Source organism: Astatotilapia calliptera, chromosome 1 (genome assembly GCF_964374335.1).
Source record: "Astatotilapia calliptera chromosome 1, fAstCal68.1, whole genome shotgun sequence".
Classification (NCBI taxonomy): domain Eukaryota; kingdom Metazoa; phylum Chordata; class Actinopteri; order Cichliformes; family Cichlidae; genus Astatotilapia; species Astatotilapia calliptera.
In genome coordinates this window covers 39,022,264-39,286,002 of record NC_137422.1, presented here as the reverse complement: position 1 = coordinate 39,286,002, position 263,739 = coordinate 39,022,264, and the positions used below count along the sequence as shown (strand labels likewise).

At 44.2% G+C, this 263,739-nt stretch overlaps 14 protein-coding genes and 5 long non-coding RNA genes across 46 annotated transcripts; 9 read left to right on the top strand and 10 right to left on the bottom strand.

Moving 5' to 3' along the window:
- The first annotated feature begins 2,928 nt into the window (after positions 1-2,928).
- kifc3 (kinesin family member C3) lies at positions 2,929-41,900 on the top strand. Of its 13 annotated transcripts, none has more exons than XM_080303502.1 (24): positions 2,929-3,157; positions 24,038-24,158; positions 28,019-28,161; positions 28,613-28,648; positions 28,844-29,000; positions 29,115-29,200; positions 29,889-29,954; positions 30,805-30,948; positions 31,030-31,311; positions 31,472-31,645; positions 32,027-32,113; positions 33,551-33,698; positions 34,219-34,349; positions 34,554-34,665; positions 35,186-35,367; positions 35,541-35,645; positions 35,782-35,912; positions 36,461-36,584; positions 36,824-36,953; positions 37,366-37,595; positions 37,687-37,833; positions 37,970-38,099; positions 38,654-38,811; positions 40,798-41,900. In XM_080303502.1, exons 2-24 carry the CDS (start codon positions 24,077-24,079, stop codon positions 40,804-40,806), a joined length of 2,994 nt encoding a protein of 997 aa, XP_080159628.1. In that variant the 5' UTR covers positions 2,929-3,157; positions 24,038-24,076; the 3' UTR covers positions 40,807-41,900. The 13 variants fall into 13 exon arrangements, with proteins under 13 accessions (XP_080159628.1, XP_026032250.2, XP_080159590.1 ...); XM_026176465.2 differs by lacking the exon at positions 2,929-3,157 and adding an exon at positions 14,878-15,387 and having other exon boundaries at positions 38,765-38,811; XM_080303464.1 differs by lacking the exon at positions 2,929-3,157 and adding an exon at positions 14,878-15,387.
- A 1,565-nt stretch (positions 41,901-43,465) lies between these two features.
- On the bottom strand, positions 43,466-62,551 carry katnb1 (katanin p80 (WD repeat containing) subunit B 1). 3 transcript variants are annotated; one of them, XM_080303569.1, is made up of 20 exons: positions 62,415-62,551; positions 55,648-55,781; positions 55,425-55,555; positions 52,959-53,076; positions 52,282-52,382; positions 52,160-52,201; positions 51,376-51,459; positions 50,533-50,648; positions 49,386-49,457; positions 49,165-49,315; positions 48,887-49,080; positions 48,461-48,609; positions 47,982-48,032; positions 47,715-47,779; positions 47,084-47,302; positions 46,853-47,002; positions 46,595-46,671; positions 45,340-45,414; positions 44,775-44,891; positions 43,466-43,992 (listed from the first exon to the last, which is right to left on the bottom strand). In XM_080303569.1, exons 2-20 carry the CDS (start codon positions 55,694-55,696, stop codon positions 43,851-43,853), a joined length of 2,103 nt encoding a protein of 700 aa, XP_080159695.1. In that variant the 5' UTR covers positions 55,697-55,781; positions 62,415-62,551; the 3' UTR covers positions 43,466-43,850. The 3 variants fall into 3 exon arrangements, with proteins under 3 accessions (XP_080159695.1, XP_026032133.1, XP_080159687.1); XM_026176348.2 differs by lacking the exon at positions 62,415-62,551 and adding an exon at positions 60,712-61,154; XM_080303561.1 differs by lacking the exon at positions 62,415-62,551 and adding an exon at positions 59,173-59,256.
- A 666-nt stretch (positions 62,552-63,217) lies between these two features.
- On the top strand, positions 63,218-67,402 carry LOC113026997 (conserved oligomeric Golgi complex subunit 8-like). The gene is made up of 5 exons (XM_026176369.2): positions 63,218-63,777; positions 64,232-64,439; positions 64,976-65,800; positions 65,887-66,055; positions 66,589-67,402. Exons 1-5 carry the CDS (start codon positions 63,449-63,451, stop codon positions 66,846-66,848), a joined length of 1,791 nt encoding a protein of 596 aa, XP_026032154.1. The 5' UTR covers positions 63,218-63,448; the 3' UTR covers positions 66,849-67,402.
- A 1,117-nt stretch (positions 67,403-68,519) lies between these two features.
- LOC145429697 (RNA-binding protein NOB1-like) lies at positions 68,520-72,524 on the bottom strand. Its single transcript, XM_080303640.1, has 5 exons — positions 71,312-72,524; positions 70,471-70,710; positions 70,231-70,328; positions 69,278-69,422; positions 68,520-69,138 (listed from the first exon to the last, which is right to left on the bottom strand). The coding sequence occupies exons 1-5, from the start codon at positions 71,543-71,545 to the stop codon at positions 68,869-68,871; spliced, it is 987 nt and encodes a 328-aa protein (XP_080159766.1). The 5' UTR covers positions 71,546-72,524; the 3' UTR covers positions 68,520-68,868.
- A 113-nt stretch (positions 72,525-72,637) lies between these two features.
- Positions 72,638-75,155, top strand: LOC145429738 (uncharacterized). Its single transcript, XR_013910027.1, has 2 exons — positions 72,638-73,873; positions 74,607-75,155. It is a non-coding gene; the product is annotated as an uncharacterized LOC145429738 (long non-coding RNA).
- A 1-nt stretch (position 75,156) lies between these two features.
- Positions 75,157-77,805, bottom strand: LOC145429687 (uncharacterized). Its single transcript, XM_080303583.1, has 2 exons — positions 75,916-77,805; positions 75,157-75,870 (listed from the first exon to the last, which is right to left on the bottom strand). Exon 1 carries the CDS (start codon positions 77,803-77,805, stop codon positions 76,243-76,245), a length of 1,563 nt encoding a protein of 520 aa, XP_080159709.1. The 3' UTR covers positions 75,157-75,870; positions 75,916-76,242.
- Positions 77,806-91,547: 13,742 nt separating this feature from the next.
- LOC145429710 (uncharacterized) lies at positions 91,548-100,889 on the bottom strand. Its single transcript, XM_080303656.1, has 2 exons — positions 100,751-100,889; positions 91,548-100,004 (listed from the first exon to the last, which is right to left on the bottom strand). Exon 2 carries the CDS (start codon positions 93,933-93,935, stop codon positions 93,147-93,149), a length of 789 nt encoding a protein of 262 aa, XP_080159782.1. The 5' UTR covers positions 93,936-100,004; positions 100,751-100,889; the 3' UTR covers positions 91,548-93,146.
- Positions 100,111-129,472, bottom strand: LOC113027043 (katanin p80 WD40 repeat-containing subunit B1-like). 5 transcript variants are annotated; one of them, XM_080303541.1, is made up of 22 exons: positions 127,634-128,184; positions 122,659-122,792; positions 122,436-122,566; positions 119,967-120,084; positions 119,290-119,390; positions 119,168-119,209; positions 116,242-116,325; positions 115,399-115,514; positions 114,252-114,323; positions 114,031-114,181; positions 113,753-113,946; positions 113,355-113,503; positions 112,876-112,926; positions 112,609-112,673; positions 104,889-104,972; positions 104,046-104,161; positions 102,899-102,970; positions 102,678-102,828; positions 102,400-102,593; positions 101,777-101,925; positions 101,298-101,348; positions 100,111-101,095 (listed from the first exon to the last, which is right to left on the bottom strand). In XM_080303541.1, the coding sequence occupies exons 2-22, from the start codon at positions 122,705-122,707 to the stop codon at positions 100,932-100,934; spliced, it is 2,304 nt and encodes a 767-aa protein (XP_080159667.1). In that variant the 5' UTR covers positions 122,708-122,792; positions 127,634-128,184; the 3' UTR covers positions 100,111-100,931. The 5 variants fall into 5 exon arrangements, with proteins under 5 accessions (XP_080159667.1, XP_080159660.1, XP_080159663.1 ...); XM_080303534.1 differs by lacking the exon at positions 127,634-128,184 and adding exons at positions 126,184-126,267; positions 126,366-126,502 and having other exon boundaries at positions 101,082-101,348; XM_080303537.1 differs by lacking the exon at positions 127,634-128,184 and adding an exon at positions 129,331-129,472 and having other exon boundaries at positions 101,082-101,348.
- Positions 109,593-111,152, bottom strand: LOC145429733 (uncharacterized). The gene is made up of 2 exons (XR_013910024.1): positions 110,745-111,152; positions 109,593-110,362 (listed from the first exon to the last, which is right to left on the bottom strand). It is a non-coding gene; the product is annotated as an uncharacterized LOC145429733 (long non-coding RNA).
- Positions 116,685-126,626, top strand: LOC145429749 (uncharacterized). Its single transcript, XR_013910037.1, has 2 exons — positions 116,685-116,723; positions 126,177-126,626. It is a non-coding gene; the product is annotated as an uncharacterized LOC145429749 (long non-coding RNA).
- A 548-nt stretch (positions 129,473-130,020) lies between the features above and the next one.
- LOC113027004 (conserved oligomeric Golgi complex subunit 8-like) lies at positions 130,021-134,316 on the top strand. Its single transcript, XM_026176377.2, has 5 exons — positions 130,021-130,693; positions 131,148-131,355; positions 131,892-132,716; positions 132,803-132,971; positions 133,505-134,316. Exons 1-5 carry the CDS (start codon positions 130,365-130,367, stop codon positions 133,762-133,764), a joined length of 1,791 nt encoding a protein of 596 aa, XP_026032162.2. The 5' UTR covers positions 130,021-130,364; the 3' UTR covers positions 133,765-134,316.
- Positions 134,317-135,433: 1,117 nt separating this feature from the next.
- On the bottom strand, positions 135,434-141,180 carry nob1 (NIN1 (RPN12) binding protein 1 homolog). 2 transcript variants are annotated; one of them, XM_026176393.2, is made up of 10 exons: positions 141,021-141,180; positions 140,376-140,508; positions 140,174-140,307; positions 139,859-139,930; positions 139,638-139,778; positions 138,220-138,360; positions 137,385-137,618; positions 137,145-137,242; positions 136,192-136,336; positions 135,434-136,052 (listed from the first exon to the last, which is right to left on the bottom strand). In XM_026176393.2, exons 1-10 carry the CDS (start codon positions 141,087-141,089, stop codon positions 135,783-135,785), a joined length of 1,437 nt encoding a protein of 478 aa, XP_026032178.2. In that variant the 5' UTR covers positions 141,090-141,180; the 3' UTR covers positions 135,434-135,782. The 2 variants fall into 2 exon arrangements, with proteins under 2 accessions (XP_026032178.2, XP_026032196.2); XM_026176411.2 differs by lacking the exon at positions 138,220-138,360 and having other exon boundaries at positions 141,021-141,179.
- Positions 141,181-141,233: 53 nt separating this feature from the next.
- On the top strand, positions 141,234-157,982 carry wdr59 (WD repeat domain 59). Of its 2 annotated transcripts, XM_026176325.2 has the most exons (27): positions 141,234-141,460; positions 142,138-142,187; positions 143,939-144,074; positions 144,203-144,288; positions 144,366-144,446; positions 144,766-144,803; positions 146,522-146,610; positions 146,703-146,819; positions 147,195-147,272; positions 147,864-148,020; positions 148,116-148,195; positions 148,275-148,404; positions 148,639-148,760; positions 148,876-149,040; positions 149,201-149,296; positions 149,926-150,030; positions 150,159-150,280; positions 150,799-150,952; positions 152,554-152,607; positions 154,743-154,876; positions 155,328-155,409; positions 155,677-155,789; positions 155,902-156,052; positions 156,309-156,390; positions 156,468-156,588; positions 156,669-156,811; positions 157,242-157,982. In XM_026176325.2, the coding sequence occupies exons 1-27, from the start codon at positions 141,407-141,409 to the stop codon at positions 157,475-157,477; spliced, it is 2,976 nt and encodes a 991-aa protein (XP_026032110.2). In that variant the 5' UTR covers positions 141,234-141,406; the 3' UTR covers positions 157,478-157,982. The 2 variants fall into 2 exon arrangements, with proteins under 2 accessions (XP_026032110.2, XP_026032119.2); XM_026176334.2 differs by lacking the exon at positions 152,554-152,607.
- LOC113026953 (WD repeat-containing protein 88) lies at positions 157,486-187,516 on the bottom strand. The gene is made up of 16 exons (XM_080303623.1): positions 185,797-187,516; positions 180,528-180,687; positions 176,756-179,464; positions 174,530-174,639; positions 167,789-172,813; positions 165,352-166,337; positions 164,087-164,197; positions 162,985-163,073; positions 162,115-162,178; positions 161,801-161,939; positions 161,594-161,723; positions 161,200-161,387; positions 160,619-160,701; positions 160,458-160,526; positions 159,244-159,342; positions 157,486-159,137 (listed from the first exon to the last, which is right to left on the bottom strand). The coding sequence occupies exons 6-16, from the start codon at positions 165,439-165,441 to the stop codon at positions 159,012-159,014; spliced, it is 1,188 nt and encodes a 395-aa protein (XP_080159749.1). The 5' UTR covers positions 165,442-166,337; positions 167,789-172,813; positions 174,530-174,639; positions 176,756-179,464; positions 180,528-180,687; positions 185,797-187,516; the 3' UTR covers positions 157,486-159,011.
- On the top strand, positions 182,289-183,718 carry LOC145429735 (uncharacterized). The gene is made up of 2 exons (XR_013910026.1): positions 182,289-182,566; positions 182,949-183,718. It is a non-coding gene; the product is annotated as an uncharacterized LOC145429735 (long non-coding RNA).
- A 12,498-nt stretch (positions 187,517-200,014) lies between the features above and the next one.
- Positions 200,015-206,398, top strand: LOC113020935 (parathyroid hormone-related protein-like). 2 transcript variants are annotated; one of them, XM_080300822.1, is made up of 2 exons: positions 200,015-200,152; positions 205,757-206,398. In XM_080300822.1, the coding sequence occupies exon 2, from the start codon at positions 205,785-205,787 to the stop codon at positions 206,193-206,195; it is 411 nt and encodes a 136-aa protein (XP_080156948.1). In that variant the 5' UTR covers positions 200,015-200,152; positions 205,757-205,784; the 3' UTR covers positions 206,196-206,398. The 2 variants fall into 2 exon arrangements, with proteins under 2 accessions (XP_080156948.1, XP_080156954.1); XM_080300828.1 differs by lacking the exon at positions 200,015-200,152 and adding an exon at positions 205,303-205,430.
- Positions 205,517-205,875, bottom strand: LOC145428533 (uncharacterized). The gene is made up of 2 exons (XR_013908826.1): positions 205,735-205,875; positions 205,517-205,654 (listed from the first exon to the last, which is right to left on the bottom strand). It is a non-coding gene; the product is annotated as an uncharacterized LOC145428533 (long non-coding RNA).
- Positions 206,151-213,119, top strand: LOC113026926 (deoxyribonuclease-2-alpha-like). Of its 3 annotated transcripts, none has more exons than XM_080300819.1 (7): positions 206,151-206,273; positions 210,142-210,239; positions 210,860-210,998; positions 211,089-211,179; positions 211,374-211,535; positions 211,629-211,805; positions 212,432-213,119. In XM_080300819.1, exons 2-7 carry the CDS (start codon positions 210,154-210,156, stop codon positions 212,866-212,868), a joined length of 1,092 nt encoding a protein of 363 aa, XP_080156945.1. In that variant the 5' UTR covers positions 206,151-206,273; positions 210,142-210,153; the 3' UTR covers positions 212,869-213,119. The 3 variants fall into 3 exon arrangements, with proteins under 3 accessions (XP_080156945.1, XP_080156942.1, XP_026032010.2); XM_080300816.1 differs by lacking the exon at positions 206,151-206,273 and adding an exon at positions 209,884-209,935; XM_026176225.2 differs by lacking the exon at positions 206,151-206,273 and having other exon boundaries at positions 210,130-210,239.
- gpatch1 (G patch domain containing 1) lies at positions 210,099-224,527 on the bottom strand. Of its 5 annotated transcripts, none has more exons than XR_013908820.1 (22): positions 224,393-224,527; positions 223,087-223,221; positions 222,664-222,749; positions 222,211-222,371; positions 221,987-222,084; positions 221,442-221,500; positions 221,035-221,277; positions 220,807-220,954; positions 220,461-220,540; positions 220,164-220,380; positions 219,672-219,968; positions 218,111-218,289; positions 217,896-218,023; positions 217,709-217,797; positions 216,675-216,883; positions 216,228-216,597; positions 216,051-216,128; positions 215,643-215,758; positions 215,445-215,560; positions 214,916-215,031; positions 211,243-211,367; positions 210,099-210,206 (listed from the first exon to the last, which is right to left on the bottom strand). XR_013908820.1 is itself a non-coding variant. In XM_080300804.1 (20 exons), exons 1-20 carry the CDS (start codon positions 224,460-224,462, stop codon positions 214,998-215,000), a joined length of 2,913 nt encoding a protein of 970 aa, XP_080156930.1. In that variant the 5' UTR covers positions 224,463-224,527; the 3' UTR covers positions 214,140-214,997. The 5 variants fall into 5 exon arrangements, 2 of the variants coding, with proteins under 2 accessions (XP_080156930.1, XP_080156936.1); XR_013908821.1 differs by having other exon boundaries at positions 211,274-211,367; XR_013908823.1 differs by lacking the exon at positions 211,243-211,367.
- Between the last annotated feature and the right edge of the window lie 39,212 nt (positions 224,528-263,739).

Genomic DNA, 263,739 nt, shown 5'->3' with positions numbered 1-263,739 from the left:
CTACAATGTAGCTGCCATCACCTGTGTGTGGATGTGTGGATGACTGAATGTAGTGTAAAGTACTTTGGAGTCCTTAGGGAATAAGTAAAGCGCTATACAAATGCAGGCCATTTACCAAAATCTAACATGTCAGTTTTAGTTTCTGTTAGTTTGATCAAACGTGAAGAAGCTGAAAATGAAACTGAAACAAACAAACCTGCACGTCCTCAAACCAAAGTCAACAAATGAACAATACAAACATAAAAAGCTTCCTTTAAACGTGGGTGTTGTGTGAAGTCTTTGGCTTCTTTAGACAGAAAACGCTGAGTTAGTTCAAAGGTTTAATTGTGCTTTGATTAAAATAAGACGATTTTAGATTTCAGACTTCTTGCTGGATCGCGGCAACTATTTCTAAGTGATTTTTGAAGCTTCCTGATGGATATCAGTGAGGAGACGAGGACAGGAAGTGGAAATGACTCTCAGCCCAAACACATGCGCTTCACATGTTCAGCTCTGACTGAGTAATGGTTTCATAACCTCAGAGAATATGGAATTTTTCTCTCAGCAGAGACCTGCGGGTCATCCTCGCACGTCCTGATTGGCTGCAGTGTTTGAGACTCAGCCCTATAACAGACCCACAGGCCTCCAGCCTCCACGTCGCCGTCTTTTTCCACGAAGCCTGAGGTGGAAAATCACCAAAAAGTCTGAAGCCACACAGACGTCTGTGGGATATGATGAAACTTCCACCACCAGTAAAATGAAATGCAGCAGCAGCAGAACAGACTGGGAGGCTTCCAGTTGCTGGATGAAACTGGTGGGAGGTGCATTGGAGAGCATTTTCATGTGTTCATCAGTTTTCCTGTGAATCTTGAAACCTGCAGCTCAGCAACAGATGTGCCTGCTGACAGATGCTGAAAGATTTTTACACAAAGCAGCGACTGAAATAGCCGCTGACAACATTTTAAAGGTTAGTCTGATAAAACAGAATATTCAGGAGGAGGCGTCACGCTGCTGTTTGCATCTTCTCCCTGTGCCTGTTTGGGCTGTTAGATAAACTGCTGCTGGATCCAGAGAACACGTGGGTCAGTTTGCTGCTCGCTCTGCCTCATGGATAACTGTGCGCTCACCTTGGTAATGACAGGTTTCTGCTGTGGCGACAGTCTGAGGACCAGCTGCTTGTTTCGGTGCACACACGATGCATTTCTTTCTCCGAGGCTTAAAGATGAAGCTCTGCGTGACCTCAGGTCCTTTCCGTTTACTTGCATGGACAGGAAGCGACACATCCAGATGTTCAGAATGAACGTTCTCCTGTTCTCCTTCATATTGATTTGGGGATTTCTGCATGAAGGTAAACCTGGCCTCCTCATAAACCCCATGGCAGCACTGAGCCAGAGGAGCAGCACTATGCAGCGCACCGTTGCAGGGCAGGTTCCTGCATCTTTTTTCAAATGGTTAACATAGTGCCAGTTCAGTTCAGTTTCATTTACGCATCATCAAATCACAACAACAATCACCTCAAGGTGCTTTATATTGTAAGGTTAAGATGCTAATAATACAGAGAAGACCCCCAAACTCAAACATCCTCCTATGAGCAAGCAGGAAAAGCCCGATTTAAACGAGAATCCTAAATCTTTAAATCTGCTTCCTTCACCAAGATGAAGGATGAAGATCACTGTGTCACTTTTTTTTCAAGTGAAGAAGTTAGAAACACTTTCTAAATTTGACTTTTTTGCATTTAGAATTATATATAAAATTCTATTTATCCTCAGCAGCAGAGGTGACTCCTGGTCTTCCCTTCCTGGGGCGGTCCTCATGTGAACCAGTTTCCTCGTAGTGCTTGATGGTTTTTGGGGACACATTCAAAGTTTTCTGGACTGACTGACCTTCAGTTCTTAAAGTAATGATGGGCTGTCGTTTCTCTTTACTTAGCTGATTGGTTCTTGCCATAATATGAATTCTAACAGTTGTCAAGTAGGGCTGTGAGCTGTGAACCAACCTGACTTCTGCACAACACAACTGATGGTCCCAACCAGATTAAGAAATTCCACAAATGAACCCTGACAGGCTCACCTGTGAAGTGAAACCATTCAGGTGACTACATCATGAAGCTCACTGAGAGAAGGCAGCGAGGTTTGCAGCGCTGCCAACAAAGCAAAGGGCGGCTACAGGAAACTAAAATCTAAAACATATTTAGAGTTAGTTGTCATTTTTTTCAGTTTGTGTTTACATTTTAGAGAGAAGTAAAAATAAAGAAAAACCATTCAATGAGAAGGTGTGTCCAAACATTGTGCTGGTGTGTACATTTACAGTGATGCATTCAGGAGGGTGGCACTGAGGTCCAAAGTCCGGATTAAGTCACACCCCCACACCTGTTATTTCTTCCTTTCTTCAAGCTTCCCTTAATGTGCCGCTCACCTGCATCTGCAAATACTGCATAAATAGATGCATTTATATAAAGTCTGAAGTCTTATTGTTGTGGTTTTATCTCACAAAGTGAAAACATGTCTCGCGCTCTCTTTGCAGGTTTTATGTAAAAATATGTCACATTTGCCCAAAAACACCAAGATGAGAGCTTCTGTTATGTAAACAGTTTCAGCTGCAGTGGGTCAACGTGACACACTGGCCACTTTGTACTGTCTGTAAAGATGTCTGTATCAGTCATATTACTGACATGTTGTCACCTGTTTGACTCTTTGCAGTGATACATACTGACACATGTGCGGGTCATGCTGATGTTTTAGAAAACAAAAAAGAATAATCATGAAATAAAGAAAAATCTAAATTTTAAAGAGCTCATCTGAGCTGATGACGTGTGTGTGCCAGATCTTAGCCTGATGTTTTTCACTGACAGTCTCACAGTCAGACCCGCCCTCCGTCTATAAAAGTGCCATTTTTTCCACTCCGCCCATGCGCGCTCAAACACACACGCAACCACAGAGTCACCGCATATCCCACAGTCCGTGAAGGCAGCAGCACCAAGCAAGCAGTCCGGAGTTTCCAGCGGCGCAGGGCAGGAGGCGCACACGGATTCGGGGCCTCGGAGATCCGCAGGTTTCACTTTGAATCCGCGTCTGGTTGCTGGAGAGTCTGCCCGAGTCTGCAGAAGACTTCACTGCGAGGAAGGAGCGGGAGAAGAGGAGGAGAAGGAGGGAGAGGAGGCGCTGCTCGGGACCGGGAGGTAAGGAGAAGTCTGCTTCCTCTAAACTTTTCCTTCCGTCGGGCTGTCAGCTGTTCAGAGTCTGGGTTCTGGGTGCTGTCCTTCACATGACCCGGGTCTGACCCGGCTCGGCCCGCCTGTTTCTGCCTCTTTTCATCCGGCCGTCCAGCAGCTTCCACCGCTTCAAAGCTCTTTTCTTTCTCAGCGGTTTTTACGCGGACAAAAGCCCCGCGGCCTCACCTGGCCAGCTCTCCACGTGTTAGTTTCCATGGTGATGATGACGACAGGCCCGCCGGCTGTCAATACCGCTCCATCAGTTCATGCCCTGATCGATGGCAGGGGTTCAGTTTGACCTGCAGCACAGAGGTCCGAAACCTGCGTTTACGCAATCCCGCTGAACAGAGCTCAGCTTCACCATCAGCAGACGACCAAGTTTCTGTCAGCAGCAGCTTCTTTACCTCACAGGAGCAGAAAGCAGCAGCTCTCTGCTTTACTGCTGGGAAAACACGTTTTCAGCTCATCGGAGTTTCAGTAAAAAGTCAGAAAAGTGAAATATTTGCACGCACGTGTTCTCGGACACTTTGTCCACATCACAGAAAACTTCTGCTTCGCGTCCGGTTTGTTTTTAGAGTTTATTCTCAGAGTGGCAGCAGATGCATGCTCGTGGAAATGACACAGACGGTGTCCACCTCATCGACTAATCGATTAATCGTCTGCCCTGCTGTTAGCTTTGATCAGCAGATCGCAGGTTTAGTCTGTGAGTGTACAAACGCTGAAGAGGGAGAGATGCAGGAGAACAAATATCTGGATTTTCTCCTTCAAAGATCTTAAACTTATTTTCAAACTTGATCTAAACGATCATCGGAGCAGAAAAATAAAAATGAATATTTGGTTCGGTTTGTCGTTGCTGTGGTTTCGTGTCCTTGAGCAGCAGCTGTGCAGAGCGGAGGAGGAACAGCGAGGAGTTTATTTACTGAAAGTTGCATTTAAACAGCAGCAGGAGAAACAGTCACATTTAAGGCAGTTTACAGACGGAGGGAATAAATTTGCCTTCTTTTATCTGATATCCATCAATAACTGGAGCAAGAATGAGCAAAATGGTCATAAGTCAGAACAACTTTAAATATAGTGACGCGTTTAAAGAACTTCTGAGGAGAACAGTAGACCTACAACCTCACGTTTAGGACCATCAGGTCGGCCTGGGGTGGGATGGTGATCTATTTACATTTATTTCTGGAGAGCAGGAGTCTTCTGACTTCTGTTAAAAATGATCGATTATCGTTTTTGCTGAGACGCATCAATGAGAAATGTTCTGGATCTTCATCATTGATGTTCACAGTTAAGTCTTAGAAAGCAGAACCAATAAAGGTGTCACGTTTTCACATCTGAGCACCTGTAAACGCCGAGTCAGCTGACTGTTACCACTCTGTGGTCGTTGCTGTTGTTGCTTTGGTTGCCGTGGTTGCAGGAGTTGCTTCAGCGTGTTGGTCTTGCTTCCTGGTCTTTTGCGGGTTTCTTTCAGCTGAATAAACTGTTTAAACCTGAAGTCAAACATTCGCCGTCGCGGCGCTTTGAATCGGGCCGAGAGCTCGGCTCAGGAAAGATGCTGGAAACTTTTCAGCTGAGAGGAAGAAGGTGTGTGTGTGTGTGTGTGTGTGTGTGTGTGTGTGTGTGTGTGTGTGTGTGTGTGACTGAGCGAGCAGATGGCGAGCATGTGAGGCCTGAAGCGAGCTGCACGAGAAGCTGCTGAAGTTTTTCCTCTGGAGTCAGACGCTTCCTGTTCCTGCAGTGATGGAGGAGGTTGGCCTGCAGGGTGTGTCTGCACACGCTGACCACCGCAGCACAAAACCTTCTATAAATACAGTCTCCTCTCCGAAGAAGCCTCGTCACACTTCACTGGCGTGGACAGACTCCTTCTTTAACCCTTAAACTTCCAGGTTTCCAGAGTTCGGAGCTTCTTTCTCTCTCTGGAGCTTTCCGGTTTCTCCTGTGATAACTGAGAAAATGTCCTTTAACATGAGAGCAGGAGAAGCAGGAACCCCACACAGTGTCACCACAGGAGCCCGACTATGACCGGTCTCTTTTAATTTCACCAACAGCTCCAAATATTTAACGGAAAAGCAGGAAAAGGAACAAATTAAACCGTTTTGTTGTCGGGCGTCTTTCAGCACACGTTCTTCAGAAAACTGTGTTTTTCTGTTCTTAGTGTTCGATTCCCCGTCACGTCTGACGTGACGTGTTTTTAGTCTGCAGCGTACACACAGCACCGCTTTTATCCAGCCGGCTACGACCGAAGCGTGGCCTACAAAAGGTCGATTGTGAAAGCTTCGCCAGGTGTGCTGCGTCACTGTGCTGCCACAATTCAGACAAGAGTGACCACAAAGCTTTGTTGGGTTTTGTAGCTTCCAGGTAACAGGGAGTTGCACCTTGTTTACTGCACCGTTCCCAGGACGGCCTCTGCAGGCTCACGTGTGTTTACGCCGACTTCCTGCATCAGCCTAACTTCCACGTTTCAGAGCGACCGTCTCTGCGTGTATCCTTTTACGGCGCCCGTCAGAGCCAAAAAAAAGAGCTCGTCATTTTCCTTCTTAAATCTGTTTTTATGTTTTACTTTGTTGCCTGAACTCGCCCGGCCTCACAGCTTGTGTGTCTTTCATATTCAGGCTGCTTACAGGACGAAATGATTGGGCGTGCATCAGAAGTTGGTGACGGTGAGCTCTGCCCGTGCAGCTACCCATCAAAACATCTGGAAACGATTCTAATGGTCATCAAAGCACAACTTTATTGATATACACAGAGGTGTCAAAACTCGTCATTGAGGGCACAGAGGAGTTGGTCAGATGTCGTCTTTTTGGGGTAGCGGGATAAAGGCGGGAGCTGCAGATGTGTCAGTGAACATGTTGGCAGGTCAGCAGTGATTTTACACTTCAGACTCTGAACTCAGCAAACAGCCGGTTAACCTTTAATGAGCCGAGCGGCTGAAGCTGGTTCCTGTAAAGCTGAGCAGCTGGAGTCAGAGCTAGTGTGATGCTCAGTTAAACCGGATACCAGCGAACGCCTCGTCTCAGCAGCTGTTAGCACATCTGCTTTATCAGGAAGATGACTTAAATGAAAGCTCACGTTTGCTCCTGTTTGGTGTCTTTCTATTGGTTTCTGCCGTCGCTGCTTCGGTTTGGTTCTAAATCTGATTTCTGACAGCAGAGATCACAGAGGAGTCGTGAAGGCAGCACGAGCTCTTCTGTTGTGTGAGGAAATTTAGTTTACTGCCGTTTGACTTGTTCGTGGACTCGATTTACTCGTCAGATGTGACGCTGCTGTGAGACGCCCGCGGGCCTGCAGGGAGGGTGTGGTGCTTAATGTGTAACGTCTTTTCAAGTATGGTGATGACGACGATGATGATGATAGTTATTATGTCATCTTGACTTCACGCTGAGAGACTGAACCCAGCATGAGAGGGGGAGTGTGTGCACTCACACACTCCCCCTCTTGTTTGTGTGTCTTAGTGGGGACTTGAATAAATTTGAGACATTTTGAGGACTTTTTGTTGAGCAAGACGGAGTCCAGATTCAAAAATGTAGTAGTTGTTTGTTTGTTTTTTCTTGTCATTTCTAACTTTATGTGACTCCATCACTCTGTATGCATTGGGGTGTCTTGCTCTGCACTATGACCAAAATCTCATATCCCGATAGAACACTTCTTATCCCGATAACGATATTTATCGCACAAATTTTACATTTTCGGTAAATTCTGTGGATCTCGGGCAGCTCGACCTGTGTGAAGTGTTTTCAGCTGTGCGTCGTGTACCTGGAGTCGAGTGTTTTGTCTGATGCCTAAAGCAATACGTTTTTAGACAGAAGTTGTAACCGCCGTCATTTTCTTTGTATTTATTACATGGCGTGCGTCGGGGCAACGCCCGTTTTAACGTTTGAGTCTGAGGTTTATTTGGAGCACCTGACAGCTCGTTTTTGCTTTCATCCGTAAACTCTCTACAAACTCTTTCACGTGATTCTTGCGTCGGTGGTTGAAGAGGTTTGTCGTGTTTGAGTCTGTGGTGGGGGCCGGTTTGCGGCGTAATTTACGGAGTACAGTTTTCTGGTCCGTGTCAGACATTTCATAACCAACCCATGTCCGTGCTACAGAGGCAGCCCCTCGTTTAGGAATAAGGTCCTCGATTTGCTTGGACTGGTCCTTCTGTTTGGAGCTCCCTGGTTCTGCCTCGTCGTCACTGGCTATGCTGGGATTCTCTGTGCGTGCATCCACGTGGTGACTGTAAGCGCCATTTATAGTCACGTCATGTTTGTATTTGAGGTCATTTGTTTGATGCATATTCTGAAATTTGATGATTGAGAATAATGTATTTTTCTGTCATTTCAGTTTATTTTGAAAAGTCTCAACAGGATCTTGAGCTTTATTGTGAAGGGTTTATATGGAAAATAAACAAGCGGACTCCGGAGCCACACGATAGTCTTACTGTCATTGTTGCTAACGACAACGCGTAAAAACAGTTGCTTGTCTGTCTGTAATGTGGTTATTTAAATCTTAGAGCGAAGTTTAAGAAATGACCAAGCTGCTACAGTGACCATCAAAACCATGAAGCAATATTCTGTAAACAGTTTATTTTCTGACACCACGAAACAAACGGTCGCGTATAACATGAAACAATAAACGTTTTCATATCGTCGTATCGAACAGCGCTATGTCCTGCCTGTGAATGCTTCAACATGCAGACTGGAGGGATCATTCACCAGCCTTCTGATTGGTCAATGATCTGTTTGACATCCTGAGCCAGAGCCACTCTCCTACTGCTGGTTTGCAAAGTGCACACTGTCAGATTCAGCGACTTGAGTTTTTCTACTGCAAAGTTTAAACAGTTTATTTTGAAAAACTGAGAATCTGAAAGACATTTGTGCTTTCTTTCAGTCTTTGAGTTTGTATTTGTTTGTTATTCACCGTTGAAAATGTTGCTAACGTCTCGTTTAGTAAATGAAGTCACTCTGCAGGACTTGTTTTTGGATGCCGGGTCCCCCTAAGCAGATCAGCCACGAGGCCTGAGAATTATGTCAGCGGCAGTGCTCACAAAGATGTGTATACAGATGTGACTGTGTTATGTAAGGCGTGTGATTAAAACCAGACGGCTGTAGCCGGGCTGAGTCCAGCAGGCGGAGCAGCTGAGTCAGATCTCCCATGATGCCTTGGGGCATCTCTGCTGTACGTGTGATTGGGTCTAGGGACTTCATTTCCTGCTCAGTGGGATTCCAATAAAACAGAAAGCGAGTGGCTTCATGTCGGCCCTGCAGAGCTGCTGAAGCCAGCACGGGTTTATTGACTGAAAACAATGACAGGAAACACACACACACACACACACACACACACACACACTAGTTTAACAGTGATATTTGATCCAGATGTTATTTTTTTATTTAAGTGTGACGATTTGTTTTGCTGGTGTTTGGACTTTAAAGCGCAGCAGGTGGTTTGTGGGAGATTTGAGTCGTTTTTGTTTTTTCACTTCAGATTAAATACTCCAGCTAAAAGTTTCAGGCCTGGTGAGATGAAACTGAACCATCGCAGTAAGAAACGGTCGCTGTAGATCAAAGACAGAGCTGGGCATCGTCTGGATTTCTATAATCGATTCGATTTCTGACACAGTCAGAAATATTCTAATTTGTGCCGTCGGGTGAACGATCCGCGCTCTGTGTTTACGTCTTTCTGCTCTCATTTACTGTTTTAGCTGTTTGGCAGCTGTTGAAATAGTTCTGTGAGCTTAAACTGAGATTCTGGCGTTTCTGGCAAAATTCATTTATATTTAGAAATCGATTCAGGATTTAATTTATCGATATCGCGTTATTCAAGCTAAAATAGAGTTGTTGTTTTTAAACCCAGCCCTAGTTAAAGCGGTCTCAGAGCCGTTTCTCTTATTTAGCCTAAAAGGGATGGCCAAATCAGAAACCCCTCTGTCGGGGGTCTGCATGCTCCTGCCTGTCTTGAATGACTTCTAGCCTGTCATATCCGGCTTTATCTTCCTCTGATAATCAAAATAAAAATCAGGAACGGGGGCTCCGGTGAGAAAGGAGCCGACGCCACGTATCCTGGTCCTGTTCCCGGCCTACCTTCATCCATCCTCAGAAATCAGAAAGCTCGCTGCTGAGTGTCAAACGCCTGACGAGTCTCACAGAGGCGAGAGCTGCCGGCTGTCGCTTCAGCTGTGATTCTGTTACGAACCGTTTGTGCCGCGAGTCTGAACGTCGTTCCAAAGTCTCGTCTCTCTGTGAGGACGTGGGCTGTTGGATTCATTGTTTCATATTAAATATTTCAGTGGTTCTGCCCGTGTGAGAGGAGGGTCTGTGGTGAGCTTAACCTTTTTGTGCTGTTTGATTTTTGTCCTCTGGAGAAGAAAACATGACTGAGATGAAGTCATTGTTAAAAACGGGTTCTGATCCAGAAACAGTAGTTCAGTGACCGGTTAAAACTTTTAGACGCTCTGACAGGGCAGCACACCTCGTTTTAAGGATGTTGTGGGGACTCAGTGTCAAATAAAATGTGTTTGATCAGCCTGATCCGTGCACGTCGTTGTGCAGCGCGTGTGCAGCAGCGTTCAGTTCAAATACAGACAGATTCTCAGCTGCAGGACGATCCTGGCGTTTAATCAGGAGACCTCGCGCCGAGCTGACCGCTGTCTCACATGCCGATAAGAGCCTCCAGCTTACCCAGAATGCACTTCATCAAGTTCATCAGAAAACAAATGAAACATCTGGGACACCAACACTGTTAATTCAGACTGATGGATCCTTCACACTGATGATGAAGATGAGATTGTGACAAGAACAAACCAACGACAGTCTGAAAATGTTCAGAGTGTGAAGGTGAAGCTTTACTAAAATGTTCTGAAGTTACTGCAGAACAAAAATCACCCGACGTCCTTTACTGTCATAAAAGTCTGCTGCTCTGCGTCTCTGAGGGTTGAAGTGTTTGAAGCAGGAAACATGGAGTTTAGTCTGAGGTTTGGAGCTGAGGAGAAACTCCTCCTCCTCCTCCTCGCTGAGTTGTTTCCTTCTCTGTTAGCTCTTTCCTTCCCTCTCCTGTTTTCCTTTTTTCAGCTGGTTGATGTCACGGCTCCGTTACTCAGACTCTGTGTGTTTCCACCCGGCTGATCTCTCTGTAATTTCCTCCTGAAATAGCTCAGAGCAGAAGAGGGCGTAAACCACCAAGCCCAGCCGCCCCCTCCCCCCTCTAAGTGCTGCTGCAGTGGTGAAAAGAGCAAAAAGGTGGGATGAAGACGGAGGGTGGAGGGAGACAGGAAGTGCAGTTCATGTGCTGGTTTCTCTGGTTTTCCTGAAACGTGTCTGATTCCTGACACATGAATAAATCATAAATGAGAGCGCACGCGCTCAGTGACAACAACACAACCGTTACCAGCTCCGGGTCTCCATCCTGAACCGAGGCTCATCCCGGTAACTTCGGGGTTAACCCCTCTTACCGTCGTGATCACCGCCGCTGCAGACCAACCTGTACGTTGTGTTTAAGGTCGCTTTGGTCCTGCTTTTGTTGCTTTAAAGCTTTAATAAGATTTAAAAAGGAGCAAAGCTGAGCGTCCTGCACACGTCTAAGGTTAATTTGAGACGATATGTAACTGCTCAGCATTCAGATCCTCCCTCTGCTTAATGACAGAGCTGTGATGGCGGGAAGGCCGTTATCTTCAGAGTCAGGTTTTTTTGGTTTTCCATCTTTTCTTTAAATAAACTGTTTATATCGTCTTTTTCTTCTTCACGCAGCTCTGTCCTCTCTCTGCAGCAGCTGTGCAGGGTGTTTATTCTCTTCATAGTTTCTAATCCTGAGACTTCGTCAGTGAATCTGTTTGTGGAAAGTCCGCCTCTCAGAGCTGAACTGATATTTCTGGGTCAGACTTCTCCGGCCGATAAGCCCGATAAGGAAAAATATCCTGGATGTGTTGAACTGGTTTCAGAATGAAGCCCATAAACCATTTATTAAAAAACTTTGCTGAAGGATTGATGTGATTGGTTCAGCTGTGTTTGTTAGGATTACTCTGAGACTTCTGGACAGATGTGCTTCAAAGTTGTCACACAAATGTCTTCCTTTAAATACTAACTGGGAGGTTTCATCTGATGTCTTCAAGAAAATATCAAACTAAACGTCACAAAAAACAAACAAACGTTATTATTTTAAGCTGAGTTTAGAAAGTCTGTGACGGGCAGATGAGCCTCCAAAGGAAAAAGCTCCTTAAATAAAAACAGCAGGTTTCCAGTAATCTGCAGCAGGTCTGAGCCTCTTACAGTCGCCGACACACCTGAGACATGAACGCATGCCTGCACTGCCCCCTACAGGACCAACACAGTAACTACATGTGTGAATCCTTTCACTCTGACCTCGCTGTTATCTGTAAAACATTCCTGTGATTCACTTGATATAAACATTACGTCTGAGCTTGATGTGGAGGGAGGGTGTGAGAATGAAACACCGGATTATTTATCCACGTTTATCTAATCAGCTGATCATGTTGCAACAGTTTGGTGTGTAAACATTTTCCATTTCCATCGTGTGTGTGTGTGTGTGTGTGTGTGTGTGTGTGTGTGTGTGTGTGTGTGTGTGTGTGTGTGTGAATAAAGGAGAGTCCGATCTGATAACTGACACTCCTCCGTGTTGGGGTCATTAACTCGCCACAGCCCGCTTTCTCTGGAAGACTTTATACCTCTGATTTGATCAGTTATTGTTTGATGGCGCGTTCAGGTCACCTGAAGAACAGGAAGTGGTTTCAGAGGAGCGCTGGAGGCGCGAGGCCGGGATCTCCTTCTGTAGTTTTCTCCTGTTTCTGTGACAAGTCGTTTTCTCCCTCAGGCTCTGACTGAAGTTTAGAGAAAACGGCTAAAGGAAAATCCGCTCATCTCTAACACAGAGTCCCAGTTTGAGCACAATTAAATCACAATAAATATACATAAAAGCAGTCAGCCTGGTTTAAAGCCAGAGAATAAAAACTGGCTTTCAAACAGGTGTTACAAGTGTCGGCTGATGGACCGGTGGTTAGTTCTGATTTACTGCGGAGGATATGAGATTTTGGATATGACCAAAATCTCATATCCCGATATAAGAATTCTATCGTCCCAATAACGATATAAATCACAAAAACTTAACATTTTCTGTAAATTCTGTGAATCTCGGGCAGCTCGACTTGCGGGAAGTGTTTCCAGCTGGGCGTCGTGTAGCTGGAGTCGAGTGTTTTAACCGATGCATTAAAATATACATTTTTAGACATAAGTTGTAACGGCCGCCGTTTTCTTTGAGTATTTATTACACGGCGTGCTGCGGGGAAAAGCCTGTTCTAACGTTCGAGTCTAAGGTTTATTTTTTAGCACCTGGCGGCTCTTTTCTACTTCTCATCCGTAAATAATCTGAATCACGTGAAAGAGTATGCAGTTTATTTTGAAAAGTCTCAAAAGGATCTTGAGCTTTATTGTGAAAGGTTTATGTGGAAAATAAATAAGCGGACATGCGATGGTAAAACCATCGTTGTTGGTAACGACAACGCATAAAAACAGGCGCTGGTCCGTCCGTAGTGTGGTTATATTAAAGAGAAAGAGAGAACTTTAAGAAATGAATATAGCCACTACAGTGACATCAAAACCATGAACAAACAGTTTATTTTGCGACACCACGAAACAAACGATAGATGTTTTTATATGGTCATCAGATATATATGGTTATATCGAACAGCCCTAGTCTACTGTACAGTATAAAGCACCTTGAGGCGACTGTTGTTGTGATTTGGCGCTGTGTAAATAAAATTGTTCAGAGGTTTTGTAAGTCTGAGATTTAAAAACTACAAACATACAAGAAAGAAAATCTGCTGATTTTCTAACTAACGGCAGAATGTTGTTTTGGAGCCGCTGTGAGTTTAAAATAAAACTACAGGTTACAAGAAGAAAGTCGTGAAAGTAACGAAGCCAATAAAAATGTGTTAAATCTGAGTGGGTTTCATCTAAATTTACAATTAAATGTCAGGATGGCATTTAAGAGTGCATGTTTTCCCAGGCTGCCTCATTAGCACAGAGCCCTGAAATCCAGGGTTTGAGTCAAGCCCTCGTTCTTTGTTTACCATCAGCTGTAGAATAAACTGCGTGTCTGCGGAGCACGTTTGGACAGTTATAAATTAAAACTAAAGTCCTCCTTGGCTCATTGAACTTCTGCAGGAACTCTTAAAACTCTCTGAGATCTCGATGACCCCTGGGTCTTCCTCGTGAGGTTTTTTTTTTTTTTAACGTGTGACCCTGAGTTTGGACCGCAGCCCCGCCCTCCCCTCATTAGCGCCCTGAAAGGGGTCGGTGGACCGGAAACGCCCCCCTTTTGTTCTTGCAGGAACGTTTCCAGAAAAGGTCCCGGCTCTGTTTACAGTGAGCTGCAGGATGGATCGCTGCTATATGCAGTGAGGTCTGCAACCAATCAGAGGCGAGCATCAGGATTGGCTGGCTGTGATTCAGACCGTCAGCTCCCACTGGGTCAAAGTCCCAGCATGCCCGGCTCTGTCACATATATGGCACATATTTGGGAGAGGTGGTCGAGGTCCCCACGACATGAAAGAACGAGGTCACTCTGACCCTAAAACCCTTCACTTTACCAAAATAAAAGCCTTTGTGCCTCATCTACTTTCCCAATCAGCAGGTCGTTGTTCCCACAATAAAAGCCTTTTATGATTTTCCAATCTGCACATTCAGAATGAGACGGTGATGTCAATCAGATTGTCCCTGTCACTAAAATAAAAGCCTGTTCTGATCTAAAATTATACTTGGACATCGGGGTTTTTTTTTTCGAAATTAAACTTTTCTGGACTATTCTACCAACTAGAACATCACTGCTGTCAAAATAAAAGTCTTCTGTCATCTAAAATTATAGTTGGGACAGCACTTTCCAAAATAAATTCTTTTCCTCACTCTAAAAATCAGCCTTTACTGATCTTTATGACCAGTGTGCTGCAGTTATGTTTACTGTTCTCTACTTTATTTCTACTCTCTCTTTATTGAATAAAAGTGCTCCAGTAAAGTGAAAGTTAGAGATGTGATCAGTTTAAGCAATGACTGCAAACGGATCAGTGATCAAAGAACTGGAAGTAATCCCGACTGTTATTAAACGTGAAAACCGGCACGTAGCTTATCCTGAAGATATTAACATAAATCCATCGTTTAGTGTCGTGCTGTTACGTCACCGCCGATCCTCTGCAGTTTTATCCTGCAGCAATAACAACAGATGGTCCCGGGACGGCAGAGGGAGAGGAGGCCCCTCGAGCTCTTTCTCTGATCCACTCAGTCTGATGGAGGTGAAGACGCGACCTGCCACAGTGCTAATCTGTTCCATTCACAGAGCAAGCAGTTTGCTGCACCTGCTGCTCATCCACAAACTCTGTGAGGAGAAGTTCTTGGACTCCACGCAGGAGCTGGATTCGTGCTTTTCTTGCAGGTCTGCACAACAAACTTTGTTTTTTCTTGCAGTGGAGCTCAAGGTCAGAATATCACTGCAGGGAAAACTCTGCTGAAACTTTGCATCTTGCTCTGCGTCCATGTTGCACTTCGAATCACTTTTCTCTTATCTGGGGGTTTTTGTTTTTGGTGCACGGCTCTGCAGCCTCGCTTCAGAGCAGGAGGCGTTTGCACAGTCTTGAGTTTCACTGAGAAACTGAAGCTGGCGGCTGCAGGCTCTGGTTACCTGTCTTGATAACCGTTGGCGTGACAGCAGAGAGGAGGACGGGACAAGGTTCAGAAGTTTTTATCGTCTGTGGATGTTGGCGGGGCGGGGTTCGGGACAGAGGTGAACAAACACAGCAGGATTTAAACAGCTGATCCTTTTTAGAGGAAACATTCAGAGCGAGGATCGTCAACCTCAGCGGGACCCAAACGAGACGCCTGTGAGCTCCCACCTGGGCTGGAACAACCCTGTGATGAAACCAAACACCCACCCGAAGCACCCTAGAGTCTGAGGGGTGGGGGGAGGGGGTCATGTATGTCCTGTGCACCCTGGCGGTTCTGACGCTCCACAACCTGATTAAGAACCGGAACAAACCGGAGCAAAGCCAGTCCACCGAGGCTGCGGGACTGGAAGGTCGTCGGAAGGATGGGGGCGCCGGCGACGGGTGCTGGGGGACGTCCGGGCCCCGGGATCGAGTGGATGGATCAATGAACCGCAGAGCTGAGGGGAGGAGGAGGCGAGGGGACATACGCAACCTCCCTAACAGCAGGAGGCATGTCCAGGTGAGGAGGAGGTCGGGTTCAGGCAGCGTGAGGTTTCAATTCTTGAAAATATTAAAACATAAAAACTTTAAAACAAGTTTGGGAAACGGGGGACTCACTCCTAATTTTAGAAGGAAATACAAACTTTTAGTTACTTTTAGTTACATTTTCGGTGAGTGTGAGTCTGCACTTATTAAGGATTGACCCCCTGATTTGATCTGAAGCGCGCTCGATCAGTAAAGCTCGGAGTGTAAAGCTGAACCCTTGTTTACCAAACGGGTGACGTGCAGCCTGAGAGACTTCACAAAAATGAGCATCAGGATCTTTGCAAAGGTCTTTAAAGTATTTTTATTTGACTGATTATTGTTTTTAGACTGATTTGTTTACATGTAGAAATATTTTTACTTCATTTCAGTATCGTTGGCCTCACTTCAGCTGGACCATCAGGTGCACTGGACCATTTGTAGCCTGAAGCTTTTACACCTTTAATTTGGTCAAATTAGTTATACAATAGATTATAACACTGCGTTTAAACAAGTAAATCTTTTTTAAATTATGATTTTGTTTCCATGAAAACGTGATCAGTCTATTTTTAAATCAAAGAAGTAAATGTTGTTAAAACTGTAACCGTGATGATCACAGCAGCAGTTATGAGAGCTCGGTGTGTTTTTTGTCCTCGACGTTTCGGTGTTTGTGAAATCTGCTTTGGTGATTTATTATTATTATTTTTTTTAATTTGTATTTTATTAGTGAACAAGCTGCTCTTATTTTGAAAAGTCAGCCACTGCTAACCAGTTAGAGGTTAAACATTTGAAATCCACTGAGGAGAACATGATGCACAGGATGCTTGAATCTAACGCGACTTCATTTGTGAGTGCCGGTGTTGTGCCAAAAAAAGGTCGTCTACCAAAAACTGACTGCTTGTATTTAAACTGCTATAAATAACTGGTTGGACTATAATATGTGAAACATATGTCAAATGTATCCCTCATGAATGATATCAAGTCATTTTGAGCCACAAACAACATTCCTGTAACAAAGTAGAAGCTGGATCAGTTTTTGGCAGTCACTTATTTATATGCTTTATTTATCCAGTTAAAAAATATCTTGTTGTTATTAAAAATTTGTTTTTTTAAGAGTAATCTGCCCAAGAGGACAGCTGACAGTGCAACAAATATACCAACAGTTATGTAAACATGTTTTAAGTGGACAAGAAGGACTGGATTAGTTACAATGTAAGTAACACAGTTATAAAGAGAAACGGGTCATTTTTAAATGTTATATTCAACCCCTTTGTGAACCTGTTCACTGAAGTCTATTTACAAACACATGTTAAGATATTACACATAAAAAAACACACAAACATTGGAAATCACTGTTTGACACAACACCGGCTCGGAGGCCCTGCAGGCACCAAAATGGAACGAGTCCTTTCTTTGAAGCGTCAGGTCTCGCTCATCTTTGCATTTCCTGATTAATCCTGCAAACAGTAAAACAGACATGGCTCAAACCCCACAGAGGGATTATACAACACTTACACTAACACTGCTAAAGTACGAGTTAGACTCCCGGCCGACTGTTTGGTGAAGACTTCAGTTTTCGTAATGAGCGACTCGTTGCACACGTACACAAACTGAAGGCGCTGACACACATTCACAGACGGGACTTGTGTGATTTCTGTGGAGTGACTTTCACTTACAGCGGGGCGATTTTATTTTCCAATCCTTTATTGTTCAATAATCATAAAGTTGTGATTCAGCAGTTTTTACCTGAACTTGCTGACGGACTGAGGAATGTTTACAGCTGCACAGTAAAAGTTATCATATCTGACTGCAGCAGTAAAATGTCACTAAATGTTAAACTTGACGGGAGTTCTGTTGTTAGGCAAAGGTGAGTCTGCTCTCTGATTGGCTTAAAAATCACCTGTCTGATACGAGAGGTCAGCTCAGCAGGGTTTACGCGGTCAGTGACTCAGACTTGGTGGAGCTCTGATACAAACGCAGATAACACTTGATTGTGGAAAAAGCCATTAAATGATAGCAGGGCAAACTTTTACTGCGGAGTTTATTTTGTGATGGACCGATGTGACGCATGTTTGGGTCTCATTGTCAGATTTGTGGTGTTGTGCGGTTTCTGTGAAGTTTGCTGCTATAAAAACTATAAGTGCACTTGTTTTACACTCAGGTCAGCTGGTGTGAAATATTTCACAGGTGATCAACCTGTGAGTTCACATTTATGTGTCGGCTGTCAGAAACGGCGCCACCTGCTGGTCGTGTAAACTGATTGCACTTGTGTAGACGGAGGTGAATGATGAGCTCGGGATGAACAGATGTGGAGTCTGAGCTGGAGGACGGACTGTAAGGATGATCTCAGGTTTCACTTCAGCTTCTTTGTCCCACCCTCGGGAGGCGCTAGAGAACATGGAGCAAATATGTGACTTGAACTGCCTGTGAACATGCGAACTGTGTGCGTTTATTTTAGTCCCCCTGCTTTACTGTAAGTAATAATTAACCCCAGGAGGCATATTTGTATAGTCTGAATGCAGGGACAGGCGGGCACAGTGTTGTTCAGATATGGTCACTTTTTAAATGTTTTCCCTGTAACTCTCTAACACTCTGAACATGATGAAAACCTGCATCAACAGTAGCCGCTGGGACCCATCAGAGGCTTCATGCTTCCAGTTAAATCTGATGTTTGTTTGTTTGTTTGTCACAGGACATTTGATCGCATGATATAAATGTCTGAAATCCTCTGCCTCCTTATAGAGAGACGGCATTCAGGGTCGAGCGCGTTGGTCACATCAGTTATGTAACCAAATATTCATCAGCATCCTCTGATGGTATAATCTGTGAGCTCCCGTCCTGCAGGACAGGACAAGCTTCGTTTTCCCAGAAGTTTGTATAACATATTCTGCAAAGTTCCCCAAAGATTATACTTTATGAAAGGCACAAACAGGATGTGTAATGTGTTAGTGGAATAAAAAAAGTAAAGTTTTTACAGTTTAAGATGCGAATGACTTGAACAAAAACAAAAAAACAACCTAATTTGATATCAGTTAGACAAACGTCATCAAATACATTTAATAAAAGAAACTTAAAAGCATGATTTTTTTTTTTTCTTTCTTAATTTTGATTGGGTCCTTGAGCTGAAACCCTCACCTTCCCCTCACGTAAAGCCAACCTTGTGCATTGTGGAGTCCTCGCATCTTAACTGTAAACTTCACGTCCCCACAATCTGAGTAATACGAGTACACACAGTGCTGAATATTTGAGGTGGGGGAGGAGCAGCCGCTCTCGCTTCAGTGGAGGCTGAAATATTCATCCGCTGCTGGGATGGAGCGAGGAGGAGGAGGGGCTACAGGAGGTGTGATGCTGCTGTGCTGTTGCTAAGGAAACGGAGGGAGGAAGCTCTGTGTGTGTGTGTGTGTGTGTGTGTGTGTGTGTGTGTGTGGTTAGGGGGGTTGGTGGGTGTCTTTGACTCTGATCCTGCTGCTGTGTGTCGGCGCGAAGCTGCAGCAGTCTGGGCGATGCGGCGATGATGATGTGGACGGAGAGGCCGCAGGGAGGTAAGAGCCGGGCGGATGGTGCAGAGAGGGAGGTGGGGAGGGATGGAGGCGCTGCAGGAGGAGGCGGACATGTTGAGCAGACATGGAGGTCTGGCTGTAACCTGATGCAGAGCAGACGCTCGTGTTTCATGACCTGAATACGAGCCGTCGGTGGCACAAAGCTTCATCCTCATTCATCTGGTTCCTCTCCTCCTCCTCGCTTTCACGCCGTTTTATCTCGCCACAAACCTCTTCCTGTCCATGGAGAGTTTACCAAGGGACCCGTAGATTGTCCTAATTGAAGCGCACGTCTGCTTTCACGCATTGTGTCCTTGCAGCATGTGTAGGCGGAGCCACTGCCAGGTATTTTTAGCCTCTTCATAATGACTTCAGCAGTTTGTAAAAATAAGTGGGTCAAAAACGTGAAGCGTCTGTGGGACGGAGCAGGTGCGAGCGTCCTGATGATGATGTCACTCATTTATCTGCCTGTTGTCTGAAGCTTTATTTAATCCCGTTTAGACACCTGTGAGCTGAAACAGCAGCTAAGGTTGTGCAGGGAGTCTGCCTCTGCTTGCAGAGAACATCCAGATGTTTCCTGCTGTTGTTCAGCTTGCTGCCTGGAACAGATAAACGCTCTTATTTTGTTTGTTCTGCTCTTTTCTGAGAGCTCACAGATGCAGATGAACAGGGACTCAAAGGGCTGCGTTTAGATGCCAAAACAAAGCAGGTTGGATACAGATGTCTTTATCATGCCATCCTCTTTGTGAGACATGAAAAATTATTTCAGGGCATCAAAGATGTTGTTGTTGTTTTCAGTTGTAGGAAATGGTAAGATTATTTGAGAGGTTATAGTCTGAACTTTGACCCTGCAGTTTTGCTCTGTGGGGCAGACTGGCTCTAAAGATGAGTGTGTGCAGCCAACGGAGAACAAGCTGAACAGACGTCCCCATCAGCAGCGTAAAATTCCCCACACAGCTAACCACAGTGAACACAGGTTAACATGGTGTTGTTAAATGTCGGGTTCCCTTTTAGCTGCTTCAGCTTCAGGTTTGAAAAAATGAAAGATGTACTTCCTGTGTAGAATGTGTGTTTGTGGGGTAGCGATGATGATGATGAATGATAATGAGATCTGAGTCTGAGTACAGGGAGAGAAACGTAAAGATTTGACCCAGTTTGGAGGAGGCGGCTCTTAAAGTCTCTCCAGGAGGTAAACGGAGCAGGATGCTCACTTTGTTACTGAAGAGAAGCCGAGGATGCCATCCTTCTCCTTCATGCTTATTTCTTTCTAAGGATGTAAACGTTTGCAGCATAAGAGGATAGAAAGTAATTCAGAGGTTACAGTTGACAGAAACTGTATCTGCACGGTGAAATCTGAGGGTTAAATTACAGGTTTATCATTTTTTGTCTCCGTTATGACAGGATCAGTGTAAAAGCTGAGAAACGTGAAGATTTTCTTTCTGCTTTTGTCCAGTTTAATTACAAACTTTTTTAAAATCACGTCTGAATCTTAGATTAAGGATTTTTATTTCCCGTCTAATTCGGTTCACTGTGAATTTGTTTTTTTAGAGCCAAAAGTGAACGTGAGGTATCAGCCGATGAGGGAACGTTCACATTTTAAGAAGGTGCCTTGGTTAACATAACCATAAAGTGGCATTAGCCTAAGGTTATATTAGCACATTGTGGTTAAAGTAAGGTTAATAGTGTGTGTGTGCATGCGTGCGCTCATTGTGATAACTGGCAGTGTGAGAGGTGAACGTGAGCTCTGCTGTGTGCAGGGAAAAATGTGTCAGCAGCTGTCAGCATTAATAAAGCTTTGATATACTGTGCGTGCGTGCGCGCACACGCGCTAATCTGCACTTTCACCATACATTGCATGAGTCAGCAGCTCCAGTCGTGTAATTCCTTCCTAACTTGTAGGTTTGAAATATCAGCTCCACACACCAGGCAGCTGGAACATCTGTCTGTACGTGCTCTGCTGCTCTCTGTGAGCGGGAAAGCGTCGGCCTGGCTGCTGTCAGGAAACGGAGCTGTGGCCGGCTCTGGATTGGTCAGCCGCACGCCGGGATGAGTAAAACGCTCTCGGCCTAAGTGCTCGTTTATCGACCGCGTTTCCGCTCCGAGCGTCTCCTGCTGGCCTTTGTCCTGCAGTTTAACTTCATGTGTCCGAACATATGCTCCTGCCCAGATGGTTTCCATGTTCTTTTTGTTTTGTGTCTTTTCTATTCTTGGCGTTGATTTCTGGTTCGTGATCGCCTCTCTCTCCTCCGTCTTCACTTGGCTCGATTTACCTTCGAAAGGATCCTGTGATCATCAGCCTCTGTTTTCTCTGGACTTTCAGGCCTCTTCGTGCTGCTGAGCCTCTCTGTGACGATCAGCTGTGGTCCTGCTAACGTTCACGTCTCCTTTGGTTGCATGTTGTGGGTTCAGAGAACCATTACCAAATCTAAATGCCACAGTCCAAATCCCCTTCATACGGTTTACCTGCTCAAATGATGAAGAAATAACAAAAGCAATGAAGCCCACCTGTGCAGGTTTTTGGGATCCTGCCCAGCTTTCTTTTGTGTAATGCCCTCAAATTAAAGCGGATAATCTGCACTGCGAGCCCACGTATCTGTAACTTAAATATATTTTTAGCAGTTTTACTCTGATGACCTTCCAGAGATGGGATTTGTGTCTGGCTGGAATCGATCCAGCGGCCTTTTGCTTTCCAAGAAGGTGTGCTAGCCGCTGCCAAAATATTATTTTTTAATATTGTACATAATTGTAATAAAGATCTGTTAGTGATACCAGGTGTATCTAACCTTCCCCATGGTAGAATTAATCCATCACAGTGACCTTGGGCTATGAACGGATTACTGAGCAGGGTCAGAGGACCTGTGGACTACAGCAAGGGGTCCTGTAGAGTCTGTGCTGGAGACGGCAGGTAGTTTGTAGTTTAAGTGGACTTGAGTCCATTGAGTGGATGAAGTTTCTCCTGATAATGTTCGTCATCTCTTCATTCCTTGTAAGCAGACAATGTCGTCCACTCGATACTGAATCCAGCTGGATCCACATTAGTTTGTTTTCTTTAAACTTTTCCTTTCGATGCATTTGTGGTGAAAAAGAATGAAAAAGCTCGGCTATAACGTTCATGTAGAACTTTATGTTTAACTGCAGGATTCTCAATCAGGTAATAATCACAGAACCGGTTTGTGAGGTGGAGGCAAACCTGTGGTGTAAAATTTCTCCTGGAAGTTTAACGTAAACGAGCTGAGGTGTGATTGGTGCTAACGACGTGTGAGTCGCGGTCACTCGAGGGTTAACGAGGCCATCTGCTCTCAGGATTAACAGATTACGCTCACGCTTGGCTCATCCTGACCAGAGAGACTCCCGATCAGCTGTTCTGGGATCAGCTGCTGGTAATCCTGAGGTGATGTGGCGGTGAGGCTGTAGGTGGGTTAACTGACCGCCGTGCAGCAGGAAGCTCTGACCACCTGTCTCACATGTCCCACCTGAGACTGCGGCCGGTCGCTGGTGCAGAGTGAATGGGTGACTGGGACCAGCTGTGCGGAGTGGCAGCATGCTGGGCTGGGTGGGAATGCTGATCAACAAGAGCTGGCTGGACCGACAGCGCTACGTCCAGCCTTCAGAGAGAAGAGCTCGCTGTGGACCGGAGGCTGTTAGAGAGGGAGGCTGTCGGCTGATTGGTGGAGTGCTGCAGGTGAGACGGGACGGGACACCGACGGGCTGTGATGTCGAGGTCTGAACTGAGAATGCTAATGTAAGCAACTTAGCTTAAGCCTCAGGATGTTACCTAAACGAGTCAGCCAGGTGTGTGTTCGTCGTGTGTCGGCATCGCTGATATTTCCAGGAAGGATTCACTCAAAGACGTTTCCTGCTCGGCTCTGTGGAAGTTGCCAGGTGTGTTTCTGCTTTAGTGGTCATGACCCACTACACGTGCTCATTAGTCTTTTCTGGTGTTCATCCTGTACTGACGTCCGGATCGGCTGCTATCCGGCAAAGATGAAGTAAACTGACGTCACAGCTGCTGTTGTTAGCCACCTTTTCTGCTCGTCGTGCAGATTCTCGATTCTTGTCGCTGCAGCTGGATCGACGACACGAGTGCACGGCTGTCGGATTTTACTGCAATTCAGTGATCATTAAAGAAGTTCGGAGATTCACAGATCAGTGTTTCAACAGTTTGAAAAGATGAGACTTTGTGGAAAACTCCCTGCAATTTCTGTACTTCCTGTTTCTGATGAATCCTCATCCTATATCAGCACTGATATAGATTTTGTCTGAGTGGCGACACCTACTGTTCAGGAGAATACTGCAGCTGTAACAGCAAGCATAAATGGAGGTGGCTGTGCGATGGCGGCAGGTTTAGTCAGACCTTCAGTATTGGGTTAGTTTGGTTACTTTGGAGTTTTCCACAACTTTTCAGTGGTTGGTGCCACTTGTGAACCCAAATACGCCACGAGTCACGCCACGCTGGTGAAGACTCAGGTGGGTGGTGATTGGTGACACAATGAGAGTCTCCACCTGTTGTTACAACCAGGTACTACAGCCAACCGGCAACTGCCGTCTGTTTGGCTCTCACACATAAACAGACGATTAAAGTCCGCCTACCTGCTGCTGTTTCTTGAAACGTCTGGTTTTAATCCCAAAAAGTTGATTCTGTTCATCTGGACGTAGCGTTTCAGAAACGTTTCGTCACTCATCCAAGCGACTTCTTCAGATTCAGTTTCACAGTTTTGAGATATTCCTTGCCTGCATGGTTGCTCCTGCATCAAGACGTCTGGTTTTAACGTGTGTAATATTAAATAATATTTGCAAAGTTGTTTCACATAAACGTTCGTATCTACTAAAGCAGGAACGATGGAGCGTTTGATGGAGAGGCTCTGATGGTGAAGTGGCAACTAAAGCGCTTAACATGTGGAAACGATGTGTGAGAAACGTTATGTGAAAGTGTTTGGCTCATAACCTGTTGGGTCAAACAAAAGGGGGTGGGGCTTATCTCAACCAGCCACCAGAGGGCGCTGTAGTGTAATCCATCCATCAAGAATAAACTTCAGCAGCAGAAGCTGCTCTTTTTATCTTCACATCTTCTTGTTTTTAACCTTTCTGTTTGTCCCTCTGTGCTTCCAGCCGGTCCAGCGGTCCAGCGCTCTGGTCAACCCGGCGGTCATGTTCGGCACACGAAAGACCTGGGACCTCGGCCACGCCCCCTGCCTGCAGGATCTCTGGAAGAAAGACCTCTCATTGGATGGTGAGTCAGCCGCCTACCTCGGGAAAGAAACAGCAGCGTGGCTGCATATTTTCTGTGTGTGTGGAGGAGAGGTGAGTCATACCTGTGTGTATGATTGAAGCTCGGCGGTCAGAGGGATCCTGGGACTGTCAGTGGGGGGGACAGGTGAGCTGAAACCGTCACGTTTGCTTTATTGACTGCTGCTCGCTGTGTTTTTCTCAGCTGCTCGTTTCTCAGCGCGAGTCCCCGGAGAGCTGGATCAGGTTAACAAACACTGCAGCTATTGTCTCTCCTGTTCACTCGTCAGACTTTCATTCTGCCCCCTCAGCCACAGCCGTGTGTTTAAAGAGGCTCAGGGCTCCAGGTTTGTTTGAACGAGGGTTTAGGCGATTACAGGAAAGGGCAAACCTGCAGTTATTTTCATAATGTTGGTAAAACTTGTGTCTGAAACTTCAAGTTTCAGTTTATTGTGAGTGAAACCGGGTGAGCAGGTGGAAAAAGCTGAGGTAAGCTGCTTCACATTCCTGCTGCATAAAAACTTAAATGTCCTCTGGATTAAAATTAATATCAGCTTAAAACTTTTCATTCTACCTGCTCGCAAGTTTCATCACGTCCTTGGCACTGCTGCAAGAAAGTTTGGTGAATGACTTTTGAGTCATTATTGAACTGCTTAAAATAAAAGTGTGTGTGTGTGTGTGTGTGTGTGTGTGTGTGTGTGTGTACATTTCCTGCACTCTTCTGAATTGTTATGCACCATTTTGATTTGTATCCCTGCTGAGTCGACACATCCAGGCGCTTCATTCGTCTGTCGCCTCCTCTTTGTGATTTGCTGACTTGAGTGTAATGAGTTGATCATTTGCTCTGATATCGGGGCGATTTTCAGTCCTTTGTTCGGGGAATCTCAAATGAAGAAATATTCTGCACACAGCATACGTCACATATTTAAGACGTGCACATCTGAGCTCATTGAGACTTTAGAAGCCACTTCTTTTAAATTAGAGTTTTCTGTTTCATGGTTTGTGCAGTGCTTTCACTTTTAAAACTTTGAGAATCTTCATAAATTACTTTGGTGTCTGGGTTCTCCCTTAGAGATGTTACTCCTGCAGTTCAGTTGGTTGTTCTGAATGGGATGCTTCACGAGTGCCTCCTAGATGAGGTGTTTAACTGGCAGGAGACCTCAGGGCAGATCTATATCTTGGCTGGTCTGGGAACGCTTCAGTGTCCCTGCTGGAAAGCTGGAGGAGGTGGTGGTGGCTGAGGGGAGGCAGGTCTGGGCATCTCCACCCCTGAAAGCGTAAAAATGGATGGATGGATTTCTGTTGTTGTTTTTTTTAAGGCTGGCTATGAAGACAGGGGAGGTATCATGTAAAGCACATCATACTTTTTTGGGGAGGGAGGCATTTTTACTTTAACGAGTCAGTAACTTCACCTTTTGTCATCTATTGAAAGATAAACCTGCAGTTTTTTCTCTCTCTGAAAGTCCCAAGGAAAGGAATCTCCTGGTGATGAAACTCTCTCCCCGGAGTTTCATTTGGACTGTGGGTTCCTCCTGTGGTGGAAATGCAGGTTGCCAAACAACAAAGGCTTTAAACAAAGTGGTGACGAGCCGCCGTCTGTGAAATTCAGGGTGGATACTGACGTGGATTTGGTTACTGTGCAATGTCCTCTTCAAGGTCTCCATTAAAACTCTTTTGATTATTTAGCCAGAACAAAACTGGTCAGTGGGATCTTCTTTGCTGAAACGCTTTATAGAGGCTGAGGGATATTGAGGTGAAGGCAGTGACGCTGCAGTATTTCCCTGTCAAACTGGGTCATACTCAAAATCGCAACCAAGTGATGAAATATGAAAGTGTAACTGGAGGCCGGAGGAATGCGGACTGTCAGACATGTAATTTTCTAACACGTCAGCAGCGTGTTGGACCTGTGAGCTGAGGTTTCAGCATTTTTTTTTTCTTCCATGTGTAAACATTTACTGTGATGCAGGAAAAGCAAACGCGCAGTACTTCTGTGTAATCCTGTTTTCTAATCCGTCATTATTTGGTTTAAAGCAGGTTTTCTGCTCAGTTTGAGTCCACGATGCAGCTCTGAATGTTAAACTTGGACAAGAAAACACAAAAACAATGTCTGAAGGTCGGCGAACAGCTGACTTACAGAAGATAAGAATTAAACGGTTTTATGGGCCCTTTGTTCACCTGGAGCAAAAGCACAAATAAGAAAAACAATTCAAACAAAATCAGGGAAAAGAGACGAATAGCTCGAGACTTTAGTTTCTGTTGTTTTCTATTGTAATATTGGGCGTCACACTGACCGGCAGTGCCCAATATTGCAATAAAGGAATACACAGTTTCAAATCAAATCAAATCAAATCACTTTTATTGTCACATCACATGTGCAGGCACACTGGCACAGCACATGCGAGTGAAATTCTTGTGTGCGAGCCCCACAAGCAACAGAGATGTGCAAACACAACAACACAAACGAGCAAAATACAAGAATGGCCAACCTGAAACTAATAAATATATGTACAATATTTAATAGTGTATGCATTTCTGGATGTGTATACTAAATATTTTCGTGTGTGTGTGTGTGTGTGTGTGTGTGTGTGTGTGTGTGTGTGTGTGTGTGTGTGTGTACACACATTTTTACAAATTAAATAGTAAAAAAAGAAATAATAATAATAATAATAATAATAATAATAATAATAAAATATATAAAATATACAGAGTTGAATATGTGCAAAACAAGTGGCATTTATATACAGTGTGGAGTGCATAATGTTTCACAGCACACTTGTTTTCATGTCTGCCAGCTGGAGTCATGTGAGTGATGAGTGCCATTATATTGTCAGATGGAGGCGGTTTGAACATAGCTTTGCTTTGCAGTGAGCTCGGTTTTACTTCCTCACAAACGACGTTTGGTTAACACACCACGGGCATATTGTACGAGGTGTTGCAGAATAAGCAGAAATCTTCTGTGTCTTTCATTAAATAAGCGGCACATAACTTAGTTGTTTAACTCAACCGTCTAGATGTGTGAAATTCTCATCCCTGAGGAGCGGCCAAGTCAAGGTGTGACTAAGGGTTCTCACAAAGATGGAAAAACGGGTTTGTGTGTATGTTTGTGTACCTGTTTAAACATATTTGTGGGGACCAACAGTCCTGTCCTCACAAGTTTTAAGGCATTTTTGAGGCTCAAAATGTGGTTTTACTTTCAGGGTTACACTAGGTTATGGTTAGGTTACGGCTGAGGGTTAGCGTTAGTGTTAGGCATTTGTTTTTGAGGGTTAGGAAAGCATTCTCCCCATTAGATGTCCTCACTAAGATATGAAAACGTGTGTGTGTGTGTGTGCGCGCACAGAGAGCGGATTGTTCTCAGGTTGATAAGATTTGAGGCCTCACACACTTAAAGAAACTTGTGGCGACGTGTACACACACACACACACACCCCTCTGTGAGCAGGTTAATGTGTCAGTGGCTGTTATCAGTAGTTATCTGGTTGGACTGGTTTCCATGGAGCTGCAGGTTTACTCAGGAGGAGAACGGGAGCTGAGAGAGAGGAGCTCAGCTTGTTTCTCGCTGTGACCTCAATAATCACTGATCACTTACAATCTGCTTATAGATTACCTTACACCCACTCAGAAGGTGCTTTCTTCTGAGCTTATCAAGGTGGGCCCATAGTTTAATTTCACAATGAGGTTTTAACACGTGAACTTTAACAATCGAGCCATTGTTAGATTTTTCCACGTTCAGTCGGAGGATCCGTGTCTTCTTCTTTTGGAAGATGCACTTTTAATTTTAACTTTAAAAACATTACTAAATGGAAATGATGCTGAGTAACACGTGACGTCGTATAACTAAGCTGTGTCTCCCGTGTCTCCGCAGCGAGCTCAGTGGACTTCCTGATGAGTGATGGTGAAGACGACGGCTCCTTCCTTTCTCTGCCAAGCACCGCCTTCTCGCAGCGCCCCTCTCTGACCGCCGAGCTCAGTGAAACGAGCGCAACCAGCCAGCAGCTGATTATCCAGGTAAACGACCAGCACAGACAATCGACTAATCAGGAGACTTAAAACGACCGTAAAAGCATGAACTGAGGCTCGACTGAGCGCGCTCACTTCATGCTGCACGGCGGCATGTCTGCAGCGACGGCGCTGACTCGCAGCTGACATCAGCAGAAAGTGACAATGTTCAGCTGACCGAGCCTCTGTCTGTTTACGCCTCGGGGACGCTTCCTGCCGTCCTGCTCGTCACATCTGTGACACGACTGCTGACGCTCTCTGAGTGTTGTTGCTCCGTCAGGTGACGTTGGCGACACGCAAACGTTTGCAACAGACTGACGAATGAGGGCTGGAGGCCCAGACTATAAAAGATGTTCACTTTTATTCTTTGTCTTCCACCTGTCAGATTTCTGGTTTCCCTCGTTTATTGTCCGTCCATCATTCCCTCCGTTTTTGTTTTTCATGCCGTCTTCATCTGCAGAGGGTCACCTGGTCGTGCTGGTGGACTCCTGCCAACGTAAAAACCTTCACTGTCCTTGTTGCTCGCTGTAGATTCTTCTTCTTTTGTATTTTTCTGTAGCGTTTCCCTTTTTGTCTCTGACAGGCAGAGGTCGTAGTGACCGTGTAGACGTTGTTGTGAGCTTCTAGAATCAGTTGCACAGCCTGGATAATTGTTGCCGCTGATTGATTTGTGCTTCTCGTGTGTTTTCAGACCCTACAGGACAAAGTTTGCGAGTTTCAGGCTCGACTTCACTCTGAAGAAGTAGCCCGCCACCTGCTGGTCCAGCAGCTGCAGCAAAGTGTCAAAGAGAAGACGGGTGGAGGCGTTAAGACGCTACAGGAGGAGCAGACGTCAGAGACGCCCAACGGTCAGTGTTTGTAGAAAGACGATTCCATTCGATGCGACTGATCTTTCATTTTATTCCAAGATGGCAGGCCCTGCAGTCCTCTGCAGTGACGTAAACGCGTCTGTGTGTTTGTAGGTGTGAGGGTGGTGCAGCCCAGTGACCCTGCGGATCGTCTCAGCTGTCCAGAGGAAGAGCAGCTCGTTACTCGGCTGCGCACACAGGTACGTCTGCAGGAAACCCGCCGATCAAACAAGGCAGGCCTGACACTTCCCACAATGCTTTAGGGGGACACAAACATACGATATCAGCTAGCTTGTAGTCGTGAGTAACACGACGGTCTGCAGCTCTGATATTTGTTTAGAAGCTCCTGTTTGCAGGATTTGGTGGTGTTACAGACAGCTGTTAGTGAATCTGCTGCAATACTGAACACATGAACATGAATATTCAGGCGAAGGATCTTTAAGTTCTAATAGTTTATTCTGATCAGCGATGAGATTATTCTCAGGACAGTAAATCCAAAGCTGTGTGTTTCTGTGTGTTCAGACTCTGAACACTCGAAGGTGTGTAACTGAATATTTCTTTGTGTTTTCTTTGCTGTCGGGCTGACATCTGCACGTTGGCGTCAAACGTAAAGCGAGTCAGAAACGTTGACAGATTTGTTACATCAACAAAACGAAGCTGCCGGTCCGATCTGCAGCTTCATGCTCAGCGACACGTCACGGTGCAAACGCAAAGATCCCAACTATCGAATCAGTGTGGTGACATTCAGCAGAAAGCTGATCCGAATGCGATCTGCAGCTGAGCCGGCGCGTTTTGAAATGGACATGTTTAACTGAGACGTGCAAGATATAAAAACAGGGTTAAAAGTTTGTTTTTTACCTTTTTAATGATGTTCTTTGGCATCTGCAGGTGGAGGAGCTGGAGGAGAAGCTGTTGGATCAGACCCAGGAGGTGGAGAGACTTCGCTCTGAACTGGTGAGACCCTGCTGGACCATGTTGGACCATGTTCCTCAAAAACGCATGCGTCTTTGTTCTGTGTGGGGACACTTGCATGCTATAGTCGTAGGACCCACATCTTAAACTTTAACCTGACTCAAAACCTGAAGCTCGTCTGAAGGCTGTTCCAAAACGAGGGCTGGATGCAGTTTCCCTGTTGCTCCTGTTTGACAAAAACGACTCATTTTCAGTAAAATGTCCCAGTTTTGCAACAAAAGTGTTTGACTTTATGCAACAACATCCTGACTTTGGAAAAAATGTTCCTGCTTTGCAGAACAAATGTCCTCATTGTCCAGCCAGGAAAAGTGAGACAGCACTCGGTCATGTGGTCATGATGTTATCGATTAATGGGAAATTTCCCCTCCTGATTTATTTATTTATTTTAAAACTCTCCAACATTCAGGAGAATGTTTACTTCATACGTCTCAGTAAATGGAAGTGGAGCTTAATGAGAGAAACACTTTCCTAATAAAACAACTCAATAAGTGGTCAGCTTTAGAAGAAGGTCGGGTTTCACGTACAGGAAAAATGTTTTTCACTTGTTTCAAATCACTTTTATTGATTGCCAGGTTAATGCGTCCCTCCTGAGGACTCTGCAGTGCTGCAGACATGCAAACATCAAACAAACGTCCTACTACACAGCACCAGTTTCATTTTGCCCAAAAACAGTGGCCACAAACACACGACTTTATTTTTCACATTTTTACATCATTTCAAATTTTGCCAGGAGGCTGGGCTGGCCTTTGTGAGGACCCTAATGTGCAGCTGTGTTAAATGTTGGTACACTCTGACAGACATTAAGGTGTTTGTGTGTCTTTGTGTCCTTTAGGGGGCGACAGACCTGGAGAAGCAGCTGGAGCTGCTGGTGGTGGAGAATGAGCGTCTGAAGCAGGAGCTGAAGTCATGCAGGAGCTCAAAGCTTCAGAAGCTCGATGCTGCCGCAGAGACCTGCAGCCACTGCCCCCACAGCCAGGTAACGTGCATGTGCGCGGGCTCGCTCAGCAGCCTGCTCCAGGTGTGCTGACGAGTTTAAACTCCTCTCTGTGTGCTGCAGGATGCGGAGGCCCTGCAGAGGGAGGTGTCCCGCTGGGAGACCCAGGCCCGGCAGAGGGAGCGGCGGCTAGCTGAGCTGGAGAGAGAGCTGCTGGAGAAAAGCTCCAGGACGGAGGCCCTCCAACGGCAGCTGGACGACTCCACCCGGCAGCTGGACGACAGCCGCAGGCAGCTGGAGGAGTCGAGGCGGAGGCAGGGGGAGGCTGAGCAGAAACTCACCCTCCGGCTGCAGGAGTGCGAGGAGGAGCTCGCCAGACAGGCAGCGACGCCCCCCAGAGTCAAAGTGAGGATGCTGGTCAGGTTGAAGGAGATTAGATTCATGCCTTCAGTTTTTCAGGAGTTCCATTAGATCTGAAGTAGCTGAGTAACTCTACCATGAGAATGCAGCATCGTCTTGGGTGGAAACTAAATCTAATCGGCTCTAATTGTTTGGTGTTCCTCAGTATGTGACGCAGACGGTGGAGGTGGAGTCGGCGGACTCTCAGAAAGCTGTGGCCGAGTTGCAGGTGAAGAACAACGCCCTGCAGGAGCAGCTTTCCGCGCAGAGGCAGCTGCTGCGAGAGCTCGAGACGCAGCTGCACGAGTCGCAGAGGACCTGCGCTCAGCTCAGGACGCAGGTAAGTTCACCTGCAGCCGCACGTCAGCTCGTCCGGTTACCGTAGAGGCTCCAGAAGTGCTGCATGACCCAACCTGCAGAAGCCAGCTTTGCCTTTTCCTCGTCTTCCTCTTTAATGTCACCGGCAGCTCTATGAACGTGAAAGAGGAGACGAGCTGGAGAGGAGCTACGAGCAGAAGTCGTTTTTGTTCAGTGCTTTTCTAACTACGCATAGATGATGTTGGGTCAGAATAAATCATTTTGATGTGAACCAGACGTTTTCTTCACCTGTGGTGTGGTGAGGCAGGTGATGAGGTTCTCCTATGAGCAGACCTCAGATCAGCCAGTTTCCAGGTTAACCCCTACGCTTCACCTTTTCCTCTCCGCATGCATCCGGTTGCAGCTCCTTGCAGATCGAGGCCGTCTGTGCGGCCTCCTGTCCAAGGCCGGCGGCCGGCGCAACAGCGAGGTGGTTCGCAGGTTATCGAAGGTTGGCCACCCAGTCCTTTTCCCCGCCTACCCCGTGACATCATTAATGTTCAGAGAACAGAGGTCACAGCGAGCGACCGCCCCTGACCGAGAGCGCCGGCACTGAAGCTGCCAGATAAACCAGACACGTCAGCCACTGACGCCATCGTTTGTTACGATGCAAAGACACGATACACAAGTTTTATTAAAACATGATTACATGAGGGCAAAACGGCTGTGCAACGATGTGATGGCAGAAATAAAGGTCTTGTTTAATTGGATAAAAATTTAAATATGAAGACAAAGTGTGTGTGTGTGTGTGTGTGTGTGTGTGTGTGTGTGTGTGTGTGTGTGTGTGTGTGTGTGTGTGTGTGTGTGTGTGTGTGTGTGTGTGGCAGCTTATGAGAGTTTCTCAAATCTGTGGTTTGAACTGGTTTAACTGGGACGCTTCAGAGCCTCAGACCCTGTGTGATCACCCAGTGTGTGATTTTTAAACCATCCCAGTAACTGTCCCAGTGCTCCCTGGTTATTGCAGGCTGTGTTCACATTAAAATACAAAGCTTTTATTTTGGTTGTTCTAGTTTAGCATAAAGAAAGCGTTAGCCCAGCTCCAGGTATCAGCCAACCTGGCGAGCAGCTGCTGGATGAACCATTAGTCATCAGTGTGAAGAAGCCTTCCCGTATGTTCCTGTTCCACCTGTGTGATACACCTGTGTGTTCTCCTGTGACACTAGCTTTTGTGTTAGCTGTTCGCTTTGACAGTGTGTTAAAAAAAAAATTTACTAACTGCTGCTTAGCTAACCGATGTTAGCTGATGTTTGCTGGTGATCCTGAAGGTTTTTTTCTCCTCGCTGCATTTGAAGCGTCACTAAAGTCTGAGATGTTTCCGTGGTCTTGTTAGCTTTGTGATCAGCTGTGTCTGGTACAGCTGATGTAATGTTATTCTGAATATAACTTTAATTAAACATGAAAACAGTCTGCTAATGGAAGTTATCCTCTAAGAAATTCCATGTTTGAAATGTAAAATTAAATTCTGAGTTCTTGTGAATCCAATAATTTTAGCTGTAAATGTGAAATTATATTTAAAATTTGAGTTTCCAAGTAACATCTGTAAGTCATTTTAGTCCAATCCTAATTAAAGATGCCTACAGTTTATTTTTCACTAGCAAAAACATTCATTTCTTATTAGTGAAACTGTAGATCTGTAATTAATGTATTTATATTTTGAAATAACTAAATGTAATTTGGCCTTTTTGTAATTTATGTTGATATTATCTGCAGCAGTATCAACATTTCACATAATGTTTAACGTTATGGAAACAAGTCAAACTTGAATCGGGGATATTTAAAAGTTTTCCGTGAGGCTCGTCGTACAGATGAACGCAAAGGCAGAAACTCGATGATGTGCTCGGGTGTGTATTCTGACACTGGCCTCCACCTGTGTGCATCCGCCCTCCAGATCCTGGTCTATGAAGGAGAGATGGAGCGAGCTCAGGGTCAGCTGGAGGCGGAGATGCAGAACCTGGAGGAGGAGAAGAACCGTGTCATCGAGGAGGCGTTCATCCGAGCCGAGAGCGAGATGAAGGCCGTCCACGAGAACCTCGCAGGTCAGACGCAGTTTCCTGTTGGTCTGAACCGCAGACTGTGTATATGGACTCTGTGACCATTCCCATGTTGTGTGTATCCATCACAGAGACGCAGGTATCCTGTGTTCTTGGTAACATCCAAATAAAATCACTCGGACATCTTGGAGAGTCTGTTAGCACAGTAACCTCACTGCAGCCATATTGGTCACCTGAAGACATTAAAAATGCTCCAACAGCACAAACATGGTCCAGTTCAGGGACTCTGGTTAGTTGAGGTGAAGTCAGCAGAAAGCTACACAGGCCACACCCCTAATAATGCAAATTTTAATGCAGGCGACTTACCAGGCATTATAAAGGAGGAAATCATCTGCAGAGACCGAACAGTTTGTGTATCCGGCTGTAAACACGTTTATTTCTGCTGCAAAGTTTTAACTTGGGAGTCTATAGGGACCGACTCACTGCTGCCTCTGCTGGATGTTGGAGGAACTGCAGGTCTTGATGCTTCCTCGTTAGCTTCATTTGTTGTTGTTGTTGTTTACAGGTGTGCGTATGAACCTGCTGAGCCTGCAGCCGGCCCTCAGGACTCTCACCTCGGACTACAACTGTCTGAAGAGGCAGGTACAGGACTTCCCCTTCATGCTGGACAAAGCAATCACGGAGGCCAAGCAGGAGGTGAGTCAGAGCCCCGCCCTCATGGTTACGCTCAGAGATGGGTCGAGTCAAGACGCCCTTTAAATGGGAAAAAAAAAAACTATAAGTGTTAATTCATACAAATGATTTTGCAGTCATTTTATAAATATTGTGTGTGTGTGTGTGTGTGTGTGTGTGTGTGTGTGTGTGTGTGTGTGTGTGTGTGTGTGTGTGTGTGTGTCTCAGATCTGCCAGGTGATCAGTGAGGTGAGCAGCACCAACCAGGAGCTGCTGCGTAAATACAAGCGAGAGATGAACCTGAGGAAGAAATGCCACAACGAGCTGGTTCGACTCAAAGGTCTGAAACAAGCTTCGTGTTTTCTGTCCGAACGTTTCATAGCTCCCGCTCTCACCTGCTCGCTCACACACCTGATCACAGATTTTAATACTTTAGTAAAACAAAAATCTTCTATTAAAGAGCTTTAAAGAATCACATATTAGTCTGCAACATGGAGCATATTGCTGCATTTTATTTTGAAGGAGGTGAGAACCTGCTTTTCCTTGTTTCCTGTCATGTCTTACTGACGAGCTCATACCAAAAACTTAAGCATCAGGCTACTCAAAACATCAAACACAGGTACAGAGGGGCAGCCAATCAGAATAAAGTTGGCATAAAGAGGGCGGAGCTCTAAATCGGCTTGTTTCAGATGGAGAATGAACTCCGCGGAGGATAAAGGATTATTTTGAGCCATGATTCATGCAAAGCTGCTCTGGTAGAGACCGATAATCTCACCTGTGCAGATGCAGGAAATGATCTCGTCTGTTTGGTCAGAACAAAATGTTCTAAATTCACCGTGCTGCTGTGTTTGGTCTCCAAGGTAACATCCGTGTGTTCTGTCGCGTCCGGCCGGTCAGTCAGGAGGAGCAGGACTCCGCCGATGCCAAAACCATGCTGAGCTTCGACTCGGACGACGACGCCATCCTCTACCTCTCTAACAAGGGCAAGGTCATGACCTTTGAGCTGGATAAAGTCTTCCCCCCTCACGCCACGCAGGAAGAGGTGAGCGTCCTCGGAACGTTTAGATTGTTGAACTTCAAAATAATGAAGCCCGAAACGACCTCCAGGTCAGAGGCTCGTCTTGTGAGCAGATACCCCATCGGTCATGATTTTTGTGGTCATTGTGAATAAAGGTGTGCGTCTCATCTGCTGGTTCTCTCTGATTGGCTCATCAGGTGTTTCAGGAGGTTCAGGCTCTGATCACTTCCTGTATTGACGGCTATAACGTCTGCATCTTCGCCTACGGGCAGACCGGCTCCGGGAAAACCTACACCATGGAGGTAGGACATTTATCCGCTCAGAAAAGCTCAGTTTTTGCTCCAATAACAAGACACAAATTCAAATGTAAGTAAAATTTAATCGAGATGTCGCTGAATACACCTGTAAACTCCGCCTCCTCTGCCTGTGGACCTTCAGGGTGTCACTGATAACCCCGGCATTAACCAGCGTGCTCTGCGGCTGCTGTTCTCCGAGGTATCGGAAAAAGCTCCAGACTGGGACTATAAGATCACCGTCAGCATGGTGGAAATCTACAACGAGACGCTGCGGTGAGGAGAGAGCTGTCCCGTCTGAGGGCCTCTGACCCTGTAGACTGATGATGGCTTCATTTACATGTAAACTACAGTGTTTGTGTTTACAGCGATGAGGAAACATGAGGATGTGTTTCAGGGTTTGAAGTGTGGAGGTCTGTTATCACAGGTTTTACTCCCGCCTCCTCGTATGGGAGCAGCTGCAGAGCAGTTATGTAAAGCTGGACCACTCCATCTGTCCAGCTGTTGTGTAACAAAACATCTGTGCAAAGAGTCAGAGCTCAACATCTGGCGAAAGGTTTTCTTGGCAGAAACATTCAGAGCTCTGAAGGTCAGATTAAACTCAGATTATCAGACTGAACAACACGAAACAGAAAAACGCAGAAATGGGAGAAAGGCTTCACGAGCTGCAGTTGGTGAAAGGTTAAAGATTTGTTTCATGCTGCAAATTACGGATCTCTTCAGACCCCTGAGGGCCCCTGAGTTCTGTTTTAATCAGCCTTCGTTGTTGCACTCAAGCCCTGAGTCGAAACCTGCAGGCACTCAAACGCCTCTGTTGCCTTCAGGGACCTGCTCGGGGAGAATCCGTCTGACAAGCTCGACATAAAGATGAATCCCGACGGCAGCGGCCAACTCTACGTCCCCAGACTGACCGAGATCACGGTGCAGAGTCCTGAGGACATCAACAAGGTGAGGACTTCCTGCTTGTCCTTTAGTGTAACATGCCTGATGATCATTTGTCTTCCTGTGATGATGGATGACGGCTTGTGTTTTAAATGTAAAAAAACAAACAAACAAAAACAACAATCAACTTTTGTGGATTTTTTTTTTTTACTGTTTGCAAACATGTGGATCTAAAATTCATCTTGCACAGGAATGATGTGTTTAGCTCCCAGCGGCTCATGGTTACTCTGTTTACCTGTCTGCAGGTGTTTGAGTTGGGTCACGTCAACAGAGCGACAGCCTGCACCAACCTGAACGAGCACAGCTCGCGGTCACACGCTCTGCTCATCATCACGGTGTCTGGATTCAACACAGCCACTGGCAACCGCACGCTAGGTACACACACACACACACACACACACACACACACACACACACACACACACGCGCGTTTGTTAGGGTGTCTGTGTGAGGACTTGTGTTAATGCACAGTATTACCAGGACACCAAACCATAAACAGCCCTTAAAAGGTACCAGAGTGTGGATCAGATCAGCTGCCTCCTCTTTCTAAAAAGAAAAGCCTGACTTACCAAATATTTTGTCTTTTATAAAAAAATCATTTCCACATAAACTTTACTCTTCCTGTCCCAAAAATGTCTTATTTCAAAGATTATCTTTACAACATAGCTGTATTCCCCAAAACTTTCAATAAGGGGTCCAGATTTCATCAGTTTGCCCTCTGAAGAAACATCCTGGTTCGATTCAATGACTTTCCATGTGGTACTCACTCTGCTGTGCTCCGGTTTAGGGAAGCTGAACCTCGTGGACCTGGCGGGCTCGGAGCGGATCGGTAAGTCGGGGGCGGAGGGCAGTCGGCTCAGAGAAGCTCAGTGCATCAACAAATCCCTGTCGGCGCTTGGCGATGTCATCAACGCGCTGCGGAGCAAACACTCCCACGTCCCGTTCAGAAACTCGCGCCTCACGTACCTGCTGCAGGACTCGCTGAGTGGAGACAGCAAAACCCTGATGATGGTGCAGGTGAGTCCAGGAGCTGGCCAATAAAAGCAGCAACCTGAACAACCCCACAGGGCTTTGATGAAGGTGACGACTTCCTGTTTATCATCATCAGGTCTCTCCGTTGCCCAGCAACATGAGCGAGTCGGTCTGCTCGCTAAAGTTCGCTCAGAGGGTTCGCAGCGTCGAGCTGAGCTCCTCGTCCTCCAGGAAACACGAGAACTCGTCCACGTCATCCTCGCCCACCCACGACAGCATTGAGGTAAAGACGTATTTCTTCTTCTTTGGTTTATTCACGATCAGCTGTTGAATAAGGGCGGGGTTAACGGTGTGATGTAGGGTAGAAATAATTGGTTTTATGAGACAATTAACAAAAGTTACCTTTGACCTCTCTCTAGCTGGACTCCCCCCCGGTGACCCCGGTCCCTCTCCCCATCTCTCGGGCCAGCAGCGCCGGCTCCACCCTCTCCTCCGCCTCCAGAACTCCCAGCAGCTCCCGCAGGAGGTCCCAGTCGCAGCTCTCCACAGGTACACTGCGCTCAGAGGTCACATGATTAATTGGGATTGTTGCTAATAAATTATTTCAGCTGTAAGCTCAGTGTTGTAGTTTTAGCAGCAGCTCGGCTCTGTGAGGACGGCTGCTTCCCGTCTGAACTGAACCCTGCTTCTTCCTGAAGTGCCCCAGAGCGGCTTTGCATGATTCAGAGTTTAAAATAATCCTTATTTGTCTTACACTGAGCCTTGGTGCAGCTCATCCCCTTCTGCCTGAAGAAGGCTGTTTAGCCCCTCCCCTTTTGAGCTTTTGACTTTCTACTGATTGGCTCTATTTTTTTATTTTTTATTTTTTTTACTGATGGTTTGAAAAACCATCTGTCTGAGATGACCATATGAGGATATCTTCTTTATGACATCACACAGTGCCAAGAGTTACAACAAAACATTTTTTTTTTTTTTTTAACACTGAGCAACCTTCATGCCATTTTTCTGCAGTGCATTGTGGGAAATGTAGGGCGCTGGTGCCTGAGCAGGGGAACAGCGGCAGCGTAAATAATAATAATGATGATAACTCCTGAACATCGCAGGTCTGAGCTGTAAGAGTGGAGGAGGAATTTTCCAGGAACGCCCGCTGTCAGTCTGTCCTCCTCCTTCTTCTTCTGTGTCCTCATTCTGTGGTCTGATTGGTTGGTTTGCAGACAGACAGGTAGACAGAGCCAGCCCATTGGTGGGGGACGGTGGGCAGGTAGGTGGGGGTGTATTCTGATTGGTGGACAGCTTGGCATGGAAGCTCTCAGCATGGCATGGTGCCCCCTCCCCCTGTCTCCTCCACCATCCATCTAATGCTCCTCACCTCTAACCACAGAATGTGTGTGTGTGTGTGTGTGTGTGTGTGTGTGTGTGTGTGTGTCTGTCGCCTGTTCGGCTGCTGGAGTCTTGTATTATCACTCATCAGCTTCTTTTGGAATTCAAGTCACCAGAAATTTACACGTTTGAGGTTTCATCTCATCCCAGGACAGAGAGGTGCAGGACGAGTTGGATAAATTAAAGATGAGAAATGATTCTTACATTAACATCTGGGAATAATAAAGAAGGTAAACGATGAAGGCACTGAGTGCAAAAGCAGCTTAAACCTGCATCCTTTCTGATGACCTGCAGGGGGCGACTCCTCAGTTTGAAAAAGAAGTGCTTTGAAAATATGATTTGTATCCCAGGTAAATACTTTCCTGGTGAGTTTATGGCCTCGGTTGCTCCTTTCAGGTCTTATCAGGTGTTTAATTTTTAAAATAAAGTTGTCTTTAGTGTCCAGAAGGACGGACGATAAACCCCACGTGACGATCTCCAGTTTCAGTCAGGTCTGGTTACAAAAAGCCATTATGGAGACGTAAAAGCACTCAGAGGCTTCGGAAGCAGCTGGAAGGTTTTTTATTTTATTTTTATAAAGCATTTAGTCCTTAATGGAGCGAGGCCAGCAGTGTGATCCCGTCTCTAATCCTCCTCCTCTCTGTGCTGCTCTCAGATGAAACTGATAAAAACACCTGCAGCTTTTTTTATTTACTCATATTTCTGAATCTGCAGCAGCTAAAACCAAACGAGCCGCCTCTCTCTGTTACGGTCTCGTGACGTCCGACTGTTGGTGGGTGTTTGAGTGCGCTGGTGTCCGGATAAATCCCGTCCCTCCCCCTCGCTGCTCTGTGGCCTGGCTGAGCGTCCTCGCTGATGAGCAGAGGATTGTGGGATTGCTTCCTTCCTTCCATGTCTGCACTGATAAATCTGAAAACACTGTTTGTGTCAGTTTGATAGGAACACTTCTGGTTGTTGCTCGTTCACACTGCAGTCAGGCTCAGTCTGAGGTTTCAGCCTCGGTAGATCGACTGACTCCTGCTGGTTTTTCTGGGACCACGTTTGACAGAAATGCTCGGTGAGAGATCGTATTGATTACCAGAAGCTAATTGAACAAATGTGACATGAAGACTTGGCCTCAGAGTCGATCTTCAGGTAACGTTAGCAAAGGTGCTGCTGTTTCCTGTATTAGCAGCGACCCGATGACTGTGGAGTAAAATCCTCCATGTTTCTGTGTTTTTGGTTAGAACAGGAAGTGTTATCATGAGGTTCTTGAACCATGACTGTAAAAAGCATGAAATTGGCCAGATTTAACTCTTTAACTTTAATTGTACGTTTCATGTAGAAGTTGGAGGAAGCCAGTGTGCTGAGCAAAGATCACGTCTGTCGGTGTTCAAACGCAGACGTGATCTTTGCTCAGGACACACAACTTATCTTTAAAAACACACCTGAATGATTCTTTGACTTGAAGATTTCTGTGGTGTAGATGGAGACTCTGCTCTGAGCACCAGTAATAATTCTCATCTAAAAAGTTTCCAGACTAAATTCCTGGTAAAAACTGGGAGGTGGTTTAAAAAAATGTCAGCGGTACACAAGAGAAATATTTAAAGCCAGTTTGTTTTCTTCTGAGCAGAGGTTAGTAAGGGCAGCACAGGTGTCTGTTTTATTTGTGGTCCGTGCAGAGGCGTTAGAGGAGAGTCTGCAGGAGCTGTCGGGATGCTTTGTAAACTGCTGACGAAGTCGCTTCACAGTGTAAGAACTTTGTGATCAGCTCTAGAAAGAGCGAAATGAAGAGAAACAACATGTTTTCACATTTATTGTCAGTAGTGTGGACATGGTGAGTTAAAGGGTCACATGACTGCTGGCTGACGCTCTCGTTTCTCTGCAGGACGACTGAAGCTGACGGCCTGACGGACGCCGCGCCGTCGCTGCAGGGTGTCAGCCAGCACCCTGAGGCCTCTGCTGCTCTTCCTGGATTTATTTCCTTCTTAGCCAACGACAGGAGCGGCAAAAGCGATCAAAGACCGATGGAAACTTTACAGGACAGGACGGTCTTAAATCTGGACAGACTGTTATGAGACGATGGCCAAACGTCTGGACTGCTGTGACGTCTGATATGAGCTGACAGGACTCGCGCTCCTCCGTCGGGACTCAAAAAAATCCTTATTAACCCTGAAATCAGTATCTGCTCTCCAATCAGTATTTCTCATTGTTTCTTTGTTGCACTTTAAACTTTTAGATCATTTTCTAACCCGAACGTGGCTGATGATGTGCATAGATGCATAATGTGTTTGTATATTTATGTTTGACATGCTTTAATTTTTTTCTTTTGGAGAATACGGGCACATGAATTTTTCCGCTTTTGTTTTTTTTGTGATCCAAATTTAATTTTTTTTGTCTCCATCTGTTTTTAATCTTTTTTTCTCTGCACCGTGTTCGATGGAGGATTTTCAGGCTGAAACCTTAAAGTGTACTTTTTTTCTTCATAAAGTTTAGATAAATTTTAAGGTTTTTTTTCATGTGTGTTGTGTTCCCATCTGTAGTTTCTGGAGGCTTTCCTCCTTTATCCAATCAGGGTACTCCACTGATCCCAAGCTGTCCAATAGGACGTGAGCAATACGAGGAAATCTGTACGTCGCGTCTCAGTCTTCTGCTCCGGTGGACGTTCCTTTTATTTCAAACTTCCTTCAGCTTGAAGAACAAAAAGACTCGAATCGTATCTAAACTCATTTCTTCTCTGTGTGCTTCTGCTGTCGTCTCTTCACCTGTTTGGAGAAAACAAAAACCTCCAGGAAGCCACTGGTGACCTTTGACCTGAGACAGAACACGTGTAGCTGTTGACTTGGTGCGAAGTGGACTGTTAGCTGTAGCTGTAGTAAACAGGAATGCTTAGAAACGCGATGAGCTGCTGTGTGTTGACCTGATGATCAAACTCTGCTTGCTGTTTTTGTTTTGTAATTACTTTTTAATAAACGCTCCAGAACAAACGCACACGTCGGCATCGTGTGGACACAAATATTTAAAAGAGCAGTAAAAAGGAGTGTTTGACACACCATCACTGTAGATTTGAAAATGACATGACCAAGAGGTGAGTTGAGTTAATCTAAAGAGCGTTAATAAAATGACTGAATTAACCACTTTTTTCCCCTAGCACCACTTTCAGACTCAAATAACTGGACAAACTGAGCTGAGTTTGTGATTAAACCTCATTTCCTGTCTATGCTTCCAAAGTTCCCACACAGCTTAAATCACATTTAAGGATCGCATCAGTCAGGAAGGCTTTAGACAAAAGGTGAATGATCATTTCTACCTGCAGTAATTGGCTCCGACTTGATGTCACCTGTTGACACCTGCTCAGTTCCTCAGGCTGGCGGAATAGGAGAAGGTGGGCTGCAAAGCGGCTTGCAGGTGCAGAGATTTGTTTAGGATGTGTAGATTTGCCAGGGCCGTCACAGAGTTTGGCTCGACTGGATTAATTAACTTTGAGGTGCTTCAGGATGTTTCAGCTCTCACCCAAAAGACTTTACTCCTAACCGCTAACGGGGAGTCCCACGTATTTGACCCCTACTGGGGTTGTCCCCTTGGAGCTGGTCCTGGGAGTTTTCATATGACTCATTGTAGACACGTGGTTAAGGTGCGAGTCTGGTTGAGGAATCTCGTAGCTGATAGCTGGCACTTGGAAATAATTTCAGGTGGACACGGAGAGACCCAGGCGTTTAATCTCTAGTGTCAGCTGCTCTATCTATAGAGACGCCATCGTTCAGCGTCTAGATTTGAAAAAGTTTTTTAGATGTGAGACGGGAAAACCCTGAATGATCGGGAACCTACAGACTTGTTTTAATAATTCAATTCAATTTTATTTATAAAGCATCAAATCACAGCAGTCCTCTCATTGGAAGAGAGCCAGAGAGAACTGAACTCAACCATGCTAACCTTCCCTCCTTTGCTTTAGCTGGCACTGGGTCTATCACCAACCCTCAGTTTGTGTTCAGGAAGTGAAAAGCATGATCAGCTGATTTGGGGTCAGCTGATCGACTCGACTGTTGAATATTCTGGGTCTTGGGTTGCTTTCACAGAACGTTTTTGGTTGTCCAGTCAATGATGCTGGAAATCTGTTTGTCCCAGTAATAAACACCGGTGACTCCGCCCACACGTCACACTCGGCTGTGTGCAGTTTTCAAACCTGTGCCAAGCTGTTATCTGTATTTCAGTCACATATTTTACTATTTTAAATAAATTGTAGTCGTTTACAGAAGCAAAAGAATAAAAACTGCCCAAACACTCATGACCTGACCGTACACTCAAGAAAAGATCTTCAAATATGAGTCAAAGTGGTCTTATGTTGTAGAAATAATGCTCGATCATGTCTTTCCACAAGCTTCCTGTGCAAATGTCTAATTCTTTACAGACTTAAATCTGTGAGCAGATCACCCGACATGACTTTCACACGCTTGGCTCTAAACTGATGTAGAAATGCATGTTGCATTTGAGGTCTGCAGGAAATCTGAGAGACAGCTTCTGGTGCATTCATGAGTCACTCTGAAGAGTACAGTAACTAACTTCATTTTGTCTTTATTTAAATAAACAGAGCTGTACATGAACACAGTGGAGAAAGTGAACAGTAGAAAAGTGAAAAGTCCGAGCCTTTCATGAATCGCTCGTGTGGTGCAAACCTGTGAGCACTTTTTAAACATCCAAACCTCTGAAGGCACATTCCCGTCAGCGCCTCCATACGAGACCGAGACTCCTCCCCGATTCGAGTACCGACCCGCTCGTTTAGCAGCGGCGGTTTAATTTCTCAACTTCCTCTGAGTGTCACTTAACGTCTTCAACATTAAAACATTTCTTCTTCTGTGACGGAGGCCTCAGGAGAGAGTCGTGACAAAAGAAGGACACACAAAGTGCGGGGTCTTGGGAGTCAGCTGATCCACGGCGCCGCCCTCAGGGCGAGTCGTCGAGCGGCGACATGAGCAGCTGCAGCTCTTTGAACGTGCTGCCGTGACGACCGACCTGCGTCGCCTTGTTCTTCACGATGTTGCTCAGGTTCTTCAGCTGCTCGCAGCACACTCGGCACTTCTGGTGTCTGGAAGCACAAAAACATCAGAGGCTCAAACGCAGAGGACAAAGACGTTGGCGAGTCTGTCCGATTAAAATGGTTTTCCTTCAGTGATTGAACAAACCGCCACTGATGATGTGTTGCTATGAATTATGGGACATCTTTGCTCCAGTGTCTCGTCTGATTTACATCATCTCTGCACAAACCTTTATAAGAGAAACTGACTGTCGCTGGTTACAGTTCAATTCATTTTATTATGAAGGTTCCTGTCGTCTGAGTACTACACCAAAGGTGGTTTAATGTTTCCTTTTTTACCTCCCTTGGAGGAGGAGACACTGAAGCATCCTTCATTCACAACAAATGCAGTGAGGCGCAGAATGAGTGCTGCCCCACCGCACTAACATGCTGCTCTCTCTGAAGCTCATCTCAGGAATAACGTCCGTTAACCTCAGCAGCCTGTGTTGCTGCTGGCGAGGACGCAGGCCCTCGCCAACAGCACAAAGGTGACACCTGCTGGACAAACAAACCTACTACAGTCACTAAAATACAGCTGTGGCTCCTGCAGATGCAGAGTGCAAAGAGGAGACCTGGAAGGGAAAAGCAGCCGGCTGAGGAGCGATTACAGCAGGAATCAAGTCTCTGGGTTCGAACACGTGTCAGACATCTTTAAAAACGTCCCACACAGAACGAGAGGTGGAGTCAGCCGAGGTTTGGGGCATTTCCTCCTCAGAGTAATCTGAGTAATCAGCAGATTGATTGACGGTGCTGCTAAATCAGTCAAGCAGCTGTTGGACAGATGTGAGACTCACCGCTCCTCTCGTGTGATGTCGACCCCGACGGACGGCGTGGCCTTTAGAGTGTCCGAGATCAGCGTCCAGAAGTGCTTCATGACGAGTTTCAGAGACGTGCAGCCGGTCTGTATGTAGCTGAGGAAACGCACAGAGAAGGAAGCTGATTGGATGATGGAATTACACGACATACCGACACACTGACGGCATCGGGGCAGGTTCAGGTTCAGGACGGGAGGAAGCGGAGATCTGCTCCACCTCCTGACAATCAAAGTACTCCGGGTGACCTCAGGTTACCAAACAGGAAGTGATCTTTCTTTTTACGTAAAATCCGAATTAGAGTTTTAAATTCACTTTGAGAAGACGAAATCATCTCTGATGCAACCCGAGCTGCCTCCCGGCAGTTCGTCTGAAGCATCATCAGAACTCATTTCTCTCATTGTAATGGTGAAACCCACAAAGTCATCCGTCACACTTGATGAAAACGCCCACAAAGATGCTGACGTTGTTTTAAAACGTACCCTCTGCCGCTGAACGCTCGCGCGCCATCTCTGGACAACAGAAACTTTACCTCTGAGCCGCTCACCTCTCGTACTTGCTCTGCAGCAGTTTGTCGAGCTGAGGAAGGACGACCATGCACACGTCCAGCTTCCACAGAGATCTGGAACAGCAGCGCAACATCTGGTTTTATACGTTCATAAAGGTCAGCAACCCGCAAACAACTGCAGGTCAAACTCTTCAAAATGAAACTTAGAAGACAGATGCAATCAAATAAACAATAAAAACTTTTCAGTGATTGGAAACAGAACAGACTGAAAATAATAATAATAATAAAGCTGCGTAGAACGATTCGTCTGTCATCAATCGTCAGCTTCTGTCACTGTTTTTAGATTTTTTGGGTTAAACTAACAAAGAAAGGTTTTGTTTTTGAACTCCAGTGTAAATAAAGGTTTGTACTTGTATAAAATCAGAATTGTGTGTGTGTGTGTGTGTGTGTGTGTGTGTGTCTCCACGCGTGTGTGTGACATCTTTGTCAGGACAGGAAATTGGCATGCTACTATAATTGTGGGGACAAAATGGCCTATTGTTGCAGAATAAGCAGATTTCTTTGTGTCTTTAATTAAACAAGCGGCGCACAACTTTAGGCTCTACAGCATAGGTGTCAAACTCTGGCCCGTGGGCCAAATTTGGCCCACAGACTAATTACATTTGGCCCGCGAAGCCATACCAAATTACTATCAGAGCTGGCCTACTGGTATTATACAGCTAATATATATATTGTTTAGTATTAAGCTTTGCTTGTTCCATATTCAGTTTTTCAGCAAAACTTGTTTGAGTCCATAAGAAAAGATTCATTCTTATATCTGGAGGAAGATTTTTTTTTTCAATAAATATTAACGTTAGCCCGCGACTTTGTTCCAGTTTTGAATTTTGGCCCACTGTGTATCTGAGTTTGACACCCCTGCTCTACAGTAATTAGTCATTTAACTTGACTGGATAGATGTGTGAAACTCTCCTCCCTGAGGAGCAGCCAAGCCAAGGTGTGACTTAGGGTTCTCACAAAGATGTAGAAACGGGTTTGTGTGTGTGAGTGTGTACCTGTTTAGACAGCTTTGTAGGACCGAAACTTGAAATGTTACTATACTTGTGGGGACCAACAGTCACCTGTGAGGACAAAGTGCCTGTCCCCACGAGCTTGAATGCATTATTGAGGCTCAAATCCTCAGGGTTACGAGTAGGCGTTCATTTTTCATGGTTTGGGTAAGCGGCTCTCTAAAGCATGATGTCAATGAGATGTCCTCACTAAGATATGAAAACGAGTGTGTGTGTGTGAGACTCACGGCTGGGGGTTGATGATGTTCAGGATGTCCACGACTATGGACGGATCATTCATGGAGACGGCGGTGTCAAGAGCGATCTGCACACAAACAAAGAGCAGTTTGAAAATATTTTGATTGACACAAACGAACTGAAAACAAAACAATAAAAGAAGGAGCTGCATGAATGAGCTGCCCGGCTGTATCCGGGCAGAAGACCGCCAAACGGTCATGACCTTCTCACACACGTGCGAGCTGCTGGTACCGGTGTGTCAGCCTCACCTTGATGCCGTCTCGGGTCCACACCCCTCGGACCGTCTGCAGGTTCTTCAGTCGGCTGCTCAGCATCACACACATTGTCTCGTGACCCTTCTTCATCTGGGTCAGGGCCTCCTCGTCACTCAGGGCTCCAGATCTGTGGTTGGGTGAAGACTGACCGACCACACACGTTCAGCTTTATTCTCATCATCAAAGCTGTCGCGAGAATCTAAAAACACTGACGCGTGCACTCACGGGCAGGAAGTCGGCCACGTTCAGCCCGATGGGCTCGTTCCGGGCGCTCGAGATGATTTTGAGCTGCGGTTTGGATTTGGCCGCGGTGACGGGGGGCTGGGTGGGAGCGGGGTGGCTGGAGGACACTGTGCCCGCAGCTGGAGGGGACGGACGCTTCACAGCGGAAATGACCGTAGGCTCCACCCTCACCACGGGAGTGGAGGCAGCCAGCGGAGGACCCTTTAAAACAACAGACACGAGCAGTCACAGCCTTTATTCTCTGATCTCAGCTGTTTTTATGGGCATTTGATTTTTGGAAAAACTGTTAATAATGACAGAAACAAGAAATTATTACAAAATAATTTCTCACACATCATTTTAGTTGTTAATTTAGACTCATAAAACCTCTCATATAACCGCACTCAGACCAAAGTCACACAGCTGTTAAAGGTTTTAGATGGTTTTGAATTAAACTGATTTTCTGAAGACAAAGAAAAATCTTTAACTAAAGAAAGAGAAAACCGAGCGGCTGGAGGACTACTTTGTTGTAAACAGCAGGTATTTGAGCTCTGATAGGTTCGTTGCATTTATAGTCCGCTGTCCTAAGGCGTCCATGTTTCCACACAGACACACGGCTGCTGCGTTCACTGACCTGCTGTTTATCAGGAAAATTAGACTTGATGTCCTTCAGCTGCCGGCTGATCGCCAAAATGGACTCTGAGCAGAAGAAGAAATCATCAGGAAACGACCCAGTAACCACAAAACAGGAGCTGAAACACCTCTGTTGTGTGTTTTTGTGTCGTGTGTTTTTCACTGTCGAACACGTGATTTATTGTTCGTGTTTCATCTATAAACTGAAACGTCGGAGGCGCGTCGTCTCCTGATGTCTCACAGAAACGTGAAGCTGTGCTGGACTCACCGTCCTCTGGAGGAGCGGGAAAAGGCTCCGACATCTTAGGAGGAGTGCGAGCTGGAAGAGAGGAGAACGAGGAGCTCAGACTGCAAAATAAATGTGACGACATGAAAACAAAAGAAGAAATGACGAGAGTGTCTTTGTCCTCATTAGGATGAATATTTTAAAAAGGCACAAAGAACCAATCAGATCCTCCCATCCTGTTTGGCTCTTACAGCGAGTAATGTTTACTCCTCTCACTTTTCAAATATGGCCTGCTTCTCAAAATCAGCCAGAGCAGAACTGATGGCGATGCTGCAGGTGGATCAACAGGTGAGGAAATAGAAGCTTTCGGGGAAACTAAACACAGATTTTGTTGGTGCAGTGTTGATTAAAGATGAACTCAGCGTCCTTTTCAATAGCAATATTTCACAGATCTCGTTGTATGTACGTATAACTGTATTCGTTATTCAACATCTGAGCTGCGATGCTCCGGGTCCACCTACAGATGGCGCTCTTTGGCTGGAAGATGGCCTTGTAGTCCTCGGCGTTGTGGATCTCAGCAGACGACAGCTTCTCGTCCGCCTCGTCCTCGCTAGGGCTCCGCCTCTCCCCTTCGGGGCTCCGCCTGTCAGACTCTGAACGGTGCTTCAACCTGATGACATCACAAACATTTGTTTGTTTGTTTTTAGAAGAAAAACTGCAAATTTTTTACTTTATTTACTTTTATTAAAGAATCTGGAAGCGAAACTTTTCCACTGAAGTCAAATAAGATTTTTTATATATATATATATATATATATATATATATATATGACATGTGATCTGAGTGTTTGATGAATGAAACCAGTGGCTCATGTATAAAACTTTAAATCCAGGAGTCAGTACTTGCAGTATCTGGAGTATTTTCTCCTGTCTCTCAGTGTGCCGTACCTCTGCGATCTGCAGGTGGTCGTGGGTCTCTCGTAGTTCTTTCGCAGTGCCGCTCCTTTGGGGTCCTTCTTCGGCTCTGTGAGCGGCTGGTCGTCCTGGATGATCCCCTGGATCACGGCGCCACCGCTCTTCTTTACCCTCTTCAGATCGACCACGTAGGACGACACACTCGACAGGTGATGAGACACGCCGATCTGACATGTGGAGAAGGTGGAAGATTAAGATTACCTAAAACTTCTGCACAGTACTGTTACTGAGCGGTGGGCGGAGCTACACACCAGCTGCTGGTTGCAGATGGCGAGGTCAGACACCTTTCCCCAGCTCACCGGCACCGCGTCAAAGCAGCGGTCCGGTTCCCAGCCGAAGACCCGCAGCGAGTCCGTGGCGCCGCTGTACAGGCAGGAGCCATCTGGGCTAAAACATATACACCTGAAACCACAGGGACAGGGGTCAGAGGTCACATTCCAGTTACACCCTGCTGCAACGGGGAAAAACTCACCTGACCGGAGTCGTGTCGCCCTCCAACGAGCCGATCATCGTAAACTTCTCCAGATCCCACAGCTTGATGGTCCTGCAAGCACATGCAGAGTTCATACAGCTGCAGCTCATTAGAGACACCTGTAGGTGTTTTATAGTGTCAGGTGAAGACGCTACAACACGGCTGAGGAACAGGAAGAGACCTCCAACAGATCCACGGTCAGCAGTGACAAGTCAGTAAATGAGGAGAAAGAGAAAAGAGGAACGAAACACGAACAAAAGAGGGAGTGGAGGGCAAAGTGCACCTCTCAGTGCATCATGGGAAGTCCCCAGGAACCTGAGGGATGGTTAGGGTCGCCTAACCCAGCTCTAACTACAAGCTAAGCTAAAGACATTTTTATAATTAATTGAAGAAAGTATGTGTTTGAGTCACTTCTTATTCTCATAAATGAGAGTAAGATTTATTCCATCAATAAACTGTTTGAGATAAAAATGACCCTGCTCCCTGTTCTGTCACTAAAACAGGCCAAAACCTACAAAATGTCTCATTTCTTTGAAGTGACACATTCAAAGCTTTAACGGCTCCATCACGATCACATGACAATCGGAAAATCAGGCCACAAACTACAGCTTTGCTTGCTGGTGTAACTTATAAACTGTCTCTAACACCAGGTCGATGTCCTCAAATTAAACATAATAATCAATTTAAGTGATTCATGTTGGAATACTTATTTATACTTCATATGCAAAAATAAAGAAATGATTAAATACTGAGTGCACTTGCTGGTTGTGTTGGAGAAAGGATGAGTTATTATTTCCATTTTATTATATTTATATTATATTTCCTGTTTACTTTTAGTTATAAATGTATGATTTAGTGGCACATGCAGAGGACATGTAGAAGACACAGGACATGTATGTGAAAAAAAGTAAAAGAATTTCAGACTAAAAGAAATGTTACATTTTAAAAAATGCCACAAACAATCAAACTCAGCACCAAAATAAAATCTTGGCGGCACAGAGAGAGGACAACCTCGCGCAGCCTCTGAGCTTCATGAAACAGAAAAACTAAACGAGCCACAAAGTGTCACAAACACTGATTCCACTCATGAGTCGCTCCTTCAGCTCCGAGCTGCTGCGTCTCGGGCGCTCGGCCTGCGGCGACGTACCTGTCGGAGCTTCCGGAGGCCAGCAGGTACTCGTTGGGGTGGAACTGGACGATGTTGACGGCGGCGGTGTGAGATTTGAATTCCGTGATGGTTTTCCCCTGAGCCAGGTCCCACAGCTGATGGAGACAAGAGGACAGGGCTGAGGTCATCGAACAGGAAGAGAGCAGAGCTCACCTCCTTCAGCCAATCAGAATGAGCGATTTTATTACAGGATGCTGCCGGTTTGATGCTTTCACAGCATTTACAGAATAAACACATCATGTTCACACTTTTAAATTCCCAAGATGCTCTCAAACACCCGAACATCCGACCGCTGCAATTGAAATGAAACTTAATTCTAAACATCGATGAAATGTTAGCCTAACGAGTCGTTACACATCACCAGCTTATTACTTTATTTAAATAAATGTAACTGAACCTGGGTCAAGAAGTGTCCTGAAAACTATTTTAATAGAAAAGATGGATCTTAAAAATCCTAAAACACTGAAGTGATTCAACAGACGGACCTTTTAAAACCATTTTAAAATGTAGAAGAATCTAAAAATGTTGCGATTCAATCGCTCGTTTTATTTTATGGGAACACGTGACTACCAAACATGAACCAGGACCAGCTGGAACATTTTAACGTCTTCCAGCCTTTCTGCACAGTTTCCTGCTGCTGATGTTCTGCTTCACAGTTTACATTCACAGCATCGTGTAACTCCTGCAGGTTATAGTTACTCTGAAGGTTTCTCAGCATCTACTGTTACAGAGTCAGAGTTACCACAACATGTAAGTACCGGGAAAAACAATCCTTAAAATATATTTTTTACATTAAAGGTGAGACGTCAGATCAGGTCGTACCTTGACGGTGCAGTCGTCGCTCGCTGAAGCTAACCACTTCCCATCAGGACTGAAGGCCAAACTCCTCACAGCCTGAGTGTGACCCTGCAACACCAACACTGGTCAGATTTTTGCTATCGAGACTCATGTGAAGCTTTTATTTTGAAGGAAAGTAGAAGCTCTGAGCCTGGTTCTGGAGTTTTTCCTTCCCACTGTCGCCAAAGTGCTCATAGGAGGTCATATGATTGTTGGTTTTTCTCTGTATGTAGATCTTAAAGTATAAAGGGCATTGAGGTGACTGATGTTGTGATTTGGCGCTGCATAAACAAAATTAAATTGAAGTCTCTCAGTTCTTTTAAATGCAATAATCCGTTTACTGTAAGACTCCATAAAAGCTCCGACTGACACAGTTTAATCCGAATCATTCTGAGCGTCCTCGGCTTTGGCGCACAGTGACCACGTGTCTGTGTGTGTTTGTTTTGTATGTGATGGTACAACTGTGGAAAACAAGCATCAGAATGTAGAGCGGGGCTTAAACATCTGAAAAACATCAAAAATCTGTCAGAAACCTGAAAACAATCAGGATTTAGCTTTTCACACGGTGCTGTTTCCAGGTCAGATGAGGTCAACTCATTTGCATAAAAGATCAGATTCCACTGAAGCAAATGTCCACATCACACTTTGTTAGGTCACCACAGGTGTGTTTACCAAATCCACCTGCAGCCACTGTCCACCTGTTAGAAACGTGCACCTGGATTCGAGCAGGATATTAGGAGCCGGCCTGTCATCCTGAGCACAAACTTACCTTATATCTGAACACGTATCCTTTCCTCCGCAAGTCCCACAGCTGACAGCAGAAAAGAAGAGACATTTCATTAGAGCGGATTAAGACTTCAAGGATGTTCTCACACAGGAAAGCACGCCTACCTTAATGTTTGTGTCCATGGAGCTGGAGGCCAGGAAGTCTCCAAAGGGATGGAAGCCCAGGCTGGTGATGTTGGCTTTGTGTCCCATCAGAGTCCTTAAAACTGAGCACAGGAAGCAGCAGGGTCACCTCTTTGCATCTCTTTCTAACTAAGACCCAGCTTAGGTGCATTAAAACGCCTCCGCATGATGGGACGGACGATTATTCTGACTGCGGGGTACAACGTCCTCCGTTACAGCCTGAGACTGAACACTGAGGAAGCTGTATCAATTTTCAAAATAAGAGTAGATGGAAAAATACTACTAATAATAACATATACTCAATCAGACTGATGTACTATATTACAGAGGCTGACATCATGTGGTATGACGGATGTCCTGTGTCCTCGAGGCAGCAGAGGTGGAAGAGCTCATAGCTCAAACTTTGCACTCAGAAATTTAGAAAAAACTCACCACACTAATAAAAAAAAGCAAGTTGATTTTAACATGTTTCAGCTCTTTGTGTGTCATATTTCTAATCGACTGGTTCGCTCACTTCACTTCTCTTTGTCAGTGTGAACCTTACGCTGTCCACCGCTGATCTAAAGCACCTGTGCAGATAAATTACGCACACAGACAGTTTAGAGGCGGTGAAGCTTTGACTAAAAAGCCTCGTAGCCACAGAACAGACAGAGTCTTACTCTTGGCAGCCTCCAGGTCCCAGACTCGTATTGAACCTGACTGCGACCCGGCGGCGACCTGCTCCTCCGACACGTTGAAATGGATAGACTCCACTGGGTTCTTGTGACCAGTCAGACTCTGAGAGGAAACAGTCAGAACAGACATCATCACCTAAAACTGCACCTCGCTCCTTTCTCAAAAACTCAAAACACAGACTGTATATCAAAATGTTAGTGTTAGTGAAGCTGCTGAGGGACACCACGTCACCTGTCAATCACAAAATAAGCCCACCTTCATCTCCTGCTTTATCGTCCCCTGAACACTAATGGAAACCATCATTTCCAAAATGAGCTTCATCTTTTATTCAATAAGACCTGAAAACAGCGACTGAGACCATAAAGCCGTCAGGAAACTGTTTACTGAGCTCAGAGATCAGGTGAGGAGGCGGCTCGTTTTCTCACAGACTTCTATTCACAGTCAGAGGAGTCGCCCCCTGCTGGACATCCATGAAAAACGCAGGTTTAAGCTTCACTTTTCAGAATTCAAATCTACACCCATCCTTTATACAGGGAGTGCAGAATTATTAGGCAAGTTGTATTTTTGAGGAATAATTTTATTATTGAACAACAACCATGTTCTCAATGAACCCAAAAAACTCATTAATATCAAAGCTGAATGTTTGTGGAAGTAGTTTTTAGTTTGTTTGTAGTTTTAGCTATTTTAGGGGGATATCTGTGTGTGCAGGTGACTATTACTGTGCAGAATTATTAGGCAACTTAACAAAAAACAAATATATACCCATTTCAATTATTTATTTTTACCAGTGACACCAATATAACATCTCCACATTCACAAATAAACATTTCTGACATTCAAAAACAAAACAAAAACAAATCAGCGACCAATATAGCCACCTTTCTTTGCAAGGACACTCAAAAGCCTGCCATCCATGGATTCTGTCAGTGTTTTGATCTGTTCACCATCAACATTGCGTGCAGCAGCAACCACAGCCTCCCAGACACTGTTCAGAGAGGTGTACTGTTTTCCCTCCTTGTAAATCTCACATTTGATGATGGACCACAGGTTCTCAATGGGGTTCAGATCAGGTGAACAAGGTGGCCATGTCATTAGTTTTTCTTCTTTTATACCCTTTCTTGCAGCCACGCTGTGGAGTACTTGGACGCGTGTGATGGAGCATTGTCCTGCATGAAAATCATGTTTTTCTTGAAGGATGCAGACTTCTTCCTGTACCACTGCTTGAAGAAGGTGTCTTCCAGAAACTGGCAGTAGGACTGGGAGTTGAGCTTGACTCCATCCTCAACCCGAAAAGGCCCCACAAGCTCATCTTTGATGATACCAGCCCAAACCAGTACTCCACCTCCACCTTGCTGGCGTCTGAGTGGGACTGGAGCTCTCTGCCCTTTACCAATCCAGCCACGGGCCCATCCATCTGGCCCATCAAGACTCACTCTCATTTCATCAGTCCATAAAACCTTAGAAAAACCAGTCTTGAGATATTTCTTGGCCCAGTCTTGACGTTTCAGCTTGTGTGTCTTGTTCAGTGGTGGTCGTCTTTCAGCCTTTCTTACCTTGGCCATGTCTCTGAGTATTGCACACCTTGTGCTTTTGGGCACTCCAGTGATGTTGCAGCTCTGAAATATGGCCAAACTGGTGGCAAGTGGCATCTTGGCAGCTGCACGCTTGACTTTTCTCAGTTCATGGGCAGTTATTTTGCGCCTTGGTTTTTCCACACGCTTCTTGCGACCCTGTTGACTATTTTGAATGAAACGCTTGATTGTTCGATGATCACGCTTCAGAAGCTTTGCAGTTTTGAGACTGCTGCATCCCTCTGCAAGATATCTCACTATTTTTGACTTTTCTGAGCCTGTCAAGTCCTTCTTTTGACCCATTTTGCCAAAAGAAAGGACGTTGCCTAATAATTATGCACACCTGATATAGGGTGTTGATGTCATTAGACCACACCCCTTCTCATTACAGAGATGCACATCACCTAATATGCTTAATTGGTAGTAGGCTTTCGAGCCTATACAGCTTGGAGTAAGACAACATGCATGAAGAGGATGATGTGGACAAAATACTCATTTGCCTAATAATTCTGCACTCCCTGTATACAGTCTGCACTCTGCCATGATGTGGTGCACTACACACAACGTAAGAGGTCAGGCAGGTTAGTTTAGTTGGAGGAAGATGGCGAGCAGTGGAGGGGAAACATGAGTCTGTTTAATTCCCATGGAGCGAACTCTGTTTTCATCATTTAACAATCAGAAATGAATCAATAATAAAGATAAAAGCGTGAGGTGGTGACAGGAGAGAGGCAGGTGTGGGCATCATGACCTGCAGACTGCAGAAGAGCAGTAGGTAAAGGATGGGTTCCTTTGAATCTGCTCATGTTTCAGGCCTAAAAAACCTCGACGGAAACCTTAAAAATTAGAAACCCATCGCATTTTGCATTGCGGGGGACTCACCATGATGCAGTTGGCCTTGCTGACGGCCCAGATGTTGACCCTGCAGTCCTCTCCTCCTGTGGCCAGCAGGCGGCCCGAGCTTTTCCCCAGAGCCAGACAGGAAATGGAGCTGGATTGAGCCTCGAACTCCTCTGTACGGCAACAAAGGAGGAACAAATTCAGGTCGGGCTGGGCTGCTGGACAGGAAGGGTGTGATGATCGTTTGAGTAACTTTAATACTCACGAAGGCGCCATGCGATCTTGGTTGTGCTGGAGGCAGCCATACTGGTCATACTGGGAGACTGGCTGCTGTGTTTGACGACCCCGGCTGAGGTTAATTCATGAGACGGACATCAGCTCCTGGTTTAAAATGGAGCACTGTAACAAAAAATAATTTCCCCCAGGGATCAATAAAGTATTCTGATTCTGATTCTGATTTAGTGTTTGCACTGAGCGTCAAACACCTGCAGGAACACAACACAGTGATAAATAAGTGATAGAAGAGATAAGACATATAAAACCGTCTCAGTCTCGCCTCTCTGACGCTGAGCTCTCATTTCTACTCCCAGTGAAGATACCATCGTCTTCAGCTCGGCCTCCAAACCACACAGGTGTCACTACCACCCTGTAAACCCTCCCTTTCATGCTGGCTGCCGTCCTTCTGTCACAAATCACCCCTGAAACTCCACCAAGCCTGCACACTTCTTCATGTCTCTTGTGTGCTGTCCCTTGTTTTGGATGGTTGACCCCAAGTATTTAAACTCATCTATTATTGGAAAACACTGTATACAAGCCAGAAGCCAGATGATATAAGTTAGTTAAACTGCAGGAATGTCTTAAAGATATAAAAACCTTGATGACCGTTAATTTCCTACAAATATAGTATCTAACCAGATTCTTACTCTGGATGGCATTACCTTGGCCTCCAGTAACGCTGTGAGGAACCTTGGAGTCATTTTTGACCAGGACATGTCCTTCAACGCACATATTAAACAAATATGTAAGACTGCTTTCTTCCATTTGTGCAACATCTCTAAAATTAGAAATATCCTGTCTCAGAGTGACGCTGAAAAACTAGTTCATGCATTTATTACTTCCAGGCTGGACGACTGTAATTCATTATTATCAGGATGTCCTAAAAACTCCCTGAAAAGCCTTCAACTGATCCAAAATGCTGCAGCAAGAGTCCTGACAGGGACTAGAAAGAGAGAGCAGATTTCTCCTGCTATAGTCTCAGGCTGCTGAAGGATTCCCATGATGCACTGAGTGTTTTCTTTTCCTCCCCTCACTCCCATACCGGCCCCTCCCCGAGCGTGGTTCTTCTCGAGGTTACTTCCTGTGACAATAAGTTTTTCCTCACCACTGTCACCAAGTGCTTGTTCATTTTACCTTTATTTATACAAATAGTCCTGAGACTCAATGCCTCATTTACAAGAGAGACCTGTTTCAAACAGGCATAATAAAATAACACCAATAAAATATTGAATATTTTACCAAGTGTCTACACAGTCAAACTAAAAACAAGATTCCCAGTGATGATTTCACAAAACCATTTATGCGTCTTTTAAAGTCTACGAGCAAAATCAGCTGAGAGCCTGAAATCCTTCTGTCATGTAATCCATGAGGACGGGACAGAAAAGGAGAATACCTTCTCTCTGAGGTCTGAACAGTGAGTGCAAAGAAGTCCTGAGACCGCAGATTGTGACTAAACTATTTGTCAGATTACAGGTAATCTGACAAATAGGAGACGAGTAAACCAGAAATGAATTTAGAGACAAAATGCTATCAATGAACCATCCTGCATGAGGCTAATGAGGACTAATCAACCAGTGAATATAACGTACAGTGGTGTGCTAAAGGTTTTGAGCCGGTGATAAATCTTAATGCCGTGATAAACAAAGTCCAACGATCCATTTCTAAGAAAAACAAAACTCCAGCTTCAGCCTAGCTTCAACAGGAACTCGATGTTTGTAAGACTCCACAGCTTCATTGTTAATACATGTACCTTGAGAAGATACAAGAGAGGGAAGTTAGGATTAGGGTTAACCGAACCCTCTGAGAAGAACACAACCGTGGTTTTTTTTATAGATGCATTTCAAAGACAGCCTTAGCAGAAACAGCTGTGACTGTGTACGATCAAAAGCTAACTGCAAATGTTCGAAAACCATGTCGATACCAGGGTACCAGATTATTACCACAATTAATCATCTGCGTAAAAATAGGCAGTTGCACTTAGATTTTGTCCCACAGCACTGACATAAATAGTAAATAACGCAGGTCCCAAGACAGAAACCTGTGGCACTCCATCAGTCACATTTAAAAAACTGGAAGAGAGACCATTAAACTGCACACACTGCTTATGGTGAGAAAGGTGCTTAGCTTGGTCTGAACGGCCCTTTTCCAATAACCTCTGACATAAAACCCCACGATCAACAGTGCCGGAGGCTTTCGATCAATAAAAAGAGGGGTGCAGTATTTCTTTGCTTCCAGGGCCTCGTAGATATCATTGAGAACTTTAAATTTTAAACCTTTAAGTTACAGTACTGGAGAGATAAAATATCATTTTCATTCTGATAGCTCTAAGGTTGATTATTCCTCAGCCATTAAAGAATCTCAGCTAAAATACAGAGTTTGCAGATTGGTTCATATTATTACCATCCAAGAATCATCACCTTTCAGGAGGGCAGTACAAAGGCACACTGGGATCTCTGCTGAAGTGTTCAGTTGTATGGAAAGATTAAAAATATAAGACGCTGGCTCATCTATGATGCTTGCAAGCAGACGCAAGAAAAACGGAGACAGACTGTCTGGACCGGTGACTTTTTAATGTTAATGCTCTTCAAAGCTGTCAGAGAGAGAATTTATAGTCTGCCAACGCGTCCCAGGGACTTTGAGACTGTCAGTGGTTAAGATCAGAAAGTGATCACATTTGGATTTCCTAATAGAAGCAGTGAAGCTATTACGCAGCTGCCAAACCTTAGCCATTGGCATCAGTGTCGGACTTTCTTGAAGCTGCTCAGGGCTGCTTCCTGTCCCGCCCTTTCACTCTGACCTGGCTAAAAGCAGCATGTTTGTCCACAAGGCAGATAAAACTCTCAGAGTAATATTTACAAGCTAAGTTAACACCGTCCATCAATGTAAAACTGACCCAATGTAAATTCATGAAGTCGTGACAAAAGGCTTGCTCATGTAAAAGCTTTAAATTTCTGTTTGTGATGATGCTCAGAGCATGAAACTGTTCCTCGCAGCACCAACCACGCAGCGATCAGTCAAGTCGCTGGTAAAAACTGCTGTGGAGAAATGATGTGGCACATTAATCAAAGATGATTTATCTGGGGAATAAGGTGTGTGGGGCTTTAGTCATTTGTGTTAGATTAAAAACAGTGTGCCTTAAAATAATCAGACACAGGAGAAAACCGATCCCAATTAAAATCACCTACCAGAATGATTTCATTATAATAGCTGAGCCAAAGAGGAGAACGTGCCAGGGTCAAAGTCAACAGCAGTTAAAGACCTAGCTTTATAAAAAAACTGTCACACTTCTGCCTTTCTGAGGCTGCTTGAGCGATAAATTTTAAATCCATAAATTCCCACATCTCACGTCTCAGAAACAATTATTCATTTGGCACTACCTCCGGTGCTTGCATGTTAACCTTTCCACTCGTCTCTCTCATTGTGTGAATGAGAGTGAGACGAGTGGCACGTTATCCTCTTCGGTTCAGCTATTTTCCTCCTACTGACTTTCATTCCTCTTGTGTTCAGAGCATACCTCGACCTGCTCCCACTGCAGCTCACGGTGTCATCTGCAAACATCACGATCCACAGAGACTCCTGCCTGGCCTCGTCTATCAGCCTGTCCCCATCACCACAGCAAATAAGAAGGGGCTCAGAGGAGATCCCTGATGTAATCCCACCCCCATCTTGAACCCATCTGTCATTCCTACCACACACCTCACCACTGTCTCTCTCCGTCCTCATACATGTCCTGCACCACCCTCACATCCTTCTCTGCTACTCCCGACTTCCTCATGCAGTACCACAGTTCATCTCGTGATCCATAAAGACACGGTGCAGATACATCATCAACAACCTCAAAGCAACCGCACAATTCAAACTCCTTGAATTTTTTTCTTAAATAACATAATTCTTCACCTGCAAACACAAGATTTCACAAATGAACAAACAGAATAAATCTTGTTTGGTGTTATCAGGTGATGTCGGTTGGTGTCTGATATTCATTTCCTGCTATAACAAAAGTCTCCCAAATATGGGATAAATAAGATATTTCTCATCCTCATCAGCACCTTCATCTACATCCAAACTGTTAGATAATATCTATTTTTCTAACACAAAAATAATACTTAAAATCTGCAAGAACCTTCATGTGTTACTGTCTGCAGACTGAAGCGAACATTTCTGTTTATGGAAACTGGCGCATTTTTCTCAGATCATAACGTGTATGAAAACACCGGTAAACTAACTGAGCAGTGCTGTTGTGGTCAGGAGTGTTTGCTCTGCTCTCCTGGAGCTTCAGCTAACTTCAGGTAATCTCATTAAGGTTCTTCATTAAGCTCATTAAACCACAGACGAGCTCATGTTCAGACTAACACAGCAGAGGAGGTCCGTCTGCTCCCCACTTTAACCCGTTAACTCTGACTCTGTGGCGGGTGTTCCAGATCAACTGGCGTTTAGATCAACTGGCGTTTAGATCAACTGGCGTTTAGATCAACTGGCGTTGGTCGAACAGATGTGTGGCAGTCTTGCGTTTCAGGAGCTCCTACCGACAAACCAGCAAAAAAACGCCAAATGTGTCACCTGTGACACTTGTGAGGTTGTCTCAAACACACTCCGTCAGTCTTGATGCTGTTGAACAACAAAATGTTTAAAAATGTGGCGAGTTTACCTGGTGATATCCTCATGCGCGACGCGATCAACTGGCGTTTAGATCAACTGGCGTTTAGATCGCGAAAACAGCAAACAAGTATGTTGTTCACAGGACACAAAGAGTAAACGATCGTTTACTCTTTGTGTCCTGTGAACAACATCGGCGTGGTGTTACTTGTTTGCTGTTTTCGCGATCTAAACGCCAGTTGATCTAAACGCCAGTTGATCTAAACGCCAGTTGATCTAAACGCCAGTTGATCTAAACGCCAGTTGATCTGGAACACCGGTGCTGACCTAACCACCCGCCGTACCGAGCTCCGGGCTAACGTTAGCCGAACACTGAGGCCGGGCATCGGCGTCAGGAGCAGCGGCTCCCCGGCGGAACTTGGACCGAGCAGACGCAGTCTGGCGTTGGGCAGCTTACCTCGGTCTGTCGGTCACCGACGGACGGCTTAAAGTTGATCCGGTGAGGCGGCGACAGCAACTTGTCGACGGTCCGTTTACTGCTCGGCTGCAGCTTAGCAACTGAATCACACACCTCACTTCCGGTGACGTCATTACCCTTTTCCCCCAAACAACTTTATTAACAAATACGCTTCGAAGTCATGACTGTAGAAAACGATCACTAGGTTGAACTTTTCAGTAGCGCCGTTAACTTAGCGGTATTTATCTTAAATTTCCATTTCTCCAGATTTGACATGTTTCTCTTTGTTTTTATTTTTGTTACGTTTGCCAAACTTTTCCCTTTTTCTCAAATCTTTTCTGGTAAATTTAGATTTTTTTCCTTATAATTTCTCCTAAATGCATCTTTTATTTTCTTGTGATTAAGTATTTTCCCCCTCACATATCTGTCCCTTTTCTAAATTTGGTTTTTAGTTTCTCATAAACCTGGTTACCCGCCCCCTCTAAATTTGCCTCTAATGATTTAAGCTGCACTGAAAGAAAAGCAGCTTTGTAAGAAAATGAAAGCTATCTAAAATGACATTGTGTATTTACAAAACTAAAATAAAACAAAATTAATTAGGAAATTAATTCATTAGTTCAGGGCTGGATTGGGACAAAAAATCGGTCCGGGCATTTTGACTAGTGACCGGCCCACCAGGTATTACAGGAAAAGCCATAAAGCCTTTGAATGAAAACAAACGCTGTTGTGACAGTGATGTACAGTCTTGTTGGTATATGTAGGATTTCTATACATTGTACATCAGATGAAAACTTTGGTTGTAAGATTCAGATAATTATTTATTAAAAGCGAGACATTTTAAATGAGAATAAGAAAGAAAAGTATTTCTTTGTGCCCACCTCTCCCTGTTAATGCCCTACCTGCCCCCCTGGCAAAACTTTGCTAGACCCGCCCCTGCACAGTTACCAGCTGTCAGCTACATAAAAAAGGATCCTGGTGTTATTTGTCTCTCAGAAACAGTTGATAACTTCAACTCATTCATGTCATCTAAAAGGTAAACCTGTTTCTCCATCACCTGTTCAGCTCTGATGATCCAGTAAGGACATCTCCTGGTTTCATCTTCATGTTTCCCTCTCACATAACCAAACCGACATCATGACCAGCAGTTTTACAGCTGTGGCTCCAGCAAACATCAGCTGATACTAGAAATTAATATTAAATACATTCTAACAACAGCTGATCAAGCTTAAACGTGCTGCTGTTGTTTAGCGCGACATCTGCTGGTTTCCTGTTTCTGGCGCAAAGTGGGCGATCAACAAACGAGAGAGAAAAGCCGATCAGTTGATCATTGATCAGTTTCATGATTGAATGAGCGAAGAAGAGGCAGCTAACAGCGTAAAGACGCAGAATAAATCCAGCTTTGTGTCTTTTTCATTATAGCTGAAGTCCGGGACAAACTGCGTCTCTTCTCAGCTCAACACGAAACGCGTAATATTTTCTCTGATGATTCCGTTTTTACAGGACGGTTGGCAACTCTACTAACTAACCTTATGAATAAAGTAAAGTTCACTATCAGTAACATCATAGCACCCACCCAGCTGTATAGGAACTCTGTCAGTACAAGTTATTGTAACTGACTGTAAAAAGTCAGCATAACGAAAATAAACTCCACCTAAACTTGGTTCATATCTGACCCAGATAGACTGCAGGTCATAACTTCTTACCTGAAGTTCAGTTCACCTGACACTCGGACCGGCGGCCGCCTCGGGGCTCTCCTCCTCCTCCTGCCTCCCCTTTCCCTCATCCACCTGCTGGCCTCAGTGGGAGCTCCGCCATAGCCACCACCAAACAACTTCTTACACATCTGCCAGCATCTGGCCAATCCACCACCTTTCATTGTTTATACTGTTACAAACAAACAAAAAACCATCGGCCCATAAAAACGAAAAATCACCAAATGCCCGGTATGCCCATGGCCAGTCTATGCATTAGTTGTAATAACGTAATTCGTTTAAATTAATTTAGGCTATTTTTAGCCTCACTAGGCTTTGGTGCAGAGGTTCACTGAGAGGTTAACGAGTGTGTGTAATTTTTCTATTACAGTATCATATATACTTACTGTACTGTAATGTACTTAGAATATTATTATCATATTATTATACAGGTAAATCAGTATCCTAGTAATTATTCATATTGGTGTTGGTGATATTTGCAAAAACATTTAAACAGTCATAAATTAATTGTTGGCCTGTAATCTGTGAAAAAAGTGTTAGACATCTCTCTCATGAATAATTCATTCACTTTCCACAAAAAAAAAAGAAATCCTATCTCAAGGCAGAAGCTGCCTTGATAATAGCTGAGTTATCAGTTTTTAGCAACAGAAATGTCTTTTTCCAGAGAGACGTGGCCAACAAATGTAACGTCACAGTTATAGAAACATGATTTAAGTGACCAAAAAGGACAAAATAGATATAATAACTCAATAAATCAGAGTCACAAATATATTCTATGTATTTCATATATACCTATTATTATAGTATACAGTCAAAACAAAACAAAAACAAAGAAACTTCGGAAATGACTTTTTGGCACAACACCGGCAGGTGGCAGTATTTCACCTTTAAGCTTTTTTGACACGCGTCAGAAGGAGAAGAAGAAGAACCGGGACGTGTTCGTCAGCACTGGATGTTCCGGTTGTTTACAACCAGGAAATCTGTCAGTTTGTGAACCGGGACTCCGTGAACCTGCAGCGGTAAACATGGCGGCGGTGGACGTGGAGGATGAGAGCATCCTGGCGTCCATCTTTAAGGACAGCTTCCCGGACAGCTGGAGGGACAACCCGGACTTCGCGGCCTACCTGTCGGAGCTCAGCTCCTTCGGGGTGGAGAAGCTGGGTCGGGAGCCGGAGAGGCTGGCGGAGGAGCGGGCTCAGATCCTGCAGCAGACCCGGGAGCTGGCCTTCTCCAACTACCAGACCTTCATCCGCACCGCCGACTGCACCGAGCACATCTACCGGGACTTCGGGCGGGTGGAGAGCAGCGTGTCCCGGCTGCTGGACAAGCTGCCCCGCTTCGGAGAGAATTGCAGGTCGGTGGCTCCCTGTGGAGGGGATGTCAGCAGGAGGAAACTGGGGTCTATAAAAGTGTCATCATTTACTGTTAGGTTAATAAAAACTTTAGATATTTTTTAAAAAGCACACAGGATGAACTGATCAAGGAGAGAGATGCAGATTATTATTATTGTAGCTCACTGTAGGATCACAAAGTGAATAACTTAGTTATTTTCTTAGGAATATGCCACAGAAGGTGAATTGACTGGGAATAAAACAGCAGCAGATTAATTTCCCTTGAGCTGGCTCGTCAGCCTCCTTTCAGAATAAAAAACAGGCAGCCAGACTTTAGCCACAACCAGAACAAAACTACAGACTGGGAACATTAATGAAAGATAATAAAAGGTTCTTAGAGCTATAAAGTGTTACACATAGTTGTGTTTTTGCTGTTGTGCTGTCTCTCTGAGCTTTGGGGGCTCATTTTGTTTTCAGGCACTTCATGAAAGAGGCGGAGGAGATCGGAGCAAGCCGCCGGATGAACAGCCTCACTCTGAACCGCCACACGGAGATCCTGGAGATTCTGGAGATTCCTCAGCTCATGGACACCTGCGTCCGCAACGGCTACTACGAAGAGGCTCTGGAGCTGGCGGCATACGTGAAGAGGCTGGAGAAGAAACACTCGTCGCTGCCCGTCATCCAGGTGAGTCCAGACCAGGCTGACCAAAAAGCGGGTGTGTTTGGGGTTTTTTTACTGCCTGAATGAAACTCTAAATGTTATTTAGGAAAATGAACTGTTAGGGCTAAATAAACGTTACTTTTCTTTGATTTTCTGTCGTGTGATGTTGGAGAAAAAATGTTCAAATAAACAATTACACGTGTGAAGAGAATTAAAGAGCTCAGGCTCCAGACCGCTCTGAATACTCAGTTTTCTTTTGTTACGTGCACAGCTAACAAGCTCTGGGTGTTGCCCCTCAGCAGGCTTCCAGGTGTTGGCCAGCTGGAATAAAGCAGGCTTTCAGAGAAGGTGAAAAAGCTAAAATGTGACTGCGGGAGGTTGTTGATGGGGCTCAGGTTCAGGTACAGGCTGGAAATCGCTAGTTTAAACTCTAAATTGACAAAAACTGGAGAAAAACAGTTGAGAAACTTTCTCTTTGCTGAGATATAAAACAGAAAAGGTCACTGTGGAGAACATCTAATGTTTCGGCTCCTCTAACCTTTGACCTTCTCCATCTTTAGGGTATCGTGCGTGAAGTGCGTCAGTCGGCTCAGCTGATGCTCAACCAGCTGTTGCAGCAGCTCCGCAGCAACTCCCAGCTTCCCGTGTGCCTCCGCGTCATCGGTTACCTGCGGCGTATGGACGTGTTCACGGAGGCGGAGCTGCGGGTGAAGTTCCTGCAGGCTCGCAGCACTTGGCTGCACTCCATCCTCGCCGCCATCCCTGAAAACGATGCTTACTTTCACATCACCAAGACCATCGAGGCCTGCAGGGTGCACATGTTTGACATCATCACCCAGTACAGAGCCATCTTCTCTGACGAGGACCCGCTAGTGCCCCCCGCCGGTGGGCTCATGGCTGTGAACGAGGGCGCCATCTTCCACGGCTGGGTGGTGCACAAGGTGGCAGAGTTCCTGGAGACCTTAGAGAGGGACCTGCAGCGGGGTGTGGGCAGCCGCCTGGACTCCCTGCTGGGTCAGTGCATGTACTTCGGTTTGTCCTTCAGCAGGGTGGGGGCGGACTTCCGCGGGCAGCTGGCGCCCATGTTCCAGCGGGTGGCGGTGGACACGTTCCGCGGAGCCGTGAAGGAGGCGGTGGAAAAGTTCCAGGAGGACATGAACCTGTACACCCTCATCGCCCTGCCCTCAGTGCTGGCAGGGACCATCCCCGTCGTAGCCCCCGCCCCGCAGCCCGGCACCCTGCAGCCCCCAATGTCCCTGCTGGACTTCCAGCCGCTCGCCTGCTTTCTCAACAACATCCTGACCGCCTTCAACGACCTCCGCCTCTGCTGCCCCATCGGAGTGGTGGAGAATGTCACCAAATGCCTGGAGGAAGCCCTGAAGATGGTGAGCAGCTGGATCTTTGGTGTAATCTGGGTTAAAGTCAGACTGATGCTGGATTAACAGCTGCTGACGGTGTCGTTTTTTGTCAGGTGACCCGTCAGATTCTGGTGTTTCACCGGGCGGAGGAGACGGCCTTCAGCAGCCGGGAGAAGGAGCTGTTTATTCAGTTCTGCTGTGCGTACGCTGAAGACCTGCTGCCCTTCCTGAACCGCTGCCTGCAGGTCCTGTTTCCACCGGCTCAGCTCGCTCTCATCCTGGGTGAGGACTCGCAGCAATGTCTGAGTTTGTTTCTTCGTTTAAAACGGACGCGGTGATGCTGAAGACGTTTAACGACGGGCCTGGAAGTGAAGCCGTTATTCCAATAATGCGGTCTCAGTTTAAACTGTTGTCCTTGCGTTGTTGTTCTTGTTGGTCACCTTCGGTCTCGGGCTGGAAACCGCATGAACGTACATGGTAGACTGTACATAAAAGATGGGCGTAGCCACTGGGACATTTGTGAAACCATGGTCTGAATTTGGAGTAATGACCGCTTCAGCCTGTAGGGGGCACTAATAAAACCACAAAATCACCACACAAGCTTTTTTTGTGTAGTAAAGTTAAACTTTTGGTCCAATCAGTCAATGAGAAGAAAACTTCACAAAATTAGTTTAAAAGAGAAAAAATCTTTAACCTCTTTTTCTTTTTTTGCCCTGGACTCTCTTCTCAAAGTTATTCTTTGTAATGGCTAAAATAGCTTAAGAAGTGCTGAGCAGCAGAGTTTGGTCTGAATCAAATCTGTTGTCTCTCCGCAGGTGTTCCTCCCACCCAGCTGCACAAGTACGGCCATCTGGGCTCCATCGACCTCGCCACAGTCCTCGAGCCTCTGGACTTCCTGCTTCCTCAGAAGGAGCCGCCGGTGCCAGAGGTCGACATTACGGCAGAATTGAGCAGCCTGACGTTTGACATGGAGCCCAAAGAACCGGCGCCGACCCCATCCGATGTCAGAGACTCCAAACCCGGAGCTGAACTGACAAAGACAGAGTTTAAAGAGCCGAAGCAGGACGAGGAGTGAAGGCGAGGAAACGCTGGCTCTAAACTGTATCCTGTGACGGACATCTGTCAAAACTGAAGCATTAAAATATTTTTATATATGTGAGAAAAAGGCTTTAATGGTGACATTTCTTCTCTTATTTAAAGGTTTACTCACTAACGTAGAAGGAAAATAAGCAAATAGTTTAGTTTGCTTCTTTTTCCATCGATGATGGAGTCCACCTGATTTTAACTCTGCTCCCGGAGATCTTCAGCTCGTTCTCGTCCTTTAAGAAGGAAAAACTGAATGTTTGTGTTTTCCTGGTAACGTGTCAGAAATGTGAGAAAACCAAAAGTTTGGTTTATTATAGGAAAGTCCTGAAGGGCAGAAACTGACTCTGCATTTTCATCCAGCGTCGGCCTCATCTTTGAGCTTTTTCTGCTGAGGCAGCTGGGAGTTGTAGTCCGTCAGCTGGGAGTTGTAGTCCGTCAGCTGTGTCTGATTTACATGGTGGGTTTGTTAAACTGTCTGGACACTTAAATCTTTCACTTTGATTCAAAGATTCATTGGAAATCAATAAAGATCAATTATATTGACGAGTCAGTCTCATGTTTAAAGGAGCGTACTGCAGTTTCTGCACAGTCACGGTCAGTCTGAGCTGATCTCCACCTGTCTGGAATATCTGAAGATAAACTCAAGGATCTCCACCTTCACAGATCTACAGGTGAGCACCTCGTGGACGCTACTTCCACCAACTAACAGCCTTACTACACCTGCCTGTTAGGTCTTATTTTCCTGTTTAAAAATATAAACCTTCCAGTGATCATGTTCTCCCTCTGCGTCGTGTTTGAATCGTTGGTTTTTGTGTAATTTTACTGTCAGACGGCGACGGGACAATTCAATGATGTAATGCTGTGTTACCATAGAAACACAGCATTTCTGGCACAACTTCAGTGACTCACAAGGTGCAACGAGAAGATAAAGGCGTAAAAGGTCCAGCACTATGCGGCACACAGTGGTGTTACCGTTTAACCACACGCCAAAGCATGAAATTGTAATCAATAATAAAGTTTATTTATGTCGAACATGTGGCCCTCGGCCCCAGAGGCAGCCCACTGAAGGGTCACGTTTGGTCCGGCTTTACAAAGTGAAAACTGCAGAGAAGTCGGTTTGCGTTTTTCAGTGCAGGACCCCGACGTTACAGGACAGTTAGAAATGTTTCTCATGATGATGTTTTTATCATAAAGATGTAAAATACTGAAGATCAGCCATAAACACTGAGCTGGAAACTATAACGTAGTTCAAGCAGACTCGCTGTGAAAGGTTTCACTGCTCTCTAAAACAAATATTTTAATAAGAATATTACGTCTGGCAAAATTTGAAGGAGGATTTACACCTTAGTCGTTGTTTAAACCCTGAACCTGATGTGCACCTGCACGCTGTAGCCGTGTAACCCAGAGTGACCGTTATTGGTCCGTTCAGTACTGCCGTTTGCTCTTACAGATGTTCATCCACCTCTGCCATCCTTCATCTAATCGACTGGAGGAGAAACGTCTCCAGCAGCGAGTGTTTAGGAGCAGAGCTTTATTTCTTCCTTCTTCACTCACAGAAATCCTGATATGTAGCAGAATCTCTGTATCACGTCGCCGCCCTGCAGACCGAGCGCGCTCCTGCCTCTGTGGTGGAGGTAATGAGCAGAAACAGACACCGATGTGAAATTTCACACACTTTTAATGTATTTATTATTCTGGCTCGTTCCATAAGGGATGCTATGTAATCTGTAATAATCTGGAGCTGGTATTGTTAGAGTCACTCGTGCTGCCAGCAGTTAATTCGCCCGTGTGTCGCCGAGTGTCATCGACTTCCTCTGGCTGTCACGCGCGTCTCTTCTGCTTTGAACACCGTGTTTAGAGCTGTAGTTAATCCTCATGTCTTGGATGTCTGACTGTCCATGAACGCACCAGAAGACCTGGTGAGTTAATCTGTCGCACGTGAGCCGATGGATGATTTGGGAAATGACGGTCCGGTCCTTTAATTTAAACACGATGCATGCTCGCCATCTTTACTTCTTCTTGATGAACTTCCTGCGGGTGGCGTTGGGGTTGGCCCGCCTCCTGCCGCCGCCACACTGGCCGTCTCTGATCTGCAGGTTGGCGGCTCGGCTGTAGATGTCGTTCTCACAGAACGGCGACGCTCCGGCCACGTAGTCCGGGTTGAAGACATCGGTCTTCTGGCGAGCCTTCCGGGAGAGCCTCTGCTGGGGGAAGCGCTGGTCCTCCACCAGCTGGGGGTTGGTGGAGTGTTTCCCCCCCTGAGGCAGAGGCAGCGTGTGCTGAAACACAAGACGGCAGCGGTCATGTTTAGGACGTTTAGACCCGACTCAGGCAGAACTGAAGCGGTCTGAAAAAACGATTTACGCTGCAGATGCGAACGCAGAGTCATTTTAGAAGTGATAAAACGCCGCGTCTCACCCGGAGCCCTCTGGGGTTCAACACTTTGGGGTTTTTGGAGAAATGCATCTGCATGCTGCCATCCTCGTTCACCGTCACCGCCAGCTTCTTCAGGGTTCTGTTCCCGCAGTGAGGACAGAAAGCTTTGTTCATGTCGCTCGTCGTCCTGGAATCGAAACATTTAACAGGTCAATGCTCCTGGACGGGCAACCCCTCGCTTTATTCTCCTTACAGCCTCTAAGAACAGGACAGGTCACTAACATCTGTCCGTCTGAGGAACATCTGTCCTCTCATGTTAGGTTTGTTCCAACCCTGCACTCCACGCTCCATCGTTCTGATCCACTTTAACATCTGTGCTTTTTCTTAAAGCAGGCGTGGGCGAACTCCAGGCCTCGAGGGCCGGAGTCCTGCAGGTTTTAGATCCAACACAGCTGATTTAAATGTCTAAATGACCTCCTCAACATGTCCTGAAGTTCTCCAGAAACCAGGTAATGAACTAATCATGTGATTCAGGTGTGTTGACCCAGGGTGAGATCTAAAACCTGCAGGACGCCGGCCCTCCCACCCCTGGTGTAGAGCCACTTTAATGGATTATATTCAGATTTTTACATGATGTTTTATTTTGACCTTATTTACATCTGTATCTCTGGAGCACCTTTATTATATTTTTCTATGTAAGCATCATTTTTACTGTGTTTTATTATTTTTATTTTAACCTACTCAAGCAGCAATTTAATACATTTATTTATTTATTTTATTCCTTTCATTGACTTTGTCCATTTTATTTATGTATTAATTTATCTTTATTCTTTTAATAAAGCAGTCCTGACATTTTCACTTGTTCAGCACCTTTATTCTACTCTTGATATAAATTTAAATGTTTTAAATGTCGTGTTTTGTATTTTTCGCTGGAACGGATTCGAGCTGCCTCCCTTTCAGCCTGAAGAGGTTTTGTTAACTTTGTTCGGACTCACTTGAAGCAGGCGTGACATCTCAGGATGTAGTTCCTCGCCTGCTTGATCAGCATCCCGTTCACAGAGAGAACGTGAAGTCCGATCTGAATGAGAACGTTCTGGGACACAGACAGCGAAAGCTTTTTGAAGTCCGGCGTAAAGCAGGAGAATATTTATTCACGCAGCGGTTTACTGAAACCATTCACACAAACCTTTAGACAGAAGGTGAAAAACAGCGAATGCACCGTCTGCATCCGTTACCTGCATGGCGAAGTCGGTGGTGAGACAGCCGACTTTGATGTCAGCTGGAGCCGTCCAATCAGCGGAGTCCATTTTCACCTCTTTGATGTTACCGGGAGTGATCCATCCTCCTCCATCGTCATCGTCCTCCTCGTCAACTTCGTCATCAGGCTCGTTCTCTTTGTCCTCGTCGTCCGATTGGCCCGCCGACGCCCTTTGCTCCGCCCTCTCCTCTGTCTGTGGTGATTCGTTGCCCTCTTTCTGTAAACAAACATCATCATCATCATCATCATCACTGCAGTCTGACAGGTGACAGAAGTTATGACTCAGTGAGAGATGTAAAATTCCTCCTTTGTCTCCTTGCTTCCTCTCACATGCATCCTTTCCTACGGGGAGATGTTGAGGAGGAAACCCTGTTTATCCCACGCCATCAACGTCAGGAACGTTTTCCACACGATTCACTATTTACACATTACAAGAATAAGACCTCAGATCACACTTGAACTACTTTTTCTCTTGAAATGTGCTGCAGGAGGTGGAGGTGGTGGGCATGCACATGAAGTTCAGAGGCTGCAACACAACAACAGAAATAAAAGGGTAATGCACTGATGCACTAGAGTCTGACTGGCGTGTGAAACCATGCAAACACAAAAACGCCTGCAGCCCTCAAAGTCTCATGGAGGCTCCTTTAAATATGAACGAGGTCTCCTGCAAACTGCAGCCGGTCACACTCAGCCACAAGCGCTCACTGAGGGGCTGAACCGAGGCTCAGAGGAACACAAAGGATTATTCTGAACTGTGAATCATGCAAAGCTGCTCTACGAGACTCCCAGCATGAAAACATTCTTCCCTTTCAACTCACCAGTAAACCCAGCAGCTCATCGCTGAAGGTCAGGAGCGGATCCCTCCAGAACAGAAAGCTGCTGAACTGGTCTCCGTCCGAAGTCGTCCGTGTGTCCGCTTGTTTCTGTCCGCCGCTCGATTTTAAACCCTCCGCTGGACCCTGACAGAGCAGCAGCGATAACACACACGCTGTGTTTACGTGCACAACCTGGAGACACAATCTCTTTTCCAACAACACGGCACCCAACTCCATTCATCCACCCATGCCTCCGTCCATCCATCCACCCATGCCTCCATCCATCTGTCTGTCCATCCATCCTTAGTGGCCGGGGAAAACAGATGTTCTTCTCTTCAGACATTTTCTCGGGAATTTCCACCCAGCTGCGAGCTTTAACCTCTCCAGTGTGTCCTGGTTCTGTCCTGGGTGAAACAGTTAACCTGCAGCGCTGCAGGTTTTCTGGTCGGACCCCCAAAGCACCCTAGCTGGCTCCCTTCAGTGTGGAGGACTAACAACCACTGCACGATGTTCCAAACCAGTTCCACATGTTTTCACAGGAAAAAACCCAGTAAAGACACAGCACCACAAAACCTCTGTGCTCAGAGGTGGAACCACGCCACTGGCTGTGGGAGGGGACAGACATTCACACATGCAGCTCACAGAGTCCGTCCTCCATGATTTTATTCTGTGGATGTTACTTTAAACTCTGCTTCTTTGGTCTTAGAACAGTCAGAATAATGGAGCTGGTTTCATCAGTGGCAGAGAGATTGTGTATGTGTTTGTAACAAAGGCAGCTCGGCTCGGTTTCTGAAGCTTCTCGCCTGTTTTCTACGATCGCTTTAAGACACGTTCACAGAGGAAAGGTTCTGAGCATTGAAACTATCTGTGCAAACACAGACGTCTGTGTCAGCAGAGGGATTTAAAACCCTCTGAGGAAGTCGTTACAGCGAGAGTCGGTGAGACTGTGAGGTCCAGGTGCTCCTCGTCCTCTCGCCACGGCATGAAGTCTCAGACCGTCACTTATCGTGCTTTTAATGTTTGTCGCATCAAAAATACAAAAGAATAGAAAAAGTCTGAGGAAATGAAGACGAGCTCCGAAACAACATCAGAACAAAGCTTAGCGTAAACAAAGCGTAAATAATAATAATGATGATAACTCCTGAACATCGCAGGTCTGAGCTGTAAGAGTGGAGGAGGAATTTTCCAGGAACGCCCGCTGTCAGTCTGTCCTCCTCCTTCTTCTTCTGTGTCCTCATTCTGTGGTCTGATTGGTTGGTTTGCAGACAGACAGGTAGACAGAGCCAGCCCATTGGTGGGGGACGGTGGGCAGGTAGGTGGGGATGTATTCTGATTGGTGGACAGCTTGGCATGGAAGCTCTCAGCATGGCATGGTGCCCCCTCCCCCTGTCTCCTCCACCATCCATCTAATGCTCCTCACCTCTAACCACAGAATGTGTGTGTGTGTGTGTGTGTGTGTGTGTGTGTGTGTGTGTGTCTGTCGCCTGTTCGGCTGCTGGAGTCTTGTATTATCACTCATCAGCTTCTTTTGGAATTCAAGTCACCAGAAATTTACACGTTTGAGGTTTCATCTCATCCCAGGACAGAGAGGTGCAGGACGAGTTGGATAAATTAAAGATGAGAAATGATTCTTACATTAACATCTGGGAATAATAAAGAAGGTAAACGATGAAGGCACTGAGTGCAAAAGCAGCTTAAACCTGCATCCTTTCTGATGACCTGCAGGGGGCGACTCCTCAGTTTGAAAAAGAAGTGCTTTGAAAATATGATTTGTATCCCAGGTAAATACTTTCCTGGTGAGTTTATGGCCTCGGTTGCTCCTTTCAGGTCTTATCAGGTGTTTAATTTTTAAAATAAAGTTGTCTTTAGTGTCCAGAAGGACGGACGATAAACCCCACGTGACGATCTCCAGTTTCAGTCAGGTCTGGTTACAAAAAGCCATTATGGAGACGTAAAAGCACTCAGAGGCTTCGGAAGCAGCTGGAAGGTTTTTTATTTTATTTTTATAAAGCATTTAGTCCTTAATGGAGCGAGGCCAGCAGTGTGATCCCGTCTCTAATCCTCCTCCTCTCTGTGCTGCTCTCAGATGAAACTGATAAAAACACCTGCAGCTTTTTTTATTTACTCATATTTCTGAATCTGCAGCAGCTAAAACCAAACGAGCCGCCTCTCTCTGTTACGGTCTCGTGACGTCCGACTGTTGGTGGGTGTTTGAGTGCGCTGGTGTCCGGATAAATCCCGTCCCTCCCCCTCGCTGCTCTGTGGCCTGGCTGAGCGTCCTCGCTGATGAGCAGAGGATTGTGGGATTGCTTCCTTCCTTCCATGTCTGCACTGATAAATCTGAAAACACTGTTTGTGTCAGTTTGATAGGAACACTTCTGGTTGTTGCTCGTTCACACTGCAGTCAGGCTCAGTCTGAGGTTTCAGCCTCGGTAGATCGACTGACTCCTGCTGGTTTTTCTGGGACCACGTTTGACAGAAATGCTCGGTGAGAGATCGTATTGATTACCAGAAGCTAATTGAACAAATGTGACATGAAGACTTGGCCTCAGAGTCGATCTTCAGGTAACGTTAGCAAAGGTGCTGCTGTTTCCTGTATTAGCAGCGACCCGATGACTGTGGAGTAAAATCCTCCATGTTTCTGTGTTTTTGGTTAGAACAGGAAGTGTTATCATGAGGTTCTTGAACCATGACTGTAAAAAGCATGAAATTGGCCAGATTTAACTCTTTAACTTTAATTGTACGTTTCATGTAGAAGTTGGAGGAAGCCAGTGTGCTGAGCAAAGATCACGTCTGTCGGTGTTCAAACGCAGACGTGATCTTTGCTCAGGACACACAACTTATCTTTAAAAACACACCTGAATGATTCTTTGACTTGAAGATTTCTGTGGTGTAGATGGAGACTCTGCTCTGAGCACCAGTAATAATTCTCATCTAAAAAGTTTCCAGACTAAATTCCTGGTAAAAACTGGGAGGTGGTTTAAAAAAATGTCAGCGGTACACAAGAGAAATATTTAAAGCCAGTTTGTTTTCTTCTGAGCAGAGGTTAGTAAGGGCAGCACAGGTGTCTGTTTTATTTGTGGTCCGTGCAGAGGCGTTAGAGGAGAGTCTGCAGGAGCTGTCGGGATGCTTTGTAAACTGCTGACGAAGTCGCTTCACAGTGTAAGAACTTTGTGATCAGCTCTAGAAAGAGCGAAATGAAGAGAAACAACATGTTTTCACATTTATTGTCAGTAGTGTGGACATGGTGAGTTAAAGGGTCACATGACTGCTGGCTGACGCTCTCGTTTCTCTGCAGGACGACTGAAGCTGACGGCCTGACGGACGCCGCGCCGTCGCTGCAGGGTGTCAGCCAGCACCCTGAGGCCTCTGCTGCTCTTCCTGGATTTATTTCCTTCTTAGCCAACGACAGGAGCGGCAAAAGCGATCAAAGACCGATGGAAACTTTACAGGACAGGACGGTCTTAAATCTGGACAGACTGTTATGAGACGATGGCCAAACGTCTGGACTGCTGTGACGTCTGATATGAGCTGACAGGACTCGCGCTCCTCCGTCGGGACTCAAAAAAATCCTTATTAACCCTGAAATCAGTATCTGCTCTCCAATCAGTATTTCTCATTGTTTCTTTGTTGCACTTTAAACTTTTAGATCATTTTCTAACCCGAACGTGGTTGATGATGTGCATAGATGCATAATGTGTTTGTATATTTATGTTTGACATGCTTTAATTTTTTTCTTTTGGAGAATACGGGCACATGAATTTTTCCGCTTTTGTTTTTTTTGTGATCCTGTTGGGGGAAAACTCTGTAAAAGACCCAGGAGAAATAAAGACACAATGAGACAAAAGTTACTTTCTTTATCAAACGTGTACACGGGTGAGCTGCTAAGGACAACTCACACCATGCACAGTGGCTTGGTAATTTTTATAGGAAAGACAGTGAGAACAGGATAAGAAAATACAAAACAAATAAAATAAACAACTCCATATGTGGCGCTAGTCTCGTCAGCAGAGAGCTGGGAGAAGGCTGTGAGAGATAAAACAATCTAAAACAATATGTCCCAAAACAGTATGTCTTTGCTGAGAAAGTCTAAAAAGATAATTCTAAACTAATCTAACCATAGACAAAAGGGCATGCTTGCACATTTAAAAGAAGGTAAAGAAACATAGAAACATTTTTCCTGTAACATTCCCTCCTGTTTAACTTATTTTAAATGTATACAACAATTGTCTGTGAAGATTATTTATTAAGTATCTTAAACAATTTTTAATTTTTCAAAATGTCAGCATAGCAGAAATGGCAGTCATTTGGTCTAAAGAATAAAACAAAAGAAAATAATAAAAAGAAAAACATAGGAAATGAAAATCATAGTAAATGAAATAACAAGTGGAAAAAATAATAAAACTAAAACTACAAAAAAATAAAGGATAAAAACCTTATATTTTAAAACGAAAACTTACAAAAAATAAAAGAATGAAAAGTAAAATGAAAACTTTATATTTTAAAAATGATGAAAACCTAATATGTAAAATGAAAACTTCAAAAAATACAAGGATGAAAACCTTATATTATAAAATGGAAACTTCAAAAAATACAAGGATGAAAACCTTATATTATGAAATGAAAACTTAAAACTTCTAAAAGTACAAGCATGAAAACCTTATACTTAAAATGATGCAAACCTTAAATTGAAAACTTTATGTGTAAACTAATGAAAACTTCATATTTAAAATGGAAACTTTATGTTTAAAACTGAAGACTTCAAAAAATAAAATAAAAGCATGAAAACTTTATATTCAAAATGAAAAACTTTATGTTTAAAAGTCAAGACTTCAAAAAATAAAAGTATGAAAACTTGCATAACCTACTAATGTTTTAATCAGTGCATGATCACTTGACAAGTCATTTTTAATCACCACGTCATTTATTAGCAGCTAGTACAAGTTCTCCTCTAACAGAATTGCAACGGGATGTTGTTCTTCTTCAGGCACGGCAACATAAGCAGTCATTGTAGTTGTTATCATCTGTGAAATCATTACTCTTAGGCATGGCAACACACACAACACTAATATGAGCAGTGCTATCATGATGAGACCTAGAAGGAAAAATGGCTTTGCTACAGCAGCCAGCCATGAACCGCTGAACAGCCAGTCCAGCCAGCTTTGTGCTGTAGCTGCTCCAGGTGTGTGTTCAGTGACATATTTTTGCAGAGCGGTCAAATTCTGCAAAGCTTCATAAATGTCTCCTCCAGTTTCGTATCCATCAGGGATAAAAGTGCAACATGTTTCCCCGATCAGCTTGCAAACTCCTCCTTGTGATGCTGTTAGCAGGTCTAGTGTCAGTCTGTTCTGCAGCACCATCGTTCTGATGGCCTGCTGTTCTCCTGCTAAGGCGGTTCCCAGGGTCTTAGTCAAGTTGATGTGTCGTAGCAGAGCATATCGGTTGATTTCCACATGATCTCGCACCTCGGCAACTCCAATGCCGGGGATCAAGCTCTGTAAGAATTTCACTCCTCCTCCCCAGATGCGAAACTCTCCCGGCACTCCAGTGTCCACGGTAATGCCGAAAGAATTGGGGGAGGCGATGTCCACTTCACGTCTCTGCCGGCTGCTTGGGTGATGTGCAACACTTTGCATGAAGAAAACGTGATCTGATAATTCCACCAGGGCGCACAGACCTCCCCAACCTTCAGGGAGTGACAGATAAGCCTTGTTGCCACATAGGAAGTACCAGTCAGCCAAAACTCTGGTTCCTCTGCTGCTGGGTGCCGTCCGTGCACATCCTGTCTGGTACTGAGTCTTTGTTTGTAGTGGCATTCGGTAGCTGTAGTCGGAGCGACAGTTTAGGCCCATCAGCGTCGTGTTACTGGCACAGGTGGCGTTGATTGAACAGGCCATACACTTCCTCTCGTTCCTTGGTGGGCAGAAAGTGTATATGGACTTACATAGGTGAGTAGGCAGCTCCCCCACTGCCCGCGATCCATTGTTCATCACACATACTGGCAGTTGTGATGCGTTCAGTTTGTTCAGTAGAATTACATCAGGCAGCGTGTCTGAGACTTGGGGCCAGGTCAGTAGGTAGGTCTGTCCGGAACAGTTCACATTTGTGAGTGATGATGACCTCCAGGTTGCTTTTGCTGGGATGCTGTAGTTGGCTTTGGACCAAAGAGTACCGTAGCCTGGATGTGTTGCCAGGCCCAACAGACACCAACTGCGATCTTCAGGTATGCTGTACGGCCACAGGCCAGACGTCTGTGAGGATAGGGGCATATGGGTACATGCATAGCAGTCAGTTTTGTTATTCAAATGAGCTGTAGTGTTCATAAACTGCCACCAGAAGTTAGTGGCGTATCCATGGGGAAACTTGGTGTACTTTCCTTTGTCATACAGTGTCTGCCTTTTCTCCATATAGCGTGACTTGTTGTCCCTCACGGAAGCAAAGGTGAGGAGCCCGGCCATGGTCAGGGCCGCTGCAGTTGATAAGAGCCACCACCTCATGACGACGGAACACGCCCTCCTGTCGCGAGTAGACCCCCCGGCCAGGAAAGCTGACCCCTCCACCGGGCGAGATCACAACAAGTAGGCAAGCCTGCCGTCAGCTGTGTTTAGATGGCTTCACTGACTCGCCTGCAGTGACTCTGATGGACCCAGGATGGTCGTTCCGCAATTTTGCAAGCGGTCGGTGTAGTGAGGAGGACTTGGTATGGCCCCTCCCACCTGGGTGTGCTCCAGTTTTTCCTTTGGAGCACCTTGATCAGAACCCAGTCACCGGGCTTTAGTCTGCAAGACACTGGAGAAACATCATCAGGTTGTTGATTATGTACAATGATCTCTTTGTTTTCTAACAGCTTAGACATCCATTCTGCTAATGTGTTTTCTCTGATTGCTTTGTCTATTGGTTGACTGGTAATAGGCAGTGGAAACGGCCTGCCATGAATGATTTCAAATGGAGTTAGTTTATGGGAGCCTTGTGTTAAGCGCATCCACATCTTCACTAAACCCAAACATTCAGGCCACGGCCTTCCTGTTTCTGCCATGCATTTCCTGAGCCTTTGTTTTATAGTGCCGTTAGTTCTCTCTACAAGGCCTGCGCTCTGAGGGTGATAAGCACAATGGTGTTTTATGCTGAAACCGAGTGCTTCAGAGACCTTAGTGATGACATCATTTACAAAATGAGTGCCGTTGTCTGATCGTATCAAAGCTAGAATGCCATATGTGGGTATGAAGTGATTGCACAGGCACTTTGCTACTGAAATTGCATCTGCCTTTTTCACTGGATAGATTTCCGGCCACTTTGAGAACACGTCTATAACCACTAGGGCGTATTTTGACCCTTGACATTCGCTTAGTTCAATAAAATCCATATGAATTGTGTGAAAAGGATGAGGCGGAGTTGGAAAACGGCCTCTTCTTGGTCGCAGGTTACCTTGAGCATTATATTTTTGACACGTCATGCATGTTCTGACAAATTGTTTTGCTGAAGTTTCAAAATTTACAGTGTAGAAATGAGAGTTGACAATACAGGTCATTCCCCCCGATGACAAATGCGTACAGCCATGAGTCACTAATGCTGCCATCTTGTGGAGCGATTTTGGCAACACTGGCTTGCCATAACACATCATTAAATCGTTTGTCAGAACTGCACCGTGTTTTAGCCATTTTGCCTGCTCTGCTGTGCTTGCTGCTTTTTGTTCACTTTGCAACACATCCAGTGGAATCTGATGCGTGTTTACTGCCATTAGTGTCATGTTTGTCTTTTGTGCCGCCTGTTTTGCGGCACTGTCAGCAAAATTGTTGCCTGTAGTAATAAAAGAGCTATCAGTTTTGTGTGCTGCACATTTACACAATGCGAGTTGTTGTGGTAAATTTATTACAGTCAGCAGTCGTTGTAAGAGGCTTGCATGCTGGACTGGTTTACCGGTTGATGTAATCATTCCTCTGTTTTGCCAGAGCTTTGCAAAATGATGCACAGCAGAGAAAACATACTGGCTGTCTGTATAAACGTTTATTTGTTTATCTTTGTGTATTTCACATGCACGAATAACAGCTATCAGCTCAGCGCTCTGTGCAGAATATGAAGAAGAAAGTGGTTTTGCTTCTATTATTCTACTGTCTGTGGTTACTGCGTAACCTACACAATTACGGCCTGTGTTGTCTTTAGAGGCCGATCCGTCCACAAAGACATCACGAAAACCAGCTTGTGGCTCAGCATGGATGTCAGGGCGGGGTTTGGTGTCTTTGTCTAATTCTGCATGGCAGTTGTGCACATCCCCATCAGCTGGTGTGCTCACTAGAGTCCCTGGATTCAGTGTGCCACATTTTTCCAGTGTGATGTGAGACTGTGGTAGTAAAATGCCTACATACGATAGCTGTCTGGCATGAGTCAGGTAAGAGAGATTGGCTTGCAGCAGTATAGATGTGACAGCATGCGGGACCTTCACAACTAATTTGTGCCCTAAGACAATGTCTGCTGACTTCTTTACTGCTTCTGTGGCCGCTGCACAGCTTTGGACGCAAGTCGGCAGGCCCGAAACTACAGCGTCTAACTTACACGAGTAGAATGCTAAAGGGCGCTGTTTGTCACCAAAAGCCTGTGTCAGAACTGCCTTCATGTAGCCGGCCCCCCCATCAACATGCAGCACGAAAGGCTTGTCATAATCAGGCAGGGCCAGGACTACATTTGTTTGTAAAGCCACCTTTAGGTTAGTAAATGCTGTGTCTGCCTCTACCGTCCACGTTATTGTGTCGCGCAAAGCGAGGTTTTTGCCATAAATCATGTCTTGGAGTGGCTGAACTGTTAGTGCATACTCTGGAATCCAAGCTCTACAGAAATTACACAAACCTAAAAAACTCATCATCTGTTGTTTTGTTTTAGGTTTGGGTGTGTTTTGCACTGCCAGCTTTCTGGTTCCCAGCAGTGTTTTGCCCTGGCCTGTGAGTGTGTGTCCGAGATATGTAACGTTATCACTCCACAGCTGCAGTTTGTGTTTTGAGACTTTGTGGCCCTGTTCAGCCAAATGCTGTAGCACAGCAAGTGTGTTGTCTTTGCACGCCTGCTGTGTATGACCGGTTATTAAAATGTCATCTACATACAGCAAGTATTGACCTAGCTGTGGGAGCTTACAGCTAGACATTGACTTCTTCAGTGCTTCTGCATAGAGGGTTGGGCTATTCTGGAAACCCTGGGGCAAACGAGTGTATGTGTACCTCTGACCCTCAAAGGTGAAGCCAAACAATGGCTGTGAGTCTGGATGTAGTGGAACTGAGAAAAAAGCGTTTGAAAGGTCGATTACTGAGAACCACTGTTCGTTCGGTGTGACCTGATTTAAAACAGTGTGTGGATTAGCAACCACAGGTGGGATTTGTTCAGTCACTTCGTTTATAGCTCTCAGGTCATGTACTAGACGGTATGCACCCGTGATAGCTTTTTTAACAGGAAAGATAGGAGTGTTACAGGTGGCTGTCTTTGTTTTTATTAAAATTCCTGCCTTTTCCATGTCTGCTATCACTGGGCGAATGCCATGTCTAGCCTCAGTAGTGAGTGGGTATTGAGATATCAGTGGTCTGTGTTTTGAGAGAGGTTTTACTCTTACTTCATCTGCATTTTTTATAAGGCCTACATCAGCAGGGCCTGTAGACCAGAGAGTTTTAGGCAGCTGAGCTAGTGCTGCCTGATGTCATTCAGTTAATTGTGCATGTGTTTCAGCGGCATCGGCTAGGTGTACAGCGGGCCTGACTGCGACCAGCCAACCCAGTGTGTGTCGGAAACAACCCGTCCGGCGGCCTTGAAGCCAGCCTTCATGAGTGTCTTCCGTTTTTTCATAAGTGTCTGCTTCAACCCTGGCTAACACATTTCCTAAATCCTTCCAGTCTGAATGATAGTCATGCGCTACAGACACGTGTGGCTTAGGCATGCGGTTCAAAGCCTTCACGGCTGCTGATTGGATTACTGAGCACACTGCATTTCCCGACTTTGTGACATACAGGTGTTGTAAAGTCAAACTCTGTTGTCCTAGCTTCCACACTTGCTGATCGTAAAGTGGGTCTGGGCCTGGAGTTTGTTTAAATCTCAACGTGTTGTGATAGTCAGTGGGTTTCTGGAAATAGGATGTGGGGGGTGTATATTTGCGGGCCACATTGTGTAGCTTTGTGAGCTCGGGCAACTCAAGAGTCCAGTAATAATGTGGGACACCGTAGCCTTGAGAGAGACACACGTTGCTGCTGTGTGCCGTGTTAATGCTATCTGGCTCTGGAGTGTTGTCATTTAGCATGCATTCAGCAATCATGCCATTCTCTTCCGGTACCACGCCTATCTTGAGTTCTGTCAGAGCATCTCTTCCTAGTAGGTTTACTGGGCATGACGGGTCATATATGCATTTAATGAAGCACCTGCGGCCACTTTCGGTATGCATTAGTTCTAACGGGGCAGTTAGTTGTTGTACAGTGGTGTGGCCTGTGGCTGACTTCACAACTAATGTGTCTTTTGAGTACTGTAAGTTTTTAGGCGGCTGCCTTAGAACCGTTTTACATGCTCCGGTGTCACACAACATTTGGATTGGTTGCCCGTTCACATGAATTAGCAGCATTGGTTTGTATTCTGACCCTAATAGCAATTGTTCTATGTTAAAAACTTCCCCTCCCTCATCAATGTTCATGTCTTGTGTGTTTTCTAGTCACATGTCATTGTTTACCATAGATTCGCCACTGTTTTGCCTGTCATTGTTCCTCCTACTATTATGTGTCTGTGGCTTACTTCTGCACTCTCGTTCAAAGTGACCTCGTTTTCCACAGTTGAAACAGGCATTGTCTCTTTCATATCTGCTGTCTCTGTTTCTGTGTCTGCGGCCTTGCTGTCGATTACCTTGCTTCCCTTTCTGTCTCTGATAGCCTCCCGAAAATGCAAGGAAACCTGTCTCTGAATCTATGGTGAAGACGTCAGCCTTATTTTTCTGTTTGTGCACTTTTGTGGCGTGCTCAGCATGTAACAGGGCATCTGGCAGGTTGCCAGTGTTCATTGTGACCCAATGTTTCTCTACATGTGCTCTGATTGGTGGGAGCAGGCCATTTAGAAACGCATTTTTTAATTGCTGCTGGAATGGCGTTGCATCGCCATCGGCATAATCTAAACCTGAATGCTGCCTAAAAACTGGGCGCAGGCGGTCTAAGAAATCTGATGCAGTTTCATTTTCTTTCTGTTTTACCTCTCCTATTTTATTGTAGTTTGGCTTGGGGGCCAGCTGTAGTTTCACACGTTCATAGAAATTATGTAGTTGGCCTTCTAATTCAGGGTCACCTGCACGCAGGGGTTGTGGTCCGTTGCCGACCACTAAAGAATCTAAAGGATTATTAATTGCCCCCCCAGTGAAAGAGCCTTTCACTGAGCCAAACTTCAAACCTAAAAGATCTTGAAGTACCTGGTACATTTCATGACCGTTTAAATACCACTGAGTCCTAATTGCTTCAACTGCTCTCTTCCATGTGTCAAAACCGTCATGCAGGGGCGGGACATCTTTAAGAACATTTTTGCGATCCTCATGTGACCATGGTCTAAACACAAGAATTGTGGGGTGTGCGTCTTGATGCCCCATAGGTCCAATCGGCTGACCATATCTGGGGTTAGGTGAACTTATTAATGGAAATACTCCTGGGGGGCTTGGGGGGTCAGGCCATGTTTCCCTGCCTACATGATCTTCCCCTATATCTGCTTCAGGTGCATGTGTTAATGACATTTTAGCTAAATCTGCCTGCACTGAACCGTAAGGGTTATTCACAGCTGCATCTTTGTCTGTTTGCTTGGGAGTTGATGCAGAGGCAGTAACATAGGGGGGAGGGGCTGCAGCCGTTGCTTCAGGCACCTCACAGCTTTGCTTTTGTTTTTTATTCTGTCTCTTTTCTCTATTCTCAGCACGTCTCTGTTGCTCTTTTTTCCATGCATCTAGGAAAGTTAATTCACTTGTGCGTTTTCCTTTCTTTCTAAGATTTGTGGTTGCACTTATTTCCTTTAATAAGCTATCTTTGAGCTGTGTTAAAGCTGCGGGGCTGCACGTACCCTCCCACCCAGGACATGACGTCTTTTTAGGATTACGCCATCTCCTTGCGCTGATTTTTCCTGCACCTGGATATTTATTTTCTATCCATTGTTCGTCATTAATGAACTTTTGTGTATACTGCCCATTATTGGCAAGAGGTTTAGAGGTTTTATTCCCCATTTTTCAATTTTTATTATTTAGTGTATCTTACTTATGTATTTATTTAGTTATTTATTTTTATTTATACACTGGCAATACAGCTGCTATCCACCTTCGCTGATATGAGGAATGAGAGTGGTTGCTCACACGCCCTTCTACTTTCGGACTATTTCCAAAAGCGGTGTGAACTTTACGAGGCGAAACTCGACCGTTCTCCCAAACCACCAGCACTTCAGCGAACAGCAGTGAAAGAAAAACACAGTAGGAGCGGCTCAGTCTCTTATTGGACCGTGAAAAGTCAGCTTGCTCCGTTAGTTACAACAATACACACATACATTCACATTCACACTTATTCGCGCGATCGGAACCCTTATAATAAGGGGAGCTGCCAGTCTTTCTGTAGACGAGCTACTTATTCCCTTGACCCAGCTGGGGGAGCTACTCAGAGCTCCAAACCTAACCCACAAGAGTGGGGAGCTTCCAGTCGACGAGCTCCAAGCTACCAGCCGACGAGCTACTTTAAACCCACAGAAGTGGGGAGCTTCCAGTCGCGACGAGCTGCTTTCGCTATTTTAAATTCCCTGAATTTAAAATACGATTTTACGCAAGATTGTGTCAGTGTGTCTGTATCTACCTGGTCAGTGTCGCCGGGTCTGGTCCACCTCGATCGGGCCCCACCACCGTGGGTCGCTTTCTAAGAACGTTGGCCAAGACTCGAATTTAACGCCCTTGGTCTTTGACCACACACCTAGTGTGTGGGCTGTCGACAGACGAGCAACGTGGACTGGTCACGGAGATGGGACACGATGGAGGCGCTCCGGCTCGAAGGACCAAGAAATGTTGGGGGAAAACTCTGTAAAAGACCCAGGAGAAATAAAGACACAATGAGACAAAGTTACTTTCTTTATCAAACGTGTACACGGGTGAGCTGCTAAGGACAACTCACACCATGCACAGTGGCTTGGTAATTTTTATAGGAAAGACAGTGAGAACAGGATAAGAAAATACAAAACAAATAAAATAAACAACTCCATATGTGGCGCTAGTCTCGTCAGCAGAGAGCTGGGAGAAGGCTGTGAGAGATAAAACAATCTAAAACAATATGTCCCAAAACAGTATGTCTTTGCTGAGAAAGTCTAAAAAGATAATTCTAAACTAATCTAACCATAGACAAAAGGGCATGCTTGCACATTTAAAAGAAGGTAAAGAAACATAGAAACATTTTTCCTGTAACAGATCCAAATTTAATTTTTTTTGTCTCCATCTGTTTTTAATCTTTTTTTCTCTGCACCGTGTTCGATGGAGGATTTTCAGGCTGAAACCTTAAAGTGTACTTTTTTTCTTCATAAAGTTTAGATAAATTTTAAGGTTTTTTTTCATGTGTGTTGTGTTCCCATCTGTAGTTTCTGGAGGCTTTCCTCCTTTATCCAATCAGGGTACTCCACTGATCCCAAGCTGTCCAATAGGACGTGAGCAATACGAGGAAATCTGTACATCGCGTCTCAGTCTTCTGCTCCGGTGGACGTTCCTTTTATTTCAAACTTCCTTCAGCTTGAAGAACAAAAAGACTCGAATCGTATCTAAACTCATTTCTTCTCTGTGTGCTTCTGCTGTCGTCTCTTCACCTGTTTGGAGAAAACAAAAACCTCCAGGAAGCCACTGGTGACCTTTGACCTGAGACAGAACACGTGTAGCTGTTGACTTGGTGCGAAGTGGACTGTTAGCTGTAGCTGTAGTAAACAGGAATGCTTAGAAACGCGATGAGCTGCTGTGTGTTGACCTGATGATCAAACTCTGCTTGCTGTTTTTGTTTTGTAATTACTTTTTAATAAACGCTCCAGAACAAACGCACACGTCGGCATCGTGTGGACACAAATATTTAAAAGAGCAGTAAAAAGGAGTGTTTGACACACCATCACTGTAGATTTGAAAATGACATGACCAAGAGGTGAGTTGAGTTAATCTAAAGGGCGTTAATAAAATGACTGAATTAACCACTTTTTTCCCCTAGCACCACTTTCAGACTCAAATAACTGGACAAACTGAGCTGAGTTTGTGATTAAACCTCATTTCCTGTCTATGCCTCCAATGTTCCCACACAGCTTAAATCACATTTAAGGATCGCATCAGTCAGGAAGGCTTTAGACAAAAGGTGAATGATCATTTCTACCTGCAGTAATTGGCTCCGACTTGATGTCACCTGTTGACACCTGCTCAGTTCCTCAGGCTGGCGGAATAGGAGAAGGTGGGCTGCAAAGCGGCTTGCAGGTGCAGAGATTTGTTTAGGATGTGTAGATTTGCCAGGGCCGTCACAGAGTTTAATTTTGAGGTGCTTCAGGATGTTTCAGCTCTCACCCAACCCAAGCTCTGATAGGTTCGTTGCATTTATAGTCCGCTGTCCTAAGGCGTCCATGTTTCCACACAGACACACGGCTGCTGCGTTCACTGACCTGCTGTTTATCAGGAAAATGAGTCTTTATGTCCTTCAGCTGCCGGCTGATCGCCAAAATGGACTCTGAGCAGAAGAAGAAATCATCAGGAAACGACCCAGTAACCACAAAACAGGAGCTGAAACACCTCTGTCGTGTGTTTTTGTGTCGTGTGTTTTTCACTGTCGAACACGTGATTTATTGTTCGTGTTTCATCTATAAACTGAAACGTCGGAGGCGCGTCGTCTCCTGATGTCTCACAGAAACGTGAAGCTGTGCTGGACTCACCGTCCTCTGGAGGAGCGGGAAAAGGCTCCGACATCTTAGGAGGAGTGCGAGCTGGAAGAGAGGAGAACGAGGAGCTCAGACTGCAAAATAAATGTGACGACATGAAAACAAAAGAAGAAATGACGAGAGTGTCTTTGTCCTCATTAGGATGAATATTTTAAAAAGGCACAAAGAACCAATCAGATCCTCCCATCCTGTTTGGCTCTTACTTTTTTTTTTTTTTTTTTTAAATGACATCAGAAACAGCAGTATGCGACATTACATGATGGCAGAGCTTCAGTTCATCCTTTGTCATTTTTTTTTTTTTTTTTTTTAAATAAATAGGACAGGGGGAATGAATGAGAGAGAGAGGGGGAGAGAAAGAAAGAAAACCCAAGGGGAGAAGAGACGGTGAGAAGGGGGGGGAAGAGAGACAAAAAAAAAAAAACTCCTGGGTCACCTGTATGGAGAGAAAAAAAACAAACAAACAAACAAACAAACAGAGGAGACAGCAAACAACAAAGAGCAACATAATAATAGAGAAAACAAAGCACCATCACAATAAACTAGCTAGTCATAGATATCAGTATTTACTAAGTAATAAACGATATTGTGCAGCACGCAAGATAGACAGCGCACAGTGTGCTTTGAGGCAGCAGCCAAGAAAGCTTTAGTCCGCGTCTGTGAATACCCATGTGTGCATACCTGTGTGGGTCAGCATGCTTGCATTCCAAAGGTTTCTCCATGTAATGATCTGCTAGGGAGTGTGGGGGGGCCACAGCCCCGTCCTCCAGGGTGTGAAGCGGGTATGGAGGAGATCAAAACTCCAGACATCCAGAGGCCCCCAGAACACAAGAGACCATGGAAGACCAACAGAGGGGCAGCCGCGCCACTGTTCCAGTAAGAGCTGAGGAGAGTCCCAGATGAGGGCTCACTCAGCAGCCGCGGAGCAGAAGCCAGGGGGGGTTGCAGTGACGCGCCCGTGAGCTCCGCCGGCCCCCAGCTGCGCCTGAGTGACCGAGCCCTGGGCCGAGAGGCCGGGGGCACCCCACCTCCAAAGGGGCCCGAGCGAGCCCCAGGCCCCAGGCCCCGACAAGCGGCCGCCAAGGAGTGAGCCGGTGTGTACCCGGACGCCCACCCCCAGACACAAAGAACCACCAACACACCGACACCTGAGGGAGTCCGCCACCGGCAGGGGAAGTGGTGGTGGGTGGAGATAGGCCTCCAAACCTTGGAGGGCCTGAGGTGTCCCCAGAGAGGTGGCGTCTGATACCCAACCTGACATATAGACACAGACATACAGGCACACACAGACACAAACATCCATTCCCACCCTCATGCTCTCATATGCACTCACTCCACACTCAACCAACGTGGAGACAGACATAAAGAGACGCTGTACACACAATCACACTCCCCAAGCGTACTCTACAAACCGGGTCTAGGTACCCTTGCCCCTGGAGGGGGGAATTGCACCCAGACCCAGGTGGTGTTACCCTTTTCCCTGCGGTGGGGAGAGGCAGACCACCCCGACTCCGCAGCAGCAGGGAGGCCCCACACCCCAGACCGCAGTCGGACGGCCAACTCCTCCTACTAGCCCTCCCGCTCCAGCAGGCCGCAGAGAATGGGGGTGGGAGAAGACTCCAAACCTCCCTCCACCCGCTCATTGTAGTGTTGATGCATATGTGTTCTAAGGTGCAATTAAAACCCAGGAGGGCATGGAGCTACCTGCCAAGGAGCAGCAGGTAAGCGCATAGTCCCTCCTGCTAACCCTCAATGACTAAGTGTATTTAAAATTGAGAGGTGGGCAACGACGTCAGGGGTGAGGTATACACCCTGATGGTGATTTGGACTCCGTGATTGTGCCCACCCCCAAGATCCTATATGTATGTGTAATGAGAGTGTGAATAATGTGAATGTCTAAGTTGTGGGATAAAATTGAGGCAGAGGCAGCCAGAAGGGGACAGGGGGGGGGGGGTAGCCTCCTCTGCACCCTGGTGACATACCCCCACTCCAAGGCCCTGCATGTGTGGGTGGTTGTGGAGGAGCGGGAAGAGGGAGGCAGCTGGAGATGGGGAGGGAAGGAAGGGAGGGGCAGGTAACCCCTCCCTGGGGCCAGCTCCCCCGCTGACCCCAGTAGGCACTCCCACCCTCCGCGACCCGCCAGGGAAGGGGGGCCCAGGCCCATCAGACCGGGGCCCAGTGCAGTAGCGCCCCCCGGCTCCACAGAGCCCTGGACAGTCCACCCAACCCCACCACAGAGAAAACTGCACCCACCCCACCAACCACACATCTTCCAGACTACATAAGACGGTAAACGCCCAGGCTGAGATCTTCCTCCACCTCTCCTGTATCTCCCCCTCCTGCAGAGAGTTCCTGAGAGAAGAAAGCTCCTGCCAGATGTGACCATCCCCCCCACCAGTTGAAGAGCCCCCCAGGCGGCTCGATGCACCGGCGGCACCCTGCTCCAGGGCCGGGCCCCCATGCACCCACCCGCCCACAACCCCGGCAACACACCAACCAGGACCCGAGGCCCGGCCCGGGCCCCCGCCCAGAGACGGAGCACCCCCAGAACCTCACGCCCATCCCGAACCCACCCAGGGGCAGCCAGGTTGCCAGGTCAGTAACCCACGTCCGTCAGCACAGACCCTCCCCCTCCCCAAACTATGACCCCCCACCCCCACTAGGTGATGGAGCTGATAAAAGGGGCCCAGAGCAATTGATCTGATGTGGTGGCAGAGGCTGTGTCAAGACTAATGTAATCTAATAGATAATTTCTATATTGGTTAGAATTAAGATTATTTTTATTTTTCCAGTTCATGAGGACTGTTTTCTTGGCTATGCATAGGGCAGTGAAGATCATATGGGCTATATTCTTTTCTGAAGTGACATTATCTAAGCTGCCCAACAAACACACTAAGGGGGAGGTTGGAATGTTACATTTCAGACATTTTGATAAGTCTTCACATATCTCGCGCCAAAACTTTTGCACTGGTGGACAGAACCAAAGAGCGTGGATGTAATTGTCTGGTGTATTGCCTTGACAGTGTGAGCAGTTGTTGGAAGATGTAAAGCCCATCTTGAACATCCGATGACCTGTATAGTGCACTCTATGAAGTATTTTGTATTGTATTAATTGCAGACTGGGATTTTTAATTAATTTAAAAGTTTTTAAGCAAATCTGAGACCAGAAGTTTTGGTCTAGGTTGACTGATAAATCTGCTTCCCACTTTGCAGTAGGAAGGGATATTGATTCATCTAATTTAGAAAGTGTTCTGTATATTTTAGATAATAATTTGGGGGATTTAAGAGTAAGAAAATGTGCCGCACTTAGTGGTGTTTGTAATTCAACTTGACTGAGGTTAAATTTCTTTTTTACTATGGATTTAATTTGTTGATATTCTAAAAACCTTGTCTTGTTGATCCCATATTGTTCAACTAGTCTGTCAAATGGAATAAATTCTGTTCCCTCTAATATATGTTCTAAGTATTTAATTCCTTTACAACTCCATTCTGGGAAATTAATCATATTATTGTTTTGTAATATGTCAGGGTTATTCCAGATAGGTGTACGTTTGCATGGGATTAATGAAGACTCCGTTATTTTTAGAAACTCCCACCATGCTGTTAGAGAAAAGCTGATGTTGATACTTTTAAAGCATTCATGTCTTTTGATGTTTGAGCTAATAAATGGTAGGTCTGAAATCTCTAGATCCTTGCATAGTGCCTGTTCAACATCTAGCCAGGGCTCAACTAAGAAGGTATGTTTTAACCATTCTGAGATGAACTGAAGCCTGTTGGCTAAGAAGTATTGGTGAAAATTAGGCAGATCTAATCCTCCTCTATCCTTGGTTCTTTGTAGCGTTTTTAAGCTAATACGCGGGGGTTTATCTTTCCAAAGGAATTTGGAAATATATGAATCCAGAGATCTGAACCAATCTTGTGATGGTTTGTTAGGGATCATCAAAAATAAGTAATTTATTTTTGGCAAGATCATCATTTTTATAGTGGCGACCCTTCCCATGAGTGATATGGGTAAAGATTTCCATCTAGTCAGATCGCCTTCTACTTTCTTTAGAAGTGGGATGTGGTTTAGTTTAGTTAAGTCTGAAAGCTTAGGAGAGATATTAATACCTAAATATTTAATATTTCCGGATTGCAGTGGGGCAGAGGAAGAATTATGGAAGGAGCAGTTAATGGGGAGAACTGTAGATTTTGGCCAGTTAATTGAATAATCTGAAACTCTTGAAAACCAGTTTATTAAAGTAATTACCTCAGAGAGGTTGGTTTGTGTGTTTTGCAGAAAAAGCAACACATCATCCGCATAGAGACTGATTTTATGTTCTATGTTCTTACATTTTATGCCCTTAATTGTTGTAGCCTGTCTAAATGCTGCTGCTAGAGGTTCGATAAAAATTGCAAAAAGTGAGGGGGAGAGTGGGCATCCCTGTCTGGTGCCCCTCAGGAGACAGAAGCTGGAGGATGTCTGGTCATTTGTTCTGATACGAGCCGTTGGGGAATTGTATAATATTCTTATCCAGTTTATGAAAGAGTTTCCAAAACCAAATTTGTGTAAAGTTGCGAATAAAAATTTCCAATTAACTCTGTCAAATGCTTTTTCTGCATCTAGAGATAATATTATGGCTTCGATGTTTTTATCGTATGAGTAGTCTATTAAATTAAGTAATCTACGAGTGTTTGTTGAGGAGTGCCGACCTTTTATGAAACCAGTTTGGTCAGGATGAATTAAGAGGGGGGTCATTTTCTCTAATCTCTTTGAGAGAGCTTTGCAGATTATTTTAAGGTCTACATTTAAAAGAGAAATTGGACGATAGCTTGAGGGAAATAAAGGGTCTTTGCCTGGTTTTAGCAGGAGACTAATGTTGGCAGAATTCATATTTGGTGGTAGTCTGCCCTTTTCCTCGATTTCCTGCAACATGCTGTGGAATACTGGTGCCAAAATTGTCCAGAATTCTTTGTAGAATTCTGCAGGGAAGCCGTCTGGACCTGGAGCCTTATTATTGGGCATACTTATCAGGGCTTCCTGGAGTTCACTTGGCGTCAGTGGCGAATCCAATTCCATTGCTTGACTGTCTAGTAATTTTGGAAGAGTTACGTTGTCAAGAAACAGATCAATTTCATTTTTAGATGGGTTTATTTGTGGTGAGTATAAAGTTTCATAGAAATCCCTAAAAATGTTGTTTATTCTTCCAGGATCATATATTGTGTTCCCCGATAAATCTTTAGCAGCACATATAGTTGTTTTTTCTTTATTTATTTTTAGCTGGTTAGCTAGAAATCGACCTGATTTGTTACTGTGTTCAAAATTCTGCAAGCGAAGTCTTTGTATAAGGAATTGTGTTTTTTTATTAATAGTTTCATTTAATTCTAGTTTTGTTTTGCATATTTTGTTCAATGTTTCCTGATCTTGGTGGGACGCGTAGGCTTCTTCTAGTGATTTGATGTTTTTTTCTAATTCCTGAATATTTTTGTTTTCTTCTTTCTTTTTGTGTGATGAGAAAGAAATTATTTTACCTCTCATCACAGCTTTCCCTGCTTCCCATAGAACAGAAGCAGATATTCCGGGAGTGTCATTAAAGTCTAAATATGAAGTCCATTCCTTTTTAAAGTATTTAATAAAGTCTTCATCTTTAAGTAGTGATATATTAAATCTCCAGTTTTTACTTGGCGTAGTATTATTCTTGTGCATTAGTATTAAAGATACAGGAGCATGATCGCTGACAGCTATAGGATGAATCTCAGTGTCTGAAATGTCACACAGCAGTGAGCTGCTGACCAAAAAATAATCCAGACGAGAGTAAGAGTGATGAACATGCGAGAAAAAAGTATATTCCTTACTGGTGGGGTGAAGAGAGCGCCATGCATCGCAAAGACCAAAGTCGTTCATATACTGTTTGATTATATTTGTGGACTGCCAATTACGCTGAGTTCCTGTTGTGTTGAGCCTATCCATTTCTTCATTTAGTCCAAGGTTGAGGTCACCGCCAAGAATGAGTGTGCAATCAAGGTGTTCAGAGAGTGCACTAAAAAAACCGTGGAAGAATGAGGGTTCATCAACATTTGGACCATATATACTAACAATACATAGTTTTTTGTTCAATATTGATAGTTTAATAATTAGAAATCTACCCTCTGGATCTATAACTGTATCGAGTACTGTAAAATTAACATTTTTATGTATTAAAATTGCTACTCCCCGTTGTCTAGAATTATAACCGGCTGCAAACACGTTAGGAAACTCAGGTGTTTTAAGTTCATTTAAACCTGTGACAGGTTTGTGAGTTTCTTGTAATAAAATAACATCTGCCTGTAGTTTTTTAAGCTGGTTAAATATTTTTAACCTCTTTCCTCTGGTGCCAGCTCCATTTACATTCCATGTGACAAACCTCAGCATGCCCTTAATTGTGCGTGTATGTTTAATGATGTATGCTGGGTGTTTCGTTTAGACAGGTGGAGAGAATATGGAAACATCCCTTGTTTGTAAATAGAAAGAGAAAAAGAAGTGTGGTGAGAGACTCCATAAGTCTGACTATGTGTGTGAATATTCACTAATATGAACAAGCGTGGCTTGCTTATGTGTCCTGCAAGTCTGTGCGTGCTGTGAGGCTGTTGTGAATGTGCTGCCGTTGAGCTGATGTGTTTGCGTGATCGTGTTGTGAAAATATGGAGAAATAGAGGGTGTTGTTTGTAGGTGAGTGGGGAAGTAGGTGACCACAGCAGTGAAAGACAAGAGAAAGAAAGAAACCACATGAACTGTGAGCGACAACAAAAAAAAGGAAATGAAACGGAAACATTCCAATTAAAGCAATGACGGAGGGTGACGGTGTTATATCTGCTATGACATCCTACTGATATTACTAGGTTAAACACATTTTAAAGGAGAAAGTGTGAATGAATAAGAAAAGAGTGTAGCGGGTTCTTATCTGGAGTGCAGTCAGTATAACCACGGTGTGGTGCCGGGGTCGCGGTACAGCTGTCCGTCCACGTAGAGCCGGTCCACAGCGATGACAGCACGGGAGCCTTTCTGGATAAAGCTACGTCGAACTGGGAACAGGACCTTGCGTCGTTCCAGGATCTCTTTGGGGAACTGGTCGTTCACGCTGAAGTCCGTTCCTTTCAGCTCTCTGCCGCGACTCTTCACCTGTTCCTTTTGTTTGAATTGGCTGAATTTGGCCACAATAGGCCGTGGTCTCCCGGTCCGCGACCGCGCGCCCCCCAAGCGATGTACTCTATCGAAGTCGATGTTCTTTACGGTGTCCTCCGGCAGCTTCAGGTGGATTTTAATGAAGCTTTTCACCGTTGCCTCTGCGTCCTCTCCGGCAGTTTCTGGAATACCAGAAAACACAAGATTATCTCTCATGCTACGGGCTTGTAAATCGATAACGGACTCTTTTATTTTTTTATTTTCAATGTTTAGCTGGGTCACGTTATCGGTGAGAGATTTAACCGACTCCCGTAGCGTGGCATTTTCAGCGGCAAGCGTTTCCACCTGCCGCTGGCTGAATTCCAGGGATTCTCTCAGAGATTTAAATTCCCGGTGTAAGATCTCCACCAGGGACAGCCTCGCATCGAAACTGGACAATCGCTTGTCGATGGACTCCAGGATTTCTGCGATGTCTTTGCCGGCAGGCGATGTTGTACCGGGGGAGTCTGCCTGGCGACTTCTCTTCGATGACGGCGTCTCGATTTTGGCCGGGGAAGATGCACTCTGGGCCTTATGCATTACTAAATCTTGAAAACAGCGGTCGATGTAATCTTGGAGAGCGTCTAAACTCTCCCCGTTGTCCTCCAGGGTGTTAGAGATGATAAAACAGATCTTGTTAGTTATATGACAATTGATTAGTATATTTGGAAATACTGAAGCTTGGAAAACCTTTGTTAAACTCTATGCTACCATTTGCTTTTTCTCCGCCAAAATCTCCGGCGTCTGACGTCACCTACAACATCACTTCCGTCACTTACCTCTCACTTCCGTCACTTACCTCCACCTCCTCTCCATGAAAACTGAATTTATGACATTTAACGGAGTTAGAAGTTAGCAGGAAGTTAGCTCGCTAGCTTCTATCTAAATACAATATAGCATGTCCTGAATGCGGGGTTTTGGAAACAAATTAAAACGTACAGCTCTGTTATCACTTCCAGCATAAATGAAGACAGAAAACTAAATAGCAGTGACGTTTGTAGGGTTACTGAAGTTTGGCTAGCTGGTATATAATGATGTGCTACGTGATTGCGACACAGCTATGTTAGCATAATATAAACAAGCTAACTTTTTTTCCCACTCGATAAAAGTTAACGTGAGTGTTCTCGGTGGTCAGGAACAAATGTAATCGCATGGCAGGATGCTGTAAAAGGACCAAACTTCAGCCAGGAGAACAACTGAGATAATCCATCCACAATACGAGGTTAGTCATTCATATACTGCTGCATGGGCTGGGCTGTAGTTACATCCTAAGGTTTTAAAAACTGAGCTTAAATAAATGATTAGTGGTAATAAAAGCCGAGGGAGGTCAACAGTGATCACTGACTGTTTTAGGAGCTTTTTGAGATTAAATAGAAGAAAATACATAACATTAAACATGTTAACAACACAAAAGCCATATTAAACACAGACTACTTTAGACCCGGAAGTAGGATTCGTCGCGTCATCACTGAACAACCAGATAGTAATCATCCACAACTATACTCAGTTGCAGATGATAAAGGATTCAGAAAGTTCATGCATGACAGAGAATATGCATGTTCTTTTTGTTTTCATATTATAAGTTATATTTAATTGTGTTGTGGTTTGCGGTGTTTTGTGTTGTTTCACTTTAAATTTGTAAAAGGAAAAAGCTGAAAATTTAAATAGTTAAAAGTTGAAATGTGAATAGTTGATTTTTGTATTATGATTTATTTATTACATTTTATGTGGAGTGAATAAATAAAAGTATATTTACGGTGGCCCCTAGAGACAAAGCACGTAAAAACTCCAAAACACGTATGAACTCTGAAGCACGTACAAACCCTGAAGCACGTACAAACTCAAAAACACGTAAAAACACGTACAAACTCCAAAACACGTACAAACACGTACAAAACTCCAAAACACGTACGAACTCTGAAGCACGTACAAACCCTGAAGCACGTGCAAACTCCAAAACACGTAAAAACACGTACAAACTCCAAAACATGTACAAACACGTACAAAACTCCAAAACATGTATGAACTCTGAAGCACGTACAAACCCTGAAGCACGTGCAAACTCCAAAACACGTAAAAACACGTACAAACTCCAAAACATGTACAAACACGTACAAACTCTGAAGCACGTAAAAACTCAGGAGCACATAAAAACTCAAAACACGTACAAAATCAACAGAAGTGCTCCAGGATGCTGGGCGCAGTGTTGAGCTTTTGTTACCTACTGGCTACACAAGCCAGCAAGTACCAACGACCGGATTTGGTGTGTGGTAGTAACAGGTAAATGAACTTTTTTTTTTTTTATTATTTGAATATATATGAGTGCCTGTGTATAAATACACAAATACACACATGCTTTCAATTGTGTAATTTAAGTGATCTAGTAGCTCTGCTTTGGAAGTTCAGTTCATGCTAGAAATGTGTTTTGGAGTTTGTACGTGTTTTGTCTCTAGGGGCCACCGCATATATTTATATATAAATAAAACCACTTTTTTTTACGTTAGTAATTCCTTTTGTGCATAATTTTATATTATTGTTAATAATAAATTAACTAAAGCAACAAAACAACCTGAAGAGCCGGTTCGGAGCCGAAAGAGCCGGCTCTTTTTAGTGAGCCGAACCGAAAGAGCCGGATCTCTAAAAAGAGCTGGAAATCCCATCACTATTTTTTTCAAATTCTGTAATTCTCACTCGCTTTGGCAACTTTGTACTTTTGTGTTACTCGGAGCAACAACTCCACCTCATTGTTAGTCCATTTAAAAAACTCGCTGCTTTTCCTCAACATTTTGCTGCGACGTTTCAAAGAGCCGGAAAGTAAATAAGCGGCAGACAGAAATGAGGCAGGTCGAATCTTCTTGCATTTTACACATGCGCAGGACTGGAACCGTAAGCGTTTTCAGCTGTTTCAATGTGGACGCACAACTCTGTGAAAACGATTGAAAACACTAGTGTGGACGCGTTTTCAAATCTATCCAGGCTAGCTAGCTATCTAGGCTCAACTTTTTAAATTATGCAAAATGTTTAACTGTATCTCTAATAGAAACTTCTTTAACTTTGCTCTGCTTCACTTCAGCAGCATCAGGTAATGTTCAGATGTTGATTCATGGTTTTCTTCCGTTTCTGTTCGTCTGCAGAATATTTTTAAGGTTATCTGTTAGAAAAAGCCAGACCAGGAAAATTTCCTTCATGTTTTTCTGTTTTGTCTTCAGTTACTTTGACACAAAGGCATCTGCTGTGATGCTCACAGCTCTGATAAAGTCTCACAAATGTCAGCTTTCTTTTTATATATGTAAAATATGTATATGTACTGATTAGTGTACACTTGGGTTTTAAGGGGTATTTATTTATTATTTTCTTCTTTTTTTTTTTTTTTTGGGGTGTATGGAAGCCCCAAACGCAATTTCATTGTTCTTGACAATGACAATAAATAAATAAATACTAATACTAGTGATCAGAATTATAATATTTCTGACTGTCTGAGGCAAAATTTCCCAGATTCAAATCCATTTGAATTGAATTGATTCAAGAAATCAGTGATGATACACAGCCCTATAGTTAATATAATAAAATACGCCTTTCAGCTTTTTATATATTTAGTTTTTTAGGAGAGCTGGAACGTAATTGTGCCCGCCTCTGAAGCACTCTGGGTCAAATGTGCTATAAACAAAACAGATGTAACAGTCAACACAAAAAGGTTCAGACACTTTCCATGGCAATGTTTCATTTAAAAAACAAAAACAAAACGTATTTAACCCACTCAGTGGGCTACATCTGTTCATGCCAGTATCGATATTATCGATATTTGGTTCAATCTCTCCACCTCGAGTCTCGAGTTGAAAGATAGAGGAAATCCCCAAACAGCAACAACACACAAAGGTTTTTATGTTTAACAGCCTGACGTCTGTCCAGTCATCAGGTTAGCATTAGCTGTAATCTAACCTACGTTTCTGAGAAATGCTAGTATTTTTTCGTGCTATCCGGTTGTTCAGTCTGACGTCACTAGCCGTGTCTGGGTCTAAACTCCGCTGCAGGTCCATATATCAAACGATCACTATGGGATTACTGAGAGTTGAAAAACTGTCTAAAGTCTTTCATCTTTAATAAAATGATCAGCGTTCTGCTCTACCAGGTGTAACAATTGAGTTTAACATCCAGGCATCCATGAAAACGGAATTTATGACATTTAACGGAGTTAGAAGTTAGCAGGGAGTTAGCTCGCTAGCTTCTATCTAAATACAATATAGCATGTCCTGACTGCGGGGTTTTGGAAACAAATTAAAATGTACAGCTCTGCTATCACTTCCAGCATAAATGAAGACAGAAAACTAAACAGCAGTGACGTTTGTAGGGTTACTGAAGTTGGGCTAGCTGGTATATAATGATGTGCTACGTGACCGCTAGCGACACAGCTATGTTAGCATAATATAAACAAGCTAACTTTTTTTCCACTCGATAAAAGTTAATGTGAGTGTTCTCGGTGGTCAGGAACAAATGTAATCGCATGGCAGGATGCTGTAAAAGGACCAAACTTCAGCCAGGAGAACAACTGAGATAATCCATCCACAATACGAGGTTAGTCATTCATATACTGCTGCATGGGCTGGGCTGTAGTTACATCCTAAGGTTTTAAAAACTGAGCTTAAATAAATGATTAGCGGTAATAAAAGCCGAGGGAGGTCAACAGTGGTCGCTGACTGTTTTAGGAGCTTTTTGAGATCAAATAGAAGAAAATACATAACATTAAACATGTTAACAACACAAAAGCCTATTAAACGCAGACTACTTTAGACCCGGAAGTAGGATTCGTCGCGTCATCACTGAACAACTGGATAATTAAAACGATCACAGAGGCCGAAGTTCAGGCTTCATTTTGGTCCTTTTTTTTTACTGAGATGTCATACACTTGCACACTACACTTACCTTTGCGAGCGTAGTAGGCAGGCCCAGGTACGTCCGTTCTTTTAGAGCAGAGCTACAGATTAAAAATGCCCAAGGCGAAGCGGTCAAAGTCTGGCTGTATTTCACAGCAAAAGATGCAAACTCAGCAGCCTGCAACAAGTGCTTTAAGCTGATACTATGATACTGTCAAAGGAGGTAACACCTCAAATCTGATGAAACACCTGGCAACGCATAGCGTTTTTTTTAAAAGCCGAGAAATGCGCCGTATTTGATAGCTTGCTGCGAGACCTCACACCGAGCACATCTACTGCGGGTGTGGTGCCTGTTATCGGACCCGGAGTTTGCAACATCCCCCAAAAACCCGAAAAATAGAGTCCTGGCCCCTAGCCCTGCCAGTGTAGCAGAAATGATGAGGATGATGATGCAGCAGCAGCCGTTCTTCTCTGCGTGAGTAGCTTAATGTTGTTCGTGTGTAATTTACGTTGAGTAGGCTAACCACGTTATTACATTAATGCATGTAAGGTGAACTAGCAAACATCATCATAGCTACATGCGGCTGTCCTCTTGTTTGATGGCAGATACTCCCTGCACGCTGGCCAAAAAGGCTAAAATGACCAAAGAAAAATTGGGAAACAGTTAAACATGAGGTTTTTGGACAAAGTTTGTGTTTTTTCCATTGTTTAAGCACTGCTTCCAGCCAAGAGTGATGCCATAAATCCCCCATAGCTGCAGAAAAGGCTAACATTGTTATCTTTTTACAAAAAAACAGCTAAACATGAGAGGTTTTTGGACAAAGTTTGTGTTCTTGATTCTTTAAGCACCGGCACCGTTTCAAAAGTACCGGATTGGTACTGGTATTGGATAAAACTTCAACGATACCCATCCCTATCTATGGGGACTGACTCAGTGCTGGAGCCTCCGGTGGACGTTAGAGGAACTGCAGAGTTTGGCACTTCATCGTTGGCTTCACTTTTTTGTTGGTTTTACATAAGATAAATATCATAATTAAAGTGAAGCTGCTGTCTTAGTAATGATTATAGTTAGCAATAAAGACCCGAGGCTGTGCTGCGTGACCTCTTTGGACACTTTGATCACAAAAGCATTAAAAAGCCTGAACACTTGAAAAACCAGCCAGCTGCACATCACTACAGGACTGGCTTTAATAAAGTGAAGAACATATGAAACATTCAGCAGATTTGAGCATTTCCTCTGTATTATAATAACCACACTGCCTTTACAGAGTCGAGGGCGACTGTGTGAACAGCGCGTTACAAAGTGCTGTTTCCTTAAATCACCTTTGAACCTGCCATGTTGGAAGACTCGCTGTTGTTCTGTTTATTTGCTCTGTTGTCTCTCGCTTCGTCTGCTTGTAATGAACTGACTGAGGGCCCAGAGGTTAGCTTTAATGCTCCCTGTTGTTTTTCTGTTTTCCGCAGGCTGGAAACAGGCGACACACGAGTGCTCGCAGTCTTTATATTACAGGCGATTAAATATTCATGCAGCTTCCTGCGTGAGTAAAGTGTCAACAGGGTGTTTGCATTCTAACGACAACGACATGGCAAATATTGAAAGCTGCAGTCAGACAGATGTTTATGAGGGAAAATGTAAAAACACGATCCTTTTCAGGAGGATTTCAGACGCTTCGATCCCGTAAACGTCTCTGTGTGGCGATCAGATCAAAGCCGACCAGCTTCATTAGCTCTTCGGCCTCTAATTGACAGCATGCAGAGAAACAAAAACCCAGAAACAACAAAAAGATGTTAGAGAAGCTCAAGCCTCAGTTTCAACTGTTTGAACATCATGAAGATTCATATAATTTTTACTTACTTAACTCGAATTTATTTAATATAAAACACTTTTAACAAGTTATAAAAGCACTTTAAAACAGATTGATACCCTTAAAACACAAACTGAAGGGACTACAAAACTAAAATCAGCTAAATAACTGTTGAAATTACAACAATTAAAATGGAGCTACTGTGTTTTTTCTATATGCTGTGTAATGTAGACGATCTCTGGTTTTAGACAGAGGATTATATGAGAAGCTCTACAAAAAGCTAGAAAAAAAAGACTTGTGGAAACTGAATATGTCCTTACTAGAAGAGAAACTAGCTTTACTGGCCAAGTGCTGGAAGCCTACGTCGGCATCGTGTGGACACAAATATTTAAAAGAGCAGTAAAAAGGAGTGTTTGACACACCATCACTGTAGATTTGAAAATGACATGACCAAGAGGTGAGTTGAGTTAATCTAAAGGGCGTTAATAAAATGACTGAATTAACCACTTTTTTCCCCTAGCACCACTTTCAGACTCAAATAACTGGACAAACTGAGCTGAGTTTGTGATTAAACCTCATTTCCTGTCTATGCCTCCAATGTTCCCACACAGCTTAAATCACATTTAAGGATCGCATCAGTCAGGAAGGCTTTAGACAAAAGGTGAATGATCATTTCTACCTGCAGTAATTGGCTCCGACTTGATGTCACCTGTTGACACCTGCTCAGTTCCTCAGGCTGGCGGAATAGGAGAAGGTGGGCTGCAAAGCGGCTTGCAGGTGCAGAGATTTGTTTAGGATGTGTAGATTTGCCAGGGCCGTCACAGAGTTTAATTTTGAGGTGCTTCAGGATGTTTCAGCTCTCACCCAACCCAAGCTCTGATAGGTTCGTTGCATTTATAGTCCGCTGTCCTAAGGCGTCCATGTTTCCACACAGACACACGGCTGCTGCGTTCACTGACCTGCTGTTTATCAGGAAAATGAGTCTTTATGTCCTTCAGCTGCCGGCTGATCGCCAAAATGGACTCTGAGCAGAAGAAGAAATCATCAGGAAACGACCCAGTAACCACAAAACAGGAGCTGAAACACCTCTGTCGTGTGTTTTTGTGTCGTGTGTTTTTCACTGTCGAACACGTGATTTATTGTTCGTGTTTCATCTATAAACTGAAACGTCGGAGGCGCGTCGTCTCCTGATGTCTCACAGAAACGTGAAGCTGTGCTGGACTCACCGTCCTCTGGAGGAGCGGGAAAAGGCTCCGACATCTTAGGAGGAGTGCGAGCTGGAAGAGAGGAGAACGAGGAGCTCAGACTGCAAAATAAATGTGACGACATGAAAACAAAAGAAGAAATGACGAGAGTGTCTTTGTCCTCATTAGGATGAATATTTTAAAAAGGCACAAAGAACCAATCAGATCCTCCCATCCTGTTTGGCTCTTACAGCGAGTAATGTTTACTCCTCTCACTTTTCAAATATGGCCTGCTTCTCAAAATCAGCCAGAGCAGAACTGATGGCGATGCTGCAGGTGGATCAACAGGTGAGGAAATAGAAGCTTTCGGGGAAACTAAACACAGATTTTGTTGGTGCAGTGTTGATTAAAGATGAACTCAGCGTCCTTTTCAATAGCAATATTTCACAGATCTCGTTGTATGTACGTATAACTGTATTCGTTATTCAACATCTGAGCTGCGATGCTCCGGGTCCACCTACAGATGGCGCTCTTTGGCTGGAAGATGGCCTTGTAGTCCTCGGCGTTGTGGATCTCAGCAGACGACAGCTTCTCGTCCGCCTCGTCCTCGCTAGGGCTCCGCCTCTCCCCTTCGGGGCTCCGCCTGTCAGACTCTGAACGGTGCTTCAACCTGATGACATCACAAACATTTGTTTGTTTGTTTTTAGAAGAAAAACTGCAAATTTTTAACTTTATTTACTTTTATTAAAGAATCTGGAAGCGAAACTTTTCCACTGAAGTCAAATAAGATTTTATATATATATATATATATATATATATATATATATATATATATATATATATATATATATATATATATATATTTATTATATATATATATATATATATAATAAATATATATATATATATAATATATATATATTTATTATATATATATATTATATATATATATATAATAAATATATATAATAAATATATATATATATATATATATATATATATATATATATATATATATATATATATGACATGTGATCTGAGTGTTTGATGAATGAAACCAGTGGCTCATGTATAAAACTTTAAATCCAGGAGTCAGTACTTGCAGTATCTGGAGTATTTTCTCCTGTCTCTCAGTGTGCCGTACCTCTGCGATCTGCAGGTGGTCGTGGGTCTCTCGTAGTTCTTTCGCAGTGCCGCTCCTTTGGGGTCCTTCTTCGGCTCTGTGAGCGGCTGGTCGTCCTGGATGATCCCCTGGATCACGGCGCCACCGCTCTTCTTTACCCTCTTCAGATCGACCACGTAGGACGACACACTCGACAGCTGATGAGACACGCCGATCTGACATGTGGAGAAGGTGGAAGATTAAGATTACCTAAAACTTCTGCACAGTACTGTTACTGAGCGGTGGGCGGAGCTACACACCAGCTGCTGGTTGCAGATGGCGAGGTCAGACACCTTTCCCCAGCTCACCGGCACCGCGTCAAAGCAGCGGTCCGGTTCCCAGCCGAAGACCCGCAGCGAGTCCGTGGCGCCGCTGTACAGGCAGGAGCCATCTGGGCTAAAACATATACACCTGAAACCACAGGGACAGGGGTCAGAGGTCACATTCCAGTTACACCCTGCTGCAACGGGGAAAAACTCACCTGACCGGAGTCGTGTCGCCCTCCAACGAGCCGATCATCGTAAACTTCTCCAGATCCCACAGCTTGATGGTCCTGCAAGCACATGCAGAGTTCATACAGCTGCAGCTCATTAGAGACACCTGTAGGTGTTTTATAGTGTCAGGTGAAGACGCTACAACACGGCTGAGGAACAGGAAGAGACCTCCAACAGATCCACGGTCAGCAGTGACAAGTCAGTAAATGAGGAGAAAGAGAAAAGAGGAACGAAACACGAACAAAAGAGGGAGTGGAGGGCAAAGTGCACCTCTCAGTGCATCATGGGAAGTCCCCAGGAACCTGAGGGATGGTTAGGGTCGCCTAACCCAGGTCTAACTACAAGCTAAGCTAAAGACATTTTTATAATTAATTGAAGAAAGTATGTGTTTGAGTCACTTCTTATTCTCATAAATGAGAGTAAGATTTATTCCATCAATAAACTGTTTGAGATAAAAATGACCCTGCTCCCTGTTCTGTCACTAAAACAGGCCAAAACCTACAAAATGTCTCATTTCTTTGAAGTGACACATTCAAAGCTTTAACGGCTCCATCACGATCACATGACAATCGGAAAATCAGGCCACAAACTACAGCTTTGCTTGCTGGTGTAACTTATAAACTGTCTCTAACACCAGGTCGATGTCCTCAAATTAAACATAATAATCAATTTAAGTGATTCATGTTGGAATACTTATTTATACTTCATATGCAAAAATAAAGAAATGATTAAATACTGAGTGCACTTGCTGGTTGTGTTGGAGAAAGGATGAGTTATTATTTCCATTTTATTATATTTATATTATATTTCCTGTTTACTTTTAGTTATAAATGTATGATTTAGTGGCACATGCAGAGGACATGTAGAAGACACAGGACATGTATGTGAAAAAAAGTAAAAGAATTTCAGACTAAAAGAAATGTTACATTTAAAAAAATGCCACAAACAATCAAACTCAGCACCAAAATAAAATCTTGGCGGCACAGAGAGAGGACAACCTCGCGCAGCCTCTGAGCTTCATGAAACAGAAAAACTAAACGAGCCACAAAGTGTCACAAACACTGATTCCACTCATGAGTCGCTCCTTCAGCTCCGAGCTGCTGCGTCTCGGGCGCTCGGCCTGCGGCGACGTACCTGTCGGAGCTTCCGGAGGCCAGCAGGTACTCGTTGGGGTGGAACTGGACGATGTTGACGGCGGCGGTGTGAGATTTGAATTCCGTGATGGTTTTCCCCTGAGCCAGGTCCCACAGCTGATGGAGACAAGAGGACAGGGCTGAGGTCATCGAACAGGAAGAGAGCAGAGCTCACCTCCTTCAGCCAATCAGAATGAGCGATTTTATTACAGGATGCTGCCGGTTTGATGCTTTCACAGCATTTACAGAATAAACACATCATGTTCACACTTTTAAATTCCCAAGATGCTCTCAAACACCCGAACATCCGACCGCTGCAAATGAAATGAAACTTAATTCTAAACATCGATGAAATGTTAGCCTAACGAGTCGTTACACATCACCAGCTTATTACTTTATTTAAATAAATGTAACTGAACCTGGGTCAAGAAGTGTCCTGAAAACTATTTTAATAGAAAAGATGGATCTTAAAAATCCTAAAACACTGAAGTGATTCAACAGACGGACCTTTTAAAACCATTTTAAAATGTAGAAGAATCTAAAAATGTTGCGATTCAATCGCTCGTTTTATTTTATGGGAACACGTGACTACCAAACATGAACCAGGACCAGCTGGAACATTTTAACGTCTTCCAGCCTTTCTGCACAGTTTCCTGCTGCTGATGTTCTGCTTCACAGTTTACATTCACAGCATCGTGTAACTCCTGCAGGTTATAGTTACTCTGAAGGTTTCTCAGCATCTACTGTTACAGAGTCAGAGTTACCACAACATGTAAGTACCGGGAAAAACAATCCTTAAAATATATTTTTTACATTAAAGGTGAGACGTCAGATCAGGTCGTACCTTGACGGTGCAGTCGTCGCTCGCTGAAGCTAACCACTTCCCATCAGGACTGAAGGCCAAACTCCTCACAGCCTGAGTGTGACCCTGCAACACCAACACTGGTCAGATTTTTGCTATCGAGACTCATGTGAAGCTTTTATTTTGAAGGAAAGTAGAAGCCCTGAGCCTGGTTCTGGAGTTTTTCCTTCCCACTGTCGCCAAAGTGCTCATAGGAGGTCATATGATTGTTGGTTTTTCTCTGTATGTAGATCTTAAAGTATAAAGCGCATTGAGGTGACTGATGTTGTGATTTGGCGCTGCATAAACAAAATTAAATTGAAGTCTCTCAGTTCTTTTAAATGCAATAATCCGTTTACTGTAAGACTCCATAAAAGCTCCGACTGACACAGTTTAATCCGAATCATTCTGAGCGTCCTCGGCTTTGGTGCACAGTGACACCCATAAAATCGGCTAGTCTGACAGATAAGGAGAAGACGACGGTGGTATGTAAACTGTGTTTTTGTGCTGCGTATTGTTTGTTTGAACGCAGTTTGGATTCTGACCATAGAAGATGTTTTTGTGACACGCCCACCGCTACGTTTGCTATTCGGTTTGGTGTGTGTGTGTGCTGTGGCTCTGCAGGCGTTCACCTGAGTTTGAAGGAATTGCTGTTGCCTTTGTTTTGGATTTTGGCATGCTGCTTATGTTGAATGCTTAAAATGAGTGGATCACAGGCTGCATCTGTTGTTGGATAAACTGAAATTGGATAAGATTAAGGAGTATGCTAGAAGAGAGAATAAAGCGATCAGCAAAGAAGGCACCCACAGCTGTGGCCAAACAGACTGCAACAGATCGGTCTCAGAAGGAGCACCCAACAAACTCCAATGCCACCTTCCTCCCACTATCTGTTAAACTGTTTAAATGGAGTGTGAGGCAGACATGCTAAAACAGTGACCTAAAAGCATTACCAATAAACAATGGGATCAATACATAAATGAAAGAAATGCAGCTGATAAAAAAGCCATAAACTACTTTCATTTGTTTAGTGGTGATTGCCAGTTTAGTTGGGTTTTTTTTGAGACACAGAGAGTGAGAGATCCTGTCCTACATTACTTTAAAAAAGAAGATATTTTCAGAGCTGTTGATATATGAAGCTCTGAGCATTGAGTGTTGCATTGTGAGAGTTTCAGTAAAAAGCCTGCAAATTATTGCATTTATACTGGAGAGCAAAGAAAAATTAAATTCTACTTGTACTATGGAAAATCAGTTTCATAAAAGCTACATAAACAGAGCTGAAGAAGACTGCGTTTGTAAAACTAGCGGTAACGTGTGAGAATTATAAGTTATAAGACTGTTTCTGCTATCGATACAATTTGTGTTGTTAATCCTAAATGATTCACGGTGACAACATCATAAGAACAAGGTCATTTTACTCCACACACACACACATTTGGAAAATCACATAGTTTGACCATAAAAATTCCCAGAATAATTAGTATTTGAGATTGCTGAAGCAACATCACTAAAGAAAAATATCCTTGCATGTCACTTTCGTTTAAAAATATAAAAAATGTGAAGTTTTTTTTTGTAAAACATAAAAACATAAAAACAACAAAACTTAAGACCTTAAGAAAGAGATAAAGGATTGAGAAAGTTTATTCATGCAGGTCCATATGACAGAGAATATGCATGTTCTTTTAGTTTTCATATTATTATAATTTATATTTAATTGTGTTGTGGTTTGCAGTGTTTTGTGTTCTTTTCACTTTAAATTTGTGAAAGGAAAAAGCTGAAATTTAAATAGTTAAAACTTGAAATGTGAATAGTTGATTTTTGTATTATATGATTTATTTATTACATTTTATGTGGAGTGAATGTGGAGTAAAAGTATATTTACGGTGGCCCCTAGAGACAAAGCACATACAAACTTCAAATCACGTACGAACTCTGAAGCATGTACAAACTCCAAAACACGTAAAAACACGTACAAACTCCAAAACACGTAAAAACACGTACAAACTCCGAAGCACGTAAAAACTCAGAAGCATATAAAAACTCAGAAGCATATAAAAACTCAAAACACGTACAAAAGACAACAGAAGTGCTCCAGGATGCTGGGCGCAGTGTTGAGCCTTTGTTATCTTGTGGCTACACAAGCCAGCAAGTACCAACGACCGGATTTGGTGTGTGGTAATAACAGGTAAATGAACTTTTTTTTAAATTATTTGAATATATATATGAGTGCCTGTGTATAAATACACAAACAATACACACATGCTTTCAATTGTGTAATTTAAGTGATCTAGTAGCTCTGCTTTGGAAGTTCAGTTCATGCTAGAAATGTGTTTTGGAGTTTGTACGTGTTTTGTCTCTAGGGGCCACCGCATATATTTATATATAAACATATATAAATAAAACCACTTGTTTTTATGTTAGTAATTCCTTTTGTGCATAATTTTATATTATTGTTAATAATAAATTAATTAAAGCAACAAAACAACCTGAAGAGCCGGTTCGGAGCCGAAAGAGCCGGCTCTTTTTAGTGAGCCGAACCGAAAGAGCCGGATCTCTAAAAAGAGCCGGAAATCCCATCACTACACTACACCCATAAAATCGGCTAGTCTGACAGATAAGGAGAAGACGACGGTGGTATGTAAACTGTGTTTTTGTGCTGCGTATTGTTTGTTTGAACGCAGTTTGGATTCTGACCATAGAAGATGTTTTTGTGACACGCCCACCGCTACGTTTGCTATTCGGTTTGGTGTGTGTGTGTGCTGTGGCTCTGCAGGCGTTCACCTGAGTTTGAAGGAATTGCTGTTGCCTTTGTTTTGGATTTTGGCATGCTGCTTATGTTGAATGCTTAAAATGAGTGGATCACAGGCTGCATCTGTTGTTGGATAAACTGAAATTGGATAAGATTAAGGAGTATGCTAGAAGAGAGAATAAAGCGATCAGCAAAGAAGGCACCCACAGCTGTGGCCAAACAGACTGCAACAGATCGGTCTCAGAAGGAGCACCCAACAAACTCCAATGCCACCTTCCTCCCACTATCTGTTAAACTGTTTAAATGGAGTGTGAGGCAGACATGCTAAAACAGTGACCTAAAAGCATTACCAATAAACAATGGGATCAATACATAAATGAAAGAAATGCAGCTGATAAAAAAGCCATAAACTACTTTCATTTGTTTAGTGGTGATTGCCAGTTTAGTTGGGTTTTTTTTGAGACACAGAGAGTGAGAGATCCTGTCCTACATTACTTTAAAAAAGAAGATATTTTCAGAGCTGTTGATATATGAAGCTCTGAGCATTGAGTGTTGCATTGTGAGAGTTTCAGTAAAAAGCCTGCAAATTATTGCATTTATACTGGAGAGCAAAGAAAAATTAAATTCTACTTGTACTATGGAAAATCAGTTTCATAAAAGCTACATAAACAGAGCTGAAGAAGACTGCGTTTGTAAAACTAGCGGTAACGTGTGAGAATTATAAGTTATAAGACTGTTTCTGCTATCGATACAATTTGTGTTGTTAATCCTAAATCATTCATGGTGACAACATCATAAGAACAAGGTCATTTTACTCCACACACACACACATTTGGAAAATCACATAGTTTGACCATAAAAATTCCCAGAATAATTAGTATTTGAGATTGCTGAAGCAACATCACTAAAGAAAAATATCCTTGCATGTCACTTTCGTTTAAAAATATAAAAAATGTGAAGTTTTTTTTTTGTAAAACATAAAAACAACAAAACTTAAGACCTTAAGAATCTCCTTATGAATGTTGTGAATATCTAGATCATTGGTGTTTGGATTTGAGGGTCAACAGGGCGAACACTGAGGCTGGGTATTAGAAATACAACATGGCAACATGAGACATGTTAACTCTGAGAACACTAACATCTAGATTAAGGTGTGAGAGGTAAATACATAACAGAAGCTAAAAAGGAGTTGCTTGTCTCTAGTTAAAATAAATTGAAAATAAACTGATTTGAACACGTTTGATGCATTATACAAAAAAAGGTTCATGATATAGTTCACATGATCTAAGCAAGAGTGACTCGGAATCTCAAATGTTAAAGTACACTTACTGATTGTACTTTTACTACATGAGCTAATGTAGATGCTCTAAAAGCACGCTGGCTGAAAAAGAACCACACGTTTGGAGAAACTGTGCTGTAACTTCTCATACTGTGAAGTTTTCTGACAAAAGTGAATTGAAAACTTATGCTGTACAGTTTACTAAGGGGTCCTTTGCTGGGCCATGTGCAATTACACAAAAGAACAAGTTAAATTTCACCATAACACTGACTGGAGAAAAGCCAAATTGGGATTCTAATTGACATTACAACTGAAATCAGTGCTGTGATAGTTAGTTTAAGATCACAACCTGATTTAAAACACAGTCTAACATCAACATTCTTGCCCCTGAAAATAGGTCAGGATGGCCGAAAAATGTACTTTAAAAATGAGATTTTCTTTTTGTTTCATTGGAACAGTAAAGTACCATTACAAAGAAATGAGTACACCTTTGTAGTTAAACCGGGTTTGGAGTTTTTCATGTTTTACATACAGACTTTCTCATTTAAACCATGGTGACTTAAAAGTTTAGCAGCAAGACACTTGTTTCCTTTGTTCCATCAAACATTTCTTTCAGCCATCTGTGTTTATCAGAGCGATATGTGACTAATTTTTTATTGAATCACCAGAAAGTACACAAATACAAGATTAAATATTTTATTTATTTATCAAAGATACATAATTACACATTGATACAATGAATAAGGTGTCTATAAAAATTACACATGGTGTAAGAAAAACATTATAACATACAAATAAGTGTTTTAAGATAATCTGACATACTTTAAAAGCATAAGAATAAAAGTTGTTTTTTTTTTAAAAATCATGTTCTTTGATGATCACATTACATGTATCACATTTTTTAAAGCATAACGTAGGGTGTTCACAAAAACAGTTTTATGATTACTTTTTCCACAGTGCTTGTATGCCTCTTGCAAAACTATGTACTTATCACCATATGACATAATAACTCACGATTATGCAAGACCAGCCATGAAATGTCCGTCGCTTCATTACAATCATTTGTCCCCGCTGCTGCCCTCAGACCCAGTCTGTGGGGTAAAATTGCTTTTTTGGTGGTTCATAAAAAATATCTCAAAAAGCGATGTTAGTGAGGGGACCAGAAACACTGGGTTGCAGAGCAGTTGGTAAGGACTTGTATATTTCTGGAGAGTCTGCAAAAGCTGTCTTGCGCATGCTCCTGATTGGATATGTGGAGCCCGGCTCTGATATCTCACTGGTGGCAGCTAAAGGTAGGCATGCCTTGGAGGCGGAGTTGGTCTCGGGCGCAATCTTTCAAACGAGCCTCACGGCATTTCAGGCAACCTCAGGCCGGAAACAACATCCGGTCACTCGCGGTCAAAATCCACGCAGAGCTGGTGTTTCGCAGGGATCAGGTTAACACATCTGGGTCTAAAAATATAAAGAAAAACAAAAAGAGTTTTAAAACACGCAAACTAGCAAAATATCAAAGGAGCATAACATAACAATAACAAGATGATATGAGATACCCGATGAGGCCATGATAGGTGATGTAGACATGTAATGTATAAACTTTTACGGGAGTTAAAAGTGGAGCTTATATATATTTTAAAGTGTATTGTACGTGGGATAGGCTCCAGCGCACCGCGCGAGCCTGAGAAAAGGATAAGTGGAGGCGAATGGATGGATGGATGGTGTATTGTACCTGTTACAAACCATTGTGATATTTATTTATTTTTTTAAATGAAAGGATTGACAGAATGGTAAAAAGGAAAATGCAAAAATGTAGTTAGAGAGGAAGATTAACACTTACCGAATGATATGCGGATAAGGAAAGAGACGCAAGTTGCTGTTGAAATCGGCCGCTCCCTATGCGAACTCGCAAGCAGTCTGAGCGGCGCCAGTTGTTGATACGTCTGAAGTCAGATCTCTTCTGGGGTTCGAAGATAGTCTTAACATCAGCGGGAGATCGTAAAATCAGAGCTGGAGCGGATTGGCTAACCGGGGTGCGAAGGGAGCGGTGCAAGGGTTATGTGATTGGCAGCGGGGCGCAGTGAGGCGGAGTTGGTCTAAGGGGGGAATTTTCAAACGAGGTAAGCAGCGCATTCGGGACCAGAGCGGGGAGCGAACAAGCAGGAAAAAATTGTGCTCTGGAAGCTGTTGCGGGTCGGTGCGATTAAGAGCGAGGTAGAACTTAGACTTTTAGACTTTTAGAATTTTAGAGGTAGCTAGCAAGAGGCAAGTTTTTGAAGAAAAAAGAGTAAGGAGCTTTCCCAATGTTTTTGGATTATAGCGCTTTTTTTGGGGGAATAGAGGGGTAGCTAACAAGTTATTCTAGGGGTTTTGGAGAAATCGCGGAGAAATTTTTAAAAGGAGTTTTGGCTTTGTTTGGCTGAGCATGAAGGGAGCCGCGGGGCGCTGAATTTCAGAAAAAAGACTAAGGATTTTTTCAGGATTTTCCCTGTTATCGAATATAAGGTTTTGGGAATAGAGGGGGTACCCTAACAAGTTATTGTAGGGTTTTGGAGAAATAGCGGAGGGTTTTTTAAGGAGTTTTCCCTGCTTATGTATCTAAGGAGGGTTAGGGGATCGCGAATTTTTTCTGAGTATGAGTTTTATTCTAAATCTACAAATGAATATAAATCTAAATAAAGTTTCCCCCAAGGCATGCAGCATGTGTTTGTGGCCATACTGAACGTTACAAAAGCACAAGTTTAACTAAACAATTTTAATATGGTTTAATACATTTTTAAACACATGAGCACGGAGCCCGAGAGAGCACGGTCCGGAGACACGGGCGCGCCCCCGCGCGCCCAGACACACAGCCTCGGGCGCGCGCGCGCGCACACACACACACACTGACCCGCCACCAGATGGCGTTTTTTGAGCATAAAAAAAAATAAAAATAAAAATTTAATTGCTTAAAGAAATAAAAGAATGCTATTTTGATATATAAGAAACTTTCTAAATAATCAATTATATTTTTATGAATATCATATTTTTATGAATATCATATTTTTATGAATATCATATTTTTATTATTTAATTACTTCCTACTTCCGGAGCTCATGAATAATTTAATTAGGGGATAATTTAATTAGGGGTCATAAATCAATTAAGGGGGTCATAAATCACTGCGTTTGACGAAAGGGGTATAATATCACTCTCTTTTGACACCTAACTCTTTCTCAGTCAATTAGCATCAATATTATAGAGCCTAATTACTGTGTAGCTGTGCTTGCTTTCTTTTAGGTGTGACTGATGGTACTACTGTCAGTAAAATTATTGTCCTTGCGTGTCCTAAGGTTTCTGTTGTGGCAGAGATCAGAGGGAGCACTGTTGATGAAGCCACAAGAAGAATGATGGCCTTCATTTATTACAAAATAATTTCTCACACATCATTTTAGTTGTTAATTTAGACTCATAAAACCTCTCATATAACCGCACTCAGACCAAAGTCACACAGCTGTTAAAGGTTTTAGATGGTTTTGAATTAAACTGATTTTCTGAAGACAAAGAAAAATCTTTAACTAAAGAAAGAGAAAACCGAGCGGCTGGAGGACTACTTTGTTGTAAACAGCAGGTATTTGAGCTCTGATAGGTTCGTTGCATTTATAGTCCGCTGTCCTAAGGCGTCCATGTTTCCACACAGACACACGGCTGCTGCGTTCACTGACCTGCTGTTTATCAGGAAAATGAGTCTTTATGTCCTTCAGCTGCCGGCTGATCGCCAAAATGGACTCTGAGCAGAAGAAGAAATCATCAGGAAACGACCCAGTAACCACAAAACAGGAGCTGAAACACCTCTGTCGTGTGTTTTTGTGTCGTGTGTTTTTCACTGTCGAACACGTGATTTATTGTTCGTGTTTCATCTATAAACTGAAACGTCGGAGGCGCGTCGTCTCCTGATGTCTCACAGAAACGTGAAGCTGTGCTGGACTCACCGTCCTCTGGAGGAGCGGGAAAAGGCTCCGACATCTTAGGAGGAGTGCGAGCTGGAAGAGAGGAGAACGAGGAGCTCAGACTGCAAAATAAATGTGACGACATGAAAACAAAAGAAGAAATGACGAGAGTGTCTTTGTCCTCATTAGGATGAATATTTTAAAAAGGCACAAAGAACCAATCAGATCCTCCCATCCTGTTTGGCTCTTACAGCGAGTAATGTTTACTCCTCTCACTTTTCAAATATGGCCTGCTTCTCAAAATCAGCCAGAGCAGAACTGATGGCGATGCTGCAGGTGGATCAACAGGTGAGGAAATAGAAGCTTTCGGGGAAACTAAACACAGATTTTGTTGGTGCAGTGTTGATTAAAGATGAACTCAGCGTCCTTTTCAATAGCAATATTTCACAGATCTCGTTGTATGTACGTATAACTGTATTCGTTATTCAACATCTGAGCTGCGATGCTCCGGGTCCACCTACAGATGGCGCTCTTTGGCTGGAAGATGGCCTTGTAGTCCTCGGCGTTGTGGATCTCAGCAGACGACAGCTTCTCGTCCGCCTCGTCCTCGCTAGGGCTCCGCCTCTCCCCTTCGGGGCTCCGCCTGTCAGACTCTGAACGGTGCTTCAACCTGATGACATCACAAACATTTGTTTGTTTGTTTTTAGAAGAAAAACTGCAAATTTTTTACTTTATTTACTTTTATTAAAGAATCTGGAAGCGAAACTTTTCCACTGAAGTCAAATAAGATTTTATATATATATATATATATATATATATATATATATATATATATATATATATATATATATATATATATATGACATGTGATCTGAGTCAGTACTTGCAGTATTTTCTCCTGTCTCTCAGTGTGCCGTACCTCTGCGATCTGCAGGTGGTCGTGGGTCTCTCGTAGTTCTTTCGCAGTGCCGCTCCTTTGGGGTCCTTCTTCGGCTCTGTGAGCGGCTGGTCGTCCTGGATGATCCCCTGGATCACGGCGCCACCGCTCTTCTTTACCCTCTTCAGATCGACCACGTAGGACGACACACTCGACAGCTGATGAGACACGCCGATCTGACATGTGGAGAAGGTGGAAGATTAAGATTACCTAAAACTTCTGCACAGTACTGTTACTGAGCGGTGGGCGGAGCTACACACCAGCTGCTGGTTGCAGATGGCGAGGTCAGACACCTTTCCCCAGCTCACCGGCACCGCGTCAAAGCAGCGGTCCGGTTCCCAGCCGAAGACCCGCAGCGAGTCCGTGGCGCCGCTGTACAGGCAGGAGCCATCTGGGCTAAAACATATACACCTGAAACCACAGGGACAGGGGTCAGAGGTCACATTCCAGTTACACCCTGCTGCAACGGGGAAAAACTCACCTGACCGGAGTCGTGTCGCCCTCCAACGAGCCGATCATCGTAAACTTCTCCAGATCCCACAGCTTGATGGTCCTGCAAGCACATGCAGAGTTCATACAGCTGCAGCTCATTAGAGACACCTGTAGGTGTTTTATAGTGTCAGGTGAAGACGCTACAACACGGCTGAGGAACAGGAAGAGACCTCCAACAGATCCACGGTCAGCAGTGACAAGTCAGTAAATGAGGAGAAAGAGAAAAGAGGAACGAAACACGAACAAAAGAGGGAGTGGAGGGCAAAGTGCACCTCTCAGTGCATCATGGGAAGTCCCCAGGAACCTGAGGGATGGTTAGGGTCGCCTAACCCAGCTCTAACTACAAGCTAAGCTAAAGACATTTTTATAATTAATTGAAGAAAGTATGTGTTTGAGTCACTTCTTATTCTCATAAATGAGAGTAAGATTTATTCCATCAATAAACTGTTTGAGATAAAAATGACCCTGCTCCCTGTTCTGTCACTAAAACAGGCCAAAACCTACAAAATGTCTCATTTCTTTGAAGTGACACATTCAAAGCTTTAACGGCTCCATCACGATCACATGACAATCGGAAAATCAGGCCACAAACTACAGCTTTGCTTGCTGGTGTAACTTATAAACTGTCTCTAACACCAGGTCGATGTCCTCAAATTAAACATAATAATCAATTTAAGTGATTCATGTTGGAATACTTATTTATACTTCATATGCAAAAATAAAGAAATGATTAAATACTGAGTGCACTTGCTGGTTGTGTTGGAGAAAGGATGAGTTATTATTTCCATTTTATTATATTTATATTATATTTCCTGTTTACTTTTAGTTATAAATGTATGATTTAGTGGCACATGCAGAGGACATGTAGAAGACACAGGACATGTATGTGAAAAAAAGTAAAAGAATTTCAGACTAAAAGAAATGTTACATTTAAAAAAATGCCACAAACAATCAAACTCAGCACCAAAATAAAATCTTGGCGGCACAGAGAGAGGACAACCTCGCGCAGCCTCTGAGCTTCATGAAACAGAAAAACTAAACGAGCCACAAAGTGTCACAAACACTGATTCCACTCATGAGTCGCTCCTTCAGCTCCGAGCTGCTGCGTCTCGGGCGCTCGGCCTGCGGCGACGTACCTGTCGGAGCTTCCGGAGGCCAGCAGGTACTCGTTGGGGTGGAACTGGACGATGTTGACGGCGGCGGTGTGAGATTTGAATTCCGTGATGGTTTTCCCCTGAGCCAGGTCCCACAGCTGATGGAGACAAGAGGACAGGGCTGAGGTCATCGAACAGGAAGAGAGCAGAGCTCACCTCCTTCAGCCAATCAGAATGAGCGATTTTATTACAGGATGCTGCCGGTTTGATGCTTTCACAGCATTTACAGAATAAACACATCATGTTCACACTTTTAAATTCCCAAGATGCTCTCAAACACCCGAACATCCGACCGCTGCAAATGAAATGAAACTTAATTCTAAACATCGATGAAATGTTAGCCTAACGAGTCGTTACACATCACCAGCTTATTACTTTATTTAAATAAATGTAACTGAACCTGGGTCAAGAAGTGTCCTGAAAACTATTTTAATAGAAAAGATGGATCTTAAAAATCCTAAAACACTGAAGTGATTCAACAGACGGACCTTTTAAAACCATTTTAAAATGTAGAAGAATCTAAAAATGTTGCGATTCAATCGCTCGTTTTATTTTATGGGAACACGTGACTACCAAACATGAACCAGGACCAGCTGGAACATTTTAACGTCTTCCAGCCTTTCTGCACAGTTTCCTGCTGCTGATGTTCTGCTTCACAGTTTACATTCACAGCATCGTGTAACTCCTGCAGGTTATAGTTACTCTGAAGGTTTCTCAGCATCTACTGTTACAGAGTCAGAGTTACCACAACATGTAAGTACCGGGAAAAACAATCCTTAAAATATATTTTTTACATTAAAGGTGAGACGTCAGATCAGGTCGTACCTTGACGGTGCAGTCGTCGCTCGCTGAAGCTAACCACTTCCCATCAGGACTGAAGGCCAAACTCCTCACAGCCTGAGTGTGACCCTGCAACACCAACACTGGTCAGATTTTTGCTATCGAGACTCATGTGAAGCTTTTATTTTGAAGGAAAGTAGAAGCCCTGAGCCTGGTTCTGGAGTTTTTCCTTCCCACTGTCGCCAAAGTGCTCATAGGAGGTCATATGATTGTTGGTTTTTCTCTGTATGTAGATCTTAAAGTATAAAGCGCATTGAGGTGACTGATGTTGTGATTTGGCGCTGCATAAACAAAATTAAATTGAAGTCTCTCAGTTCTTTTAAATGCAATAATCCGTTTACTGTAAGACTCCATAAAAGCTCCGACTGACACAGTTTAATCCGAATCATTCTGAGCGTCCTCGGCTTTGGCGCACAGTGACACCCATAAAATCGGCTAGTCTGACAGATAAGGAGAAGACGACGGTGGTATGTAAACTGTGTTTTTGTGCTGCGTATTGTTTGTTTGAACGCAGTTTGGATTCTGACCATAGAAGATGTTTTTGTGACACGCCCACCGCTACGTTTGCTATTCGGTTTGGTGTGTGTGTGTGCTGTGGCTCTGCAGGCGTTCACCTGAGTTTGAAGGAATTGCTGTTGCCTTTGTTTTGGATTTTGGCATGCTGCTTATGTTGAATGCTTAAAATGAGTGGATCACAGGCTGCATCTGTTGTTGGATAAACTGAAATTGGATAAGATTAAGGAGTATGCTAGAAGAGAGAATAAAGCGATCAGCAAAGAAGGCACCCACAGCTGTGGCCAAACAGACTGCAACAGATCGGTCTCAGAAGGAGCACCCAACAAACTCCAATGCCACCTTCCTCCCACTATCTGTTAAACTGTTTAAATGGAGTGTGAGGCAGACATGCTAAAACAGTGACCTAAAAGCATTACCAATAAACAATGGGATCAATACATAAATGAAAGAAATGCAGCTGATAAAAAAGCCATAAACTACTTTCATTTGTTTAGTGGTGATTGCCAGTTTAGTTGGGTTTTTTTTGAGACACAGAGAGTGAGAGATCCTGTCCTACATTACTTTAAAAAAGAAGATATTTTCAGAGCTGTTGATATATGAAGCTCTGAGCATTGAGTGTTGCATTGTGAGAGTTTCAGTAAAAAGCCTGCAAATTATTGCATTTATACTGGAGAGCAAAGAAAAATTAAATTCTACTTGTACTATGGAAAATCAGTTTCATAAAAGCTACATAAACAGAGCTGAAGAAGACTGCGTTTGTAAAACTAGCGGTAACGTGTGAGAATTATAAGTTATAAGACTGTTTCTGCTATCGATACAATTTGTGTTGTTAATCCTAAATCATTCACGGTGACAACATCATAAGAACAAGGTCATTTTACTCCACACACACACACATTTGGAAAATCACATAGTTTGACCATAAAAATTCCCAGAATAATTAGTATTTGAGATTGCTGAAGCAACATCACTAAAGAAAAATATCCTTGCATGTCACTTTCGTTTAAAAATATAAAAAATGTGAAGTTTTTTTTTGTAAAACATAAAAACATAAAAACAACAAAACTTAAGACCTTAAGAAAGAGATAAAGGATTGAGAAAGTTTATTCATGCAGGTCCATATGACAGAGAATATGCATGTTCTTTTAGTTTTCATATTATTATAATTTATATTTAATTGTGTTGTGGTTTGCAGTGTTTTGTGTTCTTTTCACTTTAAATTTGTGAAAGGAAAAAGCTGAAATTTAAATAGTTAAAACTTGAAATGTGAATAGTTGATTTTTGTATTATATGATTTATTTATTACATTTTATGTGGAGTGAATAAATAAAAGTATATTTACGGTGGCCCCTAGAGACAAAGCACATACAAACTTCAAATCACGTACGAACTCTGAAGCATGTACAAACTCCAAAACACGTAAAAACACGTACAAACTCCAAAACACGTAAAAACACGTACAAACTCCGAAGCACGTAAAAACTCAGAAGCATATAAAAACTCAGAAGCATATAAAAACTCAAAACACGTACAAAAGACAACAGAAGTGCTCCAGGATGCTGGGCCCAGTGTTGAGCCTTTGTTATCTTGTGGCTACACAAGCCAGCAAGTACCAACGACCGGATTTGGTGTGTGGTAATAACAGGTAAATGAACTTTTTTTTAAATTATTTGAATATATATATGAGTGCCTGTGTATAAATACACAAACAATACACACATGCTTTCAATTGTGTAATTTAAGTGATCTAGTAGCTCTGCTTTGGAAGTTCAGTTCATGCTAGAAATGTGTTTTGGAGTTTGTACGTGTTTTGTCTCTAGGGGCCACCGCATATATTTATATATAAACATATATAAATAAAACCACTTGTTTTTATGTTAGTAATTCCTTTTGTGCATAATTTTATATTATTGTTAATAATAAATTAATTAAAGCAACAAAACAACCTGAAGAGCCGGTTCGGAGCCGAAAGAGCCGGCTCTTTTTAGTGAGCCGAACCGAAAGAGCCGGATCTCTAAAAAGAGCCGGAAATCCCATCACTAGTGACCACGTGTCTGTGTGTGTTTGTTTTGTATGTGATGGTACAACTGTGGAAAACAAGCATCAGAATGTAGAGCGGGGCTTAAACATCTGAAAAACATCAAAAATCTGTCAGAAACCTGAAAACAATCAGGATTTAGCTTTTCACACGGTGCTGTTTCCAGGTCAGATGAGGTCAACTCATTTGCATAAAAGATCAGATTCCACTGAAGCAAATGTCCACATCACACTTTGTTAGGTCACCACAGGTGTGTTTACCAAATCCACCTGCAGCCACTGTCCACCTGTTAGAAACGTGCACCTGGATTCGAGCAGGATATTAGGAGCCGGCCTGTCATCCTGAGCACAAACTTACCTTATATCTGAACACGTATCCTTTCCTCCGCAAGTCCCACAGCTGACAGCAGAAAAGAAGAGACATTTCATTAGAGCGGATTAAGACTTCAAGGATGTTCTCACACAGGAAAGCACGCCTACCTTAATGTTTGTGTCCATGGAGCTGGAGGCCAGGAAGTCTCCAAAGGGATGGAAGCCCAGGCTGGTGATGTTGGCTTTGTGTCCCATCAGAGTCCTTAAAACTGAGCACAGGAAGCAGCAGGGTCACCTCTTTGCATCTCTTTCTAACTAAGACCCAGCTTAGGTGCATTAAAACGCCTCCGCATGATGGGACGGACGATTATTCTGACTGCGGGGTACAACGTCCTCCGTTACAGCCTGAGACTGAACACTGAGGAAGCTGTATCAATTTTCAAAATAAGAGTAGATGGAAAAATACTACTAATAATAACATATACTCAATCAGACTGATGTACTATATTACAGAGGCTGACATCATGTGGTATGACGGATGTCCTGTGTCCTCGAGGCAGCAGAGGTGGAAGAGCTCATAGCTCAAACTTTGCACTCAGAAATTTAGAAAAAACTCACCACACTAATAAAAAAAAGCAAGTTGATTTTAACATGTTTCAGCTCTTTGTGTGTCATATTTCTAATCGACTGGTTCGCTCACTTCACTTCTCTTTGTCAGTGTGAACCTTACGCTGTCCACCGCTGATCTAAAGCACCTGTGCAGATAAATTACGCACACAGACAGTTTAGAGGCGGTGAAGCTTTGACTAAAAAGCCTCGTAGCCACAGAACAGACAGAGTCTTACTCTTGGCAGCCTCCAGGTCCCAGACTCGTATTGAACCTGACTGCGACCCGGCGGCGACCTGCTCCTCCGACACGTTGAAATGGATAGACTCCACTGGGTTCTTGTGACCAGTCAGACTCTGAGAGGAAACAGTCAGAACAGACATCATCACCTAAAACTGCACCTCGCTCCTTTCTCAAAAACTCAAAACACAGACTGTATATCAAAATGTTAGTGTTAGTGAAGCTGCTGAGGGACACCACGTCACCTGTCAATCACAAAATAAGCCCACCTTCATCTCCTGCTTTATCGTCCCCTGAACACTAATGGAAACCATCATTTCCAAAATGAGCTTCATCTTTTATTCAATAAGACCTGAAAACAGCGACTGAGACCATAAAGCCGTCAGGAAACTGTTTACTGAGCTCAGAGATCAGGTGAGGAGGCGGCTCGTTTTCTCACAGACTTCTATTCACAGTCAGAGGAGTCGCCCCCTGCTGGACATCCATGAAAAACGCAGGTTTAAGCTTCACTTTTCAGAATTCAAATCTACACCCATCCTTTATACAGGGAGTGCAGAATTATTAGGCAAGTTGTATTTTTGAGGAATAATTTTATTATTGAACAACAACCATGTTCTCAATGAACCCAAAAAACTCATTAATATCAAAGCTGAATGTTTGTGGAAGTAGTTTTTAGTTTGTTTGTAGTTTTAGCTATTTTAGGGGGATATCTGTGTGTGCAGGTGACTATTACTGTGCAGAATTATTAGGCAACTTAACAAAAAACAAATATATACCCATTTCAATGATTTATTTTTACCAGTGACACCAATATACCGTAACATCTCCACATTCACAAATATACATTTCTGACATTCAAAAACAAAACAAAAACAAATCAGCGACCAACTTAGCCACCTTTCTTTGCAAGGACACTCAAAAGCCTGCCATCCATGGATTCTGTCAGTGTTTTGATCTGTTCACCATCAACATTGCGTGCAGCAGCAACCACAGCCTCCCAGACACTGTTCAGAGAGGTGTACTGTTTTCCCTCCTTGTAAATCTCACATTTGATGATGGACCACAGGTTCTCAATGGGGTTCAGATCAGGTGAACAAGGAGGCCATGTCATTAGTTTTTCTTCTTTTATACCCTTTCTTGCCAGCCACGCTGTGGAGTACTTGGACGCGTGTGATGGAGCATTGTCCTGCATGAAAATCATGTTTTTCTTGAAGGATGCAGACTTCTTCCTGTACCACTGCTTGAAGAAGGTGTCTTCCAGAAACTGGCAGTAGGACTGGGAGTTGAGCTTGACTCCATCCTCAACCCGAAAAGGCCCCACAAGCTCATCTTTGATGATACCAGCCCAAACCAGTACTCCACCTCCACCTTGCTGGCGTCTGAGTCGGACTGGAGCTCTCTGCCCTTTACCAATCCATCTGGCCCATCCATCTGGCCCATCAAGACTCACTCTCATTTCATCAGTCCATAAAACCTTAGAAAAACCAGTCTTGAGATATTTCTTGGCCCAGTCTTGACGTTTCAGCTTGTGTGTCTTGTTCAGTGGTGGTCGTCTTTCAGCCTTTCTTACCTTGGCCATGTCTCTGAGTATTGCACACCTTGTGCTTTTGGGCACTCCAGTGATGTTGCAGCTCTGAAATATGGCCAAACTGGTGGCAAGTGGCATCTTGGCAGCTGCACGCTTGACTTTTCTCAGTTCATGGGCAGTTATTTTGCGCCTTGGTTTTTCCACACGCTTCTTGTGACCCTGTTGACTATTTTGAATGAAACGCTTGATTGTTCGATGATCACGCTTCAGAAGCTTTGCAGTTTTGAGACTGCTGCATCCCTCTGCAAGATATCTCACTATTTTTGACTTTTCTGAGCCTGTCAAGTCCTTCTTTTGACCCATTTTGCCAAAGGAAAGGACTTTGCCTAATAATTATGCACACCTGATATAGGGTGTTGATGTCATTAGACCACACCCCTTCTCATTACAGAGATGCACATCACCTAATATGCTTAATTGGTAGTAGGCTTTCGAGCCTATACAGCTTGGAGTAAGACAACATGCATGAAGAGGATGATGTGGACAAAATACTCATTTGCCTAATAATTCTGCACTCCCTGTATACAGTCTGCGCTCTGCCATGATGTGGTGCACTACACACAACGTAAGAGGTCAGGCAGGTTAGTTTAGTTGGAGGAAGATGGCGAGCAGTGGAGGGGAAACATGAGTCTGTTTAATTCCCATGGAGCGAACTCTGTTTTCATCATTTAACAATCAGAAATGAATCAATAATAAAGATAAAAGCGTGAGGTGGTGACAGGAGAGAGGCAGGTGTGGGCATCATGACCTGCAGACTGCAGAAGAGCAGTAGGTAAAGGATGGGTTCCTTTGAATCTGCTCATGTTTCAGGCCTAAAAAACCTCGACGGAAACCTTAAAAATTAGAAACCCATCGCATTTTGCATTGCGGGGGACTCACCATGATGCAGTTGGCCTTGCTGACGGCCCAGATGTTGACCCTGCAGTCCTCTCCTCCTGTGGCCAGCAGGCGGCCCGAGCTTTTCCCCAGAGCCAGACAGGAAATGGAGCTGGATTGAGCCTCGAACTCCTCTGTACGGCAACAAAGGAGGAACAAATTCAGGTCGGGCTGGGCTGCTGGACAGGAAGGGTGTGATGATCGTTTGAGTAACTTTAATACTCACGAAGGCGCCATGCGATCTTGGTTGTGCTGGAGGCAGCCATACTGGTCATACTGGGAGACTGGCTGCTGTGTTTGACGACCCCGGCTGAGGTTAATTCATGAGACGGACATCAGCTCCTGGTTTAAAATGGAGCACTGTAACAAAAAATAATTTCCCCCAGGGATCAATAAAGTATTCTGATTCTGATTCTGATTTAGTGTTTGCACTGAGCGTCAAACACCTGCAGGAACACAACACAGTGATAAATAAGTGATAGAAGAGATAAGACATATAAAACCGTCTCAGTCTCGCCTCTCTGACGCTGAGCTCTCATTTCTACTCCCAGTGAAGATACCATCGTCTTCAGCTCGGCCTCCAAACCACACAGGTGTCACTACCACCCTGTAAACCCTCCCTTTCATGCTGGCTGCCGTCCTTCTGTCACAAATCACCCCTGAAACTCCACCAAGCCTGCACACTTCTTCATGTCTCTTGTGTGCTGTCCCTTGTTTTGGATGGTTGACCCCAAGTATTTAAACTCATCTATTATTGGAAAACACTGTATACAAGCCAGAAGCCAGATGATATAAGTTAGTTAAACTGCAGGAATGTCTTAAAGATATAAAAACCTTGATGACCGTTAATTTCCTACAAATATAGTATCTAACCAGATTCTTACCCTGGATGGCATTACCTTGGCCTCCAGTAACGCTGTGAGGAACCTTGGAGTCATTTTTGACCAGGACATGTCCTTCAACGCACATATTAAACAAATATGTAAGACTGCTTTCTTCCATTTGTGCAACATCTCTAAAATTAGAAATATCCTGTCTCAGAGTGACGCTGAAAAACTAGTTCATGCATTTATTACTTCCAGGCTGGACGACTGTAATTCATTATTATCAGGATGTCCTAAAAACTCCCTGAAAAGCCTTCAGCTAATCCAAAATGCTGCAGCAAGAGTCCTGACAGGGACTAGAAAGAGAGAGCAGATTTCTCCTGCTATAGTCTCAGGCTGCTGAAGGATTCCCATGATGCACTGAGTGTTTTCTTTTCCTCCCCTCACTCCCATACCGGCCCCTCCCCGAGCGTGGTTCTTCTCGAGGTTACTTCCTGTGACAATAAGTTTTTCCTCACCACTGTCACCAAGTGCTTGTTCATTTTACCTTTATTTATACAAATAGTCCTGAGACTCAATGCCTCATTTACAAGAGAGACCTGTTTCAAACAGGCATAATAAAATAACACCAATAAAATATTGAATATTTTACCAAGTGTCTACACAGTCAAACTAAAAACAAGATTCCCAGTGATGATTTCACAAAACCATTTATGCGTCTTTTAAAGTCTACGAGCAAAATCAGCTGAGAGCCTGAAATCCTTCTGTCATGTAATCCATGAGGACGGGACAGAAAAGGAGAATACCTTCTCTCTGAGGTCTGAACAGTGAGTGCAAAGAAGTCCTGAGACCGCAGATTGTGACTAAACTATTTGTCAGATTACAGGTAATCTGACAAATAGGAGACGAGTAAACCAGAAATGAATTTAGAGACAAAATGCTATCAATGAACCATCCTGCATGAGGCTAATGAGGACTAATCAACCAGTGAATATAAAGTACAGTGGTGTGCTAAAGGTTTTGAGCCGGTGATAAATCTTAATGCCGTGATAAACAAAGTCCAACGATCCATTTCTAAGAAAAACAAAACTCCAGCTTCAGCCTAGCTTCAACAGGAACTCGATGTTTGTAAGACTCCACAGCTTCATTGTTAATACATGTACCTTGAGAAGATACAAGAGAGGGAAGTTAGGATTAGGGTTAACCGAACCCTCTGAGAAGAACACAACCGTGGTTTTTTTTATAGATGCATTTCAAAGACAGCCTTAGCAGAAACAGCTGTGACTGTGTACGATCAAAAGCTAACTGCAAATGTTCGAAAACCATGTCGATACCAGGGTACCAGATTATTACCACAATTAATCATCTGCGTAAAAATAGGCAGTTGCACTTAGATTTTGTCCCACAGCACTGACATAAATAGTAAATAACGCAGGTCCCAAGACAGAAACCTGTGGCACTCCATCAGTCACATTTAAAAAACTGGAAGAGAGACCATTAAACTGCACACACTGCTTATGGTGAGAAAGGTGCTTAGCTTGGTCTGAGCGGCCCTTTTCCAATAACCTCTGACATAAAACCCCACGATCAACAGTGCCGGAGGCTTTCGATCAATAAAAAGAGGGGTGCAGTATTTCTTTGCTTCCAGGGCCTCGTAGATATCATTGAGAACTTTAAATTTTAAACCTTTAAGTTACAGTACTGGAGAGATAAAATATCATTTTCATTCTGATAGCTCTAAGGTTGATTATTCCTCAGCCATTAAAGAATCTCAGCTAAAATACAGAGTTTGCAGATTGGTTCATATTATTACCATCCAAGAATCATCACCTTTCAGGAGGGCAGTACAAAGGCACACTGGGATCTCTGCTGAAGTGTTCAGTTGTATGGAAAGATTAAAAATATAAGACGCTGGCTCATCTATGATGCTTGCAAGCAGACGCAAGAAAAACGGAGACAGACTGTCTGGACCGGTGACTTTTTAATGTTAATGCTCTTCAAAGCTGTCAGAGAGAGAATTTATAGTCTGCCAAAGCGTCCCAGGGACTTTGAGACTGTCGGTGGTTAAGATCAGAAAGTGATCACATTTGGATTTCCTAATAGAAGCAGCGAAGCTATTACGCAGCTGCCAAACCTTAGCCATTGGCATCAGTGTCGGACTTTCTTGAAGCTGCTCAGGGCTGCTTCCTGTCCCGCCCTTTCACTCTGACCTGGCTAAAAGCAGCATGTTTGTCCACAAGGCAGATAAAACTCTCAGAGTAATATTTACAAGCTAAGTTAACACCGTCCATCAATGTAAAACTGACCCAATGTAAATTCATGAAGTCGTGACAAAAGGCTTGCTCATGTAAAAGCTTTAAATTTCTGTTTGTGATGATGCTCAGAGCATGAAACTGTTCCTCGCAGCACCAACCACGCAGCGATCAGTCAAGTCGCTGGTAAAAACTGCTGTGGAGAAATGATGTGGCACATTAATCAAAGATGATTTATCTGGGGAATAAGGTGTGTGGGGCTTTAGTCATTTGTGTTAGATTAAAAACAGTGTGCCTTAAAATAATCAGACACAGGAGAAAACCGATCCCAATTAAAATCACCTACCAGAATGATTTCATTATAATAGCTGAGCCAAAGAGGAGAACGTGCCAGGGTCAAAGTCAACAGCAGTTAAAGACCTAGCTTTATAAAAAAACTGTCACACTTCTGCCTTTCTGAGGCTGCTTGAGCGATAAATTTTAAATCCATAAATTCCCACATCTCACGTCTCAGAAACAATTATTCATTTGGCACTACCTCCGGTGCTTGCATGTTAACCTTTCCACTCGTCTCTCTCATTGTGTGAATGAGAGTGAGACGAGTGGCACGTTATCCTCTTCGGTTCAGCTATTTTCCTCCTACTGACTTTCATTCCTCTTGTGTTCAGAGCATACCTCGACCTGCTCCCACTGCAGCTCACGGTGTCATCTGCAAACATCACGATCCACAGAGACTCCTGCCTGGCCTCGTCTATCAGCCTGTCCCCATCACCACAGCAAACAAGAAGGGGCTCAGAGGAGATCCCTGATGTAATCCCACCCCCATCTTGAACCCATCTGTCATTCCTACCACACACCTCACCACTGTCTCTCTCCGTCCTCATACATGTCCTGCACCACCCTCACATCCTTCTCTGCTACTCCCGACTTCCTCATGCAGTACCACAGTTCATCTCGTGATCCATAAAGACACGGTGCAGATACATCATCAACAACCTCAAAGCAACCGCACAATTCAAACTCCTTGAATTTTTTTCTTAAATAACATAATTCTTCACCTGCAAACACAAGATTTCACAAATGAACAAACAGAATAAATCTTGTTTGGTGTTATCAGGTGATGTCGGTTGGTGTCTGATATTCATTTCCTGCTATAACAAAAGTCTCCCAAATATGGGATAAATAAGATATTTCTCATCCTCATCAGCACCTTCATCTACATCCAAACTGTTAGATAATATCTATTTTTCTAACACAAAAATAATACTTAAAATCTGCAAGAACCTTCATGTGTTACTGTCTGCAGACTGAAGCGAACATTTCTGTTTATGGAAACTGGCGCATTTTTCTCAGATCATAACGTGTATGAAAACACCGGTAAACTAACTGAGCAGTGCTGTTGTGGTCAGGAGTGTTTGCTCTGCTCTCCTGGAGCTTCAGCTAACTTCAGGTAATCTCATTAAGGTTCTTCATTAAGCTCATTAAACCACAGACGAGCTCATGTTCAGACTAACACAGCAGAGGAGGTCCGTCTGCTCCCCACTTTAACCCGTTAACTCTGACTCTGTGGCGGGTGTTCCAGATCAACTGGCGTTTAGATCAACTGGCGTTTAGATCAACTGGCGCCGATGTTGTTCACAGGACACAAAGAGTAAACGATCGTTTACTCTTTGTGTCCTGTGAACAACATCGGCGTGGTGTTACTTGTTTGCTGTTTTCGCGATCGCGTCGCGCATGAGGATATCACCAGGTAAACTCGCCACATTTTTAAACATTTTGTTGTTCAACAGCATCAAGACTGACGGAGTGTGTTTGAGACAACCTCACAAGTGTCACAGATGACACATTTGGCGTTTTTTGCTGGTTTGTCGGTAGGAGCTCCTGAAACGCAAGACTGCCACACATCTGTTCGACCAACGCCAGTTGATCTAAACGCCAGTTGATCTAAACGCCAGTTGATCTAAACGCCAGTTGATCTGGAACACCGGTGCTGACCTAACCACCCGCCGTACCGAGCTCCGGGCTAACGTTAGCCGAACACTGAGGCCGGGCATCGGCGTCAGGAGCAGCGGCTCCCCGGCGGAACTTGGACCGAGCAGACGCAGTCTGGCGTTGGGGAGCTTACCTCGGTCTGTCGGTCACCGACGGACGGCTTAAAGTTGATCCGGTGAGACGGCGACAGCAACTTGTCGACGGTCCGTTTACTGCTCGGCTGCAGCTTAGCAACTGAATCACACACCTCACTTCCGGTGACGTCATTACCCTTTTCCCCCAAACAACTTTATTAACAAATACGCTTCGAAGTCATGACTGTAGAAAACGATCACTAGGTTGAACTTTTCAGTAGCGCCGTTAACTTAGCGGTATTTATCTTAAATTTCCATTTCTCCAGATTTGACATGTTTCTCTTTGTTTTTATTTTTGTTACGTTTGCCAAACTTTTCCCTTTTTCTCAAATCTTTTCTGGTAAATTTAGATTTTTTTCCTTATAATTTCTCCTAAATGCATCTTTTATTTTCTTGTGATTAAGTATTTTCCCCCTCACATATCTGTCCCTTTTCTAAATTTGGTTTTTAGTTTCTCATAAACCTGGTTACCCGCCCCCTCTAAATTTGCCTCTAATGATTTAAGCTGCACTGAAAGAAAAGCAGCTTTGTAAGAAAATGAAAGCTATCTAAAATGACATTGTGTATTTACAAAACTAAAATAAAACAAAATTAATTAGGAAATTAATTCATTAGTTCAGGGCTGGATTGGGACAAAAAATCGGTCCGGGCATTTTGACTAGTGACCGGCCCACCAGGTATTACAGGAAAAGCCATAAAGCCTTTGAATGAAAACAAACGCTGTTGTGACAGTGATGTACAGTCTTGTTGGTATATGTAGGATTTCTATACATTGTACATCAGATGAAAACTTTGGTTGTAAGATTCAGATAATTATTTATTAAAAGCGAGACATTTTAAATGAGAATAAGAAAGAAAAGTATTTCTTTGTGCCCCCCTCTCCCTGTTAATGCCCTACCTGCCCCCCTGGCAAAACTTTGCTAGACCCGCCCCTGCACAGTTACCAGCTGTCAGCTACATAAAAAAGGATCCTGGTGTTATTTGTCTCTCAGAAACAGTTGATAACTTCAACTCATTCATGTCATCTAAAAGGTAAACCTGTTTCTCCATCACCTGTTCAGCTCTGATGATCCAGTAAGGACATCTCCTGGTTTCATGTTTCCCTCTCACATAACCAAACCGACATCATGACCAGCAGTTTTAGAGCTGTGGCTCCAGCAAACATCAGCTGATACTAGAAATTAATATTAAATAAATTCTAACAACAGCTGATCCAGCTTAAACGTGCTGCTGTTGTTTAGCGCGACATCTGCTGGTTTCCTGTTTCTGGCGCAAAGTGGGCGATCAACAAACGAGAGAGAAAAGCCGATCAGTTGATCATTGATCAGTTTCATGATTGAATGAGCGAAGAAGAGGCAGCTAACAGCGTAAAGACGCAGAATAAATCCAGCTTTGTGTCTTTTTCATTATAGCTGAAGTCCGGGACAAACTGCGTCTCTTCTCAGCTCAACACGAAACGCGTAATATTTTCTCTGATGATTCCGTTTTTACAGGACGGTTGGCAACTCTACTAACTAACCTTATGAATAAAGTAAAGTTCACTATCAGTAACATCATAGCACCCACCCAGCTGTATAGGAACTCTGTCAGTACAAGTTATTGTAACTGACTGTAAAAAGTCAGCAACATGAAAATAAACTCCACCTAAACTTGGTTCATATCTGACCCAGATAGACTGCAGGTCATAACTTCTTACCTGAAGTTCAGTTCACCTGACACTCGGACCGGCGGCCGCCTCGGGGCTCTCCTCCTCCTCCTGCCTCCCCTTTCCCTCATCCACCTGCTGGCCTCAGTGGGAGCTCCGCCATAGCCACCACCAAACAACTTCTTACACATCTGCCAGCATCTGGCCAATCCACCACCTTTCATTGTTTATACTGTTACAAACAAACAAAAAACCATCAGCCCATAAAAACGAAAAATCACCAAATGCCCGGTATGCCCATGGCCAGTCTATGCATTAGTTGTAATAACGTAATTCGTTTAAATTAATTTAGGCTATTTTTAGCCTCACTAGGCTTTGGTGCAGAGGTTCACTGAGAGGTTAACGAGTGTGTGTAATTTTTCTATTACAGTATCATATATACTTACTGTACTGTAATGTACTTAGAATATTATTATCATATTATTATACAGGTAAATCAGTATCCTAGTAATTATTCATATTGGTGTTGGTGATATTTGCAAAAACATTTAAACAGTCATAAATTAATTGTTGGCCTGTAATCTGTGAAAAAAGTGTTAGACATCTCTCTCATGAATAATTCATTCACTTTCCACAAAAAAAAAAGAAATCCTATCTCAAGGCAGAAGCTGCCTTGATAATAGCTGAGTTATCAGTTTTTAGCAACAGAAATGTCTTTTTCCTGAGAGACGTGGCCAACAAATGTAACGTCACAGTTATAGAAACATGATTTAAGTGACCAAAAAGGACAAAATAGATATAATAACTCAATAAATCAGAGTCACAAATATATTCTATGTATTTCATATATACCTATTATTATAGTATACAGTCAAAACAAAACAAAAACAAAGAAACTTCGGAAATGACTTTTTGGCACAACACCGGCAGGTGGCAGTATTTCACCTTTAAGCTTTTTTGACACGCGTCAGAAGGAGAAGAAGAAGAACCGGGACGTGTTCGTCAGCACTGGATGTTCCGGTTGTTTACAACCAGGAAATCTGTCAGTTTGTGAACCGGGACTCCGTGAACCTGCAGCGGTAAACATGGCGGCGGTGGACGTGGAGGATGAGAGCATCCTGGCGTCCATCTTTAAGGACAGCTTCCCGGACAGCTGGAGGGACAACCCGGACTTCGCGGCCTACCTGTCGGAGCTCAGCTCCTTCGGGGTGGAGAAGCTGGGTCGGGAGCCGGAGAGGCTGGCGGAGGAGCGGGCTCAGATCCTGCAGCAGACCCGGGAGCTGGCCTTCTCCAACTACCAGACCTTCATCCGCACCGCCGACTGCACCGAGCACATCTACCGGGACTTCGGGCGGGTGGAGAGCAGCGTGTCCCGGCTGCTGGACAAGCTGCCCCGCTTCGGAGAGAATTGCAGGTCGGTGGCTCCCTGTGGAGGGGATGTCAGCAGGAGGAAACTGGGGTCTATAAAAGTGTCATCATTTACTGTTAGGTTAATAAAAACTTTAGATATTTTTTAAAAAGCACACAGGATGAACTGATCAAGGAGAGAGATGCAGATTATTATTATTGTAGCTCACTGTAGGATCACAAAGTGAATAACTTAGTTATTTTCTTAGGAATATGCCACAGAAGGTGAATTGACTGGGAATAAAACAGCAGCAGATTAATTTCCCTTGAGCTGGCTCGTCAGCCTCCTTTCAGAATAAAAAACAGGCAGCCAGACTTTAGCCACAACCAGAACAAAACTACAGACTGGGAACATTAATGAAAGATGATAAAAGGTTCTTAGAGCTATAAAGTGTTACACATAGTTGTGTTTTTGCTGTTGTGCTGTCTCTCTGAGCTTTGGGGGCTCATTTTGTTTTCAGGCACTTCATGAAAGAGGCGGAGGAGATCGGAGCAAGCCGCCGGATGAACAGCCTCACTCTGAACCGCCACACGGAGATCCTGGAGATTCTGGAGATTCCTCAGCTCATGGACACCTGCGTCCGCAACGGCTACTACGAAGAGGCTCTGGAGCTGGCGGCATACGTGAAGAGGCTGGAGAAGAAACACTCGTCGCTGCCCGTCATCCAGGTGAGTCCAGACCAGGCTGACCAAAAAGCGGGTGTGTTTGGGGTTTTTTTACTGCCTGAATGAAACTCTAAATGTTATTTAGGAAAATGAACTGTTAGGGCTAAATAAACGTTACTTTTCTTTGATTTTCTGTCGTGTGATGTTGGAGAAAAAATGTTCAAATAAACAATTACACGTGTGAAGAGAATTAAAGAGCTCAGGCTCCAGACCGCTCTGAATACTCAGTTTTCTTTTGTTACGTGCACAGCTAACAAGCTCTGGGTGTTGCCCCTCAGCAGGCTTCCAGGTGTTGGCCAGCTGGAATAAAGCAGGCTTTCAGAGAAGGTGAAAAAGCTAAAATGTGACTGCGGGAGGTTGTTGATGGGGCTCAGGTTCAGGTACAGGCTGGAAATCGCTAGTTTAAACTCTAAATTGACAAAAACTGGAGAAAAACAGTTGAGAAACTTTCTCTTTGCTGAGATATAAAACAGAAAAGGTCACTGTGGAGAACATCTAATGTTTCGGCTCCTCTAACCTTTGACCTTCTCCATCTTTAGGGTATCGTGCGTGAAGTGCGTCAGTCGGCTCAGCTGATGCTCAACCAGCTGTTGCAGCAGCTCCGCAGCAACTCCCAGCTTCCCGTGTGCCTCCGCGTCATCGGTTACCTGCGGCGTATGGACGTGTTCACGGAGGCGGAGCTGCGGGTGAAGTTCCTGCAGGCTCGCAGCACTTGGCTGCACTCCATCCTCGCCGCCATACCTGAAAACGATGCTTACTTTCACATCACCAAGACCATCGAGGCTTGCAGGGTGCACATGTTTGACATCATCACCCAGTACAGAGCCATCTTCTCTGACGAGGACCCGCTAGTGCCCCCCGCCGGTGGGCTCATGGCTGTGAACGAGGGCGCCATCTTCCACGGCTGGGTGGTGCACAAGGTGGCAGAGTTCCTGGAGACCTTAGAGAGGGACCTGCAGCGGGGTGTGGGCAGCCGCCTGGACTCCCTGCTGGGTCAGTGCATGTACTTCGGTTTGTCCTTCAGCAGGGTGGGGGCGGACTTCCGCGGGCAGCTGGCGCCCATGTTCCAGCGGGTGGCGGTGGACACGTTCCGCGGAGCCGTGAAGGAGGCGGTGGAAAAGTTCCAGGAGGACATGAACCTGTACACCCTCATCGCCCTGCCCTCAGTGCTGGCAGGGACCATCCCCGTCGTAGCCCCCGCCCCGCAGCCCGGCACCCTGCAGCCCCCAATGTCCCTGCTGGACTTCCAGCCGCTCGCCTGCTTTCTCAACAACATCCTGACCGCCTTCAATGACCTCCGCCTCTGCTGCCCCATCGGAGTGGTGGAGAATGTCACCAAATGCCTGGAGGAAGCCCTGAAGATGGTGAGCAGCTGGATCTTTGGTGTAATCTGGGTTAAAGTCAGACTGATGCTGGATTAACAGCTGCTGACGGTGTCGTTTTTTGTCAGGTGACCCGTCAGATTCTGGTGTTTCACCGGGCGGAGGAGACGGCCTTCAGCAGCCGGGAGAAGGAGCTGTTTATTCAGTTCTGCTGTGCGTACGCTGAAGACCTGCTGCCCTTCCTGAACCGCTGCCTGCAGGTCCTGTTTCCACCGGCTCAGCTCGCTCTCATCCTGGGTGAGGACTCGCAGCAACGTCTGAGTTTGTTTCTTCGTTTAAAACGGACGCGGTGATGCTGAAGACGTTTAACGACGGGCCTGGAAGTGAAGCCGTTATTCCAATAATGCGGTCTCAGTTTAAACTGTTGTCCTTGCGTTGTTGTTCTTGTTGGTCACCTTCGGTCTCGGGCTGGAAACCGCATGAACGTACATGGTAGACTGTACATAAAAGATGGGCGTAGCCACTGGGACATTTGTGAAACCATGGTCTGAATTTGGAGTAATGACCGCTTCAGCCTGTAGGGGGCACTAATAAAACCACAAAATCACCACACAAGCTTTTTTTGTGTAGTAAAGTTAAACTTTTGGTCCAATCAGTCAATGAGAAGAAAACTTCACAAAATTAGTTTAAAAGAGAAAAAATCTTTAACCTCTTTTTCTTTTTTTGCCCTGGACTCTCTTCTCAAAGTTATTCTTTGTAATGGCTAAAATAGCTTAAGAAGTGCTGAGCAGCAGAGTTTGGTCTGAATCAAATCTGTTGTCTCTCCGCAGGTGTTCCTCCCACCCAGCTGCACAAGTACGGCCATCTGGGCTCCATCGACCTCGCCACAGTCCTCGAGCCTCTGGACTTCCTGCTTCCTCAGAAGGAGCCGCCGGTGCCAGAGGTCGACATTACGGCAGAATTGAGCAGCCTGACGTTTGACATGGAGCCCAAAGAACCGGCGCCGACCCCATCCGATGTCAGAGACTCCAAACCCGGAGCTGAACTGACAAAGACAGAGTTTAAAGAGCCGAAGCAGGACGAGGAGTGAAGGCGAGGAAACGCTGGCTCTAAACTGTATCCTGTGACGGACATCTGTCAAAACTGAAGCATTAAAATATTTTTATATATGTGAGAAAAAGGCTTTAATGGTGACATTTCTTCTCTTATTTAAAGGTTTACTCACTAACGTAGAAGGAAAATAAGCAAATAGTTTAGTTTGCTTCTTTTTCCATCGATGATGGAGTCCACCTGATTTTAACTCTGCTCCCGGAGATCTTCAGCTCGTTCTCGTCCTTTAAGAAGGAAAAACTGAATGTTTGTGTTTTCCTGGTAACGTGTCAGAAATGTGAGAAAACCAAAAGTTTGGTTTATTATAGGAAAGTCCTGAAGGGCAGAAACTGACTCTGCATTTTCATCCAGCGTCGGCCTCATCTTTGAGCTTTTTCTGCTGAGGCAGCTGGGAGTTGTAGTCCGTCAGCTGGGAGTTGTAGTCCGTCAGCTGTGTCTGATTTACATGGTGGGTTTGTTAAACTGTCTGGACACAAATCTTTCACTTTGATTCAAAGATTCATTGGAAATCAATAAAGATCAATTATATTGACGAGTCAGTCTCATGTTTAAAGGAGCGTACTGCAGTTTCTGCACAGTCACGGTCAGTCTGAGCTGATCTCCACCTGTCTGGAATATCTGAAGATAAACTCAAGGATCTCCACCTTCACAGATCTACAGGTGAGCACCTCGTGGACGCTACTTCCACCAACTAACAGCCTTACTACACCTGCCTGTTAGGTCTTATTTTCCTGTTTAAAAATATAAACCTTCCAGTGATCATGTTCTCCCTCTGCGTCGTGTTTGAATCGTTGGTTTTTGTGTAATTTTACTGTCAGACGGCGACGGGACAATTCAATGATGTAATGCTGTGTTACCATAGAAACACAGCATTTCTGGCACAACTTCAGTGACTCACAAGGTGCAACGAGAAGATAAAGGCGTAAAAGGTCCAGCACTATGCGGCACACAGTGGTGTTACCGTTTAACCACACGCCAAAGCATGAAATTGTAATCAATAATAAAGTTTATTTATGTCGAACATGTGGCCCTCGGCCCCAGAGGCAGCCCACTGAAGGGTCACGTTTGGTCCGGCTTTACAAAGTGAAAACTGCAGAGAAGTCGGTTTGCGTTTTTCAGTGCAGGACCCCGACGTTACAGGACAGTTAGAAATGTTTCTCATGATGATGTTTTTATCATAAAGATGTAAAATACTGAAGATCAGCCATAAACACTGAGCTGGAAACTATAACGTAGTTCAAGCAGACTCGCTGTGAAAGGTTTCACTGCTCTCTAAAACAAATATTTTAATAAGAATATTACGTCTGGCAAAATTTGAAGGAGGATTTACACCTTAGTCGTTGTTTAAACCCTGAACCTGATGTGCACCTGCACGCTGTAGCCGTGTAACCCAGAGTGACCGTTATTGGTCCGTTCAGTACTGCCGTTTGCTCTTACAGATGTTCATCCACCTCTGCCATCCTTCATCTAATCGACTGGAGGAGAAACGTCTCCAGCAGCGAGTGTTTAGGAGCAGAGCTTTATTTCTTCCTTCTTCACTCACAGAAATCCTGATATGTAGCAGAATCTCTGTATCACGTCGCCGCCCTGCAGACCGAGCGCGCTCCTGCCTCTGTGGTGGAGGTAATGAGCAGAAACAGACACCGATGTGAAATTTCACACACTTTTAATGTATTTATTATTCTGGCTCGTTCCATAAGGGATGCTATGTAATCTGTAATAATCTGGAGCTGGTATTGTTAGAGTCACTCGTGCTGCCAGCAGTTAATTCGCCCGTGTGTCGCCGAGTGTCATCGACTTCCTCTGGCTGTCACGCGCGTCTCTTCTGCTTTGAACACCGTGTTTAGAGCTGTAGTTAATCCTCATGTCTTGGATGTCTGACTGTCCATGAACGCACCAGAAGACCTGGTGAGTTAATCTGTCGCACGTGAGCCGATGGATGATTTGGGAAATGACGGTCCGGTCCTTTAATTTAAACACGATGCATGCTCGCCATCTTTACTTCTTCTTGATGAACTTCCTGCGGGTGGCGTTGGGGTTGGCCCGCCTCCTGCCGCCGCCACACTGGCCGTCTCTGATCTGCAGGTTGGCGGCTCGGCTGTAGATGTCGTTCTCACAGAACGGCGACGCTCCGGCCACGTAGTCCGGGTTGAAGACATCGGTCTTCTGGCGAGCCTTCCGGGAGAGCCTCTGCTGGGGGAAGCGCTGGTCCTCCACCAGCTGGGGGTTGGTGGAGTGTTTCCCCCCCTGAGGCAGAGGCAGCGTGTGCTGAAACACAAGATGGCAGCGGTCATGTTTAGGACGTTTAGACCCGACTCAGGCAGAACTGAAGCGGTCTGAAAAAACGATTTACGCTGCAGATGCGAACGCAGAGTCATTTTAGAAGTGATAAAACGCCGCGTCTCACCCGGAGCCCTCTGGGGTTCAACACTTTGGGGTTTTTGGAGAAATGCATCTGCATGCTGCCATCCTCGTTCACCGTCACCGCCAGCTTCTTCAGGGTTCTGTTCCCGCAGTGAGGACAGAAAGCTTTGTTCATGTCGCTCGTCGTCCTGGAATCGAAACATTTAACAGGTCAATGCTCCTGGACGGGCAACCCCTCGCTTTATTCTCCTTACAGCCTCTAAGAACAGGACAGGTCACTAACATCTGTCCGTCTGAGGAACATCTGTCCTCTCATGTTAGGTTTGTTCCAACCCTGCACTCCACGCTCCATCGTTCTGATCCACTTTAACATCTGTGCTTTTTCTTAAAGCAGGCGTGGGCGAACTCCAGGCCTCGAGGGCCGGAGTCCTGCAGGTTTTAGATCCAACACAGCTGATTTAAATGTCTAAATGACCTCCTCAACATGTCCTGAAGTTCTCCAGAAACCAGGTAATGAACTAATCATGTGATTCAGGTGTGTTGACCCAGGGTGAGATCTAAAACCTGCAGGACGCCGGCCCTCCCACCCCTGGTGTAGAGCCACTTTAATGGATTATATTCAGATTTTTACATGATGTTTTATTTTGACCTTATTTACATCTGTATCTCTGGAGCACCTTTATTATATTTTTCTATGTAAGCATCATTTTTACTGTGTTTTATTATTTTTATTTTAACCTACTCAAGCAGCAATTTAATACATTTATTTATTTATTTTATTCCTTTCATTGACTTTGTCCATTTTATTTATGTATTAATTTATCTTTATTCTTTTAATAAAGCAGTCCTGACATTTTCACTTGTTCAGCACCTTTATTCTACTCTTGATATAAATTTAAATGTTTTAAATGTCGTGTTTTGTATTTTTCGCTGGAACGGATTCGAGCTGCCTCCCTTTCAGCCTGAAGAGGTTTTGTTAACTTTGTTCGGACTCACTTGAAGCAGGCGTGACATCTCAGGATGTAGTTCCTCGCCTGCTTGATCAGCATCCCGTTCACAGAGAGAACGTGAAGTCCGATCTGAATGAGAACGTTCTGGGACACAGACAGCGAAAGCTTTTTGAAGTCCGGCGTAAAGCAGGAGAATATTTATTCACGCAGCGGTTTACTGAAACCATTCACACAAACCTTTAGACAGAAGGTGAAAAACAGCGAATGCACCGTCTGCATCCGTTACCTGCATGGCGAAGTCGGTGGTGAGACAGCCGACTTTGATGTCAGCTGGAGCCGTCCAATCAGCGGAGTCCATTTTCACCTCTTTGATGTTACCGGGAGTGATCCATCCTCCTCCATCGTCCTCCTCGTCATCTTCGTCATCAGGCTCGTTCTCTTTGTCCTCGTCGTCCGATTGGCCCGCCGACGCCCTTTGCTCCGCCCTCTCCTCTGTCTGTGGTGATTCGTTGCCCTCTTTCTGTAAACAAACAGCATCATCATCATCATCATCACTGCAGTCTGACAGGTGACAGAAGTTATGACTCAGTGAGAGATGTAAAATTCCTCCTTTGTCTCCTTGCTTCCTCTCACATGCATCCTTTCCTACGGGGAGATGTTGAGGAGGAAACCCTGTTTATCCCACGCCATCAACGTCAGGAACGTTTTCCACACGATTCACTATTTACACATTACAAGAATAAGACCTCAGATCACACTTGAACTACTTTTTCTCTTGAAATGTGCTGCAGGAGGTGGAGGTGGTGGGCATGCACATGAAGTTCAGAGGCTGCAACACAACAACAGAAATAAAAGGGTAATGCACTGATGCACTAGAGTCTGACTGGCGTGTGAAACCATGCAAACACAAAAACGCCTGCAGCCCTCAAAGTCTCATGGAGGCTCCTTTAAATATGAACGAGGTCTCCTGCAAACTGCAGCCGGTCACACTCAGCCACAAGCGCTCACTGAGGGGCTGAACCGAGGCTCAGAGGAACACAAAGGATTATTCTGAACTGTGAATCATGCAAAGCTGCTCTACGAGACTCCCAGCATGAAAACATTCTTCCCTTTCAACTCACCAGTAAACCCAGCAGCTCATCGCTGAAGGTCAGGAGCGGATCCCTCCAGAACAGAAAGCTGCTGAACTGGTCTCCGTCCGAAGTCGTCCGTGTGTCCGCTTGTTTCTGTCCGCCGCTCGATTTTAAACCCTCCGCTGGACCCTGACAGAGCAGCAGCGATAACACACACGCTGTGTTTACGTGCACAACCTGGAGACACAATCTCTTTTCCAACAACACGGCACCCAACTCCATTCATCCACCCATGCCTCCGTCCATCCATCCACCCATGCCTCCATCCATCTGTCTGTCCATCCATCCTTAGTGGCCGGGGAAAACAGATGTTCCTCTCTTCAGACATTTTCTCGGGAATTTCCACCCAGCTGCGAGCTTTAACCTCTCCAGTGTGTCCTGGTTCTGTCCTGGGTGAAACAGTTAACCTGCAGCGCTGCAGGTTTTCTGGTCGGACCCCCAAAGCACCCTAGCTGGCTCCCTTCAGTGTGGAGGACTAACAACCACTGCACGATGTTCCAAACCAGTTCCACATGTTTTCACAGGAAAAAACCCAGTAAAGACACAGCACCACAAAACCTCTGTGCTCAGAGGTGGAACCACGCCACTGGCTGTGGGAGGGGACAGACATTCACACATGCAGCTCACAGAGTCCGTCCTCCATGATTTTATTCTGTGGATGTTACTTTAAACTCTGCTTCTTTGGTCTTAGAACAGTCAGAATAATGGAGCTGGTTTCATCAGTGGCAGAGAGATTGTGTATGTGTTTGTAACAAAGGCAGCTCGGCTCGGTTTCTGAAGCTTCTCGCCTGTTTTCTACGATCGCTTTAAGACACGTTCACAGAGGAAAGGTTCTGAGCATTGAAACTATCTGTGCAAACACAGACGTCTGTGTCAGCAGAGGGATTTAAAACCCTCTGAGGAAGTCGTTACAGCGAGAGTCGGTGAGACTGTGAGGTCCAGGTGCTCCTTGTCCTCTCGCCACGGCATGAAGTCTCAGACCGTCACTTATCGTGCTTTTAACGTTTGTCGCATCAAAAATACAAAAGAATAGAAAAAGTCTGAGGAAATGAAGACGAGCTCCGAAACAACATCAGAACAAAGCTCAAAATTGTGTATTTTAAAAACTAAGCACAGACGAAGGTCAGCAGAAGGTACATCGTCAGATTTTCCCCAATTTTAACTGACAGCGTAAAGAAACGAGAGATTTACAAGAAAGGAAATAACTTTTTTAAACACTTTGAAAGGAGTCGAGTATTTCTGCCTGTGACGTTCAGATTCTCCTAAATCTCTCAAGTTTGGTTTCCTGATTAAAATAATTTCACATTATGAGGAAAAGATGCAAAAATTAAACGACAGAAACTTCTAAAGCTACTGTCTCAAAACATCTACGATCGAACCAAACAGAGCTGTGTTTCTTTCCTCACCAGTAAACCCAGCAGCTCGTCATCGATGGCCGGCAGCGGCTCCCTCCAGAACTGGAAGCTGTTGAACTCGTCGCCGTTGGTCTCGTTCGGCGTCTTCTTTTCCGTCTCCGTCTGTTGGACAATCGTGCTGTCCGCAGGTTTCTGAAGACGCAAACACAAAGTGAGAAAACGTTCCTGTCTGCACGCCGGCCTGACGGCTGACACGAGCGTCCGACTCTCACCTTGGAAGGAAAGTGGAACCCGGCGACGTTCATCGGAGTCTCGGGGTGGCGCTGCGTGCTCTGAATGTTCACCTGGATCAGAAAATAACCAGAGGAGTCTGAGTTTATCACAGTGTGGAGTTAAACTTCTACGTGTCTGCTGTACAGAGTCAAGAATAGAATAGAATAGAACAACCCTTTATTGGGATTGTACAACCAAAGTATGGGTGCAATGAACACGCGAGGCTAACTGCACAGGAGTAAAAATATACATAAATATTAAACACATTAGGAATAAACAGCAAACAGGAGCGCCAGTCTGTGTGCTGCAGGTACCTTAACCTCCGGCTCCTTCCTCAGGTGCTGCGAGCCCACGTTCTCCAGCTCCAGCTGGTAGGTCAGAGCCAGGACTTTGATGTCGGTGGCTGAGAGACTCGGATAGTCCCCGGTCTTCTTGGAGAACTCTGTCACTGAAAACAGACACCAGGATGTTAAATCACACCTTTACAAGAGGTTTGGGATTCAGACGCCCGCTCACCGTGTCTGATGTGCTCTGGATGAGGTTCCTTAAAGTGCAGCTGGTACGGCAGGAAGGCCAGGCTCCTCCTGGTGGGCTTGTCTCGGATCTCTTCCACCACATCTTTCAGGGTGTAGATATTCCTGCCGATTTCCTACCAAATAAAACCAACAGAGTGAGATAACATCGGGAAGCTTCAGCCTCATCTTTATCGTGGCAGCAGCCAGAATTCATTTTTTTAATGCGCTTCAAGCTAAAATCTTTATTAAAGTTCCAGTGAATATTTATTTTACTAAACACGGTTTTTTTCTCCTTTAACAGTCTGAGAACAGAGACCAGATCCGGACCAAAAACCTGTCCATCTACGTTTAAACCTGAACTACAGCATCCGGTGATGCTTTGAACACCATTGATCCAGATCTCCTTTCTCTGGACGACATTAAAGATCCGGGACCAGATGAACACATTTAACTCAGTTTTATGGTCCTGGATCATTTATTGTCCCTGTGAAAGCAGAAGACGATCCGGTTTCTCGGTTTGTTGTCGGGGACCTGTTGGCCTCCAGCTCCACGCTGAGTCCTCTCCCCCCCGGTCTCTGAAGCCCCTCTCCCGGGTCAATCACACCCTCACAACCCGGTCCACCTGTATCAGGAGGGACAGACTCACCTGGAGAGGAGCTTTCCTTAAAAACGCTCCTGCATCTGCGACAACATGCTCTACCAGGGTGGTCGCCATCTTGGTTTGGCGAACAGCAGCGGGAGCGACCAATCAGAAGAGAGGGGAAACACTCGTGACACGTAGAAGCCGAAAACACGTCATTCATGTGGGAAAGTTGAACTTAACCATTAAAGTTGTTTTTAAAAAAGTGAAACGTTTGTTTTCTTATTTAATTCGTGTATTATTTTAATCGATGTATTAATGTAACTCATATTTTATATACAGTAATTATATAGAACAGATCGCGGCTGTTATTGCGTGTTGTTCCCACTGTCCTGAACGTCACGTCACTTTAGCGTCACGTGGTGTTTGTTGACGGTAGGAGAGGGAGAAAGATGGCGGCTCGCTGGAGCAGTGAGAATGTTGTGGTGGAGTTTAGAGACGCCCAGGTGAGTTTTTCTTTCTTTTTTTATTTATTTTTATTTTTATATTTTTAATTTCATGTTTGTACAAAGCGCCTGCGCGCGCAGGTCAGGGAGCGTTCAAAGTCTCGTAAAAGAGAAAACTGCTCAGTCCAAGTTGAATCACCCGGACTTTTTTTTTTTTTGTTATTTATTTATTTATCTTATTTTATTTTATTTTTTTTAATCACCCGGACTTCTTCTTAGTGTTTGTTGTAGATCGATCCAGTTGAATGTTTTTAATCGATTAATCGATGGAGTTGTTTATGTGGCACCGAAGTTAATCAGTAATTCAGGTGCTTGAATAGTTGTTCTGGTCACTTTTAAAAGCGCAGACTCCAAACATTTTTGATAATTTTTGAATATCTGTATATGTAATAGTAAAATAAACAGAAACAAGTTGATAATAAATGATCATATCGGGTAATTTAATATCACCTGAAAGCTTCGTTGTGTCAGCAGCAAAGGTTACTTCGTCTTTAATCTCACGTTTAATTCAGGGAAAAGCACATCTGCTCTGAATGAGAGGAAATCTCTCTGAACTGAAGTTCGACGATTTTAATTCTGTTTGAATTTTGATTGTCACTAAAATAGGCACAGTGAAAATTACACGGCGTTAGCTAAAATTAAAAACTGTCACTGCTGCTTTTGTCTCGTGTTTTCAGGCCACCGCCATGTCCGTGGACTGCCTGGGCTCCCACGCTGTGCTGTCCGGGTAAGTTTGGGTCACCTGAACGCGCCACAGTCCTTTTTCTCAAACAACAAATAATGAAATGTGTTTAATGTCACATCAGAGGCTCGTAATTACTCATTAGTCAGTTAATTATTCAGTTTCAGAGCAGCTCTGTCCGCTGAGCTACAATAAATGTTTGCGAGAAGGAACATAAGTGTAGTAATAATACATTAATAATAAGTTAGTATCAGAATGACAGGATACTTAAATTATTAAAAAGTTAATAAAGATAAAAAAGTGAAAACGATCTATATTTATATAAAAAATCAACTTCATTATGATTTATGACATGAAAACATTTGAAATTTGCAGCTATGAAATTTTTTATGTCATTATTTAGAGTTTCAAGAAAGTCAAACTTTGGTTAAGAAAAGTCAAATATTAATTAAAAAAAATATTATTAATAAGAAGTTAACACTGAGACAAAGTCAGCTGTAATAAAATTTTAAATGATCTAAGATTAAGAGATACAAATGAGATACAGATATTGAGGTAATAATAATTAATATATTTTTTCTCATATTTACTTCAAATCAAATCACTTTTATTGTCACATCACATGTGCAGGTGCACGGGTACAGCACATGTGAGTGAAATTCTTGTGTGTGAGCTTCACAAGCAGGTGTGCAAAATACAATAACATAAAACAAGCAAAATATAAGAACGGCTAAATCTGAGAGTTATATGAATAAATATGTGTACAATATAAGAGTGTATGCACATTACTGAATGTGTATACTAAATATGTATATCTACGTGTGTGTGTGTGTGTATATACACATTTAAAAAATTAAATAGAATAAACAATAAAATAAAATATACAGAGGTTGGCAGTTGGACATGTGCAAAACAAGTGGCATTTATATACAGTGTGGAGTGCATAATGTTGAAGTTCCAGTAGTGAAGCTGAGGTGTCTATGACGTGTTCAGCAGTCTGATGGCCTGATGGAAGAAGCTGTCTCTCAGTCTGCTGGTACGGGACCGGATGCTGCAGAACCTCCTTCCTGATGGAAGCAGTCTGAACAGTTTATGGCTGGGGTGACTGGAGTCCTTGATGATCCTCCCCGCTTTCCTCAGGCAGCGCTTCCTGTAGATGTCCTGGAGGGAGGGAAGCTCACCTCCAATTATCCGTTCAGAGCACCGCACTACTCGCTGGAGAGCTTTGCAGTTGTAGGCGGTGCTGTTGCCATACCAGGTGGTGATGCATCCAGTGAGGATGCTCTCAATGGCACAGCGATAGAAGGTCCTGAGGATGCGGGGGCTCATGCCGAATCTTTTCAGTCTCCTGAGGAAGAAGAGGCGCTGCTGGGCCTTCTTCACTGTTTTGTTTGTGTGTACTGACCACGTAAGATCCTCAGCCAGATGTACTCCAAGGAACCGGAAGCTGCTCACTCTCCACAGCAGCGCCGTTGATGGTGATGGGGGTGTGTACTTCTCTGCACCTCCAGAAGTCCACTATCAACTCCTTTGTCTTTGCGACGTTGAGGGTGAGATGGTTGTCTCGACACCAGTGGGTCAGGGCGCTGACCTCCTCCCTGTAGGCCGTCTCACCACTGTAGTGTCGTCCGCAAACTTCACAATGATGTTGGAGTGGCTAGTGGCTTCATTTGTGTTGTTCCTGTTCTCCAGTGACAAATGCTTCATTTCTCCTGCAGCATATTTTTGTAATTTTTAATGATTGAAGATTTTAAATTCACACGATTTTACCTTCTGTCACCGTAATCGTGCCGCAGGCGTCGCTTCCTGTACCTGGTGAACCTGGAGTTGCCGTCTGAACCGTCGCGGAAAATCGGGCGACAGAGTAAGTGGGACGTGGGGACGGTCCAGTGGAACCCGCACAGATCAGACGCCCACGTCTTCGCCGCCTCTGTGAGTGAGACCTCCAGAATAATTCATCATAAAATCATCGCAACAGAAATAATGTCGTGTAGGTAAAGAAGGTGGAGGGTTTGTGTGTTTCCCAGTGTGTATTGAACGTGTGTGCGTGTTGTCCTCAGAGTAACCAGCGGGTGGATCTGTACTCGTGGAGGGACGGCTGCGGCGAAACGCACACCTCCCTGCAGGGGCACACCCGGGTCATCAGGTAACAGCAGATCAAATCAAACGCACCCATCAGCGGGTAAACGCGGTCCGGCCTCACTGATGTGTTCGTGTCCGCAGCGATCTGGACTGGTCCTGGTTTGAACCCGAGTTCCTGGTCACCAGCTCCGTGGACACCTACATCTACATCTGGGACACCAGGTCAGAGCAAAGGAAGACCTTCCAGTATCATGTTTATTATTTATTATTATCTGTCTAAGACAAAACATTCACACGTTCCCGCATTAACATGTAACCTATATAACAAGTGTGCTTACGACGAGCTTCGCTGGTAAAATTATCTTTATCCTGATTCGTGGCCTGGACTACGAAGCTGGTTTAACAAACCCAGGATATCTCTGTTATCTGGCTTCTCTTAGCCTGACATCATCAGTTAGACTAAGAGGTCACAGGGAAGTGGTGATCGTCTGAAGAATCCCGACAATACTTCTGAGTGATTTTTGATTCTTTGACCCCACAGAGACACTCGGAAACCCACGCTGGCGCTGTCCGCGGTCGGTGAGTATTTAAAGGGCGGGACTGTTTCCTCCGTCAGTGTCCACATGACCTCACACAGCTGACACATTCAGTTTGAGTCTAACTGACCTCCTCACAGTCAGTCAGAGTTAGGCTGGTTTGTGTGCTATAAGGGGACGCGTCCACGAAAGCCTGATGTCCTGATGGAGTCGGGCTCAGGATTAAACGAGAGGGCAGAGCAGAGAGCGCGCACTTTACCGATGTAAACACCAAACAAGCTTTTTCTTTGCTCATTTATTCATTCATATGTTTTTCTCTTTACCGTCCTCACTGCCTCGCCAACACTTTCAGTTTTGCATCAGCGTAGCGTCTCAGCTTTATTGTCATTTATAAACGATTTCATGTCAACTTCTAAGGGGATCCTTGAAAAGTCTCCATTTAGATTTAGGCAAATGTGTTCAAGCTGGTAATTACTTCGTAATGTATATATCAGTTCCTAATAACTGCTAAAATTTAGAACCAGCGGGTCGAGGAAGTCACACCCAACAGTTTTACATGAAATGAAACCATAAATGATTTCAAACAGTAACAACGTCTGAAGTACTTTAGAGGTTTTACATTGTAATGATCAGTGTTGGTCAAGGTACTTGAAAAAAGTAATTAGTAACTAATTACTGATGACTTCTCCAAAAAAGTATTCTCATTACTTTACTGATTATTTTCAAAAGTAATTAGTTACTCAGTTACTTTTTAAAAACATGACACACATGAATATGTAATAAAGCGACAGACCTTTCAGCCCAATTCTACTGTTTCTCTTTATTCCAGCGCAGAAAATAAAATAATGTTTTGTGTTTACACTTCAAATAGATGCAAGTAAAACACAGCAGAAAGAAATAAAATCAAACATTCAGGACTTTTAATCCATTACAGGACAGGACTGAGTCCTGTCAATCTTAAATCTGTGGTCACCTGTTTAGCAGGAGTGGGGCGGGTGGAGGTTTGCCCTGGTGCAGGTGTGCCGTAGAGGTCGTGTCAGTGGGAGGATCCGGAGGTTTCTCTGTGAATTTCACATTCCCGTGGCAGCGAGCTCGCTGCTCGCTCAGAAGTTTTGGGATTTTCTTCGCTGTAAAAAGTTTTCTTCCCACGCAGAGTGAACAGCGGACACTAATGTTTTTGTCACTTTTTCTGGAATCAAACTCAAAGTAATGTGAGTACTTCCACGCTTTAAACGCTGCACAGTCGTACTCTCCCTGCACTCCATATTACCCGTTGTTGATCTGCACACGTCTGTTACCACGAACGTCGCACGCTCGGACGTCATCTTCATGGGACACTCGCAAACAAAATCACGGTTTAGTAGTGCAGCGTGCTTACAGGAAAGTAACACTGGTCCCTTACTTTACTCGTTACTTGAAAAAAGTAATCGTTATCACTGATCTCCGGCCTTTCATTGGTTATTATTGTCATGTGCTGATGCAGCTGTGAGCAGAGGCGGAGACTGAGTTTAATCCAATCAGAAATCACATTTTTACTACATTTGGTTTGTTTTGTTTCTCTCTTTCTTTTTTTGTCTTTTGGATAAACGACAGCAAACCTGAGACGTCCAGATGGCTGAGTGTCTTTGAATGCACCATAACTGCTCTTAAATGCAATATTATGTGGGAAAAAAAGCAACTGAATGTTAAAGTCAGCTGTAGTGATGGATGAACTTTGCTTGGTTAACTCTCTAATTACAAACTAGTTCTCCCTCCTGCCAGCTGGGGCGTCTCAGGTGAAGTGGAACAAGAAGAACCAGAACCTGCTGGCGTCCAGTCACGACGGTGACGTTCGGATCTGGGACAAAAGGGTGAGCGCTCCCGTCCTGACTCACTGGCTTCGGGCTGACGTGTGCACGTGAACGCACTCAATCGTCTCACGGTGCGTGTTTCCTCTGAGCAGAAGCCGAACACGGCGGCAGAATACGTGGCCGCTCACCTGTCCAAGATCCACGGCCTCGACTGGCATCCGGACAGCGAGTTCATCTTCGCCACGTCCAGCCAGGACAACTCAGTGAGGGTGAGAGCAGAGAAAACCCAGAGGCCACAAATAAGCATGCGAAACACTCGAGAAACAGCAGATTCACATCCTGTCGCACGCACGTCCCAGCTGGAAAAACAGAATTCAGAGCTGCGTCTGTCAGTGTGACCTCTACTCTACCTGAGCACTCAAAGCTCTCAGAGTATTGTGTTACTGAACAGGCTCACGAGGAAGAAAAAGCAAAACCAACCAGCTGATTCGCCTAAAACCAAAACAGAGGGATGAAAAAACACCACAGAAAGACCCAAATCACCAAAAAGAGACACAAAAGCACCGCAGACATGTTTAAATAATTCTTTAAATGCACACGAGCAGAAAAACATCTGAAAAATAAACTTTTCATGTTTTGTGCAGTTTTGGGATTACCGGCAGCCCAGGAAGTACCTGAACATCTTGTCGTGTCAGGTGCCGGTGTGGAAGGCCAGGTACACGGTGAGTGTCGGCCTCGTGTTTGTGCTTCTGTAGTGGGATAAAAAGGATGAAGCTTCAGGGTCTGACAGGTGAAGCAAACATGGAAGTGCCTTAACCCTGCATTCATGTTAATGGTCAGCAGGGGGCGCCACTCTGGTTCCAAAAATACTGCAGGCTGTGTAGAAGTGTGTGAGGGGAAAAACCCTCAGATCCTTTGATCTGTGTCCACTTTTATGATGACTTCATGGCCTCCATCACGGCCTCCACCCTCCTGCAGGGTGCTGCTCGTGGTGAAATGCACACAGACAGCTTATATTTCCTGGTTCGCCTGGGGTCACAGTTTCTGCTGCCTTAGCATCAGATCACAACAAATTGGGGGGCACGGCGCCTTCGCGTGCTGAGGAAATTTACATCACTCGGATCCAAGCGAACCTTTAGCACCCTGCTAACAAGCGCAGCGGCTCAGTAACTGCCCCGAGCGGGTTATAACCGTGGTCAAATCTGGATTTGTGCAGTTTGCTGTGCATCCTCCAGTCACATGCAGACTCGCTGGATTTGCGCTTGGTTATAAAACTGAGGAAAAAGCAGCTCAGTGTGTTTTTGCCTCGTCAGCCGTTCTCCAATGGTCTGGTCACGGTGATGGTTCCTCAGCTGAGGAGGGAGAACAGCCTTTTACTGTGGAGTACGCTCGACCTCAACAGCCCCGTCCACGCCTTCGTGGGACACGACGACGTGGTGCTGGAGTTCCAGTGGCGGCCGCAGAAAGAAGGTGAAACTCGCTGCAGAGATGGGGAAAAGCAGAGCGGAGGTTTGTGGCTGTTTTCTCTCCTCTTCAGTGACGCCCTGTCGCTGTTTCCCCTGCAGGCTCCAAGGACTACCAGCTGGTCACCTGGTCCAGAGATCAGACTCTGAGGATATGGAGGGTGGATCCTCAGCTGCAGAAGGTCAGCACGCGGCGTCACGGGGACGAGCTCACACAGAGACTTGATTGGCTGATATCTGTGCTGTTTTTTTGTTGTGTAGCTGTGTGTCAGTGACGTGCAGGAGGACCTGATGGACGCGATGTCCCTCACCGCGGAGTCGGAGAAGCCTCTGTCGTCTCAGGAGTCGGAGGGCCAGCAGAGCGGGGGCCCCGCCTCGGAGAGCCTGCAGGGTGAGACGACGAGCTGCCTTCACACGTTTCACTGACTGCACACTAACTGACGGCTAACACAGACGTCACTACCGTCTCAATGTGAAACTATATGAAAGCATGCGAAAAGAAGTGTTCCAGGAACGCGTGAGGCTGCAGCAGAGGATATTAGAAAACTCTGACTGTAAGCAGATGTAACATTGATCCAGGTCCAGTCTGAGTCTGACCTCTGACCTTTCTGTATGCATCTCTCAGATCAGGACGGGTCTCTGACTGCTGGAGGTCTTCAGGACTCGGCGGCAGGTTCAGGTCTCGCTCAGACTCTGCAGCAGGAGTTCTCTCTGGTCAACCTGCAGATTAGAAACGTCAACGTGGAGGTGAGCTGGTGCCTGATGGTAGTGAGGAAACGTTTCAAAGGAGGGCGAGCAGTCCTGAGCTCACTGATGGACGATCATTGAAATCAGACTGATTGGTGATGTTTGTTTTGTGTAGATGGACGCGTTGAACCACAGCTGCGTGGTGTCGGCTCATTTCGGGAGCCATCAGGTTCACCTGGTGGTAAAGTTTCCGGCTCAGTATCCAAACAACGCCGCGCCCACCTTCCAGTTTGTCTCCCCGACGACCATCCCCTCTGCCATGAAGACCAAGATCCAGAAGGTACCCGAACGCACCACGCTGTCAGTAAACCAGACCTGTGTATGCTGGAGGCTGCATGCAGCTCACGCTCTGATTTCTTCTGTATTTTTTAAATCAAACTGACTGTGATTGAAGCTGTAGTTCAGTGAGGTCTGTGTTTGAGGCGTCTCCCTGTGCTCAGATCCTCAGAGACACGTCTCTGCAGAAGGTGAAGAGGAACCAGAACTGCCTGGAGCCGTGCGTCCGACAGCTCGTGTCCTGCTTGGAGTCTGATATGGTGAGAATAACGTCACGTGTCTGTCCCTGAAGTCCTCCACCAGCAACACCAGAACCTTTAAACGGACCACACCTGGGGGCGCTGCTCCACTACCACCTGTCTCGCTCTCGCAGGTGTAGGCTCTGTTTTGTGGGGAAACTTTGTTTGCTGTATTCTGGTGAGGGTGGTGTGGTGGTTAGCACTGTTGCCTCACAGCAAGAAGGTCCTTAGTTTGACTCCGGGGTCTTCCTGTGTGGAGTTTGCATGCTCTCCCTGCGTGTGCGTGGGTTCTCTCCGGTACTCCGGCTTCCTCCCACCGTCCAAAGACTTGCAGTTAGTGGGGTTGGTTCATTGGTGAATTGATTGTAGGTGTGACTGTGATGTGAATGGTTGTCTGTCTCTGTGTTAGCCCTGCGTCAGGCTGGCGACCTGTCCGGGTTGTACCCGCCTCTCGCTCTACGGTAGCTGGGATATATCCCAGCTCCCCCTCGTGACCCTGAGAAGGATAAGGGATATTCTGTTGAATTTCATGTACAAATAATTTTTGTTTTTGTTTATCTTTTACATAAGTTTATGTTGGTATAGGAAAACAGTCATGTGACTGTAACAAAATCTCAGCCAATCACTGCTCTGTCTGTTTCCTGTCTCAGACGCAGGAGGACAGTCCGGCCTCCGGCCCCTTCGTCCTGTCCAACCCCGTCACTCCGTCCCTGCAGGCGTTTCCTCGAGTCACCAACACCTACGGCTCCTACCAGGTAACACCTGCACCAGGTAACCTACTCTGTGCAGGATAGTTTTCTTCTGTCCTCTCCATGTGACAGCTGAAGGGTCGTTTCTGCCTGACGCTCTCAAAGTGTCACAGGAGATTTCTGCTTCCTTCCAGGACGCCAACATCCCGTTCCCTCGGACATCCGGAGCTCGCTTTTGTGGCACCGGCTGTCTCGTTTACTTCACCCGACCGATAACCATGCACCGCTCTGCCCCGCCCACAGAGCCCACTCCCAGGTAAGATACCACACCTCTTTTTTTTAACAATCATGTCAACATTTCTTTACATTTTTATAAACAAACATCAGATTTGTAGGAAACAGATGACGCAAAGTTTACAACTTATCTTGAAAATTCTTTGTGCAAAGTGGCGTCGGATCTCCTCCCGTGTCAGCGCCTGTTTTCATGGCGATGTGTTCATGTTTTGTTCTCATGATGGAGACAAACTTTAAAGTGTCCCTGCAGCTCTAATCCTGAAGGCTTTGAGCAGTGACTTTTGATTTTTAGCCGACATGGATGTGCTCAGTTTGGTTTTTATCCAGGTATTTATGACATATTAAAGAAAAGTGCATTAAATTAACATAATCCAAACATTTTCCTTTTAAATGGATGTTTTTTGTTTCGTTGTATCCGTCTGATAATGAAACATCCAAACATGTCTGTGGATGCGAGCTGTGGTTATAAACTGTTGTGGTTCTGTTTGATGGAGCTCGGATAAAGTACACGAACCTGCGTGTGTGTGTGTGCGTGTTCAGGTCCCTGTCGGCTCTGTCGGCCTATCACAGCGGGGTCCTGACTCCGATGAAGATGCGTTCAGAGTCTCAGAGCACTCTGCGGCTTTACAGCGGCAGCCCGACTCGCTCGGATAAAGACACCGTCTCCATCTCCTCCTTCTACTACAAAGAACGGGTGAGACCCTCTCTCTCTCACACACACACACACACACACACACACACACACACACACACACACACACAGGTCCCTTTAGTTTAGCCTCTAGTTTTCCCGGGAGTCTCTCGGGGTCTCAGTCATAACACTGTGTTAAGATTCGTCCACTCTGAAAATGGTCTCAGCACCGTTAGTTTCACAGCTGTCGCTGCTTTGATGTGTTTACAGTGACCTCAGCTTTCCTCTGTCTGCAGGCTGATTACAGAAAACAGAACATGTGTTGTTTGTTGTGAGATAGAGGATTCTTTGCATTACAGAAATATCATACCAGTCCTCTAATGTTGAGCCTTCTGGGTTGAGCTGGGCTTTTGTTCTGGCTGTGACACTCAAATCAAACACCGATTTATTTTTAAGGTTGCAGATAATCCAGAAAGGAGTTCCCTTTTAGATGAGCCCAGAATAAAGAGTGAGCCGACATGCATGGAAACAAATATCACATGACCGTTCCCGTACACTGGGCGTTGTTGTTTGTAGGCGGTTGGAACTTGACCTGCAGAGTTGAACTGTGCAGCAGCTTCTAGCGTTTGTGTCAGAGGACCTGTTAGACCTGTGGCTGCTTTAGCCTTTTATATGCACCACTTATAAAAGTGAAACTGTTCATCGTATAAAAGATGGAAACCGGTTGTTTGGTGAAGCCTGTTCTGGATGGCTCGAGCTGAGCGTTTGACGGAAGACGGGTGGATCTGAGTGACAACCCAAGAACACCGCACACTGATTGGGTAACAGCTTGTGATTGATCGCACCGTGCACACTGATTGGCTGACGGCTGTGTAATCCTCTCTCCTGATGAATAATTTATGTTTTACTCAGTATTACAGACAATAAGATCATCATCAGAGCACGGAGTCGAAGGCTGTTTCCTGTTGTCTGTATGGCTTTGAAGTCTTTTTGCATCCAGAGTAGCGCCCCCTGTTGGCCATTAAAATCAGAACAGTGGAAAGTAAGCTGGTGGCTATCAGCTGAACAGCCATAACATCTGCCTGGTGTTTTTAATTGTTTCTTTGTGTAAAAATGGCTGAAAAGCTACGTGAGCTAAAATAAACATACACATCCTTGGCGCTTGGGCCCAGCGGGGGGCCGCAGTGAACTGCTGGAAGCTCTGGCTAGCTTAGCGGCAGCTGTGTATCCGCGCTGAATTAACCGCTGGCAGTTAAAGCCTGTGTATTTGTTTTCTTCTTGGAAAAGGTCATGTGACGAATCAGGGCGTGACATCTGACAGGCTTCGATATGGAAGGGAACGCTGATGTTGTCATTTCTATAAGAATTAGTTTTTAAAACAATCTCTGCCTCAGTCACAGGCTGTTATAAAGTGCTGCCAAACAAACTCATGTGTAAGTGAGGTGTGAAGAAACACTCCTGAGTCTGGACCCTGACAGGAAGTAGAACCCTCGCCGCTCGCCTCTGTCGAGCTGAACGCTGCTGCTGTTTCCTGTCCCGTCCTCTCTGATCAGTTTCTGTTTGTTTTGTTTTTTTATTCCTGTGTTCCTGTTTCTCTCCGGCCAATCACCCGCTCCCCTTCCCCCATGCCGCTGTGGGCCACTCCTCCTCCTTACTATCCGAAGCTCCCAATCTCTGCCTCCCGCCGCTGGTCTGTCCAAACCCTCCACGATTGGCCGGTACTGAGCTCCTCCATCCGAGCACCCATCCCCGTTTCCTGATCTCCGCCTCCGTCCTCTCCTCTCCTCGCTCTGGGCTTTTCCTCAGCGTTCGGGGTTAACTTTGGTTTTTTTGCATGTCACTGATTGGCTGCAGCCGCCTCGACTAACACATCCTGATTCTGCTAATTTAATAACAATATTAAATTATGTGTTCTGGATTTAAGTGTGTCATGAGAAACTCTCAGGGCTGATTTACGCTCTGTGAAAAACTGCACGTGTCACAATCTGAAGAAGTTTTAACTCAAAGGTTTGAAAAAAGTGTTTTGTACATTTTAAAAGTGCTAAAAAAACATGTCTGTCATAGTTAGTAAGTTTACAGCAGAGTGCTGTTCGTCTGTCAGCGAGGGTTTGATAAAGGCGGTGCAGAGGTGGAGCGCGGGTGAAGGAAGAATCCGTGAAACTGTGGCGTGGACGCAGACGTGTTTCTGGACACGGGCCTCAGCAGCGGCTCACAGAGGTAGAAGCTCTCGGGGCAAAGCTGATGTAAAGACGCTAACATCAGGATGGTGGCGTTTGAGCAGCTGGGGTTACTTTGCTGCACTTGGATTGGATGCTGCAGGGCTTTGGTGCTCGAAGAATTTAAGTTGTTTTGTTTTTCAAAATAAAAGACAGACTTCCTCTTGCTTCTTGTACCGAGCAGCAACTCCAAAGGTTCACAGCAAAGGCAACTTCCCTCAGGTAGCGTGGGATGAAAGCGCAGTGATTTTAGGTTAATTTGCAGCGTTAGCATGACCGATAATTCTGAGCACATAACTGAACTTAAATCATGTAACGGTGCTGCAATAACCCTGCTGCCCGACTTCCTGTCTGCTCATCAAAGTGTGAAGCTTTGAATGTTCACTAACATTTAACACGTCCAGGTAAGTCTCAGCGCAGAGCTGCAACTTATTATTGAAAATAACTTGGCCGCATAATCGTGTGTCACTAAACTGGAAGCTAACCGTGTTCACACTGCGAGCTGCCGAGGACGACGATCAAATGGAGATCAATCAATCAGCACTAATCGCCCTCTTATCAATAACAGAGTGAACACATAAACACATCTTTGCGGGAAGGCTCGGAAACTGCTGAGGTGAAGTTTATGACCCATGAAGAATGTTGTTGGGTTAATCCGGCCTGTCTTTGACCTTCCAGGTGAGATTTTTAATGTCAAGAGTTTCACTTCCTGGTTTAAGAGAGGAAAAAGGGCGCTGGCGTAGGTCACAGGTGACACAGGTGCTGAAAGATGAGTGCAGCGGCCCGAGTTCGATTCTGGTTTTCTGACTTTTTTAGAGGTCACCAAAAGATCTCCCGACAGTCTGGTGTGTAAGAATTCCCCTCTGAAGTCTCCTGTGGTCCAAAACAGTCAAAGGAGGACTCGAGTATCGCAGTATAACAAAGTGAGGACACTTCAGTTAGGAAGAATATAGGACTGTGAATCCGTTTGACCTGCTTTGGTTCAAATCACAGTGACCACAGGTGCACCGGCGAGACCACGATGAGACCGTCGCTCTCTCCTCACCGATTTCTCTTTACTTTAGCTTTTTACAACCATCCTCGTCACTGCTCGTAGCACGAGATGGTACCTGGTAGGATAGCACAGGTTTGCTGTGTCTCCCAGCAAAGAGTGTGGAGGAGCTACCAGGAGATGGGTCGCCTGGTGGAGGAGAGCTGCATGGGGCTGTAGGACCAGTATCTGTCAGACCTCATGATGGTCCCGTGCACGCTGATTTCCTCCTGGTGCCTGACCTCACGTGGCCAGAGATCCTCTGTGATGCCATGGACCGGCTCTCATGTTCCTCAGGCATAAATCCCACTGAGACCTTTGGTAGGCGTTGTGTATCGGTGCATCTGACACTGCCTAACAGCTACAGACAGGAGCTTATTGATGCCGTCATCCAGGTCTGGGAGGAGAGCTCCCTGGACAAAGTTACAAAAAGTACCCTTAAAAACAAACAATCACTTAATCTCAAAGCTCGGAGTCTTTGGTCAGTCAGCGTCTCGCAGTGTGAACGGGCTCTTGAAGAACCCCGTCCTCCGGCCCACTTTTAATCAGGTGGTGCTCTGTTGTGTCCTCTCGGCTCGCTGTCTGTCTGTCTGTCTCTGTCTGTTAGAAATCCCGCCGCTTTAAGACGAAGCGAGAGGGGACGGACTACGGCAACCGTCCGATCAAACTGGCTGGAAAAGTCATCATCCAGGAGATCTCCTGCCTGCTGCCCGTCCACAAAACTCTGGGAGAGAACTACATGTGAGACACGAGGCTGTAAAACAAACACTCACCCACTCGAGTCACATCACAGCTGATTCACAGAAACTCATTTAAACAGATTTAGCCGAGCGTAAAGGCCAAAATAATCCTCTGGTTCCTCTGAAACAGGAGCATTTGATGCCTTTCAGTTGCTTATGAAAGAAAACTGTGTCTCTGACTTATTTCTGTTATTTTATTTATTGAAAAGGTCAGATTAACTAATCAACAATCAATCGAGAGAACAAGAGAAATGAGCCTTTGCAGGAAGGTTTGGATCGCCCGACTATCACACAGACAGTCAAAGCCAAAGCATAGACTGTATATAAAAGATGGATTTACCCCCCCTCACCAGAAGCCTTCACAACATCGAGATGACGGCTGTTGTGATGTAAAGAAATTCTTCACGTTCGTGTTTCGCGCTGATCGTTACAGGTTTATTTTCTCTCTTCAGCCTGAACATGAACGACATCCAGGAAACGTGTCAGAAGAACGCAGCAGCGGCGCTCGCTGTCGGACGCAGAGACGTGGCGAAGGTTGGTGCTTGCATCCTTTTTATTTTTAACTTGCATTTGAATCAGATTTTGAATGCTTTTGTTGATGCTACACAAGTAGAAACTATACAAAACGTGGAGCCAGGAAGGTTTTAGAGACGAGGTAACAAAATCACAGAACAGGGAAGCAAAGTGAGTTTAGTTAAAACTGAGTTTAGTTTGTGGCTGAAGTGTTCCCCACATAAAGAGAGCAGAAAGTACTGAACCAGAGGTGCTGTCCGCCTCTTCTAAACCCGCCTCTCTGTGCAGGTTTGGGCTCTGGCGTCTGCAGCAACCAATCAGGACCTGAGCCCAGACTCTGACCCGGACATGGAGACTCCTTGGGCCAGACACCCATTCGGACGCCACCTGCTGGAGACTCTGTGAGTTACTGAGAGCAAAGCTGAGGCTCCTGATCGCCACGCCTGTGCCGCGTTGAGCTCTCGGTTTGGGTGACGGAGCAGCTGATTCACATGTTGATTCTCTGTGTTTCAGCCTGGATCACTACAGTCAGATAAGTGACGTTCAGACTCTGGCCATGCTGTGCAGCGTGTTCAAAGCTCAGGCTCCGCCTCCAGACTCTTACGCACTATTCGGGCACCATACGTCACGGGCCTCCGCGTTCCCCCCGCACCACGCTCGTTATGTGAGTCAGATTAAAGGCTGCTTATTGACAGAAATGGAAACAGCTGAGCTGAGGTACCGTGATGTTTGGGAAATCCTGTTTAGAAGAATTGATTTTAGCTTTAGTTTTGGATGAGAGTTTATTTTTTAAATAAAAACTTTAAGCGCCCACTCGGCTCTTTGACTTCCACACCAGCTGACTCCACAGGGTTTGTTTAGGTCATTACAGTAAAATCAGCTACAGGAAGTGATGTAATGTGTGTGTTTGGCTATCTCAGCCCAGCTACACGTCCAGCTCCGTCACCTCGGGCTCCTGCTCCAGCACCTCTGACTCCATCACCACGACCACCTGGAACCCAGGTGAGGCTCCTCAGCTCCTCACACACGCCGCCTCTGGGAATGTTTGGATTCATCTCCTGTTTTTGTTTAACTTCCAGGTCGAGACTCTGAGCACGCCAACCCGTGGGGCGAATCCTCTCCCGACGACTACCGCTATGTCAACCAGGGCTACACAGACCCGCGAGAACGCGAGCGAGAGCAGCACGTGATGAACAAGAGGTGACATAGCTCCGCCTCCAGCTGCGCCTAATCATATCTGCCCAGCTGTCAGTCTGATGTCACTTCCTCTCCCTGTGCAGGCTTCTGGACCCGGCCAACACACTGCAGTTTGACGACTTTAAGAAGTGCTACGGTGAAATCTTGTACCGCTGGGGTCTGCGAGACAAGAGAGCCGAAGTGCTCAAGTTCGCCTCCTGCCCACCCGAACCTCACAAAGGCATCGGTGCGTCTTCTGGGGAAGAAGTCGCTGATGTGTTAGAACAATGAAATAACACGCGTGACTAGACTAACTTACACTGCAGCGACCTCACCTGCACCTCTGATTCACTTGTGCACTATCCAGCATGTCTCTGTTATCCAGCTTCAGTTACCATCATCATTCAAGCTAAGGAGTCACACGAAGAGTAAACCCAGGGTTTATCTAGCTACACACAGGAAAGAGGCGGGGTTTGCAGCATCTGACCAATCAGAAACGTGTTCAGGTTTCTTTCTATAAAGGAAAACTGTAATGTTAGAAGAATGTGAAGAGAGTAAACAAAGAATAGAGGCACAGCTAAGTATTTAAAGCTCTGAGGAAGATAAACCTCACACAGGTGAAGACGCTCTGTGTCCGCAGGTGTTGCTGACGCTCTTCTTCTGTCGTCTCTCTGCAGAGTTTGGCGTGTACTGCTGTCACTGCCGCAGTCAGGCTCGTGGGACGCAGTGCGCTGTCTGCAAGCGCCTCACCTTCCAGTGCGCCATCTGTCACGTCGCCGTCCGCGGCTCCTCCAACTTCTGCCTGAGCTGCGGCCACGGAGGACACACCAGTCACATGATGGACTGGTTTCGGCGGCAGGACGAGTGTCCGGCCGGCTGCGGCTGCCACTGTCTGCTACAGAGCACCTTCTGACGCGGCGCGGACGCTCCACGTGATGGGGTCGCCATGTTTAAAACCTCCTCTGTGATCACATGATGGGAGATCAGCAGCTGCTCTGCTGGAGGCGACATCAGTCCGTCCGACACTTCGCTCCAGAGCGAGATCTCAGCATCGAATCCAGTCCAGGAGAGATGGCAAAGATGATTTATTAGCACAAGTGAAAAAACACGGACGTTTTTCTGTCTGTCAAAGCTGGAAAAGTTTGTACGTGGAAAAAAGTGCAAAGAAAACAGACTCATCGAACGCAGATTATGAAACACACGACTCGACTAAAATCGCATTTTTGTGGCAAATCAAGTCACTGATGTGACCTCACCTTTGGTGCTTTGTAACACAGCGGAGTCGCGCTCAGAAGCGAATGATGCGGCGAAGACTCGCAGCAGCTCACTGCAGACGCCGTCGCAGACTCTGACGGATTTCTGTAGAAAATTAAAGACTGAATAGTTTCAAATGTTATAAAGTATGTTTGTGCATGAAATCTGAATCAGTTGTGCTTTTCTCCAGCGTCCAGTTTAAAACAGACGTCTCAATACAAAGGTCACTGTTCACATAACAGCCTGTTGTGTGTGTGTGTGTGTGTGTGTGTGTGTGTGTGTGTGTGTGTGTGTGTGTGTGTGTGTGTGTGTGTGTGTGTGTGTGTGTGTAACTAAAGCTCGATGACATCATCAACCACTACGCTTAACCTTTATCTAAAAAAGCTACAAGTTACTGAAATCCAAAGATGCATTTCAGGCGTCACTTCAGCTGAGTTCAACACACCCAGATGTTTGGTGGCTAATCTACGCATCACATCACTTCCACTTTCCCATGCTGTCAGCTGATTGTGACATCACTGGTCTGGTCCAATCATCTTTCAGGCCAATCAACCTTTACACGTACTTTAAATCTCAGTGCACATCTGCCATTTCACTTGCAGATGCCTTTGTGCAACCCACCTCCATTCAAGCATCTTCATCTCCACCACTGGCGTCTAGACTCCGGCGTCCCAGCACTAATCCCGATCCCGCCGGGATTCAATGCCATCAGAGACAAATATCTCAAAATGAATTCTGTACTTCAATAAATCATATTCGCTTCCTTCCTTGGACCTCTCTTTATTGATATGCTGTGTAACCACCTACGTGGGTCAGCTGGACACATCCTGGAGAGCTTACACAGGTGGGCAACTTCGAATCACCACACGCATGTCTTTAGACTGGGAAGGACCCACAGACACAGCAGAACATATGAAGTCCATCCAGAAACACCTCAGACTGGATTCATGAGCTTGGCAGCGTGGGTGGAGGTGGAGGTGATGTAAAGCTTATATGAGCCACCAAACACCTGGGAAGCAGACAGATGTGTGACTCCAGACTCAAAGAACTTACACATTTATTTATACAGCAGCATTATCAGAACCAGGATTACAGAGTTTCATACTCGGAATCATTTTAACATCAGATTCGATTTTCGGTTTAAAAACTAGACCTTGCAAAACTTAGTACAACATTTCCTCCTGCGCAGGAAGTCATGTAAGCAGTGGCGGCTGCGGTCGGTATCTGGGTGGCGATTTGAGGCGACAGAAGACGCACTGCGTGAGCAGCTCTGAGGTCAGCAGTCTGGACACTGGGAATGGCTTTCCACACTCTTCACACTGCAAACACACACAGTGTCGTCATCACAGACCACCAGCAGCTGTGGGGAGTCTAAAACATTTAAATCAGAGAAAAAAGGACACAGGATCCATGAACGACTCAGACCTTGAGGATGTGAATTCCCGCTCCCTCCGCGTTCCTCTTCTTCATGACCTCTGGGATTTCTTCCATGTTCTCTATGTCCCACAGCCGAACAGTCCCGTCCTGCAGAGACAGACGCGGTGAAATTGTTGTCGTCGTCTAACAGAGTTTCAAATTCAACCTTCAATATTTAAAAATGATATGTGCCCCAAAAACACCTTCATCTTCATCAGGAAATGAAGCAACAAACTGAGTGGAGAGCATCCTCTGATCCTGACAGAGGGTTGAATTGCACTGAACTTCACAGCCATGAGCTGCAGTCACGAGGCTTCAAATGTGACTCTGTTATATAATTACTGACACTGAAGGAATCACAGCTTGAAGATGGTCCTGGAGTCCAAATGCAGGTGAACGAGAGATCTTTCCATCAGTCCCACATGGTGATGTGACCCTGCAGCTAGTTTTCTTCATTGTGGCAGATAGGAAGGAACTTTGACTCCACCCGTCCTGGGCCCATGATGCTGCTTACAGCTGACCAGCTCAGAATACAAAACAAACACACCCTTTGGTGTCTTCACCCACTTCTTGCTCTGACGTCTTTCTGTGAAATGTGCCGGCATCAGAAAGTTTCTGCATGACCTGTGTTGTTCTCAGATGACGCGCTTTGGTCTGTCTCTGCTAAATATCCGCGTGGACGTCAAACTCTGCTCTGATTGGGCTGCCAAAATACATGAAACCTTCAGCACGTTCCAGCTGTTCATCACTATTAGTCAGACCTGTGTGGCGTTATGTTGATTTGCTGCCTTTTCTTAGTACTGATGTTGAGACCATCAGCCTTGGCATCCTGGCTACGTCTGTTTGTCCTGTACCTGGTTACAGGATGTCTTAGGTGAGATGCAGGAGACTAAACACTGTTTGCTTTCCAAATTTCCATAAAATGATTTTTAACATTTCTCTGGTGCATTATCAGAAAACAGATTAAACATCCAGGGTACCAATGATATTGTAACATCCAGACCCTGCAATAAAACAGAGAAACCCCCCTGTGAACAAGCACTTTGGTGACAGTGGGAAGGAAAAACTACATTTTCACAGGAAGAAACCTCCAGCAGACCCAGGCTCAGAGATGGTGAGCACGGTGAGGGTGAGGGGAGAAAGACAGGACAAAAAAAGAAAGAAAGAAAAGCTCAAGGAGCAAAAACTTCTGGCCGGGACTGTGAGGGAAAATACTTGTGAACCTTGGAGGAAGAAGCCACCAACTTCCCGTCAGCACTCACTGACACATCTGTCACCCAATCACTGTGGCCCTGATGGGGGAAAAAGCAAAATCAGGAGTTAAGTGTCTAAAAGAACACGACCAGAAACATCAGGATGTCTTCACACAGCCGAGTTTAATCACCTTCAGCACGAGAGTCTGAGAGAGAGACGACAAATCCCAGAGAGCAACAGTCCTGTCGTAGGAGGCGGACACCAGGAGGTTCGCTGAGGAAACACAACAGGAAGTGATTTTATTAGGCAAACATTATGAGGAAGAACTGAGCATGTTCCAGTACCTGCAGAAAAACACATCAGCTCATCAGTGAGCAGTGCTTGCTTTCTAAACATAGTAAACAGCATGACGGACTCTAAGGTGCTGACATTTCTAACAAATCTTAAGCTGTGCAACCACCAGAGGTCTAAACCACCTGACCTCTGATCCTTTAGAGGTCTGCTTCTTAATGAGGGCAGAAAACATGCTTACAGCACACGACACGATGAGCTTTGTTCATTTTCATTATTAGCTAACATCCTAATGCATAAATAATTAAATAGTTAAAAATACACATTAAAAGAACTCTTTTGTCCATACGTGGATTTAGAAAGTGTTCATCGAATCAAACTCCGCCTCTTGCTCGTAGTTCAGCACAAATGTTACTGGAGAATCTGAGGACGTCAGCTGAGGACACCTGAACAGGAATGTGCCTTGCTCAGAGGTCTCACCGTCAGCAGCGGCGAGGCAGCAGGCACTCACGCTGCCTGCGTGGCCTCCCTGCAGCGGCGTCCCGCCGTGAGATCGGAACCCCCCCGCCTGCAGGTCCCACAGCTTCAGCGTCTTGTCCCACGACGCCGTGCACAGGAAGTGCCCGTTGCTGGTGAAGCAGCAGGCTGAGACGACGTTTCCATGGTTACTGATTGCGAGAATGTAAACAAGAACAAGTGCACAGGGGGCTGCTCTGAGGGTCTGAAAATTGTCATCAAACTTTTGTGAATCTGATAAATATCTGAGACTTCAGAGTGTTTTGGATGAATCATTTTGTACCGTCTCACACTGAAGACAAAAGCCACACAGCGGGAGAGGAGCTCAGAGCATCTACAGGTCACTGAAATGCTTCACCTGTCGATGGACACGGTGGTTTTCTGCGCCCGCAGGTCCCACAGTTTGATGCTGCGGTCTGCAGAGACGGTGGCCACTCGCTGGCTCTGAGGGTCGAACCGACATCGAGTGATGCAGGAGCGGTGAAGATCTGATCAAAGCAAACACACGCTCACTGACGCTCACAGGAGTATTATTGCTGACCGGGCAACATGTGACCTGTCCTACCGCTGACGTGGTGCAACATCTGTCCGCTGGCGGCGTCGCAGACGGAAACGCCATTCTGAGGATTTACAGCACAAACGACCAGCCGGCCGTCGGACGAGGAGCTGCAGGAGGTCAGCAGGCCGAGCTGCCTCGATTTCCACTGCGACAAAGATCATAAAAATGAGTCAAGCTCAGAAAAGCAAAAAGACCAAATTTATTCCATGTGTGTGAAAGAGCAGAAACACGTGCTCTGAACCCAGCGCAGAGAAATGTGTGCAGCCAATCACAGGAAGGTTGCTGGTTTGAAACTCCAGGAGCGTGACGGCAGACGTTACCAGAGTGAGTCCGGTCTCCAGGTCCCAGGCCACCATCTTCTTATCCCAGGACACTGTGACCATCCTGACACACACAGAGCAAACGTTTCATTCACAGCTGCACTCAGGCTACTACATGGACGTTTCTGCATTGTTGTTTTTTGTGAACTCTGTTTTTTTCATGTTTTTTTCATCAGCGTGAGAGATTACATGAAGCCTTACGGGTCCATGGACGATGAATAAGTCATCGATTAATTCACAAAGATGTTTTTTCCTCAAAGAAATGAAGAAAAACTTTTCCTAACAACAATCTTTTCCTGGTGCTCTGCTTGGTGGCGTGCTGTTCCAGCAGGTCCATAGTTGACTGGGTTTTTATTTTATTTGAACAACTTTATCATCAGATAAAGGTGCAAAAATTGCTACTTTTTGTTTTACAAATCTCAGAAAGTCAACTTTTACAAGTCTACTTGACTTTACAGTCTTGGTAACAGCGACTCTTCACCAGCTAGTGGAGCTTACAGTTCCAGTGACAGTGACGGGGAGCTCACGGGAACTCATTTTTCCAAATATTCAAACATTGCAGTAATCGACTACAAGGCCAGCTGCACAAATAACTGAAAAAATGTTTTAATGTTGGCCTGTACACCGCCACCTTCTAACGCTACTTCTGTAAATGTTGGCAGAAGTTCATCTCACCCTTTCTTTTACACCAAATCACTTCTGCCTCACTTGAAAAGACCCGACAGCTCAGCTTTGACCAAGACAAAAGGAATACAGGTGGAAAGATTTTGGCTTCCAGGGCATAATGTTTGCAAAATTCAAAAGAGAAATCATCTGCTCTCAGCTGCAGGATCATAACCTAGCTGAATTTAAAGCTAATGTGGAACCCACCTGTTGCTGTTTGGGATCAGAGCACACTCAGTGATGGCTTTACTGTGAACTCCATCAAACGTCCTCAGAGGCTGACAGCTCCCCACATCCTACACAGGTCAGAGGTCAACCAGGAAGAGTGAATATGGAACAACCTTCTGATGATTTATTCCTAAACTTTCTGTGGAATGAATTCATCAGAAAACTGATCTACAGAGAGGCTGTTCAGTCAAACACAGATTCTGAGATTCTACAGACTGATGTGGACACACAAAAACACAAATACGAGGCTTTTCTCTCAGGGTTTGCAGAAGAGCATCTCTCAGCACACAACCTTGAAGAAGATGGGTTAAAGTAGCAGACCACACGGGGAGCCACGCCTGTCCGCTAAGAACAAGAAGCTGAAGCTACAGTTTACACATGCTCACCAAAATAAGACGATAAAAAAAACTGGAACTGTCTGATCTTCTGTATTTCTAGTTGGGACATTGAGACGGTGGGATTGATCCATCCTGCCTTGTGTCCTGATTTCAGGCTGCTGGTAGCTTAAGAGTGTAGAGTTACGTTCACTTTGGCACACTTTGGTGTCAACTTAGCAACATTTAAACATCATTTAAACTCCACAGCATACCCGAGTGTTGTTGCTGACTATTTCCATGCCTATTTGACCACAGTGTACCATCTTCTGATGGCTCCTTCCAGCCACAAAGCTCAAATCGTCTCACACTGGTTTCTTGAACATGACGATGAGTTAACTGTACTCCAACAGCCTCCACAGAACTTTGGGGATGTGGTGGAACAGGAGATTCAAAGTACAAAGTATCTCCTGGTCGCAGCAGATGGCCGCCCCTCCCTGAGCCTGGTTCTGTCAGAGGTTTCTTCCTGTTAAAAGGAAGTTTTTCTTTCCCACTGTCACCAAAGTGCTTGCTCATAGGGGGTCATATGATTGTTGGCTAGGATCTATCTTACAATATAAAGTGCCTTGAGGCGACTGTTGTTGTGATTTGGCGCTGTGTAAATAAAACTGAATTGAACTGACATTAGAAACTCGAGTGTAAACCAACCCTAAAATCAAAACAGGCACATCAACTCATAAAAACTGCCGACCATGACAGCAGCTTACCCAGAGGACAGCGGTGCAGTCTGAGGAGCAGCTCAGGATGCAGCGATTGTCGCAGCAGACTCGAGCTGTGGTCACAGCATCGTTGTGAGCTTGCAACACCTTCACTGGGACCTGCAGACACAGATTATACAGCAAACTAGCAGAAGACCATTGAGGAGAAAGACAGAAGACTGACATCTACTGTACAAAGAACATCCATGCAGTGGTTGCCCAGTATAATTATGGACCAGCTTCGGATAGCAATATATTTTGGGCTATTGGAGCTCAAATTCTAAGCTTTGGTTTTAAATGAATGCTTGTTTTGCAATAGCTGAGAGAACAGGAGAAAGTGGGATCTTACCGCACATAGAACCCAGACAGAGAAATAGAGGTAAGATTTGGTGCTGCGGATAAAAATATAGAGTTGATGATGTGCATTTCCCTACTTTAAAATGAGGGCGGAATGGCTTAAAGCCAGTTTGCATGTTTGGCCCTCCCCTCTGACTCACTCAATGACCCGTGGCTGCCCTACCACCTAAAAGCCTTTTAGGTTGGGGTTTCTGGGTCTTACTGTCCCGTGAAGGTCTTTCTTATGTCCCCAGATGATTTTTAAGGGAAACTTTCCTAACCAGCTTAGAGGCATCAATGTCAAACATGAAATAAAGGCAGGCTAGTGCAAGATAAGCCATTTTACCTGGTTTTGCAATACACATGCAACTCTGCCCATCAGTGTCACTTTTACAAATAGTTTTCAGACTCATTTTACAACATTAATCTGCGTATAACAGTCCACACTGACAGCACAGATTTTTAAAAATGATTTACAGATCCTTTATTATGACGCTCACGCTGGTGAATCCTAATTTTGAAACGTTCATTTGGTTGATCCAGTGGCGCCTTGAGGCCGTTCACTAATCTGCCCATGTTTCTATGAGCTCTTCTTATGTTTTGTAAATGAAATCTTAAGCTCGATAAAACGTCAATACATCAAAGATAAAAGTAGCGACCTCAGTATTGCACTGTACTTAGACTCTAGGAATTGTAATAGTGCTTTACTATTACCTGAACTTCATAATAACTGTTACAGAATTACTGGAAGTTACAGAATAAATATGCCTGCTCCATCTCAGTCAGACTGTCGGGATCAGACGCTCTAAAATAACTTTGTTCTCGTGAAGCGCTTCAGACCAAGAGACAGGATGCAGGATTCTAACTTTGCACAAACCTCACATGCAAGTGAACGCATCACGCTAACGTTAGCCACCGAGCTAACCGTTTCGGTTTACCTGAGACTCCCAGCTCCACGCTCCTCTCTCCTCTTCTCCGCCTTCTGAAGGCTCCTCCGCTGACAAAGGGTCGATGTTCCTTGACGCCATTTTTCGGTACAAATAAAACTTGTCGTTTAGCCAAAAGCCACATTAGCTGATGACAGTTACCGTGGCAACAGCCTCACAAGCGAAATTTGGTGCATTCGGGGGCGGTGGGAGATAAGATAATTAGTTGATAATTCGATTTTTGATGGAAACGGAAACAAGCAAAATGCGCACGCACTTTGACAGTTAATGATAATTATACTACTGTTTAACACCGCGTGTTTCAGTTTGAGTTAATCTAATTATGGTTCTGTGAAATAACACTCAGTGATTTTCAGAGTTCAGTCAGACTGATGTCAGAGTTATGTCCGTGATCACCACTGTATGAAAGCTTTAGTCATATTTAAGGGCAATATCACCAAAATACAGTAAAAGATCTCCTTGAATGTTTCAGATAAAATGGAAAACAGACTCATGCAGTAAATATTCTTTTATTGGACAGAAAACTGTGCAGTATAATTTACTTGAGATGTTGAAGATATGAGAGCATTAAACAGGCTGATGTTTGGAAGAGGCTCTGACAGGAGAGAGATGATACAGAAACATGACATCCTTATAAAATACTGACACACTTTATGAACGGACAACTTTTCACAGCTCTTTGAACATTTAAATGAGCTGCATACTTTCCCCACTGAAACCAGCACAATCCCTCTGTGATGAAAACAATATTTGAACTAAATGTACTGTGGATAAATCAAAGCATTATCAAAGTTGTCCGTGGTTCCCTTATTTTTACAGACTACAGAGAGCTGTCTGTTGTCCCCCTGTTCTCCTCTATATCTCTCAGTTGATGCTGGCTCCTTTTTCTCCTCCTCTTCCTCACACACTGTCCTGGTGTCTCATCAGGGGTGGAGAGCCTCTGTCACGTCTCACCTTCTCAATTCTGACTCTGGACACTTGCAGAAGGAAATCAACCATGGCAGTTAGCAACTAAAGCAGCACAACTAAAACAGGACACAGGATCCTGCAGAACATTGGTCTTTATAACAAAGGTGACAACTCAGGTTGTTTGATATAAGCCTGACAAAAACAGCAGAGAAACAGGAGGAGGACTTCTCCATCTACTGTCTCTCTCATTAGTGGTTTAAACAGGGTGAGAGCTCTTTTACGGACAAACTTCAGCACTGCATGGTTGAGTCTGTGTCCTCACCACAGTTCGCGGGCCACATATTTGGTGAACCGTCTCATACATGCCAACCCTCCCGACTTTTCCGGGAGAATCCCGCATTTCAGAGCCCCTCCTGAAAACCTCCCGGAGCCACCATTCTCCCGAATTTCTCCCGAATTTCAACCCGGACAACAAAATTGAAAAAACATATGGCAGAATTCATAGCGCGGCCCAGCCAATTCCAGTTTCCAACAATGGCGGCAGCTTGTAGTTTTAATATTACTCTTATTTCTCTTTCTGGGTCACAAAATAAACTTTTAAACTATTTTCAGGCGAGAATGTAGCTGTGTAAACTTCAAATCTCTGAGACGGCGAGAACACCGGACTCCCGGCACATCGTTTTCAACCCCCCGCGGTCTTTCGCTACTCGGGTTAAACAGGATATATAAGTCACTTCGATAACTTCAAAATGTTCTTGTTTGGCTTTTCCAGTGTTTTACTTGTTCGTGAGTAAATCGTTTTGGCTGAGATTAAAGTTACTCGATTCGATTAAATGTAACTTTATTAATCCCTCGGGAGGGGTCCTCTGGGGTTTTCACAAAGCTGAATAAACGTCAAACAGAAAACTGATTAAACAAAGTGTGAGACGGTGGAGAATTGACGCCAGCGCCCGGTTATATTTTAGACAGCAAGGAGCAGACGCAGTTTCACTCCACCGAGGGAGCTCGTGACGTACTACGCGGCTTTCTTTAGACCGCGAAGGCGGGTCCTCAGGTGGAAGCAGCCTCTGAATTTGGACACCCCCGCTGTTTCCGGCCAGCCAATAATAACGGTGACATTTAACGTATTTTGTCGAATAAATAAACACTGTAAAATATATTTGCCCCCCCCCCCCCCAAACAGCCCTTTGAATGTTGGCAAGTATGAGCCGTATGCTCGGTGTTTCCTAAAACGTTAAAGTACGTTTGGCTTCACACTGACAAACAGACCCAGCTTCGGCACAAACCTAAACTAACTAACCGACCAAAGAGCCGCGTTAAGTGGCGATATCACTAACGTCACGTAACTTAGCCGAAGGTTAGCTAAATTTGACTTTGTAAGACTTTTTCATTATGCTAACATTTGTGATATGACTGCACTATGCTGCTGTTGTTGACTCCACCTAATTCTACAATTCTTTCATTATGCTAACATGTGTCCTGGTGTATATATGAAGTGGGATAAAAACCCAGAACTAACTTTTAAGAGTTTATTTCTTCTCCGCTTCGACCGTCGGCCATTTCCCCAAAACGTCCTCCAACCTATGATTCCAATGAATCCTGGTGGGTCACGAACTGCTTTTAAGCATCTTGTCATCGTCGTTCCAACAGAGCGTGTTTGTTTTGATTCGTAGACCCCGAAAATGGTGCCGGGCTCCCACAATGCATTGCGGCGTGCCGTCAACTCCAAAGCGTCATTCAAATCTGTGAGCGCGGGCAAGGAACGCCGCCTCTCCGCGTGCGTTTCTTGTGACGTCACTGGCAGATCAAAGGCGTTCGCGCTTGCTGTGACCTGTCAGTAACGTCACAGACAACCGAGCCTATAAATAACGGCTCTCAGACAGAAAAATCAGAACTGATGCTCATCTGTTTGCAAAACGTTCAGCAGTCGGCGCTCTGTAATACAAGAAAATTCTCACACGCTCAGACGAAGAAAATCAAATTTGTGACACAACAATGGAAACATTAAATGAAAATTCAATGGTGGTCACACCAGACCAGATTATCCCGCCAATCAACAGGTGCTTTGAAAGGCTCTCTGAAGTTCAGTGGAGCATTATAGAAAATGGAAAATGCGACTCCAGCATCCATGCCGTGCTCGCTGAAATGATTTCTGAAATCATTCAGATCGCCTCTGCCAGCATCCTGGAAATAGCCCTTCCTGTTATTCAGGAACCCATGATAAGGGAAGAGCTTATGGATGAGGGGAAAATAAGGGTGTCCCTCGGAGACTCGATCTCAGCTGCCATCGCCGGCGCTCTTAATGTCTCAAAACAGCAAGATAAGAGCGCTGACAAGCTGACGCTGATGGTTGAGGAAGAGATCTCAGAAAAGGTCAGCTCAACCATTGCACTGATTGAAAAAAGCCCCGATTTCCCAGTAGACCCTGCCGTTTATGTTAGCGGCAAATTTAGTAGTATTAAGAAACTACACCGCATGGTTTGTTGCGCTGCCTCATGCCTGAAAAGGTATGCAGCATGTAAGCTGCGCTGCCAGTGTGGGACAAATGGGTCTCATTCCAGTACAGAACGTACTGGTTCAAAAATATCAGTGCAATCAGCAATCGCAGAGATTTCTGTTATTCTGTCAACAAGGAGCTCAGATGGAGAGATGACAGGAAAAGATAAAGATGAGGTCCCGGAAGAATCAGCTGTAACAGCACAAAGCAAAATAAAACCCACTGCAGAAACACAAAGTATCCAGGCTCCAACCCCAGTAGAAATGGTTGCAGCTGACATCGTAGGTGAGATACTTGCTAACATGGATTCAAGCAGTGAAGAGCTCTGTGAGAAATGTAACTTACCCAAACCTGCCTTTAATGCAGGCTTAATTATCCACAAGGTGAGACACTTCTTCTCCAAATGTGTGCCATCCACCTCACATGCCAGGCTCAAAGCACGCAAACACAACTTTTCCATGTTTGCAAAAAAACAATTTGAAAAAATGAAAACAGAGCTGAAAAAAAGAATAAAGGCAAACAGGAAACATTTTGTTTGTCTACAAAACATTTGCAGCCACCCCAAGAAGGAAACTGCGCCCTCCAATGAAAGTATAGTTTTCATTCTCCCAGGGTCAGTACCTGAAACGGCTGCTCCCCAGAGTACAGAGGCTCATCGCTCCCCTTCTCGACATACGGCAAGCCTGGGAACCGCAATTAAACGTTCTTCTTCAGTCGACTTTAACGTCATTAGATCAGACGTTAATCAGTTATTTGACAAATTAACAAAGAAAGAAGAACTCTTCCTCATCGATAAGACCTTGGGGGACTTTAAAAATAGTGGGCATATCAGGAATTTTACGGAGGACTTAGTGGCAAACCTGTTTGATCTACTTACGGTGGATCGAGGCTATCAAATCCCCATACCTCTAATGGGTAGGTCCCTCTCAGACACGGTCATCTCCAGGACGCCACGATCAGTAGAGGGCTCAAAGCGTCCCATTTCTGCTGAAGTCCTCTATGTCCTCATAGATGACACAGTAGAAAGGTTTTTGCAGAAGCTTTTACTCTGGGTGGAGAATGAAGAGAAAGATCAAATTGTTCAAATGGACAAGATTTCTGGGGCCCTGGAAGACATCCACAACTTTATTAAAAGAACACAGACCACAACACAGGAGAAAAGCCCTGCTTCAGATGGCAGAGGAAAAGAATCTGATGCATCACTTCCAACACCAAAACCTGGGAGCATTTCTCCAGAAAAATGCTCTGTGGCATCTGAAAAACCACCTCGAACGCCAAAAACTGGGAGCATTTCTCCAGGTAGATGCTCTGTGGCATCTGAAAAACCACCTCAAATGCCAAAAACTGGGAGCATTTCTCCAGGTAGATGCTCTGTGGCATCTGAAAAACCACCTCGAACGCCAAAAACTGGGAGCATTTCTCCAGAAAAATCATCTGGAGCCTTGAGCCTGAAACACTCTCTCAAAGATTCCTCCAAAATATCAGAGATGGATTCTGTGTCAGGTTCATCTTCTGATGTTGAGAAAATTTCCAATGACCTTGCGTTGCTCCTTATCATGAGAGTCATCCATAAATCTAAACCTGAGACCCAAAAGTTTGCTGCTCGGATCGCAACTACTACAAAAGAAATAGACACGGTCATCAATCGTCTGAGCAATCTAATGCAGCCTGAACTCAGCAGCACAGCGTCTGCCACAAGTCTGACAAATGACAAGACAAAGTTCATCAAGAAAATAGCCAAACGCCTCATCAAGGAGTTTGGCTCCCCAGACAATGTCTTAAAGGCTTCGATGGCAAATGATTCATCTTTTGATGAGGCTCTGATTAGACATCTAAAAATCACTCTCGGAGTCATCCCGGGTCCCCCAAAGACGTCCAAAATATCCAGGTTTTTTTCTGCGGTGGGAAAAACATTGCTAAAACCCTTCAGGTGGTTCACTAAAGCCAGAGATCATTAAAATGACCATTTTGGCTTTTCCCACTGCCCTGCTTCTTTTAAAATCTTGAAGCAGACTTTTAGCACCAAATCCTTTTTTTAAAAACATCACCATAAAATTTTGGGATCAGCCCTCAAATCCAAATTTTAGAACTGTAGTTCACGCCATCTCGTCTCCTTTTGATTTCCATCCCCCCAACCGGTCGCAGCGGATGGCCGTCCCTTCTGAGCCCGGTTCCGTTGGAAGTTTCTTCCTGTTAAAGGGAGTTTTTCTTCCCCACAGTCGCCTCGTGCTTGCTCAGAGGGGGATCATTTGATTGTTGGGGTTCTCTGTAGTACAGTAGGGCTTTGACCTTACAGTACAAACAGGGAGGAGACTTTGGCTTGATTTTTAAAATATCTAATTCGGCATGAAATAAAAAAAATCCAAATTAAAAATGCATTCCAAGTTTGTTTGTGTTTTTCTTCTGTTGTCAAATATGTAGAAAGTGTTACACGTGTGATTTTAGTCATTTTGCATCAGTTTGTAGCCGACGTGTCTGTTTGTGATCATCCTGCATCTGTTTTTGTCTGATTTGTGTCTTAGTTTGGTCAATTTGCATCACTTTTGTGGCCCAATTTAGTTGTTTTGCATGTATTTGTGGCAAAATGTGTGGACGCTGTTTGACGTTGCTATGTTTTGTCTTAATGCTTCACTTTGGTTGTTTATGTATGTGCTCATTTTGATTCTAGATGTAGACCTGACATCTGAAAATTAGCACCTAGTCCACTTCGAACATTTTTTTTAGTCCAAATAAAAAAATGTTAATACATTTTTTTTTATTTCGCCAACCTTGTAGAGCAGTGGTTCCCAAACCTTTTTTGCTAGGCCCCCCTTTGTTTTACAAGAAAAATGTTCGCTAAAAAATATTATTAGCCAAAGCTTTCACTGGAAGTCAGTTACTGGTGTCAGGCCAGCTCCCACTTCTTCTTTTGTGTTACTTCTGCATATAAGTATACACAAAGAGACATTGAGACCTGAATCACAAATAAAAGCCACCTTCAAGATTAACAAACACTGTTTAAAGAGCTCCGTATAAACTTCTGTGTGCAACAAGGCCTCTGTAGCATCCAGACCACACTGATCTAGGTCTTCTTGGTAGAAGAAGGTGTTTCCTTTTTCCAGATGTTTAAATGCCAGCCTCCCCAGATTCAGAAGAAATTTCCTTTCAGCCATCTCACTTGTTTCATGTCCCCCCACATGTTTGTTCCCCTTCTTCATCTGAACCAACAAGAAGTGTGAGTACATGTCAGTCAGGGTCTTGGGCAGCTCTCCTCTCTGCTCTGTAGTCAACATGTGCTCCAGAACTGTAGCAGTGATCCAGCAGAAGACTGGGATTCTACACATGATGTGGAGGCTCCTGGATGTCTTCATGTGGGAGATGATTCTGGACAGCTCTTCATCACTGAATCTCCTCCTGAAGTACTCCTCCTTCTGGGCATCAGTGAAGCCTCGTACTTCTGTTACCCTGTCAACACGTCTAGGAGGGATCTGATTGGCTGCTGCAGGTCGGGGAGTTATCCAGACGAGAGCCGAGGGAAGCAGATTCCCCTGGATGAGGTTTGTCAGCAGCTGGCTGACTGATGACTTCTCTGTGACATCAGACAGCAGCTTCCCGTTGGTGAAATCCAATGATCCAAGTCTGCTTTCATCCAGGCCGTCAAAGATGAACAAAAGTTTACAGACAGCCAGCTTCTCTGCTGTGACCTTCTGTAATGTTGGAATGGAAAACATGGAGCAGCTCCAGAAGACTGTACTGCTCGTCTCTGATCAGCGACGCTGTTGGTCAGAACCACTCTGATGGGTCTCTGTTGGTCAGGTAAGGCTTTAAAGGTGTCGTGACACCTGACTGTAATGTCATCAAGAGCCTCCATCTTGGAAGCTGCCTCCAGCTGCATCACCTCATGTTGGTTATGAACGTCTTCATTCTGTCCCTCTGTGATGTAGAGCTCAGTGTAGATCCTGTTCGGGAGGGTTCCACTTCCTGTATTATCAGTTTCTTCAGTCACACTTTCAAACCTCCTCCTCAGACTGGTCTTATATTCTTCTAAAACCTCTTCCAGACTCGCATCTGCTGATTGACAACAAGAAACCAAAAAGAATGAAATGTCTTTAGTGTGTGAAACTGCATGAAAAACAGACTTTTATCTTTTGACGGGAGGGATGGGAATGGTGTTAAGCATTGTAAATTGTAAATAAGCTTCAGAAAATAGTAAATCGTGTAACATGACATTTTCGGCATTAAGTTATAACCAGTGTGTGACTTATTTAAAACATTTTGATTCATAATCAGAACCTTTTTTTGTCACAGCAGAGACAAGAAGCAACTGTTAAAAATGTTCCTAATGAGACATTTTAAGAGGAGGGAAAATCCCCCTCATACTGGCTTCACATCATTGGCTCCCTGTTAAATCCAGAGCTGAATTCAAAATGCTTCTCACATAAAAAGGGCCATAATAAAACAGCCCCATCTTATCTGAGAGGCCTCACAGTATCATATCAGATAGATGGAGCACTTTGCTCTCAGCCTGCAGGTTTTATCCTGCCCTCCTCCCCTCATTCCAACCAGTCGTGGTGGATGGCGGCCCGTCACTGAACCTGGTTCCGTCTCAGTTTTCGACTGTACAAAGAGAGAGTTCTTCTTTCTTAATGTCTCCAAGTCGTTGCTCGTAGGGAGTTGTCTGAGGCTTTATTACTGAGGCTTTACCTAACACTATAAAGTGCCTTAAGGTGGCTGTTGTGACTTGGTGCTATATGAATAAAATTTAAGCGATAGCAGAAAAGCAACAAAAACTGTTAACCCAAGAAAATAATGGAAGGAAATAGTTCTGAATATGCTTAATACGCGAATCCTCATCTTATATAGTTCATGTAATCTGCTACATGTAATTTCATTCAGTGTGATGTTATATGTAATCTGTGTGGGAAAAACGAGTTATTGTCGTCTTAGTGAGCTCTGTGGGTCAGACGTTTCTGGCTCTGTACGAAGAGAGGGCTCGTGAGCGCGCTCCATTTGTTCTCCATGTGATCCTTTACTCTCTCTGTGCTACTGCGTCTCTTTGCCTGCTGTGCTACACCCTGGGATTACTGTTGCTGTTGTTTGGCCATTTACATGATTCTGTTCTTGTTGTACAGTAGCTGCTTAATAAAGTGTGTACATGAACTCTGCTCTTCTTTAGATGATCTTTTGTTGAGTGTTTTTTTTTTGTTTTTTATTTCATCTAAAAATCTACAAATGACCAGCTAAACTTTTGGCCCAGCAGCACACGCAGCCATACAAACTATTTCATTTTGAGCTGCTGCTATGAAATCAGAGCCAAATGGAAAAGCCTGCTGCAGCGTTTTTCACTCTGATTTTCTGTTTGTATTTGGATTCAGCCAGTATCCAGTATTTTGATCATTTATTTCCAACAAACAATTGAATCCTTTCGTTTCTAACACATCACCCAGTTTGCATTAGTATTGATCTCCAGCATGTTTTTCTCCGCGTGAGAGCCATTATGCTTTCAGTGTGTTCCTCTGATTGTTTTGAGTAGTATATATTGAGGATTGCCTGATATTGTGAGCAGGTGGGGAACATGACAGCTGAACTTTAGCAAACCAGGTGAAAAATAATTAAGACAGGAAGTAAAACTAACGTGAGACATGAAAGGAAACAACATTCAAAGTAAAACAGGAAAAAAACCTATACCATAAAAAATCGAATGAAATCTTTTTCATGCACCTACAAAACAAGAAGTCAAGTTTTCAAAAATGTGTTCATCAGCACACGGATACCGACTCTTACTTTGGACAGAGACGCCACAACTGGTAGCGACTGAATCCTCTGAGACATCTTGACCCAAAGCACAGCAGGACAACTGCTCCTCCTCCTCCACACCAACATCACTGTTCTCTCTGAGGACACAAAGGGAAAATTATTATTACCAGTGCAACTGTCAAAGTGACCAAAGTGACTCACACGCAGGTGTTTACAGTGCATTCATCTGTAGTGAATAGTGAAGCACAGTTCAAAAAGACAACAGGACGAGTTGATGCAGGAACTTGCCTTAGTTAAAGGTACAGCTGCACAAACTAAGTTCAAACCTGATCCTTTTCTATGCAGAGCTCTTCTCTAAGGTCAAAAGTGTTCTCCTCAAGGTTTCCCACCCAATGACTGCTTTCAGTTTGTCACGTTAGGTGCAGTGTGGAAGATTATTCCACGATCAATGGTCTTTGATCAATGATTGTTGATCAATGGTCATGACAATTTGCATATTCATGATCAAGGAACTGACGTCACAGCCAGTGGGCTGGTTTCAGTCATTGTACAAATGTACTGTTTATAAGACTGGAAAGCTGCAGTCAGCTGTGTGTGACCACCCAACAATTTATCGTTGATGGAGTTCATCTTGTTCCAGAACAAGGAAGGGAAAATGCAGCTTTTTCCCTTCTGCTGTCTTTCTCGAACTGAGCAAAACTATGACGTGGGAGAAGTGGAACTGCTAGCTGGCGGGAGGGAGCACAACACCTGCTCATTGTTCATCGTTTGACTGACCACAAGCATCTTGCATATCTCACAGCAGCCACTCAAGACAAACCAGGTGGGCCCTCTCCTTTGCTTGGTTCAACTGTGTTATGATCTATAGACCCGGCAACCCAAAACGAGAAACCCAACACTTTGTCCCGTCAATTCTCAACTTCTGATGCCACGGCAGAGGAGACCATTATTTTCCCGCCCTCCTGCATTGTTTGTTTGCTGTACTAAGAGATTGAGTCATTTTCTGCAATGCATAGCGGGACACATGTCCCAGATGTTGAACTTCACATCATATCATGCTTTGTAGATACTTGCAAATCTCTATAATATTAAAGCTTGGCATTCTACACAAAAAAGCTATGAAACCCTGAAAAAGAACCAGCTGTTTTTCTGTGTTCTTTAAATTAATATATTGACCATTATTAGCTGCAAAGGCCTTTGAAACGGATTTGCACAGGGCAGATGTATTCAGGTGAAAATGTATGACTATATTATGCCAAGCTTTTGAGGATCTTAATGTCTTTTTCCTTTTTGGCAGTTTTGTTCGCTGACTGTGGCAGATCAATACTGAACTACAGGTTAAAAGTCTTCATATAACAGGAAAGTTTTTCAGCTGCATTATTCACTTGGAAACTCAATCTCTGATTTTCAGAATCCATTTGTTCCATTCCAATCATATTACCAAATCATACACTTTTGTTGTTGTTATAAATGTTATTTTGGTTTTAGCGACAGCAATTCTTCGCTTCTTTTTGACTTTTTAAAGATGCATCTTGTGGGCTTCAAGTATTTGGAGTTTCCATCCAAACTTCTACATTCTGAAGCCTCTACAGCTCTGAAGATATTCAGAGATGCTGAACCAAACAACCAACCGTGTCTTCTAAGCCTACATTTTATTTCTTTTTAGTTTGATGACAAAAAGTAGCCCCTCAATCAGCCGTACATCTCTGGGCTCAACTCTAAAGTCCAACCTCCTCCTTAGGTTTGTCCTTAAGGCTAAAAGTCCAAATTCTTGAGACGTAACAAAATTCAGTTAAAATGAAGTCTTCATTTTAAACTAATCTTACAAACCAATACCAACTAAAAATTGGCAACTAATATTACCAAAGTCACTTTGACTATTCTCATAAACTGATCGGACTGCATTCATTTTATATATAAAGCTCCAGTCACCTCAAAGTGTTACTGGGCACTGCGCTGGTATGGAATGACTGATAAACGTCTGTACAGGTGTTTTTGAAGTAATAATCATCATAATCTCAAACTTCCAGGAGTAAACTCCACTGACACCAAGTCCACCTGTTTGTCCACATTCTTTTAAAGATTTCAAAGTGAAACTTTTTGCACGGATACTGTGGAATTTTCTCTTCTTCCTGTTAAACCAGTCCTCTCCCACTCAATCTTACTTGTCCTTTTAAACTTGTAATTGTTTCTACATACTGATTTCACCTATGTTCTCTATTTCCTTCGTGTACATTAGAGACAGTATCTTACTTTGTGTCGGTCACAGACAGACGGCTGGATCCTGGAGACTCCAGATCACTCATCTTCAGTCAGTCTGAGAGAGAAACCAGCAGTACTGACTGTGAAAGGAGAACCAGAATCATGGTGAATCTCTTTTCAGGAGTCACATCCAAGACTGACAGAACAAAAAATGAAACACACTCATGGTCTCGTAAAAAGTGACTGTGAGGAGAAGGAGGCAGGCCTTCATCAACACAAATCAAACAATTATTAATTAATTCGATTTTTGATGGAAACGGAAACAAGCAAAATACGCACTTACTTTGACAGTTAATGATAATTATACTACTGTTTAACACCGCGTGTTTCAGTTTGAGTTAATCTAATTATGGTTCTGTGAAATAACACTCAGTGATTTTCAGAGTTCAGTCAGACTGATGTCAGAGTTATGTCCGTGATCACCACTGTATGAAAGCTTTAGTCATATTTAAGGGCAATATCACCAAAATACAGTAAAAGATCTCCTTGAATGTTTCAGATAAAATGGAAAACAGACTCATGCAGTAAATATTCTTTTATTGGACAGAAAACTGTGCAGTATAATTTACTTGAGATGTTGAAGATATGAGAGCATTAAACAGGCTGATGTTTGGAAGAGGCTCTGACAGGAGAGAGATGATACAGAAACATGGCATCCTTATAAAATACTGACACACTTTATGAACGGACAACTTTTCACAGCTCTTTGAACATTTAAATGAGCTGCATACTTTCCCCACTGAAACCAGCACAATCCCTCTGTGATGGAAACAATATTTGAACTAAATGTACTGTGGATAAATCAAAGCATTATCAAAGTTGTCCGAGGACTTCTCCATCTACTGTCTCTCTCATTAGTGGTTTAAACAGGGTGAGAGCTCTTTTAAGGACAAACTTCAGCACTGCATGGTTGAGTCTGTGTCCTCACCACAGTTCGCGGGCCACATATTTGGTGAACCGTCTCATACATGCCAACCCTCCCGACTTTTCCGGGAGAATCCCGCATTTCAGAGCCCCTCCTGAAAACCTCCCGGAGCCACCATTCTCCCGAATTTCTCCCGAATTTCAACCCGGACAACAAAATTGAAAAAACATATGGCAGAATTCATAGCGCGGCCCAGCCAATTCCAGTTTCCAACAATGGCGGCAGCTTGTAGTTTTAATATTACTCTTATTTCTCTTTCTGGGTCACAAAATAAACTTTTAAACTATTTTCAGGCGAGAATGTAGCTGTGTAAACTTCAAATATCTGAGACGGCGAGAACACCGGACTCCCGGCACATCGTCTTCAACCCCCCGCGGTCTTTCGCTACTCGGGTTAAACAGGATATATAAGTCACTTCGATAACTTCAAAATGTTCTTGTTTGGCTTTTCCAGTGTTTTACTTGTTCGTGAGTAAATCGTTTTGGCTGAGATTAAAGTTATTCGATTCGATTAAATGTAACTTTATTAATCCCTCGGGAGGGGTCCTCTGGGGTTTTCACAAAGCTGAATAAACGTCAAACAGAAAACTGATTAAACAAAGTGTGAGACGGTGGAGAATTGACGCCAGCGCCCGGTTATATTTTAGACAGCAAGGAGCAGACGCAGTTTCACTCCACCGAGGGAGCTCGTGACGTACTACGCGGCTTTCTTTAGACCGCGAAGGCGGGTCCTCAGGTGGAAGCAGCCTCTGAATTTGGACACCCCCGCTGTTTCCGGCCAGCCAATAATAACGGTGACATTTAACGTATTTTGTCGAATAAATAAACACTGTAAAATATATTTGCCCCCCCCCAACAGCCCTTTGAATGTTGGCAAGTATGAGCCGTCTGCTCGGTGTTTCCTAAAACGTTAAAGTACGTTTGGCTTCACACTGACAAACAGACCCAGCTTCGGCACAAACCTAAACTAACTAACCGACCAAAGAGCCGCGTTAAGTGGCGATATCACTAACGTCACGTAACTTAGCCGAAGCCCAGTCAACACACATATGTGGGGCCCAAATAGGGAGCAGCAGGGCTAATATTTGGGGCCCACTTGGGAAACCCAACTGGGGTCCAGCTAATTTTGTCCTCAGTTTCCATGGTGGCCCCAAATGTGTTTTCCTAGATGGGTTTATGCTGGGTCCCAGATAAGCCCCAAATCAGGCCCAGTTGAAAAAAATATGTGGGGCCCAGATGGGTAGAAGCAGATCTGATATTTGGGGCCCACTTGGGGTACCCACCTAGGACCCAGCTAATTTTGTCCTCAGTTTCCATGGTGGCCCCAAATGTGTTTGCCCAGATGGATTATTGATGGGACCCGGATGGGCCCCAAATCAGGCCCAGCCAACAAATGAGTATGGGGCCCAGATGGGTAGAAGCGGGTCTGATGGTTGGGGCCCACTTGGGTTACCCACCTGGCACCCAGCTACTTTTGTCCTCAGTTTCCATGGTGGCCCCAAGTGTGTTTGCCCAGATGGAATTTTGGATAATGTAAGTAAGCTATAATTTAAATCACCTGTACAACAAAGCCAGTTTATCTTTTTTATTAATACTGATTACTATGAAATTTTAAAACAGTATGCTTTTTTATATAATACATTTTTTGTGTGGAGAACATGTTGACAAAAATGTCCACAGTATACACAAAACAATAACAAATAAATGTTATACAGTTTAAAGGAAAAACAAATGCAGCAAACCACAGCTTCTCACTCATTCACCAATCCATTGGTCCTGAAAGAAAAAAAAAAAAAAAAGAAATTAGTGCATTTTCACAAACAAAATCAGATTTGCGATAGTACTGAAGTTGTTTTGGAGGTTGTGCTGTTCAAGTTGTTTGACCTCCTACATTGAACTCTTTGAAGACCATGAGTATTCATGGAAACAGAAAAGCTATTTACAAAATGATTTACCAAGTAGGCACTCAAAAATTAAATTAATGTGAAATATTTTACCTTAAAACATTTGTTTAAATGTTTAAAAGATGTCTACATAGTTACAATGATAACTGGTGTTGTGGGCTGTCTCAGTGATTGGCACAGAGCTTAGAACAGGCAAGTGGTTAACCAGTTTTTTGCATGGTACAGCACCTCATAATGAACACAAAACAAAATAGTAAAATGTAACAAGGGCTACATCTACCAAGGAGAAAACAGATTCCACTTCTTGAGGTGTGTGCCAGGCGGGCGCCAATAATTTTCATGTAAATCAAAAATAGGGCCATCAGATAAATCAGTGTGTTACTAATTACACTGGAAAAAATAGAGGCTGGCTCTGGAGTTCCTGGAGCTTATTCACATTCTGTGAGCAACCAAAAAACTGTTTAGTGAGAGACTTCTTCAAGTATGCTACAAGCCAGAAAGAAACGTGGTCATTCCTGCCAGCAGCCACCAACCTCCAGAACAACATGAGCTGATGGTTTCATCTCCACAATTTGTACAGTCTATCTAAACCACGTGTCAAAGTCAAGGCCTGCGGGCCACATCCAGCCCGGCATACATTTATATCCGGCCCGCAAGATCATTTTATATAGATGTACTATTATTGTTATGCATGGCCCGGCGATATGAGGCGCTAATAATATACAAACTACAGATCCCATAATGCACCGCTGAAGCCTCCTTGCTGACTGCTAGGCTAACTGGGAACATTCCCGCGTCAATCAAGTCAAACTTCTGTTATTGCGAAGCTAGCCGCTCACAATGGTGGAGAGAAAAGTTGATTCTGAATGACTGCAGCTGTAGTGAGCATCCGTTATTCAAACATCAACAAAATATCTTACAACTAATGAACTTACCATATAGCACTTCAAAAACTTTAAGCCCTCGAAATTCCCGCTTTCCATGGCACCCAACGAAGTTATATTGCCTGGAAAGAGCATTGTCCATAATGAAGGCCATCATTCTTCTTGTGGCTTCATCAACAGTGCTCCCTCTGATCTCTGCCACAACAGAAACCTTAGGACACGCAAGGACAATAATTTTACTGACAGTAGTACCATCAGTCACACCTAAAAGAAAGCAAGCACAGCTACACAGTAATTAGGCTCTATAATATTGATGCTAATTGACTGAGAAAGAGTTAGGTGTCAAAAGAGAGTGATATTATACCCCTTTCGTCAAACGCAGTGATTTATGACCCCCTTAATTGATTTATGACCCCTAATTAAATTATCCCCTAATTAAATTATTCATGAGCTCCGGAAGTAGGAAGTAATTAAATAATAAAAATATGATATTCATAAAAATATGATATTCATAAAAATATGATATTCATAAAAATATAATTGATTATTTAGAAAGTTTCTTATATATCAAAATAGCATTCTTTTATTTCTTTAAGCAATTAAATTTTTATTTTTATTTTATGCTCAAAAAACGCCATCTGGTGGCGGGTCAGTGTGTGTGTGTGCGCGCGCGCGCGCGCCCGAGGCTGTGTGTCTGGGCGCGCGGGGGCGCGCCCGTGTCTCCGGACCGTGCTCTCTCGGGCTCCGTGCTCATGTGTTTAAAAATGTATTAAACCATATTAAAATTGTTTAGTTAAACTTGTGCTTTTGTAACGTTCAGTATGGCCACAAACACATGCTGCATGCCTTGGGGGAAAACTTTATTTAGATTTATATGCATTTGTAGATTTAGAATAAAACTCATACTCAGAAAAAATTCGCGATCCCCTAACCCTCCTTAGATACATAAGCAGGGAAAACTCCTTAAAAAACCCTCCGCTATTTCTCCAAAACCCTACAATAACTTGTTAGGGTACCCCCTCTATTCCCAAAACCTTATATTCGATAACAGGGAAAATCCTGAAAAAATCCTTAGTCTTTTTTCTCAAATTCAGCGCCCCGCGGCTCCCTTCATGCTCAGCCAAACAAAGCCAAAACTCCTTTTAAAAATTTCTCCGCGATTTCTCCAAAACCCCTAGAATAACTTGTTAGCTACCCCTCTATTCCCCAAAAAAAAAGCGCTATAATCCAAAAACATTGGGAAAGCTCCTTACTCTTTTTTCTTCAAAAACTTGCCTCTTGCTAGCTACCTCTAACCTCAAATCTCGTGGTGATAGATCCTTCTCTGTGGCAGGTCCCAGACTTTGGAATAGTCTCCCCTTTAATATTAGATCTGCTCAAACTCTTGAGCAATTTAAATCTTTACTAAAGACACACTTTTACGCTCTGGCTTTTAACACATTATGACCCAAGCATTTTGGATTTATCTGAATTAGTTAGTATTGTTTCAATTCTTCTATTCTATTGTTTCTATTGTTATTATTGTACTGAATTAGTTAGTATTGTTTCAATTCTTCTATTCTATTGTTTCTATTGTTATTATTGTATTACACTGTAGTTTTTAATTTTATTGTTATTGTTAAGCACTTTGTGCAGCATCGGCTGTTGGAAATGTGCTATATAAATAAATCTGACCTTGACCTTGACCTAAAATTCTACGCAGAGTCTAAGTTCTACCTCGCTCTTAATCGCACCGACCCGCAACAGCTTCCAGAGCACAATTTTTTCCTGCTTGTTCGCTCCCCGCTCTGGTCCCGAATGCGCTGCTTACCTCGTTTGAAAATTCCCCCCTTAGACCAACTCCGCCTCACTGCGCCCCGCTGCCAATCACATAACCCTTGCACCGCTCCCTTCGCACCCCGGTTAGCCAATCCGCTCCAGCTCTGATTTTACGATCTCCCGCTGATGTTAAGACTATCTTCGAACCCCAGAAGAGATCTGACTTCAGACGTATCAACAACTGGCGCCGCTCAGACTGCTTGCGAGTTCGCATAGGGAGCGGCCGATTTCAACAGCAACTTGCGTCTCTTTCCTTATCCGCATATCATTCGGTAAGTGTTAATCTTCCTCTCTAACTACATTTTTGCATTTTCCTTTTTACCATTCTGTCAATCCTTTCATTTAAAAAAATAAATAAATATCACAATGGTTTGTAACAGGTACAATACACCATCCATCCATCCATTCGCCTCCACTTATCCTTTTCTCAGGCTCGCGCGGTGCGCTGGAGCCTATCCCACGTACAATACACTTTAAAATATATATAAGCTCCACTTTTAACTCCCGTAAAAGTTTATACATTACATGTCTACATCACCTATCATGGCCTCATCGGGTATCTCATATCATCTTGTTATTGTTATGTTATGCTCCTTTGATATTTTGCTAGTTTGCGTGTTTTAAAACTCTTTTTGTTTTTCTTTATATTTTTAGACCCAGATGTGTTAACCTGATCCCTGCGAAACACCAGCTCTGCGTGGATTTTGACCGCGAGTGACCGGATGTTGTTTCCGGCCTGAGGTTGCCTGAAATGCCGTGAGGCTCGTTTGAAAGATTGCGCCCGAGACCAACTCCGCCTCCAAGGCATGCCTACCTTTAGCTGCCACCAGTGAGATATCAGAGCCGGGCTCCACATATCCAATCAGGAGCATGAGCAAGACAGCTTTTGCAGACTCTCCAGAAATATACAAGTCCTTACCAACTGCTCTGCAACCCAGTGTTTCTGGTCCCCTCACTAACATCGCTTTTTGAGATATTTTTTATGAACCACCAAAAAAGCAATTTTACCCCACAGACTGGGTCTGAGGGCAGCAGCGGGGACAAATGATTGTAATGAAGCGACGTACATTTCATGGCTGGTCTTGCATAATCGTGAGTTATTATGTCATATGGTGATAAGTACATAGTTTTGCAAGAGGCATACAAGCACTGTGGAAAAAGTAATCATAAAACTGTTTTTGTGAACACCCTACGTTATGCTTTAAAAAATGTGATACATGTAATGTGATCATCAAAGAACATGATTTAAAAAAAAAAAAAAACTTTTATTCTTATGCTTTTAAAGTATGTCAGATTATCTTAAAACACTTATTTGTATGTTATAATGTTTTTCTTACACCATGTGTAATTTTTATAGACACCTTATTCATTGTATCAATGTGTAATTATGTATCTTTGATAAATAAATAAAATATTTAATCTTGTATTTGTGTACTTTCTGGTGATTCAATAAAAAATTAGTCACATATCGCTCTGATAAACACAGATGGCTGAAAGAAATGTTTGATGGAACAAAGGAAACAAGTGTCTTGCTGCTAAACTTTTAAGTCACCATGGTTTAAATGAGAAAGTCTGTATGTAAAACATGAAAAACTCCAAACCCGGTTTAACTACAAAGGTGTACTCATTTCTTTGTAATGGTACTTTACTGTTCCAATGAAACAAAAAGAAAATCTCATTTTTAAAGTACATTTTTCGGCCATCCTGACCTATTTTCAGGGGCAAGAATGTTGATGTTAGACTGTGTTTTAAATCAGGTTGTGATCTTAAACTAACTATCACAGCACTGATTTCAGTTGTAATGTCAATTAGAATCCCAATTTGGCTTTTCTCCAGTCAGTGTTATGGTGAAATTTAACTTGTTCTTTTGTGTAATTGCACATGGCCCAGCAAAGGACCCCTTAGTAAACTGTACAGCATAAGTTTTCAATTCACTTTTGTCAGAAAACTTCACAGTATGAGAAGTTACAGCACAGTTTCTCCAAACGTGTGGTTCTTTTTCAGCCAGCGTGCTTTTAGAGCATCTACATTAGCTCATGTAGTAAAAGTACAATCAGTAAGTGTACTTTAACATTTGAGATTCCGAGTCACTCTTGCTTAGATCATGTGAACTATATCATGAACCTTTTTTTGTATAATGCATCAAACGTGTTCAAATCAGTTTATTTTCAATTTATTTTAACTAGAGACAAGCAACTCCTTTTTAGCTTCTGTTATGTATTTACCTCTCACACCTTAATCTAGATGTTAGTGTTCTCAGAGTTAACATGTCTCATGTTGCCATGTTGTATTTCTAATACCCAGCCTCAGTGTTCGCCCTGTTGACCCTCAAATCCAAACACCAATGATCTAGATATTCACAACATTCATAAGGAGATTCTTAAGGTCTTAAGTTTTGTTGTTTTTATGTTTTACAAAAAAAAAACTTCACATTTTTTATATTTTTAAACGAAAGTGACATGCAAGGATATTTTTCTTTAGTGATGTTGCTTCAGCAATCTCAAATACTAATTATTCTGGGAATTTTTATGGTCAAACTATGTGATTTTCCAAATGTGTGTGTGTGTGGAGTAAAATGACCTTGTTCTTATGATGTTGTCACCGTGAATCATTTAGGATTGACAACACAAATTGTATCGATAGCAGAAACAGTCTTATAACTTATAATTCTCACACGTTACCGCTAGTTTTACAAACGCAGTCTTCTTCAGCTCTGTTTATGTAGCTTTTATGAAACTGATTTTCCATAGTACAAGTAGAATTTAATTTTTCTTTGCTCTCCAGTATAAATGCAATAATTTGCAGGCTTTTTACTGAAACTCTCACAATGCAACACTCAATGCTCAGAGCTTCATATATCAACAGCTCTGAAAATATCTTCTTTTTTAAAGTAATGTAGGACAGGATCTCTCACTCTCTGTGTCTCAAAAAAAACCCCAACTAAACTGGCAATCACCACTAAACAAATGAAAGTAGTTTATGGCTTTTTTATCAGCTGCATTTCTTTCATTTATGTATTGATCCCATTGTTTATTGGTAATGCTTTTAGGTCACTGTTTTAGCATGTCTGCCTCACACTCCATTTAAACAGTTTAACAGATAGTGGGAGGAAGGTGGCATTGGAGTTTGTTGGGTGCTCCTTCTGAGACCGATCTGTTGCAGTCTGTTTGGCCACAGCTGTGGGTGCCTTCTTTGCTGATCGCTTTATTCTCTCTTCTAGCATACTCCTTAATCTTATCCAATTTCAGTTTATCCAACAACAGATGCAGCCTGTGATCCACTCATTTTAAGCATTCAACATAAGCAGCATGCCAAAATCCAAAACAAAGGCAACAGCAATTCCTTCAAACTCAGGTGAACGCCTGCAGAGCCACAGCACACACACACACCAAACCGAATAGCAAACGTAGCGGTGGGCGTGTCACAAAAACATCTTCGTATGGTCAGAATCCAAACTGCGTTCAAACAAACAATACGCAGCACAAAAACACAGTTTACATACCACCGTCGTCTTCTCCTTATCTGTCAGACTAGCCGATTTTATGGGTGTAGTGTAGTGATGGGATTTCCGGCTCTTTTTAGAGAGCCGGCTCTTTCGGTTCGGCTCACTAAAAAGAGCCGGCTCTTTCGGCTCCGAACCGGCTCTTCAGGTTGTTTTGTTGCTTTAATTAATTTATTATTAACAATAATATAAAATTATGCACAAAAGGAATTACTAACATAAAAACAAGTGGTTTTATTTATATATGTTTATATATAAATATATGCGGTGGCCCCTAGAGACAAAACACGTACAAACTCCAAAACACATTTCTAGCATGAACTGAACTTCCAAAGCAGAGCTACTAGATCACTTAAATTACACAATTGAAAGCATGTGTGTATTGTTTGTGTATTTATACACAGGCACTCATATATATATTCAAATAATTTAAAAAAAAGTTCATTTACCTGTTATTACCACACACCAAATCCGGTCGTTGGTACTTGCTGGCTTGTGTAGCCACAAGATAACAAAGGCTCAACACTGCGCCCAGCATCCTGGAGCACTTCTGTTGTCTTTTGTACGTGTTTTGAGTTTTTATATGCTTCTGAGTTTTTATATGCTTCTGAGTTTTTACGTGCTTCGGAGTTTGTACGTGTTTTGGAGTTTGTACGTGTTTTTACGTGTTTTGGAGTTTGTACATGCTTCAGAGTTCGTACGTGATTTGAAGTTTGTATGTGCTTTGTCTCTAGGGGCCACCGTAAATATACTTTTATTTATTCACTCCACATAAAATGTAATAAATAAATCATATAATCCAAAAATCAACTATTCACATTTCAAGTTTTAACTATTTAAATTTCAGCTTTTTCCTTTCACAAATTTAAAGTGAAAAGAACACAAAACACTGCAAACCACAACACAATTAAATATAAATTATAATAATATGAAAACTAAAAGAACATGCATATTCTCTGTCATATGGACCTGCATGAATAAACTTTCTCAATCCTTTATCTCTTTCTCTCTCTCTGGCTCTGTTCCTGTGCTACTCAGTGTAACTACCGCCCCTCCCCCCTCTGCCCAGCGTAAAGCACAAGGCTCGCGTGCAGAGTGAAGCGGGAAAAAAGTGCGAGAGAGAGGCTGAGAGAAAGAAAAAAAAAAAACCCACGTGACGGCTCGCGATAAGGAGCCGGCTCGCGTCGTTCACGTCAAAAAGCCGGCTCTAAGAGCCATTTCGTTCGCGAACGACCCATCACTAGTGTAGTGGTGGCGGTGTGTGGGCTCGCGTCGGCGTTTATTCAGCGCTGATTGCGGGACGCTCCATTGCCGTCGCGCTTTTTGCTGACAAATATTGGCGACTGTCAAGCCTTTGAGTCGCCGAGCAGCTGAATAGGGGAATAATGTTGACGCGCCCGCTGTTTAAAACGTTAGTCAAAGTTCCAAGTTAAAACTCCTTTATTTGTTGTTAAATCCTTAAAATCCGTAGAAAACAGTGAACAAAAACATTCTAAGCTTGAGCGGTCAGCAAAAGTCGACTTCCCCCATCACCCACTCATTCACAAAATTTCCCTCGGGCCGTGAACAGGTGATATAGCAATCACTATTACAGACACCACGTGACCCAAAGCTACGCCTATCCATAACAACGTGCAAACTCCAAAACACTTACAAAATACAAAACACATGCAAAATCCAAAACACGTACAAAATCCAAAACACGTGCAAACTCCAAAACACATGCAAAATACAAAACACGTGCAAAATACAAAACACATGCAAAATACAAAACACGTGCAAACCCCAAAACACGCGCAAACTCCAAAACACGTACAAAATCCAAAACACAACGGAAGTGCTCCAGGACGCTAGGGGCAGTGTTGAGCTTTTGTTACCTAGTAACTACACAAGCCAGGAAGTACCAATGACCGGATTTGGGGTCTGCAGCCTTAAAGGCCGCATTTTAAGGCCGATTATGTCACAGCGACACGACAAAGACTGTCCCAATTCAAAGGGTGCTCGAAATGCGGCCCTCAAATGCGTCCTTAATTTCCCTGAATTTTAAGGATGGGTCTGTGTAGCCTTCATGGCCCAACATATCCCAGACTTCATAGCGCGGCGGTGGTTTGGATAATTTTGCCGAAAAAAAAACGGCGGAAGCGGAGCGGACGAAGAGTAAACTTCCAGAAGTAAGTACTGAATATTATGTCACTTATTTATGCGCAAATGTTTTTATAATGAAGAACATTAAAACATTACTGTTGGCAACATGTCGGGAAAGTTATGTGACATTAGCGACGTTTGTACTAACTTGGTTTTAAAGCCTTCACTTCAAAATATTCGCCGTTCAATAGCTGACTTTAATCTTACAGAGAATGTGATGATTTTATGCGTAATTAAAGTCAGTCATGTCAGTCAGCTGACGGTTCACTCCTTAAGCTGAAAGAAAGATGCTTTAATCACAGGAGTCACACGTGTGTCCACTGTACCATCTGGGAACTCTTCTTGTTTAGCACTCGTAATGACACAAACACTAAATCCTCCTTCTCTGGTGCTGTTTTGTAGCAGTGTGTACACCTGAGACTGCCACCTGTCTGTCTGTCCTGCACTCTCTCTCTGTTTCTTTCTCTCTGATTGTGGAATAAAAGTATGAACATGTATTTATAAGTCACACTTGTGTTTGAATCCTGCAGCTTATCACACATTTGATTTCTATGTGTGACACCTGCAAGTGTCCAGAGTGAGGACAGACTGAGGGACCAACTGCATTACATCATCTGTGAGGCTTTGCACCCCTGATGATCCACCTCACACGCCAGGCTCAAAGCACAGCCTCAGCTGCATGATGGTTGCAATAAGAAACTGATCAATGTGTCCCGACATCACTTCCGCTTTGTCCTCCTGTCGCAGTACCTCATCAATCTGTGCCAGCGCCTGGATGCTGGTGTTGATGTCACCACTCCAACCTGAGAGATGACAAAGTTGATGGTGGAAGCCGTGCTGTTGTGCAGTTCATCAAAGTGTGGCGAGACCGAACGCATCTTGGGTTCAGGGATCATGATGGGCTCCAGCAGCTCATCCAGCTTGTGTTGGACAAGGTCCGGCAGCTCGCACACTCTACCCTGGTCCATCTCAATCATATCCAGGTCTAGCTGGAACTCCTTGGGGATGGATGGATGCAGGGACTCTGTGTGCTGTGCATTCTGACGGGCTTGGTTAAGCTTATTAGGGTCTTCCTGTGCAGGCTTGCGGAGGAAGGTGGCATTGGAGTTTGTTGGGTGCTCCTTCTGAGACCGATCTGTTGCAGTCTGTTTGGCCACAGCTGTGGGTGCCTTCTTTGCTGATCGCTTTATTCTCTCTTCTAGCATACTCCTTAATCTTATCCAATTTCAGTTTATCCAACAACAGATGCAGCCTGTGATCCACTCATTTTAAGCATTCAACATAAGCAGCATGCCAAAATCCAAAACAAAGGCAACAGCAATTCCTTCAAACTCAGGTGAACGCCTGCAGAGCCACAGCACACACACACACCAAACCGAATAGCAAACGTAGCGGTGGGCGTGTCACAAAAACATCTTCGTATGGTCAGAATCCAAACTGCGTTCAAACAAACAATACGCAGCACAAAAACACAGTTTACATACCACCGTCGTCTTCTCCTTATCTGTCAGACTAGCCGATTTTATGGGTGTAGTGGTGGCGGTGTGTGGGCTCGCGTCGGCGTTTATTCAGCGCTGATTGCGGGATGCTCCATTGCCGTCGCGCTTTTTGCTGACAAATATTGGCGACTGTCAAGCCTTTGAGTCGCCGAGCAGCTGAATAGGGGAATAATGTTGACGCGCCCGCTGTTTAAAACGTTAGTCAAAGTTCCAAGTTAAAACTCCTTTGTTTGTTGTTAAATCCTTAAAATCCGTAGAAAACAGTGAACAAAAACATTCTAAGCTTGAGCGGTCAGCAAAAGTCGACTTCCCCCATCACCCACTCATTCACAAAATTTCCCTCGGGCCGTGAACAGGTGATATAGCAATCACTATTACAGACACCACGTGCAAAATCCAAAACACGTACAAAATCCAAAACACGTGCAAACTCCAAAACACATGCAAAATACAAAACACATCATCTGTGAGGCTTTGCACCCCTGATGATCCACCTCACACGCCAGGCTCAAAGCACGCAAACACAACTTTTCCATGTTTGCAAAAAAACAATTTGAAAAAATGAAAACAGAGCTGAAAAAAAGAATAAAGGCAAACAGGAAACATTTTGTTTGTCTACAAAACATTTGCAGCCACCCCAAGAAGGAAACTGCGCCCTCCAATGAAAGTATAGTTTTCATTCTCCCAGGGTCAGTACCTGAAACGGCTGCTCCCCAGAGTACAGAGGCTCATCGCTCCCCTTCTCGACATACGGCAAGCCTGGGAACCGCAATTAAACGTTCTTCTTCAGTCGACTTTAACGTCATTAGATCAGACGTTAATCAGTTATTTGACAAATTAACAAAGAAAGAAGAACTCTTCCTCATCGATAAGACCTTGGGGGACTTTAAAAATAGTGGGCATATCAGGAATTTTACGGAGGACTTAGTGGCAAACCTGTTTGATCTACTGGATCGAGGCTATCAAATCCCCATACCTCTAATGGGTAGGTCCCTCTCAGATACAGTCATCTCCAGGACGCCACAATCAGTAGAGGGCTCAAAGCGTCGCATTTCATCTGAAGTCCTCTATGTCCTCATAGATGACACAGTAGAAAGGTTTTTGCAGAAGCTTTTACTCTGGGTGGAGAATGAAGAGAAAGATCAAATTGTTCAAATGGACAAGATTTCTGGGGCCCTGGAAGACATCCACAACTTTATTAAAAGAACACAGACCACAACACAGGAAAAAAGCCCTGCTTCAGATGGCAGAGGAAAAGAATCTGATGCATCACTTCCAACACCAAAACCTGGGAGCATTTCTCCAGAAAAATGCTCTGTGGCATCTGAAAAACCACCTCGAACGCCAAAAACTGGGAGCATTTCTCCAGGTAGATGCTCTGTGGCATCTGAAAAACCACCTCAAATGCCAAAAACTGGGAGCATTTCTCCAGGTAGATGCTCTGTGGCATCTGAAAAACCACCTCGAATGCCAAAAACTGGGAGCATTTCTCCAGATAAATGCTCTGTGGCATCTGAAAAATCACCTCGAATGCCAAAACCTGGGAGCATTTCTCCAGAAAAATCATCTGGAGCCTTGAGCCTGAAACACTCTCTCAAAGATTCCTCCAATGTATGTAAGCATTTGAGCCAAATTTAGTAATGCCAACATACTGAAGGAACAACATTTGTCTCTTATATATGATACACCTATATATGCACTGTCAATATACATTTTGAACCAGCTGCAGATGTCAGAGTAACAACTGACTGACCCCCACATAAAGTGCGTTACAGTAGTCCACAGGGGAAGAAATAAAAGCATGGATCACGGTTTCAAAGTGCTGCCTAGAAAGAAACGATTTCACTCTTGCCAGTCGCCTTAAATGATAAAAATGGACTGGTCCAACTTAAAACCAAGGGCAGTAACAACAGGTTTAAAATAAACCTCCAGGGGTTCCAAATGAAAAGAAGAGGACTCACAGGGGCCACTGGGTCCAAACACCAACAAATCTGTTTTCTTTTCATTCAAATTTAAAAAGTTTAGAGCCAACCAAGCTTTAATGTCATCTAGGCATGTCAAGAGAGGTTTTATTCAGATGCCATCCTTCGGCTTCAGTGGCAAATAAATTTGGCAGTCATTCCTATATACTTGTCTTTGAGTGAAGATTTAAGGTGGTAAGACATGTAAATAACTGCAACTTGAATCTGTACTGAAGCTCAGTATTTGACAAAGAGTTCATGTTCACTGCTGTAATACCTAATGATGACTAATATAATAACCATAATATTGGCCATATTATATTTACATTACCAAAGTGATATGACTTTAGTCTCATGAACAACATTAGCTAATTGTTATTTACTAGCTAATCTTAAATGACTGTTCAGTACAGAAATGAAGCCCAAAAATCATGTTTTACTGTCCTGTGGTCTCAGCCTCAGATACTTATCAAATCACACAAAGCTCTTGTAGAAACAAACAAACAAATGAAAAAAAAATATGTTCTCCTTCATTTCTGTCAAAAAAAGTTGTATGACACGTTTCCAGCTGTTAGTATCATAGTTGCTAGGCAACGGAGACTAGAGCCCATGTGTTTGCAACAAACTTGCCGTTTATTTTACAAATCGAGCTCAACACTGCCCCTAGCGTCCTGGAGCACTTCCGTTGTGTTTTGGATTTTGCACGTGTTTTGTATTTTGTACGTGTTTTGTATTTTGCATGTGTTTTGTATTTTGTACGTGTTTTGGATTTTGTACGTGTTTTGGATTTTGCATGTGTTTTGAATTTTGTACGTGTTTTGGATTTTGCACGTGTTTTGGAGTTTGCACGTGTTTTGAATTTTGTACGTGTTTTGGATTTTGCACGTGTTTTGGAGTTTGCACGTGTTTTGAATTTTGTACGTGTTTTGGATTTTGCACGTGTTTTGGAGTTTGCATGTGTTTTGAATTTTGTACGTGTTTTGGATTTTGCATGTGTTTTGGATTTTGTATGTGTTTTGGAGTTTGCACGTGTTTTGAATTTTGTACGTGTTTTGGATTTTGCACGTGTTTTGGATTTTGTATGTGTTTTGGAGTTTGCATGTGTTTTGAATTTTGTACGTGTTTTGGATTTTGCATGTGTTTTGGAGTTTGCACGTGTTTTGGATTTTGTACATGTTTTGGATTTTGCATGTGTTTTGAATTTTGTACGTGTTTTGGAGTTTGCACGTGTTTTGGAGTTTGCACGTGTTTTGGAGTTTGCACGTGTTTTGGATTTTGCACGTGTTTTGTATTTTGTACGTGTTTTGGATTTTGTATGTGTTTTGGAGCTTGTACGTGTCTTGGATTTTGTACGTGTTTTGGATTTTGCATGTGTTTTGGAGTTTGCATGTGTTTTGGATTTTGTATGTGTTGAGGAGTTTGTGCGTGCTATTTGGAATTTGTAAGTGTTTTGGAGTTTATACATGCTTTGTCTCTAGGGGCCACCGTACATAGCTCAAAGATAAACTTAATCCAAAAATTGCCAGCTTAACTGTCAGCTTTGTCCAAGGGCGCGAAATGAAGAATGTTCCAGAATGGGGGGACGAGTTTGAGAAAACCTCGTGATATTTCATGAAATAACGCGAGATTTCGAAAAGCACTCCTACATGGAGTGAAATTTTTTTCCCACTCAAATGTAAAACCATTTGTTTTATTTTATTAAGCGTCTTACAATTTTAAGTCGCATCTGTTCTTTGTGTTTCACTTATATTAATATATTTTATATGTATATTTTGTTATTAATTAAATATACATATGCTGCCTCTGGCATAATTTATTATCAGTTATTTCATCTTAATTCATGTTTATACTTACACATGACTAATAATTATACTTAACTAAGATCGTTAAACTCAGTTGCCTGTTCATGCAACTTCCCATATGTTACCCATATGGTGCCCATAGAATATAGCCCATCTGGGCTGGCTCAAGTGGGTCCTACTTGGCTAACCCAGGTGGGTCCCAGATTGGATGCCCATTGTAAGCCCATCCCCACTTGGAACCCCCATAGCCCATGTGGGGCCCACATACTGGTGTTTACTGGGAGGTTTCTTGTGACGTCACTGGCAGATCAAAGGGGTTCGCGCTTGCTGTGACCTGTCAGTAATGTCACAGACAACCGAGCCTATAAATAACGGCTCTCAGACAGAAAAATCAGAACTGATGCTCATCTGTTTGCAAAACGTTCAGCAGTCGGCGCTCTGTAATACAAGAAAATTCTCACAGGCTCAGACGAAGAAAATCAAATTTGTGACACAACAATGGAAACATTAAATGAAAATTCAATGGTGGTCACACCAGACCAGATTATCCCGCCAATCAACAGGTGCCTTGAAAGGCTCTCTGAAGTTCAGTGGAGCATTATAGAAAATGGAAAATGCGACTCCAGCGTCCATGCCGTGCTCGCTGAAATGATTTCTGAAATCATTCAGATCGCCTCTGCCAGCATCCTGGAAATAGCCCTTCCTGTTATTCAGGAACCCATGATAAGGGAAGAGCTTATGGATGAGGGGAAAATAAGGGTGTCCCTCGGAGACTCGATCTCAGCTGCCATCGCCGGCGCTCTTAATGTCTCAAAACAGCAAGATAAGAGCGCTGACAAGCTGACGCTGATGGTTGAGGAAGAGATCTCAGAAAAGGTCAGCTTAACCATTGCACTGATTGAAGCAAGCCCTGATTTCCTGCAAGACCCTGCGGTTTATTTTAGCGGCAAACTTAGTAATATTAAAAAACTAGACCGCATGGTTTGTTGCACTGCCTCATGCCTGAAAAGGTATGCAGCATGTAAGCTGCCGTTCCAGTGTGGGACAAGCAGCTCTGATTCCGGTACAGAAAATCTAATTTGGGACACAACAATGGCAACACGCAACAAAAACAAAAATTCAATGGTGGTCACACCAGACCAGATTATGTCACCAATCAACAGGTGCTTTGAAAGGCTCTCTGAAGGTCAGTGGAGCATTATAGAAAATGGAAAATGCGACTCCAGCGTCCATGCCGTGCTCGCTGATATGATTTCTGAAATCATTCAGATCGCCTCTGCCAGCATCCTGGAAATAGCCCTTCCTGTTATTCAGGAACCCATGATAAGGGAAGAGTTTATGGATGAGGGGAAAATAAGGGTGTCCCTCGGAGACTCGATCTCAGCTGCCATCGCCGGCGCTCTTAATGTCTCAAAACAGCAAGATAAGAGCGCTGACAAGCTGACGCTGATGGTTGAGGAAGAGATCTCAGAAAAGGTCAGCTTAACCATTGCACTGATTGAAAAAAGCCCCGATTTCCCAGTAGACCCCACCGTTTATGTTAGCGGCAAATTTAGTAGTATTAAGAAACTACACCGCATGGTTTGTTGCGCTGCCTCATGCCTGAAAAGGTATGCAGCATGTAAGCTGCGCTGCCAGTGTGGGACAAATGGGTCTCATTCCAGTACAGAACGTACTGGTTCAAAAATATCAGTGCAATCAGCAATCGCAGAGATTTCTGTTATTCTGTCAACAAGGAGCTCAGATGGAGAGATGACAGGAAAAGATAAAGATGAGGTCCCAGAAGAATCAGCTGTAACAGCACAAAGCAAAATAAAACCCACTGCAGAAACACAAAGTATCCAGGCTCCAACCCCAGTAGAAATGGTTGCAGCTGACATCGTAGGTGAGATACTTGCTAACATGGATTCAAGCAGTGAAGAGCTCTGTGAGAAATGTAACTTACCCAAACCTGCCTTTAATGCAGGCTTAATTATCCACAAGGTGAGACACTTCTTCTCCAAATGTGTGCCATCCACCTCACACGCCAGGCTCAAAGCACGCAAACACAACTTTTCCATGTTTGCAAAAAAACAATTTGAAAAAATGAAAACAGAGCTGAAAAAAAGAATAAAGGCAAACAGGAAACATTTTGTTTGTCTACAAAACATTTGCAGCCACCCCAAGAAGGAAACTGCGCCCTCCAATGAAAGTATAGTTTTCATTCTCCCAGGGTCAGTACCTGAAACGGCTGCTCCCCAGAGTACAGAGGCTCATCGCTCCCCTTCTCGACATACGGCAAGCCTGGGAACCGCAATTAAACGTTCTTCTTCAGTCGACTTTAACGTCATTAGATCAGACGTTAATCAGTTATTTGACAAATTAACAAAGAAAGAAGAACTCTTCCTCATCGATAAGACCTTGGGGGACTTTAAAAATAGTGGGCATATCAGGAATTTTACGGAGGACTTAGTGGCAAACCTGTTTGATCTACTGGATCGAGGCTATCAAATCCCCATACCTCTAATGGGTAGGTCCCTCTCAGATACAGTCATCTCCAGGACGCCACAATCAGTAGAGGGCTCAAAGCGTCGCATTTCATCTGAAGTCCTCTATGTCCTCATAGATGACACAGTAGAAAGGTTTTTGCAGAAGCTTTTACTCTGGGTGGAGAATGAAGAGAAAGATCAAATTGTTCAAATGGACAAGATTTCTGGGGCCCTGGAAGACATCCACAACTTTATTAAAAGAACACAGACCACAACACAGGAAAAAAGCCCTGCTTCAGATGGCAGAGGAAAAGAATCTGATGCATCACTTCCAACACCAAAACCTGGGAGCATTTCTCCAGAAAAATGCTCTGTGGCATCTGAAAAACCACCTCGAACGCCAAAAACTGGGAGCATTTCTCCAGGTAGATGCTCTGTGGCATCTGAAAAACCACCTCAAATGCCAAAAACTGGGAGCATTTCTCCAGGTAGATGCTCTGTGGCATCTGAAAAACCACCTCGAACGCCAAAAACTGGGAGCATTTCTCCAGAAAAATGCTCTGTGGCATCTGACAAGTCACCTCGAATGCCAAAACCTGGGAGCATTTCTCCAGAAAAATCATCTGGAGCCTTGAGCCTGAAACACTCTCTCAAAGATTCCTCCAAAATATCAGAGATGGATTCTGTGTCAGGTTCATCTTCTGATGTTGAGAAAATTTCCAATGACCTTGCGTTGCTCCTTATCATGAGAGTCATCCATAAATCTAAACCTGAGACCCAAAAGTCTTCTGTTCGGATCGCAACTACTACAAAAGAAATAGACACGGTCATCAATCGTCTGAGCAATCTAATGCAGCCTGAACTCAGCAGCACAGCGTCTGCCACAAGTCTGACAAATGACAAGACAAAGTTCATCAAGAAAATAGCCAAACGCCTCATCAAGGAGTTTGGCTCCCCAGACAATGTCTTAAAGGCTTTGATGGCAAATGATTCATCTTTTGATGAGGCTCTGATTAGACATCTAAAAATCACTCTCGGAGTCATCCCGGGTCCCCCAAAGACGTCCAAAATATCCAGGTTTTTTTCTGCGGTGGGAAAAACATTGCTAAAACCCTTCAGGTGGTTCACTAAAGCCAGAGATCATTAAAATGACCATTTTGGCTTTTCCCACTGCCCTGCTTCTTTTAAAATCTTGAAGCAGACTTTTAGCACCAAATCCTTTTTTTAAAAACATCACCATAAAATTTTGGGATCAGCCCTCAAATCCAAATTTTAGAACTGTAGTTCACGCCATCTCGTCTCCTTTTGATTTCCATCCCCCCAACCGGTCGCAGCGGATGGCCGTCCCTTCTGAGCCCGGTTCCGTTGGAAGTTTCTTCCTGTTAAAGGGAGTTTTTCTTCCCCACAGTCGCCTCGTGCTTGCTCAGAGGGGGATCATTTGATTGTTGGGGTTCTCTGTAGTACAGTAGGGCTTTGACCTTACAGTACAAACAGGGAGGAGACTTTGGCTTGATTTTTAAAATATCTAATTCGGCATGAAATAAAAAAAAAATCCAAATTAAAAATGCATTCCAAGTTTGTTTGTGTTTTTCTTCTGTTGTCAAATATGTAGAAAGTGTTACACGTGTGATTTTAGTCATTTTGCATCAGTTTGTAGCCGACGTGTCTGTTTGTGATCATCCTGCATCTGTTTTTGTCTGATTCGTGTCTTAGTTTGGTCAATTTGCATCACTTTTGTGGCCCAATTTAGTTGTTTTGCATGTATTTGTGGCAAAATGTGTGGACGCTGTTTGACGTTGCTATGTTTTGTCTTAATGCTTCACTTTGGTTGTTTATGTATGTGCTCATTTTGATTCTAGATGTAGACCTGACATCTGAAAATTAGCACCTAGCCCACTTCGAACATTTTTTTTAGTCCAAATAAAAAAATGTTAATACATTTTTTTTTATTTCGCCAACCTTGTAGAGCAGTGGTTCCCAAACCTTTTTTGCTAGGCCCCCCTTTGTTTTACAAGAAAAATGTTCGCTAAAAATATTATTAGCCAAAGCTTTCACTGGAAGTCAGTTACTGGTGTCAGGCCAGCTCCCACTTCTTCTTTTGTGTTACTTCTGCATATAAGTATACACAAAGAGACATTGAGACCTGAATCACAAATAAAAGCCACCTTCAAGATTAACAAACACTGTTTAAAGAGCTCCGTATAAACTTCTGTGTGCAACAAGGCCTCTGTAGCATCCAGACCACACTGATCTAGGTCTTCTTGGTAGAAGAAAGTGTTTCCTTTTTCCAGATGTTTAAATGCCAGCCTCCCCAGATTCAGAAGAAATTTCCTTTCAGCCATCTCACTTGTTTCATGTCCCCCCACATGTTTGTTCCCCTTCTTCATCTGAACCAACAAGAAGTGTGAGTACATGTCAGTCAGGGTCTTGGGCAGCTCTCCTCTCTGCTCTGTAGTCAACATGTGCTCCAGAACTGTAGCAGTGATCCAGCAGAAGACTGGGATTCTACACATGATGTGGAGGCTCCTGGATGTCTTCATGTGGGAGATGATTCTGGACAGCTCTTCATCACTGAATCTCCTCCTGAAGTACTCCTCCTTCTGGGCATCAGTGAAGCCTCGTACTTCTGTTACCCTGTCAACACGTCTAGGAGGGATCTGATTGGCTGCTGCAGGTCGGGGAGTTATCCAGACGAGAGCCGAGGGAAGCAGATTCCCCTGGATGAGGTTTGTCAGCAGCTGGCTGACTGATGACTTCTCTGTGACATCAGACAGCAGCTTCCCGTTGGTGAAATCCAATGATCCAAGTCTGCTTTCATCCAGGCCGTCAAAGATGAACAAAAGTTTACAGACAGCGAGCTTCTCTGCTGTGACCTTCTGTAATGTTGGAATGTGGGAAAAACGAGTTATTGTCGTCTTAGTGAGCTCTGTGGGTCAGACGTTTCTGGCTCTGTACGAAGAGAGGGCTCGTGAGCGCGCTCCATTTGTTCTCCATGTGATCCTTTACTCTCTCTGTGCTACTGCGTCTCTTTGCCTGCTGTGCTACACCCTGGGATTACTGTTGCTGTTGTTTGGCCATTTACATGATTCTGTTCTTGTTGTACAGTAGCTGCTTAATAAAGTGTGTACATGAACTCTGCTCTTCTTTAGATGATCTTTTGTTGAGTGTTTTTTTTGTTTTTTATTTCATCTAAAAATCTACAAATGACCAGCTAAACTTTTGGCCCAGCAGCACACGCAGCCATACAAACTATTTCATTTTGAGCTGCTGCTATGAAATCAGAGCCAAATGGAAAAGCCTGCTGCAGCGTTTTTCACTCTGATTTTCTGTTTGTATTTGGATTCAGCCAGTATCCAGTATTTTGATCATTTATTTCCAACAAACAATTGAATCCTTTCGTTTCTAACACATCACCCAGTTTGCATCAGTATTGATCTCCAGCATGTTTTTCTCCGCGCGAGAGCCATTATGCTTTCAGTGTGTTCCTCTGATTGTTTTGAGTAGTATATATTGAGGATTGCCTGATATTGTGAGCAGGTGGGGAACATGACAGCTGAACTTTAGCAAACCAGGTGAAAAATAATTAAGACAGGAAGTAAAACTAACGTGAGACATGAAAGGAAACAACATTCAAAGTAAAACAGGAAAAAAACCTATACCATAAAAAATCGAATGAAATCTTTTTCATGCACCTACAAAACAAGAAGTCAAGTTTTCAAAAATGTGTTCATCAGCACACGGATACCGACTCTTACTTTGGACAGAGACGCCACAACTGGTAGCGACTGAATCCTCTGAAGGAAAGTGTTAGAAACTCTGGAGAAAGCTCCAGTCACCTCAAAGTGTTACTGGGCACTGCGCTGGTATGGAATGACTGATAAACGTCTGTACAGGTGTTTTTGAAGTAATAATCATCATAATCTCAAACTTCCAGGAGTAAACTCCACTGACACCAAGTCCACCTGTTTGTCCACATTCTTTTAAAGATTTCAAAGTGAAACTTTTTGCACGGATACTGTGGAATTTTCTCTTCTTCCTGTTAAACCAGTCCTCTCCCACTCAATCTTACTTGTCCTTTTAAACTTGTAATTGTTTCTATATACTGATTTCACCTATGTTCTCTATTTCCTTCGTGTACATTAGAGACAGTATCTTACTTTGTGTCGGTCACAGACAGACGGCTGGATCCTGGAGACTCCAGATCACTCATCTTCAGTCAGTCTGAGAGAGAAACCAGCAGTACTGACTGTGAAAGGAGAACCAGAATCATGGTGAATCTCTTTTCAGGAGTCACATCCAAGACTGACAGAACAAAAAATGAAACACACTCATGGTCTCGTAAAAAGTGACTGTGAGGAGAAGGAGGCAGGCCTTCATCAACACAAATCAAACAACTTCATGGTCCTGGATCAACGCAAGTCAACAGCTGCGAGCCACCAGTGCTCCCCTCAGTAAACTACCATTGCAGTTCTCTTTTCTTGGTAAGGAATATTTCTCTTGTACTCAGCTGCTGTACTCAAACTCATTAGTATGCTGTGCAGTGCAGCCTGCAGCGGGCTGACACGTTCATACAAGCTACTGTTTTTAATATTTATTCAGCTTCAGAGTTAATCTGTCATATGGTTAAATGGTAAATGGCCTGTATTTGTATAGCGTTTTACTAGTCCCTAAGGACCCCAAAGCGCTTTATAGTGTAAAGCGCTTTGGGGTGCTAAGGACCAAGGTTATTATCGTTAACGAAAACTAATGAAATAACGAAAACTAGAAGTGAAAAAACATTTTCGTTAACAGAAATAAAAATAAAAACAAAAAAAGGAAAACTAACTAAAGCTGTCATGAGTGTTCACAAAACTAACTAAAATTAACTGAATTTATAGCAAAAATGTGTTTAGTTTTCATTGATGTGTGCGTGTCCTACAATAGTCAAGGGTGAAAATGAAGTTTAGTTTCCAGATTTTTTCTTGCTGTGTCTCATTATGCCAGCAGGTGGCAGCACGTTAGTCGAGTCGTCTGTGTTGCTGCTCCGTCCACGCGCAGAATCATGTCAGGAAAAGTCGGGAGAAAGCGCCAGAGTCCTATTTGGGATTACTTTGAATATGACTGTGTTTTGGATAAAACAAGTGTCTTGTAGTGGAAAGAGACAAATTATGAGGGACATTTCTAAAGGGGAAGAAATCCCACAAACCTTAAAGTGCACTTGAAAAGCTCACACAAGAAGGCTAACCTAGCTTACCTTGAGAAGGGAGCACACTCAACCCTCATCCCCAGAAACAGAAGCTAACCCCAGGCAGGCAGCGTGATGCATCCCGAGACAACAGGACGGGGACATCTACATAACTGTGTGAGTCAATTGCCTTCAAAAAGTTTATCAATTCACTTGAACCAAAATTAGGAACACCCGGTGCTGCAAGAGCTAATAGTCTCATTGGGGCCAAGATATACATTTTATAGTTGCCTGGTATCAATGGTTGTTCATCTGCCTTTGTTTATTTATTTATTTAAAGAACCCATAGGTGGGAATGTGAGTTGTCTGTCTCTGCGTGTTAGCCCTGCGACAGACAGGCGACCTGTGCAGGGTGCAGGGTATGGTAGCTGGAATAGCAACATACCCAAGGATGAGCAGAAGAGCATGACTGATATGATGAAACTGGGATTTTGTTACACTTAATTATTGCAAACACAACTAAAACTATAACTGAAACTAATCAAAACTAAACTGAAACTAAGGATTTTCAAAAAAATAAAAACTAAACTAAACTAGCAAACAACTGGTAAAAACTAATTAAAACTGATATAAAATTGAAAATCTGAAGTCAAAACTAAATAAAAATAAAAACTAATGAAAATTGCAAAACTATTAAAACCCTGCCTGGATGACTGAGAACCTTCACAGACAAAAAAATATAAATTTTCATGGTTTTTCATGTTTAATTTGTGTTTCTCAGGCTGTCAAACGTGAACTTTTGGTATTCATGAAGCAGTTTTATGAAAGATGTCTCATTTTTTCTGTTAAGGAGTTACACGTTAACAAATGAATGATTGCACATTAATTTGTTTAAAGGTATTTCAAATCTTTAAAACTTAAAACTATTTTGTTTTTACATCACAGGGTCAACATAATGACCTCTCGACTGCACTGACTTTATGTCCAAAGCATTTGTTGATTTTAGAGATATTAACAAAGTCAAACTGGAGCTTTTCTTTCTTGTAATACTGTTTTGAATCAGGAGATGGCGCCGTGATTAAATTTAAACTTTAACTGTTAAATTGGTCACCAAGTAAAAGCAAAAACTATTGGTGAAGCCAGAGCGCGACTAAAAACGGAGAACATGTCTCAGCTAGCGCTGCCCCCTAGTGGTGAAAGTTTTAGTTAAAATCTGCAGCGAGTGATTAAAAAAGTCCCTTTAAATCTGGAGCCAATAACAATCATAATAATAAAAATAATGATAATAATAATAACAATGACTGTCAGGATTTTGTGGTATTCTTCATTTTTTTCTGGGTGTCTTGTGGTGTGGTTGTTTTTGGGCTAATGCAGGAATAATTCTAGTGTTTTATTTGCCGGACAAAAAAAAAGTTGCAAATTTCTTTTAAAAGGGGCCGTAACATCAGAAACATTCATCAAATTCAAATTCAAATTTTATTTGTCACGTACACAGTCATACACAGTACGATATGCAGTGAAATGCTTAGACAACTGCTCGTGACCTAAAGAAAAAAAAAAAGGAAAGGGCTATGAATAAGATAGGAAATAAATATGAAAAATTAAAGTGTAAATTTAACTAGGAAGGAATAAAATATAAAAAAATTAAGGTTAAAAATGAAATAACTGTACAACACAAATTAGAATGAAGGGTAAATTTAACTGGGAAAGAATAAGATAAAATATATAAATTAAAGTTGAAAATAAAATAACTGTACAACAAAATACACAATACACAATATAGAACTATATAAGAATGTATGAAGAAATCTAAATATAAATAAATATATATACACACACAATAACAGCAACTGTACAAGTATTAACTGGAAATGAAGAATATAGTGACCAGTGTTGTGCAAAAACAAAGTCCAGAAAGTCCAGTGTGTGTGTAAGAACCATATGTGTGGGTCAGTACTGTGTGGTGGTGTGATTGAGAGACCGTATCGCCTGCGGGAAGAAGCTCCTCCTCAGTCTCTCTGTGTTGGTCTTCAGGGAGTGGAATCGCTTTCCTGACCTCAACAGAGAGAACAGTCTGTTGTTGGGATGGCTGAGGTCCTTCACCATCTTCCTGGCCTTGGTCCAGCACCGCCTGCTGTAGATTGAGTGCAGGTCAGGGAGCTCGGAGCGGATGGTGCGCTCAGCTGACCGCACAACCCTCTGTAGAGCTCGTCTGTCCTGCATGGTGCTGTTCCCGAACCAGGTTAAGATGTTTCCCGCCAGGATGCTCTCTATGGTGCACGAGTAAAAGTTCCTGAGCACCTTGGAGGGCAGTTGGAAGTCTCTCAAGCGTCTGAGGTGGTAGAGACGCTGTCGGGCCTTTTTCACCACGGTGTTGATGTGACAGGACCATGACAGGTCCTGCGTGATGTGAACTCCGAGGTATTTGAAGCTGTCCACTCTCTCCACTGGGCACTCGTTGATGACGGGGGTCTGGTAGTTCCTCTCCTGCTTAGTGCTGAAGTCCACTATCAGCTCCTTTGTCTTACTGACGTTTAGAAGGAGGTTGTTCCTCTGGCACCAGTTCTCCAGATTCCTAATCTCCTTCAGGTAGGCCGTCTCGTTGTTATCAGAGATCAGGCCCACCACGACGGTGTCGTCAGCAAACTTGATGATGGTGGTGGAGCTGGTAGTGGCCACACAGTCATATGTGTACAAAGAGTACAGCAGGGGGCTCAGAACACACCCCTGGGGGGCTCCAGTGCTGAGAGTGGTGGAGGCTGAGACATGTCCGCCCATCCTTACTGCCTGTGGTCTGCCAGTTAGGAAGTTGGAGATCCATCAGAGCCGCCCGGTACTGTCAGCCATCAGGGCCGTGAATCATCTCTAACCACTCGCCGTTGCCTTTAGGAAACACACGTCTTTCACTCGTCTCCCACAGAAAGAAACAATTAAGAGCCGGCAGGCTGAGGACGGGGGGCGCTGGAACGCTGCCACTGCAGGATGTCCCGGCCTGTTTTCCCGCTCCTCCTCCTCTCTGTGGAGTGTTTGATGTGACTGTTATTAAAGGTAAAACAGAACCAGAGGCGGCGATTTACAGGAAATATCTGTATGCATATAAACCCAGGCCGCCTGTGTGTTCTGCTCTGGATATTTTTATTATTCAGCAGGAAAAGCTGAATGAGAAGCGGCAGCTCAGTCATCAGGCTTCACTTACTCAGTTTGCTGTATGAAGCAGGGGGTGGAGGAGGGCATCACGGGAACCTCCGGTATCTCCTGCTGAAGCTGTTTGTATGCTCACACACCTGAAGTGTCTGGGCGGCGTTGGCGCTCAGCAGTGTGCAGCCTCCGACCTGTGTCTGCTGCTCTGTTAGTCTCAGAGACTCGCAGTAAAGCAACATTGCGGCGAAGCCTGAATCCCTCACAGCTTTGTAGATCTTTCATTTATAAAACTTAACAAGTTTCAGCATTTTTGAGATTATACCTCTGTGCTGTAAGAGGGGATCCATCCTCGAACTGAGACCGCAGGTAACCTGCATCACCGTGTAACTCTAACTCTACGTTGCTGTAACAGATTTTTTGCCCCAGTTTTTGAATCAGTGAGAGAATACAAGTCAGTGCATCAGTATGAAGAGTAATTATCATAGCCTCAGTATAAGGACTCACACATGTCAGCATAGTCCTGCATGGAGCTCACAGGAGGTGCTGCAGTGGATGTGAGGTCAAAAACCTGAGGGGCAAAACAAGAGAAAGCAAGAGTCATAGATATAAGCGCTGTATGTGTGTGTGTGTGTGTGTGTGTGTGTGTGTGTGTCTGTCTTCGAGTGGTATGATGATCAGCTGAGTGGAAACAGGTCCTTCACCTCCCGCCTACTGGTGGTGGTCAGAGGGCCCGGTGGCGCCAGTGTCCGGCAGCCTCGCCTCTGTCAGTGCGCCCCAGGGTGGCTGTGGCTACAATGTAGCTGCCATCACCTGTGTGTGAATGGGTGGATGACTGGATGTGTAAAGCGCTTTGGGGTCCTTAGGGACTAAGTAAAGCGCTATATAAATACAGGCCATTTACCATTCAGCTAAAATCAGAGTCGATAGATTTATTATGACTCACTTTTTCAGTGTGGAGGAATGTGCAGCTTCATTTCAGAATCACAGCAGCTTTTTTTTTCCTTCACCACATTTAATTGGCACAAAGTGTTTGTGGCAGCAGTTTTTTTTAATTCCTCAAGGGTTTTGAGTGCCACGAATGTGCCGGTTAACATCCACGCTGATGAAGAGTGAAAGCGTTGGCTGCGCTCATGTTCATCTAAAAGGAGAGAAAACCCTCCTGGACCTCCTCGCAGGGCGGGGATCTTCTGTATCACTTTTAAAAGGCTTGGAAAGCAACGGCACGGCTTTGGTTTGATGAATCAGGTCATTTCTCTGCATGGATGCAACAGCGCTGTCCAAAAACAACTGGAGAGGAAAGACAGCAGTGAAACCTGTGTTCAAGAAATGCCGTCGAATTTATAGGGAAGAATTTAAAGGAGAAGAAGGATACGGTTTCTCCGGCTGCTCCATTTCAAACTGTTTGCCTGTGCTGCCCTCTGCTGGTCAGTCAGGTCAACACTAAAATGCCAAAAGTATGTGGACAACAGGGAGCAACCCAAAATAATGCACATGTGTTTAGCTTCGTCAATAAGCCTGTAAAAACAAATATTAGACCAAATTTTTCCACAATAAAAATATTATTTTATTTTGCATGGTTCAGTTTGAAGTGCTTCCTGTGGTGTAGATGGTAACACTTTTGATTCCAGCCAGAGTCACAGGGTGTTTTTATTTAAGGAGAAACCTGCACAGATGAGCTCTGAAACATTTAAAAGGGCGTTGTTGTTTTTGTTTGATTGAAAATCTTTTAGAACGATGAAAAGCTTCATGTAAACAAACCTTCTCTCTTTCTTCTGTTCAGGAAACGATCGGTGAGTCACGCTCAGCTGATGCACGACAAAGGCCGGATGATGATGGAACATGAGCGTGTTTTACTCCTGAAGGCACTTTTGGACAAAGTCCACACGGCAGAGATCCGTGACCTCCCCATGCGGACCACAGGGGGAGGCGGGAGCAGCAGCGACGCCGGAGTCGGCCTAGGAATCAACCTCAGCACCACCGGCAGCACCCTGCACTCCAAACCTCCCGGAGGCACCAAGAACCGCCCCATCAGCTTCCGGCTGGAGGAGGAGGAGGGCACCAACCTGCCACAGGAGACCAACAAGTCGCAGACATACAAAGACGGCGTGAATAAAGTGTCGGGCAAAAAGAAGAAGAAATCGAGGGCTGGGAAGAGGAGGGAAGGGGAAAAGAGGAAGAGGAGGGCACGCTCTTTGGGGTGGAGGCTGGAGGATGGGTAGCGGACTCCTCCTGGAGTGGAGGTCTCTGCTCGGCCTCCAGAGGGCGCTGCATTAAAACGCCGTCAGTCTCTGACGAAGGTGAGTCCAAACAGCTGACCTGGTTTTCAGAACACGTGTGTGCCGCGTTACAGCCGCAGATACTGCAGAGTGCACTGACTCTGTGCTGTGTCAGTGTTGTGGAGCTGAGATGATGATGATGTCTGAAAAATAGGGCGGTACTGAGAGTGGAGAGATATTTTGCTGCTATTGTTAATAATCATCGTCATTACCATTGCATTAATAATATAATCTACAGAACTGATATTGCATTCAGATGTTTAAACAGTGTGTGTCTTTCAGAAAGACTAAGTTGCAGGCTGACAGGAAGTTGCAGGTTTGCAGAGCGCGCGTTTGCAGAAGTGAAACCGAAAGCAGAGTCTAAGTGCAGGTTATTCTGAGGAGCTGTTTGGACTAGGTTATTCAAATTTCATTTATATCTTTTATTAAGCTTTTAGTAGAGGTTCTTGATTATAACATTTATTCAACATAGTGCATATAGTTTCAGTTAGGTTGTTACACATAAGGATGAGCCTCTGTTCTGGTGAAAGGTCAGAAGTGCAACGGGTGAGATGAGAGAGAGACACACATACAGTTAGTGAGCGTTAGTAGGCGAGAGAAAATAAGTAAGTAATAAATAAGAAAATAAACCTTATTGACGCTCTGCAGGGCGACAGATTTTACTCTTTGTGAATCCTTGCTCACATCGCTCCCCAATGTGCCTTACAAACTTTTTTTTAATGAGTAACCATAGACAATGAGAATATAGCTATGTAATACAGTTAGCATGATTCCCTGAGCTAACAGATCATCTGCAGAGGTTTATTTGAAGAGTTTCAGTCAGGTTTCAGAGCTCAGCACAGCACAGAAACAGCTTTAGTGAAGGTTACAAATGATCTTCTTATGGCCTCTGACAGTGGACTCATCTCTGTGCTTGTCCTGCTAGACCTCAGTGCAGCGTTCGATACTGTCGACCATAATATCCTATTAGAGCGATTAGAACATGCTGTAGGTATTACAGGTACTGCACTGCAGTGGTTTGTATCATATCTATCTAATAGACTCCAGTTTGTGCATGTAAATGGAGAGTCCTCTTCACACACTGAGGTTAATTATGGAGTTCCACAGGGTTCCATGTTAGGACCAACTTGAACGATAGGCTCAGTATATCATATATACAGTATAAAGTTATCCACAGAATAGGCTCCACAGGTGAAAAACTACATAAAAATTGGATTCAGGGAATTTCAAACATGGACACAACGCACACAGAAAACTACAGACAGCTGTTAGCGTGCTATCTGGCACTGCACTCCTGTCAGCACTTTCGGAGTTATAGACCATTTATCACACATACTGGACTGCCCGATCCCTCTATCCCCCAACATTTGCATCCTGGGTTACTTATCAACACTACAGTTACAACCCTCCCCTGCTAATGTAATCTCCACATGGATGACTTTTGAAAGTTTCAGAGAGAGTCCCATGGGAAGGGCCCCAGGTCTGAGTGAGCCAAAAAAAAGAAGTCATCATCGGGACCAAAAATTATTAGCTGTTGCTCATCCACCTGCACACCTCTCGGCTGGCTTCATCTATATGTTCATGTTACACTCTGAATCATACCTTTCATCAGTGAAGCTTCCATCTTAACAACAAAGTTACAGTTTACACAGTTTTTAAAATTTGTAATTAGATTTATAGATAAATAAATGCAAATAAATGTTAATCTTAATAACTGGTTCCAAAGCTGTACCTATTAAAGTGTCTGGTGATTATCCACCTTCCCCACAAACGTGGAGAAGATGGTTGAGTTGAGAGAGCACGGAAAAGTGACTCAGCTGCAAACACATACACTGTAAATAGACACTGAAGCTGCTAACCGCTGTGTGTGGGGGTCCTCCTTAACACATTTACAATAAAATTATTTGTTCATCATTTAATTCAGTATAAAGGAACTTATGAATGCATCTAGTCTCCTGTGTTTGGGTGAGCAGCTAGAAATAATTGGTGGACAACTTGGGTGAGGCAAAAAGTGGCTGTTAGAATAGATGACCAACGTGGAAAAGAGGCAAAGATAAGCTTTCACTGTCCAGATTAAGAAAATGTCCAATGGGGAAACTACCTGCAGACATTTAATAAAACTCTGTTATCAGTGACTGGAAAATGAAGCCTTTGCATATCAGACAGACTGTACCATTGTACTGTACATAAAGAGAATCTGTCTGTCATGAAGGTGGCACGGATGCCCCTCCGGTGGTCCTCCTTGGGCTCTCGCACTCTGGGGCCTCTGGATGTCTGGGGCCTGGATCTCCTCCATGCCTGCTTCACGCCCTGGGGGACGGGGCTATGGCTCTCTACATCCTCTTGCAGACCATTACATGTGGAAACCATTTGAATACAAGCGTGCTGATCCACACAGGTGTACACACGAGTGTTCACTGCTCGCAGACTTAAATTACACCTTTCTTGGCTGCTACTTCGAAGCACATTGTGCGCTGTCTGTCCTGCGTGCTGCACAACAACATTGAATATTTAGTATTTACTGCTGTTTACACTTAGCTAGATTAATGCGATGATGTTGTGTTTAGTATGTTGCTTTGGTTTTTTTTGCTTGTTTTCTATTCTTCTCTCAACAGGTGATCCAGGAGATTTTATTTTATTTTTTTCCCCCTTTCTCACTGTCCCTCTCCCCTTCTGTTTTTCTTTTCCTTCCTCTTTCTTTCTCCCTTTCCTATCTCTCACTCATGTCTGTCCCGTCTGTAACATCTGAAAATAAAATAAAATAAATAATAAAAACAAAGATCGATCAAATGGACCAATACGCCAATGCCACGATGATCCATTTGGCAAAATAAATCCATCGGGTATCCTTGTTGGTCTTCAGACAACAATTCTGATGGCTAAAGAACCAAATGGGACAGGCGAAAAAAAAAAAAGAGAATCTGTCTCCTTTTTCCTGCTGCAGGTGAAGTCTTGATTTTTTCCAGCTTTGCTAATGAGTGATAAAACAAGACTGGCTAAACACCTGGCAACAGACCAGGGATACAGGTCTATGTGTTAAATGGCTGTAATGTTTATACATTATGGTTGATCAAAATCAGCAACTAACCCTCTAAACAGGAAGTGAGGTCACATCTCAATAACCACTAACATTTATATCATCATACCCTCCTGAAGGTTTTGCATAACCTCTGCTCACACCAATGGTGGTATTTAATGTCTTTTTTGAAAAAAAGATTTTTGATTTATACTTTTGTTTGATTCCAAATCTGACAAAAAAACCATCGATTGATCACATGTACAGTATGATGGCCGTCAGTTCAACCAGCTGTTGGAAAACAGCTGTTAAAGCAACCAATCAACAATTGTGGGATGAATAAAGCTCTGTAGTACTTGGAGTAATATTTGCTAAAAACTGTAACACTGTAGTTGCCAGGAGTGTAGGAAAAAAATGCTTGTATTAAACATCCATGGGTAAAATCTAATAAAGTATTTAGTTTGACAGCAAGAAAAGAAGTTTGCTGTCATGTCTGATACAAAACAAAGAAACTCCTCTTTTATTCATTTTCCTATCAATACAATATATTTAAAAGTCCAACGGTATTAAAATTCTTGACCATGGGTCAATGCAAATCATATTGTGGAGCTGTTTAACTAAGGGTCAGTTCAGCTGAGGACTCACACACTCTTCACTCAGCCTGATGGTAAGTTGGTTTCTGTCTGTATTAGGATGGTGACACATTTGGTGCAGCACAGAATAACCTGTGAACTCAAGTCATGCTGTGATACTGAATTATGTTATTACCTGTAAAGACACTGCAGCCTGTAATAGTGGGCTAATTCTTTTTTTCATGTAAAGGGAAGATGATGTATTAAAATGATTTTTATTATTATTATTATGTTCTTTCAGGAAGTCCTTTGGATGATTGTCCTCACTGTTGGTCTGCTTGGCTCACATTGTGAGGGCGCTATATCCTGTAAAAATGAAGATGATAAAGATGTAGACTGGTAAGACAACATTTGAGCTATTCATTCATGTATACTGAATTATACATTAGTAACTTTGGTCTTCAAGTGCTTCAAAGCTGCGCTATGGTACCTTTTACACCTGCGTTTCAACATAGTCATAGATGATGTTCAGACACTGTAACACTATTTTACACTGTTATTATCAGTTATTTTATATATTTCCATTTCATAAATAACGTCATTTCCAAGTATGGGAAGTTAAAACAGGGACATTAGACATACCTAATGCATTAAAACACGGAAGACAACACAATACTGTGACACTTGCCTCCTTTCTCCAGCCCTGCACATCTATTTTTAACACTCATCTTATTCTCACTTTATTGATCAAAAGAGGAAACATGGAAAGAAAACACTTTGCAAAGTTTCATAAGCTTCATCACATTTTAGCATCATGAGGAAGCCTGTGGAAAATACTATTCATAAAAGGCTCTGTTATTCATAGTTAAAGGTTTTCAGTCATATCTCTGCTTACTCATACAGGTGCTTGTGAGACTCGGGTATAACAGAGTTTGTTATTTTCTTCTTCCATGCTCAGTTAAGCTTCTCATCATTTATTGTGATCTTTGAATTTACTGACTTGTCTCTGACATCACCAGGTTTATTTTGTACAAGGTGAAAAAGGGGTTTGACTATGTTTACACTGATTCAACCAACCAGAACCTTAGAAGGAATAACAAGCATGTCAACAACCAAGCTGGTGTCCTGGCAAATACCCTGAAGCCCTACTTTGAAAAAGTGAGATTAACTCTATGAGTTTCTGTTATTAGTGTGTATGCCCTTTGAGGAAAGACATAATTTATGTCATGTTTTTGTGGATTCTTTCAGGATAAGCAGTCATCAGATTTTGGATTCATTGCATACAATGACCAACCACCAAATGAAAATAGTGTAAGTTCCACCCATGGCCACAGCAAAGGTGGGTAGAAATAATTTTTTAATAATAATAAAAATAACACAATAAATACTAATAAAAACACACCTGAGTTAAATGCGCTCTCCTTCACGCTCACCTCTGAGCATCAGAACCACAGCTGCTGTTATTCTCAGATCACTCAGCAGATGTTCTCTTCTTAATAATGACATGTGCTCTTTCATGTTCTTGTTCTGCAGGATTTGTGATGATAGATGAGGACAATGTAGTCTGGCTTTTACACAGCACACCAAGATTCCCCTTTTCTCATGAAAGCAATAATTTCTATCCTAAAAATGGGGAACGTAATGCACAGATATTTATGTGTGTAACACTGAAATCTACAGAGTCTGCAGAAATAGGTAAGAGCATGTCCAAGTTATTTCTTCATGTGTAGAGTGTATATGAAGTCTTAACACAGTAACATGTACATCCCTCATTTTGATGTTTTTCAGCTCAACATCTTAAAGATATCAAAGCTTATAAATTTGAAGAACACAATCCTGTAAAACTCACAGATTCTTCCACCGTACAACAACAAACGCCGCCCTATAACAAAGACTTGCGGTCAGCTGGTAATTCGCTGTTTAAACGCTTTGTTAAACAAACCTCAGCCACCAGGGATCCTGAAGGTGAGATTTCTGCTTCATTCGTTTTAGAAAAAAACCTTAAAACCACACTGTGAGTTTCCTGTGTGAAATAATTGTGACTTTCTGTAGTTTTCCCACCAAAGAGCTGAGAATCTTATTTACAAGGTGTGAAACGTCCAACCTAACACAGTCCTTTATTCTAACCCTCTAATGATTTGGCCTGTGAAACATCAGCTGGGTTATGAGTAGATCTAACTTTACAGAGTAGTTCTGTTCAAAATGTACTTCATTTAGATTTTAACTCTAAAAATAACTCACATTTAAAATTAAAAAATGATCCTGGTATGAAAATGTTGTGGAAGCTGAAAAATAAATCCTGTGAACACACATGTTGTGCTGTAAGTTTGTATTGCCATGGAAACCTTTCATTAAGGTGTCAGCGTGACCCAGCCTCAGTGCAGAGTTAGTGCAGGGGAGTGTAGCAGCAGGGATCATACGAGGTCTGATGTTTGTAAAAGAAATGATTAAATAAGAAGAGCTGGAATTTCCCATAAACTCTCAGAAAGAGAAAGTCGAGTCAGGGTTGTTGTAAGCAACACTTTTCTTTTTTTATTCTGTTATTTTAAAACTATCTGATGGTTTCTTGGTGTTTGTCTTTCCTTTTGCAGTCGGAGATCTTTATGTCACCATTGCTGACACACTAAATACCAATTTATACATCCAGACCTGGCGCAGCGACCGTGGAGAGCCTTCTGTAACTGGAAATGGCAAAGAACTAGTCACCATCATGTCAGTAGACACTGCCGCAGGTAAATGGAATCATGGATGTGATCATTCCAAATGGTGTGTTTCTGACACTCAAGACTGGATGTGTGTTGGTGACTCAAACAGAGAACTATCACAGTTCGAAAGGCCTGGTGGTGCACTGTGCATTAATAGCCAACCTGTGGCAGACGCATTTAGGGAAATTAAAAAACTTGAAAAGATTAAAAAAGCCAGTGCCACAGCCGGTGCCACAGCCGGTGCCACAGCCGGTGCCGCTGACAGTGACATTGACTGTGTCACTGACAGTGACACTGATCCACCCTCTAAAAAACCAAAATAACATGGTTAACTGCAGCAGACAACCGCCTCGGTCTTGTTTTCTATCTACGTTCACCAGTTTCATATTTATTGTAAATTCATTTCAGATTTTATCAAAGTGAAGCTGACTTGAATCTGGTGCTGACATCGTCACTCTTGTCAGTGTTATCTAATGTTTCTGTGAACGATATGAAATTAAAAACATTTGATGGATATTTCACAGTGTGCTTCCTTTGCTCATGGAAACCATAGAAATAAATGACTTTGCATGAATCTGTCTTGTTTTTACTCCGAGGTCCTGTTTCTGTCTGATGACTTTTAAAATTATTCAAACTAGCCCCTGCAGTCAGACATCTTTATTTTTATGGTTTAGTAGATTCTGATTTGCTAAACCAGGTTTTATACTGAAATCTTTCTTCTGTAACAGGTCTTCTTTTATAGGCCCAGTTTTTTGGCCTACTCTTTTTAGTTTTGTTATTGGCAATATTGAGAAGTGTTATTGTTGATTTCGAATATATTCGATATAGTCTATCCAATTAAGGTTAAAGTCATGTTTTTAGCTGTTAGAATCTGATGAGCAATATTTTATAGCTGATTCAAATGGCTAAATAACCTCCCCAACATGTCTTAAAGTTCTCCAGAGGCCTGGGAATGAACTAATCACTTGATACAGGTGTGTTGACACAGGGTGATATCTAAAACCTGCAGGACAAGTCCAGGCCTCGAGTTCCTGCAGCATACCGGAACTCGAGGCCTGGACTTGTCCACCGCTGCTTTAAACACTTCAAGCTGTAAGCTGCAGTTCCTGTATGAACTGAACAACTCTGAAAATCTAAGAAACAGTTGAGTTTCTCTCCTCGAAAGCTAAGATGGACAGACTGAACATGCAGACTGGACTTTGTCACAGTGGAGCATGAAACAAGGAACAAGAACACTCATGCACAACTTTTCTCCCTTTCTAAAGTAAAACAGCTGAAAGATGTATGAGAAACATTTTCATTTGCATTTAAAGCTGTGTTTGACAAAGGCTGCATCCCAGTTCAGGGTCTGCAGCCTTTAAGGCCGCATCTTAAGGCAGATTACGTCACAGCGGCGCAATGAAGGCTGTCCCAATTCAAAGGCTGCTTGAAATGCGGCCCTGATATGAGTCCTCCATTTTCCTGAATTTTAAGGAATCCGGCTGTATCCCAATTCAGGGTCTGCAGCCTTAAATCTATAGATTTACAGTATAATTTGAAATGAATACATCCTGATTATTGATCCTGATCAAAGATTTATAGAATAATGAAACTCTTTTATTACTGGTTTTGTCCATGTTTACTTTCACCTGTCGACTGTGTAGCTCAAAGTCACAAGTGACATTTACACAACATATTCTTCATTCCACAGTTTCACAAACTGTGAAACAAGCTAACAAAGAGCTTGTTTGTGCTGCTTCTTCCTCCGGGTCTCTCTTGGAAATGAGGATATTTTTCCTTCTGATTAAATAAAGATGAAAAAAATATATATAACTGCTTCTGTCTGAGATGTGGTGAAACGTGGAATCCAGTAATTGTGACACATACATCCATTTGTAACACATTTCTTACCAATCTGTAATCTTGGATTAATGTTTGTAATATTATATCAATGTCAAGCTTAAACGACGTCACACACAGAAGTCTCTGAAATCATCAGAATATGTAGCAAAAGTTCTAAAAGATCACAGTTGTCTCTTTGTGTCAATATCAATAAACTTCTTACAATGTAACTGGTAACGAAGGAATCTATACGGGGCAGCAGGAATGTTACCACAGCAACCCAAATCAGCTGTTCCTTTCCTTCTCCATAGTAATCGTAATCGTTACACGTCTTTTCTGCCCAATGTGGCCTTTTTGGTCTCGAGTGTAACCTAAGGTTTCATCGTTTGCAATCGATGAATGGAAACAGACTGTGACAGTGACATGTTCACCTCCTTTAAGAGAGAGTTCTTCACTTAAACACAAAACGTCAGTTTTTCGTGTGATTGAAGGTTTCCCAGCAGGTCAGTAAATACAGAACACTTGGTTATAAAGATTTTTTGTTATTACCTAAAACTACACAGCAGGTAATCTGTCAGGTGAAACAATCAGCTGACTGACGGTCCTCACAGAGGACAGACCTCCAACTGATTCACCACATCTGATGGGAGCGGATGCTCTTTAGTCTGGAAGAGAAAACAAACACACAGACAGTGAAGAAGACGGTTCGAGGTGCTTTGCATACGACACTAAATTCAGTGTTTAAAAATAAAAGCATCTGTTTACTAAACGTAAACACAACACTCCCCCCTCTAAGAGATCTGATAAATAAAAATGATATCAGAATCAGAAGAGCAGATGAAAACAAACTATGTTCTTAATTGAACGCAGTGCGTTTCTGTCGGTGAGCGATGGATTACGGATTTAAAACGTTTTGGTGGAAACAAAAAAAAGAGAGAAAAAAACTAAATATTGTTAATAATGATTGTTTTGCATACACAGCTTCCGACTTACATCAGCACTTTATAACAAACTAATTTCCAAATGTCTCCCACTCCATCAGGGTCATCTTTCGATGCTCTGACAGGTGACCTCTGACCTTTTTAGCAGCTCGTCTGTCGACACCTGTCCGTCTTCACCTTCCTGCTCGCCGGCTCCTCCTCCTTGCTCTTCTTCGGCTGCTTCTTTGTGCTTGTGCTTCTTGTGTTTCTTCTTCTGCAAAGAAAAAAGAAGTCACAGCTTCAGCGTGAGGAAGGAGCCATTTTATCTGATCTGATCCTTATTCTTCGTTTTCTACCTTCTTTTCCTTCTTGTGTTTGTAATGCTTCTTTTTCTTGTGTTTCTTCTCTTTGCTCTTCTTGCCCGTTTTAACCTCCTTGATTGGAGGGCACATGGAGGCGGCGCCCCCTCTGACTAAACACAGGAACAACAGGCAGAGGTTATTAATCCTCCAGCAACGCTTTTACGAAGCAGGATGCACTTAATGAAGTAGAAGCAGAAGAGGAGCAGTGAAAGCGTCGATGAACAGACGCTCTAGTTCTACACACTGAATGTGGATCGATTCACACGAATGTAACCCAGCTGAGCTGATCACAGAGAGACTGCTGTATCTATAAAAACAATGTCCACGCAAGGGAAACCATGTGACTGGGTCACGGTGAATAAACTTGAGCTGTCTGTTGTTGATCTGGTGGGTGACACTCACTCAGAGCAGCCGAGGGAGGCGGCAGCTTCGGCCCAAACTCCTCCTCTTCCTGTTCGGAGGCCTGAGTGGAAACTGCTGCTTTTGAAGGAGCAGAGAGGAAAAGAGTTAACAGAGTTATGCTCGACAGGGACGTGAGATTAGAGGAAAGGTTAAGGTGATTCAGCAAACTCAGAGTACCTGCTTGGTGACTGGAGGAGGCGGTGGCTGAGGAGGAGGCGGTGGCTGAGGAGGAGGTGGTGGCTGAGGAGGAGGCGGTGGCTGAGGAGGAGGCGGTGGCTGAGGAGGCGGCGGTGGCTGAGGAGGAGGAGGGGATGCTGAAGAGGTTCAGTGGCTCCGAGTCCACTTTTCCTTCATCCTCCTTTGTCACCTTTTCTTCCTCCTCATCGCTGCTCTCCCCCTCTGATGAAGAGGAGGACTTCTCATCAGAGGAGCTGGCAAAGATGGCCTTAAACAGATCCATGGGAGGCCTGCTCTCCTCTTCCTCCTCCTCCTCTTCTTCATTACCTTCTTTCTTCTGCTCTGAGCTCTGCTGCTCTGATGACTTTATCTGTAGAAGGAAGGATAAACTCTTTAGATTTAAGGACTTCCTCGCCTGCTGGTTTGGACACTTTGCTCTTTCACTACCTCCGGTTTGCTTCCTGGAGCCTGATCGAGGCTGATTGAGGCAGGTAAAGCAGGTAAGGCAGGCGTGGGGGTGTGCTCCACTTTGGTCTCGGTCTGGTTGCGTGCAGCACTGAGAAGCTCACCCAGCGGGTCCTCCTTCTTCTTCTCCACCTTCTGCTCAGAGACATCCCACCTGGACTTCTTCCCGGATTCTGGAGGTTTTGGAGGTGCTGAAGAGAAACAATGAGCTTAATCTGTGAGCACAAACACTGTGGTGTTAAACGGAAACTAAGAAAACATCAAATTTGTGTTAAGGCTACAAAGAAACTTAAATTCATGGAGGAAAAAAACGGAAAGAAAGTATCAATTTAATAAAAGCAATCACTTCAGTTTTCCTGTCTTTACTTTTTTATCCTAAATAAATCCTGATTGGTTAACAAACCTCAGTCTGAGGAACAGCAGATTTAATCCTTAAAACATTTAAATAAATTCTTACATAACTCTTCAGTCACACTGAGATATTCTTTGATAAAAATGAGTTCGGATCAGTTTTCATCTACTTGAGTTTTAAAAACACATTTAACTTTCATTTGTGCTGAAAAAAAAATCTGTCTACTTTACTGAGGTTTAGTGTGACTGTGACAGGGCAGGATGTGATAAAGCTGCTGCAGTCAGAAACATTTACTCGCTTTGGCTCATCGATGTGTAAATGGAGCTTGGGAGCTCGCTCACGTCTCGCTGTCAAAGCTAACTCTGCTTAACTGCTTCGTGCACTGACAGCTGCTCGTGTGGCCGACAGAAACAAGCCAAGCAGGCAAAAGTTGATACTGAAGGTCTGATCTTCCCTCTCAGCACACCTGGGAACATCTTTTATGTTTAAAATAATACCGAGCATTGTTACAGGTGGGTGCTGTGGGTGGCAGTAAAGACAACATGGATTCAAACAAGCTTTTAAGTTAAAGAAACAAGAAAAGGGGCTTAAAGTTCTCTTACAGAATATTCTACTGCTTGCCTGTTAAAACTCTTTAGCGCCTCCTGTGTGTGAATGAAGTTACCTGCAGCCTCTCTGCTCTCAGTCACAGTCAGGAAATTGAAGACTGAAAACTTGTCTCTCTTCACTTTGGGCAGACCCACAATACCGGACCTGCAGGACCAATCACAGTGAGACTTTAGCTCAGCAGAGTTTGGATTTAACCTCGACGTTCTGTTTAGAGCTGATTCAGTCCGATCTGTGTGCCGTACCCGGGGTAGGGGTCGGGCACGTTGAATCTTTTGCAGAGCAGTTTGTCAGGATACCACTCGAACGTTTCTCTGGTCAGTTTTCCAAACATCTTCATCTTTACTGCAGACTGTTTGTCATCCAGGTCTCCCTGACAACCAAAAGAAAGCATCAGTGACTCCTGAGCTTACCTGCAGTGTAGGGGTGTGGTTTTTTACAGCACCAGGTGGCGTCCTACCTCTTGGTCCTGGCTGACCTCCACGCTGTCATCGTCCTCCTGGTCTTTGGCTCTGGTGAAGCGGGAGGACAGCGAGGAGGAGGTGGGCCGGTACAAGATAGAAGCTCGGACAAACTCCTCCCTCTCCCGGCTGCGCTCCCACTCTGTCATTCCCGGGTCTAGACTCTGCTCCAGAGCGTCTGAGGGACACACAGAAGATTTTTACATTTTAATATCCAGGCGGTCTCTAATGTGGGAGCTTTAATCCAGCGTCTGTGTTAGCCAGTAATCACATATACGCACGTGCTCAGACACGTAGGAGCATTAACCCTCTGGGGTCCAGGGTATAATTGGCCATTTTTGACTACTTTTGATTTTACTTCTATATTTCACCGTTAAAAACTGTTTATCTTGCCTTGTTTGGTATCATTATTTTCAGCACAACCTCAAATATCTGAAATTTGAGTTATTTTTTCATTTTGGCAAACTATATTAGAACAAATGATCTAAATTCAGACAAATAATTCAAAATCCGAGTAGAAAAAAGTTATTTTTTACTGTAAAACCCACAAACATGTTTAACGAATCATTTTCATAACTTGAAATGCAAATAGAAATTGTACATTTCTAAAAATTATGCACAAGATTTGCAAACAACAAAGTTATATGGTACTATTCACCTAAAAATGCAGCCAAGGCCTCAGGCGTTTATATAACCATTTAAATCTATTTACAGAACAATCAGCTGTGCTGCATCAAATAAGAAGACACAAATTATTTGTGCCGGTCCAAAAAAATAGTTTGTGTTCAGTATAAGACAGAGGAGAACAGCACCGGCCTAAACCTGCAGGTCTGACAGCAGGAGGAGCATCAGTCCCGTTTTCCATGTGGGAACAGCGTTTACACTGGAATCTGCCTTTGGTGGCGTTTTTGAAGCAAATGTGACATTCAGCAGTCTAACTGACACACAATACAAAACAATAACTACACAACACACTAACTACAGCCTCCAAACACGCTAAACGTCACTAATGTCTCACATATGAAAACTCGCTCTCTCTCTCACAGGTGTCACTCCTAAATCTTCCCCTTCTCCCTAAGCAACCAAGTGCCCCATGTTACCATATCATTTTTTTGATTGGCTGACATGGTAAACTCTAACATCAAATAGGGAAGGGGTGTTTTTTCTTTCTTCACTCGTAAGTGGAGAGTGTTTGCGAGCGCTGTCTGTAGAAAACGCTGTTTTTACCGTTCTTCCTGCTGTAAACGCCGCTGTTTTGTTGAGAAAAAAACATCACGTGTATTTTTTATCATAACTCTGGTTTTACGTGGCCCATCGACACAATTCAAAAACTGGTATATAGTTTGAAGTCTGCACTTTCGACCCAAGTTGAAATGGCGACTCAGAGTCGCTGCATCTTGTAGCTGTGACGTCTTAAATTGGTCATGTGATTTTGACACGCCGACGCGTTCGTCGACCCCAGAGGGTTAATGATGGTTTTTGTGGTTTAACTAAAACTGTACCAACTATATCAAAGGATCCTGCAGTGCATGATGGGACCTGCAGGGCGGAGCCTCGTACCATTGTCTCCCTGCTTGAGACGGCTCAGGTAGAGTTCGTAGCGTGCCTGCTTGCTGGGGTTTTTCTCAAATGGTTTGAAGGTCTGTGACGATGTTTGGATGCCTCTCCACGCTGCCAGAGCTTCCTGCTGGAGGCCGGAGGAGGCAGGCAGCACTTGTGCAGACTTCCCTGATGTCTGCGAGGCATGACCGGAGACGGGGGTGGAGGTTTTGGCCGAGGGCGGGTTAGAGGAGTTGCGGAAGCTGAGCAGGCGCTGCCTGTCCTCGGGCCTCAGCAGCTCCATGACCGAACTGGGACCTGATCGGGATGAAGTTGGGAAAACATCACCAGCAGCATTAACGCACTCGCCATCAGAATGGGACACGATGTCCTGATTATCCTACATTTTTAATTAATCTAGAAAAACTACATATAGTTTCAACCGTTTTTAATTTTCCTCATTTGTTGTTTTTTGCACTTCTGTGGTTGCTTCATTTTTCAGCCATCTCTTACCTTGCAGGGCGTCCTCTCCCAGCAGCGCCCTCCTCTGGCCAGAGTCCAGCTGGTGGCGTCCTGCTTGCTGGGGCTCCTCTTTGACCATGTGGCCTTTGGACACCCGGAGAGCCTCGGCCAACGCGGGGCTGACCCCGGAAAGATGCGAAACATCGACCGAAGGACGGAAATGATGGACTGGACGATAATCGCGAGGCAGACAGGGAGGCGGGAAGATCTACAGAGAGATACAGAAACATGAGGGGTGTGTCCAGGTACTGATGAGGACACGTGATCAGATATGTTGAAGCTCCTCACTGTTTTTTCCTCGAGGGGTTTCTGTGCCAGAGTGAATCCTTCCAGGATTTTGCCGAGATACGAAGCATCTTTACTTCTGACTGGAAGCAAAAAATAATCCAAATAATTTTCCATCTTACTTCATGAATGCTTTCATTTCAGTTTTTCATGGACAAAAGAGAGAGAGACATTATTCTTTAATAATTAAAAAAACTAAAAAATACACCTCTCTGGTGGAGAAAGTATTAAAAATGATTTCCCTGCTCTAAAATAAGGCTGACTGACAAAGAGCTTCTCTGTGTGAAAAAGCTTAATGACTGGTTTAAAAAATGCCTGGAACGTTCCAGGTTTTCCCAGGAAGCATTACCTTTCTTCTTAGTGTACTGCTGCGGGGCCGTCCAGCCGTACAGGCTGTCGCCCGGCTCCTCTTCTCCCAGGATTGTGTCGTATCTGGACATGGAGTCTCTGTGGTACACGTCTTCATCGTCATCCTCTAACGCACCCACGCCAAAGGCCTGCAGGTCAAAGGTCAGCAGCCAAACACTTTGTATTTAAAAAAGACAACCAAAAACACTTCTGGGTTTTGTGGGCTCACCTGTCCGACCACTCCTCCTCTCCTCAAGCTGCTCTTTGTGTCTCCGAACAGGCGATTCCTCGTCTCAGACTGAGGTTTAAACAGATCGATGTGTTCAGCCGTGCCGTGACCCAGCAACGCCAGGCTCGGGTCCAGACCGCGGTACCCCAAACCCTGAACTCCCAACCTAGGGTTGAAGTCCACCGGAGTTACATCCTTCGGGGCAAAGGTCACGTTCTCTGGGGCAAACTCCTCATCGTCATCCTGATGAGGCAGAGAGATTTCATGCACGCACAGGTGAAAATATGCAGCATGCATTATGAATTTCAGATTCATTATGCAGCATGCATTATGAATTTCAGATTCAGTTTAGATCGTCCTCCATCAGGTTCTGTGTTAAAATATTCTGTCTAAGCAGCCGCACTCACCTCCGATTCCTCCGAACCAGCAGGGGGCAGCGTGCAGCCGTAAACTTTACCTCCACCGTCTGTCAGGAGGACAAAGTGTCAGTATTTACACATTATAACTAACACCAGACAGATACAGGATTCATGCTGAAATGAAACGCAGCATAAGGGGAAGTAGGAAAAACAGAATTTAAAAAACCGGCATCAAACATCAAAGCTGCTGCGAATCTTCACTTGAGACGCTGAGTGGACTGATTCAGTATTTCATTTTTTCAAGTTCTGGTTTTAAATGATCCAAGACACCAAAGCTAACTCCACCTCCTCATCGGCAGCCTCAGAGTGAATGTGCTCACATGGTTTTTACTGACACAGTTTATTCTGTGTGAAAAGACATCAAAGACGGGAAAAAGCTTCAAGTTTCCGAACTCACATGAATCAGATCACAGTGAGCAAACTACAGGTGTGAAAACGCCCTAAGTGTCACAGGGATTATTTTACCCTTTACAAACTCCTGAATTTCTCTTATTGGTCAAGCAACCTTGTGCCTGTAAAGATGACACACTTACCCATCTGCTGCCTGCGAGCTTTCCTCTTCACACGAGGCCCGACGCCCTGACCTTCCTTCCAGCCCATCTTCATCAGCAGCTCCACCCCGATGGAAGACCTGAGAGACAAAACAAACACACCTCAGAGCAAATTCACTCTGCAAACTGTTAAAGAGGGAAGGATGGTGCTGCAGAAGCAGGCTGCTGGGACACAGTTGGTGGGATGTGGGTGTGGCAGCAGTTACCTGGCAGGTGCGATCAGCTCCTCCAGCAGCGTGTCTCCGGGGATCAGAGCCGCCTGAGCGCTGATGGCTCTCGCCTTCTCTCCGGCCTCGTCTCTGCGGCTGGACGAGAACTCCTGACTGGTGGTGATCTCTCTGGGAGCGATGCCGTGTTCGCTGAAATCCTGACAAACACCAACAACGATGTGCATCAGCTCCACTAAACCTGAACCTCAAACCTCCTCACGTCTCTTCTGAAACATGTTCTGCATACCGGAAAGACCAAGCACTCAAACGCTGCAGCGTAAAAGCTATAAAATCAGCTTTAGATGATTTCCAGACATCAGACAGCTACTCTGACAGAAGCGTATAAAATGTTATTTGATATTTTAGGGTATTTGACGTTATTTGGATAAAGTCCCAGATTTTCTTTTACATGTGAATAAAAAACCTTCCCCTCTCTCTGGGTGGTTGTACCTCCTCGTCCATGAAATCTTCTGGCCTGGCATGGTGTTTCTCAGCTTTCTGTTGCCGTGACGACACAAAGGCTGACGGGGCCCAGCCTAAAAAGACACGGGGACGCCAAATGTCAAGATATGGAATCAAAATTAAAATGCTTGAGCTGAAAAAGCGGTTTCACTGTTTGCAGAACAACATCTGCGACGGACGCCAGCATCGCAACATGGAACAAAAGTGGAGGACAAAAAAGAGAAAACAACACGCAGCTACAAAGCAGCCAGGTCTGCTCTAAAGCCAACTTCAAAATCAGAGGCTGGACTGAACCAAACACCGTTAGCTTTACGATGAGGGGACACCACCTCCCCTTACACGTCTGCATGCAGCGCTCCATAAATATCACATTAACTAAAATATGTGTGAACTCTACAGGAGGTCTCTCACCTTCTTTTGAGCCGACAGTGTTGAAGTATCCGGCTGAAAAGCCTCCAGTGAACGCTCCGTGGAACCTCTTATATCGTCCCTTCTCATCTTTGACTGTCTGATCGTGGAGCGGGACGGGCTTCTTCAGCGGCTCGTCTGTGAAAACACGGCAATTTTTAAATGGTAAACATTGAAATGGGAAAACATTTCAAATTGTTGTCAATTCTGTACAAAACAGAGGTTGTAGTAAACTATAAGGATTTGGAAGTAATTTATTGCTGATTTATACACTGGTCAAAAATGAAGCAAAGGCAACAACAAGACAACCCCCCAAAAAGCAGATGAGGGCACAGTCCATTGCTCTCTCCTCTTTCTTTTGCTAGCGTCACCGATGATCACCACTTGTCACTGCTGGCAGCCTGAGATGGTGTCTGTATCCTATTTGGGTTGCACAGGTAGTCCAGCTCCTCCAGGATGGCTCCTCCATGTGTATCTTTGTCTCAAGAATGTGGAGGAGATACCAGGAGATGGAGCCGTAGAAGGTCATCACCCAAGATCGGCATCTGCTCCTTTGTGTGAGGAGCAGGATGAGCTCTGCTATAAGATGACCTTCAGCTGGTTACCCGTTTGCATGTTTCTGACCAAACAGTCAGAAAAAGACTTCATGACGGTGGCTGGAAGGTCCAATATCCTTCAGTGGGACCCGCGCTCACAGCCCAGCACCATGCAGAACCAGCGGGTCCACCGCCGGAGCCCAGGGTAGGCTCACACTGCGCTATGAGTTAACGACTACATCAGAGTCTGTGTAATACAATTTCTTTTTTCCTCCAACTAGTAACGACATTTACTGATATTCTTCTTTTTGTTTTCCCGCATTAAACACACTAAAAATAATCTACATCCTGTAACGATATTTAAGACACACAATGTCGCACAAAGCCACAGTATAGTCTTTACCGCAGTAAGCACACAAATCACACACACTGCAGCTTCAGATTTGAAGGGGAAAAAATAAATGGCAGCTTTCTCTACAACTTTAAGGCCGAACTGAAGACCTGATAGTGCTGAAACTTTAGAGATGAGAAATGGCACTGTATTCAGTAGTTATGTTCAACTACTTTAATCAGCAACATTAACATAAAGGGTTTTTGAATGAGGTCTGGGTTTCAAACTAGGAGGCTATGATTGCGCTTAGCTAGCTGCTCGTTAGCTGAACTCAGTGAAGTAGCGCTGCGAACGGCGCAGCTAGTAACGCTTTGCTTTAAACACCTGGGAGATTTTTTAAATGCAAGTAAACAGATGACCGAGATCATAAAATTCACCTCACCTTCTTCCAAAGGTTCCAAAGGAGTCCCGTAAGTCACAAAATCTTCATCGCTGTCGCTGTCGGACGCCATGATTTATTTTTTTACTCCGTTTACGGTATCCGCAAAAGGACAAACTTTGTGAAGTGTACTTTAGCGCTTTACAAGAACGGTTGGGGAAAATAGCGACACCTTGCGTTAGCTACAAATAACTACATCAGCTGTAACTACATTCACTCAAACTTTAGTAAAATATTTATGTGAGACACTTTCCCTGTTGTGAGGATATCTGTGCAGATATAGCTTGCCTTAAAATCAACAAATCAACAATTGTAAATATTTCATATAATTCATTTAAGATAAGATAAGGCATATTGAAACATATACTTATTATTAAAATAAAGTCTAATATCTTAAAGTCTAGCAAAATAACAGAATTAATGATGGCTTACCTATTACTAGTTTATGTTATTATGAGTTATTTATAAGGACTTAAAGTCGTTAGTGTGAGACAAACTTTTACAGTGACAACATTTTTTCTTCTAGTTCACTATGATTCTGTTTCTTTACTGGAAATAAATATTCCTGTCTGAAATGTCATTAGTGCGTTTAATGAAGAAGGTGGTTTCTCCCTTGTTTGCTATTAAGTGCTTGTTTTAGTTGTCTTTTCTTCTTGTTTGGTTTGTTGATAAAACAACCAGATTTATTGTTTCTTACTGAACTGTGTAATTTCCTCTGCAGCCTCGGAGGAGCTGAAGTGTTGGCTATCGAATGTCCATCCAAAGCTCACAGCAGTTTGTCATTTGTTTTCTTTGAGCCTGAAATCACTCACACCCCCTCAGTGATCCATAAAACCCCACGCTCTTGACAAAAGCCAAACGCCTGGCTCAGCAGAAAGCCAAGACCCTGTAAAGATCCAAATCTGAGACCCCCACGTCTCTGCACAGAAAACACAGAGCCTCCCTGCTCTTTGTAACCCGACCGAACTGCTAAACTTCAGGGGGTTTAAACTAACTGAATCTGGACGGCGCTCAGGGTGGGGGGCCACAGGGTCAGTTTGGTGGTGAAATCTGTGGGCAGGATGAAGCTGTGTGGACTCAGAACCATGACAGTGCAGGAACAGCCACAAAAGAACCAGGTTATCAGAAAAGAGCCCGGACAGAGGTAGAGCCGGGACACCAGAGTTATAACAGTTTTGTTCCCTGTTGTTATTTCATTTTCAATACAGTTTAGTTTCAGTTATTTTTCAGTTCTTCTAGTTTTTTAATCATTACCAGTATATTTGACTAGGAAATGCTGAACATGGACTTGACAATATGAACACAGAACTTTAAAGGCAAGATACTCAAAGTCAACAAATTCTTTACCAAAACCACCAAACGGACTAAAATTAGAACATTTTTTCATTTGAGTTTGACACAATATCTTTGTGTCCATGTGTCCATCCATCCTCATCTGCTTATCAAATTCAGAGTTGTGGGGTGAGGTGGGGGCGTGTGGACCCTATTCCAGCTGCCATAGGCCGAGAGGTGGGGTACACCCTGTACAGGTCACCAGTCTGTCAGAGAGATAGCTTTTAATCTATTTTGTCAGTTTTTACTGAGGTTGAGTGAACTATAATGAATAATTGAACGAACTATGCTTGGATAAGAATTATCATATAAAAAATATAAACTTTTAACCTGACCTTGAATAGTTTTGGAGACCTCAGCTTGTTGACTTAACGAGTCCCTTCCTCCTTTTGGCCACTAGGTGTCAGTGTCTGCCTGCAGATCACGGCTTTGTCTCACAGCTGGGTTTACTCTGCACGCTCACATTAAAATAACTGACAGAAATATATATTTGTATAATTTAGACTTTCACTTGCAGGATGAACTTGTAAATGTGATGCATTAACAGGTCAGAGATGGAAAATCCACACGAGTAGGCACCGCGTCGAGGCACCAAGTTTACACTCCCCAAAAGTCTGATGATCAGTGAGGGAAAAGTTGTTCCTATCTCCAGAAGACAGATACAAACATTAACCATGCCTTCATAGTTTTCCAAGATAACGGCTTCAATATGCTAAATAAAATTAAAAGATTGTTATTGTTTGTTTATGCGCTGTTTTTCCTCCCTTGGTTGCTAAGACTTTGCAGGACATTTCTTGAAAAGCCAGAAATCTTTGCAGACATCTCACCATGTGGCTGCTCCTCATAAATCGTTGCATATGTTCATTAAAGTGGATCCGTAGAGTTGTGGTTCACACATTTGCTTAACAAGTGTCCCTGGTTTGATCTCGGCAGGAGACACAAGTCCCTCGGGATTGGAATCACTTCATTCAGATCTACCTGCTGTGGTGACCCTTTGTGAAAAAAGTAACTTTAATTAAACTGTATACAAACATTTAACATGCAGATGTAAAGTGAGCATAGACTGCATGTGAAAGATGGACGTGTTTTCCACTTCTGCAAAATGACGCCAGTGCACAACTGTCCAAATCATGCATTCTTTCTAATCTCCAACAGGGGGCGACTCCTCTGGTTGCACAGAGTGACTGTATGAGAAAACGACCCTCAGCTCCTTCCCTCACTCACACTTTCCTGATAACTATATATATATATATATATATATATATGTGTGTGCTGACGTTTGATTGAGGGTTTATGTGTCTGATCTGTTTGTCGTTGAACAGCTATGAATGAAGTATTTTTGGACGCAGCTGCACACTTTTGTTCGGGAATACTGTGGAGCTCGAGTCTGACGCTGTTTCTGCTGTTCTGTGGTGGAACAGTCGATGAGGGCAGCTTAAGTAAGAGAAGCAGGTCTCATTATGAGGCAGGCTGACCAGCAGCGCAGCTTGCAAAAGTTTCATCATGAGTCTCTTTGACAGTTTCAACAACAGCTGCACGTCATCGCCTCCACAAAGAGGCCTGTTGGAATAGCCTGCAGTAGCTTTAGTCACTTTGAGTTAAAAATGGAGTAGGCACCATGTTTTAGGTGTCAGTGGACAAAAAAACCCACAATAATTTCTCAGCATGCTGTTAAGGAAGTGGTCGGAGAAGGAACTACGCTTCTGCACCTCCTTGTGACTGTGTTCATGCTTTAGAAAATCTCACCTGTGACTGGAGACTTTGGTTAGTCACTGTTGTTTGAAGCAGGATAAAGAAGGTCTGCATAGAACGATGCGATGGCATGCACGTGTGTCTAGAACAGAGCTGCAGGATCTACTTTCAGTAGAGTTTTCTGTATTTCTGAGGGACACGTTTACATGATCCACCATCTGAAGACTTGATCTGAACCCGTGAACAGTTTGAACTCTGTCAGCCAGATGTGATACTGTGTGAAATGGAACAATATGAGTTGTTACACCAGAATGAAGGAAGGTCTCTTTGTTGTAAAGAACCGGATTTTTAAAAATAATCATTCTTGTATTTGGATGATTGTTTGCTGCACTCGAATTTCCATTCTTTCATTTCTTTCCCTTCTTTGTGTGCTTTTAGGGTCAGTAGGGTCATGCAAAAACTGCATGGTCAAATGTAACTGAACCACCTTTTCAGTTATTAACTGGTGCATGTGCAAGAAAGAATTTTGGACTGTTATATATTTTTCGCTGACTGGTCTTGGCGACGTCTGTGCTCTCTGCACTGGCGTTCTTTGCTGTTCTGCTGCTCCGTGCTGTCTAAATTTCATTGCTCCTCTAAACAAAGGAAGTTTGGTGGAGTTACATACTGCTGTTTGTCACAGCTGCTGGTGTCCCCAGTTTAAGGTTTCCTTCAGTATCTGTACCTGCAGCACTCGGTTTAGGCAACAATCAGATGGATCTGTCACTCCCATTTCTTGTAAAGGACTCCTTCACTTTTAACCTCACTGGTTAAACGTGTTTTCTTCAGGACGCAGGGTTAAAGATGTGAAAGGGGAATGTTTGAACCCAAATCACCTTTTTTGAAAAAAACAAAACAAAACAAAACGTAGATTTCAAGGACACCTTGTGCATAACTTGCCAGAAGCATCTTAGGGCGCACTCACACTAGGTTCTGTGTCCTTATACTATTAAAAGTGAATTAGAAAGGGATGCCTATAAAGCACAGTTAGGTCAATAAGTTTATGCATACTTAATCATGACCAGCAATCGCAGTACAGGCTTACCACCTCGACTTCTGACCTGTGGTATGAAGCGACCATATGCAAACACAAACATGCTTGTGGATGGTACGGCACACCTGATACGAGTGCACCCGACGCCCCGCAATAGAGGTTTGTTTGCTAAAAGCAACCTTCAGACTTTACATCAGAACCTTCCCTACAGAAACATTACGTAATGCGTGCGATTCATAATACAGAATGCATCTGGTCATCGTTTGATAGGTTGCAACATCACCGGCTGGTGTTGTGACAAAATTAGTCTGTGGTGGCAAAATAAGCAAACCGCAGGGAGACTTTTCTGCAAGGTTGTAGTAACCTTCTAGAACAACACAAATACTGTGCAAACCCGTCATTTTTATACAGAGAGTGCAGAATTATTAGGCAAATGAGTATTTTGTCCACATTATCCTCTTCATGCATGTTGTCTTACTCCAAGCTGTATAGGCTCGAAAGCCTACTACCAATTAAGCATATTAGGTGATGTGCATCTCTGTAATGAGAAGGGGTGTGGTCTGATGACATCAACACCCTATATCAGGTGTGCATAATTATTAGGCAACGTCCTTTCCTTTGGCAAAATGGGTCAAAAGAAGGACTTGACAGGCTCAGAAAAGTCAAAAATAGTGAGGTATCTTGCAGAGGGATGCAGCAGTCTCAAAACTGCAAAGCTTCTGAAGCGTGATCATCGAACAATCAAGCGTTTCATTCAAAATAGTCAACAGGGTCGCAAGAAGCGTGTGGAAAAACCAAGGCGCCAAATAACTGCCCATGAACTGAGAAAAGTCAAGCGTGCAGCTGCCAAGATGCCACTTGCCACCAGTTTGGCCATATTTCAGAGCTGCAACATCACTGGAGTGCCCAAAAGCACAAGGTGTGCAATACTCAGAGACATGGCCAAGGTAAGAAAGACTGAAAGACGACCACCACTGAACAAGACACACAAGCTGAAACGTCAAGACTGGGCCAAGAAATATCTCAAGACTGGTTTTCCTAAGGTTTTATGGACTGATGAAATGAGAGTGAGTCTTGATGGGCCAGATGGATGGGCCCGTGGCTGGATTGGTAAAGGGCAGAGAGCTCCAGTCCGACTCAGACGCCAGCAAGGTGGAGGTGGAGTACTGGTTTGGGCTGGTATCATCAAAGATGAGCTTGTGGGGCCTTTTCGGGTTGAGGATGGAGTCAAGCTCAACTCCCAGTCCTACTGCCAGTTTCTGGAAGACACCTTCTTCAAGCAGTGGTACAGGAAGAAGTCTGCATCCTTCAAGAAAAACATGATTTTCATGCAGGACAATGCTCCATCACACGCGTCCAAGTACTCCACAGCGTGGCTGGCAAGAAAGGGTATAAAAGAAGAAAAACTAATGACATGGCCTCCTTGTTCACCTGATCTGAACCCCATTGAGAACCTGTGGTCCATCATCAAATGTGAGATTTACAAGGAGGGAAAACAGTACACCTCTCTGAACAGTGTCTGGGAGGCTGTGGTTGCTGCTGCACGCAATGTTGATGGTGAACAGATCAAAACACTGACAGAATCCATGGATGGCAGGCTTTTGAGTGTCCTTGCAAAGAAAGGTGGCTATATTGGTCGCTGATTTGTTTTTGTTTTGTTTTTGAATGTCAGAAATGTATATTTGTGAATGTGGAGATGTTATATTGGTGTCACTGGTAAAAATAAATCATTGAAATGTGTATATATTTGTTTTTTGTTAAGTTGCCTAATAATTATGCACAGTAATAGTCACCTGCACACACAGATATCCCCCTAAAATAGCTAAAACTACAAACAAACTAAAAACTACTTCCACAAACATTCAGCTTTGATATTAATGAGTTTTTTGGGTTCATTGAGAACATGGTTGTTGTTCAATAATAAAATTATTCCTCAAAAATACAACTTGCCTAATAATTCTGCACTCCCTGTATAACTGGCTGGAAAAATGGGAAGAAGGTGCTGTGATTTATTGAAACATGTACATACGTACACGGAGATACGGTATGGAAGGCAAAAATGACTCTCACAAGCTTAGAAGTTAAAATTTGACATGATCACCTTTCAGCAGCTTTCTATCATTTCTTTAAGTATCTTCAGGCTTTTTGAAGAACACCGAAACGTCCTCTTTGGCTGTTTTTGCCTTTTGTTCTCCATCAGGATGATCCCACACTGCTTCAGCCATGTTGACGTCCGGCCTCTGGGGAAGTCAATCCATGACTGATGTGTGTTTCCATCCAGGTGTACTTTTACTGTACTGGCAGCGTGTTTGGGATCATTGCTAAAAAATGAAGCTGCTCCAAATCAGATACTTTCCAGATGCTCTTGCACGGTGGATCGAATCTGACTTTTCTGCATTCATAATTTCACCAATTTTGACAAGATCTCCAACGCGAACCATGACACAGCCTTCGCAGTGTAAAGCGGGCAAAATAAAAAATGTATGCAAGTCCTTATAAACACGACCTTCATAACTACGAATGTTATCAGTTACCTGCACTCAAGCACTTTATTCAGACAGTTATGGTTGATGATCAGTGACAGCACATCATCAATAAGTATCGATGTTAGAAGAGCCATCAAAAGAGTGAAGCATATCTTAGCCCCTAGCTCACACTCAGAAATGTGTTCCTGCAATCTTTATATGTTCATGTGCATGTAGGCAAATTACAGCTAGTTTCTGGTATATTTGCACGGCGTGCTTCTAAAAACCAGGTCATGTGTATTTAATATTGAATTTCTGACTCCTGCTGCACTGCCTGTGTGAGGAGCTTTATCAAAGTGAAATCAGCGTAAAAGGTATCGTGTTTCCTCTCTCCTCAACCTGAGGTGACCTGAAATGAAGAAGCTCTGACATCCTCTGCTGAAGCAAAGGATGTGACTTCTTCTTGTGCTGCTGCTGCTGTCATTTGTGTCCTCCGGTCTTGTCTGAGCAGTGTTACACCTCCTCAGCTCCAAATGTCATCATGGTGCGATAACGCCTGAAATATTAAAGAGACGAGCGCTCAGGCTGCTGCACAGAAACTCATGACTAAAGCATTAAGGGCTGCTTCTGATCTCTCTGTGCACGTCTGCTGCATGAGGCAACACGCTGCAACTCACTGTGCACGTATGTGTGGATCCAAAGAGGAAGATGAAGAGGAAAGAAGAGCATGGAGAAGAGGATAAAAAGTTACATAAAAGAAGGTAAATGAGTGAAACAAAGAGGGAGATGCAGAAGAGACACGGGAGACAAACTGCAGAAGCAAAGGTGAGAGAAAGAGAGCACGGGGGAGGAAAGGAAATAAGGAAGAGAGAAGTGGAAAATACAAAGAGGTACAAAGTTGAAAGGAAAGGAAAGGAAAAGCAGGGAAGTTGGCAGGAGACATAGAAGGAAAGAAGAGGACATGAAGAAAAAGATGTAAAAGGAAAAAACCAGTAAAAAAATAAACTGAAGAGGAAAAGCAAAGTAAGTGGTCGCTATAGGAAAGAAAAAAAAGAGATTTTATAGGAAAACACGAGAGGAGGTAGAAAAGAAAAAATGACGTATTGAAGGGAAAAAGGTAGAAAAGGAAAGGATGTGACAGGAAGGAAGGAAAATAAAGAAAGAGGGCACAGTATTTTAGGCTAGGAGGTACAGAAGGAAAGAAGGAAGGAAGAGAATGAGAGAAGGAGTTGGAGAAGGTCTACAGCATTTTAAGGAAAGGACATGACAGAAAAGAAGGAGGTAAAAAAGGAAGCAATAGTGTAGGATATGAGAGAAAGTGCTCGACAAGCAAACAGCATGTTAGGAAAGTAAAGAAAGGATTGAAAAGAACTGAGAAGTGAGGAAAAGGATTAAAGTGGGAAATAAAAAGAGACGTAGGAATGTGAAGGACACAGGAAAGAAAGAAAGAAGGAGGTGGAAAAGAAACGGATAAAAAAGAAGTGTGTCTGATAAGAATGCTGGCTGTTGTGCTGTATTCTCACACCTCCCCTCGCTGCTGCTTATCGCATCAAATTCTCTGCAAATCAGATTAAGGCACTTGGACTTTGTCCTGCTGGCTGTAGATACAGGGTGCAGACCGGCCTGGGACCAGAACTATCACAAACCAGATCATAAATACACCCGGCATAGAACCTAAACGTGCAGAATAAACCAAAGACATTCACAATAAAATCTCCAAGGATTCTGAGAGAAAGTGAAACGGCGATTAACAAATGCCGACACACTCCCGCCCAGCCGGTGAAAGTAACTGAATATTGTTTTGGGGCCGTGAGCAAGCGAGACGTGTTCTCCGTGTGAACAATGCGCCTGCTCCTGGTTTCATTCGTCTTTGTCTCAGCATGAAAACCCGCTCGGCTTCCTCCCAGCAGAGCAGATAGAGCTGCTCGCTGTTCGTCATCAAACCCTCTGTGAGTAAATAACATCCAAAGCAAGCAAGCTGGAGCTGAGCGCTGAGACCTGGACCTCTTCACGACGCTGGGAGGGTCAGGAGGCCTTTCCGGAGAAGTTTGGAGGGCGAGAGGAAGCCAGTTTCAAAAAAGCCCAATCGAAAGGAGAAAAGAGAAAAGAGAAGGAGGAGATGAAGACAGAGCAGAAGATTTAGAAAGCATCAGAGAGAAAGGAGCCTGTTCGGCGCTGTGTTTAACTTCACATCACAAAATCAAACCTTTATTCTAATCCCAGAAACAAAAGACAGACGTGTGCTATCAGAGCACAGGACGTTTGGCCCAAATAAGAGATGAACGTCGGGGCTGTGAAGCCTCATTTACTAAAATTCAAGTAGTGATCAAAGACCATAAAGTATGAATAGATGTCAGTTTCACATTTAAGCAGCTTGCCTGACAGAAAACACACAGCAGCAGGTTCACCACCTTTACAACTCAAGCAAAAGCAAACGAGGACATGTGCGCGTATGTGTGGTGATATTGTACAATCTGCCATGTTTGCCTGTTTTTTGTGTTTGCCTTTACACAGAAAAAGATAATTAAATTATGTATTGACACAGAAAATAGCAGAAATGAGCATGTTTAACTGACAGGAATGCAGAAAATAAATTATCTGACGCTTCCTTTAATAAGGCGGTGGTGATGGCTTTAATAACGTTTGAATGGGAACAATCACACGTATGAAGTATATTAAAGCTTTTTAGCTTTTATTAATTGCTGTGCAGTTTATTTAAATACATCATGCTGTATGTACACAGAACAGACAAACGGCTGCAGGTGAAGCATGGAGCGGACTTACAAAAAACTAAAATCGTTTAAAAACAGATAAAATATAACGATAAGAACAACAATGTGACTTAACTCATGACAGCTGAATACACAGAAAGCCTTTCTCCACATTTTCCTTCTGGGTGCTGTAACCTGCTCTCCGAGGGCTGCAGCGTTGCTTAAAAGTCATTCTTAATATTTCTTGGAAGCGACTGCAGTGTTTTATGAGAAATAAAGGGCGGGACTTTGATGAAACTACAGACATTTTGAGCATTTTAAAGTTTCTTTGTGGACCTTCGGAGCCTCCCGACCTGCTGCTGTCCTTGCTCTTAGTAATAAAAAGTGATGTGCGGTTGTAATAAAGGGAGGTGGAGTTACTGCTCAGCTGGGACAGATACAGCCAAATCTGATCTCAGAACAGCCGGTCAGCATGACCTCAGAGTCAGAGGACCACCCGAAGCTCATATAGACCTTGGATATAAAGTCATTAAATCTAAACCACAGTGATGAAAAAAAATGAGCTGTTTTCTCTTCTAACGTTGAGCCGAACATTCAGGATTTCTGCCTGCATCACTTCCTTTTTCACCACATCTGCAATAATGACTGAAACTCTAGCTCCTGTTTACTGAGTGAACTGGGTGCAATTCAATTTAAAAAATGAAGTATTTCCAAGCTCCTCAGACTACCACGACCTGGATGACTGAGAACCTTCACAGATATATATACATGTAGTATACAGAAACATCTGTGCCGAGTATGGCCTGCAAGTCTCAAGGTAAAATAGGAGAAGAAGTACCAAGGGCTCAGAGACAAGCTCGAGAAGATGTGGAGGGTGAAGGTAACAGTGGTCCCAGTTGTAGGGACCCCCAAACTGGGCGAGTGGCTCCAGCAGATCCCAGGAACAACATCGAGATCTCTGTCCAGAAGAGCGCAGTCCTAACAACAGCAAAGATACTGCGCAGGACCCTCAAGCTCCCAGGCCTCTGGTAGAGGGATAGAGCGCCCGCAGAGGCGAGCAGGGAGTTTACATATACAGCGGTCCCTCGTTTATCGCGGGTGTTACGTTCTAAAAATAACAATAGGTGAACTCCACGAAGTAGCCAACTTTATTTTTTACAATTATTATAGATGTTTTAAGGCTGTAAAACCCCTCACTACACACTTTATACACTTTTCTCAGACAGGCACAGACATTTTCACACTTTTCTCTCTTGTTTAAACTCTCAAAGATCAAACCTTCGTAGAAAAATAAGCCCAGTATTATAGAATGAAGCCAAAGGAAGCCGCGGTTGCCTCTGATGGTGCAAAACGTTTTATGTTGTCAGACATAGAGTCCAGCACTTCAGAGTCACAAAGCTAGCGATGGAAGATTTATGTAAATTTGATAAGCTTCTGTACTGGACAGGAGACACGACACAAGATTGATTGACAATAGTCTACACAGCCAATCAGGATGCAGAACACAATGGGCTGTAAAAAAACATCAAACAAACAAAAAGAAAAACATGCAAAATTCCACAAAAAACAAATCTGCGAAACAGCGAGGCTGCGAAAGGTGACCCGCATTATAGCGAGGGACCGCTGTATATATTTCAACGAATGATCAACTAGTGATCTTGGAACTTGGTAGAGTTAATTTATCATGTTGCTTTGAGAAGATGATTTGTGATTATATGAGGTGCTGCTGGTTCCAAGTTAGTTTGGTTCTTGTCCTGTTCCTCCTGTGTGAGACAAACACCGTTAAACATGAGCTGGAGCTTCATATTCTACTGAATTTAGGGACCCACATAAACTCTGAACCCTTTAAAGCTCGTCACTCTCGGAGGGATGGATGTAGTCAGGCGTCTCACACCCTTTGGTCCAGATCACAGCTACGTGTTGACCTCTGTTTGACCAGCATGTCACTGCTGTTTGTAACTCTTAATTCAGCTTTATTGTGAAAGCAGGTCAATGTAAAGCTGGTAGATTACTCACACCGCTCCTTTTCGCTCGCATTAACCAGCAAGTATGAGGTCCAATCAGCTTCCACTGATCCCAAACCAGTTGACCTTTGTGTGACCTGTTTAAGGTACGTTTTTTTCTTAGAAAGCAATAACCGCAGTGGTCATATGCAAAGACTGGAGCTGCGAAAACGTCACCAAAACACAAACACGCCACTGTAGGTCTCCCTGCAGCCTATGCAATCACATGCTCATTTCCCTCACCTTACTGCACATTAAGCTGGAGCAGGGGATAATCACAGCTTTCTGCTGGAAAGGCTTCATATAGAAGAATGTACACAGCTCAGAGGGGAGAAATTCTTTAGAGGAATGGGCCTGAACATTGACTATCATGCCTAACATCCCCGACCATGTGCTCCTGAGCCAAGGCAGTGTCAGGCACCCCCTTCATGGCTCTCTTAAAAGTGTGTGTTTCTGAAACACACAGCACGGCATACAGTTATTTGTTCATACTTGTCGCACTCCTCCCACAAAATCCTCTTATTTCAACCTGCAGCTTTAAACTTTTTATCATCAGCTGTTATTTTAAACTACATGTCGCTGGTGATGGTGGGCAAATGTTAAATATGGCTTTAAAACTCAAATAGTTGCTGCTATAAAATAGCTGTAGTTTTCTTCATTGCATGAAATCACCCATTCCCATAAGTCTGATTTAGACGAGGCAACTATATTTTAATTAAGGAACAAAACCCCATTAAATTCTTACAAGCTGAGAGATATAATCTCTCCAGCGAGTCCAGATTCTGCCCGAGGGCCTGTAGGATATGCCTGGATCACCTCACCTACAGAGTCCAGAACCCATCATGCTCAGATGCTCAAACCAGCTCAAATGGCTCCTTTCCATGTGGGGGAGCAGCGCTTCTACTCTGAGTCCCTCTTGAGTGATCGAGCTCCTCATCTTATCTCTAAGGGAGTATCCAGTTACTCTTTGACGAAACTAATTTCCACTTGTATCCAAGAACTAATTATCTCGGTCACTACCCAGAGCTCAGGACTATAGGTGAGGGTGGGAATGCAGACTGACAAAGCACAAAGCAAAGACCAGATACGGAGGCTACTTCAGAGGCTAACGCTAGATATTCTATCCATAAAAACTATGAACAAAAGGCAGCCCTGGTGGAGTCCAACAACTAAAATGAGTTATTGCCGACAATACGAAACAAGTTCTAGCTATGGTTGTACAGGGACTGATTGGGCCTTAACAGACCCCTCCCGAAGCGCCTTCCACAGTTTACCCCAAGGGTAACCCGAATGCCTCCTCCAAGTCCACAAAACACATGCAGATAGTTGGGCAAACTGCTACGCGACTCTCAAACATCCTCGAGAGGCTGAAGAGCTTATTCAGTGGTTTCACTTTTCAAACTGTTGAAACATGAATCTGTGAATCTATGAGCTTCTGATATGTCATTAAAATGGAAAAAACCTCAGCAAATACACCGTCACCTGGCTGCGGAGGCAGTGGCTCAGTAAAAAAAATACAGATTTTGAAAGTCATCATCCAAACATATGACCAGTTGATGTGATCTTACTTTTGTTGCATTGTGCCGTTTAGCACGAGGATAACGGCCTCATAAAGAGGAAATCAAGATGGAAAAGGAGAAGTAGAAAAAGTAAACAAAAGGTAGAGAAGGAAAGGAAGAAAGAGGTAAATATATATGAAAGAAGGCGCCGAAGGTATCAGCTGTTAAGTGATGACGTATGAACCGTGCTTTGGGGTCCAAACTACTCTGAGTTTATTAAGGCTGTTACGTTTTAAAAAAAATATGTTTTAATGTTTAGTATCTTGTTCTGTTTAATCTGTACAAGCCCCTAAATAAAGTTAGTGATCGATGTCGGCCTCTCTCGGTTTTTATTACCGCTGTTCATCGGCAGCACTTTACGCTGTAACTACAGCCCAGCAGCAGTGTATTAATGACTAACCTCATATTGTGGATCGATTATCTCAGTTGTTCTCCTGACTGAAGTTTGGTCCGTTTACAGCATCTTTTTCTGCACGTTGATTTTTATCAAGTCGAGAAAATTAGCAATTGCAATCATAGCTGTGTAGCTAGGCAACACATCATTATATAGCAGCTAGCCCAACTTCAGTAGCCCTACAAATGTCACTGCTGTTTAGTTTTCTGTCTTCATTTATGTTGGAAGTGATAACAGAGCTGTACGTTTGAATTTTTCACAAATCTCTCAGTCAGAACATGCTATATCATGCTTAGACGGAAACTAGCGAGCTAACTCTCTGCTAATTTCTAACTCCGTTAAACTCCATAAATCCTGTTTTCATCTATGCCTGGATGTTAAAGTTAATAGTTAGACCTGGTAAAGCAGCCACACTGATCATTTTATCAAAGATGAAAGAATTAAGACAGTTTGTAATTCTCAGTGATGCCACAGTGTTTGTTTGACTTTGGGACCTAAAGCATAGTTTCGACCTGGAAACGGCTAATGACGTCAGACTTGAAGACCAGATAGAGGAAGCCAATAAGGAAAGAAGAAAAAAGTAGAAATGAAAGATAGATGGAAAGATGGAAAGAAGAAGGGAGATGGAACAGATGAAAAAATGAGGAAAGGATGATACAGAGAAGAAAAGGAGGGGTAAAGAAGGAAAGAATGAGACAGAGAAAGGAAAGTAGGAGGTAGAAAAGGTTGAGGAACGATGTTCTCTTTTAAAAATCCAGCCTCAGTACTTCTTCCATATCTTGATAGTGTTTGTACTTGATGTCCACTTCCTAAAAGATATTGAAGCTAATATATTTCTCAGTCAGAGAAACCTGCAGGAAAACAAATGTTGAGTTCGTTTGAAGCTGAATTTGACCCTATAAAAACTGTGGAAACATCAGAGAGTGATTAGAGGAAACACTAGCCCACATGTTACAGTGAGCTGTGACTCTGTTTGTTAATGTCTCCGGCAAACTTTATTGAACTGTGCGATCGATGGTGGAGGACAAAGTGACCTGTCAATGGAGCCATTTTATCTTCTCAGATAAGTTTTACACACAGAGACATCGTGGGGGCCGAGGGCCTCCCACAAAGTTCCTAAAACAGTGAACTGTACTTTTCACCAGATGGTCTGAGGCTACACTGTGACATCACATGGTGCAGCCAATCAGAGGTCAGCCAGGTGAGACGTAAATGGATTCAAATTTACATTTCAGATTTTGAACATCAACTGATAACAAGAACAGAAACAACAAGAGTGACAGATCTTAATGAGGTTCTTATCAGTAGTTCGTTTTATCTACTGAAGATTACAGCTGGCGTGACGCCAGTGCTGCTGAGGAGCTCACTGATTTTAGCCATCTGAAAAAACTCTATATTAGTTTAAATGTAAGTCAGTATGTCAGTTCAGTTTTATTTAGAGATGGACCGATCCGATATTACGTATCGGTATCGGTCCGATACTGACCTAAATTACTGGATCGGATATCGGAGAAAAATAAAAAATGTAATCTGATCCATTAAATATCACGAAAGCACCTCACAAAACTTGCAACACGCCGTAACTCGCCTCAGAACGTTAGCACTCGGAGCAGTATGCATCACGTGATAGAGCGGCTGTGGCATGCGGGACCTGTCGGTGGTCTGGATAGCATGTGGAGCTTCGCTAGCAACCCGGCATTTCATCTCCGACAAAGTTATCCCCGAGAGAAGTACAGCAAGTGTGTAAGTCCATCTCTGAATGTTTGTAAAGCATTCCTGCGTTAAGCTTAACAAGCGACTGCCTCTCGCTCTCCGGCTGCTACTTCAATCATGAAACTGCTTAACGATCAGCTGATCGGCTTTTCTGTCGCGAGTCCGTGTCTCTAGTTTGCTTTTGGCCCACTTTGCACCAGAAAGAGGAAACCAGCGGCTGAACAACAGCAGCACGTTTAAGCTTGATCAGCTGTTGTTAGAATGTATTTAATATTACTTTCTACTCGAGGATCTTTTTCTACGTAGCTGACGCTGGTAACTGTGCAGGGGCGGATCTAGCAAAGTTTAGCCAGGGGGGCCGATAGGGCATTAACAGGGAAAAGGGGGCACAAAGACATACTTTTCTTTCTTATTCTCATTTAAAATGTCTAGCTTTTAATAAATAATTATCTGACACACAAAGTTTTAATTTGATGTAAAATGAATAGAAGTCAATTACTGTATATAGTCACTATTAAGTCTAATATATATACCCTAGTAAGCTATAGTACTTTTTCCTTTGGGAAGGTACCATCTGTGCAGTCTGCAATTTTGTTGAAGAAAGATGTTGAATCTATTTAATATTTCTTGAAAAATAATTGATTTCTGTGCATTTTTTTTCACACTGCATCAAATTAAGGTTGATTACGTCGATTAAGTATCATGAGGTGGAGCGTGAGGGGTGGTTCCCTATTTTTTATTTATTTATTTTTGTTGTTGCTGGGAGTTGGAACCCTATTAGTTAGGTTGCTTAATATTTATGCTAAGTACTCTTTAAAATACCAGAATAGGGAGGATGGTGTAGGTTTAAGTTTATTAGATTGATCAGTATTGCTGAACTATGAAATTTTTTTTTTTGCATACAGGTATAACAGAATAGCTTTAGTGTAGTTGTTGTTTTAAACTTGAGTATGAACTTATACAAAATGCAGCAAGATATTTAAAAAAACAGTTTTGTTGATTAAAAAACATTATATCGGATTCATATCGGTATCGGCAGATATCCAAATTTATGATATCGGTATCGGACATAAAAAAGTGGTATCGTGCCATCTCTAGTTTTATTTATACGATTTATTTATTTATAATCACAACAATAGTCGCCTCAAGGTGCTTTATATTGTAAGGTAGATCCTACAATAATACATACAGAGAAAAACCCAACAATCATATGATTGGTTGTCCTTTCTGATAGGAAACACATGTTCACTTCTCAAATGTACACTCTGTTTGCAAAAACAATAACTTTACATCACAGAATATGGGTCGGTACATGGACGGCTCATTAAAATATCGCATTTAAAACCAAAGTCTCTAAAAAACAAATAGAGGAGTAGTAGACCGTGTGGTGTGTGAGGCAAAATAGTTCATCAAAATGTGTCTGGTGCACTGAGTTAGTCTTTCACCTTCAACTCATCACATATGGATGCTTGTGAAGAAAATTAAAAACAACAAAAATCACACTGAACTGTAAACAAAAGGTTAATATCTGATAGGATCAATCAAATGAAGTGCAAACACAAAACTCCAAAAAGGAGAAGTATAACAGAAACAAAAACCCCACTGCCCATCCAACCCGTTAATGAAAACATGGTCTCTCGGTGCTCTGTTATTGGACTTCTGTGCTAATCACAGTTTGGCCATAACGAACACCCTGTTTGAACATAAGAGTGTCCATAAGTGCACGTGGCACCAGGACACTCTAGGCCGTAGGTCGATGATCGATTTTGTAATCGTATCAGCAGACCTGCAACCATATGTTCTGGACACTGGGGTAAAGAGAGGGGCTGAGCTGTCAACTGATCACCACCTGGTGGTGAGTTGGATCAGGTGGCGGGGGAGGACGCTGGACAGACCCGGTGCACCTAAACGCGTAGTGAGGGTGTGCTGGGAACGTCTAGCAGAGGCCCCAGTCCGCGAGATCTTCAACACACACCTCCGGCAGAGCTTCAACAGCATTCCGAGGGAGACTGGGGACATTGAGTCCGAATGGACCATGTTCAGCATCTCCATTGCCGAAGCTGCTGCATTGAGCTGCGGCCGCAAGGTGGTTGGTGCCTGCCGTGGTGGTAATCCCCGAACCAAATGGTGGACACCAGAGGTGAAGGGAGCCACCAGGCTGAAGAACGGAGTCCTATCGGGCTTGGTTAGTCTGTGGGACTTTGGAGGCAGCTGACAGGTATCGACAGGCCAAGCGGAATGCGGCTCGGGCAGTGGCTGAAGCAAAAACTCGGGTGTGGGAGGAGTTCGGAGAGGCCATGGAAAAAGACTTTTGGACTGCCTCGAAGAGATTCTGGCAAACCGTCAGACATCTCAGGAGGGGAAAGCGGTGCTCCACCTGTGTATAGTGCTGGCGGAGTGCTGCTGACTTCGACTGAGAAAATTGTCGGGCGGTGGAAGGAATACTTCGAGGACCTCCTTAATCCCACTGACACGTCTTCCGAGGAGGAAGCAGAGTCTGGGGATGAGGGGAATGACCCGCCAATTTCCAGGGGCGAGGTCACTGAGGCAGTTAAACAACTCCTTGGTGGCAGAGCCCCTGGTGTTGATGAGGTCCGCCCCGAGTTCCTGAAGGCTCTGGACGTTGTAGGGCTGTCCTGGTTGACACGCCTCTGCAATGTTGCGTGGAGATCAGGGGCAGTACCTGTGGACTGGCAGACCGGGGTGGTGGTCCCCATCTTTAAGAAAGGGGACCGGAGGGTGTGTTCCAACTACAGGGGGATCACACTCCTCAGCCTCCCTGGGAAAGTCTATGCCAGGGTGCTGGAAAGGAGAGTTCGTCCGTTAGTCGAACCTCGGATACAGGAGGAACAATGCGGTTTTCGTCCTGGCCGTGGAACACTGGACCAGCTCTTTATCCTCTCCAGGATACTTGAGGGTGCATGGGAGTTTGCCCAACCAGTCTACATGTGTTTTGTGGACTTGGAGAAGGCATTCGACCGTGTCCCTCGGGGTGTCCTGTGGGAGGTGTTGCGGGAGTATGGGGTGTCTGGCCCATTCCTACGGGCCATTCGATCCCTATACAACCGTTGCAAGAGCTTGGTTCGCATTGCCGGCAATAAGTCGGACTCGTTCCTGGTGGGTGATGGGCTCCGCCAGGGCTGCCCTTTGTCTCCGGTTCTGTTCATAATTTTTATGGACAGGATTTCTAGGCGCAGCCAAGTGGCGGAGGGCTTTTGCTTTGGTGGCCTCAGAATCTCATCTCTGATTTTTGCAGATGATGTGGTTCTGTTGGCTTCATCGGGTGAGGGCCTCCAGCTCGCACTGGAACGGTTCGCAGCCGAGTGTGAAGCAGCGGGAATGAGGATCAGCACCTCCAAATCTGAGGCCATGGTTCTCAGCCGGAAAAGGGTGGAGTGCCCACTCCGGGTCGGGGATGAGTTCCTGCCCCAAGTGGAGGAGTTCAAGTATCTCGGGGTCTTGTTCGCGAGTGATGGGAGAAGGGAGCCGGAGATCGACAGACGGATTGGGGCTGCAGCTGCAGTAATGCGGACGCTGCACCGGTCCGTCGTGGTGAAGAAGGAGCTGAGTGTAAAAGCGAAGCTCTCAATTTACCGGTCGATCTACGTCCCTACCCTCACCTATGGCCACGAGCTGTGGGTAGTGACCGAAAGAACGAGATCGAGGATACAAGCGGCAGAAATGAGCTTCCTCCGAAGGGTGGCTGGCCTCTCCCTTAGAGATAGGGTGAGAAGTTCGGCCATCCGGGAGGGGCTCAGAGTAGAGCAGCTGCTGCTCCACATCGAAAGGAGCCAGCTGAGGTGGTTCGGGCATCTGACAAGGATGCCCCCTGGGCGCCTCCTGGGTGAGGTGTTCCAGGCATGTCCCACCGGGAGGAGGCCCCGGGGCAGACCCAGGACACGCTGGAGAGATTATATCTCTCGGCTGGCCTGGGAACGCCTTGGTGTTCCCCCGGATAAGCTGGAGGAGGTGGCTGGGGAGAGGGAGGTCTGGGCCTCTTTGCTTAGGCTGCTGCCCCCGCGACCCAGCCCCGGACAAAGCGGATGAAGATGGATGGATGGATGGATGGATGGATGGTCTGTCGTGGACCTGGGTCTTGGACCAGTTTATGTGTTTGTGGCTTATGTTCTGGTTCTGTAGGTGTGTTTGCTGAGTCCCCTCATTCCTGCCCGTGGCCATCTAACTGTAAACACTGCGATAGTTACACCCTTTGCACACGCTCTACAGTGAAATAACAAATGATTAAGTTTCACAGAGTTAAATGTCGATCATGCATATTTCACCTCTGTAATATGCTTGATATTTATTATTGAGCGATTGTATAATTTAGTGCTATTTCTTATATTTGTAAATGTTGTAATATATTGTATTATTTAATTCGTTTAGTCTGTTTCTGTTACTGTCTTGGAGCAACTGTAACCCACATAATTTATTAAAGTAATCTGACTGAACTCCAAGTGTCAAGTCCACGTGTCTTAGTCATGTTCTCAGCGTTTGTACTTCCTGTTTTATTTTGATAGTCTCCTGTTTCGTGTGTATTATGTTCAGCTTTGCTTCCCCTGTCTTGTCAGTCACAATACTGCCAGCTGTGTCCCCACCTGTGGCCCGTTTCCTCTGTCACGTTCTCCCTCGTTGTAGGTGGCGGTTCTGTCTGACAGCGGTGCTTCTGTGACTTCCCTGATGTTTACGACTGTTAAGTTGCGTTTCTCTTACCTTTTGTTTTTTGTTTTCTGTGATCTTTAGTTCTGTGTTGCTGAGTCCTGCATTTTTGGGTGCATAACTCTGCCTGCCACCCACCTGCAGCTGCAGCTGTGACCGAGCACTACGGTGGTGTGTCACGTTACAGATGGCGAATGACATCTTGTGCCTAACGTAGAGAGGGTGACGTCTGACAGAGTGACAGGATTTGACGCTTTGTGATAAGAAACAGAGCTTTTTAAAAAGTTTCAAGCAAAAGAAAAACTACAAACTACATTATAGAGTGCAGCGAGGCAGCTGTTGTTTGGTGCTTTGTAGTACGAGTTACTGACTCCGAGTAACTAAAGTCACAAACCATATACTAACTGGCCACTTTATTAGGTACCCTCCGAGCATCATTTTGGACCTCCTTTTACCTTAAATATACTTTTCACATTACAAAGATCAGAGATCATGATGGCATCACACAGCTGCTCCACAGCAGTGACGTGAACTTCCCGCTCCACCACATCCCAAAGGTGCTCTATTGCAGTGGTCTCCAACCTTTTTTTCACCACGGACCAGTTTAATGTCAGACAATATTTTCACGGACCGGCCTTTAAGGTGTCGCGGATAAATGCAACAAAATAAAACAATGCGACGAAGACAAAAACTGTGCTATTTTGTATATATAGTAATTAAAGCAAAGTCACTGTAATTGTGTAACTTTATCAGCAGCGTCTTCCTGAAATGCAACAACAACACTGAGAGTAACATCCTCCTCTCTGCCCCTTAATGCTCTCTGGTTGCTATGGTAATGTGTAAATATTTCTTTCAAAATAAGACACACAACTACAACACAGGAAAAGACTCAGGGAAACCGAGTTAATGCTAAAAACCCTGAAAACCATAAATTTCACACCCGAGCCTCAACTCTCACGGCCCGGCCCCGAACGACTCACGGCCCGGGGGTTGGGGACCGCTGCTCTACCGGACTGAGATCTGGTGAACTCATAGCCGTGTTCAAGACCAGTTTGAGATTATTTGAGCTTTGTGACACACAGGTTATCCTGCTGGAAGCAACCATTACATTGAATAAATAAATGAACAGCTTTGTTGCAGATGGAAAAATTCTTTTGAATCCTAAAACTTTTTTAAAATCTTCGTTCTCACTTGATTCCTGCAAGTGAAAAATTTACATGGATTGCTGAGCTGAATCAAAATGGACCTTTAAAGTCTGGAGCTGCACAGCTTTACTCCCATCACTTTGATGTACTTATAAATGAAATATAACTGCTTCAGTTCCCCATCAGCAGATATTTTACTTTTCTCTTCTTTGTCTGTTTTCAGGTTCAAATTGGGCTGACGACCTCGAGTCAGCGAAGCCGAGACTCCTGAAAGTCTGCAGCTAGCACACAACAGGAAGCAAACAATCACGGGACAAAAGGTTCCTGCATGAATGAGTGAGACCTGATCGCTTAATTCCTGCTAAACTGCAGGCTGTTGAACCCACACAGGCTTTTTGTTTATTGTTCAGCAGTGGAACACAAACCAGCTGGAACAACTGGCTGCGTTCGAGAAAACTTTATTTATCACCAGTTTGCACATTAACATGTAAGTACATGCTCAGAAAGCTCCTTGAGCTGTACTCTAGCATGGAAGCACATCTGCTGTAAGGAAACAGAGTATTGCATATACACTTTAAACACAGATCCGTCTGCATTATAAGAAATGTCGTTTTTTTTCTTTTTCTATATTTTTGAAAACTTAAACTGCACACTAAAACCACAGACTGTATATCAATGATTGTTGAAGGCATCACCAATGACCCCCTGCTTCAGACTACAAGGCAGTAAGGCCACTTGGCTGTATCCATCTTTAATATGCAGCTTATGATAGTTACTGTGTTTATATTAGCGATGACAGTCAGTGATGCAACAGCGGTTTTGTTAAGCTCCCTTGGAAATCATTATGATTTCATCCGGCTCAGTTGTTCCCAACTTTTAAAAAGGTCTAAATCAGACCTGGCGTCCCAAATGAGGTCGATGGGAAAATACGATTCTAATATAAATAAGTATTCATCATGTAATCCATGTAATCCACAGCGTGTCTTCTATCCTGTCTTCCTTCTCTCACCCCAGCCAGTCGAAGCAGATGGCCCCGCCCCTCCCTGAGCCTGGTTCTGCTGGAGGTTTCTTCCTGTTAAAAGGGAGTTTTTCCTTCCCACTGTCGCCAAAGTGCTGCTCATAGGGGGTCATATGATTGTTGGGTTTTTCTCTGCGTATTATTGTAGAGTTCACCTTACAATATAAAGCATCCTGAGGCCCCCTGTGTTGTGATTTGGCGCTGTGTAAATGAAGTTGAATTGAATGAAGTTGAATGTAATTTCAGCCACCGAAAGCACAATACAATTTTATTGCTTTTATTTTGAAGGGTCAGTGCTTTGTGTGTGTGTGTGTGCGTGCGTGCGTGCGTGCGTGCGTGCGTGCGTGCGTGCGTGCGTGCGTGTGTGTGTGTGTGTGTGTGTGTGTGCAATTTGCGTTGGAACTGATGTTTGTGAGAGAAGTGAGTTTGCTCTGAAAGCTGTCAGCTCACACTAAAAAGTAAAGATGAATGTAGGATGTAGATTTCATAACAAGACATGAATTTCTAACTATTTATTTACTGGATTAAACCGTGCACTTAGTTTGTGACGGGGAGATTAGCATGTCATAGATCACAGTTTGAATTTATTTGCAAATACAAATACTTGACTGATGCAGAGCATCAAGGACTGTTTATCAGCATTTTACTCATGCAGGGACGAAGCTGTTAAGATCATTGTTGAAATTTCCCACAAATTTGCAAAAAAACCCATTTGTGGACTTTGGTGGAGTCTTTGCTAATATGCCCTGAGGAAAACGAAGCATTTGTGCTCTCTGTTCAGCGAAGCAGACTGACTGAAGACACTGCAGGAAATCCGGAGCTTCTGATGGAAACTATTTTGACTTCTTTTATGTTTGTTGTATAAAGATGTAGCTGACCTTTAAAAATGTTACTGCAAAGCTTGTCATGGTCCTGGGCCATGTTGGCCCAGTATTCTTAGTTTTTGTGTGTTTTGTATTTTGTTCCCTATTTATGCCTTGGTTCCTAGGTTATTTAGTTAAGATGTTCCTTATTTGGTTACCTCCTGTGTGCCCCTGTGAATCTGTGAGCCCTCGTCTCTCCTTGTGTTTTATTCCATGTTTTCCCCAGCCCGTTATGTCTGTGTTCTCCCCGTGCTCTCTCTCCTCCTGTCTGAACCTGTGTACTTCCTGTTTTACTTTGACAGTCTCTCGTCAGTATGCGTCATGTTGTGTTCACTCCTGCCCTGTCTCGTTATGGTTATCAGTGTCAGCTGTGTTCCCACTTCCCTCGTTAACCCTCTGTGTATTTATGTCTGCGTCTCCCTCAGTTCGGTGTCGTGTTCTCCCTCATGCTGCGTGTGATTCTCCCTGTGTTTCTTGGTGGGCTTTATATTTAGTTTTTCCCAGTTTAGTTTTGTATTACCCGTGATCTGCCTTTCCAGCAATAAAGCTGTGCTCTCTGAGTTTATTCCCCGTGTCCCCGTGAGTGTGCGTTTGGGTCCTATTTCCTGCCTGCCACACAGCCGAAACATGACAAATCTAAAGTGTGGTTGTAACGGTGGACCCAAGAAATACCAGCCGGAGCGACTTTGACAGTGCAGAACTTTTTATTGAACTCGGGGTTGTACGTGGACACATATACTCCGCGCTCTCTTTCTCTGCTGTCACCCCCGTCTCCGTCTGTCACTGCCAACATATAAAGAGACACAATCACTGTCAGATCCCAGCACACCTGTTCACCCCGCCCCTGCGCCGCCCCGGGAGCTCACTGCGTCACGCCTCCTCTGCAGCTGGCCAAGGACCACACCCACGCCACACATCCCCACCGCCCGACTGAGGCCGGGGCCCATCCGGCCGAACCTACTCCCCCCCCCGCGAGCGAGAGATGAAATCGGCCACGACCATCTGCGCGCCCGGCCTATGGATCACCTTGAACTTAAAGGGCTGCATGGCCAGATACCACCGAGTGATCCGGGCGTTGGCATCCTTCATGCGGTGGAGCCACTGCAGCGGGGCGTGGTCCGAGCAGAGGGTGAACGGGCGGCCCAGGAGGTAGTAGCGAAGGGAGTCGACCGCCCACCGGATCGCCAGGCACTCCTTCTCCACGGTGCTGTACCGTGACTCGCGGTCCGTGAGCTTCCGGCTGATGTAAGCGACCGGCCGGTCAACTCCCCCCACCTGCTGGGACAAAACGGCCCCCAGCCCTCTGCTCGAGGCGTCAGTCTGCAGACAGAAAGGGAGGGAGAAGTTAGGTGTGAACAGCAGCGGCTCTCCACAGAGAGCCCATTTCACCTGCACAAACGCCGCCTGGCACCGCTCCGTCCACTGGACCAGATCTGGGGCACCCTTGCGGGTGAGATCAGTCAGGGGGCTGGTCAGGTCCGCGAACCCTGGGACGAACCGCCGGTAATAGCCGGCCAGCCCCAGAAACCGTCTCACCTCTTTTTTCGTCTTGGGACACGGGCAGGATGCAATCGCCGCCGTCTTCTCCACTTGAGGTCGCACCTGCCCGCTCCCCAAGTGGTACCCCAAATACTGTACCTCCCTCCGTCCAACCGCACACTTCTTCGGGTTGGCCGTGAGCCCCGCCTGCCTCAGGGACTCCAGCACCGCGGCCACACACCGCACATGCCCCGCCCACGTGTCACTGTAAATGATGACGTCGTCTAGGTAGGCGGCAGCATAGGCAGCGTGGGGCCGCAGCACCCGGTCCATGAGGCGCTGAAAAGTGGCAGGGGCGCCGAACAAGCCGAACGGAAGCGTCACGAATTGGTACAACCCATACGGAGTGGAGAAGGCCGTCTTTTCCCGGGACTCTGTAGACAAGGGAATCTGCCAGTAGCCCTTGGTTAAATCCAGAGTCGTAAAAAAGCGAGCGGTGCCCAACCGGTCCAGGAGCTCGTCGACCAGGGGCATGGGATAAGCATCAAAACGTGACACCTCATTCACTCTGCGATAATCGACACAGAACCGTATAGACCCATCCTTCTTTACTACAAGGACGATGGGGCTACACCAAGCACTGTGTGATTCTTCTATTACTCCCAGCCTCAGCATTTCCTTCAATTCCCGGAAAACAATTTGCCTTCTATGTTCCGGCAGCCTGTAGGGCCGTGAACGCACCGTCACGCCAGGCCGCGTCTCAAAATGGTGCTCTATGAGAGAAGTACGGCCGGGCAAGGGGGAGAACACGTCGGCAAAGCGCTGTTGCAATGCAGCAACATCCGCCCTCTTGGCCTGTGTGAGATGGTCACTGCAATGGAGGGAGGCGGGGATGCTAGACTTTGGCGCCTCCGGCCCCAACTCATCTCTCCCTCTTACCAAGCTCACTAGAGAAGCGGTCTCCGCCTCCCTCCAGGCTTTGAGGAGGTTGAGGTGGTAAATCTGCGTGGCCCCGCCCCTGTCCGACCGTACCACTTCATAATCAACGTCCCCCACTCGCTGTGTGACCACGAAGGGTCCTTGCCACTTGGCGAGTAATTTAGAGCTGGAAGAAGGAAGTAACACAAGCACCTTATCTCCCGGTGAAAATTGCCTGAGTCTAGCCCCTCTGTCATACAGGCGTCGCTGCCGCTGCTGGGCCTGGAGCAAATTCTCCCGCGAGAGCCTCCCCAGTGTGTGCAGCTTTGCTCGCAGGTCCAGCACGTACTGAATTTCACTTTTCGCAGGGCTCGGACCTTCCTCCCAGTTTTCCTTAATCAGGTCGAGCACCCCCCGCGGCTTCCTGCCGTATAACAGCTCGAAGGGAGAAAATCCCGTGGAGGCCTGGGGCACCTCCCGCACTGCAAACAACAGAGGGTCTAACCAGCGATCCCAATTGCGTTCATCCTCGCGAATGAACTTACGAATCATGGATTTTAAAGTCTTATTCAGCCTCTCCACCAACCCATCAGTCTGAGGGTGGTAGACGCTGGTCCGAATAGATTTAATACCCAGTAATTCGTACAGTTCCCGCAATGTGCGCGACATGAACGACGTGCCCTGGTCAGTCAGTATTTCTTTCGGAATACCGACTCGGGAGATGACCTGAAACAGTGCCTGCGCCACGCTCTTCGCTGAAATGGTGCGTAGCGGCACTGCTTCCGGGTACCGCGTTGCGTAGTCCACCAGGACCAGCACAAAGCGATAGCCGCGTGCACTCCGGTGCAATGGCCCGATGAGATCCATGCCAATACGCTCAAACGGGATCTCCATCAGCGGTAATGGGCGCAACGGCGCCTTTGGCACGGCCGGCTGGTTAACCAGCTGGCATTCAGGGCACGACGCACACCAGCGGCGCACGTCGGCCCAAATGCCCGGCCAATAGAATCGGGCCATTATGCGCTCCAGAGTTTTCTCGCCACCCAAGTGCCCTGCCATGGGGTTCGAATGAGCCGCCTGGAAAATCATTTCCCGGCGGCTTTGCGGCACCAATAACTGTGTGCGGATTTCATTAGTGTGAGTGTCACGGCTCACTCTATAAAGCCGATTGTTCCGCAATTGGAAATGAGGGTACGTTCGCGCAGCGTCGGGGCGCACCGAGCGACCATCAATATCCATCACTTGGTCATAGGCTGAGCGTAGGGTGTCGTCCCGAGACTGCTCTAGTGGAAAATCTTCCGTGGGATACACAACGGGAGGCGGCGGGGCTTCCGTGGAAGTCCCCGCCTCCTCCTCCCCCCCAGAGTCAGCGTCGGTCGACCCCGCGTCACCGCCGAGCGCCGCGCAAACGTCACACGAATTTACAGACCGCGATCGCATCCCCGCGTACTGCCCCAGTAAGCTGTGGAACCCCGGCCAATTCGTACCCAAAATAAGGGGATGCGACAGGCGCGGGCTAACCGCCGCCTTCACTCTATGCGTTTTGCCCCTGAATTTCAGCAACAGTGACACTACTGGGTACTTGTGAAATATCCCCGTGCACACATTTAACCTCCACCCAGTCAGCCTCCAACAATGCCCCGGGGCGAACCAAACTTTGGTGGACCAGAGTCTGCGTGCAGCCCGTGTCCACCAAAGCATGGCGAATACCCCCTTGACACCTTACCGGCACGCGGTACGTCACTCCTGGACCGGGGGCGGGCGCTGGAGCGCCGGCAACGCGGAACACCTGCCCCACCTCCATGAGCGGACAGTCTCGGCGCAGGTGCCCCGGCCGCCCACACTTCCAACAGTCCGGCCCCGGCGTCTGTGCGGCTCCCCGTGGCTCCGGGGCAACCTCGGCGGCCGCCGGGGTTCCGGCGGGAAGCAGCGGCCGGAACGGGTTCCTGGGGCTCCACCCTGCTGCCTGCTCCGTTCCCGCAGGGCTGCCGCCTCTCCTCTGCGCCGCCGCCGCCGGTGGCCTGGGCGGCGGAACACGGGCGCCCCGCCGCGGCTCCTCACGGCCCGGTACCGGGTCGGCCGCCAGATGGTCCTCTGCCAGCGTCACCGCCGCCGTCAAATCCGCCGGGCGGTGGCAGCGAACCCAACGAGCCGTCGCCTCGGGCAGGCCTCCCACGAACTGCTCGAGGACGACCATGGTCAGCATCCGCGTCTCCCCAGCCGAGGGGCCCGGTCGCAGCCACCTCGCTGCCGCATCCTCCAGCTGCCGAGCCCAGGCAAACGGCCGCTCCCCCCCCGACATCCTGCTGGCCCGGAACTGACGGCGGTAATCCTCCGGGGAGAGCCCCAAACGATCCAGCACCGCCCGGCACACGTCCTCGAACACCCCCCGCGAGCCGGGGGGCAGGCTCAGCGCCGCCGTCTGGGCCTCACCCGACAGAAGCGGCAGCAGCCGGGCGGCCCACTCCTCCTCCGGCCACCGACAGGCCACCGCCGTGGCCTGGAAAGCCTCGATGAAAACCAGCGGGTCCTCCCCATCCCGCATCCGGTGCAACGTCACCGACAGCGGAGGGGCGGGAGCCGGCGCGGCCGCATTCCCCAGCAGCTGCCCCAGAGCCGCGGTCTGCTGCTCCGATTGCAGGCGAAGCAACGCCAACTGTTGGTCCTGCATGGCCGCCTGACGAGCCGCCATCGCCGCCATCGCCGCCATCGCCGCCATCGCCGCCATCGCTGCCATCGCCGCCATGTCCACCATCATCTGGCCCAAGATCTGCAGCGGCTGGGCGGGCGGTGGGGCGGGCGGCGGCGCCGCCGGGAGAGCAGGGGGAGCCGGCAGGGGACCGGACATCACGCGTGGGTTTCGGCACCAGTGTAACGGTGGACCCAAGAAATACCAGCCGGAGCGACTTTGACAGTGCAGAACTTTTTATTGAACTCGGGGTTGTACGTGGACACATATACTCCGCGCTCTCTTTCTCTGCTGTCACCCCCGTCTCCGTCTGTCACTGCCAACATATAAAGAGACACAATCACTGTCAGATCCCAGCACACCTGTTCACCCCGCCCCTGCGCCGCCCCGGGAGCTCACTGCGTCACGCCTCCTCTGCAGCTGGCCAAGGACCACACCCACGCCACAGTGGTCAAAGAGTAAGCGATGGTAGCTCATTTGTTTTTAAGTTGTCACAGTTAATAAATGTTTGGTCAGCTTGTGAATCCCACTGCTGCAGGTGTAGGATGCTTACAGCTTACTGCACGATTTCTGCAAATATTTCTGTGAAAAATGTTAAAATGAAAAAACTTCAGTGTTATACAATTTTTAATGAACCATTAGCTCTGCTTTATCTTTCAGGGGCTCCCTGGCGTCTGACGTAAAATGCTCCAGGTTCCACCCGGAACAGCTGAAAGCCGGAGAACCTGAATAAAAACCAGGCAGGTACAGATTTGTTTCAGCACTGCTGACAAACTGGTAGCAAAACCACTGTGCACATGTTTGCTGCCAGTGACAAATGTGGCTGAAGGTTTGTCAGGATCAGTAAAAATGCACCAACATTAACTTCTTTCACTCGACCACCAACATTGTAGGATTATAAAGAACTGTTCTGTCACAGTGAAAGTAAACAATGAATGCATTAACATCACCAGAACCCGCAAAGGTTCCTGCATGATTGTGCATAAACCTTAAAGTTATTTAAAGTTACGAGTTCACAAAGACAAATAAATACCTCTGATGACACAAAATCAGCACAAAGAGGCTCAAAAGCTCCACAAAGACAACCTCAAAATTCCTCACAGACACCCTGAAATACATTTCCAACATCACCATTTAATTTAATGATAAGTGAAAATATAATGTTTAAGTCTATAGCAAGCAAAAAAAGTCTACTAATAATTTTGCAAATTAATTTTTTGACATCCTGTAAGATTTTTGTTTGATGAATGCTGATATTTTACTCACTGTTTACAAGACTTTTTAAACCAGCAGATCTTATTTATTTTACTGCTGTTACTGTTGTTCGACTAAAGAACAAGACGACTCTTCCAGAACTGAGGAACATAAGACAAAGGAAAAAAAAAAGAAGGAAATAATCTTTGTTGCAGTTTAAAGGTCACTAACTGTGTATTCAAGTTCTGCAAAGTTTTCTAAAGTGCCTGTTTGGTTCTTATTAAAGGTCAAAGGCTGGAGAGATGAGTGGGCTGACCAGTATGCACAATCTGATGCTGCTACAACAAACAAACCCACGTTAGCGGTCACAGGTCAGTGCCCGCCCACAAACTGGTGATGGACAGCTCATCATGACAGCAAGTCTTTCAGACAGAAGACAGATTTTTCTGACTGGCCCAGTCTAAAACAGGAAATAGTCACAAAAAAGCCTTTTTTCTAATTCAAACTACGGGGAAAAATGTCTTTTGCCTTCTCAGGATAGCACAGGCCTGTGAACAGAACAACACTGAAGGACTCACGATCAACAAGTTTTAATGAACAAGACTTTCAGACGGCACACAACAGTTAACTGTCACAGGTGTGTGTTTCTGCTGAAACTCAGATAAGGTTTTCAGGTAAGTATCTGAGTCAGGTTCACAGCCCGGAACATTACACAGGCAAGACTGGTCTGTTACCCAACAGTAAACACAGTCCCTTTCTTTCCTAGCAGGCTTGGGCAATACTCAGGTGAGTTCCTTTGAGAGAGGAGGAAGGGGTGCTCCTTAAAAAGCATCTCTAGACCCAGCAGTCTTAGCTAATTATAGGCCAGTCTCCAACCTTCCTTTCATATCAAACATCCTTGAAAGAGTAGATGTCAAACAGCTAACTGATCATCTGCAGAGGAATGGCTTATTTGAAGAGTTTCAGTCAGGTTTCAGAGCTCACTATACATACACTATACACCATAGGTGTCAAACTCTGGCCCGCGGGCCAAATTTGGTCCGCAGCCTAATTACATTTGGCCCGTGAAGCCATACCAAATTACTATCAGAGCTGGCCTACTGGTATTATACAGCTAATATATATATATTGTTTAGTATTAAGCTTTGCTTGTTCCATATTCAGTTTTTCAGCAAAACGTGTTTGAGTCCATAAGAAAAGATTCATTCTTATATCTGGAGGAATAAATATGTTTCAATAAATATTAACGTTAGCCCGCGACTTTGTTCCAGTTTTGAATTTTGGCCCACTGTGTATGTGAGTTTGACACCCCTGCTATACACTGTCACTATACTTGCTTCCCTTAGGCAGCATCATTAGAAGACCTAGCATACATTTACACTGCTATGCTGATGACACCCAGCTCTATCTGTCCATGAAGCCAGATAACACACACCAATGAGTTAAACTGCAGGAATGTCTTAAAGACATAAAGACCTGGATGGCCGCTAACTTTCTGCTTCTTAATTCAGATCAAACTGAGGTTATTGTACTCGGCCCTGAAAAGCTTAGAAATATGGTATCTAAGCAGATTCTTACTCTGGATGGCATTACCTTGGCCTCCAGTAACGCTGTGAGGAACCTTGGAGTCATTTTTGACCAGGACATGTCCTTCAACGCACATATTAAACAAATATGTAAGACTGCGTTCTTCCATTTGTGCAACATCTCTAAAATTAGAAATATCCTGTCTCAGAGTGATGCTGAAAAACTAGTTCATGCATTCATTATTATCAGGAAGTCCAAAAAACTCCCTGAAAAGCCTTCAGCTGATCCAAAATGCTGCAGCAAGAGTCCTGACAGGGACTAGAAAGAGAGAGCAGATTTCTCCTGTTTTGGCTTCCTGTTAAATCCAGAATTCAAAATCCTGCTCCTCACATACAAGGTCTTAAATAATCAGGCCCCATCTTATCTTAATGACCTTGTAGTACCATATCACCCTATTAGAGCACTTCGCTCTCGCTCTGCAGGCCTACTTGTTGTTCCTAGAGTATTTAAAAGTAGAATGGGAGGCAGAGCCTTCAGTTTTCAGGCCCCTCTTCTGTGGAACCAGCTTCCAGTTTGGATTCAGGAGACAGACACTATCTCTACTTTCAAGATTCAAATGTTGCTTTTTGCTAAAGCATATAGTTAGGGCTGGACCAGGTGACCCTGAATCCTCCCTTAGTTATGCTGCAATAGAATAGAAGAATAGAATAGAATAGCCTTTATTGTCATTGTACAGAGTACAACGAAATTGGAGTGCCACTCCCTTGGTGCAAGTTTCAATAATAAATATAAATGTAAAATATAAAAAGTACAAAAAAAACAATCGTAAGTACTCAAACAATAGTATGTACAATATATACAGGATAGCAGCATTAATATAATGACAGTATGAATAGCAGCATAATATAATGACAGTGACGGTATGGAATAGGTTCAATTGTTTTTGTGCTTATTTACTACGGTGATAGCTCTGGGAAAGAAGCTATCCCTGAATCTGTTTGTCCTGGTTTTATGTGACCTGTACCGTCGGCCTGACGGTAATAGTTCAAACAGTTGGTTGCTGGGGTGAGAGTGGTCCTTGATGATATTGCCAGCTCTGCTGAGGTACCGAGAGTTTGCAGTGACCTCCAGGCTGGGCAGAGAGCAGCCAGTGATCTTCTGGGCTGTGTTGATGACCCTCTGCAGTACTTTCCTGTCTGCAGCTGAGCACCCTGCATACCATGTTGTTATGCCGTACGTTAGGATGCTCTCTATGGTGGCTCTGTAAAATGTCACCAGCAGCCTCTCCTCCAGGTTGTTCCTCCTGAGCACTCTCAGAAAGTGGAGACGCTGCTGGGCCTTTTTAACCACCGCTGTAGTATTTGCAGTCCAGGAGAGGTCATCAGATATCTGCACGCCCAGAAACCTCATGGAGTGTACCCTCTCCACACAGCTCCCGTGAATGTAAAGTGGGGCCGGGTCTGCTCTGCCCTTCCTGAAGTCCAAGATAAGTTCTTTAGTTTTCGTGGTGTTCAGTTGGAGGTTGTTAACTGAACACCACTCAGTCAGTCTGTTGACCTCATCTATGTAGTCCGACTCATCCCCCCTTGAGATGAGTCCAACCACTGTGGTGTCATCCGCGAACTTTATGATGGTGTTTGAGAGATGGGTAGGGGAGCAGTCGGATGTGTAGAGCGTAAACAGGAGGGGACTCAAAACACATCCTTGTGGGGACCCGGTGCTGAGTGTGATGGTGCTGGACCGGTGGGGGCCGAGTCTGACAGACTGTGGTCTATTTGTCAGGAAGTCCTTGATCCAGAGGCAGATGGGGGTGGAGAGTCCCAGGTGAGACAGTTTCTGGACCAGGATCTCCGGGATGATATGATTGAATGCTGAGCTGAAGTCCAGAAAGAGCATTCTCACATAGCTTCCTCGGTGCTCCAGGTGACTCAGCGCAGTGTGGAGCGCTATGGTGATAGCATCCTCGGTGGAACGATTTGTCCTGTAGGCAAATTGGTGGGGGTCCAGAGTGGGAGGCAGACCGGCCCTGATGTGCTGACAGACCAGTCTCTCAAAGCACTTCATCACTACAGGCGTAAGTGCAACAGGCCTGTAGTCATTTGGGCTGGCCACAGCTGTCTTCTTGGCGATGGGGATGATGGTGGAGGTTTTGAGGCAGGGCGGGACGGTGTTTGATGACAAGGAAAGGTTGAAGATTTTAGTGAAGACTCCGGTCAGTTCGTCAGCACATGCTCTGAGAACCTTTCCATGTATTCCATCAGGACCTGCCGCCTTCCTGGGATTCACTGACCTTAGAACACACCTCACTTGGTGCTCCCTAAGTGTTAGTGTGCCAGTGCTGGGGGCGGGTGGAAGTGGTGTGGCAGCTGAGGGCTTGGTCGTCTCAAAGTGGGCGAAGAAACGGTTTAGATCCTCAGCCAGTGAGGCATCAGTCCTAGATGTTGCCTGGTTATTGCTTCTGTAGTTGGTAATGTGATTGATCCCCTGCCACATTTTTCTGGGGTCGTTGTCAGCAAAGTGATCTTCAATCCTCCTCCTATAGGCAGCCTTAGCTTTCCTGATGCCTCTACTCAGGTCTGCCCTGGCCGCCCTATACGCAGCCCTGTCCCCTGACTTGAAGGCAGTGTTGCGGCTTTTTAGGAGGGATTGCACTTCGCTATTCATCCAGGGTTTTTGATTTGGAAACACCCTGACCCTTTTGTTGACGGTGACATTGTCAACACAGTTCCTGATGTACGAGAGTAAAGTGTCCGTGTACTCCTGGAGGTTGTGGCTGGAGAATAAATCCCATACAGTTGTTGAGAAGCAGTCCTGCAGTTGAGAAAGGGCTCCTTCAGGCCAGGTTTTTATTGTCTTTGTCTGGGGCTTTGTTTTTCTCAGCAGGGGGGTGTAGGTGGGGGTGAGGGACATGCAGAGGTGGTCAGATCCAGCCAGGTGGGGGAGGGGTGTCGCTCTGAAAGCATGCCTGATGTTTGAATAGACATGGTCCAAAGTGTGTTCTCCTCTCGTAGCAAAGTCCACAAACTGGACAAATTTAGGAAGCACAGTCTTTAGGCACGCTTTGTTAAAGTCGCCGGTGACAATAAAAACCCCATCGGGGTGGGCAAGCTGTTGTTTGTTTATGGTGTTGAGCAAGAGGCTGAGAGCCGTGCTAACGTTAGCATCCGGCGGTATATAAACAGCTATCACAATAACTACTGTAAACTCCCTCGGGATGTAAAAAGGTCTGCACGAGACTGCCAGATAGACATAGGCTGCCGGGGGATTCCCATGATGCATTGAGTTTTTCATTTCCAGTCACCTTTCTCACTCACTATGTATTAACAGACCTCTCTGCATTGAATCATATCTGTTATTAACCTCTGTCTCTCTTCCACAGCATGTCTTTATCCCGTCTTCCTTCTCTCACCCCAGCCAATCACAGCAGATGGCCCCGCCCCTCCCTGAGCCTGGTTCTGCCGGAGGTTTCTTCCTGTTAAAAGGGAGTTTTTCCTTCCCACTGTTGCCAAAGTGCTGCTCATAGGGGCTCATATGATTGTTGGGTTTTTCTCTGTATCTATTATTGTACAATCTACTGTGCAATATAAAGCGCCTTGAGGCGACTATTGTTGTGATTTGGTGCTATATAAATAAAATTGAATTGAACTGAATTGAACACAGGGTTTTTTTCTTTGGATGTTTTTCTCAATTCTGAATAAACTAAAAAGATAGCTGTGGTGAAAATGGCATCAGCAGCTTTCGAAAACACGTCAGCTCACTTTATTTAGAAGCTGACTACTTTCCATATTAACGCTTCAAATATACAAGAATATAGACGCAAAACGGAAATCTCACATTATAATGAAAAGCAAAGATTGCAATGATAGCAATACGTATAAAATAAGACAACATTTCTGGGTGAAACTGTTAAAAAAGAATCAAAACTTTCAACAACTAACTAGAAAATCACCTCAGGCACCTCAGTATAGTAAAGTACATGAAAATGTGGGTGATTAAGGGTCAACTGCTGGAATTTATTGGGACCGTAGACTATTCCAGAACTGGGCATGGTGTTCCATAAAGAATGTTCACAGTAAGTCTTTAATGTGAGGCAGGCAGAGAGAAGCTGTTTGGAAGATGGCCTAAGAGAGCTGGATGCAAAACATAAAGTAACTCAGCAAGATGTTTTGGTTCTGATCCAGATATTGCTGACATGTGACTGACTGAATGTCCTGGCATCAGTGGGACAAGTTTAAGTGGGTGTGGTTGCAGGGTGCGTAGTTACAGAAATGCTGGTTGAGAGGCCACCTCAGGTCTCTGGGGTGGGGGGGGGTCGTCGGAGGTCCTAATGGTGCTTTGTGTGCACTGAACTCACTTTGGTGACGTCGAGGATTGTTTTAACAGCTTTTCACGCTGACTGGAGGTTTATTAAGCTCTTTACAGCTCCTTGTGTTCAGTGTGTTGGAGGCTGAGAGGCCTGCCGGCAGCTTATATTGCTCTTATATAACTCACTGTGCTGAACTCAGTGTTACTTTGCGGCGATGACAAACAGCCACATGCTCCTTAAGAGGATTCGGCATCCGTGTCTGCCAAGCTGGACTCTGCCGAGTTTGTTGTTTTTATTTTCTGCTCCTTCATCTCGCGTCTGTCCATCATGTGTCTCGCTGACTTCTCTTGGTAAACCCGAAAGAGGAAGTCGCACAAACCACTTCTTGCTTCTTGAGAGTTTTAGATTTTGTGCTGATTCATTACTGGTGTCCAGAGCGCTCAACGCTACAGTTTCCAACACAAACCGGCTGAAAAACACCAGCATGCCGTCACTTTGTTCCTGAGCCTGTTTGTAGCCTCCTTCACTTAAAGGAGCCTGCCTGAGTTTTTCTGAGTATATCCTGTTTTTTTTTTATATTACAGATAAAATTGCACTTTTTCCCACTTTTTTTTTTTTGCAAGGAAATTCTCTGAAATTTGATATAAACACACACACTGTAATTGCATGTATGTGTTGCTGAGCTGATGCTATACAGCGTGTCAGCAGCGGTTATCTTTGCAGAAATGTGGCACCATGATGTTTCATCCAGGCCTGTGTAGGAGTCACATGAACCCATTAGTGCCTCATATAGTCATTTTTTTAGTTCGGCTAATATCTACTCAGAAAATGTACATTAATTAGCCGCAACTGACTGAAACATCAAGAGAGTCTGATTCATTGAGCATCGCAGAACAGCTTTCTTTTCTCACAGTTTTAATGCTTAGAGGTCTTTACATAAATAGCTAGCAGGCCCCTGAGGCCCCAGGGTATTTGACTTTACAATCAATGCCAAAAGGGGAAGTGAAACAAAAGCTAGAAATACTAAATGTAATTTCAAAACTCAATGTCTTGCAGCTAAAAGCTAAAAGCTGATGATGATCAAATACAAACTATAAGCTCAAAGCTATAAGTTAAAAAAAATATATTAAAAGCTTTATTTATTTAGCTTTACTTGAATAAGGATATAAGGATACACACATGACCTGGTCTCATCTCAGCAGCTTCTATTAATCTGTGGTGCTGAGCAACTTGCAACTGTTTTTCTGATCCTCACCAAAAATTTCCCAACATTATGACCTTTCATGCCCCCGAGCATCACTCTCATACGTGCTGATGAAAAACAAAAAGTCTGTTTTTTGTCTTGACTTTCATGCTGGACACCTAAGTTTGACATCACCGTTTTTGTCATATCATTTTTAATTACAAATATGTCATTTGGATATAGTTTTATTTCAAAACTAACTAACGCTGTAGTTAAAAAACATGATTTAAAACATAGTTTTCCTGGTTTCCATGGTGCTCCCTGTTTTCTCTACAAAAATATGTGCTCATGACATGAAATGTCATTGAAAGGCATTACTTTCAAATTCATGCTCACCAACATGCAGAGTACATTCATTTTTAACACAAGACAGCAGGCAATGAAGTTAACGGGCAAACAAAAATGCTAAAAAAAGCTGACAAATGAAGGATGGCAAGCTGGGGCTATAAACGCTGCTGGGGCTGATTTGTGAAGTGGAAGCAGGTGAATGAGCTGAGTATAAGCAGGTCAGGTGACTCTGCATGCACGTAGGAGTAACGAGGTCTGAAATAACAGAAAAGTTAGAACACAGGAACCAAGAGAACCAGAAAAATGAATGAAAAATAAATGTATGAGTGAAAAATTGACATAAAGCAGACTTGTGCTCCTTGAAAGCAGATAAAAGCTTCAGTGACTGCAAGCTGAGCTGAACATATTTCCTGGGCTGCAGTTGCATCACGAGCTCTGACGTTTCTCACCGGCTGTAGAGCTCCAGCCTCTCTTTCACCTTCCCAGTGAATTTACAGCTCAGATAAAGAAGTGCATTTAATGCACGTTGCGACATTTCTGCTTAATCTGTTATCCTGACCCCTGACCTCTGAACGCCTCTGTGCAGCAAGCTGATGGCGGCGAACTGAAGGTCAGCGATAACGCGCTAACATAAATCGCAACGATAGTCACGGAGCCAACAAAGCTTTTCCTCCACTGCAAGAAATATGATGATGCGTCCCCCTGTGAGGGATCAGAGCGTTTCCTCCCAGCAGTCAGACGGACTTAACATTTCTGCAGCTTCATGATGGACTACACACACACACACACACACACACACACACACACACACACACACACACACACACACACACACACACACACACACACACACACACACGTATTATCCTCCACATTGTCTCCAACTCAGTAGTTTCAAAGTAAAACTGGCAGATGGTTCAGTAAACGTCTCTGGCTTGAGTTTGTGTGCCCATCGGTTGTATTTTTATCGGGAAGTCATCAACAGCAGACAAACCAGTGTGGTTTATCTTTTCAATAATGCTATTTCGGTTTCAGTTTGCTGTTTTAACTTCGTCTTTTGGTTGTTTTTATTAGTTTCTGTTTAAGTTTTTACTCGGTCTCAGTTCTGCTTCTATTTGGTCACACTGCTGTTATTTTTAAAGCAGAATGAAGAAGTAGAAGATGCAGTTTGTGTAGTGATATTTTATAAAAAAACACAACAAATGTCTTTTGTGGTTGGGATTCTGTTCTGCCCAGAACGTCTATGGGAACACTTTAGTTTCCTGTTGTCTGACAAATAAAAAGAAGAAGAAGAAAATGTAAGTATCTAAATTAATGTATTGTTTTGATAAGATGGTGGAAAAATCCATCGCAGTGCATTTTAAACTCGGCTTGATCCCAAAAATCCCGACACACCCTACTTTGGATTTTTATATTTACAGCAGGTATCCTCTATTCAAAGGTTGTAGGCATTAACGCATATGAAACTTCAACATGCTGGTGGTGCTAGAAAGCTCGAGGAAAAGACAGATTAGCAAACAATCAGTTGAAACAATGTCACAATTGTTTTTTCACAACACACTTCTATAGACTTTCTGGGACTCCAGAGGAGGAGGAAGAAAGAAGATGAAATACATCAAATATTAGATATATACGCGTGGAGTTTAAGGTGTGTAGAGGCTCCACTCGCTCATTTTGGGCCTCCTCTCTATCAGTATTAGTATTTTCTTTGTTAGTGCAGCAGTGCAGCCTTTGCAGGATGATGTTCTTTATTTCGTACAGTCATCCAGAAAAAGCTGAAAAAGTGAAGAAGAGGAAAAGCAGCTTTTACACTTTTTTTAATCAACAGATAAGTTTCAATTTAGTATCAAATGCTACTTTTATGAGCTTGTGAGCTGACAGTAATAACTTTGGTATGTTATTGTCATGTGGTAATGTAGCTGTAACCGCAGTTGATTTAAAAAGGAGGAACTCTGTGACCACAGTAATGTAACTCTGAAAAACGGAACAGGCTGAGCTGCTACGTTAGAATGATGTTGCGTTGTTTGCTGTTTGCTCTAATCAGTAGTTTTACTGTTTAACAGTAGATGCAATGAATGTAAAAAAAATAAAAGAATAGAATATGTGCAGCTGCGTGCAGCTTTTCGGCAACTTTTAGCTCTATATTTTGGTGTCGATGCACATTTCCTGTCTGATTCAGTAGATGAGCACAGTTAGTTTAGAACGAGCTGTGAACTCAACGGGACATTAAGAGCAAAAAGGTATATCCTTTACATGGTTACAGAGACAAAAAACAGAAATGGGGAATCCTGCACTTTAGTGCTGTTTGCATGTGACTGATGCTACTGTGGATGGAGGGATAAGCTACTCCCATCCAGCTTATTCCATCGCAAAATTATGAGCTGTGATCTGCAATAGAAACAGAATTTCACCTGCCTGAGATTATTTATGTTTTTAAACTTTCCTCATTGCACAGTTCGAATGATAATGCATTTATCAGACAAAGGCTCACTTCAAATGTGCAGAGTTGAGAAAACAAGGTGTGGATAGTCTCCTTGCACTGTTTACATCCTCACAGATATAAGTGGCCAATAAGGTCTCTTTATTTCATGGGAAGTGCCACACATTTACCTCGTTTGCCTCTCTGAGATTGCACTTTGGTTATTGGTTATCTGCAAATTTCTAGGTTGACTTTGCACAGGTAATGTTTCTCTTGCATTTCTTTGCCAGTTTTGAACTTTTCTCCCGTTTGGCTCTTTTGCCATCAGAATTATTGCCTAAAGGCGAAGAAAGATGCCCAACGGATTTACTTTACCAAATGGACCATCCCAGCCTTGCTGTAATGGTCTATCTGATTCACCTTTTATTGTTTATTTTATTTTATTTTTTTCACTTGTTAACACGGGACGGATTTGAATGAGGAAAAGAAAGGGGAGAAAGAAAGAGGGAAAGAAAAACAGCGGAGAAGAGGGACTGGGGAGAAGGACAAAAAACAAAAACCAACTAAATAAGCAGACAAAAATACATCTATCAATCACCTGGATCACCTGTTGAGAAAGAAAAAAGAAAACAAGCCTTTAACAAGGGATAAACAACATCATGATGATCTATGTGAATATAACAGTAAATACTAAGTGTTA

Bases quoted from the DNA above. Each gene is read 5' to 3' on its own strand.
- kifc3 (XM_080303464.1), top strand. From the start codon at position 15,136: ATGTATGTCCTGTGCACCCTGGCGGTTCTGACGCTCCACAACCTGATT. The intron at 24,159-28,018 runs GTGAGTCAGCCG...GTGTCTCCGCAG, and splicing joins GAAAGACCTCTCATTGGATG to CGAGCTCAGTGGACTTCCTG. The intron at 35,368-35,540 runs GTGAGCGTCCTC...TTGGCTCATCAG, and splicing joins CTCACGCCACGCAGGAAGAG to GTGTTTCAGGAGGTTCAGGC.
- katnb1 (XM_080303569.1), bottom strand. From the start codon at position 55,696: ATGACCAGTATGGCTGCCTCCAGCACAACCAAGATCGCATGGCGCCTT. The intron at 47,780-47,981 runs GTGAGTCCAGCA...TCTTCTGCTCAG, and splicing joins TCCCGCTCCTCCAGAGGACG to AGTCCATTTTGGCGATCAGC. The intron at 46,672-46,852 runs GTGAGGCTGACA...GTTTGTGTGCAG, and splicing joins GGACCCGAGACGGCATCAAG to ATCGCTCTTGACACCGCCGT.
- LOC113026997 (XM_026176369.2), top strand. From the start codon at position 63,449: ATGGCGGCGGTGGACGTGGAGGATGAGAGCATCCTGGCGTCCATCTTT. The intron at 63,778-64,231 runs GTCGGTGGCTCC...TTTTGTTTTCAG, and splicing joins CGCTTCGGAGAGAATTGCAG to GCACTTCATGAAAGAGGCGG. The intron at 65,801-65,886 runs GTGAGCAGCTGG...GTTTTTTGTCAG, and splicing joins TGGAGGAAGCCCTGAAGATG to GTGACCCGTCAGATTCTGGT.
- LOC145429697 (XM_080303640.1), bottom strand. From the start codon at position 71,545: ATGGAGTTGGGTGCCGTGTTGTTGGAAAAGAGATTGTGTCTCCAGGTT. The intron at 69,423-70,230 runs GTGAGTCCGAAC...TTTCGATTCCAG, and splicing joins AGATGTCACGCCTGCTTCAA to GACGACGAGCGACATGAACA. The intron at 69,139-69,277 runs GTGAGACGCGGC...CTTGTGTTTCAG, and splicing joins TGAACCCCAGAGGGCTCCGG to CACACGCTGCCTCTGCCTCA.
- LOC145429687 (XM_080303583.1), bottom strand. From the start codon at position 77,805: ATGAGGTGGTGGCTCTTATCAACTGCAGCGGCCCTGACCATGGCCGGG.
- LOC145429710 (XM_080303656.1), bottom strand. From the start codon at position 93,935: ATGCATAAGGCCCAGAGTGCATCTTCCCCGGCCAAAATCGAGACGCCG.
- LOC113027043 (XM_080303537.1), bottom strand. From the start codon at position 122,707: ATGACCAGTATGGCTGCCTCCAGCACAACCAAGATCGCATGGCGCCTT. The intron at 122,567-122,658 runs GTGAGTATTAAA...GTTGCCGTACAG, and splicing joins CAAGATCGCATGGCGCCTTC to AGGAGTTCGAGGCTCAATCC. The intron at 112,674-112,875 runs GTGAGTCCAGCA...TCTTCTGCTCAG, and splicing joins TCCCGCTCCTCCAGAGGACG to AGTCCATTTTGGCGATCAGC.
- LOC113027004 (XM_026176377.2), top strand. From the start codon at position 130,365: ATGGCGGCGGTGGACGTGGAGGATGAGAGCATCCTGGCGTCCATCTTT. The intron at 130,694-131,147 runs GTCGGTGGCTCC...TTTTGTTTTCAG, and splicing joins CGCTTCGGAGAGAATTGCAG to GCACTTCATGAAAGAGGCGG. The intron at 131,356-131,891 runs GTGAGTCCAGAC...CTCCATCTTTAG, and splicing joins CGTCGCTGCCCGTCATCCAG to GGTATCGTGCGTGAAGTGCG.
- nob1 (XM_026176393.2), bottom strand. From the start codon at position 141,089: ATGGCGACCACCCTGGTAGAGCATGTTGTCGCAGATGCAGGAGCGTTT. The intron at 139,779-139,858 runs GTGAGAGTCGGA...TTGCGTCTTCAG, and splicing joins GGTTCCACTTTCCTTCCAAG to AAACCTGCGGACAGCACGAT. The intron at 137,619-138,219 runs GTGAGTTGAAAG...GTTTGTTTACAG, and splicing joins ATGAGCTGCTGGGTTTACTG to AAAGAGGGCAACGAATCACC.
- wdr59 (XM_026176325.2), top strand. From the start codon at position 141,407: ATGGCGGCTCGCTGGAGCAGTGAGAATGTTGTGGTGGAGTTTAGAGAC. The intron at 147,273-147,863 runs GTGAGTGTCGGC...TTGCCTCGTCAG, and splicing joins TGTGGAAGGCCAGGTACACG to CCGTTCTCCAATGGTCTGGT. The intron at 148,761-148,875 runs GTGAGCTGGTGC...TGTTTTGTGTAG, and splicing joins TTAGAAACGTCAACGTGGAG to ATGGACGCGTTGAACCACAG.
- LOC113026953 (XM_080303623.1), bottom strand. From the start codon at position 165,441: ATGGCGTCAAGGAACATCGACCCTTTGTCAGCGGAGGAGCCTTCAGAA. The intron at 161,724-161,800 runs GTAGGACAGGTC...TGCTTTGATCAG, and splicing joins GATGTTGCACCACGTCAGCG to ATCTTCACCGCTCCTGCATC. The intron at 160,527-160,618 runs GTGATTAAACTC...TTCCCCCATCAG, and splicing joins CTCAGACTCTCGTGCTGAAG to GGCCACAGTGATTGGGTGAC.
- LOC113020935 (XM_080300822.1), top strand. From the start codon at position 205,785: ATGCACGACAAAGGCCGGATGATGATGGAACATGAGCGTGTTTTACTC.
- LOC113026926 (XM_026176225.2), top strand. From the start codon at position 210,130: ATGTTCTTTCAGGAAGTCCTTTGGATGATTGTCCTCACTGTTGGTCTG. The intron at 210,240-210,859 runs GTAAGACAACAT...TGACATCACCAG, and splicing joins GATGATAAAGATGTAGACTG to GTTTATTTTGTACAAGGTGA. The intron at 210,999-211,088 runs GTGAGATTAACT...GGATTCTTTCAG, and splicing joins TGAAGCCCTACTTTGAAAAA to GATAAGCAGTCATCAGATTT.
- gpatch1 (XM_080300804.1), bottom strand. From the start codon at position 224,462: ATGGCGTCCGACAGCGACAGCGATGAAGATTTTGTGACTTACGGGACT. The intron at 222,750-223,086 runs GTGAGAGACCTC...GTGTCTTTTTAG, and splicing joins CACTGTCGGCTCAAAAGAAG to GCTGGGCCCCGTCAGCCTTT. The intron at 217,798-217,895 runs GTACGGCACACA...TTGGTCCTGCAG, and splicing joins GTGCCCGACCCCTACCCCGG to GTCCGGTATTGTGGGTCTGC.